Raw genomic sequence first — 288,358 nt, 5'->3', positions numbered from 1 at the left:
TGAATAGATGTTTATGAAAAGAAGACATACAAACATCCAACAATACATAAAGAGGTGTTAAACCTCACTAATCATTGGAGAAATGCAAATCAAAAACACGATGAGATATCACCTCACACTTGTTAGAATGGCTGTTATCAAAAACAAAAAGATAACAAGTGTTAGCAAGGAAATAGAGAAAAGGGACCACTTCTGCACTTTTGGTGAAAAACCATTTTGGAAAACAGTATGAAGATTCCTCAAAAAATTGAAAACCGAAATGCCATATGACCCAGCAATCATATGATGTATATATGTATATATATACACACACACATACACACACACACGAGTATATATGTATCTCATATATGTATATCATATATATGTATATATGTATATCATAGATATATATGATTGCTGGAGATACATATATATCTATATCCATATATATCCATACAAAATGAAGTCACTATCTTAAAGAAATAGCTGCACTCTCATGTTCATTGCAGTATTATTCACAATAGCCATGATATTGAAACATCCTAAATTCCTACCAATAGATGAATGGAGTAAATATGTGGTATATATACATAGTGAAACATTATTCAGCCTTAAAAAAGAAGGAAATCTTGATGTTTTCAACAACATAGGTAAACCTAAAGGACATTGTGTTAAGTGAAATTAGGTAGACACAGAAAGATAAATACTGCATAATCTCAATTATATGTGAAATACCCAATATTCAAACTCTTAGATATATAGGTTGAAATTATGGTTGCAAGGTTTAGAGGTGGTAGAAATGAAAAGTTGTTGGTCAAAGGGCACAAAGTTTCAATTAAGTGAAATGAATAAGTTCTGAAACCCTATTGTACAGCAATGTGAATATACATAACAATACTTTATTGTACACTTGAAATTTGGTAAGAAGGTAGATCTTAAGTGTTCTCATTATAAAAAATAAAGAGAAAAAGAGAACTATGTGAGGCGACAAATTTTAATTAGTTTGTGATGATTATTCACAATGTTTATATATGCCAAACAAATTCATACACCTAAAATATATAAAATTTTTGCCAACTATACCTCAATAAATATGAAATAAAACTAGAGAAGTCACCTGCAAAGAAAGAGAAAGAGAGAGAGAGAGAAAGGAAGAAGGAAAGAAAGAGAGAAAAAAAGAAAGAAAGAAAGAATGAAAGAAAGAAAGAAAAGAAAGAAAAGAAAGAAAGAGCAAAGAAAATAATACCAAGTTGCTATTCCAACTCAAAGAAAACTAAAAAGACTAACAACAAAGTCTGGTATGATCCTGGATCTCAAAGAATATGTTTCCTCGTAAAAGGAAATTATTAGCATAATGGACATAATTTGTATAAAGGTAGTATGTTGGAGGGTAGTATTCTATCAATGTTAAATTTTCTAAGTATTATCACTGCAGTGTAGTTATGTAAAACTGTTCCTAAAAACAGATGCCTATTCTTAGGAAATGCACTGAATTGTTTGGGAGTAAAGGAAGAAAAAAGCATGACTCAGCTGTATACTTTCTACAAGAAACCCACCTTAAACATAAAGCTTTAAAGAGGTTAAAATTTAAAGAATGGAGAAATATACCATGCAAACACTAATCATGAGGAAACTTAAATAGCTGTATAAATTTCAGACAAAGCAGACTTCACAACAATAGCATTATCAGGGATAAAATAGAAACTTACAAAATAATAAAGGGAACAGTTTTCCAAGAAGACATAAGAATACTAAATGTATATTCAACTAACAAGAGAGCTTCAAATGCATGAGACAAAACTGATAGCTGTGATAAGAAAAATAGGCAAATCAACATTTATAGTTGGTGATTTCAACACTTCTCTTTTAGAAATTGGGAGAAAAAGGAGGCAGTACATTAGCAAGAATATAGATGAACTGAGCAACACTATCAACTAACTTGACGTAATTGACGTAAGGTCCACTCAACAACAGCAGAATATGTATTCTTTTCAATCTTCATCAAGATGGGTAATGTTGTGTGCTATAAAACAAAGCTTACCACAGACAGAAGGACAGAAATCACACAAGGATATTCTAAGTCCATAATGAAGTACGACTGGAAATCAACAAAATATCTAGAACAACCTCCAATATTTAGAAATTAAACAACACACTTCTAAAAACACTGATAACGTAGACTGACTGCAAGAATGCAGAGCAACTAGATTCTTCTTATACTGATGGTGAGAGTGTAAACTGACCTCAACTTGGAGAACTGTTTGGCACTTCCTTAAACATATACTGAGTGTCCCTGTGACCTAGGATTTCAACTTATAGTATTTACCCAATGGAAAATTTTTAAATGTCTGTATAAAACTTCTAAAAGTATTTTCATTGCACTCAGTAATAGTTCAAACTGGAAATAATCCAAATGTATACCAAAAAGAGGGTGGACAAATTACTGTATATACATACAATGTAATGCTACTGAGTGATAAATCAGTGTGGGTATGCACTCATGAAGATCCATATCCACATGGATTTATCTATCTAGAGTATCTAGATAAATCTAGATAGATTTATCTATGCCAAGAGTTTGGGAGATTTTTGAGATATATCTAGCTAGTTGCATGTGTCAGTAGATCACAAAAATCTCCCAAATTCCTAGCATAAATAAATGCATATTGGATAATTTCATTTATTTGAAGTTCAATAATGTACCAAACTATTTTATAGTGATGGAAAGCAGAACAATGTTTGCCTATAGATTATGGGTATTGATTGCAAGGGAGAATAAGGGAAGTTGCTGGGTTATGGCAGTGTGCTTCTCTGTTGGGATGTTAGTTATATATTTGTGTGAATTCGTCAAAGTTTATCAAGGTATACACTTAAAAATCTGTGAATTTAACTCTATGTAAGTTTTATCAAAATTAGTAAAAGAATTTTTTTTAAATTAGAGGATAATATTACACTGTTAGTAAACATTTTTAAATAAGAGAATTCTTGATAATATATAAAAATACTTCAAAAGAAACTAAAAATTAATCACCAATTTATTTTACTTTTAAATAAATAAAATTTCCCAAGAATAAATTCCAATGTAAAGTTTCCTGATACTCAAATTAGACCATTTAAAATCTTAAGGGAGATCTGGTAAAATTTTATATTTTAGAATGCTTAAGCTATGGCCAAAAGTATGACTTAGTGTCATGCATATTTCAATTATGTAGGTTTTTCACCCAATGCTATAACCACCACCTTTTACCATAATTAATCAAAATTTACGTAAGTGTAAATAAAGATACAGTATAGTTCACACAAATTTGTTTGCATTTTTCAATTTCCATTGATTTTTTAAAAAATATTCTAGAAGATATATACAAATATCTTTAGAATCTATAAAAAATTGAATATTTTATGACTGAGAACACCTATTCTTATAGCAGATTTTTTCTCATAGGATTTTTAATGGGGCATTATGTGATTGATGTTAATTGTCATTTTAGAAGTTCCTTTTACTTTTTTTGCTCATTTGATCACAAAAAATCAGATAACTTTCTTTTCACAGTATCTGATGGGGCACTGCCTCGTGTACTAAAAATGGATGACTTCCCAAAGTGTGGCATATCTTTATTTCTTGGCTAGCTTCCCATGTAGAGAAATAAGTGTTCATAATTATCTGAAGGAGAGTGTTTGCATATTACTCTTTAAGCATATAATTATCTCTTATATTTTGGGAAGCATTTTATGTGTAGGCCTACAGCATACTGTATGTTTTCTTTAAAAGGCAAAGTAACTAAAAATGAACGTGTAGAAAATGTGACAGTCATACCATGCTAGCTGTGTTTGTTACTATGCCACTATAATATGATTTAAAAGGCACTAATGCAAAAGGAAAGTGCATGGTACTTGCTGTGTGTTTCTAATTGGCACAATTTGCTTATACAGTCCTTGACGCCAGAATTCCGTTGTTCACATAACTGATTTAATACAATTAAATGGCAGGCATTTTTTTCCTTGCAGTTTTGGAACGTTGGAATAAGCAGAAAGAAAGGCTATGCCCATGAATACTAATTAATAGCAGTTCTTGCTAAATATAAATTGCCTTCTTCAAAGACAACTATGATTAAGACACGGCTAAGAATGAATGCATGAGAAAATCCATTTTATAGACTAGAGCTGGATCAAGATTTTCTCTGTACACAGTAGCTTAAGCTTTTAAACAAAACCCTTTCTTATCCTTTACCAAGTTGCACTCATGAAGATCCATATTCACGCTGACTTTTAACAACTACCCAAGGAAGTAGGTAAAATATGAGCTCTAAAGCAAAGAACACACACCCACCGTTTCCATATATAATAATGCTTCCTTATCCCCTCATTTACTTCTCACTTACCTCACCGTTTTACCTCAAACCCATTTGTGACAAGACTCCCCAGTGCAACCCTCAATTCACCCATTCACCCATCCATTTATCCACCAAAGATTTATTGAGCATCTACTAGATGTTAAAGACCATGTTAGATAATGGAAATAAAATATCAACAAAAATATTTCTTGCCTTCAGAAAAGTAACAATGGGCTGGGCGCAGTGGCTCACGCCTGTAATCCCAGCACGTTGGGAGGCCGAGACGGGCGGATCACGAGGTCAGGAGATCGAGACCATCCTGGCTAACACGGTGAAACCCCGCGTCTACTAAAAAAAATACAAAAAATTTAGCTGGGCGTGACGATGGGCACCTGTAGTCCCAGCTACTCGGGAGGCTGAGGCAGAATGGTGTGAACCCAGGAGGCAGAGCCTGCAGTGAGCAGAGATCGCACCACTGAACTCCAGCCAGGGCGACAGAGCAAGACTCCCTCTCAAAAAAGAAAAAAAAAAAAAAAAAAAAGGTAATAATGTATCAGGAAGAAGTAAATCAACCATTACAACACAGAATAAAAAGTGCTATACTCTGAGTGTTATGAGAAAGCTTAGGGATGCTTAGGGAAACCCATTAAGAAATGAAGTTTGCTATGAGGCTTCAAGAATAAGTAGAGGTTACCTAAAAACAGCAGAGTCAAGAAGGAGAGCATTTCAGGTACAGAATTGGAAGTGCTCACCCCACTACATACAATTTTGATATGTAATAGGTACATAAATAGATACAAAAATTAATAGAAATGGGAAGCAATCATGTCCCCTCCTCCTCCCAAAAACATCTAGGAAATTCTTATCTTTACATTGTGTCTTCAAAACTGTCTTCTTCCAAGTAGAACTATTTATCATATTATTTGCATGGTGATACTCTACCTTTTCTTTTCAGAAGATTGGATATGTTTTCTTTTGTCATATAATGAGAAATGTACTCCTATTTTGATTCGACAATCAGGAAGCCCAGAGCTATATTTAAATCTAAATTGAAGTGTCTTGTCATATGTTCCTGTTATAATTTTTTCAACAACCATATTTTGTTGAACAATATGTGTTTGGACCTCTCTATTTAACTTTCTTTATAACTTGCCTGCAACTCTTGTGTTAAGTCACCTCAGACCATTTTTTAGAAGACTATGTGCATTATGAACAGTTATTTCTATAGTAATTTCTTATGAGATGCTTTCACATGGGCCTAGAACCAATGTTAATAAAAATTAATATGACTTAAATGTATTTAAAATAAGGTACACATTCTTCTAATAACTCACCGATCATTTTTAAAAATCACAAACATGGCTTGGGGCCAATAACATAACACTCTTAAAGTCATTATTCTTCACTTATCATTTTAAAAAACCCCAACACTTGAACTGGTAGTCTTTAAAGCTCTGCATGACTGCATATGTCCCAGTTCTGATCATTTTTTCCACTTTTTATTATTCAAAAAGTACTTTTTAAATTTTAAACCTGGAGAAGTTAAAGGGGAATTCTTAAAATGAAAAATCAGTCTGTGCCACATCTTTTTCAAGAATAAAATGTTCTAGGAGATCATAATGGAACAAAATGCTCACTGGAAGATAGCAGTTATAGGACAAACAGTACACTCATCAGAGTGCTTGCTGCCACAGATAAATTGAAGGTCCAAATGGCATACATAATCCAAAACTAGAATAAGTCCTTTTTACAATCAATCAAGTATAAGAGAAGCAGGAATAATACTTATCTTCAAAGAATAGATGCGATATTTTGTTCTATACTCTGAAAACATATGGCTAGAATTGTGTTTAAAAAGCATCAGAGGGCTTAAGCTATTTTACCTTTAATTCAGTTCTCATCACACACTCAACAGTAATAATTGGCCTTCCTCCTTTTTTGCCTCCCTCTCTTTTGCACCCCCTCCTTTCCTTTCTACTTTGCTTCTTTCATTCTTGCCTCCTTTTCTTCTTCATACCTTCCTATGTGTGTTGGACTTCTGAATGCATGCATATACAAGAAAAATAATTCAGTAGTCAATGTCCATGATCTCACATTTGCAGTGATCCTTAGTGTGTCTGCTTTCTAGTTTTCCTTCATTAGGTAAGGGTCAGACCCTTTCAGGTTTCATAATCTTCTATGTCCATGCCTAAGTCTTAACAGGCAGAGGTAAATCAATTCTACTCAAATACAAGAAATAAATACAGAGACTTAAGACTTTCAGAAAAGAATTTGGAACAATGTACTTTCCCCCTTAACTTTATTATGATTAATTCCAAAAAAATTTGCCAATGATTCTTTATCAAATACTTATTAGTAACAAAGTAAGATATATTTACCTTTATTATTCCATAGCACGTGCTTTATTAACATCTTTTCTTATTAATTTTCAAAGTTGCTATTTGAAGTAGATTTATTTTGTCTTGTGCTTTTTTTGACATGCAAATTTTATCTTTATATAATTAAAAGAAAAGAAACACTGGAAAATATGTTCAGTTGAAATGGATGCCTACAGTCTTTCTGATGATTGAAGAAAAAATTTATATATAGACTTTCTTTCCTATGCAATCTCTAAAGGATATTTATCAGCAATTTTACTGATCGACGACCAAAGGTTTATAAACCCACATGCTATTAATTTTTAAGCCCCAAAGGATAGGAGAGTGATAATATGAAAAAGAAAGAACTCATTAGTTTTTAATAGAGCATTGAACGGCATAGATTTTGCCATCCAACTATTTATCCAGGGCTTCTCATCATGCTCCTCAAAACTGCTGCACAATAAATAATAAAAGATTAAAACCCTAAACCTGGAAAACTTAGAAAAAATATTAGAAAATTTTATTTGAGATTATAAAAATCCTCAAATGATTTACTTTAAGAGACACCTTCATTGCTTCCATGTGCAAGGACTAATGATGTCCTGGGGCTGAGGACTGGCGAGAGTGCTGCTTGGGAAACATAGTCTGTGGTAGGTGATAAAGCAGGCCCTCCACACGGCTCTCTCACTGTCACCAGCCTATCTTTTTACCATTTGTTACAAGAAAATGATAGTCCATGTACATATTTATATATCTGGACTGTTATAACCCTGATTCTCCTTTTTTCAGAACAGCTCCTTTTGTTCTAACCAACTCTGTTTCTAGGTATGGTGACTGCAATTAGTTTTTTTTTGTATTGAGCTTAAATACAATAAAAAATTCTAATTAAAGGACCAGCTCTCAGGATATTGACATCCGAGGAGACAAGATTTCACAATCGTTTTGGTTTTGCCTGTATCCTCTCTTGCTTTCTACCCAGGACTCCTTTAATTAACATGTCATCTATTTAGTAATTTTATACTCATTTCATATCCTTCCTCCTAATGGTGATGTATCTTTGATAGTTTCCCAGGTGACTTTTGAGGCAAAGTTGGATGTGCCTTCTCTGATAGATAAAACGTGAAGGTATATTTGCCAGTTTCAGCTGGGAGACAAAGATGAAGACTGGGCTTCAGTTTGGTTGCTTTTATTCACAGAAATAGAAAAAAGTAAACAAGTCATAATGATTATATTATAGTCTGGGAAATCTATGAAACCAGCAGGCTGAACATATTCCTTATAAAGTCAAGTTTCTCATGAAATATATTCTCATTTGATTTTACAAACAGGTACATATAAGGAAATGAGAAGAATGAGGCAGAGCGATGGATCACTGTCTCTCTCTCAGGACTTGATGCTGCTCCTCACTTACCATGGAACCACAGAATGTACTGTTATTTCTAAATGCCTTGAGCCATTTTGGAACTTCCCTCAGGAGTTAACAGTGTTGTTTGCAGGACCTGTGGAGCAATGGTATGGTGGGGTATAGGAAGTGCTCTGCCTTCAGGAACATCGTCTCTACCACTTACTTTCAGTTCTCTTCTTTGCAGATGTGGTATTTATAGGATTTATCTTATCAAATTGTGCCAAAAATTTAAAATAAAGTATTTAAAATAATGCCTGGCACACAGTCAGCATGAAATAATTTTTATAAGATTATCACTGTTTATTGACCTTGTAAAATTTATTTTATAATCACCAAAATGTTAATTGTATGTTCAGTATAGCAAAGATACCAAATAATTTAATAATATAGGGAAGAAAAATTAAGGGGTATATTTTTAGGACCTTCTGTGGGTGGAAAAACATAAAAATAATACAGAGTTAGGGAAAAGAAAAAATGCATTTTTCTATCAACTGCTATTAGAAAGAAAAAAAGAAAGAAGAAAAGGGGGGATAAAGGCAAGAAAAAGTCAGCATTTGTCAATGGGAATTATTTTTAAAATAGTGCTTTTCTCATTATTTTGAGAAGACTGTATTGGATAGGAAGATTAGTTTTACATTAAAATGTTGATTCTTTTAAACAACAAAGTTACTTACAGATACCCAAGCTATTTAACATGATATTTGATTCACTGCCTATGAGGAATTCATAAAACTGTTTTGACAAAAGTGGTGGAAGAAAGTTAAATTCTAATTTTCTGGGCCATTAAAATTGTCTATGATATCTTGTCTGCTTCCCATGCTTTTCCATGCATAGACCTGGCTAATAATATTAGCAATGTACTCCAGAGATTCAGTTACTTCCTTGGAGAGTGTCTGAAAACCTTCCCTATTCCCTGTGATTTATATTGTATTTCAGGGGCAAATGTGTGTCACTGTTCTTTTTGCCTTCATCTTTGGAGAGCTACACAGTGCACTGCACACTTTAGAGAATTTTTCCATAACTCCCAATCTGTTCTTCAAGCAATATGCTGCAAGTATTTTCTTTTTTTATTTTTTGCCAACATTGCCTCTTTTTCTTCTTTTTCAAGATGCAGTATTCCACATTTATCTGCATTGATTTCTGGCATTTGCCATCTTTTAGCCCAGGTACTTAAGTGATCCAACTTCTGTGTCTGACTACATAGCTCTTTTATTTACTGTTCTTTTGACTTTATTATCATCTGCAATATCAGGTAGCTCTTCTATGGAGCTTACCCTGTGGGTCACAGTTTAAAGTCAATCTAACACATGACACAAATCTCTCTGGGTCTGGGAATTTTCTGATAATTTTTGTAGATCTTAAAAAGACAAGATTGGGGATTTTATGTTGGTAGACCTCTGAAAATGCAGATTTAACTCTTCAGAAGATAATTTTTCCTGAATTTTAACTGTGGCCCTCTCCATAATTTTGTATGGCCAGTCAGTAGAACCCTTTTGAAACTCCAATCTATAAAATAAGATCAAAAACATTTATATTTTTTATTTGCATAAATGCAGATACCTTAGAAAATATGAACCTCTCACATTGGTGTGTATTTTTAAAAATCAATTTCTAGCTGATATTAGCAGTTCTAATCAAATGGGGATTTTGGTTAGAAGGCCTAGAAACCTTGGGAAAAAAAGAGAAATTTTGGGGAGGAGCAAATTAGAGCAAAACTCCATCTCAGAAAAAAAAAGAATACAAAATTCTCTGATCATGGTTTAAATGGAGAAACTAAAAGAAAAGTTGGAGGGAATAGATGTTGTTGTACTTTACTACATAATGATTTCTGACATATGTTCAAATGGTGTCTTAATGAACAATGGGCATTATTGCACAAACAGTATCCCAGTCCAAAGTCTCACTGGAGACAATGCAATTCCCTTCCACCTATGAACCTATAAAATGAAAAGCAAGTTAGTCACTTCCTAAATACAATAAGGGTACAGGCATTGGGTAAATACAGCCATTCCAAATGGGAGAAATCAGCCAAAACAAAGGGGCCAGAGGCCCCATACAACTCCAAAATCCAAAATTAGTACCAGTAGAGTGGGACATTGCTGAAAAGATACCCCAAAATGTGAAAGTGACTTTGGAACTGGGTAACAGGCAAAGGTTGGAACAGTTTGAAAGGCTCAGAAGAAGATGAAAATGTGGAAAAGTTTGGAATTCCCTAGAGACTTGTTGAATAGCTTTGACCAAAATGCTGGTAATGATATGGACAATGAAATCCAGGCTGATGTATTCACAGATGGAGATGAGGAACTCGTTGGGAACTGGAGCAAAAGACATTTTAGCAAAGAGACTGGTGGTGCATTTTGTCCCTGCCCTAGAGATCTGTGGAACTTTAAACTTGAGAGAGAAGATTTAGGGTACCTGGTAGAAGAAATTTCTAAGCAGCAAAGCATTCAAGAGGTAACCTGTGTGCTGTTAAAGGCATTCAGTTTCAAAAGGGAAACAGAGCATAAAGTTTGGAAAATTTGAAGCCTGGAGATGCAATAGAGAAAAATCCCATTTTCTAAGGAGAAATTCAAGCTGGCTGTAAAAATTTGCATAAGTAACAAGGAGCCGAATGTGAATGGTCAAGGCAATGGGGAAAATGTCTCCAAGGCATGTCAGAAAACTTTATGGCAGCCTCTCCCATCACAGGCCTGGAGGCCTAGAAGGAAAAAGTAGTTTCATGGGCCAGGCCCAGAGCCTTGTTGCTTTGTACAATCTCAGGACTTGGGGCCCTCCACCCTAGCTATGACTAAATGGGGCCAATGTACACCTCAGGCCATTGCTTCAGAGGGTGCAAACCCCAATCCTTGGAAGCTTACACGTGGTGTTGGGCCTGCAAATGCACAGATGTCAAGAATTGAGGTTTGGGAACCTCCACCTAGATTTCAGAGGATGTATGGAAATGCTTGGATGTCCAGGCAGAAGTTTACTGCATGGGTGGAGCCCTCATAAAGAACCTCTGCTAGTGCAGTGTGGAAGAGAAATGTGGGGTTGGGAACCCCACAAATAGTCCCCACTGGAGCACTGCCTAGCAAAGTTGTGAGAAGAGGGCCACCATCCTTTAGACCTCAGAATAGTAGATCCATGAACAACTTGCACTGTGCACCTGGAAAAGCTGAAGACATTCAACACTAACCATGAAAGCAGCTGGGAGGGGTCTGTACACTGCAAAGCCATAGAGGTGGAGCTGCCTAAGGCCATGGGAGCCCATCTCTTGCATCAGCATTACCTGGATGTAAGACATGGAGTCAAAGGAGATTATTTTGAAACTTTAAGGTTTAATGACTGGCTTATTGGATTTTGGACTTGCATGGGTCCTGTAGCCCCTTTGTTTTGACCAATATTTCCCATTTGGAACAGGTGTATTTGCCCAATGTCTGTACCCCCATTGTTTCAAGGGAGTAACTAAACTGTTTTTGATTTTGCAGGCTCATAAGCAGAAGGAACTTGTCTTGTCTCAGATGAGACTTTGGACTTGGACTTCCGGGTTAATGCTGAAGTGAGTTAAGACTTTGGGAGACTGTTGGAATGGCATGATTGTGTTTTGAAATGTTAGAACATGAGATTTGGAAGGAGCCAGGGGCAGAATGATATGGCTTGGCTCTGTGTCCTCACCCAAATTTTATCTTGATTTATAATCCAAATTGTAATCTCCACATGTTGGGGAATGGACCTTGTGGAAGGTGATTAGATCATGGGGGCAGTTCCCCCATGCTGTTCTCATGACAGTGAGTGATTTTTCATAAGATCTCATAGTTTTATAAGGAACTTTTCCCCCCATTCACTCAACACTTCTCTCTCCTGCCACCATGTGAAGAAGGACATGTTTGCTTCCCCTTCCACCATACTTGTAAGTTTCCTGAGGCTTCTCCAGCCATGCAAAGCTGCGAGTCAATTAAACCTCTTTTCTTTATAAATTACCCAATCTCTAGTATTTCTTCATAGCAGTGTGAGAACAGACTAATACAATGATCAAATCAGGGTATCTAATACATCCATCACTTTGAACATTTATCATTTATTTGTGTTCTGAACATTCACAACTTCTCTTCCAGCTTGCTGAAAATATACAGTATATTGTTTTGAACCATATTAACCCTCTATTGTTACAGAACAACAGAACTTATTCCTCCTGCCTGTTAACTTTTTAACTGTTAATCAACTTCTCTCTGTCCTCCTCTCTTCCTTACCCTTTTAGCCTCTAATAACTACAATCCAATATCTGCATCTATAAGGTCTATGAGTTCAACTTTTTTAAAGCTCCTATACATGAATGAGAACCTGCAGTATTTATCTTTCTATGCCTGACTTATTTCACTTAACAGAATGTCCTCTAGGCTTATCCATGTTGCTGCAAATGACAGGATTTCATTCCTATTATAACTGAATAGTATTTCATTTTGTATACGTACAGCATTATCTTCATTCATCTATTGATAAACATTTAGGTTGATTTAATATCTTGGCTATTGTGAATATAAATACAATAAATATGGGAGTGGAGATATGTCTTCAATATGCTGATTTCTTTTCCTTTGGATAAATACCCAGTAGTAAGATTGCTAAATCATATGGCAGTTCTATTTTTAGTTTTCTTTAGAAATCTCCATACTCTTTTCCATAATGGCCATACTAATTTATATTTCTACCAAGAGTGTATGAGTTCCCTTTTCTCCAAATCCTTTGTAGGATTTCTTACTTTTTCTTTTTGATGATTTCCATTCTAATGTGAGTCAGATGATATCTTATTATAGTTTTGATTTGCTTTTTCCTGATGATTGGTGAGGATGAGCATTTTTTTCATATACTTGGTGACCATTTGTATGTCTTCTTTTGAGAAATCTCTGTTTAGATGCTTTGCCCTTTTTTTTTTTTTTCATTGAATTCATTGCCTAGTCTGTTTTCTTATATTCCACCTCTCAAGAAATATCACATATATTTGCAAGGTCACTGTCATCTTTATTTAAAAAGTAACTGATGGCTAACTCATTTTATGATGAGTTAGGACAGAGTCCCCCCTTTTCAATTGTTTTGAATAGTTTCAGAAAGAATGGTACCAGCTCCTCTTTGTATTTCTGGTCAAATTCAGCTATTAATCTGCCTGTTGTTTGGCTTTTTTTAGTTGGTAGGCTATTAATTACTGCCTCAATTTCAGAGCTTGTTATTGGTTTATTCAGGGATTCCACTTCTTCCTGGTTTAGTCTTGGGAGGGTGTATGCATTCAGGAATTTATCCATTTCTCTTAAATTTTCTAGTTTATTTGCATATTGGTGTTTATAGTATTCTCCGATGGTAGCTTGTATTTCTGTGGGGTCAGTGGTGATATTCCCTTTATCATTTTTTATTGTGTCTATTTGATTCTTATCTCTCTACTCCTTCATTAGTCTAGCTAGCAGTCTATCTATTTTGTTAATGTTTTGAAAAAACAGCTCCTGGATTTGTTGATTTTTGGGGGAGTTTTTCATGTCTCTTTCTCTTCAATTCTTCTCTGAGCTTAGTTATTTCTTGCCTTCTGATACATTTTGGATTAGTTTGCTCTTGCCTCTCTGACTCTTTCAATTGTGATGTTAGGGTGTAGATTTGAGATCTTTCTAGCTTTCTGATGTGGGCATGTAGTGCTAAAAATTTCCTGCATAACACTGCTTTAGCTGTGTCCCAGAGATTCTGGTATGTTTTCTCTTTGTTCCTATTGGTTTCAAAGAACTTCTTAATTTCTGCTTTAATTTCATTATTTACCCAGTGTCATTCAGGAGCAGGTTGTTCCATTTCCATGAAATTATGTGGTTTTGAGTGACTTTCTTAATCTTGAGATCTAATTTGATTGCGTTGTGGTCTGAGAAACTGTTATGATTTCCATTCTTTTGTATTTGCTGAGGAGTGTTTTACCTCCAATTATGTGGTCGATTTTAGAATAAGTGCCATGTGGTACTGAGCAGAATATATATTCTGTTGATTTGGGGTAGAGAGTTCTGTAGACGTCTACTAGGTCCATTTAATCCAGAGCTGAGTTCAAGTCCTGGATATCCTTGTTAATTTTCTGTCTCATTGATCTGTCTAATACTGACAGTGGGGTGTTAAGGTATCCCACTATTATTGTGTGGGAGTCTAAGTCTCTTTGTAGCTCTCCAAGAACTCGTTTTATGAATCTGGGTGTTCTTGTATTGGGTGTGTATATATATATATAGAATACAAAGCTCTTCTTGTTGAATTGTTCCCTTTATCATTGTCTAAGGCCGGTCTTTTTTTTTTTTATATATTTTTAGTGTCAAACCTGTTTTGTTAGAGACTATGAATGCAACCCCTGCTTTTTTTGCTTTCCATTTGCTTGGTAAATTTCCCTTCATCCCTTTATTTTCAGCCTGTGTGTGCCTTTGCACATAAGATGGGTGTCCTGAATATAGCACACCAATGGGTCTTGACTCCTTATTCAATTTACCAGTCTGTGTATTTTAATTGGGGGACTTAGCTTATTGACATTTAAAGTTAGCATTGTTATGTGTGAATTTGATCCTTTCATCATGATGCTGTTCATCCTGATACCAAAACTGGGAAGAGACACAACAAAAAAAGAAAACTTTAGACCAATATCACTGATGAGCATCAATGCAAAAATAATCAATAAAATACTGGCAAACGGAACCCAGCATCACATCAAAAAACTTATCTACCGCGATCAAGTTGGTTTCATCCCTGGGATGCAAGCCTGGTTCAACATATGTGAATCAATAAATGTAGTCTATCACATAAACAGAACCACAGACAAAAACCACATGCTTGTCTCAATAGATGCAGAAAAGGCCTTTGATAAAATTCAACATCCCTTCATATTAAAAACTCTCAATAAACTAGGTACTGATGGAACATATCTCAAAATAATAAGAGCTATTTATGACAAATCCTTAGCCAATGTCATATTAAATGGAAAAAGCTTGTTGCATTCCCTTTGAAAACTGGTACAAAACAAGAATGCCCTCTCTCACCACTCCTATTCAACATATTGGAAGTTCTTGCCAGGGCAATCAGGCAAGATAAAGAAATAAAGGGTATTGAAATATGAAAAGAGGAAGTCAAGTTGCCTCTGTTTGTAGATAATGTGATTTTATATTTAGAAAACCCCATCATCTCAGCCCAAAAATTTCTTGAACCAATAAGCAACTTCACCAAAGTCTCAGGATACAAAATCAATGTGCAAAAATCAAACATTCTTTTACACCAACAATAGGCAAGCAGCGAGCCAGATCATGAATGAACTCCCATTTACAATTGCTACAAAGATAATAAAATACCTAGGAATACAGCTAACAAGGGATGTGAAGGACCTCTTCAAGGAGAACTACAAACCACTGCTCAAGGAAATAATAGAAAACACAAATGGAAAAACAGTCCATACTTATGTCTAGTAAGAATCAATATTGTGAAAATGGCCATACTGCCCAAAGTAATTTATATATTCAATGCTATTGCCATCAAACTAACATTAACATTCTTCACAGAATTAGAAAAAAACTATTTCAAATTTCATATGGCATCAAAGAAGATCCCATATAGCCAAGACAATCCTAAGCCAAAAGAACAAAGCTGGAGGCATCACACTGCCTGACTTCAAACTATACTGCAAGACTACAGTAATCAAAACAACATGGCACTTGTACCAAAACAAACGTATAGACCAATGGAGCAGAACAGAGGCCTCAGAAATAACACTATACATCTACAACCATCTGATCTTCAATAAACCTGACAAAAACAAGCAATGGGGAAAGGATCTCCTATTCAGTAAATGGTGCTTGGAAAACTGGCTAGCCATATGCAGAAAACTGAAACTGGACCCCTTCCTTATACCTTGTACAAAAATTAACTCAAGATGGATAAAAGACTCAAATGTAAAACCCAAAACCATAAAAGCCCTAGAACAAAACCTAAGCAATACCATTCAGGACATAGGCACAGGCAAAGAGTTCATGATAAAAATCCCGAAAGCAATTGCAAAAGAAGCCAAAATTACCAAATGGGATCCAATTAAACCAAAGAGCTTCTGCACAGCAAAAGAAACTATCATCAGAGTGAACAGGCAACCTACAGAATGGGAGAAAATTTTTGCAATCTACTTATCTGAAAAAAGTCTAATATCCAGAATTTGCAAGGAACTTAAACATATTTACAAGAAGAAAACAAACAACCCCATCAAAAAGTGGGCAAAGGATATAAACAGACACTTCTCAAAAGAAGACATTTATGCAGCCAACAAACATATTTTAAAAAGCTCATCACTGATCATCAGAGAAATGCAAATCAAAACCACAATGAGATACCATCTCACACCAGTCAGAATGGCAATTAAAAAGTCAGGAAAACAATAGATACTGGCAGGGTTGTGGAGAAATAAGAATGCTTTTACATTGTTGTTGGGAATGTAAATTAGTTCAACCATTGTGGAAGACAGTATGGCAATTCCTCAAAGATCTAGAACCAGAAATACCATTTGACCCAACAACCCCATTACTGGGTGTCTACCCAAAGGAATATAAATCATTCTACCTTAAGGACACATGCACACATATGTTTATTGGAGCACAATACCAAAGACATGGAACCAACTGAAATGCCCATCAATTATAGACTGGATAAAGAAAATGTTGTACATAAACACCATGGAATACTATGCAGCCATACAAAGGAATGAGATCATGTCCTTTTCGTGGACATAAATGAAGCTGGAAGCCATCATCCTCAGCAAACTAACACAGGAACAGAAAACCAAACACTGCATGTTCTCACTCATAAGTGGGAGTTGAATACTGAGAACAGAGAGAGGAACAACATACACCAGGGACTGTTGGGGGTAGGTTTGAAGGGAGGGAACTTAGAGGATGGGTCTATAGGTGCAACAAACCACCATGGCACATTTATACCTATGTAGCATACCTGAACGTTCTGCACATGTATCTTGTTGGGTTTTTTTTTAGAAGAAATAAAGAAAAAAATTAATTGATAGGCAGGTTAAAGATTTGAAATTATAAAAATGGATTTATTTATAATCTTTGAAGAGCACTCATTTTGTGGGGTAAAGTTACTTAATAAAACTTTTATCTGGAATACATTAATAATTACTGGACTTTACTATTTGGAGAACTCACAATTTAGAAAAACATTTTTACTATTACATTTTTGCTATGTTTCTCATATATTTAATCTTCAGTTGATACACATAGATCTGACACTGCCTCTTTAAATATATGGCAACTATTCACTTAGAAGTATTTATCTGTTTATGGCGGTGTTTATCTGTCAGTCAGTCAGCTACTGTTTATTGAGGGCCCACAGAATATGTGCATACTTGTGAACATGAAGCTTGCAGATTATTTAATTTTGAAAAATGGCACTTGTAAATCCTTGCAGACTAACTTTATACTGAAGATAATATTGTTTCCCAAAACCTACTCTTTGTAAATCCTATTGTAACTGAGTCTTTTGGCCTCCAATACATTAAGCACATGTACTTGGTATGAATCTCATGAGAGTGACCCAATTGCGTGATTAAATTTAATTGCATGATTAAAATTTTGTTGTTAATACTCCTAATGTTTTGGTCTGTAACAAGATCACTCCTCTTGCTGGGTTTGTGTTGTGAGCTCATGAGTTGCTTGCTTTAGAAATACTCACACTCCAGATATTAAAATGAGAATGAGATGTAGCCTAGAAACAGCTATCCGTGATTCTTAAAGCTGTAACATTGGAATAGTCATTTAATCTCACCAGACTTCAGTGTCCTTTTGACAGGAATGTTAGTAATAATCATTATATTAACAATGAATGACAGATATTTGTTGAATACTTACTTTGTTTCATTTTCTTTGCTAAGACATTCAGATAGATTATTTTGAATTTTATAATAACCTTCAATTATAGCACCACTATCATCTCCACGATTCTTCCCATCCACAAGCCCAACCTAAAACATTTCAATGACTTCTTATTGCCAGGATAAAAACTAAAGTCCTTCACACAGCCTACATATTTCTGTATCTCCGACAGTTTTCCACTTCTGCTAACTCTTCAATTCTCTGCACATCGGACACATTAGGCTTGCCTGCCTGCCTTTCTTTCTTTCTTTCTCTTTCTTTCTTTCTTCTTTCTTTCTTTTTTTCTTTTTCTTTCTTTCTTTCTTTTTCTTTCTTCTTCTTTTCCATAAACACTTTTCTTTCTTTCTCTCTTTCTTTCTTTTTCTTTCTTCTTCTTTTCCCTAAACCCTTTTCTTTCTTTCTTTCACTCTCTCTTTCTTTCTCTCTTTCTTTCTCCCTCCCTCCCTTCCTTCCTTCTTTCTTTTCTTCTTTTCCCTAAACACACCATATTTACTCTCCTGCCACTGAAGATACTTAAGGAGGAATATTTGCAACATATACAAGAAAAGTTCTATATAATTAGATAAAAGCAGCTCTTTAAATCAAACAGGAAACAGCTATTATCTACATAGAAAAAATAAGCAAATCACTACAAAGAGACAATTTATACAACAAGTAACACTAGTGGGAATAAACATGAAAATACTCAATTTCACTGGTTTTCAGCAAAATGCAAATTGAAAAGAGATAGATTTTTTTTTTCCTGTTGAGGCTTCCTAGAATCGACAGAGACAGGCAGGACAAGAGAATTCTTATATCTTTCTTGTACACTTTTATACATACATACTAAGATGCCAGTGATATGTCTTACAGCATTATTTATACATCGTGAGGAGGTTCTACACCATTCATCTCTGTGTAATATATGTAAACACAAGAAAGAATCTGTGGATAACAGAATATTGATATATTGTTTCAAAGAACACTTGACATTACAGAGAAACTATAAAATGAAGACAACTCCAATACTTCAAATTTTTTATTGTACTGGTGAAATACATAAGACCATATTTGCAATAAAGGTAGAAACGAGCAAGTGTCACAACAGTGTTTCAACCAAAACACTTGAAAAATTCTGCCCTCCAAAGAAAAATATCAGATTGAATGCCATGTGTTCACCACTTAGAAACAAGAGTACATGATGCGTTTGATGAGCTGATATGCCACCTGCAACTGGTTGTCAAAAACGGAAGTATGTACAGCTTGTAAATAGCATCATTCAAACTAGGATTGTAGAAAACATTTAAATGTAAATCCTGAGGGAAAAATATAACTATTTTATAAGTCAGTTAACTCTGATCATTTTTTCTATTTTTACTTTCAAATAATTATAGGTTTACAAGAAGTTGCAAAAATAGTACAGAAAGGTTCTATGTATCATTCACCCAGTTCTTCCCATTTCTTATGTAACTACAGAACAATATCACACCTAGAAAACTGATATTGTTATAATGTGTATACATAGCTCTATGTCATTTTATTACATGTGTAGATATGTGCAGTAAACATCAAGATACAGAGCTATCCCATTACCACTGAAATTTTCATGCTAACGTTTATAGCCATTCTCCCTCTCTTTCTTCTAATCTCTAAATCCTAACATCCACTAATCTCTTCACCATCTCTATAATTTTGTCATATTGATTTACTCAATTATTTTTATCTTTAGTTTTTGTGCATTTGCAAATGTGAATTTTTAAGTAATGACACTTTTATAAATATTTCAGAAATAAACATCACAGCTCTCAAATCTTATCAGAGATTCAGTCAATGTTCAGTGAATATGAATGTGTCTTAATTTTGGTAATTCTAAGCCAACGAGTTCATTCAATATACCAGATAAGGTATTGACAGTGGCAACTGCAGTACTAACTAGCATATGTTCTCTATTTCAGTAAGCAAACCTTCTTTTTAAAAAATCAGTTGATATGACCTTTAAAATGAATGGAATATAATATACCTTATCTACTGATATGGCTTGGATGTTTTGTCTCCTCTAAATCTTATGTTGAAATGTAACCTCCAATGTTGGACGTGGGCCTCGTGGGAGGTGTTCGGGTCATGGGGGAGTCATTAATCTCTCATTAATGACTTGGTGCTGTCCTCATGGTAATGAATATGTTCTTACACTATGAGTTTCTGCAAATCTGGTTGTTTGAAAGAGTCTGGCACCTCCTCCTTCTCTCTCTCTTACTCCCACTCTCACCATGTCACACAGTGGTTCCTCTTTGCCTTCTGCAATCAGTGAAAACTTCTTGAAGACCTCACCAGAAGCAGGTGCCAGCACTATGCTTTGTATACAGCCTGCAGAACCATAAGCCAGTTAAACTTTTCTTTACAAGTTGCCCAGTCTCAGGTATTCCTTTATAGCAATGCAGAATGAACTAACACATCTATTAATCTATTTCCTCCAAAAAGTAACCATTCATACATGCAAATAAAACATGCTATTTAGCAACCACTAGAAACCTAATACTGTGTTAATATTGTATTAACACAGTATTAGGTTAATACTGTGTTAATTGTATAAAGAAACTTCTAGCTTTTTTTGGCATAATGTTGAACTAAAGTTTAATTCAGTGCATTCTGTACACACTAGACTATCTTCTCTCTCTCTCTCTTTTTTTTTTTTTTGACTTCTAGCTATTTTTTAAGAGATGGGGTTTTGCTCTGTCACTGAGGCTGGGGTTCAGTGGCATGATCATAGTTCATGCATCTCCAACTCCTGGGCTCAAGTGATCCCTCCTCAGCCTCCCGAGTAGCTGGGACCACAGCCATGCACCACTATGCCAAACTAATTTTTATTTTATTTTTTGTAAAGATGGGGTCTTCCTATATTGCTCAGGCTAGTTTCATACTCCTGGCACCAAGTGATCCTCCCATCTTGGCTTCCCAAGTTGCTGAGATTACAGGTGCAAGCCTTCATGCCCAGCCAATCCAGCTCTGAAGAACTCAAAATACAGATAAAGACTTAAATTATTTTAAAATATTTTATTGTTACAATTTGCTCATTTATTGACAAATGAATGGCTACTATATAGTTACTACCCTACAACTGTTAAATTTTTAATTTAATTTTAATTGCAGTGACATACTTTTTAAATCACTAATATCATCAAAAGATGCCATAACATAAGCAGAAGTTACCATTTGCCTCTGTTCATTAACTAAAGCTTAAAATTTTTGTCCTATTTTGGACTGGAGTTCTATTACAATTATCCTTGGATTTGTAGCTCAATTAAACCTTGATAGTTTGATCCAAGGATGTATTCAATCATCCATTGCAGAATGCTAAAGTCATTTTTGCACATTCAGTACCAGATAATCCAGATTTTCTCCATGTTAATAGATATTTGAGCATGGAGAGCAAACTACATCAGTCTGTATTGGCTATATTAGTGTAAACTGAGCAGTGCCAAGGCTTTAATTCCTATGTAGAGTAGATTTGGTGTATAAAGAAGTAAATAACTATAAAACAAATAGGCTACTCACAGTAGAGGCAATATGTTCCTTCTGCCAATGAAAATTATCTGATAATAACCATAACATGTATGTATTCATTTTATTCTATGGGTACATTTATAAGGTGAGTTAACATATATTTCAGTGATGTTATTAGAAATACAATAATCAGAAAGAATATAGCATTATAAGATACTGAGATGTGTTTTGTTATTGTTGTTGCTGTTGTTCTTTTGTATTTATTTCTTTGATTGTCTTTGTTTCTTTTCATTCAAAGATAATCTCTACAACATAGTGGCTGAGAATAGGCATTTATATCCAGCTGCAACATTTATCATTTGTGTATCCTAAATAAGTATCCCATTTGTAAAACGTAATGCTGTTGTTCCTGTTTCAGAGTGGTTTTAAGGAACAGATTAGTTTACCTTGTAGGCAGTATAATACCTGACACACAGTAAGAGCTCAATAAATGTTGATGGTTATAGTTATTATTATATTTAGTACAAACAAATATTTTGAGGAAAGATTAAAGATTTATCAGTATATAATATCCACAGTTGTCTCTTTAGAACTCTCATAATATTAATAATAATCCTGAATAATTTATCTGAAATTGAATGTAATGACAAAATGAAGGTATTTCACCCCACTCTTCTTGATGCCAACTAAAACCAAAGAAAATGGAAAACAGAGGAGACAATTTATTCTGCAATAAAACATAGAAGGCACAGAAAAACCAGAAACTATGAACGAGAGCTGCCAAAGCCAATGAAATTCATACCAAATTAAGAAAGCTTTCTGAGAGGATGTCAGCACCTATCAATCTTTCACATCATACTGTCTCCCTATGATTAGTCAAGCCCAAGGAGCTCAACTAGTGACTCTTCTTGTAATAAGAATGTCAGGAGAAGTGCAAAGTGTGGGAGTATCACCATAGCTATTTCACACTACAGAGAAGCAGAGGGAGAGGGCAGAATGAGGAATTTGGGAGGCAAGACAACCTTAGCAGAGGCAGAGTGCCAGAGTGGAAGGACACGCCATGAGTGCAGCCAGTTTTGACTGTGGATCAAAGTCAACCAAAGATAAATCAACATTGTTGTGGGCTGAATTGTGTCCTCCCACCCCTTGACAAAATTATATGTTGAAAATCTAACCTCCAATGTGGCTATATTTGGAAAGTGGCTATTAAAGAATGTAATTGAGGTTAAGTGAGGTCACAGGTGGGGCCTTAATCCCATCTGACTGGTGTTCTTAGAAGAAGAAAGACCAAGGATGCAGATACACAGGAGGAAGGCCACGTGAGGACACAGAAAGAAGATGGCAATCTGAAAGCCAAAGAGATGTGCCTTGGGAAAAACTGAAGCTGCTGACACCTTGATACTGGATTTCAGTCTCCTAAACTGTGATAAATTAATTTCTGTTGTTTAAGCCATCTAGTTTGTGATATTTTGTTATGTCAGCCCTAGCAAACTAATACAAACACTAAATCTGAATTTAAAATATAATGAAGCAAAAACCCTTGGCATTGCAGGGCTTTTCTCTAGGCCACTTATATCTAATTCCAAAAGGAGACACAATGGTGACAAGGTACAAGACAGAGAAGGTGTGAAGGCATTTTGAGACAGCATAACTACATTGAAGCTTTCCATTTATGCATCTTTTTAACCAAGTACTGATTACAACTTCTGTCTTATTGCTAAATAGAATAGCCATAATTCAAAGGTAAGCAGTAGTCAGAAAGAAATCTGCTTTATATCTAAGTAGATATCCAATAAGAATTTTCCATTCTTATAACATGATTGGGTCTTTCTTAACTCAAAGAATTATAAAGACAAACAGTGACTATAAACTCACCCTTCTTAATAGCTTGAAAAAGTTAAAATCATACTTAGAACATTTAAGTAAAAAAAAAGTGCTTTTCCTATTGCCTCAGTCACCACTTCCACAGCTAATCCCAAGAGTTTCTGTGATTTCTTTTAAAAACAACTTATGCATATATCTGTCTACTAATCTCTTCATTTATTTATTTTTATTAAAAATTACATAAAGGTATATTACTATACACAATTTTTTATGCCTTGCCTTTTTCACTTATTATTATATCTTAGAAATTTTTCTTTTTTGTATATATAGGCCTAATTCTTTTAAACAACAATGTATTCCAAAATCAAGTTAAAGATTCTATTACTAAAAGACTTTGGTGTTTTCAATTTTTTTCTATCATAAACACTTCAGTGAGCATTCTCGTACATATATCATGGGAGCTGTTTTTAAGAATACTCATTGGATAAATTCCTAGGAGTAGAATTTCTGGGTGAAAGGATATCTGAACTTTAAATTTTTATAAATATTGAACATGGAAAATTTTCAATATGCAACAAGACAAAATAATCAATGAAATTACAATAGGAAAACAGATGGAATGCACAAATTAGCAAGGAAAAATGAAAAAGGCAATAACTACAGAAAATGAAACCCCAATTATAGATATCAAAAAGACAAATATGTACTGTTAAAAATACCCACTGATATGCAGAATATAAATATACCTGAGCACACAGCAATATTAACTCACAGCAAATGACTAGAAATGATTGAGGTAAAACAAAAAAAAGATACTGAAATCATACAAAGAAGAGCCACATGTTTATAATTGCCGGTTCTAAAGAAGCCAAGAAAACTGAATAGAACAATCTAGGACATGCAAATACAAGGTAAAAAATTGCAATTCCTGTTTCAGGAAAAAAATTATAGGGAATAATCAAAACCAAAATGTATCTTGGTGAAGTAAAGAATAATCTATAAATCTATGCAGAAAAAATAAAAAAAACAAGAATTAAGAGAAAGATTGTTCTCATATTTTTCATAAACAAAGATGATACATTTCCATAAAGACATACAATTTTCCTTTAAGTGAACACTTTTCAAGATTGACACATATTAGTTCCAATAAAAATATTAATATGAGTCAAATTGTTGCATAGCAAATAATCCATGTTGTGATCATGAGACAAGAAATCAATAATAAAAATAGAAAACAAACCAATACTTTTAACAGTTGGGAAATAAAATTATTTTAAACTAAAACTGGGTCAAAGAGCAAGTATAATATGCCAAAAATCTGTAACTATAACATATATGTCAGAACCTATGGTATATGACTAATATAGTTTCCACAGGAAATTTTATAACATTAAAAACACTAAGAAACTACTTAAAATTTTAAAATGCTTTTTAAGGGAAAAAATGTATTTGAATGAAGAAGTTAAAGAAAAAAACAGGACTAAACAAAAACAAAACAGAAAAAAGCCATTAACAACAATAACAACAAAATCCAGAAAAATATGAACTAGAACAATAATAACATCAAACACATATACTGCCTATTCAGGTGTTCTTTCAAATGTGTAAATCAATTATTAAAATTTTTAATCTTTATTGATTACTGTACAAAGTAGACAACTATTATTATTTTCATTTTGTAAGTGAGAAAACCAAATCATGTAAGTGTTAAGTAACTTATGCAAGGTCATGCCGCAGTGGAACTGAGATTTGAAAACAGGCAGTTTTACTCCAAAGCCTTTACTCTTAATGACTATACTACTAGAACTAGTTGATAAATCAGTTTGTTCTTAGAAAAGGTAAAATATGAAAACGAGAAAGCATGAAATCGCACAATTGGTCATGAGAACAGAGAAATGAATTCAGGTACAGAGAAAATTCAAAGAAGTTAAATAAAATGCTTTGCTTAATTCTATGCAATTAAATTTAAAATTCTTAAAGAAGTTTTTGATTAGCTAGGGAAATATAAATTTAAAAAATTAGCTCCAGAAAAAATAGCTACTTGTGGAAGGCACTAAGAGAATAGCCAGAGTTATTCCAAAGAGACACTGATGAAGAATTTTTCTTTTTCTTTTCTTTTCTTTTCTTTTCTTTTTTTTTTTTTTTTTGAGATAGGGAATCACATTGTCTCCCAGGCTGGAGTGCAATAGTGTCATCTTGGCTCACTGCAGCCTCGACCTCCCGTGTTCAAGTGGTTCTCCTGCCTCAGCCTCCCAACAAGCTGGAACTATAGGCATTTTTGTATTTTAAGTAGAGATGGGGTTTCACCATGTTGCCCAGGATGGTATTGAATTCCTGAGCTAAAGCAATCCACCCACCCTGGTCTCCCAGAAGGCTAGGATTACAGGTGTGAGCCACCACCCCCAGCCATGATGAAGAATATTTTATCAAATCTTATCAAATCTTTAATTAGTAAAAACACAAATACCCTGTAAACTGTTGCAAATTATAGAGAAGATAATCTTACAATTTTTTATAATGCCAGAATATTATTATTACCAAAACCTAACAAAGGTAGACTTTTATAACAGTCAAGATGGAGTAACTAGGAATGGATTTATCTTCCTTCATGAAACATCTAAAAAACTGAATACAGTATATGCCACAAGGTTAGATTCCTATATAGTTAAATAAATTAAATTTTCAAATAAAATCTTCCTACAACAGAGCATTAGATCAAAATGGCTCTATTGTTGATATTTACTGAACATTTCAGAATAAATAATATCAACTCTCTACAAAAGCTTTCAGAAAAGAGACCACTTTTTTTTCTTTTTTTCTTTTTTTCTTTTTTTTTTGAGACAGAGTCTCGCCCTGTCGCCCAGGCTGGAGTGCAGTGGCGCGATCTCCGCTCACTGCAAGCTCCGCCTGCCGGGTTTACACCATTCTCCTGCCTCAGCCTCCTGAGTAGCTGGGACTACAGGCGCCGGCCACCACGCCTGGCTAATTTTTTTGTACTTTCTGTAGAGATGGGGTTTCACCGTGTTAGCCAGGATGGTCTCCATCTCCTGACTTCATGATCTGCCCGCCTCGGCCTCCCAAAGTGCAAAAGAGACCACTCTTAAATTCATTTCATAGGGCCAGCATTACTCTGATACTAAAATATGACAAAGATATTACAAGAAAAACACAGATTAATGCTCCTTATGAACACAGATAAAAAAATCCTCATCTAAATTAAGACTTATAAAATCCAGCAATATATTAATAGGATGATATATCTTTACCAAGTGGGGTTTTTCTAAGAATGCATAGTGGAATTAATAATTAAATATCAACTTATGAATGTAATCATATTAACTGGCTTTTTAAGAAACTATATGATAATCTCAATTTAGTAGAGAAATGTCTAAAAAATTAGACTCATTGATGATGAAATAATTAGCAAATGAAGACTAGAAGAAAACTTCCTGACTTGAAAGAACATCAACAAAAAACTAAAACTCACATTATAATAAGTGAAAGTTTGAACATTTTTTTCCTAAAATTAGGAAGAAGACAAGGATATCCTCTTATCATTCATTTCCAACACTTTACTAAAATTCTGGCCAGTGTAATAAGGCAAGAAAAATCACACAGATCAAGGCGTAGAAAGAATTAAAACTATCTCTATTCAAAGCAACACGAGCATCTACACAAAATCCCAAAAATCTCAAGGTCAATGTACAAACAAAATTTTATGGAAACTATTAGAATGAACTCATGGTTTTTGAAATGCATATTTTCTAGCTATGTCCACTGAAAAGGCTTAGAAACAATGACCAACCCCAAAGCAATGATTGATCATTCTTAGACAGCTTATTAAGGTCTCTAAATATAATTTCTTACAAACAAAAACAAAAACAGAACTCTTTGAAGAAATGGCTAATTCCAGCTCTGTGGCAAGAAATATACAAGATAAGCCTAAAACACATTTTCTTATAGCAAGCAAGGAAGCTATTGAAACCTACTCAAGCTAGATCAAAAAAAAGAGTCTAACTTAAAACAGTTCCCTCAGATGGACAGCTGGTCAAAGACAGTCTTCAGATAGACAACTGAACATGAAAGAGTATCCTATCTACAATGGATCAACATACGTCAATATACAGTGTTAACATTCATAAATTTCTAACAATACTTAAATGAGAAAGACATAATGCCCATCATTCATTTTTGGATTATGTGAAGAAATCAACTCATTACTCTGAAAAGTGACCCCAAAAATGGCAGAATTAAGAATGTATCATGCATTTTTAAAATTGTACTCATTAATCATGTAACTGATGAGGGCAATTTCAATGTAGAAAACTTCCATCTAATAAATTAAGAGGGATGACAGTTTCATGTAGTATCACCATGTCAAAAATCTGAATACAATAACTAATCTAGGATAGAGTCATCATTATGTGAATGACAATGAGTGTCTTACAATATATAAATCAGGGTGACAATAACCAAACTCACCATTTAATTTTAAAATAAAAAGTGAGAGATTATGAAATATTTGGGACCTACTGATATGACATAATAGGAAATGAAAAACATCACCTATAAAGTTTTCTTGCAAAACAAAAAACAAAAAACAAAACCACATTAAACTATGTCTCTAGCTCACACAGAGACAGAGGAGCATGTGAATAACTCCATGAAGAATGTGGAAAATCTATAGGGTAAATAACTCGGTTTACTATATTGATAGATAGTAAGAGGAAAATTGAGATTAAAAACTTATAGTTTAAAAAGTCTTAAAAGACAAAATGTAAATTAGTTGTTGCCAGGGGTGTGGGGAAGAACGGAGCTGAGAATGATTGCTAATGAGTACGAGGTTTCTTTTTATGGTGATGAAAATGTTCTAAAATTAGAGTGGTGATAATTTAACAACACTGTGAATATACTAAGAAACACTGAATTATACACTGTAAAAGGGTGAATTTTATAATATATAAAGTGTATCTCACTACAATTATTACTTAAGAAGAGACATAAAAGACATTACCAAGCAAATACAATGTGTGGACTTTGTTTAAATGTTGATTTGAAAAATCAATTATAATTAAAATTGGTCAGAGACTTGGGTTTATGTTTGGTTTATATAAAATTTTTCTACCATAGAATTATTTCTAAATCTTCCCTATGCTTTCTTCTAGAATTTTTATAATTTGCTTTTGTATAGAAATAATTGCTTTTTAAAATATATTGTTTTCCTAATTTCTAGAGACAATTAGGGAGATCTCAACAATAAAGAATAATCGATGATATGAAAGAATCATTAACTTTAGGAATGGCAATAATACTATTTTTTAAGTCCTTATCTTTTAGGCATGCATGCTAATTATTTAATATTGAAATGCTATATCCCTGCAATGTTCCTCTATTATGACCTGAAGGGAGGTGTACGGATGAAAAGAAACTTTTCCACAGATTAATATTTCTTGAAGCTGAGTGGTGGGCACATAGAAATTTATTATATTAATTGCTGTCTTTTTTATATATGTTTCAAACTTGCCATTATACAAAAGCAGGTAAAATATTATTGAGGTCCAGGAAAGAAGAGTATGATAAATTGAAATATACACCTTTTTCTTGGATAGGAATTTTCCATATTTAAAGGTGTCATTTCTCTCTAAATTAATCTAGAAAGTTGATATCATACTGATAAAAATATGAACAGAATAATTTTAACCTGACAAACTGATTTTAAAGTTCCTAATAAGAAATAGGCTGTAAGATTTGCCAGGAAAATTCTGAAAAACAAACAAGCAAGCAAAGAATCCTAAAGGAATGTGTATGAGGAAGAGAAACCAAAACTACTAGATGTGAAAATATATTCTAATGCTATTATTTTGGAATTGGCTCATGGATAGTCAGATCACTGAAACAGAAGAGACTATCAGAATTAGACTCAAACATAGATGTCTTGTTATATGATGAACATGGCATTTCAAATCAGTGGAGAAAAGATGGGTCATTTCCCTAGCAATGTTGGGAAACTAAGCAGTCATTTTAAAAATGAGGAAGAAAGAAAAAAAGAAATAATGCTAGATTTGTATTTTGTTCAACACATCAAAATCCTTATCTTATCCAACACAGAGATATACATTTTAAAAAGCAATGATTTTCATATAAAAGCAAATCATAAAAATTCTGGAAGAAAGCATAAGAAAAGTTTTAGAAAAAATCTTATGGTAGAAAAATTTTTTATAAACAACGTAAACCCAAGTCTCTGACCAAAATAAATTGGTAAATTGAAAGCTTTCATAAAGCTCTAAATTTAATAAAAAATAAAAGGGCAATTAAAATGTTCTATATGTTTCTTTCTATTAATTTATCAAAATGTACACATAAAAACTATGAATTTCAATACTCAAAAAAATAAGTGAATAGTTGAAGACTTTTTTGTGACATACACAAGAGAAAGAAAGGCTCATTTGCTTATTTACTGTAAGGAAAAAAAGCAGGTAAAAATCCACTAACAACTCTTTTTAAAAATTTAATATTATTTTATTTTAAGTTCCAGGATACATGTGCAGGACATGCGGGTTTGTCACATAGGTAAATGCGTGCCGCAGTGATTTGCTGCACCTATCAACCCATCACATATTCAGCCCCACATGCATTAGCTATTTATCCTGATGCTCTCCCTCCCGTGCCCGCCCTGCCCATGTGTGTTGTTCCCCTCCCTGCGTTGTGTTCTCATTGTTCAGCTCCCACTTACAAGTGAGAACATGCAGTATTTGGTTTTCTGTTTCTATGTTAGTTTGCTGAGGACAATGGCTTCCAGTTCCATCCATGTCCCTGCAAAGGACAAGATCTCATTCTTTTTTATGGCTGTGTAGTATTCCATGGTGTATATGTACCACATTTTCTTTATCTAGTCTATCACTGATGGGCATTTTGGTTGATTCCATGTCTTTGATATTGTGAATAGTGCTGCAATGAACATATGCATGCATGTATCTTTATAATAGATTGATTTATATTCCTTTGGATATATACCCAGTAATGGGATTGCTGAGTCAAATGATATTTCTGGTTATAAATCTTTGAGGAATAGCCACACCATCTTCCACAATGGTGGAAATTATTTACATTCCCACCAACAGCATAAAAGTGTTCCTGTTTCTCCATGACCTCACCAGCCTCTGTTGTTTCTTGACTTTTTAATAATTGCCATTCTGCCTAGTGTGTGATGCTACCTCATTGTAGTTTTGATTTGCATTTCTCTAATGATCAGTGATGTGGCTCTTTTTTTCATATATTTGCTGACTGCATGAATGTCTTCTTTTGAGAAGTCTCTGTTCATGTCCCTTGCTCACTTTTTAATGGGGTTGCTTTTTTGTTTTTTCTTCTACAGTTGTTTAAGTTTCTTGTCAATTCTGGATGTTAGACCTTTGTCAGCTGGATAGATTGCAAAAACTTTCCCCCACTCCGTAGGTTGTGTGTTCACACTGATAATAATTTCTTTTTTGTGCAGAAGCTCTTTAATTAGATCTCATTTGTCAATTTTTGCTTTTGTCACAATTGCTTTTGAAATCTTTGCCCATGCTTATGTCCTGAATGGTATTGCCTAGATTTTCTTCTAGGGTTTTATAATTTTGAGTTTTACATTTAAGTCTTTAATCCATCTTGAGTTAATTTTTGTATATGGTGTAAGGAAGAGGTCCAGTTTTAATTTTCTGCACGTGGCTAGCCAGTTTTCCCAGAATCACTTATTAAATAGGGAATCCTTTCCTCATTGCTTGTTTTTCAGGTTTGTCAAAGATCAAATGGTTGTAGATATGCAGTCTAATTTCTGAGATCTCTATTCTGTTCCATTGCTCTATGTGTCTGTTTTTGTACTAATACCATGCTGTTTTGCTTACTATAGCCTTGTAGTATAGTTGAAGTCATGGTAGAGTGATGCCTCCAGCTTTGTTCTTTTTCCTTAGGATTGCCTTGGCTATATGGGCTCTTTTTCCTTTCCATATGAATGTTAAAGTAGGTTTTTCTAATTCTGTGAAGAATATCAGTGGTAGTTTAATGGGAATAGCATTGGATGTTTAAATTACTTTGTGCAGTATGGCCATTTTCACAATATTGATTTTTTCTATCCATGAACATGAAATGTTTTTATATTTCTTTGTGTCCTCAGTGACTTCCTTGAGCAGTGGTTTGTAGTTCTCCTTGAAGACATCCTTCACATCCCTTGTTAGCTGTATTCCTAGGTATTTTATTCTCTTTGTAGCAATTGTGAATGGGAGTTCATTCATGATTTGGCTCTCTGCTTATCTATTGTTGGTGTATAGGAATGTTCGTGATTTTTGCACATTGATTTTGTATCCTGAAACTCATTTTTTAAAATGGCCAATGGCATAAGGAATAAGTTCATAGAAAAGTACAAATTTGTTATAAATTCAGGAAAATATACCTAATCTTAGTCATAAATAAAAGCAATATAAAACACAATAGGATTCTAATTTTTACACATTACATTGCCAAAAAAATTTCAATTAATGCACAGGATTTGTGGATATGCAGGAAAATAAATTCTTCAGTAATGTTGGTGAGACTGTAAGTGGGTTCAAACTTGTTTGATAAAGTTTAATTAAATTATATACTGAACCCAAAAGAGAATATGAACAATAAAAAGTGAACCTATAGAGATGTAGGTTAAAAATCATGAAACTACCATATATATGTGTATATATATATGATTTAATATGTTTTGTATAATGTAAACTACTTCATATACTTCTATATAATCTGTTTGTATGTACAGACATACGCACTGTATATATGAGGTAGTGTGTGTGTGTATATATAGTATGTGTATAGTATATAGTGTGTGTCTATAAATAGTATGTGTGTATTTATATACAATCTTTGTGTGCATGTGTGTGTAAATTTAACAGTGAATATGTTGCATATATTGATAGGGATTTTTCTGTTTGAGAAATAGTTTACATATAAGTAAAAAGTGAGATCTAATATGAACCTTGTGGAGTTTAATTGGATAGAAAGTGGCAGTGTGAACTCATGGTTTTTTAATATATATTCAGATAGATATAAGAAATCAAATAGGTATGTATATATAATATGTGAGTTGGTATATTTATATTTCTTTTTTCTGTCCACTGAAAGAACCTAGGAGCAATGATACTTCTAAAGCAATGACTATAGTTAGTACTTAAATCTAGGTTTCTAAGCACTATACTCTAATAAAGAAAGCTAGAGCTTCTTGGAAAAATCAACAATCTTAGGGATGGGGCAGAAGAACTGATGACCCCGGAACATTTTATAGCACCAAAAGCAAGACAGAGATTGCACAAGAGATGGAGACATGTCAAAAAGATACAGAAGCCAAACTAAGAAACTCCCAATAGCCAAATTTGGAACAATGAGAAACAAAATAATTAATAGTAGCATTTAGTTATAACCCAGAGTATAAAATAAATATCCATGGGTCTATATAGATATGAATAAATAATTGAGCAAATAAATAAATGGAGAAGTAGCAGCCCTTTCTTACCAGAGAAGGAATGAAGGAAACACAAATTCATCATTGGGTAAACATGACTGTAATAATTATTCCAACCAAGATCCATCAATCCATCAGTGAATGAAAAATACAGTGAGTGAAAGTTGGCAGAGAAATAGAATATTCACAGAGTCCCAAAATATCTCCCTCAAGATATTTGTCTATTAAAAAAGGAAAATAGTAACTATACTTGAGAAACCTAGCAAACATCACTTTTGTCATGTAATAGAGGTTTACACCACTAGTGGTAATATATACATGGGAAAATCTTTTTCCTCTCATTATGATTCAGTGAAAAAGAGACATTACTTCTGTCGTTTTCTTCCCAAAATATACTACCTCATTCTAATGAGGGGAAAACATCAGACAAACACAAATTGAAAGACAGTCTATAAAATAAGTGACCAGTACTCATGAAAGGTGTCACAAAAGGGAAAGATAAGGAAAGACTGAAAAACTGTCACAGATGAGAAAAAACTAAGGAGTCATAACAACTAAATGCAAGGTAGAATCCTACCTGGATTATGGAATATATATATATATATATATACAAAAAACTGAAATTTGAACAGGTCTGTAGTTCAGCCAACAGTATCATCCTGATGTTAACTTCCTGGTTTTGATAATTGTACTATGATTTTGTAAATTATTAACATTGTGGAAATCTGGGTAAAGTTATGCATGAACTCAGTACTATATTTGCAAGTATTCTGTAAGTCTAAAATTATTTTAAAATAAAAAGGTTTTTAAAACTTACTATAGAAAAATTATGTAAGTTGATGTAATTCTAGAAGTTTATCTTTGAAATTCAATCAGAGAAAATTATGCCACTTCAACAATTAATCTCACACTTTTACTATAAAAACTTGCTATATGTACAAAATGGTGTTTGTGTATGTCTGTGTGCACACGCACACGTACACTTAAGCTGGGTTCAAAGGCACTAATTAGAGACAGTATTGAAAATCTCATCTTGTTCTCCTAAAATTGAAAGAATTTTAATCTCAGTCACAGTTATTACATGCTTTTTTATTTTTCTTTGTTATTTTCTTTCACCGGAGCTGCCAGTGTTTCATGCTTTTTTCTATCAAAGAGGAAAAACTGGGAAGAAAACTTGTGTTATGTCTTTTTAGAACAAAGAATTTTTTTTAAGAAAGCAAAATGTTTGCTCAGAAATAAAAGAATGACCAAATAATTCCTTTTTAAAACACTTACTCTACACATATTCTCAAACATGCATGTAAACTTAAATCAACCAGGATTTCTCTAATGGAACACCCTGAAACTACAAAAGAGAATAAAGTACATAGATACATTTTATGGAAAAACATAAATCCGTTGTAAAATTTCAAATAAGCCAAAATAGTGTGTATTTTATGTTCCAACTTGTGCTTTATGTCAGCAGATATACGTGTTTTTAGGTGAGAATTTCTCACAGGATCTCCAAGAAAATTTTGATAGTGGCCACCCCTGGAGATTAGAGTTTAGGGGATGGAGTTTAAAGGTGGTACTTTAAATTTTATATACTTTTACATCATTACATTTTTATTATGAGCCTGTATTATTTTCACAATACAAATATTAAAAGGAAAATTATTTTGGTATTTGGAAATAAAATTGCCCAGTATGTACCATTGAATATAAATAGAACAATTGAAAGACACTTCAGAAAAATATTTAGCTGCTTAATGTGAGAACACTCATTTTTCACACTTAAAATTGCCCAAAGATGGAAATGATCATCACTCATCATATAGATACTGCTAATGAAGGTGTTCAGATATAGACTCACAACACAAGACAATCACTTAGAAGAAACCTTGTGTAGAGAATACAAGCATTTGGAAGAGTAGTTGGACGGGCTGGTTTTTAGGATCCCTTCCCTTACATCCCTCAGATTGTAGTATCCTTTCTTAAAGTACACAAAATGATGTCATGCTTCAATGATAATGTACATTTATATAGCAAAGAGAATTTTTTATCTCCTCTGAATTTTTTAAATACTTGAATGATAGAAAAACTATTATTATGGTTACTCAAATATTTAGATGTTTGAATATTTTAAATTGGCATATTCAGATGTCACAATCATTTTATCTCCCAAAGGAGGGAGTCAATTAGAACAACTTGAAAGTGAACAGTGAGTCACATTTATTTAATTCAGTCATGTCAATGTTCTTTTCTATGCAAATGAAAAAAATGTATATGCAACCTTCAAATTTAAATATAGGACTTAGTGGAAGGACAAGTAGAAGATTTAGGTTGTTGACATCAAAGAAGCCACCCACTATCTACCAGAAGAGCAAAGCACGCATAAGGTAAGTTTGGTCATCATAATTTACAGTGATTAACTTTTAGATCTCAGCTTAAAACAAAAGGTGTTGGACTCAAACTTCAATCAAATTTAGCAGAAATCTAAAATCTGGGTGGGAAATATTATTCATTTATTCATTTATTTATCTACTCAAAAACTATTTATGGAGCACTTACTATATTCCGGGCACTTTTCCACACACAGGAAGATAATGGAAAAACACAAGTTCCTACTATCATGCGGATTACATTCTAAAGAAAGAAGATATTTTAAAAGACAAATAAAACAATTTTACATAGAGTTAAGTGCTCTGAAGAAAATAGGGCAGTGAATTAAAGAGTAATGGGCAGGAATTCCCCCTTGAAGGGTTGAATTGAGTTGAAAAGGAATTTATACAAAAATATTGACACTAAGTATTCCAAGTAGAGGGATCAGCTAGTGAAAAAGGTCCCAAAACTAATCAAAAATAACTCCCTTAACTTGTCCAAGGAACAAGAAGGCCACTGTGATTAAAATGTAGGTAGAGGAAAACAGATTGAGGAAGAAAAAAAATGAAACTCTCTGTTCAGTTCTTATCTGTGACTTGATTTCAATCATATTTGAGTAAAAATATTTTGTGGCTATTAAATCTTTCCTATGAATCTCTATGTTCTTTGAAAAGTATCAAGTTGGCATGCTATGACTGTTTTATTAGTCTTTCAGTTTTCTTCCCCTTTAGTCACTCAGAACAGTGAGTTATAGATGATAGATAGATTAGATAGACAGACAGATAGATAGATAGATAGATATGAATGATTGAAAGCAAAGAAAGTAGCTAAAAAGAAAAATCTGTTAAAGGATCTAGGAAACTTTGATAGAATTGTCAGGTCTGTTGGCAAGATGAACTGCTAGAGTAGGGTAACATTCTGCTTTGATCATTGTTCTCTTCTGGAAAGGATTTTTCCTATGAATTGTAATTTCTACATGTTCAACAAAACTTTAGAGGCATCCATCTAAATATTCATCTAGCTGAATATTTGAGAGATAGCTAGGAGTAGAATCAATGTGAGTGTAGCATTTGCCAACTTAAATCTCACCACTGAATAAACAGATGGAGAGAAAAATTATTAAACGGTATAAATGTCACCTTCACTTTTTTGATACAAGCAAAGAAATGTGTGCCGGCTTGGTTAGAAGATTTTTTCTGGACAGATGTATGCTCAGATCCAGCCTATTTATTAGAGAATACTCTCAGCTCTCATTTTCAATTTTAATCACTGTGTCAATTTTGAAAGGGCAGTTCTCATTACATAAACATTTGGAAGTTATAAAACTGAAAGGTCAGGGTATAGCCAAGACAAAAGATGACATGCCACCAGCTGGCATAAACTTCCATGAGCAAAATTTTCCTCCCAGCAAGCCTAACCCTCAGACACCAAGATCCTAGCACATACGAACCATTGTTAAACATTTTTCTGTTTCTCCAAATAAGTATTTTATTTATGGGGACATAGTTATACATATTATTCTACTGGAACATTATGGAGGGTAGAATTCTTCAAAAAAACTTTATGACAATTAGTATCATAATTTGACAACCAAATAGCTTTAGATTAATAATCATAATTGCTACTGTTATTCAGCAATAACTGTACCAATTGTTCACTCTCTGTTATTTCAGTTAATCCTTACCACATCTTTGTGAGGTAGGTATTTTTATCACCAATATACAGAAATGGAAATTAGGATTTAGGGAATTAAGCAATTTTCTGAATTATAATTCAACAGGTATGTGGCAGATATAACTTTTACCCAGATCTGTCTAACTTCAAAACATGGGATTAATCTCTATATTAGGCTATCTCCTTGAATAAGTGCAGCTTGAGTTGAAGGTTTCACTTTAGATACCCTAAAATTTGTTCTAGAGGATTCAGGAAATCCTAAAACACCTGGGAGAAAAGACAGCATGAATCTTTGACATCACAGTATTTTTATCACCTTTATCTAAAAAAGTGCAATATAAACTGAAAGTTCTAAAAAGTACTGGTTGGACTATTAGTTAAATATAGGAGAATAAAGGTCTATTTTCTTATTCTTTTTCTTTGAAACTTATGAAAAATTATGTATATGTGTAATTATATATATAATTATATACTCTATATATCAGGTATATAAAATATATAGGCAAAGATGAAATTTAACCTATTTATTTCTCAGATTTTCTTTTTTTTTTTTTTTTTTTTGAGATGGAGTCTCACTCTGTCACCCAGGCTGGAGCAGTACAGTGGCGCAATCTCTTCTCACTGCAACCTCTGCCTCCCAGGTTCAAGTGATTCTCCTGCCTCAGCATCCAGAGTAGCTGGGATCATAGGCACACGCCACCACGCCCAGCTAATTTTTTTTTTTTTTTTTTTAGTAGAGACAAGGTTTCACCATGTTAGTCAGGCTGGTCTCGAACTCCTGACCTAATGATCCACCTGGCTTGGCCTCCCAAAGTTCTGGGATTATAGGCATGAGCCACCATGCCCGGCCGACTTTTCTTAAAATTAAGAAGCATTGTCTTAAATGGCCTATATGAATATCCTTTGATTGTAGAGACAAGAACTAGGAGTATATCTATATCACATAGATATGGATAAGACCCTGAGAGAATGAATAAGACCCTGGTAAAACCTTGTCTGAGATCACAAAATACAAATGAACGTGGAGCTGAAGGGGAAACTGAGCTGGTCACAAAGTTGTAAGTTCATTGTCTTAGAGGATCAAGGAAGAAAAGTACAAAGTGATAGTAACCCAGAAAGCTGTGACCTAAAAAGCTGTCTTCAATAAACCTCTTACATTAACAACAATAACAAGGACAGGAAAGTTGCCCCCAGGACAAAGGAAAATAAACTAATTGAGGATACTTGCAACAGCAATTCCAAGAAGATGCTGACTGGCTCATTTTACTATTTCTATTTCTCCCCAAGTGATTCTTCAACAAATAGCTTCATTGAAAATAATAATAACAATCCAATTAGTACGAAACTCTTTAGGCAGGCAAGAGGGTAAATAAAGAAGAATCAGAACATGAGGAAAATACAGATGACAGATGTAAGAGTAAATACACAAGGAAACAGAAAAAGAAACTATAAGAATAGTTCTTTATAGATGTTGTTGTATTTTTAAAAATAAAGAAAAACTACATTTTTTTTCAAAGATGAAATTACTCAAAATCAAGAGGTGAGTTTGAACCAACAAACCTTTAAGACAAATTGTAGGAGGAAAACAAATACATTAAGAGAAGAAAAACACATTAAGCACAACAACCACAAAATACAACCACATGTGTTTACAAATATAGGGAGTGATAGATAAGATAGAGAAAATCACATAAAATGACATTTAAAGAGCTCTTACAGAGAGCCTACTTCTGGTGATAATGGAAGGCCTTGTATTGAATTAACTCTTTCCATGTAAAACAGTTATAACAAAATATTTATAAACAACAACAACAACAACATTTTGAGATACTAGAGTGAATACAAATAGGCAGAAGCTGGAAGAAAGTGGAATCTTAAAAGAAAAAAAGAACTGCACTGCTATGTATACATTTAACACAGCTTTTTAACTGAGGGCATTTCCCAGTTCTAATAACATAAAGAATCTAAAACCTAAACAAAAAGTCATAGTCTTGAAGAATCAGAGGACCAAGCTGCCACAAAATTTCAGAAAAGAAAATATAAAAATTAGTCTATAAATTCTGATTAAATCTTTGGTTAACTCAAAGTTGCAAATAAATGGACTGACTCCAAGGACAGCAGAAGGAAACACTGCTGGAAAGTTTAAAGAACCAAGTAGAAATTTAATTGCTTCTGGGAAGGAGAGACAAAGCTGAAAGTCTGAGTCAAGCCCAGTTAACTACCTGCTAGAACTAAAACAGTACTCTTCAGAGGAAGATAACAAAATCTAGAGTCTCTACAATATATTACCTAAAATGTCTAGTATAATATAAAACATTATGAAACCTTAAAAAAAAACAGAAAAGTGTTCACATAATAGAGAGAAAAATCGGCCAATAGAAACCAAATCTTAGATGACCCAGATGTCAGAACTAGTATACAGGAATTTAAAATAATTACTGCAAATATTGCCTAAGACCAAGTAAAACAAAGTCACAATAAATTAATGGGTGGACTACCTCAACAGATAAATAGAGACTATTTTCTAAAAAGCAAGTCAAAATTTGGAATCTAAATAAAATATCTGAAATTATAAATTCACTGGTTAGGCTTAAGAGCAGCTTGGGAATAGCCCCAGTAAAATTAATGGTAGATCAATAGAAAATATTCAATCTGAAAAATAGAAGGACTGGGAAAAGCATGTCTCAATGACCTTCAAGACAATATCAGGAAATCAGTTATAAGTGTAACATAGCCTCAGAAGATGAAAGAGTGGATCAGGAAAAATTATTTTTAAATACTGGCAATTTTCAAAAATATATGGTAAAAAACATAAACTTACAGATGTAGAAAGCTGAATGAAACCAAGCAATCTAATAAAAAATACAGAAAAAGAAAAAATACTTAAAGTAACCAGAGAAAAACAACAAATTACCTACAGAAAAGCAATAATAGAAGTGATAGCAGACTTCTCATCAGGAATAACAGAGGCCAGAAGACAATAAAATAAAATCTTTAAAGTACTGAAATAATTTGATGTTCATTTATATTTTTTTTCAAAAAATGAAAACATAATATAGACATTATATAAAAATGAAAACTTGGAGAATTTTAGCAAGATATGCTGAAAGTTCTTTTGGCTGAAGGCATGTGATACCAAATGAAAACTCAGAATTACAGAAATAAATAATGAACACTGGGACTGATTATTACATGTATTTTTCTTTCACCAATTAAAAAAATATGACTAATGCCAAAATTACAACATTATATTTCATGGGTTATAATGTATACTTATGTTAAGATATTTGACAATAACACAAAAGATAGGATGGTAAATGAAGCTATACTATTGCAAAGTTTCATGCTTTATGTTATGTGGTAAATTAATGATTTATAATGTGAGTTCCTACATCAACTACTAAAAATGTACTGCAAAAATTACACTAAAAAGGCAATAAAGAAATTGAAATGCAATATTAAAAAGTGTCCGGTTACCCTTAAAGAAGGCAAAGTAGACAGAACAAAAAACTGAAAGAACAAATGAAAAGAAAATAGCAAAATGGTAGACTTAATTTCAACTAAATGAACTGATTACACTATATGTAAAGTGGCTGAACATTCCACTTAAATGTCAGAGATTGTCAGCCTGGATACAAAGTAAGATGCAACTGTAAGTTTTCCATAAATGATGCACCTTAAGAGATAAATAGATACAAATATGAAAATGCATACCATGAAGACAATGGACATTACAAAATTGGCATGCCTATATTACTATAAAAATTGACTTTACAGAATTTTATCAGAGATAAAGAGAACATATTTTATGGTAGAATAGTCAAATCATCAAGAGGACATAAAAATCACAGATATATGTGCACCTAATAATAGAACTTCACAATACTTGGGAGAAAAACAGAACTAAAGGGAGAAATACTTGAGCACAGCTTCATAGTAACTCTAACACCAATCTGTCAGCAATTGATAGAACAAGTAGTGAAAAACTCAAAAAGTCTAGAGAATATTTGAATACTACTATCAAACACCTTACTTTACTTGATATTAATAAGCATTTAACCCAACAAGTGGAGTATATTTGCTCTCTTTTAGTGCACAGGAGATGGCCACTAAGATAGACCATATGCTGAGTAAAGATAAAAATTTCAATAAATATCAAAAAACCTAAAATATTTCAGAGTAATTGTTATTAACACAGTAAAATTAAATAAGAGCTTACTAACAATGATTCCTAGAGAAGCACAGATAGCAACAACACATTTCTAAGTTGCCCCTGGGCCAAAAAAGAAATAGCAAAAAAAATTAGAAAGTTAGAAAATATTTTAATTAGAAAATTTCACAATTTGTTGGCTGCAGCTAAAGTCATGAAAATGTATTACTTTAAATGCTTAGATTTAAAAGGAAGAAAGGTCTAAATTAATGACCTAATATTTCACCTTAAGAAGCTGGAAAAAGGACAGCAAATCAAACTAAAAAAAATAGTAAAAGGAAGGAAAAATAAAACCAGAAAAGTGGAAATCAATGAAATAGGGGAAAAACTATGGTAGGGAAAAATCAACAAATTTATTAAGTAATTCTTAGAAAAGATTAATTAAATTGATAAAATGCTAACAGGAGTGCTCAAAAAGAAAAGGGAAAACACAAATTACCAATAATAGTGATGAAAGAATATACAACAGTGAAATCCTAGGTATAACTTAAAAAGAAGAGACTATAATAAAACTACTTTATGCCAATAAGTTTGACAGCATAGTTAAAATAAACAAATTCCTGAGAAAAGCAAAGGATTAATTTTGACCCAAAAAGAAATTGACAATATTAATAATCTTAAATGTATTAAAGAAATTGAATTCATTGTTTAAAATGTTTTCATTGAAAGTACTTAATTCAGATTTTTCTGCAGTAAATTATCCCAAAATTTTAAGAAAAAATATTTATTTCAAATTTCAAATTATTTCAGAAATTAGAAAAAAGAGACATTATTTTATGAGTCCAAGACAATTTTTATACTTAACTGAAAAGGATATGAATAGAAAAAAAAACACAGACAATTCTTTTTCATAATGACAATTGTGAAAATTCTAAATACAATATTTCTGTGAGTAACTTCAAAAATCTTCTTGACTTATATTAATTACATGGTTTATACAAAATATGACCATTACCAGCCAAAAGGAATAAAATGGTAAAATGTGTTTTAAAAAATATTAAATGTCTAAGCAAACTGCATAGGTTTTGATGTCAGAATGATGTTACACACACATGTGTGCACACACACATCATTGAATAATACAGAGTCTATTCAGCTATCTTGCTATATGCTGCTTTTCTTAGTTCTACAGATCCATAGGAAACAGCAACATCTCACAAAATTGCATAATATGACTTATAAGAAAAAAATGGCTTATCAAAAGTTGTTCTTAATATGTCGTTTACTCAGCAAAGAAAATATAAATAAGGAAGAATTACATGAACTCTGAAAGTTGCTACAAACCACAAAATATAATGGTGGGACAGGCATAGGACAGACAACTTTCATTCCAAAAGGGAGAAACAGGAAAGAATAAAGCAGTAACTGGTCCAAAGCAAGTTCAAAACTCAACAGGGCAAACAATACTAAGTCCTAAAGCTTAAGCATAATATTTGACTTCATGTCCTGTCTTACAGCACACTTGGACAGGAGTTGGCCTCAGGCAGCCTTGTTCCTATGCTTTGTGGGGCTTACTCCATGCAGCAGCTCCTATAGGTTGGAGTCTCATGCCTGCAGCTCTTCCAGCCTGGTATTGTATGCTGGTAGCTGTACAGTTCTAGTATCTTGAAGATGGCCCTGTCCCCATGGCTCCACCAGCAATTGCCCTAGTGGGGACTCTGCAATAGTTCTGCTCCTATGACAAGTCTGTTAGGGCTGCCAGTCTATCTATGACATCCTTTGAAATCTAGGTGAAGAAAGCCATGTCCCACCAGCTCTTGGATTTGACGTGCTTGCAGAGTTAGCACCACATAGACTGCCAAGGTTTATGGCTAGTACCTTTTGGAGTTCGGGTTGAGTCAAATTCAGGGCCTGCTTGAGCCATGGCTGAGGCAGCTGAGAAGGGTTGCCCTGGAATGCAGGAAGTTGAGACTTGAGGCAGCCCTGGGCAGTGAGCCCCAAGGTCCTGAGGGTATTCTAGGCCTCCCTCTTGACATATTTCTCTCCCCCAGGCCTCAGCACCCTCTGCCTGTGACGGGAGAATCTCCGAAGTGCCTTTAGGATCATTCTTCCATTGTCTTGATCCATAGCTTCTCACTTCATTCTATCCATGCTTATCTTCTTGTCAAATGGTTGTTTGGCCACATCCTTGGTTTCCTCTCCTGAAAATTCTCTTTCACTCTATACCACAGTGCTAGGATGAGAATTCTTCCAATCTCTACATTCTGTTTTCTTTTTAATTATAAATTCTGTCTTTAAATCCTGTCTTCTCTCATTTTCCTACATGCAATTAAAAGAAGCCATACAGCACCCTAAATGCTTTGCTGCTTAGATATTTCCTCTGCCAGAGAGCCTAGTGCACTGCTTTGAAATTCCACCTTTCATAAAGTCCTAGGGGACTGAAAACAGTTCAGCCAAGTTCTTTGACACTGTAACAAGAATGGCCTTTCCTCCAATTTCCAAAACCTTGTTCCTCATTTTCGTCTGAGATCTCATCAGAATGGCCTTTATTGCCCATCTTTCCACCAATATTTGGATTACAACCGCTTAAGTAATCTCGAAGAAGTTTCAGACTTTCGCCACAGCTCTCCTCTTCTGAGCTCTCATCAGAATCACTCTGCATGCTCCATTCATAGTAATATAGGCTTTTTTCTCACCTGCTCTTCCAAATTCTTCTAGCTGCTACTCATCACCCAGTTCCACAGCTGCTTCCACATTGTCAGGTGTTTGTTACAGCAACACCTCAATTCTCTAGTACAAATTTCCTTCCTTAGTCTACTCATGCTGCTGTAACAGAATACCTGAGACAGGATAATTTATAAGGAACAGAAATTTATTTCTTATAATACAATTCTGGAGGCGGGGAAGTCCAGGATCAAGTTTCCAGCATCTTGCAAGGCCCTTCTTGCTGCATCATCCCATAGCAAAGAGCAAGAAGAAGGGCCAAGAAGGCACACCAGAGAGCCAGAGAGCAAGAGAAGGCCAAGCTCTCCCTTTTATACCAACATTGATCCCACCCATGAGGGTAGAGCCCTCATGGCCTAATCACCTCTCAAAGGTCCCACCTCTTACTACTGTTATAATGACAAATTTTAACAGAAGTTTTGGAGGAAACAACATTCAAACCATAGCAGTTTATGTTTATTTTCTATTCCTGTGTAACCAATATCATAAGCTTAGGGGTATAAGACCACACTGATTTAACATCTCTCAGTTTCTGTAAATCAAAGGTTGGGGGAACATCATGACTGGTTTATCTGCTTAGGGTCTCATGGGGCTGAAATCTAGGTGTCAGCTGGGTCTAGGATTCTCATCTGCGGCTCAGGACCCTCTTTAAAGCACTATTGGAAGAATTATTTTTTGTCATAGAACTGAGGCTCCTGCTTTCCTGCTGGATATTGGCTTACGACCACCCTTAACACCCAGAAGCTGCCCATGGTTTCTTGCCACGTGGCCCTTCCATCTGCAAAGCCAGCAACAGTGGGTCTGTCTCACATCAAATCTCTCTCATGCTTCAAATCTCTGACTTCTTCTGTGTCTGGCCTCTACAGCCAGATTTAAAGGGGTCAAGAGATTGGGTCAGGCTCACCCAGATAATCTATCTTTTTTAAAATTATGCCATAGAACATTATCTAATTACAAGAATAAGAAAAACTATGAGATTCACAGTCCTAGGGATAATGTATCAAAGTGTACATCAGAAAGTGGAAATCTTGGAGGACATTTTAGGATTTTGTCTTTTACAGGGTTGTTTTAAGGATTAAATAATATAACATAGAAAAACATATATCTGAATACCTGGTCCTTAATAGGGACCTAATAAGTATCATTTATTTTGAATATGATATTTGGAGGGAGGGAAGACAGTTGACCTACCAACTAGGCATTGTCATTTCTACAGATTAAAAATATTAAAATATCAACAATTTTATATGGTTGTGTTATACCATGTTTGCTCAATGTAATATTTTACAAAACTGAAGAAACACCTCTATATTGAATTTTTAGTCAGTAAATCATTCATTTTCCTCATTCATTCATTCATTTTCCCACAAGTCTGAGCTAATACTTAATACCTAGTATGAAATAGCCAATAAGTGGGGCAATTTAGAGCATACATAAAAGAGAAAGACATCATCCCTAATCCTCAAAACTTTAGGATCTAATGGAATCTGAGTCTTCCTAGATTTTAACAGTGTAGTTGATATTAAACAAAGCTGCTTCTAACAGAGCTAAAAGAAGCAACACATATAGCAATTTCATGTGTCTAACCTCACATTGTTTATAATTCTATGACAAAAACAAATGGAGAAGATAAATTTAGAAGAAACTGTACTACACAGGCTCTGTGACAAATGGAGTTTACAGTCTTGGCAAGCAGCCTCCAAGGTTTTTCAGCGTTAGCTGGCATCCTACTTTGGAAATACCTTTCTTAGTTTCTCAGCAACAGTTCAGATATGACAAACAATTCTAGTGTCTCCTTTTTTGGCTTCAAATAAAATAGCATAAGCATATTTAAACATCCATCTTCTTCTGGCTTCTAAACACTTTTTTCACATGAGCACTTAATTCATGGCTTTGTGCACCTTACTTGTGTCCCCCAAGGAGAGTATTCCAAACATCCCTGGACATGTAAAAGCTTCTTTTGTAAGGTGACTCAGAATTCCATACTTCTTCAATTTGTTTTTTATTATTTCATTGGTCAGAATGTGGGCAGCTTCTGCTGCAGATACAGTCTCCAGTAACTGCCCTTCTAATGGTGACTTGGCTGAGTTATACTGTGATACAAAGACAGTTTCCAAATCTCTGCCAATCTTCCTTGTGTTTATATAATCGCAATAATAAAACATAACACAGAATTTATCTTAGACACACTCTAGTCTAATACCCATCATATTTTTAATTCTTATTGCAATATCCTTAACAATAATACCCACTCTCTTCTTGAATACTGGGATCAAAATGGAGTTCTTTAGCAAAGAACATTGCTCCTGCTTTTAATCCTTAATTTCCAAGTTGGAAAAGTTATTGCTGAATTTCTGGTCTTTTGTGTTGGTTGTGGATGGGCAAGTAGAGATTTCTCCACTCTCCCAAGATATAAACAGATTAAAACTCCTGATTTCATTAGTCAAGGACACAAATAATTAATAGGAGCAAGTTAGAAACAGATATAACTTCTCTTGATATGAATTTTCCTAGGCCTGTAGTTCCCTAAAAAGGCAGAGACTAACACATTTCCAGAATAGGATAATGTCTGATATGAGAAAATAATCTAATTTGTGGTATGACAAGCCTTTTGTATTTGGGGTTTATCAACTGCTATAGGCAGAATTAGGAGTCCTCAGCCCCAAATATGTCCATGTCTTCATCCCCAGAACCTGTGACTATGTTAAGTATCCTGGCAAAGGAGCATTAGGGTTACAGTATCGGGGAAACTGCCCCGATATTCATGTAGGTTCTTTTCTATTTTCCTTAAGTGTCGGCCAGCTTGAGAAATAAAGGGACAGAGTACAAAAGAGAGAAATTTTAAAGCTGGGCATCTGGGGGAGACATCACATGTTGGCAGGTTCCGTGATGCCCCACAAGCTGCAAAAACCAGCAAGTTTTTATTAGGGATTTTCAAAAGGGAGGGAGTGTGCGAATAGGTGTGGGTCACAGACATTAAGTACTTTACAAGGTAACAGAATATCACAAGGCAAGTGGAGGCAGGGCGAGGTCACAGGACCACAGGACCGAGGCAAAATTAAAATTGCTAATGAAGTTTCAGGCACCATTGTCATTGATAACATCTTATCAGGAGACAGGGTTTTGAGATCAACCGGTCTGACCAAAATTTATTAGGCAGGAATTTCCTCTTCCTAACAAGCCTGGGAGCTCTATGGGAGACTGGAGTCTATTTCATCTCTGAAGTCTCGACCATAAGAGACGGCCACGCCCAGGGGGCTGTTTATAAGCCTATACCTCCAGGTGCACATTCTCCTTCTCAGGGATGTTCCTTGCTGAGAAAAAGAATTCAGCAATGTTTCTCCCATTTGCTTTTGAAAGAAGAGAAATATGGCTCTGTTCTGCCCGGCTCACTGGCAGTCAGAGTTTAAGGTTATCTCTCTTATTCCCTGAACAATTGCTGTTATCCTGTTCTTTTTTCAAGGTGCTCAGTTTTCATATTGCTCAAACACACATGCTGTACAATTTGTGCAGTTAATGCAATTATTACAGGGTCCTGAGGCAACATACATCCTCCTCAGCTGACAGGATTAAGAGATTAAAGTAAAGACAGGCATAGGAAATCACAAGGGTATTGATTGGGGAAGTGATAAGTGTCCATGAAATCTTTACAATTTATGTTTAGAGATTGCAGTAAAGACAGGCATAAGAAATTATAAAAGCATTAATTTGGGGAACTAATAAATGTCCATGAAATCTTCACAATCCACGTTCTTCTGCCATGGCTTCAGCTGGTCCCTCCGTTTGGGGTCCCTGACTTCCCACAACATCTCTCCCTTTCTTTTTATATAAATGTGCCATGGCGATGAAGGCTTGTTCGTTCTCCCGATTTTGATGCAGGATTCTTTGACTGGTCTGGCACACTAAAAACAAGCCGATTAAACAGAGAAACATAATTCCAAAATGTACTACAGTGGAGCCCCCAGTAGACTTAATCCAAGTCATGGGGTTTAATCCATAAAGATTTTCTGCCACCTGATCTAACGCCTCAGCTCCAGGCACAATGGATAAGTGAGCTTGAGAGGCTTCAAAAATTTGTTTCTTTAATTTAGTTATGTCCAATGATAAATTATCTTCTCTACCCAGAAGATGTCCTTTGACCATTTCCCATGAATGATCAGTCTCATTATAGGAATACGGGGTGATGTAGAAATCTGAAGTATTCCAATCGCACTGCATTTGCATGAGATGCTCGAGACTCACTACCCGATCTCCAACCCAAATAACAGACTGTCTTAAATCATTAGTTTGATTTGCCAATTTTTGATTGATGCCTTGTTGAGAATTCCACATTTGGGTGGAAATGGCTTGCCAATCATTAACAAAATGAGCTGTTTGAATGGATTGGTGTAATGCCATTCCGGCAGTGGTGGCCATTGTAGTGACTGTAATTAGGCCCATGATAACAGTGATTAAAGTGAAAACAAATCTCTTAGATCTTTTTAGAAATCGCTGTAGCACTTCCTTATTGAGGGGGAGGATTCCCAAGGTCTAGGTAAAGTTACCGGAATCCAGATTCCTTCTCGAGCTCGAGCATTACATTTTTCCCGGAGTCAAAATGGGAGTTAATACAAGTGTATAGATGACAATTAATGCATTGGACAGTTTGATTATGTGTCCAAATTTTGATATTTCCTACTAATGGCACGTAAGGAGGCTTAACACAGCTCTGTATGGGAATAGTCAGGTTGGAGGTAAGTAAAGCAGAATGTCTGGGTCTACATTGATACTGAGTGGGATGGTAGTGGGAACAACAGTCAGAATAGTTTTCCCTTCCCACACTCGCAGTCCAGACATGGCAATAGCCAATTTCCAAAGTTCTGGGTGTTCTGGGCTCAGAATGGGGAGTATCATATGAGGCCTGGGGTTGGGGGGTGTAATGCCTTTATCTACCCATTTTAAGGGAAAGAATGAGCTGATCCTCCTATGCAAAGTAGAATGATGATTCTCGTTCTCTTGATAAGAAATAAAATAAGTAGCCTCCAGGCATTCCCTTCCACCAGAGGAGCAATTGTTTTTTAAATAGCCCTTTGGTGCCCAGTCTATTACTAAACCATATGAGTCATTTTTCAATATTACTGCATGCGAGTTAACACAATCTTCCCAAATTAAAGTTTTAGATGGGCCCTCAAAATTTTTAGGGCACGGTTTTCCTGCAGGTTTATATGGAAAGTATGGGTATCTCCCATTACTCCCCCTTTCATTTGTTTTAAAGGAGAAAGGGAGAGCCCAGAGACCAAATGTCTCATTTTATCTGTAGCTGAACTTTCAGGAAGATAAGCAGCCCAGACTTGAGTTTCTAGATGTATACAACCAGGTGCATGTCCAAGGCACAGAGGGTGGTATTTATAACCCATAGTAACATTAAATGCAGTGTCTTATTCTCCTGGTTGGGCAGGGCAACAGTTATCTGTGGCTCCAGGCATCCACACACTATTGTTAGTGTAGATTTCTGCAGGAGCATCTATCCAGGTGAGAGGTCGAATAAGTGGAGGAAAAGGCACATAAGCCCAATAAGAATATTTATGTGTAGCAGGTAAATCAGTGTGAGAGGAAACTGGTGAGACAGAAAGTATAAGGAGGAGAATCATTAAATAAAACTTATTGTAAGTGAGATTCTGAAGAAGGAAGAGAAGAACAGTGTTAAGTATCCTGGCAAAGGAGCATTAGGGTTACAGATAGAATTGAAGTTGCTCGTCAGCTGATTGAAGATAAGGAGATTGGCCTGGATTATCCAGGTAGGCTCAATGTAATCAGGAAGGGCCTTTAAAGTGAGAGAGGGAGGCAGAAGAGGAAGTCAGAGCGATGTGCTGTGAAATCTACTACCGTTTGCTGGTTTTGAAAATGGAGAGAAAGAGTGATGAACTGAGAAACATGGATGGCCTTGGGAACGTGGAAAAGGTAAGGAAACACTCTTTCCCCCAGAGTCTTGTGAGAGGAATGCACTCCTGAAACGTCTTGGTTTTAGTACAGTGACATGGTTTTAACCCATACTGGACTTCAGAACTATAAGTTAATAAATTTGTGTTATTTTAAGCCACCAAGGTTGTGGTTACCTATTATAGCAGCAAATAAAAAAACTAATCAACCTTCTGACTTGGGTTGGTTTTAGGCTCTGAAATGAGGATTCATGTGAAAGTGTTTTAGTAGGAAGTGTTCCCAGGAAAAATTATTTAGGGAAGCAGGAAAATGGGATCAGGAAGGAAAAGATGCCAGGAATGGGTGTCAAGTCATGCTATGTTTCATGCAGGACTTGGATTCAATCCTATATGAAGCAACAATAATACATTTTACACTTAAAAATTCGATAAGAGGGTGGATCTCATGTTAAATGTTCTTACCACAATAAAATTTTAAAGAAAATCTTTTTAATCCCATAGGGGAACTCTGGAGAAAATGTGGGTTATTTGTCAGTTCTCCGAAGTCAAGTGGCAAGAGAGTTGAGTTATTCATCTCTGACCAGACATTGCTTATACACCACCCATGGTGGTGAGGTAGAGGAGTAAATTCCTAGGCAATTTTAGATCTCCATGCACGTAGAAAAATGGAATCTGAATGTTTGAAAGCATCCGTCTACCAAGAGACACAGGTGTTGGCTGTTAGGAATGAAAGCTGACTGGGAGCTTACACATATGACAACGGCAAAGAAACCCAATGAGAGATGGGTAGAGTACTAACAGTGTCTGCAACAGTTTCCTAATCTATGCACTTTTACTTAAATGAATGTTAACAGATTGCATTTTTTTATTGATTTTGTATCAAAGTCAGCATCTGCAATGCCACATACCATCCAGGGAAAGAAAGACTCAGTGCCCAAATGTTTCTGAAAAGTATCTTCACCTTCTCAGAGATCTGCACAATTCAAATAATCCACTTGTCAATAAGGAGTTTGAGTATTGCTGTGTTCCAGGAATAGTCTCTGAGAATCTAGTAAGATACTTCTCAGGTTTCAGTAGAAGTTGTGATAAGATTACAAAAATATAAAAAATAATAAATTATCGTATTGAATGAAAACAATCCAATCTTTTGTCTGTCATTGCTCTGAAAGCATGACATTATGTAACTTCAGTGTTTAAGAATACCCTGACTATGCCCAGCTTCTCCTTATTAACTTTGCGAATGGATCCATCACATCAGAATCAGCTGCATCACTTTTCTAAGTCACCAGTTGTCTTCAATGGACATCATCTTTAAGATTATGTTCAAAACTGATTGTTTTCCCTTATAAATCTGCCTCTTTTCCCAACTTCTCTTCCTTTGTTAGTGGCATTACTATTATTCTGGCCTCTCAAGTTAAATTTTTTAAACTTTTTCTTCTTGGTCCTTTTCCCATTTGCCCTGAAAATACTCACTGATGGTGCTTGTGGCTGCAGCGTTTAACCTGTGATAATTTTGCCATGAAATATCTCGCTTTTATTATTTTTACATTGCTCTAGTATATCAACTTTGGAAACAAAAGACATCATTCTATTTATAGCATTGTGTTTTTAGTAGTGGTATTTCCATTTACAAAATATAGTAATTCTCAATCGCTGTTAAAATTTGAAGAAATTAGTACCTTCATACACTGCTGGTGGGAATATAAAATAGGGCAACCACCTTGGATAACAGTCCGACAAATCCTCAAGTGGGTTAAACATAGGTTACCATATGACACAGTTATTCTACTCCTAAGTATATATCCAACAATAAAAACATAACTTGTTTCAAACATCTATAGCAGCCATATAGTTGAAACAATGTCTATCAACTGATAAAGTGGAGGAAATCACTGTGGAATATTATTTAGCCATAAAAAATAATAAAGTACTAATATATGCTATAACATGGATGAATCTTAAAAACATTATGCTAAGTAAAAGAAGCCATTCACTAAAGAACATGAATTATATGATTCAGTTTATATAAAATGTCAAGAATAGGAAAACCTATAGAGACAGAAAGTAGATTAGTCATTGCTTAGGGCTTGGGTTCGGGGGCTGGAAGGATAACTAAGAGTTACAAGATTTCTTTTGGAAGTGTGTGATGTTAACATCGTTCCCAAACAGCTGTTGGCAGAAGATTCATTTCACGAATCTGATTTTTCCAAAACAGACAATTCTGATGATTGAGATGATTTTGATGTTAGTTCTGTTTAGAAATAACTCCAAGATCAGTTTTTATATTTTATTTTCACATTGAAAAGCTATCACCTTTGTTTCAGCCTCAAAGAGTGTGTTTATGTAAAACTAAATGAGCACTAGCAGTGAGCTGCACTCTTTTTTTTTTTCTAAAGGGGAAAAGGGTTAAACCTGGTTTCAAGTTTGTCATTAAGTCTTAAGATATTGCTGCTACTTGTTTTCTCCCTGTGACCACAACTTCTGACAGTCTAAACTCACTTTTTGTTTATATTGCTGGCCACCTAATATAGTGAGTCCAGTAAGTCTATCAGAAAAACCAAAAATATCATTTTTCTTGTCACTTCCTTGGTCAAAAATCTGCAATGAATCACTTTTTACAGCACCAGGAAATATGACCAAAATATTAACGTTTTATGCATGAGGGATCAAAGCCCTGGTCTCCTTCTTACTACTGAATATTATTCTGTTTGACTTCACCCTGTTGGTTTCCTCTATACCCTTTTCACAATTTGAAATTACATTATTTGTTTGTTTACTGATTATTTTTTATTTATTTTCTATTTCTATTTGGCTACATCTAAACTGTAAACTCTCCAAGGGTAAGAGATAGACATTTTTGTTTAACACCATACATCTTGTACCCTCTACAGGCTACTTATTAGTGCCAGGCAAATAGAAGGTTTTCAATCAACATTTGTTGATTTAGTGGAGAAAGGAAGTAAGGAGGGAAGAGGGAAGATGAGAGGAAGGAATTATTTTTCGGTTCTTCTTGCTGACCATCCCACCTACTTCCTTCCTTCTCCACCCTCATCTCATACTTTAGGATAATTTTTATGTTTGCCTTTTTTTATGCTATACCTCTACCCTCTAATATCTCCCTGCTTTTTCTCCTGGTCAAATCAAGTCACAAATTCTGTCTCATCTCCACTTTCTTGATTTCTGCACCCATATCCTTTCCAACCAGAGACATTTCTCATGTCTTAACTTCTGTTTTAGTTTCCATCTGTATAATTTTGAGCACTTGGTTACATATTTTCTGATGTTGCCATCTAATATTTTAGCATTTGGCATTGTTTCTACATATAGGTCTTCCAGTATTTGCCTTCTGCCTATCTGCTTTCAGACTCATTCACCAGCCTTTCCCTGCTCTGTCCTCTTTTATATTAGTTTACATTTCTCAGGCTTTCTACTCTCTGGCTTTCTAATAAGTTTATCAATGGGAGAAATTAATGGAAAATTAGGAAGAGGGAGGAGGAGAGAAGCTGGGATATTTCTGCCTGCAGTGGCTATTCCTGCAGCGATTATGTTTTATCCATGGTTGTAGCTCCTGCCAGGCAGCCTGTACCATGGCTTTACCTCTCGCCAGATGTCCCAGTTTCTGGGTTCTGGTGATAACATCTCTTCTTGTGATTCATCTATCCATTAAGAAGGTAAGGGCTTCCTGCTGTGGCTAATCTCTGAGTTGTCCCAACCTCAGGCTTTCCAGTTTTTCCATGTCATCTATCAACAACTCCTTGTATTGAATTTCTTCTGTTTGAAAGTCTTAAAAAATTGTTTTGTTTTATTTTATTTTGTTTTTCCTGGCAGAACACTGACTGATATGCCTTTTTAAGCCTCCAGGAGTATTTTAAATTTTCTATATCCTTCTACAGCTGGTCATATAAAAGTTACTTATGTATGTGGGTTGTTCTTTTATGAGTGCTTCTTGCTTATATCAGAAACAATCATCTGGAAAACACTCCCTTGTTCCCTATAAACAAGGTTCAAACAGTATATTATCCCAAAATGTCTCACTGGAGAAATGCAGTTTAGTTTTCTGCACAACTCACCCAACCTGGCTAGATTTTACCTGGGAAAAATAAAGGTCTTCAAACTTTGAGGTCATTTTGATTAAACCACAGACATCAAGGAAAATAAAAGTGTGTTCTCTGCATTGATTTAAGTTGGTGCAAAAGTAATTGCAGTTTTTGCCATTAAGAAATGGCATATAAGGTATAGCAATGACTACAAGGTTATGAGTATAAGGTATAGCATTAAACAATGACAAAATCTGCAATTACTTTTCACCAGTATAATACCATTACACATACAATGACCTTTCTACTTTCCCTATTTTGTGTATTGAGTCACATCCCAAACATCTGTAGAAAAAGTGTTAGTTAAGACACTAAAGATAAGAATTATAGTTCAATTGTGACTAAAATCACAGTCTATGCTTTCTGGCTTAACAAATATAATCTGGGTATCAGTCAGTAGTGAAGATTCATTTAAATTACCACATCACCAGATATGAGACAACTTCAAAGCTATACCAGCACAAATGCTTTTGAAATGAAATATCATCCCACTACTGAAAATGAATCATATTATCATATTTTCCACTGTCTTCTACTTTCTCTGGCAATATAGTTAATGACTATCCAAGTATAAGATAAAACTGTAAACTGTAAGCAGAATGCAAAACAAGGCCCTAGATGGACCAGAAAGATTGGTGGAATGAGTACTGATCCCAGGGCAGTTCAGGACTACAAATGCAGTCTTACATAAGTCAGTGAAATGGCCAGTTTATTTTCATTTCCTTATCTTCAACATTCAGGGCTAAATTGAATGATATATTATGACTCTTTCACTGAAAAAACATACAGATATACACAACTGAAAAAACAGAACTAAGTGGCACTTCTTTTTTGATACTAGTACAGGAGCAATCACAAATCCTTTGTGAATGAAGGAGTGTAGAGGCAGAAATAAGTAATAGGACATTCTAACCAGAAGTTTGTAATTTTTTAACCAGTTCTTTTATAGTCAACTGAACATTGCATAAATTGAGAAATAATCCCAGTTTGTGTGGCTAGAGGTAAGCAATATTCTTATAATTCAAGACAGAATAATATTCAAGACAGAAAAAATGTAGTGTAGTAAATGGTATTATGATTTTACAATTAAAAGAGACCTTGTAACACTGAGTTCAGAGGGTTTTTGTTTTTTTGGCCTTTTTAAGAAAATCATTTTCCTACTGGAAAATCATTTGAAAGCTATACAATCTCTTTCTTGATAAAAACAAACCATAAGTAAGCCTGGCACAGAAAGACAAGTACTGTATGATCTCACTTACATGTAGATGGAACTCTTTATATGATTTAAAAAGTTTAACACATAGAAGTAGAGAATAGAATGGTGATGACCAGGGACTCTGGGTCGGGGGAGTGGGTTAGAAAGATGTTGGTCCAAAGATACAAAATTTTAGTTAGAAGGAATAAATTTGAGAGACCTCTTGTACAACTTGTTGGCTATAGTTACTAACAATATAGTGTATTCTTGAAAATTGCCAAAATATAGATTTTAAGTGTACTCTTTATAAAATAATAACTATGTGAGGTAAGACATATGTACACTAGCTCAACTGAGCCATTTCACAATGGATTCATATTTCAAAACATGTTGTATTTGATAAATATATATAATTTTTATCCATTAATTTAAAAATTAGTTAATTTTTAAAAAAAAATAAATATATGTCCTGAGACAATTGTGCATAAAATTTCTGGCTGTTCATATACCTGCTGAGGTCTATTCAGGCAAGCCCTGACCACATTGTCCTCAGATAACAGGTAAAAAACTTGATACTCAAAGAATTTAAGCAGATAGTACAAAGACACAAAGATATTTATGTAAAAACTGTACTAAAACACAGATTTCTTGCTCAATTACTCTTTCTATTTCTCACTGTCTCTTTTTTGGCTAGGACTTAAGTTAACATTATTCATCTGAAAAGAAAGAAAAAGTACTACTTGAACCAAGTGGTTAAATGTCCAAAATATAGTATGAAAAAAAAAAATTAGAAAAGACTTGAAGCAGGTGTACAAAAAGCTAGTAGAGAGTCTATTGGACATGTATTTTTCTAAAAAAGAATAGCTCAGAAAGGTATCAATCAAAAGATCAAATCAGCAAACAAAAGTTAATTTCAAAATAAGTTATCAAGTTTTTTACTTAAAAGATTGAATATCATGATGGAATTCTATCACCATACTTTTTAAATTCCTCTTTTCTTACATACTACAGCTGCTAACTCTCCCTGGCTTCACTGTTCCTGGGAAACTAGGTGAATGGGTCCCTTGTTGATTGCAGACTCATACCTCTTGTCCTTTTTCTGTTATTTTCCTCCTAATTCTGTATCAGAAAAGCATACTACAGCAGGAAATAGTTTGTAAGCCAGGAGAGAATGAGAAACAGAGCATGTAACATCAGTACGGCCTTTGGCAAGGACAGATTATGGAAATCATCAAGAGTTTTCATCCACTGACAAATTTTTCTAATCTGTAAATGAAAGGAAGAAACAAGCATTCTTTTGGAGCAGGAAAAAGGAAAAATAGGAATGATAAATAAGCTTGGAGAGAGGATTTGAAGAAAACTTGACTTCATCTATGTAGTATTGTCCCTCTATAGTATCCCTATGACAGCAAATAAACAACCTGTATCAGGAGCTGCTTCCAAAGGCTGCTTTGAAATATTACTGGAAATAGACAACAAAATTATTTTTTAAGAAATTTACCTACATTATCTTTTTTCTTTTTTTAGAATGGCTTTATTGAGATATAATTAATATGCTATACATGCATCCATTTAAAGTGGACGATGCAACAGTTTCTAGTATATTTAAAGATATGTGAAACCATCACTGCAGTGAATTTTAGAATATTTTTACCTACCTAAAAAAGAAATCTTTTTTTTTTTTTTTTTTTTTTTTTTTTAGCTGTAGTCTCTCTCTGTTGCCCAGACTAGAGTGCAGTGGCGCGATCTCTGCTCACTGCAAGCTCTGCCCCCCAGGTTCACGCCTTTCTCCTGCCTCAGTCTCCCGAGTAGCTGGGACGACAGCAGGCGCCCGCCACCATGCCTGGCTAATATTTTATATTTTTAATAGAGACGGGGTTTGATTGTGTTAGCCAGGATGGTGGTCTCAATCTCCTGACCTCGTGATCCTCCCACCTAAGCCTCCCAAAGTGCTGGGATTACAGGCATGAGCCACCACGCCGGCCAAAAGAAATCTTGTAACTCTTAGGTATTTTTCCAGGCCTCCCAGCCCTAAGCAACTACTAATCTACCTTCTGCCTCTATAGATTTACCTATTCTTGACATTTCATATAAACGGAATCATATAATACATGCTCTTTAGTGACTGGCATCTTTTACTTAGCATGTTTTAAGGTTCATCCATGTTGTGGCATATATCACATTATTATTTCTTATGGCCGAATAATATTCCATTATATGACTATCCCACACTTTATTAGTTGATAGACATCATTTAAACCTTATGGCTACTATAAATAAATAATGCTGCTATAAATATTTGGTAGAAGTTTTTGTCGTTGTTGTGTTTTCTTGACATATGTTTTTATTTGTCTTGGATATATACTTAGTAGTAGAATAACTATATAGTGGGTTAAACATAGAGTTACCATATGTTATATAGTATATAACACAGATTTACCATGTGATATATGTATACCATATGTTTGCTGATTTGATCTTTTGATTGATACCTTCCTGAGCTATTCCTTTTTAAGAAACATACATATATCATATGGTAACTCTGTATTTAACCCACTTCAGGATCTGTCAGAGTATTTTCCAAGGTGGTTGCCCTATTTTTATTCCCACCAGCAGTGTATGAGCAATTTATCCATATCCTTCTCAATACTTGCTATTATCTGAATTTTAAAACTTTTTGCCATCTTGTTGGGTGTCAAGTAGTGTCTCACTCTGATTTTGGCCTGCATTTTCTTTATGACTAATGATGCCAAGTATCCTTCCATGTGCCTACTAACCATTTTTGTATCTTCTTTGGCAAAATGTCTATTCAGATTCTTTGTCTATTTATTAATCAGATTGCTTTTTATTATTGAATTCTAAAATTTCCTCATATTTTTTTAAATTTGTTTTTTATTTCAGTAGGTTTCTGGGGAACAGATGGTTATTGATTACATGAATAAGTTCTTTAGTGGTGATTTCTGAGACTTTGGTGCACCCATCACCCAAGCAGTGTACACTGTACCCAATGTGTTGTCTTTTATCTCTTGGCCCCCTCTCACCCTTTCTCCTGAGTCCCCAAAGTGCATTGTATCATTCTTATGCCTTTTTGTCCTCATAGCTTAGTTCCCAATTATGAGTGAGGACATACAATGTTATGTTGGCCATTCCTGAGTTACTTCACTTACAGTAATGGTCTCCAACTCCATTGAAGTTGCTGCAAATGCCATTATTTTGTTCCTTTTAATGGCTGAGTAGTATTCCATGGTACATTTATAACACTTTTTTTTTATCTGCTCGTTGCTTGATGGGTGTTTGGGCTGGCTCCATGTATTCAAAATTGCAAATTGTGCTGATATAACATGCATGTATAAGTATCTTTTTCATATAATGACTTTTTTTTCCTCTAGGTGTAGTGGGATTGCTGGCTCAAATGGTAGATCTACTTTTAGTTCTTTCAGGAATCTCCACAATGTTTTTCACAGTAGTTGTACTAGTTTACATTCCCACCCACAGTGTAAAAGTGTTCCCTTTTCACCACATTCATGCCAACATCTATTATTTTTTGATTCTTTGATTATGGCCATTCTTGCAGGAATGAGGTGGTATTATTGCATTGTTGTTTTGATTTGCATTTCCCTGATAATTAGTGATGTTGAGCACTTTTTTCATATGCTTGTTGGCCATTTGTGTATCTTCTTTTGAGAATTGTCTATTCATGTTCTTCACCCACTTTTTGATGGGATTGCTTGTTTTTTTCTTGCTGATTTGTTTGAGTTCTTTGTAGATTCTGGATATTAGTCCTTTGTCAAATATATGGATTATGAAGATTTTCTCCCACTCTGTGGGTTGTCTGTTGACTCTGCTGATTATTTCTTTTGCTGTGCAGAAACTTTTTAGTTTAATTAGGTCTCATCTACTTATCTTTGTTTTTTGTTGCATTTGCTTTTGGGTTCTTGGTCATGAACTCTTTGCCTAAGCCAATGTCTAGAAGGATTTTTCCAATGTTATCTTTTAAAATTTTTAAGGTTTCAGGTCTTAGATTTAAGTCTTTAATCCATCTTGAGTTGATTTTTGTATAAGGTAAAAGATGAGGATCCAGCTTCATTTTTCTACATGTGGCTTGCCAATAATTCCAGCACCATTTGTTGAATAGGGTTTCCTTTCCCCACTTTATGTTTTTGTTTGCTTTCTCAAAGATCAGTTGGCTATAAGTATTTGACTTTATTTCTGGACTTCCATTCTGTTCCATTGGTCTATCTTCATATATTCTTGATACAAATGCCCAGTTAGATATATGATTTGCAAATTGTTTTTTCTTCTTCTGTAGATTATTTTTTCACTTTCACGATGATGTCCTTTGGAACACAAACGTTTTTAATTTTGATGAAGTCCAGTTTATCTCTTTTATTGTTATTTGCATACCTGGAACTCAGTACCAAATTCAAGGCCATGAAGACTTATCCCTATGTTTTTTTCTAAGAGTTTTATATTTTTAGTTCTTACATTGAAGTCTTTGGTACATTTTGAGTTAATTAGTATATATGGTGTGAGGTAAGGGTCCAACTTCGTTGTTTTTCATGTGGCTATCTAGTTGTCCCAGCACTATTTCTTGAAGAAACTATTCTTTCCTACATTGTATGGTCTTGGCATCCTGATTGAAAACCAGAGTATAGGCACATGAATATATTTCTAGACTCTCAATTATATTGTGTTAATCTTTATGCCTACTTTTATGCTAGTAGCACAATATGTTGATTACTGTTGCTTTATAGCAAGTTTTGTAATGGAGAAGTGGTGAATCCTATTTTGTTCTTTTTCAGCATTGTTTTACTATTCTGGGTTCTTTGTAATTCCACATGAATTTTAGAATCAGCTTGACAATTTCTCCAAAGAAGCCAAATGAGATTGTGATATGGATTGCTTTGAATCTGTAGATAAATTTTGGGAGTTATATTAGTTCACTATAACTGCCATAACAAAGTACTGCAGACTGGGTGGTTTAAATAATAGAAATTATTTCCCCACATTTCTGAAGGCCAGGTGTTCAAGATCAAGATGTGCTTAGGTTCTGAGTATATTATGGATTCTGCAGCCTCTCCTACTGGCTTGTAGATGGCTATGTTCTCCCTGACTTCATGTGGTCTTCCTTCTATGAGCATTCATGTCTTAATGTCTTCTTTTTATAAGGACACTAGTCATATTGGATTAGGGCCCACCCATATGACTTTTTACTTAATTACCTCTTTAAAGGCCCTATAACCAAACACAGTAACATTCTAGTGTACTGGGATCTAGGACTTCAACATACAAGTTTGGTGGGAAGGTGGGCCAGAAACACATTTCAGCTCATAACCAGGAGTTTTGCCATTTTATTTTTATTTTTTTTAAATTTTATTATTATTATACTTTAAGTTTTAGGGTACATGTGCACAATGTGCAGGTTAGTTACATATGTATACATGTGCCATGTTGGTGTGCTGCACCCATTAACTCATCATTTACATTAGGTATATCTCCTAATGCTATCCCTCCCCCCTCCCCCCACCCCACAACAGTCTCCGGAGTGTGATGTTCTCCTTCCTGTGTCCACGTGTTCTCATTGTTCAATTCCCACCTATGAGTGGGAACATGCAGTGTTTGGTTTTTTGTCCTTGCAATAGTTTGCTGAGAATGATGGTTTCCAGTTTCATCCATGTCCCTACAAAGGACATGAACTCATCATTTTTTATGGCTGCATAGTATTACATGGTGCATATGTGCCACATTTTCTTAATCCAATCTATCATTGTTGGACATTTGGGTTGGTTCCAAGTCTTTGCTATTGTGAATAGTGCTGCAATAAACATACGTGTGCATGTATCTTTATAGCAGCATGATTTATAGTCCTTTGGGTATATACCCAGTAATGGGATGGCTGGGTCAAATGGTATTTCTAGTTCTAGATCCCTGAGGAATTGCCACACTGACTTCCACAATGGTCGAACTAGTTTACAGTCCCACCAACAGTGTAAAAGTGTTCCTATTTCTCCACATCCTCTCCAGCACCAGTTGTTTCCTGACTTTTTAATGATTGCCATTCTAAATGGTGTGAGATGATATCTCATTGTGGTTTTGATTTGCATTTCTCTGATGGCCAGTGATGGTGAGCATTTTTTCATGTGTTTTTTGGCTGCATAAATATCTTCTTTTGAGAAGTGTCTGTTCATGTCCTTCGCCCACTTTTTGATGGGGTTGTTTGTTTTTTTCTTGTAAATTTGTTTGAGTTCACTGTAGATTCTGGATATTAGCCCTTTGTCAGATGAGTAGGTTGCGAAAATTTTCTCCCATTTTGTAGGTTGCCTGTTCACTCTGATGGTAGTTTCTTTTGCTGTGCAGAAGCTCTTTAGTTTAATTAGATCCCATTTGTCAATTTTGTCTTTTGTTGCCACTGCTTTTGGTGTTTTAGACATGGAGTTCTTGCCCATGCCTATGTCCTGAATGGTATTGCCTAGGTTTTCTTCTAGGATTTTTATGGTTTTAGGTCTAACATTTAAGTCTTTAATCCATCTTGAATTAATTTTTGTATAAGGTGTAAGGAAGTGATCCAGTTTCATCTTTCTACATATGACTAGCCAGTTTTCCCAGCACCATTTATTAAATAGGGAATCCTTTCCCCATTGCTTGTTTTTGTCAGGTTTGTCAAAGATCAGATGGTTGTAGATACGTGGCATTATTTCTGAGGGCTCTGTTCTGTTCCATTGATCTATATCTCTGTCTTGGTACTAGTACCATGCTGTTTTGGTTACTGTAGGCTTGTAGTATAGTTTGAAGTCAGGTAGCGTGATGCCTCCGGCTTTGTTCTTTTGGCTTAGGATTAACTTGGCGATGCAGGCTCTTTTTCGGTTCCATATGAACTTTAAAGTAGTTTTTTCCAATTCTGTGAAGAAAGTCATTGGTAGCTTGATGGGGATGGCGTTGAATCTATAAATTACCTTGGGCAGTATGGCCATTTTCACGATATTGATTCTTCCTACCCATGAGCATGGAATGTGAGTATTGCCATTTTAACAATATAAGGTCTTCCAGTTTATGAACATGAAATGCTATTCCATTGATTTAGATATTTAATTTAATTTGATATTGTTTTATAGTTTCCAGGGCATATGTTTTGTTATTTTATTTAATTATTAAGTATTTTATTCTCTTTTATGTTATCACAAATAGACTTTCCTTAATTTTATTTTTTGATTGTTCATCACAAGCATATCAAAATATAATATATTTTTGTATGTTGATTTTCTACCCTACAACTACGATGAAGTCATTTATTAGTTCTAAAAGAATTTTTATCTTTTTTTAGTGGATTTTTTTAGCATCTTTTTATACAAGATATTTTATCTCTGAATAGAGTTTACTTTTTTCTTTTCAATCTAGATGGCTTTTTTTTTTTCTTTTCTGTGGCCCTAGCTATAACCTCTAGTACAATGTTGACTAGAAGTTGTGAGAGTAGATGTCTTGTTTTGTCCTTTATCTGAAGGGGAAAGCATCCATTCTTTCACCATTACATGTAATATCAACTGTGGGTTTTTGTATGGGCCCTATATCGTGTTGAAGAAGTTTCTTTCTATTCCTAGTTTGTTCAGTGTTATTATTATAAAAGATGTTGAATTTTGTCAGATGCTTTTATATAGTCTATTAAGATTAATATTTGCCTCATTTTTTATTCAATTGATGTGTATATTACATTAATTGATTTGGGGATATTAAACCAACTTACATTCTTGAGATAAATCACACTTAGTTATGATGTATAATTTATTTTATCTGTTGCTGAATTTAGGCTATTTGTAGTTTGTTGAGAATTTTTGTGTCTATATTCATAAAAGAAACTGGTCTGTAATTTATTTTGCTTTTTATGTCTCTTTCTGGTTTTGGTGTCAGTATCATGCCGGCATCACAAAATGAACTGAAAAGTGTTCCTTGCTACTCTATTTTTTGAAAGAATATGTGAAGATTTGGTATAAATTCTTTAAATATTTTGTAGAATCCAGTGGTAAAGCAATTTGAGACTAGGCCTTTCTTTGTGTGTAATTTTTAGATTGCTAATTCATTTGCTTCACTTAAAGGTCTATTGAGATTGTCTATTTCTTCTTGAGTCAGTCTTCATATTTTGTGTCTTTCTAAGAATTTGTCCATTTTTATCTAAGTTGTCTAATTTATTAGCATGCAATATTTTATAGTATTTCTTTATAATTCTTTTTATTTCTGTAGAGTTGATGGTAGTGTCCCCTCTCAAATCTGATTATAGTGATTTCAATCTTCTCTTTGTCTCTTTTTTCTTGAGCAATCTTGACAAAGTTTGCCAACATTATTGATATTTTCAAATAACTGGCTTTTGATTTACAATTTTTTCCTATTGTATTTCTATTTTTGATTTTATTAATTTCCACTTTAATTATTATTATTTTCTTCCTTCTTCTGGCATTAGGCTTAATTTCCTCTTTTTTACCAGTGTCTTAAGTTGAAAGGTTAGGTTATTGGTTGGGAATTTTTTTCTATTTTACTACAGACAATTACAGCTATAAATTCCTTCTAAGCACTGCTCTACTGTCTCTCCTGAGTTTTCGTGGGTTATTTCTTCATTTTCTCTTATCTCAAATATGTTCTAATTTCCTTATGTTTTCTTCTTTGACATATTTGCTAATAAGACACATGTTGTTTAGAGTTCCCATAAGTATGAGTTTGCCCATTTTGTTTCATTCCATTGTGGTCAAAGAACATATATTGTTTTATCGCTATCTTTTAAGATTTATTAAGTTTTGTTTTATGGTCTAGCATATGATCTACACTGGATAGTGGTCTACATGTATTTGTAGAGAATATATATTCTGCTGTTGGGTGAAGTATTCTATATATGTCTATTAAGTTCACTCAGTTTATATTTTCATTTTACTTTTATATTTTCTGGTTGATCCTCTGCCTATTCTATCTTTTATTGGAACTGGGATATTGAGATCTTTATCTAATATTATCCAATCATTTATTTTTCCTTCATTTATTTTTTAAATATAATTTAATTTTTAGTAGAGACAAGGTCTCACTATGTTGTCCAGGCTTTTCTCAAACTCCTCACCTCAAAGGACCCTCCAGCCTTGGCCTCCCAAAGTGCTAGGATTACAGGCATGAGCCACCACACCTGGCCTTCCTTCATTTCTATCAGTTTTTGCTTTATGTATTTTGGTGCTTTGTTAGGTGGATATGAATTTATAATTATTATAGTCTTCTGATTTATTGACACATAAAATTTCACTCTTTAGCAATTTTTTTTGTTTTAAAATCAATTGTGTCTGATATTACTATAGCCACTGTAGCTTTCTTGGGGTTGCTCTTTGCATGATATCTTTTTCCATCCTTTTACTTTCAATATATTTGTATCTTTGAATCTAAAATGTGTCTCCTGCAGAGAACATGAAGTTGGATCTTATTCTTTAAAACCCAGTCTGACAATCTATGTGTTTTGATAGGATTATTTAATCCATTTACATTTAATGTTATTATTGCTACAGTTGGGTTTACATCTGTCATTTTAACTTTTGTTTTCTGCTTTGTACTGTTTTTGCTCCTCTATTTCACTTTTACTATGTTCTTTGCATTAAATGAATATTTTCTTATGTAGCATACTATTTTTAAATGATTTTTTACTACACAGATTGAGTTATTTCCCTAGTGCTTGTTCCATATATATCTCAATTTATTTGAATTAGCTTCAGATTTACACTAACTTAATTTCAATATGATACAGAAATACTATTCTTGTAGCACCATTGTCTTTCTTCTTTTATAATACTATTATTATACATATTTCACTCTATAAATGTCTCAAGCTCAACATTTCATGATTATAATTATTACTCAATATAATTTAAGCATTTTAAAGAAGCCATTAAAGGAGAGGAGAACAAGTATATATTTATAGCTTTTGTTATACTAGCCTTTTTATTTATCATTTCTGGATCTATTTGTTTTTGTAGATTTGAGTTACCATATGGAGTCACTTTCATAGCCTAATTGAGCTGTGTTTCCACCCACTTTTTTTGTGCTATTATTGGCAAATGTATTACATTTCTATATTCATTGTATACATTTTATTTTGTTTCATCCAGTTGCCTTTTAAATCAGTCAAGAGAAGAAATATGTGTTTATACTCTTGTGATCACATAATTACATTTTCAGGTACTCTTTGTTTATCTGTGTGGATTCAAAAAATGAGGTCAGACTTCTCACTGAGCTTCTTTCTGTCTGTTGGTGGCAGCTTATGGATTCATATGAGCAGAGAGAATCACAGAACTAGCATTACTTTTGTCTTTACAGGAGTATATTTGGCTGTCTTGTGAGATATTATGGTAAAAAAAAAATTAGAAATCAAAGAAAAGAAAAATGAGGTCACTTGCTTTTAGCCTAAAAAATTTTCCTAAGTATTTCTTGTAAGGTAGGTCTACTAACAACAAATCAGTTCACTTTTTGTTTATCTTTTAATGTCATTTTCCTATTTCAATTTTGATAGTTTTGCTGTACATAGGATTCTTGGTTGAAAGGTTTTTTTTTCCTTTGAGTGCTTTGATTGTGTTATCCATCCTGTCTTTACCTCCCTTCCCATCTGTGGCCTCCATTGTTTCTGATGAGAATTTAACTTTAATCTTGTTGAAGTTCCCTTGTAAATAATGAGTCACTTTTCTCTTGGTGCTTTCAAGATTTTTGTCCTTGCCTTTGGCTTTCAGCATTTTCACTATGACTTGTCTGTGAATCTCTTTGCATTCATCCTACTTGAAATTTGTTGAGCTTGCTAGATGCATAAATTAATGTTTTCCAATACATTTGGTAATATTTTAGCTATCGTTTCTTCAAATACTCTTTTTGTTCCTTTCTTTCTGTTTTTCAGATTGCATAATTTTTTATCAATTTTTGATATTGCTAATTCTTTCTTCTGCTTGTTCAAATATACTGTTGAGCCTCTCTAGTGAATTTTTTACTTCAGTAATTAAGTTTTCAAATCCAGAATTACCATTTGTTTCTTTTTTAAAAAAAAATCTCTCTCTATATTCTCTATTTCTTGCATCATTATCATTACACCTTCCTTTACTTATTTTATCATAGTTTTCTTTGAAGATATTTATAATGGCTATTTAGAAATCTTTGTCAAACCTGATATCTGCTCATTTACACAGGTAGTTTATAGTATGTGAGGTGTTTTTCCGGCATACGAATCATATGTTCTTTTTCTTTGTAGGTCTTGTAACTTTTGTTGCAAAGAACATTATAGATAATATAGCAATTCTGGGTATTTGTTCCTCCCCTCCAGGGCTTGAAATTGTTATTGATTTTTATTTGTTTAGTGACTGACTGAATTATTTTAATGAAGTATGTTACCTACCAAACCCCTTCCTGCTCAGGAAACTTCTAATGCTGTTTTTTGGACTTGAAGAGTCTGTGATCACACTGGAATGACAGTAGTTTTGACAGATATCTCCTTGACTCTTTCCCTGACCACACCCAGCTGTTAAGCCCAATAATTGCCAGATTATTGTTCTATTGTTTTCAGCAATGTGCTGGAGTATGAATTTCTCAGCAGACTGATCCAGTCAAATGCAGACTTCTTTGAAGGAATAGCTTCAGAGGTAGTGTTTGAAATTTTGTCTGGCCTATGAAGGGTTCCTCCATGCTGTCTCTTTCTGTGGCTCTGTCTGACAAACTAGCCAGTCAATATTTTAGCTTATATCCCCAAAGAATCTACCACTTTTCTCCCAATTGCCGGTCACTACAATCCCCACTTTTTTGAGATCGTATTTAGGCTTAAAATTTTCCCCACTGTATTGCAAATGAAGTCAGTCCTCTTGGGAAGAGATTCAGATTGTTTTTATAGCCTGATTCTCCCACCCTGGGCAAAATCTATGAGCCATAGTTCTGGACCTGGGCATAGGGATAATGTGCATTTCCCTCTCTGAGTGGCAGTTCCACTGTTTTGGAAGCTGAATACTGAATAGAAGGGCACAGGCAGTAGCTTCAGGTCTTATAAGCTTGCCTCTCTTAGCCTGGAATCTCTACCTTACAAGCCAAGGGAAAGACAGGCTCCAATATTCTAGTGGAGTTATGCCCAAGGAGTTAGAGTCTCTGTTCCATGCATGGGGGGCTTGAGGTTGTGGGAGTGGGAAGGAAGGAGCTCTCATCTCTCAATTATACTTACACAGAATTTAACCTCAGAACAAGTAGCTAGGAGCAGCATGAGAAATGCTAATGTCCTGCCCTTCCTAGGAGAATAGCACTCTGACCTGGAGCTGAGATTAGAGGCAACCCTGTGTCCTTAGCTGTACAAATCCGGAGTGGAGTTTGCATCTTGCTGATGTGGGAGGGCAAAGCGGGGAATGTGTCTTGGTTCAAATACCACAAGCTCTTGCTGCTTTTGCCAAGATTTAGTAGATTTTTTAAAATTAATATTTCTTTACTTTCTGTATATTTTTCATTGAGCCCGAGAGGCGGAGGTTGCAGTGAGCTGAGGTAGCACCACTGCACTCCAGCCTGGGCAAAAGAGTGGGACTCTCAAAAAATATAGATAGATAGATACATAGATACATAGATAGATAGATACTAGTCTTTGAATTACTTTGACAAAAAAACTTTATGGATGAAACATTATTATTTTTATTGTATAGATGAGAAAGTCATTTATTTTATAGATGAGAAAGCTGTTATTATTCTATAGTACAAGTCATTGTTGGGAGAAGATTTGAATAGAGTTCTTAAAAATGCAGACTTCAAAGCCCCTTCTCTTAATGTATTATACTAGTTCATTTAATAGCAAAAAAAAAGATACAAGAGGAAACTGATTCCTTCAAAAAACATTGAGATAATTTACTCAAGATTTCAAGGTGCAGAGGACTATTTTAACAGGTATCCTAGAGAGCAGATGTTCTGTTTTGTTTTATATTCTTAGTATTGAGGGAATGTCTAGTAATAAGGATTACTTAATAGATTAGCTGTTGAATTAATACAAAATTGAATTCTTCAGGGAAAATTTAAGACTCTGTCCTTTGTATTTTGCATTTCAGATCGTGATCATTTTGAGATAAGGCATAACTATTTCACAGATGATGAGGGGAAATTCTATGTAGAATTACTGGAGGGAAAGCCTGGAAGACAAGGATATATAGTTAAAGATAAACCAAGTCCAAGAGCTATTAAGGCAATAAAAACACGTATAGACTTTATATTGACTTTTGATACTTCTAGGCAATTGAGAACACATAAATAAATAGTCAGCTTGTGAGTACTATGTAACTGCTTAAACCTTGACTATTTTTTATTATCTATATTTGCAAGTTTCCTTGCAATTTTAATTAAGCTGATAGCAAAGTTAAACTAAATAATATTTTACTTAATGTATAGTAATATAGCTGTTATATTTTCTATATAATTATGACATATTATAGGTAATATACTACATATTAATATGTAATTATACCTAAATATCATCCATATTATAAAGAAAACATTTTGTGCTAAGGTTGTTGCACAACTTTAAATCTTGATATAACTGTATTTTAAGCAATATTCCAAGTAGTTATAATAATCATTTTATGTGTACTTTAGGGATTTAATTTATTTTGAATATTTTTTAAGGTAGTGTAGTCGTGTTGTTGTTGTCGTTGTTGTTGTTTTTTAGAAAGCATATACCTTTAAATGTATGACCTCTACACATTTGGCAGTTTATGGTGACTGGCATCCTCTAATCTGATGGCAGTTAATGAAATTACTGGCATAATACCTAGGAAAATGTTTGTCCAAATGTGATATTCAGGCCATATGCAATAGAAATTCTAAGAGTCTTCCTTACAAGTAGATCTCTTGGCCTCAACCTGTAGCCTTTCCAGCAGAATCTCTGGCAATGTGGCCCAGGAATTTACAGTTTTTATTATGCATTCCAAGATCACTCTATGCACTCTCATATTTGACAACCATGGATCAAGCAAATCAAATCCTAATAAATTTAACCTGAACATCCAACCTATTCCCTAAGTACCAAATATTATATAGAAGGATATAGGAAAGAACCACTGAAGAAATTTGATATTTCTGTTTTGACAATAGACCTACAAAGCATGATAAATTAGACCTATAAACTATGATAAGGAAAGAAACTGATTTCTCCTTTTGGAGGATTAGGTTAAATAGGTAATGGCATATTAAAGAACTAGAATTGGCCAGGTGCAGTGACTCATGTCTATAATCCCAGCATTTTGGGAGGCTGAGGCAGATGTATCACCTGAGGTCAGGAGTTCAAGACCAGCTTGGCCAATATGGTGAAACCCCTTCTCTACTAAAAATACAGAAATTATCTGGGTGTGGTGGCACGTGCCTGTAATCCCAGCTACTCGGGAGCTGAGGCAGGAGAATCGCTCGAATTCAGGAGGCAGAGGCTGAAGTGAGCTGAGATGGTGTGCCACTGTACTCCAGCCTGGCCAACAGAGTGAGACTCTGTCTCAAAAAGAAAAAAATATATAAAGAAAGAAAGAACTAAAATTCATCAAAGGTCACTTAAAGCAAAGCACTCTATTTATTCACATTTTATAGATACTAATTATGTTTTCACTCATGCTTTTCAGTATTTCAAAATAAAATGGCTCCTCATTTTCATGCCAAAACATCTTTACAAAAATTGTTACAGATTATTTCCAATACCTTTTGCTCAGCAATTTGGCATCAACACTATTCAGGCAACAACATTCATATGGTAATAGTTAAATTTGTTTTTCACTAGGGCCCTCTCAGCCAAATTTTTCATTTCCAGCCTGCGCATGCTGAACTCTAGAAGATGTTGTAATTATTTTATTGAACATGGGTATTTCTAAATCAATTAATATCATGTATGTTGCCATTTTTTTTCTTGCTTAAAGAGTGGGCGTTACTCTGTAAATTTGTTCCTTTTAATCTTATTTCTCAGGTAACAGTTAGACTGGATTTGAATTTCACCTCTTTCTCTTCTTAGCTGCATGGCATTGCAAGAATGTTAACCTCTTTGAAGCTTACTTTCCTCATCTCTAAAATGAAAATAACACTTATTTTGCAGTGTTGTCAGGAGTAAAGATGTTGACTGAGATAATGCATGGAGATGGAGCAGAGTACTTGGCACATAGTAACTGATTCTAGTTTTTTTGGTGCCTAACAAATTACCCCCAACCTATGGAAGCAAACACTTTACTTTGTCCCTCATTTGTTAGGCTAGGGCTTGGCTAGACCATTTACTCTATGGGGCTCTGAAATGGTTGTACTCAGATGTTGGCTGGAACTGCAGTCATCTGAAAGCCCAACTGGACTTGATGTCAAAGATGGCTCACTCAAAAGCTAGCACTTGAAGCGGTATAAAAGTCTGGGCCTCTTGTCCCAATTCAGCCATTGACTCCTGCACCTGAAGGAACAATAATCAAAGATCAGAGGCATAGAGGTCTGGAAAAGAAGGAAGTGGATAAAATAATGGAAGTGGGCACAGAGTATGTGAATATGCAAATATCATGACTCACATTAATACCCACTGAAGAGCATCCATCACAGAATAGTCACCCAACAACCAACTGGACAAGATGATCCCTCCTTTGGGTGTCAACCATCTTATTTACTCAGCCACATTGGTGCTGACATAATGAGTCATGAATGAAATGGCTATTGACTCAAGGATAGAGGATAACCCTAACATAATGAGATACAGGACTAAATGGGGATAGAGGACTAAATAGCATGGGCTTTCACTTACCACAAATGATATAGTTACTGCCTCTATGGAATGCCTTAACACTAGCAGCAATGTGACACCATCCCTGAGGAGACTATCCAACTGTCTAATTTCAGTTGAAATCTGGGTTTTCATTTCATACCTACAGAAAATTTTTCCAACACTACTATTATTTACCTGAACCATTGATATGGTATTACATACAACATTGCCTCACACTAGTAGACACTAACAGCAAAGGAGATGTAAGAATGTGTACATACTCACAGAATCCATTGGACCTATTAGACACCTCATCACCCAGAAGCAGTTAGTCTGATGAAACAATAGGATATGATGTTAAGTGGCTTTGCAAAGGCAACAGCTCAAGGATAACATCTTGTGAGGTTGGGATGCAGTCCCCTAGAATGTGGCTTGTACTCTGAACCAATAGCCCATTCCCAGTCCTGTATCCCCAGTAGAAAATGTACGCAGGTTTGGAAACCAAAGGTAGAAGTAGAGTTGGTGATTTTCACCATCACTCTCGGTGGCTCACTTTCAGAATATGTGCTTCCTGTCACTGCCATTTTAGGTTGTATTAGAAGTCCTATTTCCTAGGATGGACTGCTTCCATCAGTGTATCACTTTAAGGGTTCTACTATGCTTGAAGCTATGACTATCACTGGTCGTGTTGAACTCATGATGCTGGAGGATCAGCAGACAAAGAGTTAACTACACTGGGGATAATAATTGACCTTGATTTCCATGAGGAATTAGAATTGCTGTTACACATTGAGATCATGCAAGAATGTATCTGGAAAGGAGGAGACTCACTGGGATGTCTTTTGGAGCTTCTACACTCAGTGATAACAGAATCAGCAACTTCAGTGACCACAGTCCAGCAAGGGCAAGGAAACCAGGGCTTCAAACCCTTAGTTCTGGGATCTCTCTATGAGGCATACAACTAGACCAGCTACTGGACAAATATAAGGAAAATTCAAAATAGATGGTGGAAAAGAGAAAATATTGATCGTGGCTTTAGGACTAGCTATGACTAGTGACAACTGTAGTTCATTCAACTCTACTATTAGTTCAACTCTGTTATTAAATCCTTGCAAGTTTGGCCACTACCTTGAAAAAGATTCTGTGATGGACTGGAGGGAATAAGAATAACTGAGAGGTGAAAGAGATGAACTGTAAGTAAAAGGAATGATACCTCTTGGGCTCTACCTCGAATTTTCTTTATAGCCTACTCCAAGACTGCGGTGTTGATCAGTTCTTTGAAGGTTTCAATTAGTTTCCCAAAAGTGCAACCTGACAGCACTTGATACAGGCCTGGGCTAAATATCTCTCAATTCCAGCTGGGTTTTGTTTGGTTGGTTGGTTATGCTTGGTTTTGATGTGCCCGCATGGAAATTCTGCAAGAACTTATGCATCATTCAGAAGTGCAAGGGAGTAAATATCAGCGAGGTGTTCCTTGACCAATGGGACACAGAAGCTAAAGGAAGGATATCTTCTCTACGCCTTTTGGACCAATTCTGAAGCGCATACCATAAAACTCTTCACAGTGACCCATAGAACTGGGCACTGCTGCTGTGGCAGACTCAATAAAGCATTATTGCATTTGCTTTCCCTCTTTCCTATTCAATCTTTCACCACTTCTTGCATTCAAAGATTGCTTCATAAATAAACTACCTCTACAGAAGCTTTGTCTTAGAATCTGGTTTCAGAGGATGTCTAAAACAAATGATTGTTAGGCCTGGATTATTTCACTTGATATAAGACAAAGGGTAACTACTTGAGGGGATGAATGCCCCATTCTTCATGATGTGTTTGTTGTACATTGTATGCCTGTATCAAAACATCTGTGTACTCCATAAATATATACACCTACTATGTACCCACAAAAATAAAATAAAATAATTTAAAATAGAAAAAATATGTAAACAAGTGACTATTAGGGAATCTAAGGTCATGGTAAGCCAAAGTAAAAGAATTTCTGGAACAAGAAAATATTAATCATGTTGATGCAGTATACTTCTACACAGGGATGTGGGAAACTTTCCTTGTTTATTACATCAGGAGTTGGCCCAATTAAGTTATGTTTGAAACCTTTAGAAAAGTACCTAATGAGGGCATTTAATTCTCATTATTTCTAATTCTAAGCCTGGAAATTATCATAATATCTAGATCTAAAGAGTTCAAAACATGATGTATCCAAGTCTGGAAAGATTTCAATCTGACCCTCCCATTTATGTCATCGGGATGTGTGCAAGAAGAGCCAAAGACAATGCTTGGCTGCCCTTTACACAAAGGGAAGTCTCCCTGCTATGGAAGATAGACACTGACATATGTCATTTCTGATTTCAAAACACTTTCCACTCATCTCTGAGCATTTCTCAAAAAGCTTGAGAATCTGGTGCCCTAAAACATAGCAAACAAGATGAATTCAGAATTCACAAACATTGTTTTCAACTTCCTCTGCTTGGCATATTTTTTTGAGCATTTCACAGTGGGATACACGCTTCCAGGTTTTCTTTGAATAAACAAATTTTAAAACCTTAAAACTCTGTGTTGACATAGTAGTTTTAAAGGTTAGATGAAGTATATGATTGCAAATATGATTATCAACAAACTTTAGTTACTGAGATTTTCAGATTTGTCACAATTCAAATATTTTATCATGCCTGAAAGTTAAAACTGAACATTTTTAGAGTTTAAGTTTTCCAAAAGCTCCCCATTATCTATAACTCCCTTACTAACTAAATTTGGAGGGTGCTGACATTTTTTGTTTTCTCAAATTAGATAGTAGTGATAACTGTGAAATTAATAACAGAAGTTAAATGCCATCATAAGCATAAAACTTATTTCAAAATTAGTGTATCCTTGACCCGCTAGAAGAGAGGCTATCATTATTTAAATGATATTCATTTGAATGAATTATGATGATGATAAAGATTATTATAGGTAGCACTTACTGAGGACTTTCTATGTCACAAGCACTTTGCCAAGTATTTTACATATATTATTCTATTTAATTCTCAAACAACTGTGTGAAGTAGATTCTGATATCATCTCTATTTTGTAGGTGTAATGACTCAGGCACAGAGAGATTAAAAATTTTCACAATAACACCCAGCTTGTGAATTATAAAGCAGCAATGAAATTCATTTAAAGAGCCAAAATAGAGGGGGAAAAATTGCCTCATGTATCTCTGAGATATGCGTTAGTCATTGGTTATTTCAATATAGAGGAATAAGATAAAATTGCATGATAACAACTGAAACATACTTTCATTTTGTATTATGGATACATCAACAGTTCTAAAGGATCATTTTTTTAAAAAATGAGATTTTTAAAAATGAGTCACAATGTGAAGAGTGACACTGAACCATTGAAAGAACCCTTAAAATATGGATTTCAATGATTAAAATACAATGGGAATGTATGTATTTTCTGCAGGACTTTATGCCCTATTGTTGTATCAAGAGCATCTGTTCTTAGGCTTTGGTAAACATGTGTGTCATCACATAACCAAATGCTAAAACATATACAAAACTTTAAGCCTTGTTTACGAAAGTTTTTTGCCCTGCAATGTGGTCACATCACTCAAACTTGCATTTTGTTGTTGTTTTTCTTTCTCCTCACACTGACATTGTGTTTGATAAAAGTAACCTCAGGATCCTTAAGTTTACTCGGTAAAAAGAGGATTTCTAGACCCTCTATAGAATCCTTGGGGATTTTTTCAGCCATCCCTTCCCAGCTGTTCCCTCTCCACATGGCTGTGTTCCGAGAAAATGACGCAAGGCTGTGAAATGGGGCTATGCTTGGGATCCAGCTGACAGGAAAGCATGCCGGGAAGGTCACAGCAACTTCCATGTAAACAGAGCTGTGGTTTGCCTGGCTCTAAGTTAACAGGATAAGAGGTTCTCCTCACAGAAGGGGGCACACAGACAAACAGCACCCAGCATGTTCTGTTCCAGATGTTCTTCCTGTCATTTATGGCACATGAGGAGGTGCCTTTGATGTTTCCCTCCTTTCTTGTCAGTATGATTCCATGAGCTTCATTATAAATTATTTTACCAAGGGATGAGTCGTATTGTATTATAATCAGAGCAGGCCCTGAGCACAATTACAAACCAAACCAGATTCATCCACTGAAGCCTCTTCCCTTTTGACGCTTTCAATCATCATCTTTTCCTTTTCTATTAGATTTTGAATATCCTTAAGTGGCACTCATCTGATGTTAAAGTGTCACACCTTGTGCCATGCCTCAGCCTGATGTTACTCATGACAGTGTTCTAAATCTTATCCCAACCAAAATTCACTTGTGCATTGCCCCTTCCTCCTTGTTCTATCATCACAAAATCTGTGGTATTTAATTGGTATGTAGTTTCAATAAGAACTGATGAGCTGACTAGGTTCAAATGTTGGGAAGGCCATCTAGAAATGATCGATTATGCCAAAAAGCAAAGCTAAGAGAGAGACTTCCAAGCCATACTTGATACTGGAGAAGACTGTATTTGCAACTATTTCAAGTTTCTGCTATTCCTTGGCCATCAATGCCTTCTTCACATTGTGGTTATGTCATTATATATTTTCACTCCTGTAGGAGAAGACTTAAAACATTTTTTTAAAATTCTTAAGTTATTGTCTCTCTATTGCACTGCAATTTTGTCTGTTGTTTAGAATTTGCGATGGAAAGAAATTCCCAGCACCTTGTAATCCAGGTCTTAGCCTTTCCAGTCTGTCCAGTTTGCTCAGTTAAACCCCAGCTATAAGCCTACCTCCAACTTTTTCTTTACCAAAATAAAAAACTAAATAAGGGCCGGTAAGGGTAAAGAGATCACTGAAAAGAGAAACAAATCCTATTCCCTTCAAAATTCTTGGACTTTTTTAAAGTATGATTTTAATTAATAATCTGACTGGCTCTAAGGTAGTGTTCTACATTAGCCAGAGATTATCAGTTATTTTTATGGAAAAAAATTATTAGGCTCAGTATCTTAGCCCAGGGGAAAAAGTATAGAACCTGGAGTCAGAAAAAAAAAAAAGATATTTAATTCTCAGCTTTGCCACTTTCAGCTATGTGGGCTTGATCCTGTTAGTTACCTCTATAGGTCTCAGTTTTCCTGCTGGTAAAACAGGTAAAATAAAATCTACTCATCAGGATTGCTACAAAATTAAAACAAATTCTATGATATGTTACACATAAGGATCTTTGTTTATTAGCACATACTTAATTTTTAAAAAAAGAAACACAGAAAAGAGAAAATAAACAATAAACAACCAGGCTGAAACAAATATATGGCCTTAAATGTTCTCTGGTGAATGGCATGTCTTACAGTGTGCATCCCCTTTAGGGCTGTATGATCCATCAAGAATAAAAGACCGTCACTCTGATGTAATATTCAAAAACTTCTGTGATCCAATCTCTAGCCTCTTTCCAGCCTCTTCTTCCAAAGCTTTACTCTTTCACTCTAAAGTTGTGTCATTCACACTAAACTGCCTTGATTTGCTGAATTCCCCTGCCAAATCACATCTCATTACTTTTCCATAAGCCAGTCCTTCTACCTAGAAAATATTTTTCCATCTTAATCTCCTGAAGAAGAAGCTAAGACTCAACTTCTTTCTGAAGCTTTATCTTCCTTCCCAACTTACACATGCGCGCACGCACACACACACACACTCTCTCTCTAAATACATATACACTGCCTCACTCTTTCATTTGTGCCCATGCTATCCCACAAAGATTCTAAAAATGAGGTTAAGCCTGTGTGGATTCCATGAATGACCTGCAGGAAATCTAAACCCTCTTGCAATTGTATGTAATATTTTCTTGGTAAGTACCAGTGCACATTTTGTTTTTCCTGGAAATAGGATTTGCAGCTGTGATCATATTCTCAGTAGGGTCTCTGATCCAAGAGAATGTAAAAGCCACTGTCACACCTTTACAATGGAAATCATTACTGTATGGCAATAATGTTTGCTGAGATCAAGTGTTATTAATCTCTGTTTTCCAAGCTTCTAACATTTACTAAATACTGAAAATATATTTGATAGATGATTAATTGCATTTGCAAGAAGAGAACATTCTCGGGGTACTGCAAATTATAGTCATAATGTAATATACAACATTAAAGCTTGGTTGATGCAGTTTACAATTTGCTAATAATTAATGCTTTTTCTACATACAAAATTAATTATAGCATAATAAAATCCAATAGCATTTGTTCTTAATTCTCCTCTGATCTGCATTCTGTTGTTTATTCTCATTTGTTCTGATAAGGTCCGTTGTCTCTAATGTTGCCTTCTAAAGGGTAAGAAATAAATCAATGGTACTTAGCTTTTCTAACCATCTGGTCTGGCAAACATCCCAAAATTAATGTTTAAATCTGGGTGCAGTTCATGTATTTTTGTCTTGTCTTAGGGAACATCTCTGGAAGTAGGGAATGAAGGGTAAGATTTGCTCTCTAATTTCACTGAGAAATTTGGCCTTTTTATACATATCACTCTGTAAATATTATAGATTTCCATTACATGTTATGTGGTTCAGTTACTCAGCAAAGGCCACAGTCAGTTCAAAAACTTCCTCTTAGGACACTTTCTTTTATGTTTTAGAGCAGAAGTTAGCAAACTTTTTCCCATAAAAGGCCAGATAGTAAATATTTTAGCCTTTGTAGGCCATAAAGTTCCTGTTGCAATTATTCAACACTGCTGTTGAAGTGTGAAAGCAGCCATAGAAAATATGTAAACAAATGGGCGTGGCTGTGTGCTGATAAAATTTATTTACAAAAACCGGCAGTAGGCTGGAGTTTGCTGATGCCTCTTTAGAGTAAAGCTTTTTGCAAAACCATTAATATATTCCTTGATAATTTCAAGTTTCCACTGTGTACGTTTACTGGCTGTGATTTATAAAGGGAGATGTGTAATGTTTTTGAGGCCCAGTTTTCTCATTTGTAAACCAGCAATAAAAACACAACCCTGAAGGATTATTTGGAAGATTGGGGAATATGTTTTAGTATGCATGGAATCCTTACTCATACTTAGTGCTTAATAAATATGGTGATAACATTCCATTAGAATCTCTCTATTTGAATCTGCTTGACCATGTTCATCAAAAACTAACAGCTCATATGGACTGAGTGCTTACCATAAGAAGAAGTAAGGACTTTTTAGAGACTATCTCATTTAATCCTCACAACAATATTATGAGGTAGGCACTACTGTATTCCCATTTTCCAGAGAAGAAAATTGAGGTATAGATATATTGTATAATTTTTCCAAGTTCACACAGCTAGTAATTTGCAGAGCCAAGATTGAAAGTTTTCAGGATGAACATATTAATCAGGTATAATTAATTAGTTAATAGTCATCTGGGGGAAAGAGCAAAATGGACAAGTGTAATAAGCTATTCCCATTTTACTGTGGGAGGGACATTTCTTTTTAAATGGCCGAAAGTTCTTTGATACTTCTCCCAAGAATGTGGTGGTCTATAATCTCCTCCCATTGAATCTAGGAGGACTTACAACTGGTTTGGCCGATGGAGTATGATGTAAATGAAGCTGTGTGACTTCTGAGGTTAGGTAAGAAAAGGCTTTGAAGTCTCCTGGTTCTCTTGGGGCGTTCACTCTGGGGAAGCCTGCTGCCATGGAAGAAGTCCAACCATCCAGGAAAGACTGTATGTAGTCTATAAAGGCAACCATCCTAATTGAGTTCCCAGCAGCAGCCAGCAGCCAGCAGCCAGCATGTAGTTGAACTATCTTTTATGTCTATTCCAACTTTGTCTTCAGGTAACTGCAGCCCCAGTCCTCATCTGACTGCACCTGGATGAGAGACTCAAAGCAACTGTCTAGCTAAGCCCTTCCAAAAATTCCTGACCAGGAATTCATGAGCAAAGTATGGCAATCATGCAGAGAGACAGTTTTAACTTCCTTCCTCTCCCTGATACTCACCTTCAGCTAGGTGTCAAGACTCTTTTTTCTCTACAATATCTTTTCATCAGTCACCCTCTCTCCATTTGGGTGCTACTACTGTATTTCTAACTAGTATTATCTCCTATCTTGAACAAATATAAAAGCCTTCTGTTTTTATCCATACCTCTGATCTCTCCCCAATATCATTTAATTTGAAAATTAATTCTTCTAAAGCATGTGTGATACTAAGATTCACTTTATTGACAAAGTATATTAGTCTGTTTTCATACTGCTAATGAAGACATACAAAAGACTGGATAATTTATAAAGGAGAGAGGTTTAATGGACTCACAGTTCCACATGGCTGGGGAGGCCTCACAATCATGGCGGAAGGCAAAGGAGAAGCAAAGGCGCGTCTTACATGGTGGCAGGCAAGAGAGCTTGTGCAGGGGAATTCCCATTTATAAAACCATCAGATCTCATGAGACTTATTCACTACCATGAGAAGATTAAGGGGGAAACTGCCCCCATGATTCAGTTATCTCCACCTGGCCCCACCCTTGACATATGAGGATTATTACAATTCAAGGTAAGATTTGGGTGGGCACATAGCCAAATCATATCAAAGAGAATCAATGCTGTCTTGTGTAATTAAGAATATTACTCTGTAACCCAGAATTCTTTGGTTAGATCATAAAAGGCTATGCCCCTTCCTCCTGGTTCTCTAGGGTTGCTCACTTTGGGAAGACCGTCACCATGTAAGAAGTCCCTGGGCTCCCCCATTTAATAAAAAATGCTGTTCTTTAACCCAGAATTCCAGAACCCTCATACTGTAACCCTAGACTGCTTTTCTCACCTTACCGTGCACTGTTTCCTGTATGCATTGTCAGGTCCTATATTTACCTTCTGTGGCGTGAAATTGATGAAGACAGGAATGATAGGGCAGCTGCTGCTTGGTGATTGAGTGTATTTGGATAACAAGGGGGCAGATATAAAAAAGGATTCTGGGATTTCATAGTTAGATGAATAAAATGTAATATCTCCAATAGAAAGCCTAACATCAGACGAGAGAATTCATTTGAACAAAAACATGTATCTATCTAATATAAAACCACTATTATCATGAAAATCACTCTTGTGTACAACTCAATTCTCTTGCACCTCTCTCATTTTATCATTTTAGGCTGCAAAAACCTCAACTGGATTACGTTCAACTCTGATTACTCTGCACCTACACTCAGCTGAACATGGCTGGAAAAAAGCACCCAACTTAAATGTATATGCCCCACTGTTAAATGGGCCCCTAGTGTTGCTCAGAAACTATATACATTTCCTGAGTGTATTCACTCTCCCACATTTCTAGAGGACCATTTCTAACTTCCTTCTCTATCCTCACACATCAGCATCTCCTCTCCCATCTTTACTTTGGCTGTTAATCTTGCTTCTTATTTCACAAGGGAAATAAAAACAATGAAGAGACAGCCCCTACAAGCTTGCATCACCACATCTAACCACCTCTCTGCCTCCATGCCCAATACATTCCTCCCAGATTCCTGTCATCCTGAAATTTTGTACAAATTGCTCCTATCAAAGGTCCCTTGTACCCTGGATTGCATGACCTCTTTCCTACTCAAGTACATAGCTCTATCAGTTCTTTCTCTTCTTCTGCACCACAGTTTTCGCTCTCTACCAAATACTTTCTAACAGTGTACATGCATATTTTTATCTCTCCAATATTAGCAGAAGAATTCTTCTCTTGACCTCCTGGGCCCCCTTACAGCTACTTCACTCTGGTCTTTTCTTTACAAGTTGTTTGTGTTCACAGTTTTTAATTTTCTTTTCCCTAACTCTTGAACTCCTTCTGACTTTTTCCCATACCATTCTACTGAGAGTGGTCTTCAGGGTCACCAATGGCCTCCACATTGCTAAATTCAATGGTTAATTCTCAACGTTCATCTCCCTCTTCAGTGTTTGACACCGTTCAAACTCTTTTCATCTGGCTGCCAAGATTTCACATTCTCTCAGTTATTCTCCACCTCAATATCCACTTCTCCTCTGGTTTCTTTGCAGGTTTCTCCTTATTCCTCAACTTTTACACAATGGAGTGACCCAAAGCTCAGTCCTCAGACCTCCTCTCTTTTCTCCATACACATACTACCTCTAGGATTCATCTGGTTTTTTTATTTTAAGTACCATCTCCATGATGATGATTCCCAAGCTTACAATTCATTCCAGGAACTCTTCTGAACTCCAGACACATATACTTAGCCTATTGCCTAATTTATATTTCCATTTTGATGTCTAATAGGTATCTCAAACTTATTTTATCCCCAAACCTACCAATTGTCAAAGCCTTCTCAGTCTCAGTTAATAGCAACTTGTTCCTTCTCAATCCTCAGTTAAAACTTTGAAGTTATCCTTCACTCCTCTCTCTGTCAGTTGACTCACATCTTGCCTGCTAGAAAATCCTATTGGTTCTACCTGCTAAATATATCTAGATTCTCACCTCATCTGCCTCCATCTATTGCTTCCACCCTTTACAAAGCCAGTATAATCTTTTCACTGAATTATTTCAAGAATAATTATGAAGAATTTTGTCTGTACTTTTGTCTGTACTTTCACAAGTCCACATACCTTCCAGCCTAGTCCCAACACATCAGCCAGATCATGTCAGTCCTTCTTGCAAAATTTTCTGGTGAGTTCCTGTCTCATCATAGTCTAAGCCATCATACTTAGAAAGGCCTAGAAGGCTTTCTATATCCTGGCACCATTTTCCCTCTCACCTCGTTTCCCACTCTTCTGTCTCTCTGGCCAACTCTCTTACAGAAGGAGCACTGGCTTCCTTTGGGTTCATGAACCTCCCAGCCATACTTCTGCATTGGAGCTTTTGTACTGTTTCCGTGCCTGGAAGGCTCTTTCCCTCAGAGAGGCTTACTCTCTCTCTCCCTTCAGGTCTTTGTTGCAGTATTACATTCCCAGTTAGGTCTTCACTGATCACATTTTGAAAATTGCACCCACCCCCTCTCTGCACTAGTGCTCTTCTTCCTCTTCCTTGTCTTACTTTCCTCCATAGCACTTGGCATTAGCTAACATTTCTGTCTCACCCTACTCCATGCAGGCACAGATATTACTGTGTAGCTGAGGTCCTATCAGGTTACAACTGCACACTACTGGTTCCTGCCACAATAACTGGAGTAAAAATATGACTTAAGAATATGTGAGGTAGGGCATACCCTACACAGATTACAATGGACACAATAGATTTTTTCATACCAAAAGCCAGCCTAGTTCTTACAACCTATTGAAAACACTGCCTCTATGCACTTCTTTGAAGTGATTGTGAGGAAACAGGTTTGAAACAGATTTCCATTTCTCTATTTGCTTAACGCTTTGACGTAGCCCATTGGTTAAAAAAAAAAATTATGGTCAATTTTCTATACTTCAAGTGAAAAAAGTATTTGACATTATTGACGTTTCTCTATACCCCAACCTGCCAGTTTGTTATGCCTCTGGAAAAGTGACCCTTCTTGTGAAGAAGTAAGAACATAAATAATTTTGGTAGCATGTTCAGTTAAACCATGGTTGGGATGTCTTAACAAATGAATTTTAAAACCCTATTTTAACAACTTGGTATAACCAACTAAATATAAAAAAAAACTCTCTCAATATGTGCATTTGCATATTTACATGTTTTCAAAAATAAAGAGAAAATACATAATATTTAGGAATATATGAAAATCATTTTTACAAGTTACAGCTGCCTGATAACTCATAAGTAATGAAACTATAAAACGTCATCTCTAATGAGTAAAAACATTTGTGATTTCACACTTCCCACATCGTTTACTCTGTTTATAAGAATTGCTTAAGATGTTTTAACATGTGAAAAAATTTAGTGTTACTTTATTTAACTATCAAAACTAAATAGATATATCTGTACAGCTTGGCAATGCTAAGCTCTTATCTGACAAAAAGATCCTTTGGATTCTTTTACATTGGTAGCTCAGATCATGCATCATAAAAAATTTTGTGTAACTCAGATCATGCATCATAAATTCTGTATTTTGTTTTCTAATCATTGTAAATGACTCTGCCTTAAACCTTTCCATATAACAGAACATTTTTGTGGGTGTAATGATATAATTGATCTCTGAATTTAAACACATACGTATTCATAAATGTATTCAACTTTTAGGTCATTTTAGGGACAGAAATCAACAGTAGACACATCGTAAGTTTAAAAATATATTTCTCCAACTTAAAAATTCCAAAAATCACTAGGAAATTTCAAATTTTAAGCTCACAGCATTCACATTAATTATGTGTACATTTAATCATACAATTTCACTTTCCATGTCAATATATTTACCTTCTTTAAAACTTTTTCCTAATATAAATGTAAGGAAAAGTGAGAACTTATATTTGTTCAACAATCTACTATGTAACAGTATTTATAGGTATTGTTATCTGACTTTATAGTTGTTGAACTAAGTTTCAGAAAAGTTAAGACACAAATATTCATTTTGGTAAGAATCGTACTACAGGAAAAAAGATACAGAAAAGTGAACTGCTGAAATGAGAAAGAAGCCAAGGCAGCATTTATGGCATTTAGATGGGGGCAGAAGAGGACAAAAGGGATGGAGAGATCAGAGAAGAAGCCAGTTACTGGGACCTGGGTACAACCTGGGCATGTGATTCTGACTTCATCAATCATGGTATCACATCCTATGGCCATGGTATATATATATGTAATTTTTTATGCAAGGGCTTACGGGAACTTTTCCATTCCCATAGGGTCACTGAAATGGGATGACATGAACTCAAGGAGGCTATTTATGACCATGTCATTTGCAACATGAAGAAAGCTTATCTGGAGTGAAAGTAAATGAGACCAACAGAGATAAGAGACCCAGAGAAATCTTGGTTACACTGCTTGAATCCTGTCAGTCCTATACTGGAGTCCTGTTAATACAAAATAATAGTAATAATCCCTCTGTTTCTTATGTTTATGCCAACTTCAACAAAAAGAAACTTGACTAAGAGACAATATAAGAATTTAATGTGTAATTAAGAAAGAACTCTCCACCACGGGGAATGTGAAAGGTATATGAGTCCCTTTTCACGATGCGATGTCATGTCTTTTAAATAAGCCATACTTTATGTTCAATAAAAAGAGAATAAGCAGGATTCGCAAGAGAACACAATCCCTTTTTAACTGCTGGGAAGATACTTTTAGTCATTAATGACTGGACGACAATTTGGGACACATATATGGATATTGGCCGGTTTGTGATGATGTGATTGGGCCTCTAAGTGACAACATTGTTCCCTGTATAAAGTGAGTGGCAAGTGCATTTATAAAATTGGCCATCATGGCTGTTAAATTTATGAGTCTAGAAGTGTGCCTCTCAAACAAGTATTTGAGAGGTTATCATGAAGAAAAACAAAATTTAAATTATTCTGCTGAGCTCTCAAAGGCAGAACTATCGAATCAAAATTATAGGAAGGAAGGTTCAAACCAACAATAAGAATGCCTCTCTTGCATTCCTCATCACTAGAAGTTTCTGATAGGATTTTTAGAAAAATTTAGAGAGTATTCTTGAATTGAGCAGGGGGATAACACAGAGATAATTCAAATGTGGTTTGATGAACTTCTAAAATGGTTCCAACTATAAACTTCAATTATTCTAGCCTCCAAGACCTACACATAACTGTGCAATGTGCAAATTATTCAATAGTAACATAGAATTCTGAATAATTAGCATTTTCCCATGGTTTGATATTTGTATAAAGCAATCTTAGCAGTCTGAATAACTAGAATACTTCAAAGCAATATGATTTATTGCTTTATATTTAAAGAAACCATGTCAGACATTTAAAATGAATGGCTGCTATCAGGAAAATGGATCTCGAGACACAAGAAATAAATCACAATGACTTCCTTATTTGTGGAAATTCTTCTTGTACTAGAAAGGAAAAGTAGAAGTATGGGAAAATGTCTTCCAGAAAATTACATTTTCCCAAAGTTTATTTTAAATTTTAATAATTTAATCAACCATCTGATTCTGATTTCAAGTGTCACAGAAGTTCATTTTATTATAAACAACAACAAAAAAACTTTGTAGTCTTGTAAACACTGGTGACAGAGAATAACACCACTAACCGTGCTGAGCAGAAAACAGGAGCCAAGTAAGGGAAAAAGATTCTTTATGTCACTCATCAATTTAAAAGTGTTTTTCACCCCAGGACCATCCTGAAGCCAAAACTGGGGCAACATTTACTACTTTTACAAACAAAAATTTATATTCCATCCCTTGCATGATGTGTGTGTCTCCGACATTTGGTTTCTGTCTTAAGTGTCTAAAGAAAGGCCTTATTTAGAGCAAAATACATTTTTGTGGGCATTGATGTGAATTTCAGGTCTGGGTTATCAATGACCTAAATTGAGAAAATAGAGGTGCTGTGTGGACAAGGAGAGAGAAGAGAGCATACAGCTGCCCTATGCCATTGCTCTGTTCACAGTGAGGATTGAGCCATTCTAATCCCCTTGGATTTTTTATCTACCAAAACAGCTTGGGCCCATCAGCAAATTGCAGTGGCATATGGTCCAGGTTTACGAGTAATCTGGCACATGATTAAGGCAAGGGGGATGTCATCTTTCAGCAAATACTGAAAATATTGTAGAAGAATTTGGTAGGGTTTTTAAATTCAAACTGATAAAATTGTAATTATTAAATACTTCCCCAAATCAACAATTTGGATTTTGTCAAATTAAAACTTTATTTGTTAGAAGTTACCATAGGGAAAAATAATGTCCAAGATATTAAGAAATAGGAGTTCTGTTTCTCAACTTTAGGATCAATAGCTCGTATGCTGCTGATTCAGGATCTGATGTGGCTACACACCATGCTTGTGTTTCAGGGTGGACCAAGTTTACATTTCTCTGCAGTCAGATTACCATTGTACCAACAACTATTCTAAGGTCCCAGTGAAATAATTTGGACATTTCCAAAAGAGATAAGATGTGAAGACATGTACAATAATAGCTGATGCCTAATATAACCTCATCTGTGTTTCTCAAACTAAAGTAAGTATCCAGCTACAGCAGTGGTTTTCATCCCTGGATGCACATTAGAATCATCTAGGAAGATTATAAAAAGTATCAGTGCCACCCACAGAGATTCCAATTAATTTGTCTTCAGTGAGGCCCGAGCATTAGCATTTTTAAAATGTACCCTAGTATTTCCACTGTTCACCCAGAGTTACAACTCACTGAATTAGAGCAACACTCTAGTGTGCCAGGTGGTACACAAAACCACATGATTAAAAGCTAAACACATCTTTCCGGAAAATCCATCTGTCTCAAAAATTTGGGGAAGAAAATATTTCGTTATTTTTTGTTCTGCTTAGATTATTATACATGTAAGACATAAGATATGCCTTATGTCTTATATGTATAGGTCTAAGATGAGTGTAATGTGTAGTAAAATATAAAATTCACGTGAAGTTTTCAGGCAAAACCATGTCCCAGCACTGTAAGAGGAATAAGGGCATTCATTCATTGTTTCCTTCCTTCATTAGACATTTTTGAAAAACGAATACATAGGATACTATGCTTTCATTGAGACTACTTTAGTGTTTTAAATTTCTCCCATATGTTTACTCATACACAGAAAGCTAGTAACTACCTACTGAAATATTTATCTACTCATCAATTTTGGCATATGTATGAGTGTTCATTTATTTGAGCTTTTCTTTTAATCATTGGGAAAACATTTTTTTAAAGGATCTTTAATGCTAGACTGCATTTATGTCTAAACAAGTAGAGCAGTAACAGGTATGATCACACAGGCCTGGCATTGATTCTAATTTTTTCACAGATTATTTAATATTTATAACTTTGAGGACCTTGAATAAACAATCCAAGTGGCAGAAAGAAAATAGGTAACCTTTTCCCTCTCATTTTGTTTAATATCACAGTGGTCTTTAGAACAACAACATAGCACCACAATTTTTCAAGTTTTCAGGTTTTTCTGGGCATTATATTCTTACTCTATCAAGCACTTTCTTATCTGATTAAAGCTGGTTAGTGCCAAACAAAGCTATGACCACATAATCCAACATGCGTATGACAGAATTAAATTTCCCTGAACCTGTACTCTCAGCATCTATCATATGAGAGACAGGCCAAGTTTAACTTCATTGTATTCTAGTCTCTTGTCTTTGCAAGTGAAGTCAGTGCTCCCTTCAGAAGGATTCCAGCAATGACTTCTGCCAACAACCTTCCTCACTTTTCTCCCATTTTCTCTTCAGAGTTAATTAATCTAAAAGTACTTATTAATCCATCTTAACTACAGCTTGCAGAGGAGAAACAAAATAGGAGTTTGATTTCACTCTCACCCGGGAAATTTTTGCAAAAATCTCCTGCTGGGTAAAATCAACCAGTGACTATTTGGCCAGCTGCAAAATCACCATAGCAACATTGTCTCTTCATCATGTCAAGACCTGTGCACTGCCTGGACTTTTAGGAGGGCTACTGTATTCAGTGCTACAAACTGACACAGAGGAACAGACATGAGAGGTTCATGGCTATGCTCAGTTAGGAAAAATGTCTCTTGCCTTAATTTAAAATATTAATGTTGAATATTTATATTATCTGGAAATCCCCACAATCATAAATCCTATGCATTGGAGCAAAGCTTTGAGTAGGCTAAAAAGTTCACTGATTGATGGGGGGGAAGAATGAAAGAACTAGTGGCACCAAGGCAGATTCCCACAGTGAAAGGATCCAAGTTTCTTCCTCCATTTGGCAAAATCAAAGTGAATTTTAATGACTTGCATGGAAAGTTATTTAGGTGGGCAAGAACTGTTTCGTGGTCTGGATTTTTAAAGTGAGAAAGCAAAAAGATCACAGCAGGAGGAAATTGCAGGCTGGGCCAGAATTAGTGGTAAAAGGTTTGGAAGTGATTTTCCTGACTTCCCCATGAGTCATGCACATTCTGAAGGTATTAGAGAGAGTCTTGGAGAAGTGAGCTACTTGTCCCTAGCAAAGACGTTTCCAGGGCTAATAGAGAAAGAATTAGAATCAAACCATATAGTCAAGAAAGCCAAGAGGACAATAAGACACAGGATCCCGCAGCAAGCCCATGGAAGGAATAAAATACAGATGGAGGTAAGATTAATTGGTTTACTGATAGAGATCACACCCAGAGCTATCAAAGCTATGAAATCTTAAAGTCTTATCCACTGTTTTGAATACAGATTCCTGTACTTCTAGCTATCTCATTTCTACTGTTAACATCCATCTTTCCTAACTTCAGTGAGACTTAGAATTTACCCACCTTTCTATTCTTATCCATTCATCAGTTTCCTCTTGTTCCCATTTCTCATGTGGACAATAATCCAGTATTGAATCACCCCTTTGACTAGTCCTCAATTCTTTTGCCTCCTCCTGCTGCATCTGCCTACCATAACCTCAATCTGGCCAATACTACAATCACTACCAACTAAAATGGAAGAGGTGGGAATAAAATGTCAAGCTATGCAGATCTGTGTCACTGCAAGTTAATGACGTCAAACTCACCCTTAATATTAGCTAAAAATCTTTTTGTGTGTTCCTACTCAGCTTGTCTCTTACTATCCAGACTAACCATTCCTATTTTACCGGCTTTTCTCAATTCCCTATCGATTAATCTTATTCTTTACTCTCAGCAGAAGGCTTACTCTCATATTTTACAGAGAAAACAGAGACAATAAAGTGAAAACTTGCCCGATTTCACACCCACCCACCCACATATTTGCTATATTTGCTTTCTATTTATTTTTTCTCCTGTCTCTTTAAAAAATTGATTTTATTCCCCTTTCTGGAACTAGTCCTGCTATCCCCTTACACTCCCATCCAGAAGTTGTTCATTTATTCTTTCTTATCATAAATTTCTGGACTTCACCCTCTCCATTGACATCTCTCACCTACAAGATTGTTCAAGTGTCTGCCAGGAAAAAACATTCTCTGTTAACCCTCTACCCTCTATCCATCTCTAAGTACCACTCAGTCTCTCCCCTTCAAAAATTAGCTAATCCAAAAAATTGTCTATACCTGAGAGCTTTAATTTCTTATCACTCAGTCTCTCCTCTTCAAAAATTATCTAATCCAGAAAATTGTCTATACCGGAGGACTTTAATTTCTTATCATTCACTTTCCTCCTTAACTATTCCTATCTACAGCCACTGCCTCTACTTCACTGAAATAATTCTTCTAAATATAGAATGACTATCTATTCTGGTTTGCCTGGAGGACTCCTCATTTATACCTGTTGTCTTATCACAATTATTAATAACAATCATTTGCATTCTCAAATATATTCTATTTTAGATGATAATTTGTATTATCACCCTTTCCACTTTCCAATGTGTAACTTGCTTTGCTGCGCTGCAGTGATTGCCTCTATAACTTAGGTTCTTTCTTTAAATTCCCTTGACTTCAGGAAACCAGCCCCATGCTTCACCAGCTATTTCTTCATAGTGTCATTTATTATCTACTCTTTCTCTACCTGCTTCTTAAGAGATAATCTTGCTACAAGCTTATCCTTTGGCCAATCCTCCTGGATACTATATTCATGCTAATGGTGTCAATTACTACCAAGTATGCAATAATTCCCAAATATACATATTTGCCAAGGTCTTTCTCTTCATCTCTAGACCTTTATATATAACTACCTTTATATAAAACTACCTGTGAGAATTTCCACTTGAATGCCTAAAAAGACACTGTAAATGGAATGCAACTCAAATTGAACCCATCAGTTTTCCTACCAATCTTTCTCTCTTCCCAGACTACTCTAGGTGAATGGCAGCACCCATATGCATCATTGAAATCATAGACCTAAATGTCATCTTTGACCTCTCACCTTCCTTTACTCTCCCATCTCTTATCAAATTTATCATCAATCTCAATTAATTCTACTGCTAAAATGTTTCTCATATTTTTGACACTTATCTATGTCCACTCTGACTACCTTTAGAAACTTATTTGTTCTTCCTTTGTTTACTATAAAAACCTTTTAACTGGTCTTTCTACATGTACTTGTAATCACCTTTAACCTAACTGCTACATGTACTTGTAATCACCTTTAACCTACCTGCTACACTGCTACCTCTTTGATTTTTCTAAACCCTACAATGGCTTCACTCACAGTGACTTCAGGTAAGGCTCTTCGTAATAATTATCTATCTGCCCAGTTCTTGCACTTGCTATGTACCAGTTATACTCAACTAAAAAGTACTGGTTGAGCCAAACACTTTTGCATGTGCCTCTTCCTTTCCCTAGAAAGACTCTTCTACCACTTCATTTTCCAAATTAGTCTCATGTGGCCTCAATATCAGCTTCCTCTGAAAGTCTTCCAGGTGGGTTTAGGTGGCCCTTCTTACAAAGCATCTCTTGTTCCTTCCAACACAGAGCTTGTCATCCTGTACTGTAATTGCAAAGTTACCATCCATCTCTGCTACTAGACTATGAACTGTGAGACCTCTTTGCATCCATGGTGCGTAGCATGGGGCTTTACACAGAGTAGGCACTCAGTGAAGGTTTGTTAAAAATAATTTAATGGATGATTATCAACCAACTACAAATAATTTCTAATATAACAGGTAAAATACATCTGAATAATGCATTTTTAAAAAAATAACATCTTTTTCATAGAAATATATGAATTAAATTGAGAGATTTAAAAATCCTGCAGAACTGCTAAAATTACTTGGCTGAACTCTGCTCCATGGTTCAGGGCTTCATCATGTAACACCTGTAGCTTAATTATTTTTTCTTTGTTATTTATTATTTGATCATTAAGTCATACCCTGCTGTTTGTTATGGCCATATTAAGGATGTATTTATGCAGTAATTCAAGTGTTCAGAAAAGCATACCAGCCATTAGAAAGCTCCTTTTCTTGTACAGCCACCTGCCAGCTTGTTGGGACCTTTTCTCTCTCCTAACTTTTGTGTTTCTGAAATACTTTTAAACTAGATACTATTATGCAGACTCTTGGTATTATGTTATTTCCATTCTTTCATACTCTCTTTCTTAGCCCATTTGTGAAATACAATATTTTAAGTTTTGTTTAAAAGAAAAACAGTAAAAGAGAAATTCGATAGGGATCTATGACTGAGGCGAAGAAAATAAAAGCTCCTGCTTTAGCCATGTCATCCCAACTGGAAAGTATAAAATGGCCTGTTACTAAGAAAAAGTCTAAGCATCAAAGAGGAAATTTGATACAACATTAAACGAATGTATGTCTCATGATTCTTCTCTTCCAACAACAACAAAAAACACTGAAATATGACACATTCATATTTAAAATGAGAAAAGCTCTCATTTATTATTATGGACAGAACATATATGTCCCCTAAAATTCATGTATCAAAATCCTAAACCCAAATGTGATGGTATTTGGAGGGGACCCTTTGGGAGGTAATTAGATTTAGATGAGGCCATGAAGGTGGGGACTCGTGATGGGATTAGTGTCCTTATAAGAAGAGAAAGCTATACCAGAGCTCCCTCTCTCACCATGTGAGGATACAATGAGAATGTGGGCATCTAAAAGCCAGGAAGGGAGGTCTCACCAGAACCCAAGCATGCTAGTCCCCTAATCTCAGATGTTCAGCCTCAAATTATGAGAAATAAATTTTTTGTTGTTTAAGCCACCAAGTCTAGAATATTTTGTTATGCCAACCCAAGTTGACTAATACATTTATACAAAACTAACTCAATTTACCCCTACAAAAAGTTTAGGATGGGAGGAAAATAAAAGAATTATTTGTCTTTTTGCTCAGTTTCTGTTAATAAACAGCAGAAAGCTTTTTCTTGCTGCCAAGAGACTAAGAGGTTCCAAAACTCGATTCACCAAGATTTCTGCTGATAGTCCATAATCTTCACCCCATCCATCTGCTTCTCAAAGCCTTAGACAATGGTATAATTTGAGAGAAAACATTATATGCTATAAAGTCAAATTTAAGACAGTGTGAAATGAGATAAAATATTTTAAATGTATATCCAAAGATGCCTTAAAAATCTCACAAGAGAGATTGCTTAAAGAAAATTCTTAAATAAATTATAATCATATAAGCAGCTTTTAAAAACCTCATTGAGAACAGGAAAAAACGTCTTCCCAAGTGTGACCCCAAATGTAACTCAAACAATGGGTCTTATGCCCCAAATCCATTAAGTTATCCCATTAATCTTTGCAGAGTCGATATCTTAGCCATACAGCACATAAGCCATACAGCATTTTCCTCTCTAATTACAAACATCAGCTATTTCATCATGGAGATGTGGTTTATGTCAGTCAACACAGCATCCACTAAAGAGGTGAAAGTCACCACTTATATTCTGACGTCTGGTACCATCTGGTGAATTCCCAGGAATTTGAGAGCATTTCATCTCCACTAAAAGAGGCTAGCCTGCAGTAACCATTCATACAAGCTCAAAAAAGAAAGCATATCTATGCCCAAGCAAGGACAACGCCAGAATGCAAATAGCCTACTCCTCCCAAAGCAAGCTATTCTTATGTTTAAGGAGAAGTTCCAAGCTCATTATCAATTTAAAAGATTCAAACAATTTAACTTGATATAAAAGTGAATTATTACCCAATTAACTGACACAGGGGGTTGCTTTCCTTGTCAAACAAGGCCTCAGCACTGCTGATATAAATGACATTGTAACTAGATCATGGCTAAGAAAACACTTAGGCATGTTGAGAGGTGGTTCATCTGACCAATTAGAAAGTGATTACAAGGGAGAAAGGATGAAGACAGGAAAAGAACTAGAAAGTCTCCCAACTTGATCTATAGCTTCAATGCAATCCCAATCAAAATTCTAGCAAGTTTTTTACAGATATCAACAAACTGATTCCAAATTTTATATGGAGAAGCAAAAGATTCAGAATAGCCAATGCAACATTGAAGGAGAAAAACAAAGTTGGAGGACTGACACTACCAGACTTTAAGAATTACTGTAAAGCTACAGTAATAGTGTGATATTGGTGAAAAAATAGACAAATAGATCAAAGAAATGGAATACAGAGCCTAGAAATAGACTCACATAAATACAGTTAACTGATCTTTGACAAAGGAGCAATGTTAATATAATAAAGCAAAGATAGTGTTTTGAACAAACTGTGCTGGAACAACTGGACATCCACATACAAAAAGTGGATGTGGACATCCACATACAAAAAGACACAGACCTTATATCCTTCACAAAAAGTAACTCAAAATGGACATAGACCTAAATGTAAAATGCAAAATTATAAAACTCCTAGAAGACAACTTAGCAGAAAACCTAGATGACCTTGAGCATGACAATGACTTTTTAGATAAAACACCATGGCAAGACCTACGAAAGAAGTAATTAATAAGCTGAACTTCATTAATTTTTTTTTTTTAAATCCAGTTTGCAAAAGACATGTAAAAGAATGAGAATATAACCCACAGACTGGAAGAAAATATTTGTAAAAGAGATATCTAACAAAAAACTGTTGTCCAAAATATACAAAGAACTCTTAAAACTCAACAATAATAAAACAAATTGATTCAAAATGGGCCTAAGATCTTAACAGACACCTCATCAAAGAAGATGGCGAATAAGCATATGTAAAGATGATCCACATTATATGTCACCAGAGAAATGAAAAAGAGAACTGTCAACATTTCAACTGTAGGAGGTTGGATTTTAGGTAAAGATAGCAGATAACAATCTTAACAATGAGACACCACTACATACCTATTAGAATGGACAAAATCCAGAATGACAACACCAAATGCTAGTAAGGATGTGGAGCAACAGAACTCTCATTCATTGTTGGTGGAAACGCAAAATGGTTCAGCCACTTTGGAAGATAGTTTGGCTGTTTCTTGCAAAACTAAACATATTCTTACCAAATAATCCAGTTACTGTGCTCCTTTGTATTTACCCCAAAAAGTTGAAAACTTATATCCATACAGAAACCTGCAGAAGAATGTCTACAGCAGCTTTATTCATAGTGGCCAAAACTTAGAAGCAACCAAGATACCCTTCAGAAGGTGAATGGAAAAATAAACTTTGGTATATCCAGTCAATAGAATATTGTTGAGTGATTAAACAAAATGAGTTATCAAGCCATGAAAAGCCATGGAGAAAACATAAATGCATATTACTAATGAAAAAAGTCAATCTGAAGGCTACATCTTATATAATTCCAACTGTATGACATTGTGAAAAAGGCAAAACTGTGGAAACACTAGCAATATCAGTGGTTACCAGGGTGTTGCAGGAGTAAATAGGCAGAGCACAGCAGATTTTCAGGGCAGGGCAAAAAACTCTGTGATACTATAATGATGGATATATATCATAATACATTTGTCAAAACCCACAGAATGTACAACACCAAGAGCCAACCCTAGTGTAAATTGTAGACCTTGTGTGCCAATTATGTGTTAATGTAGGTTCATCAGTTGTAACATACGTACCAGTCTAGTGGGGTTGTTGACAAAGGGAAACGCCATGCTTGTGTTGGGATAGAGAATATATGAGAAATCTCTATACTTTCCTCTTCATTTTGCTGTGAACTTAAAATGCTCTAAAAATATAAATTCTTTTAAAAATATTTTCTAAGAGTGAGAGTCCAAATCGATGATGTTTTTAAAGAGAGATTTTCATATGAATTCGTGACCAGACAAAAATTCCCAAACTGACTATTAACTTTCCATGATTCATGGCAAAATAAATTGGAAGCACCACTAGGCTGGAAGCTAAAATTTTTCCCATAACATTGCAAGAAAAACATGACTGATTACTTGATTTTTAACCACATTTTTGTATTGATTTATACTTTTTTGAGTAAAGGGATAGAAAGGTAAGTTGCTCAAAATAAGTGAATTATTCTTAGAAAAATATCACAAAGATAATAATAAAACAAGCCACATTTAATATTTGAAGCCCCAACATAACAATGACAATAAGAAATATTAACTCTCTAATGAATCATGTTACGATGATGCTGAGCTCACAAGCTTCTCTGGTGATTTCTGAACCCTTAACTTAGCATGTAGCACATGTTTACTGAATGAATGAATGAATGAATGAATGAATCTATGGAGGTGTTTGCCTATACTTTAGTCATGAGTAACAACATTAGGACTCTTACTGTCAACATTTCAACCTCAGGAGTTTGGATTTTAGGTAAAGATAGCAGATAACAATTTTAACAATGCTAGACCAGAGGGCAATTCTGAGCACATTTTCACCTTACTCACCTCTGAAGAAAAGTGGACTTAAGGTCAAAGAAAACTCTGAGAGATGACCAATTTTCAAAAATCAGTTAGAGATTTCTCATTCTCCTTCATACATTCACTGGCACCTGTGACTAACAATTTGCTCCAAAGCGAAATTCAGCATAAGGCAGGTCCATCTTGAACTCTATCCAAAGGGGTTTAATTACTGAATCATCAAAAAAAATCTTGTTATAAAATAGATTTACCCAAAAGGCAGCCAGATGGCTTAGTTCCAATGTATTAGTAAGGATAAAAAGAACAAGAAACATGTTGTCCACCGCCCTGCCCCCACCCCACCCAAGATGTTTGTTGGTTTGCTTGCAGTCAAAACCCAGGTAATAGGGGAAGTTGATGCCTGGGAAAGGAAATAAAACTGGCTTTATGACATTCCCTAGCAACTGAACAGAATCTCTGAGGTCTCAACAGGTATTAGGGACAGAAAAGTTCCTCTAGACCAAGATCATTGTTTCCAAAAAATGTGGGTGCAACTTGCCTCCATAAGCAACTGTATCTTAGGAACAGAAATTTTAATTGACTGAAACCCACTGTGTGAAACTTAGAATGGAAATTGGGTTCTCCACCTCCGCAGCACCTTTATTTTGGGCTATGAAGCTTTGGAAGGACAGCAGGGAATACAAACTGGCTATGGGTTGTCTTCTATATTATTCATTTATGTACCAAAAAAAAAAAAAAAAGGCAGAAGAAGAAAAAAAGAAAAACAAAAACCTTCCCAGTTCCAAGGGAGTCAGACAAAAGGTAAGAGCACTGCTAGAGAGGAGACTTGTTCTTGTTGGCTTGTGAAGTAAAGAGACCTTTTCTATATTTTGTAATAAAAGCAAGAGCAATTGTGATCTGTCATCTCCAGGAAGTTTGTCACCTGTGAGATTTTTATTAGCCATCTTTACAGTGTTATTCAATTCTATGTATAGATCTCTTTGAGGGCAGGGACTGTGTCCTCTTCATTCCCCAAACCGGCACAGTGCCTGTCATTTGTAGGTTCTCAATAAATATTTGTGAAATGAATATCAGATGAATGAGTGAAATGATGAACCCACAGTTCTATATATTTCAAAACCCCAAATATGTAGGTACAGTATATTATAGTATAGAAAGGATAAAATGTTTTGCAGGAAAAGAACTAAGAAATCAACAGACTCATTGTCCTGATTTTTAAAAATAAGAGAAATGAGGCTTCCAGAAAGTTAAAATGTTATATTGACTAGAAAAGGAGTAATGAAATCTCAAGATTTTGAAAAATATATACACAGTATGTGTGAATTCCACACTGTTTCAATGATATCTGCACTACCTGGCTCTCTCTTGACTTCCAACTCATTTCTGGGTTCTCCCCATGTACATTTATTTTCTCAAAAAATGCAAACTACTTTAGATTTAGCTTAAGTAAAACCTTATTAGGTAAATCATATGCTGGAATGGATTCCAAAGATACATTTAAAAACTCCTTTCATACAGCAATTTCTTAAGACTGATGGTATTATAGTCAATGAGCCACCTTGTTTGAACTGTCTAGGTCAGACTAAAGAAGAACCAAATTTAGAGGATTTCCAAATGAATTTAGTGGTGATGTGGTGATGTTATAAATTAGCCAGGCAATCAGATGTAAAATGCTAAGTTTAGATAACCATCACCATATGTCAAGCAGACAGTGATTACCGGGCAATGTGCATAGGAGAAAGCAGAAGGAGTGGTAGGCCCAATTCTTCATTGCGTAGTCTCCATGTGCACAGGAGCAGCCTCACAAGAAGAGGAACAGTGGTCACTTTGTAGTGTCACTTGAGGGGTCTTCACCCTAAACCATCTTCCCAAATAACTTCCTCAGATGCTGGAAATTTTATTTCAACACAAATAGCCCTGGAAGAAATTCTATGCTGATTGTCTTTTAGGTAGAAAGACTCACAGCCGTGGCAGTAGATAAGGGTTCTAATATAGGTGTCATTACCACTTTCTAGCTGCACAATCTAGGGCAAGTTAACCAACACTTTCAACCTTAGTGCTTTGGATGTTTCTAAATCCATAAAATAGAGATTTGAAGTCCTACCTCTCAAAGTCCTCTCAAAGTCATTGCAAGGCTTACACTAGACACCATATGCAAAGTGTTACAAAGTTGGTGCTTAAGGAAAAGAAAGGGGCATGAGTGGGGAGATGACAATTAGCTTAGCTTGATGGTCAAGCCTCCCATGATTAGATTATCAAATTCAAATCTTGAATTCTGTGTAATTTTGAACAAGCAACGTACCTTCTCTGTGCCTTTGTTTCTTCATCTGTAAATAAGGAATAATAATGGTACATATACCAAAACTTATTATATAAAGTCAGTAATATCATAGTGGTAATGTGTTAATATTTGGGCTCAGTAAATTGAGCCCTTAACAGCAGAAATGCAGCAGGTATGAGTATTTCAGGAGACAAAGAGGAAGCATGCCCAAAACACAGGGAGATATAAAGGGGCCTTAAAAAGAAATGTAAATGGATATCAAGAAGATAGTGCTTATTCAAATATTTATCCAGGTCTGTGTAGGCCTCATCTTTCTTTATTTTCCTGCATCTCTCTAAAAACGCTATAAACTATTCAGTCTGTTGTCTTGGACTTATTCATTGTAATCTGTTACATTTGATTTTGAATTTATAACTAGTATTCAACCACTGGCCTGTATTTACAATTAACAAGTAAAGCATAAAAGAATTGCATCCCCACCCTTCCCAGAGAGACTATAAAGCCGAACAGCCCTTCCCTTAACAATGAGGCTAAACAGATGAGGATTGCCCTATGGCCTAAAGTTTAGCATTCCCAGGCTGCACCAGAAAAACAACAGAAATGAGCTCCAAAACCGAAGATTCCCCACCCTTCTAGCAGATTTCAAACTTTAGGCCTAACGAAGGCAATGTGTTCTACCAATGGGGGTAGTCATGCCTCATCACAGATTTCAGTCTTAAGGTCAGAATTTTCTGACAGTTATTGGGTAATTGTTTGGACTGAAAAAGTAAGAAGTATCCAGTCATTGAGCTAGGTCCATGCTCCTGGTAGAGTGAAATACTGTTGTTATTCGAGTCCAATCCTCTGTGTCTGGGCCCAATATGGGCTCCCAAGTGAGTCAGATTAAATTACAGACTTCAATTCTGAGCCCTTTAGTATTTCAGTCAGACTATAAGGCATAATTACTCCTTATTTTTGCTTATTTTTGCATTTCCCCCTTTATGCTCCTCATCACATTGTACTAGTAAATGTATTTTTTATTTATATATCTTATGAATAGTAAAATGTACAGAGCTTACATGTAAAAGTTTTAAGAATTCTAACAAATGGAACATCTGTGTAACCAACACTAAATCAAGATATAGATTTCCTTTACCATTGAAAGATCTCTTTCCAATCAATACTTCCTAACCCTCATCACTCCCTAAAACTTTTTTTTAGTTTTTATCCCAATAGATTAGTTTTTATTATGCTTGAACTTCTTATAAATACAATGATACCATCTGTGTTTTTATGCCTATTTTCATCTGTTCAGCATATTTTTGTTATTCATCTATGATGTTGAATGTATCAGGAGTTTTATTACTGAGTAATTTTCCATCAAGTGAATATAATACAACTTGGTGTCTATGCTTCTGTTGATGGACATTTGATTGCTTCCCGTTATTGGCCATTGTGAATAAAGCTACTGTGGGAACGTGTGCACAAATTTTTAGTGCACTCTTGTTTTCAATGTTGGGTAAATACTTAGGAGTGAAATTGATGGACTATAGAGTAAGTATATGTTTAACTTTATTAGGATCTACTAAAATGTTTTTCAAAGCTATTTTAGATACCTCATATAAGCCAGTCATTTTTATTTGAACAATTGTAGTGGGTGTATGGTGGTACCTCTTTCTTGTGTTAAATCATGTTTCCCTGATGACTAATGATGCTGAGCATCTTCTCATGTGCTTATTGACCATTCATATATCTTTTTTGTGAAGTATTCATTTACTTGCTTTTGTGGATCATATTGCATTATTTTGTATCATAATTGTAATGCATATTGTACTATATTGTATTAGGTTGGTGCAAAATTAATTGCTGTTTTTGTCATTACTTTCTTTTTTTTTTTTGAGACGGAGTCTCGCTCTGTCGCCCAGGCTGGAGTGCAGTGGCACGAACTCGGCTCACTGCAAGCTCCGCCTCCCGGGTTCACGCCATTCTCCTGCCTCAGCCTCCTGAGTAGCTGGGACTACAGGCGCCCGCCACTGCGCCCGGCTAATTTTTTGTATTCTTAGTAGAGACGGGGTTTCACCATGTTAGCCAGGATGGTCTCCATCTCCTGACCTCGTGATTCGCCCGCCTCGGCCTCCCAAAGTGCTGGGATTACAGGCGTGAGCCACCGTGCCCGGCCCATTACTTTCAACAGCAAAAACTGCAATTAATTTTGTACTAACCTAATGTATTCAATTGTATTGTATATTTAATTAACAATTAATACATTATATTATACATGTTTGTCCTGTCTAAAAACTCTGTGCCCACCCCCAGGCCATGATGATATTTCCCTGTTGTTATTTCTATAAGCTTTGTAGTTTCACATTTTACAGTTAGGTCTATGATTATCTCTGATTCACTTTTTGTGTATGCTGTGAGGCAGGAGTCAAAGTTGCTCCAACACCCTTCATCAAAAATATTGTCTTCCCTCGTGAGTTTATTTTTCAATTCCATGCTTCCTCAGTTGTGAGCTCCTCTGTGGTAAATCTATGATTGATTTATCCTTATAATCTTAGAGTACAGCATAGTGTCTCTGTTACATGGGAGCGTCATAAATGGACATTGAATGAATACATTTTCTACGAGCTGAAAGAAAGCTAGGTTAACACTTGAGATTTTCCTATTTTTATATGTTTTTTTCTTTTATCTCTAAATAAAATCCAAATTCCTTACCAGGTGCTGCATGATGCAGCCCACTCTTTTTTCTAACCTTGTCTTTTCATATACCCCTGCTATAAATTCATATATTGAAATCTTCATCCCCAATGTGGCTATATTTGGAGAGAGGACTATTAGGAGGTAATTAAGGCTAAACAAGGTTCATAAGAATAGAACCCTAATCCCATAAAATTGGTGACTTTACATAAAGCAGAAGAGAAGGAGATCTCTCCTTTTCTCTCTCCACAGACACATACTAACAAAAGGCCACATGAGGACACAGTGAGAAGTGGGAAGTCTACAACCCAGAAGAGAGCCCTCAACAGAACCTAACCATGCTGGTACCCTGATCTCAGACATCCAGCCTCCAGAAGAGTGAAAAAATATAATTCTTATTTCTAAGCAACCTAGTCTATGGTATTTCATTATGGCAGCCCAAGCTAAGACAGCTCCCTATCCTATTCACCATGCTGCAGAGCCACATGAGCCTCCCTTTTGTTCCTCAAGCTCATCAAATCCCTCCTAGCCTTAGAACTTATTATTCCCTCTAACCAGAATTCTCTTCCAGGTCTTTCCATCCTGTAAGTCTTGTCCTTTAGATCTAAATTCACATGTGACCTCCCCTGAGAACTGTCCTCTGAAAACCTATCTCAAAGAGTCTTCCCAGTTACTCTCTACCTTACCCCCAGGTTATTATCTTCCCACCACTTTTCCACATTTGTAATCATTTGCTTTTCTATATGTGTGATATGGTTAGGCTTACTATCCCTACCCAAATCTCGTGTTAAATTGTAATCCCCAGGGAGATTACAATTTAGGGAAAGACCTGGTGGGAAGTGATTGGATTATGGGGGTGGGTTCCCCCATGCTGTTCTTGTGATAGTGAGTGAATTCTCATAAAATCTAATGGTTTTGTAAATGGTGGTTTTTCCTGTGCTGACTCATTCTCTCTCCTGCTGCCTTGTGAAGAGGTGCCTTCTGCCATGACTGTAAGTTTCCTGAAGCTTCCCCAACCATGGGGAACTGTGAGTCAATTAAACCTCTTTGCTTTATAAATTACCCAGTCTCAGGTATTTCTTCATAGCAGTGTAAGAATGGACTAATACAATGTGTATTTATTTATTTAATATTTGTCACCATCCCCCAAGCACATTCACACAATCAGCCCCTTCAGATCAGAGATCCATACATTTACCATTTTATTGCTAGCATCTAGCATGCTTGGCTCATTATTATTGCTCAGTAACTATTTGTGGAGTAAATAAATAAATGATCAATCAATGAAAATTATGTGATATAAATAAGTTTCTTACTTTAAGAATTCAGTTTATTGATAGACTGTATTGAGTGTCAAATTGACATTAAAAAGGAAAGGATAATAGTGTAAGAATTAGGATAACAAAAGATGGAAGGGGGGCAAATAAAAATATGCCAGTGGTTTCCATATGATCTTAAATAAGTTACTAACATTCTGGTTACCATTTCAAAAATAGGTATAAAAATATTTGCTCAGCCTATATCAAAGCGATTTCAAAACTTGAGTAGGGCCCCTCATTCAATAATATTTCATATATTACTTATAAAATACCTTATAATTATAAGGCATTGTTTTCTGTTAGGTACTGGACACATTAAGGAAGAGAAGTAATTTAAAATATGCTGTCTCCAGGATTGAGAACTGCATTGTTCAATATAGTAACCACTGGCCACATATAGCTATTTATACTTAATAAAAAATTTTAAAATTGCATTTTTTATTTCTTAGGTCTGCTAGCCACTTTTCCAGTGCTCAATAGCTACATGTGTCTAGTGAGTATTCTGTTGGATAGCACAGATATAGATTATTTCCATCATAGCCCAGAGTTCTATTAAACAGCAATTCTAGAGTTTACAAGATGCTTTAAGAGATGAAGTAAATCTCCTTGAAATTACCTAAAAACAATCAAAATTGCACATTAGCTTTCACAAAGTAATATCCAAAAATATATATACTAACAAACACACAGGAAAAGAAGGATGGGAGAAGAATCAGAATCTGACAGGTGAGTTTAAGAAGACTCCCTGGAAAATGAGAGGTTTGAAATGTCTCTTTAAGGAGGTAAATCTGGAAAACGATAGATAGATTTCAGAGCAAAGAGAGAGAAAGCATGTTAGGAAGAGAGATACCAAGACAAGGGTTAGTACATCTGGCATGTGAATTTCTAAGTCTGGAGACTAATGGGTATTTATTTTCAGGTACTGGTGCTAACTGGTGGAATGTAAGGGTAACAGAAATATACTATATGGTTTCTGTCTGTGTACCATAAGGAAGAGAAGCAGACAAGCAAAAAGGCATTTAACATACAAGGCCAGTGTGTGCCACACAATTGTAATAGAGCCTCTGAGGAGTTCTGCACTTTGAAACCAGGGAAGTGTTCATGAATGTGGGACAAATGAAGTTGACTTTGAGGAGCAAGTAAGATTTAGGTAAATGTGGGTGATTTCAAGGGAAAGTAATAGAGAGAGGAAAGACAGTAAGGCAAGGTTCATGAAACCATGGAGAGTCCAGCTAGATGGGGACAAAGTGCATAGATGGTAGAACTGGGAGAAATCTGGAAAATATAGGTGTGAGGCACAGTGGCTAGAAAGACACAGTTCTGACCCTTACGACAGACAAGTAGCCAGGAATCTCAATGCAGTATGGCAAGTTCTCTGATGAAGCAGGTGTTTTGGATGCACAGAGGAGGGAGTATCTGGCCAAGTCTTGGGGGCCACTGAAGGCTGTGTTCAGGAGGAAATCTGAGGGATGATATTAAAAGGTGAGTAGAAACTAGCCAGGCAAAAGGTGGAACATAATATTCAAGCAAGGGCAAAAACATGTGCAGAGATGAAAAAAGAGAGAGGCGTGTTGCATTGAAGCGTAGTATTTTAGTTAGTTTTGGGCTTTCAGTTTAAGGCTAAAAGTTTTGAGAGACGGTGCTGAGGAGGAAAGCAAGAACTAGTTCATGAGAGTGACTGCAATCCACTTTCAGTTATTTAGACTCAGAAAATGCTTAAAGATGTTTGTCAAGGATGAGTCTAAATCCGTTTCATTTAGTTTCACTCCCTGCCTCTGCCTTACTGCAAAGTGGATTGGAGAGGAAGAAGAAAACCAGGAGTCAGCCAGGAGACTATTATAGCATATTTGGGTGAGAGATGACAGTAGTTTGAAAGCAGGGAGGCACTATGGAAATGAGAGAAGCGAAATCAGTGAAGAGATGTTTAAATAGTAGATTGACACAATTTAGTTATTGATTGAATTTAGAGTTTGAAGAGAAATTTCCCTTGTTTTCTGGCTTGAGCAAAGTTTTCTCGGTTCAGTTTTGGATACACTGAACAGGCGGTAACTGTGAGCCACCCAAATGATTGGTTCAGGGGTAATTGGATGCACTGTCCTGGAGTGAGAAGAGAGACCACACTGGAGGTAAAGATTTAAGACTCTTTAGCACCTGGGTGATATTGTAAAAGGATTCAGGAAGAGTGTGGCTCAAGTACTTAAATAAACTTTTTCTTCACTTTCTAATTGGATTAGCTTTTTGAAGATGGATTGACTCAAGTGTTTGATATTATGGTCATTGCCATGCCATTGCTTGAAGCAGTTCCTTTCATTTTTTGTCTTCTAAGTTCTACCTATAGAAAAAAGTCTAAAATCTTCTACATGAAAATTTCAAAATGCCTATTGCAACTTCAATCCTTCCACTTAACTGTTTAATTTCTCTCTGAATGTTCCAGAGACCAGCTGATATTTCCATATTGAAGGACCTTGATCTTAGCCTTGTGAAATAACCAGGCTTACAATTGAGGAGGAGAAAAATTGTCAAAGACCTGCTCTCTGAAATAACCTTTTCAAATATTTTGTATGATTTAAATTATTTTTATGTGTGCAAGAAGAGTTAGTTGACAATGCTTCAACATAGATTAGGATTCCACAAACAGCCATGTTGAAAACTTATATTCACTACAGAGTAGTGTCTGAACAAGAAAAGATGGGAGTAAGCATTCCAAAATAATAACATTAACGCCTTTAAGATTATGAGGGACTTTTTTCTTCTTCACATTTTTTGTACTTTTATGACTTGTGAGTATGGTTTTACTATCATATTGCATTACATTCCTTGTACAAAATAATATTAGCATTGGTATTGTTTTTAGTGCTTTTAATTGTATTATCCAACATTCCTTTAGATGTCTGTATTACTCAAGAATTCATTTTAATTTTATTGTAAGCAAAATGTAGTTCAGGTCAGATGGTTTAAAGATGACTTAATAAGCAGTGAACAAATCTTTCAGCAATCTGGTTCTATATCCATCATGAGACTGTGGCATTAAAAATGGCCTTTATCATACAGATAAAGCTAAGAGAATTCATGGCTTTACAAGCTTCCAATTAGTGGCAGAAATGAGACTAAAGATATAGTCCTTTGTACAAAGGGCTGGAAAATCATTTAATATATTTTAGTAAGTCAATTTAATTGACCATCCTATTTTCAGGCTCAGTATAGCTGGCAAGTCAATATTATCAACAGTAATCAAAACTGCCAGCAATGTGAAAGAAATCAGTCTGATAAATTGTATACAATTAAACTCTTATTTAAATGATTTTCTAAAATTATCAAAAATGATAGAAAAAGGATGGGAACATTTACTGGAAGTGTAAGACACGCTCTTCACTGGTAAGACTAAATATAAATTCTGAGAACTCTTCTCTTTGTTCCTTCCCAATTAAATGCCATCGTGTTTGCCCTTGATGAAGAATTAAAACTGGCTGGGCGTGGTGGCTCACAAATGTAATCCCAGCAATCTCGGAGGCTGAAGTGGGCAGATCACCTAAGGTCAGAAGTTTGAGACAAGCCTGGCCCACACGGCAAAACCATATCTCTACTAAAGATACAAAAAGTAGCCAGGCATGGTGGTGCACTCCTGTAGTTTCAGCTGCTCGGGAGGCCGAGGCTTGAGAATCTGTTGAACCTGGAAGGCAAACGTTGCAGTGAGCCAAGATCATGCCACTGCACTCCAGCCTGGGAGACAGAGTGAGACTCCGTCTCAAAAAAAAAAAAAAAAAAAAAAAGGAAAAGAGAAAAAGAAAAAGAATTAAAACTATGGGGCCCCTACTTTGTACTTCATGGCAGTTTAAGAAAATGATTGAGAGAAGAGAAAGAAATGTTCTATGGGCTAGCTAACAGTGTTTGAGAGAACAGTGATCAACAAAATCTATCTTATTTTTAAAAATAGTCAAAAACTTTTTACAAATTTTTTTATACATAAACCAAATTAAATATACCCTAAGAGTTACCTAATAACTGTTATAGGAGGGCAAATGAAAAATCAGATTAGAAAAGAGCATAAAAGCATTTAAGTAATTTTTTAGTAAAAATTATTTATGCTTCTGTTTATCCTCTAAAACAGTGGGAAGAAATGGTATAACTATAGTATGTGATACCTAAAACAATCTCATTTATTTCATTTCATTCTTACTAGCCTAATTTTTTGTTTTGTTTTAATCTCTAATGTAATGTAGTGTTAAATAACATAATTTCCTGTACATTAGTCATAGTCCTCCATTTTTCTACATCAAATGTTGGTGGTCAGATGCATAACCTACCCAACTCATTAATATCTTTGCCTTGGAACACTTCAGAGACAGATGTGTTGGCTGGTTTCCGTTTAACTTTAGTACTTCCTTATGGAGAAAGTTATTCATTTAAAAATGAGTTATAAATAGTCTATCATAATGAAAAACAAAAAAATCATTTTATCTCAATCACATCTCTAATTTTAAGTGAATGTATATATGGAAAAATAAATTTTTCATGTGGAAATGCATCTAATGTCCTTTTAATTTTATTCCATCTTTACAACTTTTGGCTTATACAGTATATTTCTCCTGAAACATGCAATTCTTTGCATTGTAATTATTCATTTTATCATTGTCTAATAAGGTATAAATACTAGGTTAGAGTTTGAAAACCTATTGAGAAGGCTGAGTATAGAAACCTCTAATGGAAAAGGGAAACACGTAAGCCCTCTATTTACGATGTCCTTTCTGACAGGAGCATGAGATAGAACACTCTTGAATTGCTACTTCTTCTTGAGCAAGTGATTAATGTTGTTAGTAGAAAGACATGATCACAACATATAGCTCAGCAACTCAGTCTACTGTACCAGATTTATGAAGCCTAGGTCAATATAAGTTGTAGGAGACTCACAACCTTGTAATTCACTAGGGAACAATGATCAAAATGAAAACATGGCCTTGATGTTGTCTTTGCTCACTATTTTCATTGGCAGATGTATAATTGAGTAAAAAACTATCTTGGCATTTAATGAGCAGGTAAAGTATGAGAAATAGCCCTCCTTGAATGCTGTCTTTAATCTTCAGTGATGGCTCAGGCATTGGAAACAAAGGTGAGTTTTACAGGGGCAGAGTTGACTAGTTATTCCATTAGAGGACTCCTCAGCCAGTTCTCCTAGATGAGTTAAAGTATTTATTTTCACGTTTTTACATTTTGAGTAAGAAAAATTTGTAACATGTTAGAAAAACATTGTGCATATGAAAACAATGTCTTTCAAAAGTACATAATTCAACAATTCAACATAATACAGAAAGTTCTATGACTTTGAAGTTTATTTTAAAGTCAAATGGAAACAACCATCTACTCTATTATTCTCATATAAGTTATATCCACCTAGGTGATTTAAAGGACCTCCAGGCCATTAGGCTAAAATAACAAAATAACTCACAAGCATGGCATCAAGTGCTTATTATCACCCCGTTGTCATCTAAAGGTCTCGTTCCATTTATTACATCTATTTCTTACATTATCCTATTTTTAAAAAGCTTTTATGCTTTAGCAAAATTGTTCTCATCAATAAAAGCATTGTCTGAATTACATGAATGTTCTTTTAATGTGGTGTTCACTCTTTTTAGTTGCTCTATGAAATCAGCTCCAGAAGATTAGGCACTCATTAGGTTTTTTGGGAGGCACATACTAAATCCTGAATAAAAGAAATAATATTTAGTTTCAGCTGCAAGAATGGAATGGAAAGAAGAAGTAAGTTCAGAGTCTCAGATAAGACTTTCAAATGAAAAACAAACTGGAAATTTAGCAGATGATTGTGGCCATATCAACTTGGATTGATTTACAACATTTCATGTGATTTTTAATGTCCTCTGTTTACCATATTGACTTCTGAAAGTTAGTTTAATTTTCTTTTGTTTTTGTTTGTTTGTTTGGTTTTGGGTTTTCTGTTTGCTTGTTTTTTGAGACAGAGTCTTTCTCTGTTGTCCAGGCTGGAGTGCAGTGGCGCAATCTTGGCTCACTGTAACCTCCACCTCCCAGGTTCAAGCCATTCTCCTGCCACAGCCTCCTGAATAGCTGGGATTACGGGTGCCTGCCGCCACAGCTGGCTAATTTTTGTATTTTTAGTAGATACGGGATTTCACCATGTTGGCCAGGCTGGTTGGGAACTCCTGACCTCAAGTGATCCACTCACCTCGGCCTCCCAAAGTGCTGGGATTACAGGCATGAGCCACCACACCCAGCCTGAAAGTTGGTTTAATTTTCTAATAACTATGTTTGTACAACCTAAAAGTAAAGTAAACAATGAAAAATAATTATATGCATTGTCTTATCTGTTAGATGAAAAAGCTAGATATTTGGAAACGAATGACTGGATGAATTTATTTTTCACTTGCCAACTGAAATGAGCAGCAAGTGTATGTAAATATACTATAATTTGAGTAGCACCAAAAGGATCCCTGTTTAACTGTATTTCCAGCACAAGTATTTTTCAAATTCAAACTGTGAATAACGTTTTCAGAGAAAGTGTCAAAGATCCTGATTAAAGTAAGAAAGTAATTCATTAAGCTACTAACATCTCATTACAAATTAGCATATGAGATTAGCTAAATAGTAATCTGATTGTAATGATATTAGCTAACACACAGAGTATATACTTTATGTCAGTCATGTGCCTAAGAGCTGTATGTATATAAATTTAAATGATCTTCCCAACACACCCCTGAGGTAGACACCCAGAGGGTAATCATTATTATTATCCCCAGTTTACAGATGAGGAAACTGAAAGATAGTATTAAGCAATTTGTCCAAAGTGGCACACTTAGGAAATAGTAGAACTGGGATTTAAATCCAGGAACATAAATCCAGAGTCTGTGCTCTTAATCACTATGGCACAAATAAAGCACCACAGTGTGGATGGTGGTACAAAGTAGAGGGGATTCCTCCCTTGCCACACACACAAATGTAAATAGTAAACATAGTGTCTCACTGATTTGCCTAGGGTCTGTGATATATACAGGTGGATGGAAAAATATGTTTATGCATATACAAATAAGTGTATATATAGACATATATATGTATACACACATATATATATACATATATACATCCACACACCCAGGTATATAAGTATATGTATATATACATATATGTACCCATACGTGTGTAATGAAATTTTATATAAATATATGTGAATATGACTGAGAAACTGGTGAAAATATGAGCTACAAGAATAAGTGTCCTAAAATTTAAGGCATAAAATTCCATATCAAGTTCATAGAACTCAAGTTCTAAGTGTATCTTCCACAAAATTGCATTTAATTAGGTACAAACAGATATATAACATTTATAACTTTTTTCAAGTTTTGCCACTCTTTTCAGAAATTGTATTATCATTAATTATTATTCATTGAGTAAATGGATGACTATTTATTAAGGGACTGGATTAATTATTACTTATTGAGTACTCACAATGTGCCAGGGACGGCTGGCAGAGCATAAAGGGACACTGTTCTCACCCTCGAAGAATTCACCAGATAAAGAGAAAAGACAGATGCACTCAGCCTTAGCCTTTAAAGGTGGTTATTGGTGTTTTTGTTACACAGAGAGGATGCTTTTGTGTGCGCGTACATGTGTGTGTGTGGTCAGCCAAATAATATGTGACTTACTTGACTATTTCACTTGGTCATCAATTCATAGGATTGGGTCTTAGAAAGTTGAAATTAAAGCCATGTATCAGGCCTCATTTTCCCCCACCACACAAAAAGAAATCGAAAGGTCCATGTCCCATGGCAGGGCATCAGGACATCTATCTGCTCTCTGCATCTTGTCCTGCCCCTCTGGGGGTCTTATTCTAGCATTGCATGCCTTCCCTCTCTACTAGCTTTTCTCCCCCTTCATCTACAAATATTAATAATTTAAGTCACCTTGTTTTGAAAGGAAGTAATAACAAAAGCATAATAAGTTCTTTTTATCCTACAAAGTCCCATTGCTGACCTTTTTAGCCAGCCTTCCATTTAACTTCTTAGCCTACTGCAATCCAGCTTCTATCAATCTAGCTTCAGCTCACTGAAACTGTTTCTGTTAGGTCCCTAGAGACCACTTTATTACTAAATCACATGAACATTTTTCAGCATTTACCCTACTTGACCTTCTGCAGGATTTCGCAAAGTTGATAAGTTCCTTTGAATTGTATTAATAAGTATTTCAAATAAATACAAATATACAAGTGCTTTAAAAGACACTCTTTACCTACTATTCAGGTAAAACAAATATTGACATTTTGCCATGTTTGCTTGAACTTTAGCTTATTTAAAAAAATAAGAAATACCTAAAAATTCCCCGTTATTTCCCCATTATTTTCCTCTCCAGATGTAGCTTATAACCTGACATCAATATTATTGATGCCTTTTTCAAAATATTCTGATCCTTTGGCTTGTGTGCATCATTCTCTCTTGGTTCTCCTCATCCATTTTGACATATAATTTTTAAAATATTTCGCTAATATCCTGTTAACATAGATACCTCTCCAGGTTCTGTTTTTGGTGGTCTTTGTCCACCCTCCAAATTTTCTTTGAGTGATTTCATTCATTCTTATGGTTTCAAGCAACATCTCTCCTGAGGTATAAAACTAAGCATATAACAGCCTACTGAAAATTGCCACTTATATATTTCACAGGCAAACCAGTGGGACCAGAACTAAGCACATTTTTTTTCATATGTTAGAGCAAAGTTTACTGCTGTAGTAGACAGGCTCACATTTCTCCTATATTAAGGTAGTAGTTCCAAAATATGTCCACAAATTCTTTGACACCCTCTCCTTCAAAAGGTGGAGCCTAATTCCCTCTCCTTGAGTGTAAGCTAGAGTTAGTGACTCCCCTCTAACAAATATGAAGTGGTGAAAGTGATGATGCATAACTTCCAAGCCTAGGGTTGTAAAAAGTGTTCTCTCTCTCTCTCTCACTTGCTTTGGGGAAAGAAACCTCCTATGTCATGAAGACACTCAAGGAACTCTATCGAGAAATTCATGTATCAAGAAACTGAGGCCTACTGCCAATAGCCATATGAGCGAATCATCTCAAAAGTGATTTTATAGCCCCTGTAAAGCCTTCACATGACTGCAACCTTATGAGATATCCTGAGCCAGTACCACCCAACTAAGTTACTTCCAAATATCTGACTCCATAGATGCTATGAGGTAATAAATGTTTATTGTATTAAGCCAATAACTTTTCAGGTAATTTGTTATTATATGGGGTAATTGTTACTATAAAAATAGAACACCAACAAGTAAGTTAGAAAAAAATTAGCTGCTCTAATAGATAAGCCTGCAATTTTTAGTCACTTAACACAATAGAAGTTGAAGTGTAACACTCTCTGTTTCCTACCAACAACTTCATACTATGGAAGTGGGAACATGAATTTTCTAGATGTTAGTTTTCTCAGACATACTTTCATTTTCCACATTAATGAATGGCATTCCCAGTCTTTTGCAAGCTAAATTTGTCAAAGTCAGAAATCTGTGAAATGTCTTGATTTTCTGACTCTCTTCGCCTTATACAGGTAATCAATCACCAACTATTGTTGATTCTAACTTTACAATATACATTTTTTCCAATCCATTTTACTTTCTTTCTCTGCTGCCATTTTAGGATAAGATGATTGCAATAATTGACTTTCCTACAAATTTTGCACCCTTCAACATATTCTCCATACTGCATGTTATAATTTTTCTTACCTTAATATCCAGTTATATCTCTTTCACATAAAAAATAAACAAATACAAAACAATACAATCTTATTAGCCAATTATCTAATAAATATGTTCTATATACCTTAGATTGGGGGAAAATGTTAACGATGACATTGAGATCTTTGACTGACTTTCTAAGCTCATCTCATGACATTTTCCTTACTTCAAATTTCAGATTTCAGCCACTCTGTACCTCCATGATTTCCTCCTAAATGAACAATGCTCTCTTTTGCCTCATTAACATTACATATGCTTCTTTATCTAATCTTTCCTTTCATCTTTATTCTTTACTCATGAAGCCTCATTTCAAGTACCATCTTTCTCAAGAAGTCTTTTCTCAGCACCTACTTGGTATTTGTTCATTCTCCTGTAACATGCTGTGCACACCTCTCACTTTCTTTTCTTTACCATCAGACTCTTTGGGAATTTGAATCTCCACAATCTATGCCTGGGAACACTATAGGTTTCCCCCAAGTTATAGTTTATTTTTATTATACTTTAAGTTCTAGGGTACATGTGCAGAAGGTGCAGGTTTGTTACATGGATATACATGTGCCATGGTGGTTTGCTGCACCCATCAACCCGTCATCTACATTAGGTATTTCTCCTAATGCTCTCTCTCCCCTAGCCCCCCACCCCTCAACAGGCCCTGGTGTGTGATGTTCCGTTCCCTGTGTCCATATGTTCTCATTGTTCAACTCCCACTTATGAATGAGACCATGCAGTGTTTGGTTATCTGTTCTTGTGAGAGTTTGCTGAGAATGATGGTTTCCAGCTTCATCCATGTCCCTGCAAAGGACATGAACTCATCCTTTTTTATGGCTGCATAGTATTCCATGGTATATATGTGCCACATTTTCTTTATCCAGTCTATCACTGATGGGCATTTGGGTTGGTTCCAAGTCTTTGCAATTGTGAACAGTGCCACAATAAACATACGTGTGCATGTGTCTTTATAGTAGAATCATTTATAATCCTTTGGGTATATACCCAATAATGGGATTGCTGAGTCAAATGGTATTTCTAGTTCTAGATTCTTGAGGAATTGCCAAACTGTCTTCCACAATGGTTGAACTAACTTACACTCCCACTAACAGTGTAAAAGCGTTCCTATTTCTCCACATCCTCTCCAGCGTCTGTTGTTTCCTGACTTTTTAATGATCACCATTCTAACTGGTGTGAGATGGTATCTCATTGTGGTTTTGATTTGCATTTCTCTAATGACCAATGATGTTGAGCTTTTTTTCATGTTTGTTGACTGCATAAATCTCTTCTTTTGAGAAGTGTCTGTTCATATTCTTTGCCCACTTTTTGATGGTTTTTTTTTTTCTTGTAAATTTGTTTAAGTTCTTTGTAGATTCTGGATATTAGCCCTATGTCAGATGGATAGATTGCAAAAATTTTCTCCCATTCTGTAGGTTGCCTGTTCACTCTGATGATAGTTTCTTTTGCTGTGCAGAAGCTCTTTAGTTTAATTAGATCCCATTTGTCAATTTTGACTTTTGTTGCCACTGCTATTGGTGTTTAAGTCATGAAGTCTTTGCCCATGCCTATGTCTCAAATGGTATTTCCTATGTTTTCTTCAAGGGTTTTTATGGTTTCAGGTATTACATTTAAGTCTTTAATCCATCTTCAGTTAATTTTTCTATAAGGTGTATGGAAGGGATCCAGTTTCAGCTTTCTGCATATGGCTAGCCAGTTTTTCCAACACCATTTATTAAATAGGGAATCCTTTCCCCATTTCTTGTTTTTGTCAGGTTTTTCAAAGATCAGATAGTTGTAGATGTGTGGCATTATTTCTGAGGCCTCTGTTCTGTTCCTTTGGTCTATATATCTGTTTTGGTATTAGTACCATGCTGTTTTGGTTACTGTAGACTTGTAGTGTAGTTTGAAGTCACATAGTGTGATGCCTCCGGTTTTGTTCTTTTTACTCAGGATAGTCTTCGTTATGTGGGCTCCTTTTTGGTTCTATATGAAATTTAAAGTAGTTTTTTCCAATTCTTTGAAGGAAGTCAGTGGTAGCTTGATGGAAATAGCATTGAATCTATAAATTACCTTGGGCAGTATGGCCATTTTCATATTGATTTCATGTTGATTTTCATATTGATTCTTCCTATCTGTGAGCATGGAATGTTTTTCCATTTGTTTGTGTCCTCTCTTATTTCCTTGAGCAGTGGTTTGTAGTTCTCCTTGAAGAGGTCCTTCACATCCCTTGTAAGTTGGATTCCTAGGTATTTTATTTTCTTTGTAGCAATTGTGAATGGGAATTCACTCATGATTTTGCTGTCTGTCTGTTATTGGTGTATAGGAATGCTTGTGACCTTTGCACATTGATTTTGTATCCTGAGACTTTGCTGAAGTTGCTTATCAGCTTAAGGAGATTTGGGGCTGAGATGATGGGGTTTTCTAAATATACAATCATGTCATCTGCAAACAGAGACAATTTGACTTCCTCTTTTGCTAATTGAATATGCTTTATTTCTTTCTGTTGCCTGATTGCCCTGGCCAGAACCTCCAATACAATGCTGAGTAGGAGTGGTGAGAGAGGGCCTCCCTGTCTTGTGCTGGTTTTCAAAGGGAATGCTTCCAATTTTTGCCCATTCAGTATGATATTGGCTGTGGGTTTGTCATAAATACAAGTTATAGTTTTAATGACTAAGTGTATGTATGAATGAAGTGAGTTTATGGACCTTTATACCTGCGCTGTCCAATAGAGTAGACACTAGTCACAGGACATGCCTATTTAAATTAAAATTAATTAAAATTAAATAAAATTGAAAATTTAGTTTATCAGCCCCTCTGGCTATATCTCAAGGGCTCAGTAGATATTAATAGAGGAATAGAATACACTGATTAAATTCAGCCTTCTAACTAGCTTACAAATGCAAAAAAATCCCTGGGAAAGGAGTAGTTTCTTATATGATTAGCTAAATGTAACTTTGTATGAATGGGGAGGTTGGACCATTCCAGTGTAATGCTTGATCTCATTTTATTTGATTAGGCAAATTATAGACCAATGGCATGAAATGTATTACTATACCAATGTAAACTCCAAAATGTGAATCTCATTATAGCTGTGGCCTTGAGGCCTTTTAATGTTGAATCAAACTAACAAGTTCAAGTAGTTCAAAAGAATGTTCACACATACACACACTCACACACATGCACACTCACGCACAGGTGTTAATTAGCTCTTCTGCAAAGGAAAGCTTAACCCCTTGTGCTATAATTCAGGGGAAAAAAAAGAAACAGCAACATCAGTCAGTTTGTGAAAATAATAAAAATAATCAAGCTACTTGAATGTTGCAGCAATTTCAAACATACTTAATTGTGTGATTTGGATGTAGATAGTAAGTGACCAGGTTGACAGAGAGCTAGACTCTAGACTACAAAAAACATCATATGTTCTGGCAAATATTTCACCACACTTTTGGTTGTACAACATTTGCGTTCCAATCATATCATTCAGAAATTTCATCTCCTTAGAAATCTAGGTAGAAGTCACAGCCTATGTGTTTGCTTGTGGCAACAGCAGTGTCTGTATCAGACTGGTCTACTTATAAAATTTTTGGTTAGAGATCTGACTTCAAATATTTCCTACATATACGTTTGCTTCCTCAACCTGGTATTTTATTCCCTACCCTCTGATCTTTCCGGTGTATCTGTGCCTTTCATGTCCTTTCATTTGATTTTCTAGGCATAGTCACCCAGGTCAGAAAAGCAGGCTCAGGAAGTGCTGGCTTATGGGCTACTTATATATTTCATTTGTATCGAATGCCACAAAGAACTTGACTGACACACCTGCCATGGTAAAGTCTTTAAATTTCTTAACCTATGGACAAACTGGAGCCATTGAAGGGCTACAAGTCAGAAACAAAAATTTTTGAAATATAAAATGCTACAATCCCTTTGGGGGACAGTGTGGCAGTTGTTAAAAAGTTAAAATGTACCTATCATTGTCCCTTTCCTATTTACCCAAGCAAGATGCATATGTTCATAAACATATGCATATAAATATAAACATACAAAGGCTTGTATACAAATGTTCATATGTTTACAAACATAAACATACAAAGGCTTGTATATAAATGTTCATAGCAGCTCTATTCATAATTGCAAAAAACTGAAAACAACACAAATGTCCATCAACAGGTGAACAGATAAACAAATTGTGGCATATCCCTACAGTGGAATACTATTCAGTAATAAATAACATCAACTATTTATATATGCTGCAACTTGGATGAGTGAAAGAAGCCAGTCTCACAAGTTTCCATACTATTAATATATAATTCCATTTATTTTTCATTCTCACAATGGTAAAGCTATAATAATGTAGAGCCTGTCAGCTTTGGAGAGGGGTTTGTGACTAAAAGGGGATGATTTGAGAAGGTCTTTTGGGGGGGTGGGACTATTCTGTATTCTGATTGTAGTAGTGTTTATACAAATCTATAAATATATTATGGTTCACAGAACTTCACACATGCACACATACATGCTCACCAAAAATGTCAAAATTACTGTATAATATATTTTAAAACAATATTTTAAAGTGAAAAATAGTATACAATTAAAAATAAAAATAATTCTATGACATATAGTCTACACAATACATCATCAAAACTTAGTAGTAGAATGTTTATTTAACATTAGAAATATCATTTTTTGAGTTTCTTTTACCTTTTCATTTTGAGATAATTGTATATTCATACACAAATAATAGAGGGAGTCTGTATATCCTATATCAGGCATCTAATGATAACATCTTCTAAAGCCATAGTATTTGAATAGTACAACATCACAACTAGGATATCAGCACTAGGACAGTCACAATAGAGAAAATATCATTGTTCCAAGGATCTCTCCTTTTGACATTTTATAGCCTTACCTGTCTTCCTGTCTTTACTTGGTCCCTTACCCTTGGCAACTACTTTTTCATTTCTATCATTTTGTTGTGCAGTATGTAACATTTTGGGATTGACATTTTTCACTCAATATAATTCACTGGAGATTCATCCAAGTTACTGTGTGTACCAATAGTTCATTCCTTTATTATTATTGAGATGTATTCCAAATATGACTATACTATAGATTGTTTAAAAATTTACCAGCTGAAGGATATCTAAGTTGTTTTCAGATTTTGCAACTACAAGTCAAGCTGCTGTGAACATTTATTTTGATTTATCTGGGATAAATGCTCAATTGTGCAATTTTCGGGCCTTATAGTAATTACATGTTTTGTTTTATAATACTGCCAAAATGTTTCCCAGAGTAGCCTTACCATTTTACATTTACACCACACAATATATGAGTAATACGTTGTAGAAATCTAGTTTTTCTACATCCTCATCAGCATTTGATGTTGTTACTACTTTTTAGTTTAGCCATTCTGATAGGTGTGAAATAACATCTCATTGTGGTTCTAATTTGCATTTCCATAGTGAATAATGAGGTTGAATGTCTTTTCATAAGCTTATTTGCCCTCTATGTATCCTCTTTACTAAAATGTCTATGTTTTTTGCCCATTTTAGTTTCTTTGTTGAGGGGATTTTATTGTTGTTTTACTGGTAACTTTTGAGAGTTATTTATATATCCTAGATAATATTTCTTTGTCAGATGCAAATTCTGTAAATATTTTCTGCCAGTGTGTAGCTTGTTTTTACATCTTCTTAACAGGGTCTTTCACAAAGCAAAAAGGTCAGTTGTTCTATTACCATTTATTGAAAATAATATTCTTCCTATATTTCATTGCTTTTGTACCTCTGTCAAAAATCAGCCAGGCATATTTGTAGGTCTATTTCTGAGTTCTTTATTCTGTTTTATTTATTTGTGTATCTATCTATCTTTCTTCCAATACCACATTATCTTGATCACGGAAGCTAATAGGGCTTAATAATTGGATAGCATAACTCCTCTCACTTTTTCCTTCTTTTTCAGAATTGTTTAGTTATTCTAGGGCCTGTGTTTTTGCATATAACTTTAGGTAAGGTTTTGTATGCATACAAAAAGGCCTTTCTAGAATTTTGATAGGAATAGTATTAAGCCCATAGATTAGTGTGGGGAGAATTGACATCTTTACTATATTGAGTTTTCCAATTCAATAACATGTCTCTCCATTTTTTAGGACTTTAATTTCTTTCATTAGTATTATGTAAATTTTAATACACGGAGCCTGTGCGTTAATTTTATACATAAGTATATCATTTTATTGAAGTAATTGTGAATCATATAGTGTTTCAAATTCCTGTTTCCGAATTTTTATTGTTAATATATACAAATGCAATTGATTTTTGTATAATCATCTTGTATTCTGTGAAACTACTTACCCTGTGAATTTACTTATCAGCTTTAGGAGTATTTTTGTAGATTCTTTAAGATTTTCTACATTGACAATTGTGTCTTCTGTAAGTATGGACAGTTTTATTTCTGCCTTCCCAATGTGTATGTCTTTTGTTTCTTTTTCTTGCTGAGACTATGCTGAATAATAAGAATGCCTGACAGTAGACATCTTTATCTTGTCTCTGATTTTAAGTAGACATTCAGTCTTTCACCATTAAGTATGATATTAGATATAGTTTTTTTGTGATTCTCTTTTGTGAAGTTCAGAAGTTACCCTTTGTTCCTAATTTGCTGAGAGTTTTCATCAGTAATAAATATTGGATTTGGCTAAATGCTTTATTTGCATCAACTGACATGAGCATATAGTTTTTCTTCTTTAGCCCGCTGATATCATAGATTACATAGATTTTTTAAAGTTGATCAGCCCTTGCACATCTGAAACTACTACTACTTTGTATGGTATATAGTTATTTTTATACATTGCTGGGTTCAACATGTATTATTTTGTTGACAATTTATTACCTAAGTTTATGAGAGATAATGGTATAGTTTACTTTTGTGTGTTTTTTTAAATACATTTTTGGTCTGGTTCTGTAGCCTCATAAAATGAGTTGGAAAGTACTTCCTTTATTTTTCCATGGAATAGATTGTGAAAATTGGTGTCAATTCCTTATTAAATGTTTGAGAGAATTCACCAGTGAAATGGTGTAGAACTGGATTTTGGGGCTTGGGGTAATTAAAATTCAATTTCTTTAATGGTTATTGATTATCCAGATTGTTTCATCTTAGTTGAGCTTTGTTAGTTTCTGGTTTTTGAAGAATTGGTCCATTGCTTGTCATTAAGAAATTTCTAAGGAAAGCCATTCATTATGTTCTCTGATTATCCTTTCAACGGCTGAAGAATCTCCAGTGACATTATCTATCTTGTTTCCAACATTGATGATTATTGTCTTTTTAAAAAATCTTTGTCAGTCTTGCCAGAGGTTTATCAATTTTGTTGATTCTTTTGAAGAACCAGCTCTTTGCTTCATTGATTTTTGTCTATTGTGTTTCTGTTTTCAATTCCATTGATTTCTGTTATTATTTTTACTGTTTTCTCTCTTCTACTTGTTTTTAGTTTATTTTACCCTTTTTCTCCTAGTTTCCAGAGGCAGGAATTTATTGACTTGAGACTATTCCTTTTATCTAATGTAAGCATTTAGTGCTACATATTTCCCTCCCTGCATATCAAAATATGTGGGATAATGCAGCCTCTTAGAAAATGATCTGTTTCAATGAATGTTCCATGGGCATGTGAAAAAAATGTATATTCTGTTGCTATTTGGTAGTTGGTGCTATATATATATGTCAATTAAATACTGTTGATTGGTTACGTTGTTCAATTCTATATTCTTATGACTTTTCTATCTAGTAGTTCTATCAATTGGTGGGATTTGTGTATTTGAGTGTTTAGCTATAACTGTTGATTTATTTATTTATTTATATAATTTATATAATTAAGACTCTTAATTATCCTTTCACTGTCTTGGGTTTTCTTTCCTTTCTTGTCCAACATTAACTGCTTCTGCAATTGTGATAAAGCAGTGATCGCTATCAAAAGGTCCTTCAGCTAGCCCTGAAAATAATTTCCTAGGAACCCCTGCTTTTTGCTAGGAATCATGTAAACCTTCTTAACCTCATCATTTTTATGGTATTTTGTTTTGTTTTGTTTACCCTTAGGGGATATTAAATTTTTATGTGGCTAAACTTCTCTGTACATAGGCCAAAGTAATGTTTTGCAACAAATAGAATGATTTAAAAGCATTTTGATTTCACGGGAAGGCTGTTAATGTACACTGAAAATTGTGTGGCAGCAAAATGAGATACTCTCAGCCGCACAGTTTATCTAGGGGCACTTGTATAAAACAGGCCTCATTTAGCATTAAATCTCATTTTATGTGATCAGGGTTTATTTTTAAATGGGCCACTCAGGATTCATGCTATAAGACTTTTTTACTGAGTTTCAAGAGAAGGTCCTTCCACCCTTCACCCATACCCTTATAATGCAATTTATCATAAAATTTGCCTAGATTTTGGCCAAATTAGCACTGTATATGTCATGTGCATCTGGTATATATTTATTAAATAAAAACAACAAAAATATATTAAAATACTTTGGAAAATTGTAAAATAATATATGTTATTAATGTTATCAAGTGATTTGCCTGATTTCCTCTAAACATGTTAGGAACTCACTATTTAGAGATGTCAAATTACTTCACATGAATAATCAGGGATAGGCTTAGGATCACAAAGTGCATGAAAGTTCATATTGTAGGTCATTCATAGCATTTTCAAATGTAACAGTACTTAGAAAGGAGTGTCTGTGTGTGCATGTGTAGCTATATAAGGTACAAAAATATGAGAGATGTGGAAGTTATTCCTATTGCGTGTATACAATAATTTCTTTCTGAGAACTCAAGGTGCATGGCACATAATGTTATGTTTTAGGGAAAATCTACCGGGAGAATCTGATCCCTTTTACTTCTTTCATTTTAAAGTTTCTCAATTTTATTGATGTCTTCTTTGAGATTACTACTTGAAAAATACTTAAAATGGGTGTTAGTTCTATTGCATTTATTTATTTTTATTTTTATTTGTTTTGTGAAACAGGGTCTCGCTCTCTCACCCAGGCTAGAGTGCAGTGGCACTATCTCGGCTCACTGCAACCTCCACCTCCTGGGTTCAAGCAATTCTCCTGCCTCAGTCTCCCGAATAGCTGGAATTACAGGTGCCCACCACCACGCCTGGGTAATTTTTGTATTTTTAGTAGAGATGGGGTTTCACCATGTTGGGCAGGCTGGTCTCGAACTCCTGACCTCAGGCAATCCACCAGCTTTAGCATCCCAAAGTGCTGGGATTACAGGCATGAGGCACCACACTCGGCCTAGTTTTATCGACTTTAAAATCACTCTCCTTTTTTTTTTTTTTTTTATTCTAGAAAAAACAATTAGCAGGTGGGGAAAACTTTCTAAGATTCATATGTCTATTACTGATGTTAACATTAGAATGTCAACTTATTTTTGTTCTTTGTTGCTGGTGATGTTTCAATACCTTCTAAGTGGATTTTCAGTATGACAGAAGAAAATATTATAGGCACTGACTCTAGGTTTCACTTCCGGGCATGTGCAGATAGGCCAAGTAAATGCTCCAGAGGCAACAATAACCTGACATGTGTTTCTCAGTTTTGGACGAAGTTTTTCATCTGGCGGAAAAAGCTTTATTCCCTGGCATTTTTCCTTTTCTGAGAAAAATCTCAAGTAAAATATAAAGCAGTAGAAAGGGGACAAATGGAGTTACAAAAACAAAACAAAACAAAACAAAAAACAGTGTAACAAGAAATTTGGGCAGGTAAGGTTCTAAAGTAGAAAGCAGAATTCATCTTGTATATCTTCTTATGGTGTCAGATACAAGCAAATATTCAATGAAATGAAAATGATTATAAGCTTTGTTGTGGGCTGAACAATGGACCCTCAAGATGTCCACATCCTAATCCCCAGAACCTGTGATTGTTACCTTCTACAGCAAAAAGGACTCCGCAGGCATGATTATGTTAACGGTTTTGACGCAGAAAGATTATCTAGGATAATCTAAGTGGGTTCAATGTGGTCAGAGTGGTCCTTATAAGAGGGAGGCAGCAGAGCAGTCACAACAGGGGATGCAATGACTGAAGCAGAGCTTGGAGTGCTAGGCTTTGAGGATGAAGAAAGGGGCCACAGGCTAAGGAATACTGGCAGCCACTAGAAGCTACTTCAGGCAAAGAAATAAGTTCTTCTCTCTGAGCCTCTAGAAAGAGCTAGTCCTCTTGAAACCTTAACTTTACCTAATTGAAATAGATTTGGGACTTCTGATCTCCAGAACTGTAAGAGAATACATTTGTGTTGTGTTAAGCAACTGTGGTAATTTGTTACAGCAGCAAGAGGAAACTAATACAAGCCCTCTCTTCTCAATTTAATTGATGTTCAAAGTGTTCTTGAAAAGTTAGAAATGATAAACATATGCAGTAATGACCCTGGGTTGAGATTTATCAGACTGATTTTTGAAATTAAGGAAAATATTTTTAAGGCAAAGTGATACCTTCTGTTTTATTTACGATTTTAAAGGAATAATTTGAGGAGTATGATATTTTTACTCTGCCAGCTCAATAAATGTTATAGTTTTAAAATAAATTATAGATTGGCTTTTCTTTATCATTTTGAGTTAGAATTTTAAAAATCATTGATTTAACTGTATAAATTCACCACCTGAGAGCTTTTTGAGTGTTGACAGTAATACAGAGATGCTGAGCTACCAATAATGTCATTGTAATTTTCTTCTCTTTTTTTAGTATTGTGTTATTGTAATCATATCACTACCTCTAAAAATGAGAAAAAGTACACTGAATATTCCAGGTCACAATTTAGTCTTTGATATCCTTTAAAATAATTATTTAAAATCCTTTCAAGCTTTCTGAGACACCTAGCTTATTATGAAGAATTCCAAGATGTTAAAACTACTAAAATTTTTCCCCATTTTGTAAAACATTAAGAATTTGTTGAAGATTTTTTACACTTGAACATATTGTTTAAAATATAATCTTTCTTTCCATGTGACAGCCTCACACAAACAAAGTATTTACAGAAGATGCAGGTCTGTCATTGCTGTTTAATTAACAGAGACTTTCAGAACTAGAGGATATTAAAAAAAGAACTAAAAAGAACACTTTATTGTGATAATAATAATGGCTTCATTTCACATCAGAATTTCAACTAGTAAAAATTCTATTTACAGGTGTCATCTGCTAGAACTAGTCAATCTTGTTTTATATTGTGAGTTTTTCTTTCCCCAATTACTTATACAAATCAGATGGTGGAGTACATGCTAAGAAGTTTAGATTTGCTTCTAATTTGGCACATGATGTAACAATTTCCTTTCTCTATCATTTATGACTTTGGAAGCTTTTGGTTTCTTTGTTTGGCATCTAAATTGTTTAAAATCACCTTGCCTTTTAGTTCATGGAGACAATGCATATCTTTTTCATAGTCTACACCCTAGAACAACCATACCCAATATTTTTGGCACCAGGGACCAGTTTCGTGGAAGCCAATTTTTCCACAGACCGGGGGGTGGGGGGTGGGGATGGTTTCAGGATAATTCAAGTGGATTACATTTATTGTGTACTTTATTTCTATTATTATTACATTGTTATATATAATGAAATAATTACACAACTCACTATAATGTAGAATCAGTGGGAGCCTGAGCTTGTTTTCCTGCAACTAGATGGTCCCATCTGGGGGTGGTGGGAGACAACAACAGATCATCAGGCATTAGATTCTCATAAGAAATGCGCAACTTAGATCCCTCGCACACAGTTCCAAAAGGGTTTGTGCTCCTTGAGAATCTAATGCTGCTGCTGATCTCACAGGAGACACAGCTCAGGTGGTAATGCGAGCGATGGGGAATGGCTGTAAATACACATGAAGTTTCACTTGCTTTCCACTCATCTCCTGCTGTGTGGCCTGGTTTCTAACAGGCCATGGACCAGTACCAGTCCATGACCTGGGGGATGGGATCCCTGCTCTAGAAGACTAGTTCTTGCCTTCTTCCCAATTATTTCTAGTCAAACTGAAACCTACTTAAATGTACATTTTAATAACTTTAACAATTTATTTTGGATCACCCACTGACATTTACAATGTTGTAAATATAATTCATCTAAGATACAAATAACTTCATGGCAATTAGGAAACCCTATTTAGGTTCCACTTTTTAAAATTATGAATTCTTAGATCACAGTATCCTTCTACATTAAGACAATGCAAACTTTGTGAAAGGCTAGCAATTGTAACATACTATGGATTTTAAGCTGTGTTCAAATTACTTACTTAGTAAAGTATTTTCCACTGAATACTTGCTATGGGTAGCACAGGCATAGTAACTGTCAATTAAGACTTTTTTTCCAATTTTGACTAAAAAAAGAGGAGTTTAGTAATTTTTCTTTCTGTGGTATACAAAGTATCCCAATTATTAAAACTGGGAGCATAAATATCTCCTAACAATTTCTGTGCTTCTTTATATATGTTTTTAAGACACTTGCTAAACCTATGAAACCAGAGTGAAGTACATGCATACATTTCCCAATGTTTTACCCATCTTTTTAGAGATTTCATCAGATATAAACTGTAAGTTTCCTCTTTGACAAATTTAATTATAAGAAATTAACTAAGAAATTATTATGGCTAATTATCAACATATACTATAGTTCAAGGTATTTTTTTTTTTGCAACTGACAGTTTACAGAACTAATATTACCACACACTACAGATAAAGAAGCCAGTCATATTGATACAAATATGAGATACAAAAATACTAAAACCTCCAACCTAACCATATTAATAGAAATGTAGTCAGAGGCCTGGTGCAGTAGCTTGTGCCTGTAATCACAGCATTTGGGAGACTGAGGCAGGAGGATCACTTGAGGCCAGGTGTTTGAGACCAGTCTGAGCAACATAGCGAAACCCCATTTCTACAAAAATACAAGAGTTAGCTGGGTGTGGTGTTGTGTGCCTGTAATCCCAGCTACTCAGGAGGCTGAGGGATGAGAATCACTTGAACCCAGGAAGAGGAGGTTACAGTCAGCCCAGACCATGCCATTGAACTCCAGCCTGGGTGACAGAGTGAGACTCTGTTTCAAAAAAAAAAAAAATCTAGTCAGTGCTAAAAGGAACTTTTGATATCTTCATTCCATCTTCAATCTAGGGTTGAGAGTTGATCTGTTCAACATCAGCAAGCTACTTGATGGCTGGGTCTATGGTCTAGGACCTCTCTGTTACCTGATTCCTAAGCTAAGACTCTTCATAGAAAACACATTGAGTCAATTCTCCCTCTGTTTCTCTCTCTCTCTCTCTCTCTCTCTCTCACACACACACACACACACATACACAATTTACCTTAATATAGTTATTGTAGAGCAATCTAAACAAGCATATTTTTATAAAAATTTACATGTTGTACTGTGTACTTACTTATCAGCCTTTTCTTTTGGCAGGAGAGCACAAAAATAAAATACATTAAAAAACCAGCGCAGGACCTGCTACATTATGGATTTTCAAAAACAACAACAAAAAAGTCTTTCTTTTATCCGATCGACTGAATTAGATTCCAGTAGGTGTGGAAATATATTAAAGTGTTCTCAGAAATATGTCATAGAAATTCACTAAGCACAATATTAATCTAACTCTAAACTAGAATATGCGTCTGCACTGACTTTATTTCCTACAAATAGACAACGTTCTCCAGCCTCACCTGCCTGTTTCTTTCCTTAACTATGTAACAGATGTACCAAGAGTTATTCTATGTTTCTAGATTATGTATTTCCTTTCATATTGAAATGATGCATATATTTCTTTCCTGTGTACATATACCCACCAAACTTTTCCAGTAGTAATGAAACTCTCAAAAACTTTCTAAAGTAATGTGATGCCAGAAAATGCTAGTAAAAGCTAACCAATATACAATATATGCATGGAGTAGGAAGTTATAATTCCTTATACTTGTAAATGTGACCTAATTACATTCTGCCTTCTTAAATTTCAAAAATAACATATATAAGCTGGTCTATCAAAATGTTTTAAACACCTAATTATCCACAATATAGAATTTGTTTCAACTTTAAACTAAACAAATGTATCTGCCTCTGAGCAGTAAACAATGGTTAGTGATATTTAGATAATAAAGTTAACTTCACAGAAACACCCAAATCTTGTATCTAGTAAGGATTTATTATAACAAATATTGAATAATTTATTATTTAAATGGTTAGAATAAAGTTCAAGGGAAATATAAGCAAACTACTTCTTTCTCTAACAATCTGAAATACATGGGGGTTTAAACCTTCTATATTTTTGTCAAAATAGTAATTAACCATAGATGACAGATGCTGCTCCCTAGTCAATGGAGGGTCTCAAATTTTACTCTGCATCTCATTGGGAAGGAAATATAAATTTTTAAAATAGAATTAACTTAGGGAAAGGCATCAGTGCTGCAACTCTTAGCACCAAATGTTTTTTCTTGGAGCACCAAATGCTCTAAGGAAAACATTCCAAGTATCAAAGTTTTCAGATAGATAAATATTTATGGATCAAATCCATAAAGAACAGACATTGTTATGAAATATATATAGATGCCTTCAAAACTTTCTTTCTAGGCAGAGTAGACACATAAGTTAGGAGTCATTTCCCACTTAATTGTTTTTGCAACCTTATGCAACACGAATGGATTATGTGCAAGACTTATTCATTTTTACACAGAAAGTAGATCTTGACTGACATGGTGTCCAGAAAATCAAACAGAAGCTATTTCTCTATATAAAATATAAAGTGCCATTAAATTTATAGAAATGGCTTCATTTTAATCTTTTTTTGGTGGAAAAGTATAGGGATTTTTGATCTGGTCTTTTGGTAAGAAAATAACACTCTTCAAAACAAATTCTTTTCAACTGCTAGTTAGTATAATTGGAGAAAAGCATAAAACAGATCTGGTTCATATCTTTAAGGGCAATGAAATTCCATCAGTCTTTGAACTTTATTAATGATATTTTTTTCAGTCTACATATAGACCACTGCCACTTCCTCTTCATTAAGAGCTCTTCATAGTAGCTGTATAACAATCCACAGAAAGTTATTTTTCCATTTAAAGGCAGAGGTTAATTTTCATTGTTCATGCAGCAAAATGTAAGTATGCTACATAATTCTAGAGAAATTTGAAGTAGTTACCAAAGAAACATAGCCTTAGCTTCTGTAGTATTCTCAATGATATTAAAATAGCAATAATTGGTGTGCACTCATCAGAAAGGAAGGGCCCATTTAAGGAAGCCACATTAGGTCTTGTTCCAGATGCAAATGCAGAACAAAGGGATATAATAACTCATTGCAGAAAGGGTTGGGTATACTATATCAGGCTTCCAAGTTACACTTGCATATGCAACTACTGCCAATAGTATCATCTGTGAACATGAGGGACATTTTGGAACTGAATAGAATTCCATCCCTGAAACTAAGCATAACAACTGCATATTCAACCCAAGAAGGCATTAGCTTTATGTGGGCTTAAAGAAATGGTAGCACAGGCATAGGTAAAATTTTTATTTATGAATGTGTGGACACATGACTTTGGATCCAGCCAGCCAGTGACATAAATAAACTTGAGCAAAAGTTTCAAGCTAGAGGATATATATGTATAGAAAATTATATATTTGTGTGTGTGTGTAAGGCCTCTTGGAACAGTGCCACAAACCTGGACACCAACCAACAGAATACTCCCGTCCTTTGAAATTTCCATTAAGAGCACAATGGGGGTAATTATACCAGGATGCTCCAATCGCTCTTTCCATCTTGTGCACTCACATGCCCGCCAAACATGAAATGTTCGCCTTCTCCCTTCCAATGTGATGGTTGTTGAACTTATTTTTAGTGTCATTTGATAAGCCTTTGTGCTCGCAGAGAGACATCCCACTGACCCAGCCACTGGTCATTGTCTATACCAGTTCACATCAAAGCAGGCGCACTTTGTCAGGTTTCCACTCGAATATCCATTTCGCATCTGAAGTACAGTATCGAAAGTGACTAGATCATTTGAGCTTTTTTCTTCAGCTGCTGCCTTCCTCCCCCACGGTGTTTCTGCTCACGCTAACATAATTTGGCATCATCGACGTGACACGATGGTGGTTTTTCTAAAAAATTATAATACATACATCGTCAATGTTTTGTGATGGCGACCCTCCTGAAGATTTAATTTGTAAATTGAAGAAAGGTGGTCTTTTTCCTCTACTGAATCATAACCAAGGTAGAGTGCCCCTCAAAATCCAAGTAATGCGCATACAGTAATAGGTCATTCAATGTCAAAAGGCATAAAAAAGATGAGCAAAATCTTCACAGGCTGCTGCTTGCTGTTGCTTTTAATTATATTAATTAAACTTTGAAATTTTAATGCAAAGAGAGTTGCTGGCTTGTGACGCTGAAGAGCCCTTGGAGACTTGAAGAAAGAAAAAACCCTGAGCGGAAGCTTTGTGGTTACTGCTTCCTTTAAATTAAAAGCAAAACAAACTTCTAGGTATGTTTATGGATATTAATGCTTTATGCACTACTAAATCCTAAACACAGGAAAAGGGGGAATCTACTAGTCACAGGGACAAGTTCGCAAAGCATGAGTCCCTTGCATTACACTCAAGATCTCTGGCTAGAGGCCTTCTGTGGAATAACGCTCTATTAATTTTCTTGTCCCGAGTGCATAATGAAAGAAAGGTGTCTTCGAAAACTAAAGGGCAAAATCTTGCTTGCTACCAATACCTTGAGGCATCTTGTCTACATTTTGTCATGCGTGTGCACTTTTCAGTGTTAGAATGACAAGATTTTCCAGTCAGAAACTTCCCATAAGGCACACTGTGATAGGGCACTTGGAAGGATTCTGTGATCTGACATAGCTATAAGGCAATGGACTTCTTTATTTGCTTAGCCTGGTGGGAAATTTCATACTCTGCCTATGGATAAAGATCTTGCCACATAAAAACACAAGTGCCATGTTTCCATGTAAAAAACTCCTGTCTCCCATCATGGCTAGTTGTTTTGCGGTCCTTATTTTGGTATCATCTTCGTGTTGTTGCTGTTGTTGCTTTTTCCTCTTCTACACATTCAAACAAACTTTCTTGTACAAACCATAGTCTGCAGGTCAATGTTCCTCTTTATTTTCAATGTCATAAATCATGAGTTACCACTGAGTTTCATCACCTCCCATGTAGATGGCAGAACAAGTGTTTAGAAATGTTTGGTGCAAGCAAAGCAGAAGGCAGAGAAAACATTTCCTGACTGAGAGGAATTAAGCTGCTCTTCCAAAAGCTTCTGAAATGCACTTGATTTTTTTCATTTGGTTGAAAATCAGCTATGTGAAAATGTGCCATCTTCGTACCTTCTTGGTCTTCCTGCTTCCCTTTTACTGAGATGGAACTCGGGAGAAGTTTATGCACCGGCCCTGAAGAAAGAAATAAATCCATATTGAAATATTGAAGCCATTATTTAAAAAAGCATGAGAACATCTAGTTTTCCTACCATGATAATAAATGATTACCCAAGGAAAGTACCATGTTAACATGAGACATGAAGTCATAATTTTTTTTTCTTGGGTTAAAGCATGATGGTTCATTCAGATCTTTTCCACAGTAAGTTCACCTATGAGATGGTATGGTATAATTAATATGGAAAAACAATTATGGAAATAGAATTTGTTACTATTATCTAAAATACAGCATTACTATCACGGCCATAAAAATATCAAAGCCACAACCCAATATACTTCTTTGTGTAATGAATTAAAATGCAAATATTTTCTTATGCAAGCTGGTGCTCCTAAAATGCATACATGAGGATCACATTTAGTAAGCAGTAAGAGACTGAGGATGAGGAATCCCAAAAAAGGTATTGTCATCTCTTTGTAATTCCCTTTTATGAAGGATTTTTGCAAAATCATGTCCATTGTTACTGACCATTTCTCACCACTGCACACCACCATGATGTGTTCATTTCAAATGGTGACTATTTGCACTTACACATTTCTAAAGAGGATTTGCCATTCTAATTTCTTAACACTTCTGTGAAGGTTGTGTGGACACACTGTTCCATGTGTATTGTAAATAATCCAAGAAATATTTGAAAACAAAGTTTCCAATTAGTGATAAAAGATACTTTCCTTTTCTCTCTTTGGTATGATACTACTGATCCACTGTACCACCTAAATCATTCCCAGATTCCTCAACCAGCCAAAAGCTAGCATAGTGCTTTCTAAGTTAGGGTCAGGATTATCACCCTATTGACATTTCTGTATTTCTTACAATAGCTGCTCTCAAAGTGTTTTAGATTTTAGAGTGTCTCTTTATTTCCCTCTAAATGTAAGTTTGTTTTTAATATCCAAAGCATGATAAAATTCAAAAGCAACAACACATTGTTGAAGAAGAATGGTTGGAATATAAAAGCAGAATTTTTTTCCATTTTTTCCAAAAATGACTGCTCAATAAATTTGAAAATTTCAGAAATTAGTGAAGAAACAGAAAAGCATAAAAACAAAACAGAGCTAGGAGTTTCCATTAGTTTTTGCTAAAAGGCAAACATTCATCAAATTATCTGTCTTTTAAATACTTTTGGAAGCAACATTATTACTACAATTGCCAATTTTTATTACTTACTTTGTGTTAATGTCTACAAATCATATCAGTGCAAAAGGAAGTAGGAAAAAAGCAGATAGAAGATCAGATTAAAATGAGGTCAAAACTCCTTACTGATACAGGTCATAGGTCATGTACTCAGACTGTATTTTTGTGTTACCTAGAACTTTCAAACAAGATTTTCAGAGTGCATATTAAGTGAAGAGCTGCTCTTCTCTAGATTAGCTAAGGGAGCTATGTGTGTTGCCAAAACACAATAAAACAATAAAAGTGTTATTTTTCACAACACGTTATGTTTCATGGTTAGAAATACTTTTTCAAGAGGGACAGGTAGGAAAATGACATCATACATAAATAATTGAAGCAAAAAAAGTAGTGCTTCTAAAACACAGTAGTATATATATTCAATGAGAAATAGATTTGAACTATGCAAATTCAACAGTGATCAACATTTAAAATATTATCTTCTGGCAATTTTCCAGAATTGAACAAATATATGAGGAATGATATTATGACAGCAAAGATATAAATTAATGACATCTTTTTCTTGTGTATTTGTAGACCAAAAAGTAATAGTTTTCTCTTTTCTGTACAAGTTTGAAAATAATTGATTATGAACCTCTATTTTCACTTGTGTTTTATCACTTATTAAATGGATATAGATATAATGATTCTTCTGTGACCACTTCCGTTCTATATACCATATTAACTTCAGTGTGTGATGACTAGTAATGGTTAGTAGAGTGTTAACTTTAAGCAACTGGATAGTTTAACAAGTGAGATTCACAATCTACTCAAATTCTCAAATTCACTTCAATACTTAAATTATTCCAGACCTAAATTATTTATTTCATTTGATGTGGTTTAATTAAAGATATGGAAACTTGAAGGAAGAAAACTCTGTTGATTTTGACTCTGAGGTCCTTATTACAACTCTTCCAAAGCTTGGTATTAAGTATCAATTATCAGCTGCCAAATGTCTCTAGATATAAGCACCAAAAAAATAATAATAATAATAAAGAAAAACCTATTAAATGCAATATACACCTATATGTTTTAACACACACCCGTTAACAAAAACAAACAAATGCTCTTCTCCCCTTCTAATCATGGACTCAGTGCTTTTTACTTTTGTCAACAGCTGATAATGTCTGGGTGTAATTTTATTTTTCAAAAATTTAAAAGGAGGTGACTTTGGGAAATCTGTTCAAGAGTCACTGTTAAGCATTTCCCAGTTTTCCCAGTTGTGGGGCTCCTTCTCCCAAAGATCCCACTGCATCTCCACTATAGCCACACTACATCGTGCCATAATAGTGTGCTCAAATATCTAAAAGGAAAGATAACAGTGGTTAAATCTGAGCACTCTAAAGATGGAGTATGTCTTCTAGCCTCTGCCACTTCTTAACTGTGTGACCATGGGCGACTTACTTAACTACTGTGTACCTCAGTTCTTTTATCAGTAAAATGAAGATTAAAAAATGGGCCTATTCTTAAGGCTGTTGTAAAGACTAAATTTGTTAAGATATATAAAGCACTGAAAATAGTGCCTGACATATAGCAAACTCTCAATAAAAACACATATTGTTGGCCGGGTGTGGTGGCTCACGCCTGTAATCCCAGCACTTTGGGAGGCTGAGGCAGGCAGATCATGAGGTCAAGAGATCAAGACCATCCTGGCCAACATGGTGAAACTCCATCTCTACTAAAAATATAAAAATTAGCTGGGCGTGGTAGCGCATGCCTGTAGTCCCAGCTACTCCAGAGGCTGAGGCAGGAGAATCGCTTGAACCCGGGAGGCGGAGGTTGCAGTGAACCAAGATCGCACCACTGCACTCCAGCCTAGTGACAGAGCGAGACTCCGTCTCAAAAAAAAAAAAAAAAAAGAAAAGAAAAAAAAAGAAAGAAAACAAAGAAAAACAAAAAAACCAGATATTGTTGTTATCCATATTCCCTCTATAATGTCATTGCATAAGTCTAACATAGAGCAGACTCAATAATTTCTTACTTAGGAACAAGTGAATGGATGGATGAAGAATGAATGAGTACACAATCACACAGACCTCCACTGGTGGTGGAGCCAGATGTCAAAAATGAGAAGACAGAATAAGTATGAATCTGAGGGAGAGAAAGAGGATTACCAAGGAGAAAAACAGTGGAAAAGGAGAGAAGAAAATATGGAGAAAATAGATGAGAGTAGCACAAAAGAGGAAAAGGTAAGAAAGAAGAATCAAGAAAAATGGAAACTTTTGGCTAGAGGGAAATATTTTATTCAGTATTCCATCAGGAGTCTTACTTCCAGGCAATTACTTCACATTGGCTGCTGCCATCCGCTTACCAGAAAATTCTAAAAACAAGGCAATGCATCCCGGTTGTAAGTGACCATGATCAGATAGCATCGTCCTTCAACTATACCTAATACTAGCTTACAAAACACACATTAGTGATAACGCTAATTATGTTTAAGGTCATGGATGTTTGGGCTGCCATTTATATTACAGCAAGAAGTCAATGCCAGAACACTGCAGAGCAATTTTTATTTGCAGGAAATGGAATATGACAAGGCTTACAAGTCTGTCATATCCTCATGCTTATAGTGCCTACACAATAAAGGTATGTTATCAAGGTAGCAAGCAAAGCAATATAAAATAGCTTGAACATACAACTCATCAAAGAACTGTACAGAATGGAAAGTATTATTAGTTAATAATGTTTCTTTTTCTGAGACTATTTCACTTTTATAACAAATAATACGAGTGCTAAAAATAACAAAAGTTAACTAAATGGTTTAATAAGAAACTATTAAATGTAAGCTAAATATATAGAAGAATACATATAGACCTATATTTATTATAATTTTAATATTTTATTCTCTATATAGAGGCTAATACTAGTATCAGGTGACAGGATTACATAGCTTCTAAAATAAACCATTCTAACATTTTAATATGCCAAAATAGAGGAACATAAGATTTCCATGAGCAAGAGTTAAAATGAATGAATGTATAATATTATGCCTGTATTTCACAAAGTAATTCGATAAACTGGAACTCAGGTGGCATAAGTGTTTAGAGAATAATATAACATGTAATATATGTTATTATTATGAAGAAAATATTTTCTTTATTTTCTGAAAATTTAATTAAATATTCTTTCTAAATAACTTTTTTGATTTAAAATCATGCCCTAATCATGCATGTAAATCATGAGTAAAATCTAAATATACTGTTGTTGTAATGCTTTAGGTAGCACCCACACTACTTACTCAATTAGGCAATCAATACAACCAACTTGAATTTGATATCATGCCTTATAAATCATTGAATCATAAACTTTAACAATAACAACATTTAGTTAATATAAAATTGAATTAAATTAGTGTCTGCATTAGTTCAAAATGAACTATAACTATATTACCTTATTTTGGTTTGGGAATATAATACTATTTGGATTCAATAAAATCATTGTTAAATTTATTAATTTTGCATGACATAAAAATTTAGAAGTAGAATTTATTAAATATTTATAAAAATTAAGGTTCGGCAGAATAAAGATAATTTTATCACTGACTTTATGCTATAGCGAAATACATTTAAAGTACATTAATTTAGAAATTATAATTATTCAGATATCAGTTATGTTGTAGCTGACCTTTCTCCATATATTAAAGAATTAGGCAAATTAATCTAAATAAGATTACTCTGAGTATGTTTACCAACTTAAAATTTGTATAGCATATAAGAAGTGCATGTATATATTAATAATTCAATCATTAAATTATGATCTTTTTATGGAAACATTTTATTTGCCTAATAGAAATTATGACTTTAAAGAAATAAAACTGCCTCCCTTCTAAAGAATACTGTTTTATGCAAACTTATATTGAAAACATTACATAGTTAGTGAATTTCTGTGGCAAGAAAAGAACTCTTGTGCATTGCTAGTGGAAGTTAAAATTGTCAAAAACTATATGGTAAGCAAAGTATATAAAAAATGGTCTTTAAAAACTTACATTCTTTGACTCAGTAATTTCACTTTAGGAATCTAACCTAATAAAATAGCTAGACTGAGATTTCAAATATTTACTATAGGATTTTTATAGTAGTCAAAAATATACTCAATTTGTATTTATTTCTGTGCAACACTCAGAGACTAGTTGAATAAATTCAGATTCATCTATTTTATTCTACAGCCATTAAAATAAGGAAACTTTCTAAAGATGAAAAAAATGGTAACTAAAAATATGATATGATTGTAATTATGCAAAGACTTTAATAGACAATATACCAGCATGCTGCAGGTAATGGGATAGCACATGACTGCTCGCATTCTATGTTTTACCTTTTCTGCATATTCAAATATTTGCTATCTTAAAAGGTAACATTAGTTTTCAAAGAGTGAATTCATTCAGCAAACATGCAATCATTTTTAAACATCTATATTTATGTTTTTAAAAGTCAGCCCAAGAACTTACTAACTACTCACTCTCTGGAATCACCACCAACTTCCAGCTATGCCAAAGCTTTTCAGCACTGAATGTGCCCATAAGTTAACTCTTTTACTCATCTTTGGGCTGTATTTTACAATTACTATCCTGGTGTACCCACTGTAATGCAGTTTGACTCAAGAGCACATTTATATGGTAGAAAATTTATTAATAAATTTTATAATCCACCATCAGCATTTTCTTCTTATCATACAAAATTATAAGAGTTTCAATAAAATGCCTGTTAAAGCATTTGGCAAGGTCACAACTGGCTATCTAATTGTTAAACATGTGTTTGTGTGTATGTCTATAAGTGCAAGTCAGCATACACGTACAACCTACCTCATGTCCTGTGCATGCTGGAGTTCATTACATTGAAATAAATATAAGAGAGGCTCTTTAATTTTCATACCACATCAAACTTTTAACCACATACCCAATATCTAGGGCATATAATTTCTCTATGCAATTAACAATACAGAATATTTATACCTCAGGTATTTACCTGTAATAATGTTAGAATCCTTTCTCTCCCTATCAGTTGGCAAAACTACTCCCAGTTGACTCTAAGTGGAATGCTAGCCATTTATTTCTCTAGGTCAATGGTTTTTTCATAGTGTAAACCACGAAGTCCTGTGGCTTTTCTGCAAGGTGACTCAGAGGTCACTGTGGCTGGGGTAGCGCATGAGAAGGGAACAAGCAGGCACAACTGCAGGCCTCTCAAACCTAATGCTCCACTCTTATCTATCTTTTAAAATTGCAATTCAGTATAAGATTTTGTCTGTGCTAAAAATGTAGTTTGATAACTAACAGTCCAGATATTTTCATGCCTGTGTCAAGTCAGATCACTAGTAAACTATCCGTATATATAGACTTGATTTCTTTTCTTTAGATCTTCTCGTCGATCTACATAAACAATATAGCATTCTCTCTTTTTTTTTTTGTTATATGAAGAGCCCTATGAATTTTGGTCATATGAGGAGAATTATCATTTTGGAAAATTGCTATTAAGGATACTGATATTAAGGGACCAATTCTCCTTGGTGTTCAGAGCTAGGAAAAAGTTTGTCAATACTGGTAAGCTCATATGTTTCCCTTTTATTATATAATGGCAACTATACAACTTAACGTCTTTCTCTTTATGTCTTGGCTTTTAGGAAGCTCAGATTTATAAGATGTCCTAAAAGCAATTGCTAGCCTCAGTGTACATTTTCTGTTATAACCATATCTTGACTTCGGCTTATTATTATTTCCCAATTTTTGTTCTTCTGAGGTTTGACTATTTTTTTTCTCAATACTTCTTTAGAAGTAGACTAGGTATAAGCAAATGTAAACTAATAAAGGTTTCTTTCTTGATTCTTAACTTTCTCAGTCATGGAGAATATCTGAACCCCTCTTAACCTCTACAATCCTCCAATAAAGAATTGCCTAAACCTGTACCTTATGCAAAAAGACCATATGCTTTCTGTGTTGCTTTTTCTTATTCTCTTAGGGCTTAATGAGGTACTCTGTAGATACCTCATGATGTCAAATTATCATTAATTTGAACTTAACCTGAACTAAGTTGAAAAATTAATATGAACTTGAAGTTTATACATGCAAGCATGGTGAAACCATACTATTCTTCACATAATCCCAAAGTTCTTCTATGATAACAAATCTGTCTGAAGACTGAAAACTTCATTTTCTTTGCCTGCTAGGCAAAAGTAAGCACAATATAATTCTTTACAAATTGGAATGTATTAACAGTTTCAATTCATCACAAACAGCACAGCTCTGTGTGGAAACTTTATTCTATTACACACTTTTCTTCTGTATAAGAAGATACAGAATGTGCCAAGGATATGACACAAACAAAAGTCTGGTCATAATAAAGGCTAAACTCACAATCGGAATCTTTAACTTCACTCAAATAATTTTCAGGCAATTATTAGTATATCTTAGAGTGAGAAGCTTATTGACATTTTCCCAGAAATTGTTGCTAGCAAAACCTTCTCATGAGCCTCATAATAAGTAAGAAGGGAATGGAGATGCCCTGAAGAAAAATGTCTGATATTACATTACTACTCTGCAGTTAAATAAACCAAGAGGTGAAAATATGACAACAGTAGGAACTGACATATTTGCTGTTGCCTAGGTATAGGGACCCAAACTCCACTGCAATATTTAAAACTGACTTCACTCTCTCATTTTCACCATGGCCGGTAATAGCAGCATTAACCAGAGCAAGTGTCATGTCTCCCATCTCTTGAGCATTAAAATTCCACTGGCATTAACGCTTGTGAGCTCCTTTACTAGCTATCTGCACAGGATGTATTTCACTGCTATAACTGTTATAGTATTATGCTCACCTCATAAATATCCATTGACAAGCTGAAGCAAACAACTGCACTTTAGTTTAGACTTTTCAAACACAGCTGATTTATTTATAAATCACTTCTAAAAAAAGGTTACTAAACCTTCATGTTGTGTACGACAGTAAAGAGTGTTTCAAATTTAAAATTGTATACAAAGCATTCACACGCATAGACACAGAGACAAATCAAGAGGTCCAGGAAATCACTGATATAAGGAGAGACTTGAGAACACAATAGCCATTTTGAGTAGAGATTTTCTGTAGCAAATGGAGATACAGAACTGAAGAAAAGGCATGTAGTATCACATCTTTCTCTCTCTGTCTCTGTCTCTGTCTCTCTCTCTCTCTCTCTCTCTCTCTATATATATATATAAAGAATCTGTGCTATCTTTTGCTCTAAATAAAACTGCAAAATTTTGAGCTGAAATATAAATTCCACATACTCTTTTCTAATGGAAGCTCAACCTATAAATGTCCAATTTTACAGTAGAGACCACGCACCATATGGATATTCAGTAGATGTCATGAAGAGAAGTTCTGAGTTTGGCTGAAAAATTTACCTTTAAATGTTTTTTGTTCAGTATCTTTAATCTGTCATGGCACCTGCAAAATTTCAGTGACTCTATACATACGGTTAATATTTATTTTGCAAATACCCGTTTTTAAATATTTGTTGAAATTCAGGCATACAGTTGGCAGTTAATGGTACACCTAAACCACACCTCATAAGATGAAATAGATGCTTCTAAATTATTAATTCCAAGTAAGATACATATCTAGATGTAGATATAGATATCTATAAAAATCTTTGTTGGAAATACCTTCTTTTGTGCTTCCTAATAAGTCAAAATGGGAGGTAGATGCCCCAAAGGTATTAATAAATAGATATAATCAGGACAGAATTCTATATACCTTTTTAGTTGCTTAACATTTATTTTGTGAGGCACATAGTAGATAATGTAGAAATTGTTTTCTGCTTTCTAATCTCAATTAGAATACAGATCATTTCATAGATCTTAAATCAATAGTAAAAAAATTGCTCATAATATAACCTTAAAGCAATAAAAAAACAGAAAGCAATTTATGCATATTGTAGCATTACTGGTGTTAACAAGAAATTGAAAATGATCCAAATGTCCACCAGGAAGAGAAAAGTCGAATAAACTAAGATACAGATAGAAAATGGAATGCTATAAATGATATACATCTGTTAGAAAGAATGAGGAAAATTTCTATACACCATTGTGGAGTGATGAACAGGATTTATGAAGGGGGTTAAAATGAAGGAGCATATAGTATACACACTATAGCATCTTTTATATTACAAAAAAGAAAGATACACTGGCATTAATATATGCTTAATTTTTAAAGGGAAAGAAAAAAATAATTCGTTTGAAAATAAAATTGGTTAGCAACAGGTGAGAGGTACAGAGTAGGCTGAATAAGAATGTAAATGAGATAAATTTCAATATATCTTGTTATATGCTATTAAATACAAACATGTAAATGTTTGACTTTTGAAAAACAGTTACACAATAAAAAGAAATCCCCAAAAATTAAAATAACCTTCACTAAGTGCAAGGTGGAGGCCTGCCAAAAGCATAGAACATGGCAGGAAAGCTGGTGTGGAGAGGTCCTACCACAGTATCTGAGGCTTTCTTTGAGAGCCAAGAAGTAGTCAACTGAAGGCTGGGAGAAAGGCAAGAGGGTAGAGAAATATTTCCTCCTCCAAAGGCACATGGAGCCTTCTCAAAGGGAATAGAAGCAGCCCACTGAAGGTTTGGGACATGGCAAGAGGAAAGAAAAAAAATAGCCCTGAGGGACCCAGAGCCTTCCCCAACCACAAGGTGGCAGCCTGCTGAAACCTGGAAGCAGAACTGAGAAGTATCCCACCAAAACTCATGGGGCCCTCTCAGATTGCAAGTCATTGGCCAGTCCAAGTCTGCAGGCAGAAAATCAGTTTGAAAGTGGGTCTCCCAAGGTACAGAAAGTTTGGCCAGTTAAGGGGACTGTGGCAGTTAGAGACAAAAGAGACCTCCGCTGCAACTTTACAAGCTTGCTGATGAACTGTAATGGAAAAAGCAAGAGAGATAGAGATAACTCTCTACTGAAGGCAAATCCTTAATCCTATCCTCAAATTCATGAAAGCTACTAGTGAACTAAAAATAAGTAAGAGTAAAACTTAACTACAGATTAGCAACAGGACAAAGGAAGTGGTATGTGCTTTTCTAAGGGTAAATGTTATCCAGACGAGTCTCTTTTTTAATTCCCAATATCTAGTATAAAATTACAAATTATGGTACACACAAAGAAGCATAAAAGTATGACTCATAATCAATGAAAACACAGATAATATAGGCAAATCTACATGTGGTTTAGATGTTGCAGTTAATAGACATGGACTTGAAATAGCTATGATAAAAATAATAAAAGATCTGGCAAAAAAGGCAGGTAACATGCATAAAGATACTGGGAACATCAGAAGAGATGGAAACTATAAATAAGAAACTGTAATAATAGGATACCAAAACTAAAGAGAAAATATACAATATCCGAAATAAAAAATGTATGTGATTGGTGTTAAAGTAGAACGGACACAGCAGAAGAAACACTCACTGAATTTGAAGGTAGGAGAATAGACATTGTTCAAATTAAAAAATAAAGAAGAAAATAACTAAGGAGAATCTGAGCCCTATGAGACAATATCCAATGGTTTGTCATATAAGTAATAAGTGTCCCATAAGGAGAGGACAAAAAATGGGGCTAAAAAACTACTTGAAAAATAAATGCTCAGAACTTCCTAGAATTGATAGAAGACACAAACTTATAGATCAAAGAAACTCAGTTAACCATGAGAAGGATAAATACATAGAAACCCAGGGAATATAGAGTTAAACTTCTGAAAACCAAGAATGTCATGAAAGCATAACTCTTTCCCCTTACCCTGCCCCACAATGAGATATAAAGAGGGAATGGTGATAAGCATGACAGTTGACTTTTTATTAAAAAACAATGAAGGACACGAGGCTATGGAACACTCTAAAATAGTAAATGGGGAAAAATATCAATTAAGATGTCTCCATTCAGAGAAAATACCCTTTAAAACTAAAGACATTCTCAGACAAACAAAATCTGAGATCATTTATCCACAATAGCTTTTAACAAATGCGAAAAGTTCTTGAGACAGAAGAAAAAAGACACTGGGGATGGAAGCTCAGGTTTGCAGGAAGAAATAGAGAAACAGAATAGTAAATATGTGACTAAATACACAAGTAATATAAATAAAGAAAATAAATTTTTATGACACTATTACTTAAAGGAATAAATAATAACATTGAATTCATAACATATGTAGTAGTAGAAAACATGACAAGAGCATAAGGAACAGACAGAAAAAAATGGAAATTATACCACTGCAATGTTTGCATATTGTTCTTGAACTACTTTAATATTATTTGATGTTATACTGAAAGTTAAAGTATATTGTTATTTCCTGAGCAACCAATGAAAAACAAGATAGAGAAATGGCTAAAAAGATAACAGAGGAGATAGAACATAGAAGAAAAAAAATTGTTAATCTAAAAGAGGAAGAAAGGAACAGAAGAAAAAAGAATGGATACGGCAAATAGAAATCAAATACAGTAAACTTAAGAACTGGAACAAATAAACTGGACAAAAGACCACATACAGAAAATAAATATTTCAAGTGACTTAACGCAGTATTTTGCCTGTATAGCAACATTAGAATATGAATGAAGGATAAATGGAGAAGCAAAGAAATGTTTCACTTAATTCACCAGTCTTAATTTTACTATTTGTTATTAATTCATAGTTATATAATGTGATGGTTAATACTGAATGTCAACTTGATTGGATTGAAGGATGCAAAGTATTGTTCCTGGGTGTGTCTTCAAAGGTGTTGCCAAAGGAGATTAACATTTGAGTCAGTGGACTTGGAAAGACAGACCTACTCTCAATCCGGGTTGTCACCATCTAATCAGCTACCAGCATGGTCAGAGTAGAAACAGGTAGAAGGACATGGAAAGACTAGTCTGGCTTAGTCTTCTGGCCTATATCTTTCTCCCATGCTGGATACTTCCTGCCCTCGAACATCAGACTCCGAGTTCTTCAGCTTTTGGACTCTTGGACCTTTGACCACAGACTAAGGCTGCACTGTCAGCTTCCCCACTTTTGAGGTTTTGGGACTTGGGCTGGCTTCTTTGCTCCTCAGTTTGCAGATGGCCTATTGTGGGACCTCACCTTGTGATCGTGTGAGTCAATACTCCTTAATAAACTCTCTTTTATATATACATCTATCCTATTAGTTCTGTCCCTCTAGAGAATCCTAATACATATTATATATATATATAAAAAATGATAGGGCAGATAAGTAATTACATTAATATTGTTAAGACTAAGATTTTTCATGTTGGAGAAAACAGATGTAAATATAAATTCAAAAATATTCAGTAAAATCCTTTAATGCTAAGTGGGAATTATAAATATACTATTAACTCACCATTTTTTTCCCAAAACTACTGAATTTCCTAGCTCTGCCTGCTAGAAAAGCCTAAAAGCAATGACAGTAAAAATTAGCACCCCTAGTACTCAAAATGTTTTCTCTAAATATCATTATCTACTAAAAACAAATCTAGGACTCCTTGGAGTTGAATCATTGATTCCAGTTTTGGAACAGAAAATGCAAAAGATGCATCTGGGACATATTATGCCAAAATGAAAGAAATTAATCAAAGACTAATGGCTTCTTGTCAAAAACATACAGCAATCAATATGATGGATCAGGCTTTTACTACCTGCCTCCTCTGATCAATCTTGGTATCATTAAACATGTAACATCTTATGTGATGCAATGTAAAGTACATAGCACCACCTATGAATAATCTATGCCAAAATTAAAAGGCAAATCTGAATCAGAGTAAGAGGGCACAGAATATCAGTATATACGTGTGTTGGGGATGAGTGCTGGAGAAGTTGCAATTTTATAAAAAGTACATAGGTAGTAGAGAAACCAGCAAGGGCAAAGGCTGTGGGGAAAACATACTCGTCATATCTGTGGAAAAGGCAGACAGATAATGTGGCAGGAACACAGTGAGCAATGCAGAAAGTAGAAGATGTGGTCAAACAGAAGGCAGAGATCTTACTATACAAAGCCTGGTAGCAGTCACTTATAAATCTTTTTCTAAAGTACATTACTAATTATACAAAATTAACATCTGGATCCATTCTCATCTCTTTTACTGCAGATGGAGTTAAGATAAGTGACTTATATTTCAAATTCTTAAGATTCACATGTACAACACAAAACAAGCAAAAAATACCCATCAGACAATATCAGACTAAAGAATCCAAACTACAATCTTCATGTCAAATAATGGCTAATTGCAAACAAAATCTATATTTGAATCATGCATTTAGAAAAAAATCCAAATGAAAGGCATATTACATCACTATCAGGTGGGAAACAGTATAAATTAGTTTGCTTAGAGTGGAAGAATGCTAGCATGAAAATAGTAATTTTTTGCTACAGTATTTCTAGACTTAAAATTTTTTAACCTCACTTGTTAACACCACATAGCAAAAAGTTTACATGCAATTCATATATTTCTTCTTAGAAAATTAGGCATTAAGAAAATTCATTTGCATTATCAAGTTGCTTTTGGCACATTTAAAGAGAAATTCTGAATGTTTATATATCAACATTGAAAAACATTTATTGAGATTTTCCTAATGTATATGGCTCTAGTGATACAATGATTTATTCCTAGCTAAGTTAGGTTTCTAAGAATTAAATCCTCACTTTTAGGACTCTAAAACAATGTATACTGTCCTAGTCAAAAAATTAATAACTAAAAGCCTCCACTGGATTCATATAGATTTTCATTAGCTGTCTCTACTTAAAAATGTCCATAGCTCTTTGGGTCATTTTGCCAAACAGCTAAATTCCTATACAATTTGAGACTAACTGATTTAGCATAAATATTATAAAACTTCACTTTAAGTTTCTGAATTGATGTTTTATGGATAAGACTTTGTAGAAATGTATACTTTGAAGCTTTATTTTGAAGGGCAATTATGGATTACTTTCTGAAAGCTTACGAATAAAAATTTTTTATGAAAAATATGCCTAAATCTTTAACTGGAAACTTAGTTACTGTGATGTTGTGTTTTTGTTTGTTTGTTGGTTGGTTGGTTTGTTTTTCACCACAGCAAGTGTTTGGTGAACACATTCCACATATTTAGATCTAATGGAAGAGGTGTGTATATATATTCAATTTTTGGACAATCGATTTATGCCTTAGGTATTTTTATTATATTTGAGAAAAACAATTTTAAACAATCACTGAGGTCATTTATTACATCTAGTAATAAGATGTAATAAATCCCAAATCACTATTTAATTTTGAATATTTGTTACAGATGTATGATATAAAATGATGTATATGTTTTTATAACATATACGGATTAAAACTCTGCACACTATACTTCCACATTCTAAACTGCTAGAGCAGGAGACAAATGACTTTTCTTGCTAAACTTATACCACGGAGAGCAAAACCTCTAGCAAACTTGAAATTCTATAGGCTAAAATTAGGCTCATAACAGCATGAAATCCCTACTTCTATGTGCAGATGCAAGTCTAAACAAGCCTTTCATTCATAGCCACAGGGATTTATATTGTAAACACAGATGCCACTGTGACCCAGATGTCATTCCACTGATCAATGAATATACAATGGCATTTAATGGTGATTCCTTGCTCACAGTTTGTAAAGAAACTAAACACACATCAATTTTGTCCTTAATGAATGCAGGCATTCCTAGTCTAAAAAACTTATGTTAACTAACATGAGTAAGTCTTTAAAAAAGTTATGGAAATATTAAACCATCTCTAGAGATATAATTAATCCCTAAAATGAAAAATGTAAGCTTTCAAAGGTTAAACATTTAACACATACAAGCATATAGATACATTCAAATAAGTAGAGACATAATTATTATGGTGTTTCAAAATACTAATTGACTAAAAACTAATATGTATTAAGTTACCTTTATGTAAAAAGAACAGTTTGCTTCTTGATCCAGAGAACTAAAGAATGCTGAAGACATACATGTAATAACATAAATCCAAGAACATGAAACTGAAATTTAGGTCTACCTACAAGTCAAATATTGGGTCCAGAGCTCGTGTAGATACATAGATAACACAGATATATAGAGACAGAGATACAAATACAAGGTTAGCTGCAAAAAATTATATTCTAAGCCAAAATGGCTTTCTAAAACAAAAAGAATATAATTAATGTATTATCTTAGATAAATCAAATAATATAATTAGACTTTGGATAACAGCAAAGTTGATTCAGTGTTAACACTTCTAATATTTTTTAACAAACAAATCTAATTTGTTTAACATCCATCTTCTTTCCTAGACTGTAAGCTCCATGTTTCTTTTTAAGCACATGTTAAGACTTTAACAAGTGCTTAAAACAGTGCTCATCCTATAGGATGAGTGCTTAAAAATATTAGCTGAATGAATGATCACTACTGGGCTTGAAATATTAAATTTGATCTAGGTAGTCAATACCTATCTAAAGCATATAATTGATATTGCTTCTGTATGAATATTGAAAGTTTCAATGCAATAACACAATGACTAGCAAGCCATAAAACAAAATACAATGGTCGACTTGTCTAAAAATACAAACACAAAACTATAAAATGATATTTCAGTTTTTGCTAACTGACTTGTAAGGAAACAATAGTGGTAAACATTCCACAGGCAAAAGTCTTCCTGGCTTATTTAGTCACATGAATATTCAAGTAGGCCTAGATGTTCTGCTTCCTGTATGTGTGGCCCATTAATTAATAGGGAAGTGGCTGAACTACAGGATGCAAGTGTTCTAAACCAGGAAACAAGTAGGCATCGGAGAGGAGCTGACCTTGGTGTCAGTTCCAAGGAGAAAGCAGATGGTAGGAAGTGGGGTCTGCTTCATGCTGAAGCTACCAAGAGACAGAAAAGATGGGGATGAAATATATATTCTAAGGCCATTGTGAGTCTTAGATCGAAATACAACACACAATTTGACAAGCAAAAGTGTTCATTAACACATGTACACATATAATGAAGTAGTGAAAGTGTTTAAATCAGTGCACAGTTAACTGACTTCATAGGTATTTATTTTCCTTTATGCCTCTGTTATTCCCTGTCAAATAAATAAATATTTGTAGAATAAGCATGGTTTTTCTTCACACAAGTGGCAGAGCACATGCACTGTCTCTATCTGTGTTGATACAACTCCAGACACCAAGTTATGCATCAGGGAGGAATCCTTCTGTATTTATGGATTATTAACATTATTAAATTTGGAAAAGAAAGCACAATTCATGAAGATTTCCAAAAACACACACATATATTGTTTTAATTGTAGATTTGGGGAGTACATGTGCAGGTTCCTTATATGGGTGTATTGCATAATGCTGGGGTTTGGGCTTCCAGTGAACCCATCACCAAATAGTGCACATAGTAGCCAACAGGTAGTTTTTCCAACATTTTCCCTCCTCTCTGCCTCTCTTCTTTTGGAGTCCTCAGTGTCTATTATTTCTATCTTTATGTCCATGCCCAAATACATATTTTTTTAAATGCTCTCAAAATTGATAGCATTTGCTGACAAGTGTAAAGGTTTAAATACTGGGTACTTCATCAACAAGTAAAGATTTGGAATTTTTAAAAGGTTAAAAACATTCTTTAAAATAACGAAAAAGGCCAAGTGCAAAGTGACTCAAGCCTGTAATTCCAGAACTTTGGGAGGCCTAGGCAGGAGGACTGCTTGAAACCAGAAGTTTGAGGCTGCAGTGAGCTATGATTACACCACTGCACTACAGCCTGGGTGATAGAGCAAAACCCTGTGTCTAAAATAAATAAATAAATAGAAATGAAACATAACTGGATAAACCAATTTCAATTACTATAGCACTTTTAAAGTTAATGAAAAAGTTCTTAATCTATAATGCATTATCAGAGTTGTTCTTCTTTTGGCAAGAGATTATTATAAAAATTAGTAACTCCATGGCAGGACTAGAACACAGACATTTTTTAGCATTAGGAACACGAAAGTACAGAAAACTGCAACTACAAAAAATCTAGTGTTCACAAAGCTCACTTCCTTTAAATTTAATCTCTGCTATAGTTTTTAGTGAAACAACTAAAATTCTATTTCAAAATATTTTCACTTGAAAATACATCTTTGTTGACTGAAACAAACAAAAAAGGTCCTAGTGTTCATGTATCAGTACAATGCCATAATAAAAATTGTGCTGAACTGTCATACTCTCACCTAACATCCTATCATTACAGATAGAAAAGCTATATGAGATGACAATGTAACATTTTGTTTGAATGGCATCCCTGAGAAAAATCCAGCTGCAGCAGCACATTTTTAAGATTTAAATGTGAAAGATTGATCATTCTAAATATGTATCATTGTATCTTTTCATCAAAGTCAACACCAATCTTTTGAACTTAGAGAAGGCTGAATGAATAAAATATTCTTGTGCTGGCAAAACCCAAACCTGGACAACTGTATCAGCATTTTTATTTAGTTTCTTCTGACAACATCAATGCACCTTGCAAAAAGCAAGCCAGCTGTTCATTCTATTTGGTGCTATTAAAAGTCTGTTTTACAGACTTAAATTATAGTCACTCTTTCCTTTTTTATTTTTTTAATGATGATGGCATTAAAGCCTTAGATAATAAAAAAAATTTATGCAGGTTTCTTGGGCACTTCTATTTTTAAATATCTAATTTAACATATGTTTAAAACAGAGCATACAGAAATAAGAAAAAGCAAATTTGAATTCCAGGCACAAATATTGGTTAAAATGCTAACACCATGTAAATGTATTACTTTATAGTAACCTTCAATCGGGAAGGTTATTGAGACTCAAAATTAACAAAAACATAATCTCTTTGCTATAATAATACTAATTTTCAGGACCTACATTTTCCACAGTTGATTTGACATTGTTCAGGTTCTACAAAATTTATTTCCAGTTTTTAAAAGATTATATCAAGAGAGTCATTCTCTTTGTATGACTAGGGTCACATCTTATTGAGTGACATTAAAAATAACACCTTTACAAATCAGCCAGTGAATAAATTAATTAGCAGTAACCACTGAGTACTATCAGTGTAACAATGTTCATCTATCTGCTTAATTGCATTATCACAGAGGTGGTGTCTATGAACAAGGTAAGTTTTAAGCAACTGAAGTCTGACAAAGAAAATATTAACGTCATTCAGCTGTTCTTCAGACATGAAGAATTTTTAAAGCATTTTTCTTTGGTTGCTTTTCACATTTATGAGAAAAAGACGAATTATACCTAACAAAGTGGACTCAGAAAATATCTACCATCAATGAGTGTATCCTTAAACAATGACTTCAATGTCGTATGTGCTTTACCTTGGAATAATTGTACATCAAAATTGATATTCAAAATAATAGCTATGGAAAACTTTCTAGATAATTAAGTTTCTGCTGAATTAATTAAGTGATTAGTTTATGTTCAATAAATCAATAAATACTTTTAAATAAGAATATGTATCCAATATCTTTAAGAATTAACACCCTATATTTGGTTCACATGTTCTTGTGTATGTTTCTGAAGGAATTTAGTTAACCATGATATTCAATTTACCAAAACATAGCAATCCCAACCATTTCTATAAAAAAGTTTGTTATACCATGTTATTGATGAGATAGGAATGTGCCTATGTTGATGTCAGAAGGCTCTAGCTCTAATCCTACCATTTCACAAACTACAGGTCAAAGTTTCCATCTAGCAGGTTGTGTTAGCTTACATGGGTGGGATGAGGAGGAAGATGATTGCCATATCAAAGCAAATAAAGAAATCTGATTTTAAGCTTAGAAAGAAACATGAAAATGTAAAAGGATTTGTAAAGACTTGCATATTAAAGTAACGATTATTAAAGATACATATTTCATCAAATATGGAAACAGTTGAACATATCACATCTGTAGGTATTTTTAAATAAACTAAGAAGTCCAACTACATTTCTTATATAGGAAATCTGCTGTGAAGTTACTCTAACTTATTATCTAAGTCTTTTCTCTTTGTATTCCTATGCCAAGCAAAAATGCCTGAGCTGGGAATGCATAGTAACTGTACAGGTATCTGCATTTTCGTGTTGATTACAGCCTTATTCACAGTAGCCAAGATATGGAAACAATGTAAGTATCCATCAGCAGATAAATGGATAAAGAAATTGTGGCATATATATATATGTGTGTGTGTATATATGTGTATATATGCACATATGTATATATGTGTATATATGTGTATATATGCACATATGTATGTATATATGTGTATATATACATATGTGTATATATGTATATATGTGTATATATACATGTGTATATATGTGTATATGTGTACATATGTGTATATATGTGTATATGTGTACATATGTGTATATATGTGTATATGTGTATATATGTGTATATATATACATATGTGTATATATATACATGTGTGTATATATGTGTGTGTGTATATATGTGTGTGTGTGTATGTATATATATGAATATTATTCAGCCTTAAAAAAAGGAGGTACTGGCATTTACGACAACAGATGAATCTAAAGGACACTGTGGTAAGCGAACAAAAACAGACGTACAAAAAGTACTGTACTATTTATTTCACTTAAATGCAAAATCTAAACAACAAAAAAGAGTTACAAAAATACTGTATCATATATTGGAAATTAGCAAAGAGAGAAGATTTTAGGAGCTCTTACCACACACACACACACACACACACACATACACATGCACTCACCTGTGCACAGTAACTATGGAAGGTGATGGACATGTTGATCTGTTTTGCTGTATTAATCATTTCATTATGTACAGTTGTTCCTCAGTATCCACAGGGGATTGGTTCCAAGACCCACCTGGCAGATATCAAAATCTGCAGATGCTCAAGTCCCTGATATAAAATTTGCATATAACCTACCTACATATTCCTGTATACTTTAAATAATCTCTAGATCACTTATAGTGTCTAATACAATGTAAATACTATGCAAATACTTTATACTATATTTTAGAAATTTGTATTATTTTTATCGTTATAGTATTATTTGGTTGATTGAATCTGAGAATGTGGAACCCACAGATAAGGACTGTCTGTATGTGTATATTAAAACATTATGTTGTATACCTTAAATATATGCAATAAAGTACAATTTTAAAAATGCATATGACCTGTTTACAGATACAAAAAAGTAGAAGCTGAAAAGAACTGCCATTATCATACTTCGCACCTATTAGGATGGCTACTATTCAAAAGAACAAGAAACAAATAAAGAAAATAACAAGTGTTGGCAGGAGTGTGGAAAGATTGAAATCCTCATGCATTGCTGGTGGAAATGTAAAATGGTGTAGCCATTGTGGAACACAGAATGGTAGTTCCTCAAAAAATTAAAGATAGAATTACTACATGATCCAGTAATCCCACTTCTGTGTATACACCTAAAAGAGCTCAAAGCAGGGACTCAAACAGATATTTGTACACCCATATTCATAGAAGCATTACTCATAACTGCCAAAAAGTAGAAACAATTCAAGTGTCTCTCCATGGACTAATAGATAAAATGTTTCATATACATACAATGAAGTATTATTCAGTCTGAAAAAGAAATGAAATTTACATACATGTTACAACATGAATGAACCATAAGGCACTATGGCAGGTGAAATAAGCCAGACACAAAAGGACAAATATTGTATGATCCCACTTATATGTGTTGCCTAAAACATTCAAATTCATAGAGACAGAATAAAATAGTGGTTACTAGGAATTAGGAGAAGGACAGCATTGGGAATTATTGTTTAATGGGTAGGGAGTTTCAGTCTGGGATAATGAAAAAGAGAGATGGATAGTGGTGACAGATGCACAGCAGTGTGAATATATTTAATGCTACTGAATCATATATTTAAAAATTATTCAAATGGTAAGTCTTATACATATTTTACCACAGTAAAAATATTGTCATTATTTATAGCATTTTAAAAATCAACTGAAAAATTATCATAATTCATAAAATGGAGTAATAAGGTATATTCCAGATATATACAAATTTTAAAAAATCTATATGCCAGTAATAAGTTAAGAATAATATGAAAGATTTGTGTTTAAATAAAAAACATTTACTAAATTCTTTTAAAAGTTATGAGAATCTTTTTTATAAATTACTAATGCATGGTTATCTATAAATATAGTTATTATAATTATCATGTGGTCAATTCATTTTAATCTAACAAAACTAATTAGGGCATGTACAAAGAAATTAGTGCTTTATATATACATATATTTGCAAGGCATAAAGCCAAGAAAATACCTGACATTTCAAAACTCAAGTGTAACTCAAAATTATATTTTAGAAACATCATTATCCTAATCCCAAGAGAATGGTTAACAGAGTCCAACAAAATCTTAGCTCTATGTAATAATTGGAGAAGAAGTAATTCAGGGTACAATTATCCTAATAATATAGAGTGCAGGGCAAAAGAATTGCTGTTTTCTCACCAGCCCTCTTCTCTCAGTCGTTTAAGTTGGCCATAATACGGGTCTCCCTGTCTATTGCCTACAATTTCTGGTGGAAATAGATGACCACTACTGGGCTCACAGACTTGGCCATAAAAAATAAAATAAAATAAAATAAATTTTAAAAAGGCGTGTTGGGAGGGCAGGCGCAGTGGCTCACCCCTGTAATCCCAGCACTTTGGGAGGACGAGGCGGGTGAATCACTAGGTCAGGAGTTCAAGACCAGCCTGGCCAAGATGACAAAACCCCATCTCTACTAAAAATATAAAAATTAGCCGGGCGTGGTGGCAGATGCCTGTAATCCCAGCTACTCTGGAGGCTGAGGCAGAGAATTGCTTGAACCTGGGAAGTGGAGGTTGCAGTGAGCCAAAATTGCACCACTGCACTCCAGGCTGGGCAACAGAGCGAGACTCAGTATCAACAACAACAACAAAAAAGTAAATATTCTGAGTGTTGTCAGTGAAAGAGGAGAAAGAATAAAGTTGTGGCTAGCTGTTCTTAATGTTGCTGCAAGGACAAGATTCTCAGCTGAGATAGGCCCCTAGGCATTTTACATTATGGCATCTTTTCCCCTACAGCTAACAGAACAATACTGTTATGATTCTGAAGACCTTTCCAAACTGATATATATGTAAATATACAAAAAAAAGTAAAGCAGGGAAACCAGTTACAAACATCTTTTAAAGTATAATTTGAACTATAACCTTCTAAGTTCCACATGTATATAAATAGCAATAATAAAAATGACTAACCATCATACAATGTAGTTCTTTTTTTTTTTTTTTTTTTTTTTCAATGGAAGACTAGAGTTTTATTATTACTCAAATCAGCCTCCCTGAAAATTCAGAGGCAAGAGTTTTTTAAAGATAGTTTGGCTAGCAGGGAGCTAGGGAATGGGGAATGCTGATTTGTTGGGTCAGGGATGAAATCATAAGGGGTTGAAGTTGTCCTCTTGCTCTGAGTCAGTCCTGGGTGAGGGCCTTAAGACCACATGGGCCAGTTTACCCATCTGGGTGGTTCCAGCTGATGTATCAGAATGCACGGTCTGAAAAATATCTTTTTTTTTTTTTTTTTCTTTTTTATTGATCATTCTTGGGTGTTTCTCGCAGAGGGGGATTTGGCAGGGTCACAGGACAGTAGTGGAGGGAAGGTCAGCAGATAAACAAGTGAACAAAGTTCTCTGGTTTTCCTAGGCAGAGGACCCTGCGGCCTTCCGCAGTGTTTGTGTCCCTGGGTACTTGAGATTAGGGAGTGGTGATGACTCTTAACGAACATGCTGCCTTCAAGCATCTGTTTAACAAAGCACATCTTGCACCGCCCTTAATCCATTCAACCCTGAGTGGATACAGCACATGTTTCAGAGAGCACAGGGTTGGGGGTAAGGTCACAGATCAACAGGATCCCAAGGCAGAAGAATTTTTCTTAGTACAGAACAAAATGAAAAGTCTCCCATGTCTACCTCTTTCTACACAGACACGGCAACATCCGATTTCTCAATCTTTTCCCCACCTTTCCCCCCTTTCTATTCCACAAAACCGCCATTGTCTTCATGGCCCGTTCTCAATGAGCTGTTGAGTACACCTCCCAGATGGGGTGGTGGCCGGGCAGAGGAGCTCCTCACTTCCCAGTAGGGGCAGCCGGGCAGAAGCACCCCTCACCTCCCGGACGGGGCGGCTGGCCCGGTGGGGGGCTGACCCCCCACCTCCCTCCCGGACAGGGCGGCTGGCCAGGCAGAGGGGCTCCTCACTTCCCAGTAGGGGCGGCCGGGCAGAGGCACCCCTCACCTCCCGGACAGGGCGGCTGGCCGGGCGGGGGGCTGATCCCCCCACCTCCCTCCCGGACGGGGCGGCTGGCCAGGCGGGGGGCTGACCCCCCCACCTCCCTCCCGGATGGGGCGGCTGGCCGGGCGGGGGGCTGACCCCCCCACCTCCCTCCCGGATGGGGCGGCTGGACAGGCAGGGGGCTGACCCCCCCACCTCCCTCCCGGACGGGGCGGCTGGCCGGGCAAGGGGCTGACCCCCCCACCTCCCTCCCGGACGGGGCGGCTGGCCGGGCAAGGGGCTGACCCCCCCACCTCCCTCCCGGACGGGGCGGCTGGCCGGGCAGGGGGCTGACCCCCCCACCTCCCTCCCGGACGGGGCGGCTGGCCGGGCGGGGGGCTGACCCCCCCACCTCCCTCCCAGACAGAGCGGCTGGCCGGGCAGAGGGGCTCCTCACTTCCCAGTAGGGACGGCCGGGCAGAGGCGCCCCCCACCTCCTGGACAGGGCGGCTGGCCGGGCGGGGGGCTGATCCCCCCACCTCCCTCCCGGACAGGGCGGCTGGCCAGGCGGGGGGCTGATCCCCCCACCTCCCTCCCGGACGGGGCGGCTGGCCGGGCGGGGGGCTGACCCCCCCACCTCCCTCCCGGATGGGGCGGCTGGCCGGGCGGGGGACTGACCCCCCCACCTCCCTCCCGGACGGGGCGGCTGGCCGGGCAGAGGGGCTCCTCACTTCCCAGTAGGGGCGGCCGGGCAGAGGCACCCCTCGCCTCCCGGACGGGGCGGCTGGCCAGGCAGGGGGCTGACCCCCCCACCTCCCTCCCGGACGAGGCGGCTGGCCGGGCAGAGGGGCTCCTCACTTCCCGGTAGGGGCGGCCGGGCAGAGGTGCCCCTCACCTCCCGGATGGGGCGGCTGGCTGGGCGGGGGGCTGACCCCCCCACCTCCCTCCCGGACGAGGAGGGAGGACGCTCCTCACTTCTCAGACGGGGTGGCTGCCGGGCGGAGGGGCTCCTCACTTCTCAGACGGGGCGGTTGCCAGGCAGAGGGTCTCCTCACTTCTCAGACAGGGCGGCCGGGCAGAGACGCTCCTCACATCCCGGACGGGGCGGCAGGGCAGAGGTGCTCCCCACATCTCAGACGATGGGCGGCCGGGCAGAGACGCTCCTCACTTCCCAGATGTGATGGCGGCCGGGAAGAGGCGCTCCTCACTTCCTAGATGGGATGGCGGCCGGGCAGAGACGCTCCTCACTTTCCAGACTGGGCAGCCAGGCAGAGGGGCTCCTCACATCCCAGACGATGGGCGGTCAGGCGGAGACGCTCCTCACTTCCCAGACGGGGTGGCTGCCAGGCAGAGGCTGCAATCTCGGCACTTAGGGAGGCCAAGGCAGGCGGCTGGGAGGTGGTTGTAGCAAGCCGAGATCACGCCACTGCACTCCAGCCTGGGCGCCATTGAGCACTGAGTTAACGAGACTCCGTCTGCAATCCCGGCACCTCGGGAGGCCGAGGCTGGCGGATCACTCGCGATTAGGAGCTGGAGACCAGCCCAGCCGACACATCGAAACCCCGTCTCCACCAAAAAAATACGAAAACCAGTCAGGCGTGGCGGCGCGCGCCTGCAATAGCAAGCACTCGGCAGGCTGAGGCAGGAGAATCGGGCAGGGAGGTTGCAGTGAGCTGAGATGGCAGCAGTACCGTCCAGCTTCGGCTCAGCATCAGAGGGAGACCGTGGAAAGAGGGGAGAGGGGAGAGGGGAGAGGGGGGAGGGGAGAGGGGAGAGGGGGGAGGGGAGAGGGGAGAGGGGGGAGGGGAGAGGGGAGAGGGGGGAGGGGAGAGGGGAGAGGGAGCTCTATCTACCACACAGTCTTCGAAATCGAGACCCAATGTAGTTCTTTTTATACCCCAAGTGCTTCTCTAAATGCTTTATAAGCTCTGGAACCATTTAATCATTACAACGGTCCTGTGACAAGTACTATTATACTGAATTTATAGATGAGGAAACTGATGCTCAGAGTGGGCAAGTCATTTACTCAAATCTTCCTAGCAAGTAAATGGCAGGACCAGGATTTGCACACAGAAGAATCAACCTCCAACACCCATAATCATAATCACTATAGCACTAATGAATTTCTATGTCTTGGATACTTGTATAGTTCTTTTAAAACTATATTAGAGATAATAAAATATTATCAAATGAAAACAGAAAAAAGCCTACCTTTATTACAGAAATTAAATACGTTACAATTTAAATCTGAAATGTATTATGAAGATGAATATAAGATATATTAGGAGAGCTTACATAAGAGAGGCCTTACCTATTTTAGACCATAGAAAGTGAACTCTGATCCCTAAAACCTACAGTACAACACAAGCTAGTACTCAAGGAAAGCTGTGGATTAACTACATTAAGTTCTAAAAGTATATATTTTTCATTTTGGATGGAATTCTTTTCAAGAACATATTCACATTTCCATCTTCCTAAAATGTGTTGTCTGCACATGCTTTCATGCTGAAGATAAAGTTTTATAATTATGAACATTGATTATCAGGATGTGGTCCATCAGTGCTGTCAGGGCATACTGGGGAATAAGAAGCTGTTTCTTCTTGCACTAAATGGCCCCATACTGCAGTGCTTGTCTGAGTCGTGTGTGTCTGTCCTCTCATTCTCTCCTTCTTTTCCTTGCAACTATTACCTCCCACTAACGTGTAGTACCCATCTTTAGCAGCCCCTCTGCCCCAATTCTATTTCACTGTTTCTAATTTGGAAGCAGTATGGAAACCAGATAATCAAGCATACTAAAAGTAGGTATAAGATAAAAATAGATATAGTGTAAACGAGCTGAAACTTTTCAACATCTATTTTTACTGATCGGAGAATTATTTATCTATTTATTTCCACTTACAGCTCTAAAGTGTATTATAGATATGAGAGTTGTTGATCTATTTTGCAATACAATTTAAAATAATATAATCCCAGAAAGATTCTACAGAATAATTTAGTATCCTGATTATATGTTGAATATAGCCATAATTTTCCTAAATAGAATTGTAATATTAGTAAATCTACATTTCAGCCCATTTATCAATACAAAGTCCAATTCGAGTGGTCTACCAAATCTAATCAACTAAACCAAACCTCACATTATGTATATTTGTCATATAAGTGCACACATATTCAAATTGTGTACATAATTTTGCCCAACTTGAAAATCTTGCAAATGTGCTTTGTTGTACTTCCTTATTTAAATGTTTGGTTTTAGCTTCTTTTGCATATCATTGCCTAAAAATAAATAGGTATTATATTTTATTTTTTAAGAGAGAGCAAATGAATAGAGTTAGCTTTATAAGGGTTTAAGTCAGGGACACCAGCTGCAAATATTTTGTGCTTACCAATGTGTCTTCTTTCCTAAATTCCACTTGTGCCAACAGTGAGTAAAATGTTCTAGGATTTCCTCGCTTCTTCTCTCTCTCTCTCTCTTTCTCCCCAAACACCCCACCCCCACTCCAACTTCCAGATAAATGCCAGTCATTTGGCCAGGGCTAACTCACAGAAGGTGCAGCAGGCACAGATGGCACTAATGCATAAATGTAATCTAGTAAAAGAATGCCAACGCCAACCCCGAAAAGGTTCCAAATAACGCAGTGCACTTACAGGAAGTCTGTGATTGGCAAGGTTAAAGCTGCAACTGTGAGAGCTCACTGTCTGTTCCCAGATCAACAATAGAAATTCTCAAGCAAATGAGCATATTTAATTTATTTGCCACAAATGCATTAATTTAGATGGTATTCAAATAAATGATATATCCTTAGAAATAATACTAAATGTGGATAATTTAATTTGTGCAACTGTCAGAACACACTCAAGTATTCATGCATATCTGAATAGCTACTGACTCTGCCCAACCATTCTTTATTTCCTTATTTTTTTCTCTATAGCCCTTGCTACCTGATATCATTATTTGCCCATTAATGTACCAAAATATGCCGCCTACAGATATTCTCATTCATATCACTCTTCAAATTATTTCAAATTTCATAGGTATTCTGATTTTTTTATCTGCCTCTTGAGCTAGAGGTAAACCCGACAAAAAGAGAGACTTGATATATCTTGTTCACTGATCTCTCACAGTGCCTGGTAATACATTGTCAATTAAATGAATATTAAAGAAAATAAACGGATGAATAAAGGCACTCATACATAATATATGCTTACATGTTAAATAACACTAATATACATTTGAATTTATTGTATACTGTTGATATGTTATCCTGAAGATTATATTTTCTTTCTTTTTTTTTTTTGACCAAGTCATATTACCATACTCTAATTGGAATGCCCACCACAAACCAAGGCCTTAAGCATGCATGTTTTGTTAAATTTTAAATACAAGCAAAATATTAATAACATTAATTTTGGTTCATAATCTTGCCTGTATCTATCCCATAGTAAAGTTTGTTTCTTGAAGAGTGGCAGCAAGAAAAGAGTTAAAAATTTAGCATGTGATGGCCGGGAGTGGTGGCTCATGCCTGTAATCTCAGCACTTTGGGAGGCGAGGCGGGTGGATTGCCTGAGGTCAGGAGTTCCAGACCAGCCTCGTCAACATGGTGAAACCCCGTCTCTACTAAAAATACAAAAATTAGATGGGCATGATGGCGGGCGCCTGTAATCCCAGCTACTCGGAAGGCTGAGGCAGGAGAATCGCTTGAACCTGGGAAGTAGAGGTTGCAGTGAACTGAGATCATGCCATTGCATTCCAGCCTGGGCAACAAGAGCAAAACTCCATCTCAAAAAAAAAAAAAAAAAAAATTAGCATGTGATTCAGTCTACAGAGAACTAGATTAGTGAAGGAGGCATTGCAGCAGGAGGGTAGCAACTACATTGCAGAAAGGATTCCCTTGCATAATTATTTAAGTGGCTCATCACTCCTTAGTGGCATAAAGGAGTGATACATTTTTCTTGGAAAAAGATATTCCTTCCAAATTCTCCATCATAAGCCTATTTATTTTCTCCTTAACAATACCCCCACTTAAAATAAAAGTAATCATTGCTGCATTAGTTATAATGGTGCCTTCCCACGGTGAAAAACTATTGAATATCCTAACACAGAGGACTGTTAAGTGGACTATAGTAAATCTGCTTGGTAAGATGCCAGGTGACTGCTATCATGAAAACTACATAATATAAAAACCAATAATGGCATAATTTAAAAGTAGGATAGAAATCAGTATTTATATTGTATGGATTCAACTAAGTTTTAGAAAACAGGTTCTGTTCAAAAAACAGGTTCACAAAAAAGATCAGGTGCCAATTATTTCTTCTCTGTCCTTCAGAAACTTTTGCAATTTGTCTTTAATATATAGGTATTTGTTTTGTATTTTAAAAAGAAAACAATATCACCTTAGTTATTTGTATGCTTTACTCCATCTCATTCCACAGAAAAAATCTGAAGTTACCTTTTATCCACTGTAATCTCACCACTGAATCATATTGTTGGAAGAAAGATATTGGTTTGGTTTTTGTTTTGTTTTATTTTATTATTTTTTAAATTATACTTTAAGTTTTAGGGTACATGTGCACAACGTGCAGGTTTGTTACATATGTATACATGTGCCATGTTGGTGTGCTGCACCCATTAACTCTTCATTTAACATTAGGTATATCCTAATGCTATCCCTCCCCCTTCCCCCCACCCCACAACAGGCCCTGGTGTGTTTGTTTTGTTTTTTTTTTTTTTTTGAGACAGAGTCTCACTCTGTCACCCAGGCTGGGGTGCAGTGGCACGATCTCGGCTCACTGCAAGCTCCACCTCCTGGGTTCACGCCATTCTCCCGCCTCAGCCTTCGGAATAGCTGGGACTACAGGCGCCCAACACCACGCCCGGCTAATTTTGTTTTTGTATTTTTAGTAGAGATGGGGTTTCACCGTGTTAGGGAAGATGGTCTCGATCTCCTGACCTCGTGATCCGCTCGCCTCGGCCTCCCAAAGTGCTGGGATTGCAAGCATGAGCCATCGCGCCTGGCCAATTGTTTCTATTGTTAGAAACTATGAATAACCATTCATAATTCTGAGTTTTCTTCTCACATACAAGCTGTAGCATATAAAAATGTGTATATAAAAAGCAATAAAATAGAGTTTCTGTGACAAGAGTATCAGTAAATGACCATCAATGCTTTTGGATAGGATGACAGGAATTGTCAAGAATGTAGGTTGTCTCTTAAAACCAAATCTGGCCGTGTGCAGTGGCTTATGCCTATAATCCCAGCACTTTGTGGGGGCAATGTGGGCAAATCACTTGAGGCCAGGAGTTCAAGACCAGCCTGGCCAACATGGCAAAACCCTGAGTACTAAAAATACAAAAATTAGCCGGGCATGTTGGATATGACTGTAATCCCAGCTACTTGGGAGGCTGAGGCATGGGAATCGTTTGAACCTGGGAGGCAGAGGTTGCAATGGGCCAAGATCATGCCACTATACTCCAGCCTGGGTGACTGAGCAAGACCCTGTCTAAAACAACAACAACAACAACAACAACAAAAAACCAAACCTATCATTTAAGACTCTTTTGACTCTTTCACCTTATTTTCATCATTTATAAAATATGGAAAGTAATAGCAGCTTACCAGAGGGTTACTAGGAGAATTATGAGAATGTGCATGAAGCTTAATGCCTGATATATGATAAACACTAAAGAAATGCCATGCATTGCTACTATTTCTGTCTAAGAGATCTGAACTGGAAAATAGTTTAATACATAGACTTGTTTTAAATAAAACTTTAAAATAGATGTTAGGACAAAAAACTCCTCCAAGTAGTCAAGTTTCAAAAAAAAAAAAAAAAAAAACTGTCTACTCAGCAGTTCTTTCATGAAGGATACACACTAGTCATTGGAAAGAGACCTTGTCTGCTTTAAGGAACTGACTTTGGGCCTTCTGTTAAGAAAACTGGGAGGGATAGCATTAGGAGATATACCTAATGTTAAATGACAAGTTGATGGGTGCAGCACACCAACATGGCACATGTATACACATGTAACTAACCTGCACGTTGTGCCCATGTACCCTAAAACTTAAAGTATAAAAAAAAAAAAAAAAGAAAACAACTGAATAATGCTGGCCTTTGCTAAGAAATTTGATAGGTTTGTAACAGGCCCTTAAAATTAAAGTATATGACCTCTACAAAGGTGGAGAGTTTAAAAATTACATGGCATCGCCCCCCAACTTTTTTTTTTTAAAGCACTACCATTGACCAATTAGAAAAAGCACCCTTTCCTCCAGGCTGGATTTCAGCAGTCCCCCTACCCCCACCCTCTCCATTACTCCCTCATTTTCCACCTTTATGCAGGTCATAATTTGCTCAACTATAAACAGCATTCTTGAAATTATTTAAAGCCTGTGGGGGTATATCATGGATCACAGTACGAAAATAAATTAGTGACAAAGAGTTGGGGCCAGACTGTCTAGAGAAACATACTGAACATCAAAAGAGGAGCTCAAAGGCCAGCTGAACTGGAAAAAAAAAGGGAGCCATAAAACTGGAGAAAATGCCAGAAGGAGCTTTAACTAGGGTGAAGCCTGAGTCAAAACATTAAGAAGAAGCAGCAAAGTGCAAGATAGTACACTGACATTTATTAATATAATTGCCTGGCTAAGGCATGTGGGATAGTGAGAAGAAAGTCTTATTTATTTTGGATACAGCTATTGCAATGTGAAGAAATTTTAAAACACTTTTATACTTGAATCAAAGGACTTGGAAATCTAAGATGAATTAGCAATGGTTAGCTCTGCCCATTTGTGTGTACGTTGTTGGCTACTTGTGTTTGGAAGGAACATTGATATTTCACATTCATTGCAATAAAATATAGTAAATTTCTATTGTGGTCCAGCTGTTGCATAGCTTTGTTAAAGAGTGACACTTAGGCTAATGTACTCTAAGGAAATGACTCCGCTCCCAGTGGAATCTCTCTTCTGAAACAATAAATGCCTGTTCCAAAAAAAGAGCACCTTAAACTATGATTCCATTCCAAAGTTGTAAGGAAATGGAATTAATTAGGATTTAGCAAGTGTACAATCTCTAGCCAGGAGTCATATATTCTAATTTTGAGATATTATTCATAGTTCTCAATGCAGAGAGTTACTAAACATTATTTTTACTATCACTACAATACCACTTTTTATAAGGGTTCAGATGTTTTAATCACTATTACACAAGTACTACAAATGATATAATTAGTTGCATTCTTATTTTCAGAATATTTAATTGATCTCTATTCAGATAAATTTTTAAATGACAAAATGCTATTTAACTGTCTTATTTTCAGACCTCCTGTCATCAGAGCTTAGCTACTCTCTTTCAAAACCATTACTATTCTCCTTCACAACCTAGCACTAAAACTGGTTGCACTGCATTAGAACTCTGCTTAGATACTTCCTATGCAAGCTTTCTCCTTCAGCTCACAACCAAAACCTAAATGAACAATCAAAACATTCTCACATTTTTCTAATTCTCCAAAAGTTTCCTTTTCTTTTAAGATAATTTATGTCCTCATAAAAGCTTAGGTATAATTCCTGATGGGAGAAATTAGTGAAATATTTCAACAGTATTCAAGTTGGTCTCAGGGACTGGGAAATAATGAAAAAGAAATTTAAAAAAATCCTTTATTAAACGTAAAAGGGAAGAAGAAAAGACTAACACATGAAATAATTAGAAAACAATTAATTTAAAAATTACTGCACAATATTTAAACTAATTCACTTTAAGTTCTGATTATTAATTGCACTATGGGTTATAATCACCTTTTTTGTGCTTATAATCATTCCCACCTAGTACAATGGTACTACACTAGTAGTACCACACTAAAGGTACTACACTCTACCACTGTACTACACAATGGTAAAAACTATACTTCTGTTTTCTATTTTTTTCTATCATTGTATAATGCTAGGCAGAAAGTCAGCAAGCAATGGATAATTGATTATGTATTCATTCAATCATTTTAAAGCATTTTTCATTTTAATCTTTGTTGCAAAGAAGAAAATGTATTAATAATTTTAACTTTTAATAAATACATTAGCCTTAACTTTATACAGTTTTAAAACACTCATGAACTTAATTAAGCTTTTAATTCAGTTATAAATAGGACTCAATCACTGTATTCTCAACAGTAGCATTAAAAAAACCAGGTGCCTATTTCATATTCTTAATGAAGCAATTGCTAGTAATAGGAAAACCTCAATAGATTCACATTTGGCTCAACTAAGTTCCTTGAAAATTAATTACATATAATCATTTAAAACAGCACAAAATTGAGCAGAAGAAAACAATTTTTGGAAGAATGTTTGTAATATCCATAAATGTTTAGGCTAGTTTGGCTGGTTTCTGATTAACTGCATTTGGACATATCTTCATTGAAAGTTTCACTGTAACATACTCACAGAAAGCTTTTTATCTGCAAGTGACTTTTTGTGCCACTTGCTTGGGCCACTTTTTCCCAACTCTAATTTTCAATTTGTATCTACCCTGAGAGAGGTACTATCTATCAGGGTATATAGTGTCATACTCAAACAGATTTGTTCCGTTATCTAAACTAGAAATAAATAAATCATAAAATGTTATGTGTCACTAACAAGGTAACAACTTGAACGCTTATGTATATATTGAGCATCAATTATGTACCCAGCACTGTGCTAGTGTTTTTAAAAACCCCCTAAGAATACTAAATAATTGTTTTTAAGCAAAAACAAGAAATATTTTGATGTCTGGTTACTGCTTTATCTAGTTTTTAATCATAAATGACTGCCCTATCCATTCCTCATTTCTAGGAACTGGATATTTCAACACTTTGCAAAAGTTATCATGAGTTTGATTATAAACATAATTATTGACCATTTAGATGAAGATGTTGAAAAGGAAAGGAGGACACTGAACAAAATGGCAAGTTCTCTTGCTGAGTCTGAAGGCAGAGTGTCATTCATTTCTGAGTTTGAATCAAGCTAATTAAAACCTGCCAGAGGCTTTGCAAAGCCTAATATCATTGGTAGTGCTGCTCATACAAATTACAAAATATTTTACTCTAGAGGATATCTTTGTGAAGCACAGAACAGTGACAGAAAGGCAGAAGAGGCGAGAGCTCTAGAATTCAAGTCTATTAAATGTACTCTAAATGCCTCTGCATTTTCATGCCAAGCTCTCTATAACTAATTCAGCCCCTACAGAAAAATTTAAATAATGCTGAAAAAGTAACACATTACGTTAAGTATTGCTACTTTGTTATCTATTGTGACTAAAATATTGTATTATATATAGGAATAATTACTACTGTTATACTCATTAAAAACCATTAAATCACAAGACCATTTTAAACTGCTGTAGTAGGAGAAAAATGTTCAGATTTTTACAATATCATATTCTGGCACCACACCAAAAACATGATGTACTGCACTGCTTGGGGGAAAAATGTGAACATGAGTTCTTATACTTAAGTGTATAGTTCTAATTTGTGTGACAAATAAAAGGTATTTTTTTCAGCGTTCACAATAAAAAAAAATTGCCTATACTATGCCTGTCACAATATAAAAGTAAGCCATTGGCCTAAGCTGTAGCCCATATGGTTGGTACACATATATTTGTGAGTTTGGTACAACATGCTTTGTGCTGGCAATTTTAATTTCAATAGCCCATTAATCTTTTAAATACATTAAGCATGTCCACCACTGCTGGCAGACTCTTCTGCCCTTTTGAATCTCCTTTCTACCCCAATGTTTTCTCCCTAGAGTTTGAGCTTTCAGCATACAAAGTGACGCCTGCGAACAGGAAGATAAAGAAATTTAATTAAAATTACAGAGTTGTTTTGTAATTGCCTAACACCACCACAATTTTCTACTCTAAGTTTTCTAAAATCAAGCATAAATGCATTTGAAGCAGAAAAATTCATGTTTTTAAAAATATTACCCGAATTATTTAACTCATGATCTGGGGTTGATTTCAAACAGCTTTACTGGAGATAGACTCTTCTATACCAGAGTTATTTAACTAATGAGTATGATGTGCCTTTTCCTTTCTGCCACATTTCTTATATAAAAAATTGTTCACTGAAGGCAATGGTGAGAAAGCAAATATGCATCAATTTCTTGCCCAATAGAAGAACACTAAGTAGGTTAAGCAATATGTACAAAAGTCTAGTATGGAAATCTCTTTTTTAGGAACATGCCCTAAGTTTCGTTATTTAGCAATAGCTAACCTAACCCTGGAATAATCTTATCCTTTAAAATTCCCATTTCAATTTCAGCTTTCAGATTTTCATTGCAACCATCATTCATCTTACATCACTTTATTAGAAGAAATTCACTGATTGTTTATGTATTGTTATCAATGGCTAAAATAGTTCTTATGCATTTACTCTATGCCAGGCAATCTTTTAAGTGTTTCACAGGTATTAACGTATCTAAATCTCACAAAAAATAAAGCAGGGAGTTTATACAACATAAAATAAAGCTGAAAGAAATTTTATATTTTCTGACTTGAGAGCTCCAATACAAGTTGAAACCAAAATACATAGTTTTTGTTAGATACCTTTGTATCACAGCCATTCAGAATTCTTTTATAGTATTCATTTGACATCTTTCTCTAGAAGATTTAGTCATCCCACCTCTGATATGATAAGAATGGATGAAGGAGCCCCATAGAGTCAGAAAGGTCTAAATTAAACCAACTAGAATCTAAATCAAATGTATTTTAGCCATCACAATATGCCCTACTTTAATATATTTGTTCCTACAAATAAATATATGCCCCAGATATGCTCACTGCATAATGGTCCTAAATTTTTTTTTAAAAAGCTGAAAGCAGAGAGAGTAAGTTTTTTCAAAGTAGAAGATGTAAAATGGTAAAATGTAAGATGAAGGTGACAGAGAGAAATAGAGATACAAATTTTTGAATTATAATTGTAAGCATGGTAAAACTAATAATAACAAATATTTATTAAAAACCTTCCAAGTTTTAGTCACTGAACTTTATGCTTTATTATCTCATTTACTCTTCAAACAACCATATGAGGTAAGTGTTGTTATATAACAATCCCCATTTAAAATATTTAAAAGAAGAAAAGGAAGTTTAGAAAGATTGAAAATTTGCTTCAAGACACAAGGTTAGTAAAAAGTACAACCAGGAATTGTAATCTAGGTACGGCAAGATAGTAACATGGGTTACTAAGTTAGGTCATGTGCCTCTGCAAACAAACTCTAAGACGAAGATTTTTGTGTGAGAAGTTTAATGGGGTAAGTTTTCAGAAACAACCCATTTCTGTGAAATGCAGTAGGATTTGGCAAAAAGAGAATTTGGACTGTGTCACATTGGTAACAGAGGTCTCAGCCAATCCCGGGTAAGCTCTGGAGCTGGAATGGCCTTTCAAGCTATTCTTAATTAGGGCAGGAGGCCAACCATTGCAATCTCACATCAATCAATCATTGAATATGGGCAGCCCCAGGCAGGGGCTGTAATCTTGGGTGGAGGGGAATTTCCTGAAGAGGGGCTCAACTGCAAATTGTCAGTAGCCAACCCTTCTGGCATGAGGGAATGAGTGTCTCCATCCTGCAGGGGTATCTGGTAGCACATTATAGTACCCACTACAGTTATATTGTAGCAATTCGAGAAAATCAAAACACTTTTAATAAAATACATTTATAAGAAAAAAACGAATAGGTGATGAACCAACAAATTCTCTGTTTTTGTTTTTAATTGGAGACATTTATTTGTTTAGAATGGTTGCTGTTACCTAAAGTTATAGAAAAATATATACCATACAGTTTATATCCTATGAGCTAAGGGTACTAATCCTAAAACCTTAGGCTCTAGATACCATACAAAACAGAAGGGAAACCATGCTTTATCTTTTCTTACTGAAGATTTAAATGCCCATGTAGGTAATAATCCAAATTGCTGTGAATCTCTTCTGTGTTTAAGCTACCTGCTTCTTTTGGCCAGAAGCAAATAGGAACCCAGCTGTATTAAATGAATCAAAGTCCTTACTTCTCAGTCAGACGAAGCTGTTTTAAGGGCAATTAAGATAAGCTACTCGCAGTTCTTCAGTTCTTCCCATTAGAATATTTTTCCTTCAAATTTAAGGCTAAATGAACCATTTATCAGTTTTTAAGCTAGTTCATGTAAACAGGAAATAAAGTTTTCATAAGCAAATACGAAATTCAAAGAAAAAAGTAATTATCCTGCTTTGTATTGCTACCCCCTCTTATAACTGAATCTGTTCTTACATGTTAGTTCAGTGAGGTAAAGCTGATTATTTGGGTAGCAAGGTCCTATTCACAACAAGGATTGGTTTGGCATGACCATCATTCATATTTTAAGTGCTACAAAGATGAAACAGCAAGACAAACTCATAGTGTTAAAAAAAAAAAGTTTTTTATTTTGCCCCAGCAGAACATTTTCTGACCTATAGCCTCCAATCACCCTTTACTGTGGGTGATGTCAAAAACACTTACTGCACAAGCAGAGACCTGTGTTTCCTTTGCCACAGACAATAAATCTTTAGTGTCTTCTCCTGATACGCATCACTCCACTTGCTCTCAAGAGGCACTATACATCTCTCTTGCCTTTCCCCTTACTAACAAGGTCACTGTTGAGTGATAACACAACTTATTGCAAAAATGTATAGACATGCACAATAATTAGTATCCACTTTTAAGTACCTTGTCAGTAAATATTATAAAACTCTGGAAAAGACTTCTTCCCAAACATAATGTATTCATAAATTTAATTTCACAAATATAGATTTGAATAAGCCCACGTAAAAACAGATTTTGGCCCTACCTTTTCATTACTGTTATAAAATTATACTTTATCCAGAAGGTATGTATTTGAGAAATTAATTTTAGCTTCATAGAAATCTCCTTTATGAGTAATACAATAAATTGCTAGTTGACTGTACTCATTTCTAGCTTGCAAAACCAAAACTTTTTCTTAATTAATGATAGAAATAGTGGCAAAAAATATGTAAGAAGGAATTATTTTTTAAACTATTAGCGTTTCTTAACCAGGATTCCATGAGTACATTAGGACTGAGTGCTCAAAGGCATCTGTTATATATTAAAAACTAACTTCTCATCAAAGCCTTATGCTAGTTATGTGGCATCCTTAGGAGAATTGGGAAAATACCCCCTCAAATTATCTTCTCTGTTTTGTGGTTCAGATAAGAGGACTTGGTTGAAAAATGCTGTTAAAAAGAGACTCAGGTTATAGAACTCAATCAAAACCAATAAGCACGTAAATTTAAAAGCTGACATTTGAATCTGAACTTTTGAAAATAAAGCTGAAGTCACATAATAAATACAACACGTGTTACTCCAAATTTCAGGCATGACTTATTTTGTTTTCTTAAAGTGTCAAATTAAGATACACAGAAATTCAGAAGCACATTTTAGATTAACTCTTCTAAGTAAAATAAACCATAACAGATGCCTATGAATAGGGTTTTAAGCAAAACAAAGATTATACAAATCTAAAAATAAGTCTCAACCTTCAATCTCTGAGACAAAGAATTTCTAAACCCATTCAATAAATATACACCATTATGATGACTTAAATTCGTGATTAAAACCGTGATGGAGGTTTCTTCCATTTCCACTTTAGTAACTTAGCGAATTCCCTGCCTGTCTGTCTCCTGTCTCTCTTTCAAACTAAATGCAAAGAAGGAGAAGGAAGGGGAGGAGGAAGGAAAGGAGGAGGAGGAGGAGGAGGAGAAACAGAAACAGAGAAACAAAGAAAAGTCTCTGTGGGTAACCTAGATCTTTGAATTAAAGCAAAGTCTTTAATGTAGGCATTACGATATGCTCCGTACATGATTTAAACACTTTGAATTTCATCATCATCATTTCTTTGAGTCAGCACTATTATTCCTTTCTCTGATTTCTCCTTTAGCTCTCCAGTATTTTTAACAGGATAAAGAGACTCTAAATCCAGTGGCCATGCTTTATGTTCAGAAAATATTACCTCTTAATAAATGTCTGGCTATTATTATAAAACTAAGAAGAAAAATCCTTTTAATATGAGTGGCAGAATGAAAATTCATCAATTTAGGTATAAAATGTATTTGAACATTATAAAAAAGGAAAGACAGAGGACGCAAGTACCCACAAACAGGATGAGAACACAGAAATAACATGGGTTTGGCACATTATGACATGATGCTTACATGTCTGGGATGACTAAGAGTTATCTGTTAAATAGAGGGTGACAGGTAGTAATTATTCCAATGCAAGACATTGTACACTAAACAAGGATGGCTAGGATAAAGTGTCAAATGCAGGTCATTAATGATGACAAGGACTGGATTCAGCTGCAGCAGCTGTCACTGTCCCAGGTGGGTGACCATACTGTCATAATCCTTATCGCTATGGTCTTTCTGGAAAAGTACAGGCTAATATGGCAGGTTAAAAAAGTACAAATGGTAAGTATTGCTTACAGAAATGTACTGAACAAATCTCAGTGTCTTCAGTGGCCCAAGAATTTATTTCTTGGTAGATCATCTTTTTAAGTTTCTAACTCCAATGTAAGTGAAGCTTTGATGTCAGGAAGCTCTGAGTTTAAATGTCACAGCTTACCAGCTGTTTAACCTTTTTTAACCTCCAATGTACATAGTGGAAAGTCTACTTCATATGAGGATTAAATAAGAAAAGGAATGCAAAATAGATGGCATGTAGAAGGTATGGAATAAATTTTAGTTTTCTCCTAAGCCAAGTTCCGCCCTGAACAAGTTGATCAAATTTTACCTAAAATTACTTTCTGCTAGTAAATACATTTCATTCTTGCAAATGTTTGCTGCAAATACATCAGTTTACAAATACTATAGTTTATTAATTATCATCTAATATTTTAAAAATAAAGTATATAACTGATGATTATATTTGAAATTTTATGATTAAGGGACAAGAACAGCTATCATATCAATGTTATTGTCTTTGAATAATAAAATCTATAAAACTATTAGAAAACTTCCATTTCTAAAAATTTCTGACTCAATATTATTTTGTTCAATATCTGTTCACTTCTTTTAAATTAAACAGTCATCCTAAAACCACTGAATCATCAATCCTAAAAAAGTTGAAGAAATACAGCCCAAAACTACTATATCATCTCTATTCATATTCTTTCTGCAGTCTACTTAAGACTTTAATAGTTACTATTTGTGCTATTCCTCACAAATGTCATTACTTAACACCCATTTTTCAGATACAATGGCCCATAAGACCCCGTAGACCCTCATCTCTTAGTTATTACCCTTGTCAATTTACAAAACCCTCCACCATTTTAGGAAGAAAAAAGGCCACATCTCCAGTGGCTACAAAAGTGTATCTCTTGAAAGAAAGAAGCTATGAAAATAGCTGCTGCAATTTAATAGCTTCAAAACATTCCAAACCAAAGCTACTATTTCTTCTTTCCCCTCTCCACTCCCATTGTGGATTATTCCAATACTTCAGTTTTTGTACATTCCATGCTCAAAAATGGCAAAGAATTGGAAAATAACATTATGCCGAGAAGACGTCAAGATGCTATTTCAAACTTTAAAAAACAAAACAAAACAGATGCCACTTTTGACCCATGAGAGAGAAAATATCCATTATTAAAGTAGACCAGACTGTTCCTCAGTCCCTTAAACACTCTACAGTTTGAATGATCAAAAAAGCCTCTTCAGTCTGAATGTCCAAGCCTGACGTTCCTGCCAAATCCAGTATTTCTAACTTTCTACTGAGCATTTCCAGTATTTTCTTTCAAGCTGAACTCCATGGCACCAGCCTCAGGTTCTCTCTCCTCTCCCTCTCTTCTCTGCTACACACCTAGCTCCACATAGTAATCAAGTCCTGCTAGCATCCCCCTTTCAACTCAGATTGTCGCATTCTGATGGAGTGCTACTGTCTCATGGGGACCCTAACAAGGTGGTTCCTGCATTAGCCCAGTTGCCTTCTGCTCTTACCTTCAGTCCTTCCAAGAGTATACTGCCTGTCACCAAGATAATACTTGTAGGAAAACAAAATAAAACAAACAAAAAACCCAACTTGTTTTCATGAAGTCTTAGTACAAAATTAGAAAACAAAATTCAATAAAATATTTTTGTCTGATGGGACACAGATTTATTTAAAATTTTAAAGTTGAGAAACAGCAATAAATATTTGTTGGACATTCATAGCTAAGTGCTAGTCTAATATACTACATTCTCCAGAACTGAACAGGACTCTGCTGGGCGTGGTGGCTCATGCCTATAATCCCAGCACTTTGGGAGGCTGAGGGAAGGGGATTACTCATGGTCAGGAGTTTGAGACCAGCCTAGCCAACATGGTGAAACCCTGTCTCTACTAAAAATACAAAAATTAGCCAGGCATGGTGGCAGCTGTAATCCCAGCTACTCAGGAGGCTGAGGCAAGAGAATTGCTTGAACCTGGGAGGCGGAGGTTGCAGTGAGCCAAGATAGCACCACTGTATTCCAGCCTGGGGGACAGAGAGAGACTCTATCTCAAACAACAACAACAACAACAACAACAACAACAAACAACAAAAAGAACAACCAAACAGGACTTAGATTTATCTCTATTATTTCCCCACATATAGCTCAAAAGTTGCTAAAGAAAATAATTGAATCACTGTCCCAGAACAAATGTAAATGTTCCTACTTTCTCTACCTCTACAAATCCTTCAAGATTAACTCAACTCTCTCTTCTATAAAACCTCACCTTACCTCTTGGTCTGAAGTATTCTTCCTTAATAACTCAAACAGCAATTAACGTCTAGACAATTCATTTAGAAATTAATTAGGCACACTTTTGTGTAATCTCTTCTGTTACTGCCTTGAATTGATGTTTAAATATTTCATTATTTTACATTGTATATGTGGATTCTTGCCCTTTTGAGTAGATTACAAACTTGTAGATAACTGTGTATTAAATATTTTGGGGTTTCAAAGACTGCCTGAAAATAGTGGGTACTCAGGAAAAAATGGCTAATTTTATTTTATGCCTATCATGTCCTAATTCTAGCAAATTTTTTTAAACCACCAAAATTATTTGATGTGGAATTATAATTGTGGAGTTTTCAAATATATATAATAGGTATATATAAACTATTTGCTGTTTATATATAAATATATATCATATATATAATTCTAATTAGATTAGATTCTAATTAGAATCCATCTTGACTATACAACTGGCTTTATCTTCTGTTTTTATTTGTTAATTGCATTTTGCTTGCTCTGCTTTGGGTTATAATTTTTGAGGCTTTTCTTTATCCCCCACTCCATCTAGACCGTAATAAATTCCTAGCAGGTAGGGATTATCTAGTATTCACTAGATTTTTTAAAGAAAAAATTTTTTCTCTTGAGAACCTGTTGATAACTTGTAGCTCATTTTCCTTTGTCTAATCTTACTAGAAAATATTTTCACCAAAAATTTAGAAAAGTCAGAAATGTGTTTAAATGCTCATGTGTTAAATGCTCCAACATGCCAAAAAGAAAAATTATAGCACTTATAATTTAAGTTTTAATATTTATCTGTAATCTTACAGAGAATATGTTGTATTTTCATTAACACTATTAATTAATCCAAAATTTCACCTGTTTATTATTTCTAAGATTTCAGAAACAAAGCAGTAAATGTTTATAAATGATTAGAAAAACTGTTTGCTATAGAGTATTAAAAGCCTTAAAATGTAGTTTACATGGATATTTTTCTTATGCCTTCAGTTATAAAAACCATCTTATCATTATTATTAATAATAGTAATATTATTATTTTATACAACAGGGAGTACAAAGAATGATGCCCTAGGAATAAAGGAAACCTCCTATTTCTTATAATTTGATAAAACTTTTTTTCTCAGCAAAATATTATATAATATTAGCATGCCACAACATGAAAGTCTTTCAAGACGCCTCATCGAAACAACAAGTTCTATGACAGCTGTATCATGGGGAACCCTTGGCCCCTCCATGTGAAATAGGGAATGTAAGGACTGAGGTGTCTACCACAGGACCTAGTGTTGAAGGCAGGCAGACTGAAGAGGAGGCCGACCTCCAGATGCTCAACCCTCAGTTCCCAGTACTCACACACTAAGGATTTCTCATCAAAAAAATGGCTGGCAGCCCATTTGCCTCAGTTTTCACTAACGTACCTGAAGAGATATTAAGACTTTAAAAACCATTTCAGGATTGAATTTTTGTAAGATGATTTTGGGCACACTATTTTCAGATACATCAAAGAATAAATTTGGTTAGTGAAATCAGTTGCTCCATAGATCAAAATAAGAGCTCAAGCTCTCAGAATGATCTGGGAAATAAACAATAAATTCACAGTAAATTTAACGGAAGTCTAAAATGATGAAAGGTTCTGAAAACTAGATTTTAAGAGGGAATTATAAATAATAAATTATGACTGTGCCAACAGTATCCTAAACTAAAAATGATGGCTTTTCCATAGTAAATCTGAGAGCTTTGATAATCGAAATATATAATTTGGGATTGTGTCATAATCTTAGCCTCCAGATAGAACTCCTTTTGCTTTGATTTTACAGGTTAGAAATGACAATCAATTTTAATATTTTAATATTAAGACTAACATGTTGATTTATTTTCTACCACTAATTATATTTCATTTTTTTAAGTAAAGTATATAACTTTATAATTATTCTTAAGTTTTGGCCTCTGGACAATATCTGTAGGTGCTTAAAAATCAATCCACAAATAATTTTCTGACACCAATATTTACAATAATATGACTAAGATACTTAATATTTATGTTTTGTATGTATTATATTTAAATATTCACTAGTGATTCCTATGTTACAAAAATAGTTCACTAGTACTTCTCATTTATATGTTGGCCTTTTCAATTTTATTGTTAAATTTTTCTTAATTCAACACCTGGGCCTATAACATATTTATATAACTAAAACACTAAACTCTAAACTGCTGTAAATTTTCTGTAAAACTGACCAATAAATTTTGAAACATAAAGCAGAATTTACACGAACTAAATTTTTCAATAACCTATTTAAAGTTAGAGTTAATACCACTTATTACCTACCTACCTGCATGAATCTGGCAACTTGAGATCTCTATATAGTTGTTGTTTGTTTTTGAGACAAGGTCTTGCTCTGTTGCCCAGGCTAAAGTGCAGGGTCACTGCAGCCTCAATCTCTGGGGCTCAAGTAGTCCTCCCACCTTGGCCTTCTAAAATGCTGGGATTACAGGTATGAGCCACCATGTCCAGACTTACTTGACATTTTAAAGTCTCAGTTTCCTTATCTTTAAAATGGCAATAAAAATATTTTACTGTGAGATGTTTTGATAATTAGAGTAACATGATACATGTTTGAAAAATTTGAAATATTAAGGGCCTAAAAATTTGTAATTAAAAACTGGGCCCAGTGACAGGCATCTGTAGTTCCAGCTACTCAGGAGGCTAAAGTAGGAGGATCACTTGAGCCCAGGAGTTCAAGGCTGCAATGAGCCAAGATTGTGCCACTGGACTCCAGCCCGGATGAGAGCAAGACCCCAGATTTTAAAAAGAATGAATTTGTGATTGAAATAATATTAATTCAGGATTTTGTTCTATTTATAAAAAATATCTGAAATATACTTTCATCTAATTAATAAAGAATATGTCATATAAGAATAAAATCATGATCTGTACTGAGAGGTTTTTTAACCTGGCATTCAGAAGCCAGACCGGAGGGCAGAGGCCAGAGGTCAGAGGCTAGACAAGTGTTATTTGTCATCTAGTTAGCTGTAGGTAAAAAGACCACTTAGTAAAATGAGTCTATTAGGCTGATTTAAGTAAAAGTGATTGATTTTCATTTAACATTTGTCCATTACTGTTAGGTCAAGTTGGAAAATCAATTTCAATGTGACCCAATGGGAGAACAGTTCCAGTATCTATATGTATTTAATGACAAGAACACATTAGTACTCATTTGCTTATAACAGTATTAAATAAAATGATAGCTTGTGTTTAAATTATTTTACAGTTGTGACACAAGACAGCAAAATACAGCATATCAAAATGACAATGGAGATAATCTAATATCACACATTGATCTCTTCTTATTTTGAAAGAAGAAAATCAGTGAGAAATAGACAAATTTTATAGAGAGGAAACTGGAATAAAATTTAAATAAATATACAGAGCTCTTAAAATCTGTATTTCCCTTACTCTCTTTCATATGCTGTTATTTTCAAATTATTTTAAAGTGTAACCAGTAGCAAGATATCCATTATGGATCTAGAATCATAGTATTTTATAGTCCCTTGAACATATTTTCAAATACTGTGCAGAATATATGCCATTTTTTAGTCTTATAGTAACTTGTAAAATATTTATTCATTATTGCTGGCCTCATGAAATGTCTATATACTAAAAAAAGTATGAATTAATTTAAACATATTCTAAACAATAAGTTAGAATTTCCACCTGCATGAATTATTCTGTTCAAATATTGTTAAGGCCTCCTCTCTGAGGGCAATGTGCTGGGTTTTGGGGATACCCTTATGAGCATAGGAAAAATATCATATTCATAGAGCTGGGTTGGTTGAAATTAGATTTTTTTAAAAAAACAAGACTGCTAGAATTCAAAGGTATCTTTTTGATCATTCATTTTTCTATACACAAATGAGAAGACCGAAGACCAGAAGGTTTAGAAAATTTGCGCCAGACTGAAGCTGATAAATGACAGTATCGAGATCCCAACTCCCCTGACTCCCAATGCAGTGTTCTTTCCAATATGCCACCAAGGGCTATAGGAATAGCTCTAATTTTTCCTCCTTCCTATAACTCACTTTCCCAGCTCCTAATCTCTTGCATAACTCACCTTCTCAGCTGCCAATCTCTTGCTACAGTTTGAAAAGCAATGTGCAATTCCTGGAATATATAAGCTAGTTCATCCCTCTTGTGCTTTTGAACACGCTTGTCCCTCTTGGAGAGAACTGAAGTAGGGATGGAAGTTGCAGTATACGAAGGGGTTGAATTACACAACTTCTAAGGTTTCTTGTGATGTAAAAATTCCTTATTCTGTATAAACTTGCTGTAGAATTTATTGCCACTTCTAAATATTAAATATTATTTATAGATGCCTATATAATTAAATGTATGTTGTGTATGTGTATTATAGAGTAATATGCATGCATTCTGAATATATGCCAAAGCAACTTATCAGTAAAAACACAGATACACAGTTGGTAACCCAGGCACCAGAAGAATCAGGTTCAAAACTGAAATTTAAAAGTGCTTCCCTACATGTATAATTGCCCTAAGTCAGTCAGTTATTGCCTGAATAGGTAGAGGAATCAAGAGCTGCACTGTAAAATGACAGCATGGAATAATGAGCGCTCACTGGATTTTAAAACCTGACTCTCAATCTAGATTCTGTTACATTCGGCAATGTACCCTTGGGAAATTCACCAAACATCTCTAGATCTCATATTCTTCATCTGTTAAATGAGAAGAGTATGACACCGACTCAGCACAGATAGGACAAAAATGTGATAATTAAACATACATAAGACATAGTAGGTGCTCAGTGACTGTTAGCTGAATCGGAGTTCTGACCCTTCTCTATAAAAATAAAGTATACTCCCCTCTCCTGAAATTATGAGTTCCCTCAACAACTACAATACCTTGCTACCTCCCATTAGACACAAACATCACCACGCACACAAGTATATGCATGCGTGCGCACACACACACACTCATAGAAGCATTGGAAGTATTGGGAACCCAAGTTTTATTCCCGAGAAGCAAGGGAGGAGACCCCTGGCAAATCAAGAAAAATAGCTGAAGCCAATAATCCCTGTTTTTCAGTTAATGAACCTAAATTTGTGTTCTAAAAAACAGAGTGGATTTATATTAGGAAAAAAGTATTCTTTCACCTGAGAATCCACTTGACCACTTGACAATCCACCAAATCCACCAATTTGACCAGTTATATCACATATAATATGACCTGCTATATCATAATTTTTATGTGATTCCTTTTGGAGCCCATAATGAGAGACTATCTACAAAGGCAGAAACATTGAGATAGGGCTAAGCTACTCAGGAAAACACATTATTTCCATTCCTTTTACAAATTTGAGAACCCTCCAAGAGTCTAATTCTAACTTCTTTTGCATCATGTTATTGTCCAATTCAAAGCTGTTATTATCCACAGACTATAAATAAAATCTAAATCCTTAATGCCTGCAGATTTTTGCATCTTCAATAATTAATTAATAGGTACAAAAATAAATGGGTTGATAAATGAAACAAATGAACACTGTTTGATTTGTATGTTTTCCTACTTACATTTAAAGATAATCATTAAAGGAAGAAAACACTGTTGCAAAAAGAAAAGTATAATATATCTCAAAGCCAAATTTGTGATTTTAAATTTGTAGAAAACTTAAGAATATCTAAGCTACTGATTATACTTTACTACTGAACTTTACTTCACTGTCATTAGAGGTAAGATATATGTGTAAAAACTAAAATAATTCAGTGTGCTCTATATTTTCATGACAGAGCTTTTCTTTTTATTTTGTCCAAATAAATGGAGAACATGAGATATAATCCGAAAATCATACTTTTGAAGTTTTGAGTCTTATCTGTTTTTTAAAGATTTCCCCTTGAAGGGTTAGAAGCCATTTTTTGTGGCCAAAATTCTCATAAACAATATGGTTAATTGCAATTTCACATTGAAAAATATCACAGAATAATAATATAGACTTAATGGTAAAAAGGTATTAACTAGACAAACATTAGTGGAACAGCAACACAGGGAGGAAGGGAAGGAAAACAAAATTTTAAGAAAAGACTGTTTAGTCATTTCAAGTTTCAATCCGTTTACTTCCAAGTGATTAGGGCTGCAATAGTGAAATATACAACCTTAAAAAGATAATTTATAGTTTATTATTTAAATGACACTTCATTTTCCTATTGCCTGCAAATTATTAATTAAAATAATATCTCTTCCCTATTCTTCATCTTTTTTCCTTTTCTTTTCTTTCTCATTTTCTAGCTCTTGATTCTCTCTCCTTCTATATCACCTCATAATCTGATGTTTCCTCTTCAGTGAAGTATTTTGTATGCTGGTAAACATGAAAGTAATATTATTCAGATTTACTGCTGTTGCTATACCTAGGGATTTTATTTGAATTTATTGGTACTTGTCTATCATTCCTAACTGCCCTACAGTAACTGTCAAAAGGTGAAGTTCTGAATATTAACCCAAGGAAATATTTGAAATATGTAAATGAAAATATTTTATCACACACACACACACACATTCTCTCCTTCCTAAACTTATCTCATAAAAGAGTATCTGATGCCAGAGCATGAAAAGTGTATTAAGAGCTTAACATCAGTATTAATAACTCAGATTTAAAACTCTTAGCAATTAATTAAGATTAATGACAGAAGTCATCCCTTTTTCTCCAATGTAACACTTCCTCACATCTTTTCAATCTCCCATTCATGAGCCCCTCCATGCTCATTTCAGGCTGTGAAAAACGAAGGTCCTGAAACTTTGATCCTGTTATCTGCTGCTTTTTGTATCTGAGATTAAGGAAGTAGACATCGGCAAATTTACAACCAACAGCTCAGACAGCTGTCCTACTTTAAGCAGTTAATGGAAAAGGAACTAATCTAGTTAAGAGCATAAGACTAGTTCATAAATCTGGATTCAGAGGACAGTTAAAACCGTACCACCTCTTCTGAAGAGTAGTAACTGAATTAAATTCTCTTCTCACTGTTTGTTGAGAAGAGCCAGCGTTTCTGTAAACTGGACTAATGAGGCACTCAGAGCTAACATAAGCCACATATAGGCCAGCACCATAGATGATTATGCAAAAGATTAATTAACATTAAAATATATGATTTGGCTAGGACAAATACAGATCTCACAAGAATTCTGATCACTGAAAATTTTTCTTAAATAGAATATGAAATAAAGATCAAATCTGTTTTTAAAAAATGAAAAAAATGCAACTGCAAGCAAAAAAAAATTCTGAAAAAGACAATAAAAATTAAAAGCCTTCATTTGTTCAAAATTTAGCCTAAAGGAAAATGATTGTGTTATGTTTTTATAATTCAGAAAATGTTCAATAGATTTAATTATAATTTAAAAATCATCCAAACTGACTAATTTTAGCCCCTTATAAATAACATTTTTATGTATCATCATCCTTAGCCATATTTTTGCAGAAAATAATTCAAACGTTAAATTTCAGAATTGTTCTGTCTTATTTTTCTCAGTAGCTTAATTTATAAGTAGTAAAATAATAAGTAAAGATAACAGAAATGTTTAAATTCCACAAATTCAACTGATACCTCTCTTATGAATCACTAGGATCTAATGCACATATTAACTTATAATTTATATTCTTAATTATAATAAAACTAAGAGGAACTATAATAGACAAAATTCTGTTCCTCAAATCAATATCTCATGCATATTACAGGGTAATTATGTTATCTGATGGCATAGGAGACTGTACCCAGAATTAGAAAGTTAAAATCTTGACCCTGCTCACTGAACTGTGGGAACCACAATGGTGTGCTTAAGTCTAGTGGGCCTCAGTTTAGATACATCTGGTGAGGGATAGAGCAAATGACTGAGAGAAAAGTTATATAACTACAATTTGAAAGACATACATGAGGAAAATGGCTAAGTCCCGCTAAACACAGATAATGTAGTGACAACAGGGCGTCGAAGCGGAAAATTCATATAAGCTCTCAGAGACGTGCAAGTGGAATTCAAGAGGGAAGGTCACATTGTCTAAGAATGATGTCTAACGATGTCTCTAACGATGAGGACAAAGCAGTGGAAGCCTCAATCAATGTTAGGAAGTCAGACAAGGGAGAGAAATGAAAGAATTAGAGAAAGATAATGGGAGAGTAATCCCTCTTTACTCCAGAAATTTATCTGTATGCTATGTATGTAAACATGCTATTTGAACATTTTATTGAAATGTTTTACAGACTTACTAACTCTTTTAGGCAACTAAGATTTGAGATGGGCATATGTGCGTGTGTCTGTGTGTGTGTCTCACCAATCTGCACTAGGTTCCACCTTAAAGCTATTTAAATAAAATAAAGTGAATTCATAATTAACTATTAAGAAATCATTCATGTCAGGAAATGGCTCTAGAAAACAAAAGTGCTTGATTTAAAAAAAACTAGAAAACTCTAATATGATTCAAAACAAAAGTATGCTTAGTACTGGATATGATTATGAAATTTAATATATATATAATCTATTATTTTCAGTATACTAACCTGCTTACTAAGAAGCATTATGGGAACCTAAAGTATCTTTCTGCCACATTTTCCAAGTGAAAAGAGCTCCTTAAGGAGAAAGAGATGATGTATATCAGAGAATAAAATTATTGTGAAATGGCAATGAGTTTGTAGAAATTATCCCAACTTTATAAGTTTTTTAAAAGCATAAGGAGAAAAAAAACTTGTAATTATTTGAAACTAAGAAAGTGTTAACCCAAAGCAGAAAAAATAAAATGGTAAACAAATGTCCAGGGGTATTCTTTCATTTCTCCTTATTTTCTGTTTCCTTCTCTCTTTTTTAATGTTATTTGCAAAGTTTGAAAAATAAATTATTTTTATTTTATACCTCAAAATTATATCAGTTTCAAAATTCTTAAATGTTAGAGGTTGGAATTTGATTCAGAGTACAATTAGTGGAAAATATAAATAAAAATGATATGGAAAAATTTTTAAAGAAATTACTTAGTATAATTATTACTATTGCATACGACTATATATTCGTTTCTATGTTATACAAATCCTAGTGTTTTATTTATAAATAAAAATGAGAGATATTTAGCAAAGTTGAAAGGCATTTATAAGTACATTTTTAGGAATAAAGGGGCAATAAAAGCTTCCTACTCAAGCCAATTTCCTTAACTGAGTTACAAAGCTTTCCTTAAACTAAACTTATAAGTGGGGTTCTGGTAGACACAAAGGCACCATCATAATGCATTCTATTTAAGTAACAAACTGTCTACAAAAAAGATGCACTGTATCCCCCCTTGGACTGGGTCTTCTGAGCTCTGAATTTAAAAATGAGTATTTAACACATGTAGAATAATGTAGATTTCTGTAAATTATTAGAAATTATAGTAATTTATTTAAATATATATTTAAGCCTCTGTAATAAAAAGTATATAAAAACCATACATAAAGTAACCAAAAAATGGAAAATAAAGCTTAAAATTGTATCTGTGTTGACATTTCTGCTCCCCATTGGATGATTTAATTGATGTCTTCAAGGTATTCTACATCACAGCCATACGTTGAGCCTCAGAAAATAATGTGTTTAGTCTTGGACCACCAAGACATTTTGAAAGTATTCTTTTTTTAATTATTGTTATTTTTTTAAGATGGGATCTTGCTCTGTCACCCAGGCTGGAGTGCAATAGTGTGATCATGGCTTACTGCAGCCTTGACATCCCTGGCTCAAGCAATCCTCCCACCTCAGCCTCCCAGGTAGCTGGTACTACAGGCATGTTCCACTCTACCAGGCTAATATTTTGTTTGTATTTTTTGTAGAGACGGGGTTTCCCTATGTTGCCCAGGCTGGTCTCAAACTCCGGGACTCAAGGGATTCTCTCATCTCTGCCTCCCAAAGTGTTGGGATTGCAGGTGTGAGCCCCACACTCAGCCAAAAGTATTCTTTCAGAGTGCCAAAGCTCACTGATGATGACGAAAAGAAGTTACATTTCTAAAACCAGTGCATTGAGAAGAGGTATTTACACTAATCATTTTTTGTTTCTTGTTTATCAAAAGGTTGCTGATGAAATTTTAATCAAGATAAATATTTATCTAAACTTGGAAATTAATACAGAAAATGTATATGATTCCACTAAATAGCTAATAATGCCTATATGGGGAGGGGAGACAACTAAGTACCCAAGTTCTGTTTATAGGTTCTTTGAAAAAAAATATATTTTTTGGTAATTTAAATGATTAAATTTTGCATATTCTGCACTTCACTTCAGGAAACCAGACTGAGTCAACACTTTTGCCAACTTATATACCTAATTAAGAGATTATTTTATTGAAACTAAGAAATGTTATCAAAAAGCATTCTATTTCATGAATTTGTTATTTTCCACTGAAACAGTTCATGATATACACAGTGAGCAAATATGTCCTATAAGAATATATACATATATATAGTTATAAACATGCTATATGCACATTCATATATATATACACACTCTCCTAAAACAGTCAGTGGGATAGTAGTATAAAAATGGCATGTTCATGAGATGGATTATTCTAGTAAAAATTTATCTTTCAAATATGTATAAACTGAAGTTAATTACTTCCATTAAGTTAAATGGAATATGATGGTATTTTAAAGACGCCCTGAAAGGTAAAGGCCAAAGGTAATAATAATGAAAGATAATATAAAGAACGGAAAAGACTAGTGGTATTCTTTTCCAGCTTTGTTGCATCAGAATCGCCCTAAAGAAACAAATTTCAGATCTTATAGAAATAAAAGGTAAACAATGGGTTTACAGTTTTTAAACATTTTTATATTTTCTACTCTGTCATTTTAATATATAAAAGGAAATGAATAGAAATACATGGGCATTTTATACATGATAGGACTGACTCAATTAGGCTACAATAAAGGGTTATTTTTTCTAAAGCCCCTAAAATCTGTTACAAAGTTCAGCTATATGGCACAAAATATTTGGATGGAAACTAAAAACTAAATTTAAAAATGTAGCCCTTTTTCAAAACAATGATTTTTGGGGTAATAATATTGAGTAGCCCAGGCTATCAATATACATATATTTTAATGATTTTTTTAAAGAATGCAGTCATTAGCAGCATAATTCTAGGCACTGAAGACACTTGAAGCATCAAATCAATTGAGTGAAGGTTTCAATCTGCACTGAAAGACCCACTAGTGGTTACACTTCGCAACTGTGATGGGAACATAATGGCAGTGTGATGCAGAATCTCTACTATCCAGATGCTTATTATATTTGAAGATGACACGGTTTAAGAGTGCCAAGCACTGGGTGATTTGTTAACATAATGGAGTACAAAGCCATCCTTGAGAAGGTTGTAATCATTTAAGAAGCCGCCATTAAAAAGGGCAAGGCCAGTGTGAGCCTGAAAATTCACAAGCAGGACTGAAAGGCACGAGCATAAATTTAGAACTAGAGACGTAAACAAGAGGTAGAGCCCAAAGCCTTTGCCTTTGACGTTATCAGGATTCTCGGGTCCCTTTTAAATGAACTTGTGCAACCTGTCTTCTCTGATATTTTTGTGGGTTTTGCTGTAGATTTAAAAAATTGGAGGATTGAGATAGTGTTCTGTCAGACTGAATATTCTTGAGAAAGCAATTGCCGTCAATCATTTCAAAAAAACGAAATTACATCTGCACAACTGACAAAAGTCCTCTCAATATACTGAAAAATATTTATGTTGCTTATTTCAACAAGACATAAAAACTTTGCTACATACTACCATCTGCCCTTAGGCCATTGCTCCCTGGCTACTTCCCTCTCCAAAGGATACTTTTGAGTCAGCATCTCTCCTTTTTCTCAAGAAAGGGAGCCTAAATTTTACGAATGATATTTTACGTTACTATAAAATCTTTATTATCTTACTATTCCCAGGAGCTCTTTCTTATCAGGCTAATATTTTAACCAACTCTATTATGTCATATTTACGTGTGCAAAATTAAGGAGTTTTTGCAGTATTTCCATTGAAAAGTCAACACATTCTTGAATTTGTTTCTGGCTGAATGTAGGTAGTAGAGGAGGAGAACCGCCCAAAAAGAAAATGTTTGTTTACTTCCGACTTAACATTTTATTTTTTATATGCAACTATAGGAATGAAGTCTTTATGAATAGGAATCAATTAAAGTCAAATCAATTTTGTAAATTTTGTTTTAGTAAAAAATTACATCCATCGGCAAAAAATTTAATTCAATTTCATCTCCGTGTAATAAGAAACCTTAAAAGTTTAAAAACAAATGGTGGATGTACTTGACGAGTGTTACTAGGATTCTTCAACTGCTGTAAACACACTTTTATGTCTGCTTGCTGGTGAGGAGAGACTGCCTTCTGAAGGTTAACATAACCTCGATTACAGCCAAGAAGCTCCTTGGAGATTTAATTGGTTTGTGGAACTACTCCAAAACTAGTGCTGCGCTTTCTTCTTTCTTTGCCTTTCTGCTTCTCTAACTCTCTCTTTTCAAATCAAAAAGGAGAACGCATGGTAATGCATCATTTATAAATTACCTTGTTACTGCGAAAAACAAAACACTGCTTTGAAAACCAAACAAACTCCTGTTGCGGACTCCGGCATGTTTGATGGAGGCCCTTCAAAAGAGTCCACGGCTTAATGGAGGTTGTTTATGTGGAGACTTCGATCTGTACCTGCTGTCCCCTGTCACTCCCTGGAAACTTGGCGGCAGATGTTGCAGCGTTAAGTTGTCTCTGAAGTGGCTTTCTGTCCTCGTCTCCCCACCGCAACGGAGTCAAACTACATTAGATCTCTTATTTGTGCCTAAGGCAAGTTTGGGAGCGCAGCTGTGTCCACCCCGACTCCTACCTTTGGTGTTTCAGGCCTCCAGGCAGCGAGAGTGAGACCAAAACGGTTCTGCCGCTCTCAACTACCTCCGCTGACAATCCGGCCGCTCGCTGCGGGCTAGGGAGGCCGCTGCCGCCGCTGCAAACAGATGTCAGCGACAACCTGCTAGCTTACACCTGGACGCGCGGCCCTCACTTCGCGCGCCGCGCTGAAACATTCATGACTCAGAGGACTTCCCGCCGCAATCAAAGCCCGGGCCCGGCGTGCGGCCCGCGGACCCCGCCACCTCTGCGGGAGCTGGCGCGCGGAAGAGAGCGCGAGAGAGGGCCCGAGCGGGAGACTGCTCGCCCGCTTTGATACTTTCTGCCTGAACTTCAATTACTTGATCAAGGACTTCAATTCAGCAGTGAATTCTTCCACAAACGTGCCCGGTGCGGCCTCCGAGCCATAAAAGGGGCGCATTTGGCTGGAAATTCACCGTGACGGGACTTACAGAATAAATGTGCGTGACTCTGGGTTGAGTTCTAGGAACGCTGATTTGTTTATACAACTAAACTTGAGTCTCAAGAGGCAGAATCTGCAGTAAACAATTATAAATAAATGACAAGATTGTTTTCCTAGGTAGAAAACATGCTGTTGACTAGGCAGAGGTCGTGTTATTTAGAACCATTAGCCACAACCTGAAAACAACTGTGTTTTATTGTCTCTCAAGTGGCATGAAGTTTGTTTTGCCTTTTTTTAGAGTCACTATTACCTCCTTTAAAAAAGGAAGCATTCTCATTTACTTCTTGACAATACACATCAAGTTCCATCCATTTCTAACTAAAAAAATTGTTTAAACTCTTCCTGATTTCTACAGTTTAAAAATTGCTTTATAAGCACACACATGGAACTTGTATACCTGTATAAATATTTCATAAGAAGCATAATCAAAAGTAAATATTATGCATGTATACACACAAAAACCATTATGAGCACAGAAAACACAGGAAAATAAAATTATTTGCAAAATATATTCACCAATTTACATGTTGATAAGAAAGTTTATTTTAAAAAGAATTGACCTTAACAGACAATAACATTTGTTCCAGTGAACTTTTTGCTATGCATAGACAATTCTTTTAGAGGGAATCAGTGTATCTAATCTAAGCTGATACAATGCTATTTACAAATTTCCTAATATTCCTAATATCAGATAATTTGTTGAGAACATAGATTTGTTGATATAAAAGTGATATACATTTTCAAAGGGCAATGGACATCTCTTAAAAATATAAAATCTTTCATGAATTGGACTCAGTTCAACGTTTTTCATTTAATCAGATTTTGATTGACATTAGGGATGTAAATTTGCAAACAATAGGATTTCACCCTTGCTTAGAGCCCAATTGTAGGTGTGTGTGATTATTTAAAGCTAACAAAAGAACTCCAGGACTAATTTTTCTCATTCAATGAATGATTATGCTAGGACTTAGACACACACACACACACACACACACACACACACACACACTACTCTGAAGACAATTCATTTTCTCCTTTCTTGAAGCAAATATAAATGTAGATAGATAGACAGTTATTTAAAGAACAGCCAGAGAAGTAGAGGATACTACCACTTGGGCATCGTAGTCCCCTAAATTTTAATTTTCTTTAGTACATGTAATTCCATGATAAACCACATCTACATAAACTGAATTGGTAAAAACCATAAGGTTCAGTAACTTTAATTTTTTACCAACTAACCACAGTAAGTAGAAGGTAGTGGTGAGCTATGGATGTCTTCTCATGCATATATAAAGCATTACCAAAGCAGATCATCCCATATTAATATGATGCATCCAGATTAGCTGTGCCAAATATACTCTAAATTCCTGATACTCTTCCTGCTTCTGAGTCATTATTTTCTGAATAGGTAAATTACTGTAAGTTCCCCAAATGAAAGATACTCTAAAGCAAAAAAGAACTGAAATTTAAGAAATATTATGTGCTCTTTCTATAAAATAGAAATAAAATTTGTAGGATATTAGAGTCTCAATACAGATTATATCACTGCCCCATGCAAATATGATTTTATTTAAACAAATAATTAAATATTACTTTTTGGATAATAATATTTTTATGTTTACATTATTTTAGAGACTTAAAAAAAAATCACTGAAATATTTACCATGATTAAATGGCCTGTGATTGCTGCACATTCTTTTTGGCACAAGTTGCCTTTGTCAATAAAGATATTTACTGTGCTGGTGACTATAAGAATAGGGCATCCGAAGGCTTCATTTGTTCACAAGAAGCCAACTGAAAATTAACATATAAAAATGTATAAACTAGTATAAGAAACTGTCAAAACAAAGTGAAAGCATAGTGGAAATAAATGCATTTAAGAAGAAACAAAGATAAAAGAAGAAGGAAGGAAGGAAAAGAGGGAGGGAAAAAGGAATGTGGGGAGGAAGGGAAGTATGATAGCACTTTAGAGATAGTGAAACCAAAATAGTATGGTTTCCTAATACATACTGTAAACTTATAAAAAATGTTGGGGCCCTTCAATTATCCTAATAATGTACAGAAAGCTATTTCACTAAAGTAGTGGAAGAATTCTTGCTGTGTATTTTTATGATTAAATCTCTGGAAAAATGTAGGTTCAGGTTTATATGTGTGTGGGATAGGGAATTTATATGGGAGTTAATTTTATGAAATAAAGAATACCTGGTTGATGATGTGGAGTTGACATAAATTCGGATTTTTTTTTTTCCCTCTGTTGCCCAGGCTGGAGGGCAGTGGTGCGATCTCAGCTCACTACTGCAACCTTCACCTCCTGGGTTCAAGTGATTCTTTCAACTCAGCCTCCCGAGTAGCTGGGACTACAGGTGTGCCCCACCACACCTGGCTAATTTTTCTATTTTTTGGTAGAGACAGGGTTTCACCATGTTGGCCAGGCTAGTCTCCAACTCCTGGCCTCAAGTGACCCATCTGCCTCGGCCCCCAAAGTGCTGGGATTACAGGTGTGAGCCACCACACCTGGCCACATTCAGGTATTCTTAATCTTTGTGAAACAATGAAAATGGAAAGCTGGGAAATAAAAATGTGGGGGGTGGGGGTGAAGATTTCTCAAGTTGTCTAAAAGGTAAAGGTCATATGCTGATAACTACAGATTTGACATAAAACCTCAGTCTAAAACAAAATAATAAATATTGTAAAAAAGCACTAGCAAGAAACATAAAGGCAAAACAGCAAATCATGCCAAGCTTACCTGATTTTCTTGAGTGAAGAATCTGTGGTTGGTTTGGTTGGATGGGTGAATAGATAGATATACATTATACCTTAAATTCAGCAAGGAATTTAACACAATTTATTAAAAATCCTTGGGAATCATGTAGTAAACTGAGTTTGTACTTTTGGGTAGGTTCCTAGCTTTAACATACTAATGACACTTAACTGTGAAGTGTCCATCTGTGAGAAAAGGCTCTCATGGGATGCCACACTGAGGTTTCAACAGTGGCTTGAAATAAAAATTTGCAGATAGGAAAACATCAGAAGTACTAAAGCTAAAAAGAATAGGTATGACGATAAAAGATTAACTCAGACTGCATCAGGCACACATAGAATCATAATATGTATCTGATGAAAAAAACAAATCAATTAATTGAATCGGCAACTGATGTTTACTAAGCCTGAAGTCCCGCACTTAAGTAAAAACAAATTTTAAAAAAGGCATAAATAGCACAGAGTGGAAAAAGTGGGGTTTTAGTTAACCTCACATAATAGAGGTCAATTATATTTTATCTATATCTCTGAGGTTCAGAATCTTTGAAAACTGAAAGTTTTATCCTACATTTGTCACCAAAATTCATTTGGAAGCAACAAGTTTTACAATTCATATATATTAATATATAATAGAAAAATGTCTGAATAATATGATTAGGAGATGATGCTTTACATAATATTTGATACATAGATTATATCATATTCCTAAAATCAGAAAAATCCTGAATTTTGAAATAATCTGACCTCAAGAGTTAGAATAAAAGCTTTGGACTTATCTTAGACAAAAGTGTGAGCATATTAATTAAAAAAAAAAAGGAAAGAAAAAGGAAGAAAATCTTGGTCAAAATAATGGAAAGGGAAGCATTATTCTTCAAACATGAAAAAATAAATAATTTAACCTGCTGGGGCAACATTTGAAATATTATAGCATTATAATTTAAGAAGAATGTTAAATTTATTTGATATCTAACAGATTACCTGATATATGTTAGGCACTAGGTAAATATTTGTTGAATGAATGATTATAATGCATCATTTAAAAAACTAAACATACCAATTATCTAAACTCACATATTTCTTCTTTTCTATTCCCAGTGAATCTTTCTGGTTTTCACTTCTGAACCCCAGATTATCTAGCAAACCACGAATCACTGCCTCAATGACTTTGCTCATGATGCCACATCTATGGAAATGTTCATTCTACATATCTCCTACCTATATTCAAAGACAGGGCACCTATATTTTTGAAGAAGCTTTCCCTAATCTCTCCTGAGGGAGAGCTAATCTTTATTTTCCTACGCACCCAAGAGTACCCAGAACACATTCCAGAATAGATCTTATTTTTGTACATGTCTTGTTTCCCAAAGTTCAGGTTTCTTAAGGGCGGAGGCTGCTGTTTGTTTCTACCCTTTGATATTACTTGATGCCATTGCTTTTACATATTTATAATCCAAAAATTATTGAATTGAATCAAAATTAATAGGAATAATGAGAGACTATAAACTAAATTGCAATCATGACAGTTAAAACAAAATATAAAGTATTAGCAAGAGAACTGAGACCACTGTCTGTTTTTATTGGCTAGTATATATTCAATGTTAGCTCAATACCCAGCACTTAATAAGGTGAAAATTATTGAACAAATAAACTAGTGTCTAACCTGGGGAATAAAAACTAAGATGATGCATGAAAACAATTTTAAAATACATGAAGTTAAAGTCTAGCATGTGGAAGAGGAAGAAGAGTTAGTACATGTTGTTCCAGAACAGAACTCCAGATCACAGATGAATTTAAAAAGATACAAATGTCATTATGAAGAACCACAGTGATTGGATCATGAAAGAGACTGCTTTATAAACCAACTAGTTCTCTCTACTTATGGTCTTAGCAAACAGTAAATGATGATCTGTTGGGGAAAATTCCAGGAATAAATTTTCTCAAATTACATTTTTTTTTTTTTTTTTTTTTTTTTTTGAGACGTAGTCTCTCTCTGTCGCCCAGGCTGGAGTGCAGTGGCAAGATCTCGGCTCACTGCAAGCTCCGCCTCCCAGGTTCACGCCATTCTCCTGCCTCAGCCTCGCGAGTAGCTGGGACTACAGGCGCCCGCCACCACGCCCGGCTAATTTTTTTTATTTTTAGTAGAGACGGGGTTTCTCCATGTTAGCCAGGATGGTCTCAATCTCCTGACCTCGTGATCCGCCCGCCTCGGCTTCCCAAAGTGCTGGGATTACAGGCGTGAGCCACCGCGCCCGCCCTCAAATTGCATTAAAAAAAAAAATCCCCTGAAGTTGAAGTTCATGAAGTTTATTCATGAACTTCATGTTGTTAAAACAGAGGAATGATCATGTTGACACACAGTGAAAACAATTCTAATGAGGTAGGAGGCAGTACTGGATTCTGGAGGTGAGGCTTGGACACCAGACCTAATTGATGATTAACTAAAACAGGGATGGGGCGAAAACACTTTCCCATAAGACACACTGACCAGGGTGCCATGTCAGTTTGCCATTGCCATGGCAACACCCAGAAGTTACCACCACTTTCCATGACAATGACCCAATGACCCGGAAGTTGTCACACCTTTTCTAGAAATGTCTGCATGATCCACCCCTTAATTTTCATATAATTAAAAGTGGGTATCAATATGACTAAAGAACTGCCTCTGAGCTGCTCCTCTGGGCACACTGCCTATAGGGTAGCCCTGCTCCACAAGGAGTAGTACCTCTGCTGCTGCTATGCACTGTCGCTTCAACAAAAGTTGCTAACACCTCTGGCTTACCCTTGAATTCTTTTCTGGATGAAGCCAGGAACCTTCCTGGGCTAAGCTCCAATTTGGAAGCCTCCCTGCCCTGCATCAGATTCCTTCTTAGATGAAGTTAAGAACTCTCCCAGGCTAAGCTTCAATTTTGGGGCTCACCTGCCCTGCATCACTACTATTATGAACTGTACTGTCTCTGAACCAAACCTATCCATTGTTACATATGAAAAGGTTTTAATCAATTTTTCTTACATCAATACAATGGGAAATAGTACTACTATATTACTGAAATTACAAAACTAGAGTAATTGTAGCCGTATTTCCAAAACAAAAATATAGCCTCAGACAGGCTTCCCTGGTGGGGAAAAAATATATACATATACATATGTGTGTATGTGTGTGTGTTTATCACTATCACAGATTTTTATAATGCTTTATAACTTTAAAGACACTTTTACGTAATAGTCAAGAAATTCGATTACATCAACTGTTGAAGGCAGGGAACATATTTATATCTATAAAACAGATTCTGAGGCCTTTGCCCTAGGCCTTATTGCTACTAAATGCTACTAAATGCTGTAGAAGGACTTCAGCTATTAACTCCCAGTCTGTTGGAACATTTTGTCTTCAAAGTCAAGGGCTGATGCAATGATTGTGTTTATTAAAGTATGTGTACAAATGACCAGAATTGTAAAGAATTTCTTGAAAAGGGAATGGTGTAAAAATGTAGTTTGAAGATGCATTCTAACAATAGGTAATTTATAGACAACTCTATGTAATAGAAATCTACACTTGACAGTATTTCCTTCCTCAAGTGCAATAGGGTTTTAAAATCATTTTTTATTACTATTTCCCTGCCTTCATTATACTGACTCAAGCAGTTAGCTCTTTCTCAGTACATTCCCATATACAAACCTCATCTCCTTCCTGAGGTCGCATCAAAGAAACCCGGTCATACTGCCGCCTCAACAAAGCCCAGAGAGCATCAAGACGACCCTAAGGGAAAATGAGATTTGTGAATTCGCAGAGAATGTACTCAATCTCTATGTACTGAATAAATGAAGACATAAAACGAAGAAAGTAAAATCTTCTTTACCCTTATTTCTTTCATAAGGTAAACTAATAAGCAATAAAAACCTAGAGGTTCTTATTGCCAAGAAAGTATTCAGCTGTTAAGAGTGTACAATGAATATCTGCAATTTCATCTACCCTCTTTCAAGTAGCTGGGGGGATGTGGTACAAAAAAAGTTACAATGTCTCCAGAAGTTTCGAGTTAAATTACACAAAATCTGGACACATACCTTAATTGGGGTGTACCATTTTGTCTGAGGAGGCTGGTGTGTGGGTTTGGGTCGAGGTGGTCTAGGCCTGATGGGTTCCTCTGTTTCTTCAGGAATCTTCACCACAGCATTTTTGGCTTTCTCTAGCCTTGCACCTTCCTCAGTAGATCCTTTATCACCCCAACGAACCTGTAAAACAAAGGGAGAGTACTGTTACCAGACATAAAGTGTCCTAGAGGAACAGGCTCTTATTGAGCCTATGGTCCTTTAGTTCACATCTCAGAGTGAAAAAGAAGATGAGCAGGTATCCTAATTCCTAATTTCTCCTCTTCAGAGGCTGAATAGGTTTCTCACCTCTCCTGACTGTATTTAATATTAAGATCCAAAAAAAAAAAAAAAAACCCTTTGTAAAAAAATCTGGAGCCAACTAAATTTGAAGCAACCATTTTTCCATAGTTTTAAATAAAGAGTCCATTTGTGGTTTACATATGAAATGCATGACAGTGTGTAATTTTGTTCTCTAATTTGGTTTGTTCCCCTGCTAGCTAAACACATACCCATATGTAGTGATGACACTGGAAGAAATATATGAAAATGATGATAGTTAGCATTTACTGAGTGATTACTATGTGTCAGTCTGCATTTAATCCACACAAAAATGCAGTGAGATAGAGACTCTATTTTCTTCTTTCCAGATGAGGCACAGGGAGGCTAAGTGATATGCCCAAAGCCAGCTAGTAAGTGACAGGGCAGGGATTCGAACATGGATTGAAATGGGTTAATAAGTTTCCAATTGGTTAGAATTTTACAAATGTATTTTATACAAAAGAGTTGCTTCTTCCAAACTTTTCATCATATCTGATTAAGGTAAAAGGTATGATCTGAACATTTAGTTTTTGAAAGTAAAATAATTATATATGAGTTTTCTTTACTTTTATAGTTCTAAGTAATGTAGTGTTCAGCCTTTAGTTCCCAAGCTCATCTGAGTATGGTTGTGTGGCATATGATTTTTTTCATTGAGGAGGTCAAATCTGAAAAGACTGCTTTGAAAAGAAAAGTTCAGGAACCCTAGAGAATTCCACAAATTATAGCAAATTTCTTCCTCTGAAAATTCTTGACATTGAAAAACCATAAGATCAAATGATTGTTTTATTTTTCAATAGACAGAAATTAAGAGCAAATGATTGTTTTATTTTTCAATAGACAGAAATTAAGAGCTAAATTTGAGTCAAACTGGGCATGTAAACATAGGATGCAGCCCCTGGAGAAGAGCTTGTCCTACCAGGAGTAGTGGAAAGCCCTACAAAAACCAAGGACATCACCAAAAATGGGCAAGGTCAGAGGAGTGAGGCTCTAAAAACCTATACTAAGACCTACCGAGGGCACACTATGACACACCAGAGTTAAGTGATTTCTAAAAAGAAAAAAAAAAAAATCCTAAGACTTCCTAAAGCATTTTAATGATCTGAATTAGTGGGTAGGGATAGAGAAGATTACTATTCATGGAAATAACTATTCAGTATTTTTGATAAGGCTTACTTAGATGTTTTTACCTTTTTTTACTACAATTTTAGAATGGTCTTTCAATTTCAAGTGGGCCCTGTTGAGTCATTAAAATGTATCTATATCTTTCAGTGTGATCAATGATACTAGAATGTTTTTATGAGGTTGTTAAAATTGTTTTAAACACCATTAAACCTTTAGAGCCAGATAGTTGGCTTTCTTTCCAGAGAAATGACCTTCTCTTTCCAATCACAGTGTCATCACCTGGATCAACTAACACTTATAAAATCTTTAGATATAGCTAAATTGTATTAAAAACTCTAAAATCAGGACACATATCCTTGCAGTTGTAAAGGCTCAATTTTAAGGAAAAAAAGATACACAATTAAGTAAAGACACAAATGTCCTAACTTAGAGAAGTCATTCAGGGTAGAAAGAGAAGTAGATACAATTTAGATCCATTCAGAAATGATAGGCTTTAGAATAGACAGCTCCCTCACCTATGTTTCACAGTTGATATTGCAGAGGTAATGATAATCATATTCTTCTTTCAAGTTTCACTGATACTATTCTCAGATTAAAAATATATGTATATGAAGCTAGTTAAACTAGAGTTCTGACTCAATATGGCATTTCTAGGTACTACACTATCAAATGACTATACTTGAGAAATATAGTTGCTGAGATCTAAAGAAGATCCATTAAAGAAATTCATTAGTTTTAGTTCATGAGGGAGCTATTTAATCATCATCAACATCATCACCACCACAAACACCACCACAAACAATTCTCACTTACTCAAAGTCTGAAACTAGAAATTATTAGAGTTTTCAAACTCTTAAAAGCAATTAAATATACATATATATGTGTATGTGTATGTATGCATAAATTTTAATGTTTTAGTTTGACCACATTGATACAGTTAAAAAGGACAAAAGAATAACAAGAATAGACTGCTAAAGGAAGCCTTAGCAGAATTAATATATCAGCCTTTATTATGGAAAAAAATAAGTGTAAGCTTGATAGCTAAATTCTTCCAACTCCACTTGGCTTTCATTATAAGCAATAAAATTCCATAATTTCCAGAGCATATTTGGATGACTAGAAGGTTATATCATTGAGGAGCAATTTCAGAATCGAGAAAAGAAACAAAAACAGTTTCACACTGAATTGGCAGAAACACACATTTGAAGTCATTAGGTATTGTGGATCAGTTGTGCTAACAGGTGTTATTAACATCATCTCAGTTCCAGCTTTCTAAAAATTCCCATTACTATAGTGTTTAAATATTTAATTTAAAGAAGAAGGAAGAAAAAAATTCTAGGTAAAAATCCCTATGCTGGCTTAAAATAACCTTAGCTATAAAAATGTGTTCTGTAATTCACATGTGCTCATAATTTCTATAATTCCTTTTACTTTTCCTAGTTTAAGGGCTTTAAAAAAAAAAAAAAGAGAAGTACCTTCCAGGTTTGAATAAGCATGCTTTTTTTTTTAATATATTTTTTTTCTTTTATTATTATACTTTTTTAGGGTACATGTGCACATTGTGCAGGTTAGTTACATATGTATACATGTGCCATGCTGGTGCACTGCACCCACTAACTCGTCATCTAGCATTAGGTATATCTCCCAATGCTATCCCTCCCCCCTCCCCCCACCCCACAACAGTCCCCAGAGTGTGATGTTCCCCTTCCTGTGTCCATGTGATCTCATTGTTCAATTCCCACCTATGAGTGAGAATATGCAGTGTTTGGTTTTTTGTTCTTGCGATAGTTTACTGAGAATGATGGTTTCCAATTTCATCCATGTCCCTACAAAGGACATGAACTCATCATTTTTTATGGCTGCATAGTATTCCATGGTGTATACGTGCCACATTTTCTTAATCCAGTCTATCATTGTTGGACATTTGGGTTGGTTCCAAGTCTTTGCTATTGTGAATAGTGCCGCAGTAAACATACGTGTGCATGTGTCTTTATAGCAGCATGATTCATAGTCCTTTGGGTATATACCCAGTAATGGGATGGCTGGGTCAAATGGTATTTCTAGTTCTAGATCCCTGAGGAATTGCCACACTGACTTCCACAATGGTCGAACTAGTTTACAGTCCCACCAACAGTGTAAAAGTGTTCCTATTTCTCCACATCCTCTCCAGCACCTGTTGTTTCCTGACTTTTTAATGATTGCCATTCTAACTGGTGTGAGATGGTATCTCATTGTGGTTTTGATTTGCATTTCTCTGATGGCCAGTGATGATGAGCATTTTTTCATGTGTCTTTTGGCTGCATAAATGTCTTCTTTTGAGAAGTATCTGTTCATGTCCTTTGCCCACTGAATGAATAAGCATGCTTTTAAAACAAATTTTGTTTGCACAGTGGCACCTGCCTGGAGCCCCAGCTACATGAGAGAATCGAGAGAATCGCTTGAGCTCAGGGGTTCAAGACCAGCCAGGGCAACATAATGAGAACTCCCCATCATCCACTCCAGATTTCTTAAAAAATAAATAGATAAATGAAACATTTCCATCTCCACATTTAAATAAATTGATGTTTGAAAATGTTTAATGATGCTTAATTCTCAGTTCAATTTTTACTGTGTATTTTTATATACAGGTTGAGTATAGTTCAAAAATCTAAAATTCAAAATGCTCGAAAACCTGAAACCCTTGAAGTGCCAACTTAACAGCATAAGAGGAAAACTCCACACCTGACCTCATCTGATGGGTCACAGTTGACACTTTTGTTTCATGCACAAAATTATTTTAAAACATTGTATATTTTAAAATTCATTTACGCTTGTATATTATGTTTGTGTATTTATGGTATATTTTAAATTCATTTATGTTTGACACACATCTTATACACATCTTCTTCTTATGTGTGTATAAAGTGTGTGTCAAACATATTCCTCTTATGTGTATAGGGTATATATCAAACAAAAATAAATTTCATGTTTCAACTTGGCTCCCCTCCCCAAGATATCATATTAAGTATGTGCAAATATCCTGAAATCTGAAAAAAATCCAAAATCTAAAACACTTTTAGTTCCAATCATTTCAGATAAGGGATACTCAACGTGTATCGTGTTTCCCCTTTGTAACATCCACACTTGCTTTTCCATTTTTTTCTTCATTCTCATTCTCATTTCCATCTTGTTGATGGAATACTTCATGCAAGGTAGCCAAAATTATCCAAAATTAAAATGGACCCAGATTTATTACAAGTTGGCTGCGGTTTTTTGTCACAAATTTTGTTCAACTGAAAAGGATGGGTGGGCAACATAATTTCACATATTAAGAGTTAAAAACTCTTGGAACTTGAATTATAGGTTAGTTAGGGATGTGTGTATGCTCTTGGCTCTCATAAATATAAACCAATAATGTTCCTTTTAACTCAGGACCCATTCAGGGGCTCACTCACACATTTCCTTTCCTTTAAAAAGAGATCTCAATCTTTGGAACACTGGAATATTGAACTAACAAAAGTCTGACATATTCCTAGTTTTTTAAAGCAAGAATATTATTTATTCAATTAAGGCTCACATACTAATATCCTTACTTTATTATCATGCCATATTTTACATGAGTGAATTTCAAAATGGCATTAAGTTTATTATTCTGAATATGAAGTAGTACATGCTCACTGTCAAATACATTTAAACAATAGGGAAATATATAGCATAGATTGAAAATTGTCCATCCAGAGAAACCTACTCACATTTTTGGTATATTTTATCAAGCCTTTTTTTCCCCGTTATATAGATCTTTTTACACACACATTTTGGAATGAGATGAAATCAAATAAAAATAAGTTGTTACAGATCATATTTGGATATTTGATTGTAACACTTTTATTTCGAAGTGTATGTTTTATACATATAGGAACATCCTATATACTTTCTTCCCACCTTTCCAAGTCTAGAATGACACAACAAAGGTAAGAAAGGAAAATAACCTTCCTTCTGTGTCAAACAACAAGAACTTGCCTAGCCATGCTCTCTTATATTGTTTGCGATTCTCAGTTTCTAGCACACAAAAATACATGCAATAACTTCTCCAAAGAACAACTTAACTGCATCTAGCAACTGCCTATAATCATGGATAATTGGCAATGAGTTATCTGCCTCAGAGGATATTTCAACAATAAAGGGCAAGCTCTCAGGGAAAATGTCCATTGCTTCAAGATCTAATGTGGTCCAGAAAAGTAAGAATCACTGTCAGATGACCTACATAAACACTTTGGTAATGACAACCATGTTCAGTATGTCTGGGCTTTTTCTGAAGAAGAGTAAAATTTATTCTGAAAAGGGGAAACTCTCCTTGGGAATCTGAATTTTATTGTAATGTATAAAAGGAGAAAATTGCAATAATTGTGGGGTTGTTCATTAGGTTATCAATTTTTGCTGGCACAAAGCAGATATGACAATAGGAAACATGTGCAACAATGGTAAAATGCATAAAACACATTCTAATCAGAAAGGAAAATTATGACTAAAAAGGAAGGAATGCCAGGATTTAATAATAAAGTCAATGTGCTCATGAAAAAAATCCCTTGAATTGCTCCTTGGGATGGGATGCAGGCCTGTTTATACTGTTGTTAAGAGCTCAGTGCTGGTAATAATTGCTTATTACTAAATAATATATCACTTTGAAAAAATAGTTCATGGTGATAAGAAAATCTTATTTGACTTTTAAGATATAATATTAAAGTTCAATTTTAATCAACACTTTGGGCTAGTCTGAAAGTTCAATGCATTCTATAAATGATATATAATATCAATTACAATAGTTCATAAGTGGCAACTAACATAAAGTATTAAATGTGCTTTCTCTATATTTGTGATAAAGTCAGATCCACGCTATTGAATATTTTAACATTTTCTTCTCAAATAGTAGATAACTATTGGATCTTTACAAAGAAGAACATTGTTGCAACTTGAAGTGGCTGGCTTCTTCAAAGTTGACGTTCTATGCGGTAATTTTTTCCAAAATAAGAAAAACCCTAGCTTTGTTTTGTCCCTTAGAATTCAGAGGTCTTATCAATGCAATCCTTTGATTAATGAAACCAGTTCTTCTAGGCCAGTTTTGCAGCGGCTAGGATGATTCCATAGAAAAAAAATGTATCTAGAAAAGACCCAGTGTTAAGCACAAATGGATGATATTATAATATTGAATTGTGAAAAGTAGTTTCCACGGCTTAATAGTCCTAGAAATACATACTCCAGATTAGCAGCTTCTATTTTTTTTAAGATACCAACCTCCATTCTTTTAATTCCTCCAACCCCTCGACCACCATAATAGGAAGCATCCACAGTTGGCCACTTTTTAGTAGGCAAAGGTTCTTCTTCCTCCTGTGGAAATATGTTTTATAAATAGTTTTTAATTAATTTCTTAAAATACTGTTTAGTCGGAACTGGCTCATATTTAAATATTTTTCTGAATTAGGTCATTACTATGGAAAAAACTATGTATAGAACATGTGGATATATTTACACTTACATGCATAAATTTCAAGTGGAGTTCTACAGGATATGAGAACTCCTTTCCCTCCTCAAATTTCAGGAATCTCTCTTACATCATCCCTAGGTAACTAGAAGTTGTTCTTTAACTATGGGAATCATTTGGTATTTCAAATCTATTCATCACTTCATACTTAAAAAGATAAAATATTAAAATTAGGACAGCATTTTAACAGTCATTAAAGCATCAATGTGTGTGTAGGTTTGGACTCTATGAAATTTGAACTGAAAAGATAAGCAGTTGAGAAGCTTTGAAAATATACAACACCAGCACATTCCTTATTTCATGTTCCTAACATGATTCTGGTTAACAGAATCATATAAAAGCACCAAGAATTTTGAAGAAAGTAATAGGATCTTTCAACTGTCAGCTTGGATGTTTTTTGTCAATAACATAAGTGATATCAGAACTGTTGATATAGTACTATAAAAAGTATATTAAATCTTTATGTACTATTGATTCCAATGGCCAGTTTATATCTAGCAATGTATGAAGGTCCCATTCCTCTAGCACATGAAATAAATCATAAGAGGATGAAAAATAACCACTGATTTGTATAAATTAAAAAGTCAGTACATAGGTATCATAGTTATCTAACAGACAAAATTGATCAAATTTGGGCATAGTATCTGCATTTGGAAAAAAAAAACAGCCATATCAGTTTTTTAGGCACTCACTTACCTCTTTTGGTGCAGGGGGTGGTGGTGGTGGAGGATCCTTGATAACCTGTCAAAAAAAAAGTCAAATATAAAAATTTCTATGGCATAGGGAGAAGATAGTAAGGATGTGTAAAAATAATTTGATACATAAAATACTGTGGTAGCTCCAAAGAAGTCCCTCATTGAAGCTTGCCACCCAATATTTATGCCCCTCTCTTTGAATCTTGGATTGCCTATAACTAGCTTTCGGCAAATAGAAAAAGGTAGAAGTGGGCCAGGTGCGGTGGCTCACGCCTGTAATCCCAGCACTTTGGGAAGCCGAGGCGGGCGGATCACGAGGTCAGCAGATCGAGACCATCCTGGCTAACACGGTGAAACCCCGTCTCTACTAAAAATACAAAAAAAATTAGCCGGGCGTGGTGGCGGGCGCCAGTAGTCCCAGCTACTCGCGAGGCTGAGGCAGGAGAATGGCGAGAACCCGGGAGGCAGAGCTTGCAGTGTGCCGAGATCGTGCCACCGGACTCCAGCCTGGGTGACAGAGAGAGACTCTGTCTCAAAAAAAAAAAAAAAAAAAAAAAAGAAAGAAAGAAAGAAAAAAAAGAAAAAGGTAGAAGTGGTACTATGTGACTTCTCAGGCTATGTCAAAAGAACTTAAGTTTCCCTGACATCAGTGGAACACTCACTGTTGAGGAACACTGCTGTCAGGTCAGAAATCCACCCCAAGACCATCATGCTGTGAGGAAACCCAAACTAACCTAGGCTGGGTGGTGAGAGGGAGACACCAGCTGATCCCCAGCTATTTCAGCCATTCGAGAGGAGATACAGGACATATAAGAGAAAAGTCCATCTTGGACACCCAGGCACACCAAGCTTCCAGATGACTCCGGCCAAACTGGCACCTGACTGTAACCACAATGAGACTCCAACTGAGAGTCTCCTAACTCAGCCCGTAATGATACAAACTGTTGCTTGAAGCTGCTTGTAACAAATCAGCTTCTTAGCCAAGACCCCTTTCCTGTGATGCCTTACTCATGAAATCTTTCACAGTTAATTTTTTTTTTTTTTTTTTTTTTTGAGATGGAGTTTCACTCTTGTTTCCCAGGCCGGAGTGCAATGGCATGACCTCAGCTCACTGCAACCTCCACCTCCCGGGTTCAAGCGATTCTCCTGTCTCAGCATCTGGAGTAGCTGGGATTACAGGCGCCCGCCACCACGCCTGGCTAATTTTTTTGTATTTTTGGTAAAGACGGGGTTTCACCATATTGGCCAGGCTGGTCTCGAATTCCTGATCTCGGGTGATCCACCCGCCTCGGCCCCCCAATACAGTTAATTCTTCACGTGAATAGAATGGGGCTTAATTTGAAATGACTTTTACTGGTATTGGGCTATCTGGATATTCACACCATCGTGATGGAAAATCTTTGACCAAGTGTCAATGGCTTCAGCTACTTCAGGTACACACCAAAGTCTCTATACTAAGAGGGAAAACTGAAAATGTTCCAGCTTGATGTCATCTAATGTCAAATGTGTCAACTATGCTATTAAATTTTCAAAGGTTTAAAACAATAGCAACTTTGAAAATGTGGTTCCACTTTTACCTCATCAAAGAATTATTTTTAATGTGTAGTATATCACTATGATCATGGATATATATTTAAAGACTGTTTGTCTTTTAAAGGTATGCACAAATATTTCCAGGTGAAATGATATGATTTTGATATTTTCATCAAAATAATTTGGGCGTTGGGACTTGGATACGGGTACAGATAAAGAAAGACTGACAATAATGCTCCACCACTGCATACACACCAGTGGCTCCCCGCTGCCCTGTTGGTTCTCATTTGTCTGCACCTCACACCATCGCCCCACTAGTGTGCACTCTCTGGTGGCCCCCTACTTCAAGACATTCTCCTGTGGCACCCTGCCCCCACAACCAGAGCACTTTTGTCAATAGCCCGCATCAGAGTGTTTTGCCAGCAGTCTGGGAACACCTCAGTCCTTCCAGTGCAGAAAGTGTTTGACCTCGAGAGGTCAAAGAACAAAGCCATATGCCCAGTCCCAGTCCCCAAGGCATTAGCATGAAGCTCAGGAGTGCTAAGCTGAGCCTTGGCCTCCTGAAAGCATCCAGAAATGAAGTCAATCAACTAAACACAATTTATACTGCCTTCAAACCCTCAAGAACATCAAAGAATATAAAAGCAAATAGCTTCATCCAAAGGACAGCAACGTCAAAAAGTAAAGGAAAATCAGTGAACACAGATGAGAAAGAACCAGCACAAGAATTCTGGCAACTCTAAAAGCCAGAGTGTCTTCTTACCTCCACAAACTACCTCAAATAACTCCCCAGAAATGGTTCTTAACCAGATTGAAATGTCTGAAATGACAGACACAGAATCAGAATCTGGATGGCGGAGAAGCCCAGTGAGATACAGAAGAAGGTTGAAACCCAATCCAAGGAAACTAATAAAACGATAGAAGAGCTGGAAAATGACATAGCCATTTTAAGAAAAAAAAAAATTGAACTTCTGGAAATTAAAAATTTGCTATAAGACTTTTATAATGCAATCGGAAGCATTAATAACAAAATAGATGAAGCTGAGAAAAGAATCTCAAAACTCAAAGACTGCTCCTTTGAATCAATGCAGGCAGAAAAAAATTAAGAATTTTTAAAAATGAAAAAAACAAACCTCCAGGAAATATGGGATTATGTAAGATCAAATATATGACTCACTGGCATTTCTGAAAGAGATAGAGAACAAGCAACTTGGAAAACATATTTGAGGATATTGTCCACACAAATTTCCCCAATCTCACTACACAGGTAGGCATGCACATTCAGGAAATTCAGAGAATCTTTAAAATATACTAGAAAAGATAAGATATCTAGTCATCAGATTCTCCAAGGTCAATGCAAAGGAAAGAAATGTTAAAGGCAGCTACAGAGAAGGGCCAGGTTAAGCACAAAAGGAATCCCATCAGGCCAACAGTGAACCTTTCAGCAGAAACTTTACAAGTCAAAAGAGATTGGCGGCCTATATTCAGCAACTTTAAAGAAAAGAAACGTCAACCAAGAATTTCATATCCAACCAAACTAAGCTTCATAAGTGAAGGGGGAATAAAATCATTTTCAAACAAGCAAATGCTAAGGGAATCCATTACTACCAGTTATGTTTACAAGAGGTCCTAAAGGGAGCACTAAACATGGAAATGTAAGACCTGCCACCACAAAAACACACTTAAGTACATATCACATTGGCACTATAAAGCAACTATACAATCAAGTCTATATAACAACTAGCTAAGAACATGACAAGATCAAATCCTCACATATCAATACTGACCTTGAAGATAAATGGGCTAAGTGTCCAACTTAAAAGGTACAGAGTGGCAAGTTGGATACAGAAGCAAAACCCAACTATATGCTATATTCAAGAAACTCATCTCACATAAATTTTATATATATATATACGTATATATACGTATATATATATAATATATATAAATATATACACGTATATATACAATATATATATAAAATTTATGTGAGATGAGTTTCTTGAATATATACACGTATATATACGTATATATGTATATATATATGTATATATATACGTGTATATATATATAAATATGTAGGCTGAAAGTAAAGGAATAGAGAAAGATCACTCAAGCAAACAGAAAACAAAAAAATAAGAGGGGTTGCAATTCTTATTTCAGACAATACAGACTTTAAATCAGCAATGATCAAAAAAGACAAAGAGCATTGCATAGTGATAAAAGTTTCCATTCAACAAGAAGACTTAATTCTCCTAAATACATACACTCCCAAATTGGAGATCCTAGATTCATAAAACAAGTTCTTAGAGACCTATGAAGAAGCTTAGATAACCACACAATAGTAATGGGAGACTTCAACACTCCACTGACAGTATTGGACAGATCATTGAAGCAGAAAACTAACAAAGATATTCGAGACCTAACCTCAGCACTTAACCAAATGGACCTAACAGACATCAACAGAATACCCAACAAGAACAGAGTATACATTCTTCTCATCTGCATATGGCACATACTCTAAGATTGACCACATGCTTGGCCATGAAGCAATTCTCAACAAACTTAAAAACAACAAAATCATACCAATCACACTCTCAGTACAATAGAAATAGAAATCAATACCAAGAAGAGCTCTCAAAACCATACAATTACATGGAAAGTAAACAAACTTGCTCCTAAATGACTTTCAGGCAAAGAGTGAAATTAAGGCAGAAATTTAAAAATTCTTTGAAACCAACGAAAACAAAGATTCAACATCACAGAATCTCTGGGACGCGGCTAAAGCAGTTTTCAGAGAAAAGTTTATAGTGTTAAATGCCTACATCAAGAAGTTAGGAAGATCTCAAATTAACAAGCTAACATCACACCTAGAGGAACTAGGAAAACATGAGTAAACCAACCCCAAAGCTAGCAGAAGAAAAGAAAACCAAAATCAGAGCTGAACTGAAGGAAACTGAGATATGAAATCTGTACAAAAGATCAGCAAAATCAAAATTTGGTTCTTTCAAAAAATAAACAAGATGGATAAACCACTAACTAGATTAATAAATAAAAAAAAGAAGATCCAAATAAGCATAATCAGAAATGACAAAGGGGACATTACAGATCCCAAAGAAATACAAGAACTCTAAAACACTATTAGGAATACCTTTATGCATACAAACTAAAAAATCTAGAAAAACATGGGTAAATTCCTAAAAACATACACTTCTGAAGATTGACCAACAAAGAAATATTTATCCTGAACAGATAAATAACAAGTTCTGAAACTTGATCAGTAATAAAAAAAATCCAGAAAATGCCGTAGATGAGACAGATTCATGGCTGAATTCTACCAGACATATAGAGAAGACCTGGTACCAATCCTACTGAAACTATTCCAAAAAGTTGAGGAGAAGGGACACCTCCATAACTCATTCTATAAGGCCAGCATCATTCTGATAACAAAAGCTGTCAGAGATACAATGAAAAAAGAAAACTTCAGGCCAATATGCCTGATGAACATAGACACAAAAATCCTCAACAAAATACTAGCAATCCAAATCTAGCAGTGTGTCAAAAAGTTAATCCACCATGATCCAGTAGGCTTTATCCCTGGGATGCAAGGTTGGCTCAACATATGTAAATCAATAAATGTGATTCATTACATGAACAGAACTAAAAACAAAAACCACATGATCATCTCAATAGACTCAGAAAAAACTTTCAATAAAATTCCACATCCCTTCATGTTAAAACTCTCAACAAACTAGGCATCAAAAAAAACATACCTCAAAATAGTAAGAACCATCTATGATAAACCCACAGCCAACATTATATTGAACAGGCAAAAGATGGAAGCATTTCTCTTAAGAAATAGAATAAGACAAGGATGCCCACTCTCACCACTTCTATTCAGTAAAGTCCTGGAAGTCCTAGCCAGAGAAATCAGATAACAGAAAGAAATAAAAGGCATCCAAATAGGAAAATAAGAAGTCAAAATTATCCCTCTTCACCAATAATAAGATTCTATATTTAGAAAACCCTAAATATTCTTTCAAAAAGTTCCTGGACCTGATAAACAACTTCATTAACCTTTCAGAATACAAACCAAATGTACAAAAATCAGTAGCATATCTGTATACCAATAATGTCCAAGCTGAGAGCCAAATCAAGAATTCAATAACAACAGTTACAAAAAAAAAAACAAAAACACCTTGTAATACAGCTAACCAGGGAGGCAAAAGCTCTGTGCAATGAGAATTACCAAACTCTGCTGAAAGTAATCAGAGATAACAAAAACAAATGAAAAAGCATTCTACGCTCATGAATAGGAAGAGTCAATATTGTTAAAATAGCCATATTGCCCAAAGCAATTTACAGATTCAATGCTATTTCTATCAAAATATCAACATCATTTTTCATAGAATTAGAAAAAACTATTATAAAATTCATATGGAACCAGAAGAGAACCTGAATAGCCAAAGCTATCCTAAGCAAAAAGAAAAAAGCAGGAGGCATCACACTACCTGTCTTCAAACTATGCTACAAGGCTAGAGTACACCAAAGCAGCATGGTACTGCTGGAAAAGGTTAGATAACCCAGAAATAAAGCCACATACCTACGACCATCTGATCTTCAACAAAGTTGACAATAACAAGCAATGGGGAAAGGACTCCCTATTCAGTAACTGATTCTGGTATAACTGGCTAGCTATATGTGGAAGATTGAAACTAAACCCCTTCTTTTCACCATATATAAAAACCAGCTCAAAATGAATTCTTAAATATAAAACCTAAAACTCTAAAAGAAAACCTGGGAAATACCATTTTGGACATAGGCTTTGGCAAAGATTTCATGATGAAGTTTCCAAAAGCAATGGCAGCAAAAGCAAAAATAAACAAATAGGACCTAATTAAACTAAAGAGCTCCTGCACAGCGAAAGAAACTGTCAACAGAGTAAACAGATAATCTACAGAATGGGAGAAAATATTTGCAACCTATGCATCCAGTGAAGGTCTAATATCCAGAATCTGTAAGGAACTTAAATCAAAAGGCAAAAAACAAACAACCTCATTTTAAAAAATGGGCAAAGGACACGAACAGGCACTTCTCAAAAGAAGACATACACAAGGCCAACAAGCTTATAAAAAAATGCTCAATATTGCTAATCATTAGAGAAATGCAAATCAAAACCACAACAAGATACCATCTCACACCAGTCAGAATGGCTATTATTAAAAAGTAAAAAATAAATAACAGGAGTTAGCAAGGCTGTAGAGAAAGGAGAATGTTTATACACTGCTAGTGAGAATATAAATTAGTTCAGCCATTGTGGAAAGCAGTTTGAAGATTTCTCAGAGAACTTAAAGCAGAACTACATTTAATCCAGCAATCCCATTATTGGGTATATTCCCAAAGGAATATAAATCGTTCTACCAAAGACATATGCACTTGTATGTTCATCACAACACTATTCACAATAGCAAAGACATGGAATCAACCTGGATGCCCATCAATGATGGACTGGCTAAAAAAAAAAGTGATACAGATACACCAGTGAATACTAAACAGCTATTTAAAAAAAATGAAATCATGTCATTGGCAGCAACATGGATGCAGCTGGAGGCCATTATCCTCAGAGAATTAGCACAGAAACAGAAAACCAAGTACTACATGTTCTTTCTTATAAGTGGAGTGGAAGCTGCACATTGAGTACAAATGGACAGAAAGATGGGAACAATAGACATCAGGGCCTACATGAAGTGAGATCCCGGTAGAAAGGTGAGGGTTGAAAAACTACCCATCAGGTACTATGCTCACTACCTGGGTGATGAAATCATTTGTACACCAAACACCAGCAACACATAATTTACCCCTGTAACAATCCTGTACATGTACCCCTGAACCTAAAATAAAAATTGAAAGAAAAAAATTGACAATAAGTTGAGAATCATTGAAGCTGAGTAATGAAGACAGTGGGAAGTTCATTATCTTAGTTTTTTAAATTTTTAATTTTTGTGGGTACATATATTAGTCTCTCTCTTTGTAAATGTTTCCATTTTCCATAGTGAAAGGGTTTTTATATTTTGATGTCATTGATAATGTTTAGAGAACTGACCCATAATTTTCTGTGTGTATAATGTTTTCATCATCTAAATTTTAGTTTAGATCCAAACCTCAGGGAAAAAATACACAGACAATAATGACAATAATATAGATATAAATAGTAATTAAATTTGAATCTCCTTTTGAATGCTACAAAAAAGCCATTATTTCTACTTAACTCTTTATTTAATTCAATTTTATTTTTTTAATAATCATAAAATTCCAGTAGATTTTGGTAATCATGAAAGATAAAATTTTATGATTTTTTATAATTAGCCCAGAAATAAATGCCAGTAGAGAATTAAGATTTAAAATAATAATAAAACAAAATAAAGTTAAGTTCATCAAACTACAGGTATATTTCCTCTATAAAAAAAGAAAGCATGTCATATGACTATGAACTTGCATGTCCAAAACAATTAATGAAAACCAAATCTGTTAGCATTTTATAACAAAATCAAAGCTACCCTAACCATCTTCATTTAAAAGCTAACATTCCTTCCTATCTTCCCTGTTTCTTTCAAGTGAATAACTTTTTTCAGTTGCAGCCTAAAAAGTTGGCATAATCCGTAATCTATTTTCTCACTTCTAATGACTTTACCAAATCATTTCCATGCCCAATACATTCTTTGAAATATCCCCCACCTTCCTCTCTCCCTGATGAATTCTCCCCATTTTCTCAAAGCATATATGATTCTCTTGATATGCACAGATGCATTGTTCTCTCCTAGAATTTATCCAAGTTGATAATTTTATCTACCAAAAAAGGGTTTATTAATTTTATCTACAAAAAAATAGTAAGTTTCATGAGAACAGGTGTTATGTCTGCTTTGCTCCTCACTGACTTTCTAGTATTTAATAGAATGTCTAGCACAAATTAGACTTTCAAGGAAGTAAGGAAAAAGAGAAGTTAGGAAGAGAGGAAAAGGAAAGAAGTGAGAAGGGGAGAGAAAAGGAGGGAGGAAGGGACAAAGAAAGAGAGGGAAGAAGGAAGAAAGGGAAATTAGGAGGAAAAAAAAAGAAGGAAAAAAGGGAGAGAAGAGAGGAAGAAACAAATTGAGAGAATAAAGAAGGAGGAAGGGAAGGAAGGAGATAGACTGCAGAGGGAAGGACAAAGGAAGAAGGGATTCTTTTCATTCCCTTCCCCCGTCACTCCTAAAAGCATATTCTCAAGATTCTTTGGACCTTAAATGTACCTAGTACAACATTTTTTCAACTCCTCCAACGCATACACAATCAAAACTTCAATACTCTGAAAAGTTCCCACCAAGCTGTAGTCTAATTATGTTTGAATTACTGCAATCAAGAGAAATCCACTACCTTACAAAGCAATTGAGTCCATTGGCAAGGAACCCACATCATTTGAAAGTTTTTCCCCCAAATGAAGCCAAAGCACTTCCCACTCTGTAGTTTCCAGTCTTTAGTCTTGATCCTAGAGTCTGGCAATACACCACACACACACACACACACACACAAACACACACACGCACTTTTTCTTTCAGAGGAGAGCAGTTTCTATTTTTGAATGCTAGGATAATTACCATATATCTATTGAGTCTACCAATCTGGAACCTAAATATATCAAACATTTCTCATGAGATGGTCCTGAGTTATCTGGTTATCTTGGTCAGTTTTTTTTTTTTTTAATCACATATTGATTTGGTCAATATTTCAGTGTGGTTTCTAGAACTGATAACATTTTAAGTATGGCTGAGCTATTATAAATAAATGAATGGTGCTCAGACAAAGGAGATGCATCTCCATCTTTTCTCACCACCTCATTCTAAGAATTTTAATTAATAATACATTCACAAAATTTATTGATAGTTATAATTACCATAGCCTTTTTTGCATCAACGACTTAATACTCTACTTGTAGTTAAATTAGACATCTAACTTATTTCTCTATCTCCAATTGATTCCCCATTTTAACCTATGTAGCCAGGTCAATATTCTTCTAACGGAAGCTTAAATGATCATTTCCCTGGTAAAAATGAATAAACAGTCCCGATGTTCACAATTTGAATCAATAAATTACTAAATTTTATTGGAAAGACCTTACAAGTCATGCTTCCGCTCTTAGTTTTGTGAATTTCCATAAAGTACTCTCTGGAGTTCTCTCACTAGAAAAAGATCAAGGTACATCCTTCCATTCCACTAAGTCTGAGAATAATACATCTGAACTCATTTTCATTTCATCGTGAGGACTTCAAATTTACTCTTCTTATTACATGTACATCTTGCACTGTTACATAAATTTCTGAGGACATAAATAGTATCCCCAACCCTGTTCTGTATTACATCCTCCTGAGAATTACTCAACATCTCTCTCCATAACTCTTCCTTTTTTTAATGTCATATTCATTATCCCATATAGCATCTAGTTTAATAGTGATATGGGAAAATTGAATTTCAATTTAAAATCCCCATATGACCACTGTTATCAAACTCACATAGTATCATGGGAGGCATCTTTACATTCCTTCTCTTCACTGGAGGTCCTTTATCTAATATAAACTGCAAGATAAACTATCAAAGCCCCTTTTGCAGCACATAAACATGAGCCAGTTTTTCTATTCTCATTGTTAAAATGCCTCAGCATGGTGTCGGTCCCTCCACGGTTAAGGCCTAAGATGTATCTACAAACATCCCCCTACATGCACCTCCTCTCCAGCCAGCCTGATGATCCTGGTGCTTCCCCCAAATACAGTGATCATTTTCCTGTTAGGTCCCAACCAGCCTTCACAGAGTAGCCCACCAACTCCCTGTTGTTTCATCTAGAAGACATAAAACTTTTTAAAGTATATGTTGCTGCACAGTTGAACCATTTATGCATCATTAATTTGGGTTTATATGTTGATTTTGTAATTTTTAAATTATCACTGAAAATTACAAATTTCTTAATGGCAATTATCATTTCTCCTTATTTATACATGTCATCATGCCTAATAAAGTGCTCTGCACACAGCAGATACTAAAGGTACTAAAAATATACTGAAAGTGAAATCGATGGAACTGAGAACATTCACAAAAAAATATAGTTGATTTCCAAATGTATAAGTCAAATATTGAGGAAAAAATATACAAAAATAATAAACAGATAGATTTACATGAAACTAAAATATTACTAGTCCCTAAGAAAATGGAGCATTAAATTTTTTCCTGAACCAGTAAAGTCAGATAACCCAATTGTAGAAGAGGAGATAGAAGTATACTAAGTTTATTCATCTGGGAAATAAATTGGATTAACTGTAGGTCCTTGTCAAAATGGCAATTCTTATAAAATGATAAAAAATACATATTACAATGTTTCCACCAGGTTTTTGCTTCTATGCCTTTCCATGGATAAATATGGCCATGTGTCTATATGCAATTATACTCACCTTATTCCAGAAAAGAACATTAGAGTTCTTTTCAATAGCATGCCATTATTCTTTTGTGTGAATAATTCATGACTTATTATAAATTTAAAATGAATTAAAGTCCTGATAAGTATATTTTCTACATTGTTAATAATGAAAACGAAGCCCTCAAAGCTCTACCTAAATCACATTTTGATCTGGTAAATTAAGAGACACAACCACCATCACAACAAATAATAGTACCTTCAGAAACTGAACCAGAGCTAAGGCTCATCTGTGTGTTGTTAACACTATTAACAAGAACCACCCTTTATTGGTGCTGCCAGATGCCACATACTCTGTCTCTATAGCTCTTTTATTTTCATAATAACTCTGTGCAATCACTATGTTTATCCTCATTTTAAATATAAGGAGAGGAAAGCTGTAACTTCAATAACTTGCCCAAATATATACAAAGAGAAAACACAGAATTAGGATTCAAACCGAGGACCAAGTCCACCTATCTCCAACTCTGAATTCAACTTCTGCCATATGACATCTTTTTAAAATAAGGTTTAGTTTGCAAAGGGAAAGGGTGCAGAAGAAAAAGCCTATGATTTGTTGAGTAGTTGTTACTTACTTGCATGGATGGATGGGTAGATGGACGGATGGATATATGGATGGATGGATGGATGGATGAATGAATGAATTGACAAATAGATGATAGATAGTTACACAGATAGTTATATTTAAAACTTTTAATAACTATGTAAGATAGAGTTTATCACCATCTTATATAGATATAACATTTAGCTAATATGCCCAATGTCACCCACATAAAAATTTGGGGACGAGAAACAAAATGGTTTTCTTGTGATGTTCCAAAATGTTCCCTCTCTCCACTCTGCCATACGACCTCATGAGTAACAAAGAAGGGTGAAAATAATCTGAAGCCATTTGGCTCAAAAGCCAAAAATGGCAAAAATCTGTGTTCAACTGACATTCCTACATTTCAGTAAAACTAGTTCAAGAGAAAAGAAAGATTTACTGTTAGTAAAAATACATTAAAAACTACAGTCATGAGAATTCCATTCTTATATCAAATAGTGCAAGAATACACATTCATTTCAGAAAAGAATGTATTCATATGCACCATATTTTATGAGAATTTGCAGATTTTAAAAGGCATAATATTGCCTAGTTGCCAGAATTTTTTCCACTTAGCATCCTTCAGCTCTGTATTGAAGATTCTGGAAAACACTTTCACCACTTTATGAACCATATGCAGAGTTTGATTCTTCTCCAATTTTTTTTTTCATTTGTTATTATCATCATCAGGAAGGATTACATCTCATCTACTTAGCTGCTAGAATGAAGATTTCAGTTTGGAAGAGAGCCGATTTCTTTAAAAAAAAAAAAAGTTAGCTGCTTCAGGCAACAGTCCTTTTGATCTGCTCATTAACACTTTTCAAATGTTCAAGTGATATGGGCATTCTTTGCGCTAAAAAATGTCAGCACTGGAGCCTGCAGCCAGCTTGATGCAATCATATGTTCCAATATTCAGAAAAGAGTGAAAAGAACTGTCAACATTGAATTGCCTAGGATTAAAAAAAAAAGATATTGTACAATGACTGTAGACTAAGTAGTATTTCAGAACTGATTTTTGCCAGTGACAAAAAAAATGCCCAATTTATCGGCAATGTCATCTAGGTGCCTAGGGACCCACAGACAATAGAGAAACATTCTTAGTATTTACAAGAATTTCTTTAAAATATATGGGGGTCTTCCTTTCATTCTCCCTTTTCTTTTTGATAAGATCAGAGAGGAAGTAAAATGCCTTTCTTTTGACATACAAAAACACAAAGTTCTTACATTACTGCTTGTGAAGTCCTTCTTTTCTGAATCCCACAAAGTATCTAACTTCAACATCTAGCCTTCAACATCCTGACCAAAATATGATTCAAGTTATCTCATCCTCTGCTTTTTATTTCTTCCTCGACAAACTCATCAATGATCAAATAATTCTACTTTGAACAAGTAAATAAGTAGCCTGAAATCTGGACAATAAATATAATTTAGAATGCTAAATGAGAACTAAGAAGAACAGTGTGAGAGTGTATTCTGCCAGGAGTTAAGTAAAGGTGCTTCTGTCAAAGCAAATAAACTGAGACCAGGATGAGTTTGATACTATCTCGTAAAAGATGCTCTGTTGGAAAGCATCACCATGAAAGCATGAAAGACCTAACATCACACTCTATTTCAAGAAGGCAACCAAACATAAATCATTTTAATTAATGGTGTAAGGAAGGTATATTAAAATTTAAATGACTTCTATTTTATTGTGCATTCCAAAAAAGAAATCAGGCTACTCTCAAAGTACCTCAATAAAGGTACCAGGAGCCCTCCTCAACAATAAAAACAAGTGCAATGTACAGCATTATTACTATTTAGAAAAGAACAGCACAGCTGTTGCTGGCTAACAAAATGATTCTATAGAGTTCCAGCTAGACATATCATCATCGCGTGAGATCAACTAACTTATAGGCAAATTGGGATTTAAAAACATAAAAAAGACCATTTGTAAATGGTATTTTAAATTAAGATCTATGAGATCTTTATGTAACGTCTTAAATGCACTAAAGAAAAATGAATTTGCAATTTTCCCTTGAGGCTGCAGAACATTGGCCAAGGACACTAAAGCAAGTGAACGTTTGTCATTTTCAGCATATTCAGGTATTAGTTGCAGCTATATAACACAATCTAACTGACAACACTACAGAAAGCCTTTGTTTGCCACCTCATCTGTAATTCATCTGGACTGTCTGGTTACCCCAAACTATGCAACTATAGGACTGTCATTTCTCCTATCCTGATTAGTAAAACAAATTTGCTCTTAACTCAAAATATCCCCTAATCTAAACAATGATGAAAACATCCATAATTTCTGATGTCACTAACAATTCAAAACAGGATAAGTTTTGTTTTAATGCCTCCTGCCTTTTTAACCTAGGGAAAAAGACAGGATGCTAATGACGGCTTTGTTAAAGAAAGGCAGTTATAGAGGATGGATATAAGGAAGGATACACAATGAACAGGATACAGACTCTTAAACAGATGTTAAGACATAACCTCACAAAAAATGAGAACTCTTCCCTTCATGGAACAGTTTGAAAACTCAACACAATCTATCATTCACTAATGGTAGTGCCTAAATATTCAAATTTACATGAGGCTCCTTTTTTATAAGGCTTGCTAGATAAAGGTCTCCAAATATCATTGGTTTAGATTTATACTTTTGTATGGAAAGCCCACGCACACAGGGGACACTATCTGCAACATTTAGATTACATCACATCTCTCTGTCATTCTTGAAAAGACTCTTCAGTATGAACTGAAAGATTTAAAATTTAAAAATAGTCTCTTATTAAAAGCATCTTGGCTGACCAGATCTTCTATGGCAGGAGTTTTTCCTTAATCTTTTTTATTATATGCCCCTTGATATGGTTTGGCTCTTTGTCCCCACCCAAATCTCATCTCGAATTGTAATCCCCATAATCCCCACGTGTTGAGGGAGGGACCTGGGTGAGAGGTGACTGAATCATGGAGGCGGTTTTCCCCATGCTGTTCTCATGATAGTGAGCTCTCACAAGATCTGATTATTTAATGAGGCAGTTTCTCCTCCTCTTACTAGGCCTCTCTTTCCTTCTTCATGAAGAAGGTCTTTGCTTCCTCTTCACCTTCTGCCATGATTGTAAGTTTCCTGAGGCCTCCCCAGCTATGCAGAACTGTAAGTCAATTAAACCTTTCTTTATAAATTACCCAGTTTCAGGTAGTTCTTCATAGGAGTGTAAAAATGGACTACTACACCGCTCCTTAGCAGTCTGGTGAATCTATCCCATAATAATTATTCTAAATTAAAATGTATAGAATTTAAAGGACCCCAATCATATTGAAATGTAATTTTCAAATTTATTTTTTAAAATATGAGATATGGAAATATGTATGTTTCTTTATTAACTCATTAAGTAATAAGCTCTTGTAATAAGTTTAGAAACTATCATAATTTTAAAGTAGCAATGCCTGTAAAACACATTTCAAAGATATCTGAATAGTAGTCAGTAGTTATGGTGCATGCCTATATTCCCCACTACTTGGGAGGCTGAAGCTGAGGCAGGAGGATCCCTTAAGCCCAGGAGTTCTAGGCTGCAGCGAACTATGATCATGTCACTGCACTCCAGCCTGAGTGACAGAGAACCTGACTCAAAAAAAAATCTGAGCAACTATAAATATGATATGGGATACATGTGATTGCTACTGGTGACAGTTTTCACAACTGCTAATATTTTTGTGGGCAGGGTAAAAAAATCAATGACAAAAATGATAAATTTCAGTTAGAAGAAAAAAGAAAGATATATATTTTTTTCCACATAAGTTCACAATTCTTAGGTGAAGCATCCCTGTGGGGTATATGTAGCAGCAACTAGACAAAAGTTGAACTGCTTCTACTTCAGAGTTTCATTATAATTAATAAATTCTTAAGTAGTTGTATCTTAGTTCCTACTAAAAATGATTACAAAGGCCACATTTCCCATTGTATATATATTATGAGGAACAAATTTTAAATGAAGTCAATGAAAATTATATCAAGAGTGATTGTATCATAAATTTCCTCAAGCACAATACTTCTCCATAATTGACAGAATTTTTTACTATAACTAGCAAAAAGGTACTCTATTTTGAATTTGATTTCCAAGTAAAGCAATATCAATTTTCTCAATTTTAAGAATTGGGATAGGTGAAGAAGATGCATTCAATAATAAGTATTCACCATGCAACATGCCTGGTTTACAATGATAGGTAGAATACACACAGTACCTGCCTTCATGAAATTATTAGTCTATAAGGGGAGAGAGATTTTAAACAAATAATACATAAATCATTATCTAATTGTAATTTTACTTAAGCATCACCAAAAGGGTAACATTTGCTCACCTGACAGGATAATGTTATAAGAATTTTGGCTAAAAATTTAATATAAAACATCATAGAAGGGATGTTTCTGACTTTGACATGTTTCTTTTTCCTGATATAAAACTGGTACAGCTAACCAGGTAAACGTCATAGTTTCACAGACACAGTAATTAGTCAAATGTTCAAATTCTTTGCTTTCCTCCATAGAGTGAAGGTCAATTTCTAGCTTTTAAGAGGTTCAATAGTTCAATATCTGAATATGAATGAAACTGTGCTGGCTCCTCTAGCAAATCATATCACCCCTGAGGAAGCTGTCCATGGATCTCTGTTGTCCAATGATTCTAATAACATATATGCGTGAGGCACTTCTGAAAATTGTAAACCTGTCTCTTCCAAAAATCCCTTGTTGCTCTAAGATAGTAAGTAAATTCTACTCAGTATATGAAGCATTATGCATATTAACTTCAAAGTTACAAAACAGAGGGTTATTCTCATTTTAAAGGATGCATATTGGTTTCAATAGCCTTGGTACCATTGCAAATATTTTTTTTATTATACTTTAAGTTTTAGGGTACATGTGCACATTGTGCAGGTTAGTTACATATGTATACATGTGCCATGCTGGTGTGCTGCACCCACTAACTCGTCATCTAGCATTAGGTATATCTCCCGATGCTATCCCTCCCCCCTCCCCCCACCCCACAACAGTCCCCAGAGTGTGATATTCCCCTTCCTGTGTCCATGTGATCTCATTGTTCAATTCCCACATTCTGAGTAAACTATCACAAGAACAAAAAACCAAACACTGCAAATATTTTAAAGAATATTTCATTGCCTCTTATTTTGCAATTGCTTGTACCCTATAAAAAGTTCAGGGTTGAAAAAAATGTATATTCTGTTGATTTAGGGTGGAGAGTTCTGTAGATGTCTATTAGGTCCGCTTGGTGCAGAGCTGAGTTCAATTCCTGGGTATCCTTGTTAACTTTCTGTCTCGTTGATCTGTCTAATGTTGACAGTGGGGTGTTAAAGCCTCCCATTATTATTGTGTGGGAGTCTAAGTCTCTTTGTAGGTCACTCAGGACTTGCTTTATGAATCTGGGTGCTCCTGTATTGGGTGCATATATATTTAGGATAGTTAGCTCTTCTTGTTGAATTGATCCCTTTACCGTTATGTAATGGCCTTCTTTGTCTCTTTTGATCTTTGTTGGTTTAAAGTCTGTTTTATCAGAGACTAGGATTGCAACCCCTGCCTTTTTTTGTTTTCCATTTGCTTGGTAGATTTTCCTCCATCCTTTTATTTTGAGCCTATGTGTGTCTCTGCACGTGAGATGGGTTTCCTGAAAATGGCCATACTGCCCAAGGTAATTTATAGATTCAATGCCATCCCCATCAAGCTACCAATGACTTTCTTCACAGAATTGGAAAAAACTACTTTAAAGTTCGTATGGAACCAAAAAAGAGCCCGCATCACCAAGTCAATCCTAAGCCAAAAGAACAAAGCTGGAGGCATCACGCTACCTGACTTCAAACTATACTGCAAGGGTACAGTTACCAAAACAGCATGGTACTGGTACCAAAACAGAGGTATAGATAAATGGAACGGAACAGAGCCCTCAGAAATAATGCCGCATATCTACAACTAACCGATCTTTGACAAACCTGACAAAAACAAGCAATGGGGAAAGGATTCCTTATTTAATAAATGGTGCTGGGAAAACTGGCTAGCCATGTGTAGAAAGCTGAAACTGGATCCCTTCCTTACACCTTATACAAAAATTAATTCAAGATGAATTAAAGACTTAAACGTTAGACCTAAAACCATAAAAACCCTAGAAGAAAACATAGGCATTACCATTCAGGACATAGGCATGGGCAAGGACTTCATGTCTAAAACACCAAAAGCAATGGCAACAAAAGCCAAAATTGACAAACGGGATCTAATTAAACTAAAGAGCTTCTGCACAGCAAAAGAAACTACCATCAGAGTGAACAGGCAACCTACAAAATGGGAGAAAATTTTTGCAACCTACTCATCTGACAAAGGGCTAATATCCAGAATCTACAATGAACTCAAAAAAATTTACAAGAAAAAAACAAACAACCCTATCAAAAAGTGGGTGAAGGACATGAACAGACACTTCTCAAAAGAAGACATTTATGCAGCCAAAAAACACATGAAAAAATGCTCACCATCACTGGCCATCAGAGAAATGTAAATCAAAACCACAATGAGATACCATCTCACACCAGTTAGAATGGCAATCATTAAAAAGTCAGGAAACAACAGGTGCTGGAGAGGATGTGGAGAAATAGGAACACTTTTACACTGTTGGTGGGACTGTAAACTAGTTCAACCATTGTGGAAGTCAGTGTGGACATTCCTCAGGGATCTAGAACTAGAAATACCATTTGACCCAGCCATCCCATTACTGGGTATATACCCAAAGGACTATAAATCATGCTGCTATAAAGACATATGCACACGTATGTTTATTGCGGCACTATACACAATAGCAAAGACTTGGAACCAATGCAAATGTCCCTCAATGATAGACTGGATTAAGAAAATGTGGCACATATACACCATGGAATACTATGGAGCCATAAAAAATGATGAGTTCATGTCCTTTGTAGGGACATGGATGAAATTGGAAATCAGCATTCTCAGTAAACTATCGCAAGAACAAAAAACCAAACACTGCATATTCTCACTCATAGGTGGGAATTGAACAATGAGAACACATGGACACACGAAGGGGAACATCACACTCTGGGGACTGTTGTGGGGTGGGGGTAGGGGGGAGGGATAGCTTTAGGAGATATACCTAATGCTAAATGACAAGTTAATGGGTGCAGCACACCAGCATGGCACATGTATACATATGTAACTAACCTGCACATTGTGCACATGTACCCTAAAACTTAAAGTATAATAATAATAAAATAAAATAAAATAAAAAGAAAATGGACAAAATACATTTAGAGCCATTTCACCAAAGATATAAGCAAATAATGGCAGATAAGCACACGAAAACATGTTCCTCACTAGCTGTTATAGAAACTCAAATTAAAACCACGATGAGATATCATTACATACCTATTAGAATGGCAATAATAAAAATAGAGAAAACACCAAATGCTGAAAATCTGAAGGAGCAACTGAATCACTCATTCATTGTTAGTGGGCATGTGAGATGGTACCACCACTCTGGGTAACAGTTTGGCAGTTTCCCATAAAACTAGATATACAACTACTTTATAACTCAGGAGTCACAGATGGCATTTACCTAGAAAAATGAAAACTTAAGTTTATATAAAAACCTGTACATAAATGTTCATAGTAGCTTTATTCATAATAGGGAAAACCTATAAACAACCTAAATGTTTTTCAACAGGTGAATAATTCAACAGACTGTGGTACATCTACACCATTAATTACTATGAAGCAGTAAAAACAGAGTGGACTATGACTACACACAGAAGCTTGGGTGGATCTCAGGGGAATTATGCTGAATGAAAAAAAGCCAGTCTCAAAATATTACATGCTGTATGATTCCATTTTTATAACATTTTTGAAATAAAAAAAATTATGAAAAAATAAAATAAAATAATAAAAAGTTCAGGGTTTTTGTTTTCTTTTCTTTTTTGTAATGAGTTTGTCTGAAAACATAAAAATTCCCCAACTCTGGGGAATATCAGAAAATTCAGGAGATAATATAGGTTTCTTCTTGCTGCTATATCAAATTATCATACACTTAGTGTCTTAAAACCACAGAAACTTTTTTTTTATACTTCTGGAAGTCTGGAGTCTGAAGTGAGTCTTACAGGGTTAAAAATCAGGTGTTGGCCAAGCTGGTTCTTCCTGCAGGCTCTAGGGATGGATTTGTTTCTTGCCTCTTCCAGCTTCTAGTGGCTGCCAGCATTCCTTGGCTTGTGGCTGCATCACTCCAATTTCTGCATCTATGGTTACACTGCCTTCTTTCCATCTATAGTCTAATCTCCGTCTCCCTTTTATAAGGCTTGGACTGCATTTATGACCCATCTAGATCATCCTGAATAATGTCAAGATTTTTAATTTAATCACATCTGTAAAGTCCCTTTTGCTATATCAGGTAACATTACAAGGTTCCAGGGATTGAGACCTGCATGTCTTTAGGAATCTTTATTCACTTTATTGAAGGAGGCTTTTTCAAACTGCATGACCTCTGGAGCTGCCTCAGTCTACCCAAACCCACTTCCTCTCCAGGAGAATTACCACCATTGGAAACCTGACAGCCACTGTTCTGAAAGACTTGCTGTTGAGGCAGAAAAAAGAAAAAAAAAAAACCTGAGAATCTCTGTCTAAAATATAAGTAAAATTGTCATCACTGACTCATTGATTAGAGGTCTATGAGATTTTAAACTCTGGATAATGAGTGATTCAATCATGTTATAAAATATGACTTAATATTTCATATTTTGGCATTTTATAATACATGAAATGACTGAATGAAGAATATGTGACAGATATTGAGATTTCTATTCAGGGAGTTTTCTTTCCATGTGCTCTGTATTGATAAGAGCTCCTGAGCATACGATGCTCATGGAGGTGGATAGCTGACACACCATAAATGTGCCTGAGAATAGATATTTTAAGCTCTTTAGTCATGTTTCAGTTGAAAGATTAGATTTAAATATTTGCCACTAGTTCTTAAAACACATTCAAGCAAAAAGAAATTTGCACAACACCACGCTGATAAATAGATAAATTTCATTTTCTATTAAAAAGTTCATTGCTAGGAATGACAGTCAAAGTCATATTGATCTCCAATAATTTAACGCTACTAAGAATTATTTAAATGGTCACATTCTAATTTCAGCATTGCACAAATATATAACCTAAAAGAAACAAAATAAGATAAACACCCTGCGATTGTACTATAATACCCTCTGAAAACTCAAGATCCTTTTCCACAAGGTTATTGTCACACTACCTCCTTTTTACATCACGTCTTCATTTTTCTCTAGCTCACTTAATTTCAGCTTGAGATTCCAGCTATCTATACTTTGTTAGAAGTACTTTGTTCTGGCTATATTGAAGGTGCAATATCTGTCACTGCCTTTCCATTTCCATTGTTAACGGAACTCAGTTGGATACAGTCTTAAATAATTTTTGCCAGGACTAGACTTTAGCACTACTGTGAAGCCAGCAAAGTTTCTTTCAGGTAATTAGACTGAACGAATATCTCCAGTGGCTTCTCTTCATCGCAGGGAAGAGATCAGACTTTCTATTACAAGACATAGGAGGTCCTCCCCTATGGGTTCATGCCAAAATCCAAACCATCATTCACCTAGCACAGTAGGTCTCAGCCTAGCACTTCTGAAAACATGTCAGAATAACTCATGATTCCACATGTACTTCGTCTGAAATGTCATTCAAGAACTGTCAACATCTTATTCATGACTCAGAACTGAATTGGGAGTCATCAGGTCAGTCAGGTTTCTCTGAAATGCTCCCTTTAGTCTTGGCAAACCCTTCCTCCTTTATGTTTCTACTGTTCTTTACACACGCCACTATTAGGACTTCAGTTACCTTCCATTTACACTTATTTGCACACATTTCTATGTTTCCATATTAAAATGTGAATTTCCATATCATATTAGAAGCACTTTTGTATCCCCAGTTCCTAGCACAGTACTGACACCTACTAGATAATCAATATTAGCCAAGGGCTGAATTCAGAATTTCACCTCTCCTTTCTTCCTGCTTTAAAATCTACTTTAGAAAACGTTTGCTATCATTCACTTATATGTAGGTATAAATATAAGTTCATACTTATATGAACTTATAAGGGCTAATTGCTTTTTAATCTATATTTCTAAGGGTAAAATAAAGGAAGTTTCCTCTATTAAATAAGTTCAGGAAATTAATAAGCATTTGGGATGTTTCTGAGGACGGGAAGCCTTTCTGACATCCTGATACTCCACCATTAAAGGGCTCCCTTTATGCCTCGTAGAAAGTAACTCCATGATTTGAGATCTGTAGAGTCCAAGGCTTTAGAGTACCATGTATCTAGTCTCTGATCTAGTCACCTGATGATTGGCTCCTCTCCTTAATATCCAAAATGACAGTCAAAACCCATATTTGAGCACATTTCATTTTGCATATGTCTTTTTAAAAATCATACACTTTGACACTTCTGAGCCCTCTGGTCAATACTAAATGAAATTGCAAAGTGATAATTTAAAAAAAGGAGGGGAAATGCACCACTGCAAAGTTTAAATTAAAAAACCAAGGAGCACAAATTACATTAGGGCATCTTTTTGCTTTTTAATGTGATACTCAAGAATGCTAGCCACCCTAAAATAGCCATAACTAGATAATCAAGATTACAACAGGAAACTGAGCATAAATTGCTATGGCAGGAAACTGATTAGTTCAGCAAAGAGACAGGATGCGTCTTGTCTCTACTGTTATCTGAGTTAATTCTATGCCTCCTCCATGGGCCAACTGCTCTGAGATAAAGGATTGTCAAGTTGCCTCATGAAAGCAAACTGAAGTACAACTAATAATAAACGCAGGGCTAAAACAAAGCACATCTGAAATTGCAAGGATGATGAAATCAGTCAGCAAACATGAGAGCGGCGGGAAAAGGCAGTCTTGCAGTATTATGTAAAACATTACCATGAGCTACACAATATTAAGTTCTACACAATGTGCTTATAATAAAAGGAATATTCTCAAAATAAATAGTAGGCATGATTTGGAAGAGGGCTTCCTTAAGATAATTTTTTTTCTATGAAACCTGAACAATCTAAATTGGATTGCTTGAAATGTGTAGAATGATACCCCCCACCAACATCTCCATAACTTAATTACCTGGTACTGTGAATATGTTATCTTAATGGCAAAAGGGATTTTGCAGAAGTGATTAAGGTTCAGGATCTTGAGATGGGAGATGATCCTGGATTAGCTAAGTGCGTCCAATCTAATCCTATGGTTCCTTAAAACTGGAGGACCTTTCCCAGCTGGGTTCAGAGTTAGAGGGAGATGTGACACAGAAAAATGGTTGAAAAGATGCAACACATCTGGCTTTGCAGATAGAGAAAGGGGGGTATGAGGCAAAGAATCTGAGTAGCCTTTAGAAGCTGGAAAAGGCAAAGGAATGGCTTCTTCCTTAGAGCATTCAGAAAGAAACACATCCCTTCCAACACATTTTAGTCCAGGTAAACCCAGTGAGACTCATGTGAAAGCTGTGATTAGACAGCTGTTAGATAATAAATTTGTGTTGCTTTTAGTCAACACATGTGTGGCAATTTGTTACAGCAGCAATAGATAACTGATATACACCCATATTCTTTCACAGGCTTTATACAAACACAAAAAATGACACAAACTGAAACTCCTCATCATTACTCCAAAAGTAGCAGTTTAACAGATATGCTGACAATTGTGCATGACTAATTTCTGTACAAATATTTTTCAGTAGCAAACAGAGAAGGTCATGAAATGGTAGACCCTTCAAAGAGGAAATGAATAATTTAATGAGCACTTAAAAAAACTGACAAATTATCAACTCCTCTCAATGAACCCAAAAGAAAACATCATTCAATTTACTTGAATTTCTCTTGCACTTGAATGAAAATACCCTTTATCCCAACTACCTCCCCTATTTTTCTCTCCTCCTCTTCCCACAAACCTGATTTAAAAGTGCTTTTTAGATGAATTTTTTAAATAAATATTTACTGACCTGCATGTTTTCTAGAATTTATTATAGTAGTGAAGACAATTAAATTTCATTTTGCAAACTGAAACTTTGTTGTTATTAACATGGCATTTATTCATATTTCAGACCTTACTTTACATCTTTCTAATTTTTTTTAAGTAGAGTTGTAAATCCTTCTTACTCACCACTTTGCAGCAAAGGGGCCAAAACCACCACATCAAACCGATCCCCAGGAGTAGCAGTAACACCAAAATAACAATGATGGCTGCGATCCCATTAGACTAAAGTAGGCAAAAAGCAAAAACAAAGCAGTCAGCACAGCTTATGGTCAAATTCCAAATGTATATATATTTTAAGGAAACACCAGAAAATAATTCAGAAAGTATAATGTCAAACTAGATTTTAACTATATTATTTTAATTTCTTGAAATTCTACAAATGTATCTTCTATTTAATATATATTATGTTTTATGTTATATTGTTGTGACAGGCAATAATAAACAAAAACTTTCCCAAAATGCTGCAGATTCTTTACAAATACATCTAAAAGGAATTTAGGAAAAATCACTAATCAGGATTAGACTGGTCTCTATCTTTCATGTAAGGATTATTTTGGTTCAAAGCAAATTACCCATAGGCAGAATTTAGGCAGAATCCTGCAGACTTTTTGATGGTGAAACACAATTTATTGCATGTAGTTAAATAATAAGATGAATATTTAAAAAAAATATCAAGTAGATGACAAACCAACAATGGTTCTTGTTGGGAAATGGTATATACACATCAATGCAAGAATGGAATCTCATGCATTCATAAATCAGATGTTCTCTCATTGAAGCTGAAATATGACCTACACAAAAACCACAGTGGTGTTCTTTCCCTTCCTAACTACTGAGCTCCTCCAGCCTTCAGGCACCTACTCTGGGCTCTGTTCTTAAACCCTTTCATATAAAAACCACCTACTCATTTTACAGGGCTCATATTAAGTCACTTCATGGAAGTCTTCCTTGGACCCTTTGACTATAAAATGCCCCTTTGATTAAACAACTCATATTTCTCTATACTTTAATCTTTAGTACTTATCACGATGCAACAAATTATGAATTTTGTGATTATTTGTTTAATTTATATTTTCTACCATGATTTATTGTGAGCTCTAGGAAGTCAGGGGTTACATCTAGCCTACTTAGCACTGTATACTCCATGTCTGGCATTTAAAAACTACTTACTGAGGCCAGGCACAATGGCTCACGCCTGTAATCCCAGCACTTTGGGAGGCCGAGGCAGGTGATCACGAGGTCAGGAGTACGAGACCAGCCTGGCCAACATAGTGAAACCCCATCTCTACTAAAAATACAAAAATTAGCTGGGCGTGGTGGCGGGCACCTGTAATCCCAGCTACTCAGGAGGCTGAGGCAGGAGAATTGCTTGAACCCGGGAGGTGGAGTTTGCCATGAGCCGAGATTGCACCACTGCATTCCAGCCTGGGAGACAGAGTGAGACTCCATCTCAAAAAAAAAAAAAAAGAAAGAAAGAAAGAAAAAACTACTTACTGAAAGAATGAACTCTAAAGAAAAAAACCAGCAAAAGACATGGATACAAAGAAGAATGTTTACTGAACTTTTACTGTACAAACAGTTTCCAAGGGAACAAGGGGTATCTCCCAAATGCCTAATCCCTAGGATCCTCAGTAATAATGTTTTGTTTTGTGGGGTTTTTTTAATGAGAAAAAATTCAGGGAAGAAAAGAAAAAGAGCAAAAGAGAAAGAAGATTAATACTAATACTTTATAGAAATTTTCAGGCAAATACCTAAGTAGCCTGTTCTTAGAAAGAACATTCCAAAGTGCATCTTTCTTTACAAAATTCTAAATATTCATGAATAAATCAGCTACCATCCACAGGCACAAACACATTAAGCTCTAAAATCTAGGCAAACAAGAATATAATGGAAAAAGGATGTCATAGAAACGCATGGAAAACTGTGGTACCCTATGGGAGAAATATTGTCAAACGTATAAATCTTGATCTCACCTTCAAAAATATGGTCTTATGTAAGACAGCCCCTATCTGTGACTGTCCATGTACAGAAGGAATACATTTCTCACCAGACCTTTCCCACATGAGGATCCAGCCACAGCACTCATAGAAATGGCACACCATTTGGCTGTGCTATACAGCTTTCAAAAGGGCTCTATGAACATTTGGTTTCCCCTTTTCTTAGAATTCACACCCATGTTCAGAAATAAGGACATGCAACTAGAGGCCATGAAACTGCTAAAAATTTAGTGGTTAGTTTGTTTCTTCTATGCATGTGCCAAGAACAGGAAAATCAGAAAATTGCACTGACAGAACACAAAGTAGATGGGCTAGCCCTGCTAGATACTTAAAATTTTTTATTTTTCCCTTAAAAAAAGCCTCCATTAGTAGCATTGACAAAATATTATGCATCTCCAGATACAAATATAATTTATTATTACAATATTATCATATCAACTGATTGCAAATATTTGTCTTAAAAAAATTAAAAATGGCCGGGCACAGTGGCTCACACCTGTAATCCCAGTACTTTGGGAGGTTGAGGTGGGTGGATCACAAGGTCAGGAGATCGAGACCATCCTGGCTAACATGGTGAAACCCCATCTCTACTAAATATACAAAAAACCAGCCAGGCGTGGTGGTGGGCGCCTGTAGTCCCAGCTACTCGGGATGCTGAGGCAGGAGAATGGCGTGAATCCGGGAGGCGGAGGTTGCAGTGAGCCAAGATCATGCCACTGCACTCCAGCCTGGGCGACAGAGAAAGACACCATCTCAAAAAAATAAATTAAATAAATTCATTAAAAATAAATTATGCACTTTCTAAAGACCTACAGACCTAGTATATATTTAAGCCAAACATGATGGGAAAAGGGTCAGGGAAAATGCAACCTGGTCTTGCTATCTATCTATCTATCTATCTATCTATCTATCTATCTATCTGTCATCTATCTATCTGATGACTATTTCATTTACTGGATTCTTTTTGAAATATTCAATATCAGGAATTAGGAAACTATGGCACAAAGGTCAAATCCAACCAATCTATTTTGTAAGACCCTGGCATGCCAAGAACATTTCTACCCTGTTTAAGAAAAATGACATTTGAGTAATAAATATTTATTAGAACTTTTTCAGTTCTAAAGAGAGGCATGCCTATGTAAAACTGAGAAGCTTCTAGTTTTGCTCGTGATATAGATCTATATGTAATCAAATCTAGTTTCATACTCTTCTTCATCTGACTCTTAAGTCCATAGATTGCAACATGGTATCTGATTACGGGACTGAATTCTGTAGTGTTCCACCTTTCCCCAATATGTTTATAAAGTTTTGGGCAAAATGAAACTGTTTTTCTTTCATGACTAACATCTTTCTTGCTCTGATAGTGGCTCTGGCTATCAAAACAAACACAATGGGAAAGCCTGAATTTGTATCCAGTTAACCGAGCTGATGTCTGGGATTAGTGTATTCAGGGACTGTGTCATCTGCATCTAATTTCCTTTTCTTCACTAAAAGCAAGTTATACAATAAAAAACTTTATTCTGCCAAATATAACTAAAATTCTAGTGAAGAGAATCATAGAGGTATAAAAACAAATCAGGGTGACTGCTGCCCTTGCAACATAACTATGGGACAGAGGAATCACTGGAAAGTTTCAAAAGAGCATTAGTTGTTATTACTGCAATCTATCTAGAAAATAGTGAATTCGCAGCAGCCACATTAGAATGAAACAGACACAGAACGGGGAAAATGGGTCTCCACAATTTTGTTTCATGAATTTAGAGTTAGGGAAAGAAAACAGAGTCATGAAACAGATAAGTATTTCATTTACTGGATTCTTTTTGGAATATTTGATATCAGGAATTAGGAAACTATGGTACAAGAGTCAAATCCAGCCAATCTATTTGGTAAGACCCCAGCAAGCTAATACCTTTTTTTTTTTTTTACAGTATTACATAAAGCTGAAAAAATCAAAAGAAGAATATGTTACAAGAAATTCCATTGTCAATGTACATAGTTTTATTGAACACAGCCATTTGTTTATATAATGTCTATAGCTGCTTTTGCACTACAATGGTAGAGGTAAGTAGTTGTGACAGAGACCATATGGCCCCCAAAGCCTTAAGTATGTATTTACTATTTGGCCTTCTACAGGAAAAATTTGCCAACCCTTGTCCTATATAAATCAATGTAGAATCTGGTTTAAAATGGCAAATTGTGGAAGTGTTCAGTCAGGGGGTGGGGGAGACAGACGTGGGTTCAATTCTCAATTATAGCATTTATCAGACTGCAAAACTGGGCAAGTAACAACCTTTCAGAGCCTCCAGGCTTCAAGTATCCCTTTTGCAGGGACGGTAAGGATTGAAACCACCTGCTGTTACACTCATCAAACCATGGACCTCTTTGAGGGCTGGGTCCACATAAGAAGAAGTACCTTCTAATGTATTTGGATAAAAGTGCACTGAATGTTGGAGGTACCTTCCTGTTCCTCAGTTTTCTCATCTGTAAAATTAACATAATCTGAACAGCCTCCTCTTGGATTGTGAGTGCTAAATGAAGCCATAAAGGATTTAGCACATACACAGCAGAGCTGAACACAGCGTCTAGCACTTAATACATGCTCAGCAAACAGGTTCTTGGTATTGTTATTGCAAAAGAGTCAGAAGATCAGTGATTCCAAGAGAAAAAAAAGGACATCTTTCCATTATGTTTTTAAAAGCAGAGATCCATTTTAAAGATCTTTTGAGGAGAGATGAACATAAAGGATTGTCTAAATACAAACCCTCCTCAGACTCTAATCTTAAATCTCTTAAATCTAAAACTTAGTTTCCCCATTTTAAACTAGATATATGGTTACTTTCAATCATTCATTTAGGAAATAATTTTGGAGCACTTGCTCTGTGTAAGGACCAGTTGTGGGAGACGGGCAATAAGCACAGCACAAGCCCTGCCATCAATGTCTCAAGGCTGGTAAGAAAGGCCCAGAAGCAAACAGGAACTCACAGCTCAGTTCCTAAGGCCTCAATAGGACTGAGCCCTGGATGTTCCTGAAGCATACAGAGGAGCTTCTTTATTTGTGAGATTTTAACAAGGACTAACCAATGACTAGAATAATAGTGTTCTACTTTGTTTGGCTTTCAAATGCCTGAGCAAGTAAAAAGCATTATCCTCACAATGAGCAATATCGCTAACTACATTTCACCTGTTCACCATATGCAAATATGCCTGAAAGACTAAATATCATTTAAATCCAAGGTCCAGGTATTCATCATAGTATTACCCACTATACTCTTCTATTTTCAATAGATATTTCATGCATAAATCAGCAGGTGCATCTCATCAGCGCAAGTCTCACTTTTCATATCTATGGAATGGTAATATCACTACCACAGGCAACAGGAATTTGAGGTTAAATACAAGGCAATGGTTAAATTTAAGGAGGAAAAATAATTTTCCTATAATTACTGTCAACCTGAAAAATTGAATTATAGTATTTATTATCCTGTAATAACTAGTGGAATAATAAAAGTCATAAGAAAGAGAAGGCTTCAAGTCATCAGCCTTGGCAGACACGGGGAGATCACCGGTGACCCCTCGGACATTTTCTCAGCCCTGGCTCACCTTGGCCTCCCCCAGGCATGTACTGCTGCCCTCTCTTCACCTTGGAATTCTATCTTCCTTTGTCTTCTTCATTCGGTGTCTGGTCTTCCCACGTCTTAAGCAGTTCTTTCTCTTATTTCTTCACTTACTCTATTCATCAAGACAGCCTTACCTATTTCTTCTGCTTGATTAAACTTTAAACTTCAATCAAATCAGATTTCTTCTGACTGTGGGTCTTGGATCTCCCTTTTCTTTAAGAATCTACTTTTAAAAATTTGTGGCCGGGTGAGGTGGCTCACGCCTGTAATCCCAGAACTTTGGGAGACTGAGGAGGCCAAATCACAAGGTCAGGAGATTGAGACCATCCTGGCCAACATGGTGAAACCCCGTCTCTACTAAAAATACAAAAATTAGCTGGGTGTGGCGGCACACACCTGTAATCCCAGCTACTTGGGAAGCTGAGGCATGAGAATTGCTTGAACCCGGGAAGCAGAGATTGCAGTGAGCCAAACTGGCGTCACTGCACTCCAGCCTACCAACAGAACAAGACTCAGTCTCAAAAAAAATAAAATAAATAAACAAATAAATAAAAACTTGTAATCACAAAATATTTCTCTGCCTTTTGAAAAGCATTTAAATCTCCTTTAACTCTGAGCAGTTTTACAGACCTTGGAGGACTGTCTTTCTCAAGGCCCTGGGAGCCATTCCTTTGAGATGTAATCATCAAGGGAGATAGTGCCCCTATCACACGGTCTCTGTAGAAGCGGAGAAACCTAACATCAGTGGTGCCTTGCTCCAAGTTTTAGCACTACCTCCTATTAGGAAAGTAGGAGAAAGTTTACTTTTCCTTTAGGTAAGGTCAATTAGCAGATACTGGTGGCCTATAATTCCCACCACCCTAGCTTTGAAAATTCTCCAACCTTTTGTTTCATCACAGGTAAATTCACTCTTCCCTCTTGCAACAGTCTTGAACAAGGTCTTCTTTGCCTGTTTAATTTTGTCCAGTGCATTTTTGTCTTTGACTCTATGTATTCCTCCCCACTTCAAAATGATATTAACTCTAAATTGTCCCATTTTTCTTCCCCTTCCTACAACCTCAGCAAAAGCAAAACTTAAATTTTTACTTCCAGCCCTGATCACTCACGAGATGTGAAGCTATAGCTACAAGTACCCGCTTGACATTGCCAACCTCACTTACATAACATGACTACAATGAAAATTCTTCTGATCTCCAGATTTACCTCTCGCTTTGGATGTTTCCAATGGCAGCATCATTCTTCCAGCCCATGAGATTCAATATTTTGGAATGAAACATTCCCCCATAACCACCAGTAAGTCACTTTATAATATGGATTTCTTCATTAATACAATTTATATGGCTATTTCTAGGACTATTTCTACCACCATCAGTCAATTTAGAAACTAAAGTTTTATGCCTATGTTCTAGCATTTGTTTCCTAAAAGCTTTCTCTGTGCCTTTTCTTTTCCTGTCCTTTCTCTTACATGTCATTACTAATTTAATCTTCCCAAAATAGTATGTTTCACCATCACATGTGTGTCCAAAGCCCTTTAAAACCATATTATTATTTATTGGAGTCAGACCTTGTGATTTCTCAAGGCAATAAAACCTGAAAAAAAAAGCTGCTCACATAAACTTGCCAGCTAATAATTCTGCCAAATAACAGCATACAAGGAAAAAGAGAAAAGAAGAGAAGAAGCAGGAGGAGGGAGAGTAATATGAGGAAGGAAAAGAAAGGACTGAAGGACTAGGGAGAAGGAATGTGGGAGAGAAGAAAGAAGGAAGGATGGAATGAGGGAGGGAGGGAAGGAAGGAAGGAAGGAGAGGACAGGAAAGGAAATGAAAGGAAAGGAAAGGAAAGGAAAGGAAAGGAAAAAGGAAAGGAAAGGAAAGGAAAGGAAAGGAAAGGAAAGGAAAGGAAAGGAAAGGAGGGAGAGGTCGGTCCTGACAAATGAAGTGTATTTCCTCAATCAAAGGATATTTTAAAATTAAAATAGGACAAAGAACAATTTTAAAATAAAAGAATTCTTTCAAGTTGAATAAATCTAATAATATGAAAAATATAATCCATTTTCTTTCCTTTTTTCATTTCAACACCGTAGAGTTTGGGAATCACAGCCTGTAGGATGAACTCTAAATTCAATTCGGTTTCTTAGGTTGTTGATAATCTGGTCTACATTTTCTATTTCCAAGAATTCCTTCCACTTATTTCTACTCCAGTCAAATGCATCTCCTCTCAATTTCGTCAACACATCCCCACCCTGTTTGCTCTTTCTCTATAATATGCTCCCCATCCCCTTTCTTTGCCGACATCCTAGTCTCCCTTCAAGGCCCTGTCTGTCTCAGTTCCTCCACAAGCATAAAACCTTTCTCTGGTACTCTTTCCCTTCTTGCTCTAAGCTCCTGGAAGCCACTATTTCCCAGTAAATATTATGTGGAATTTTGTTGCCTAATTTATTCCATCCATTTGTCAACAACTAACAGCTCCAAAGTTTGTACATCCAATCCAGACCTCTCTCAGAACTCCAGACTTGCATATTCAGGGGCCTGACATTTCCACTGCGATGTCCAATAGACATCCCTCATTCAACGTCACCACAACTGAACTCCTCATTGCTCTGAAACTGCTGTGCCTGATGACAATTCATCCTTCTATTTGGCAAAACCACAGTTGCTTTTGCGTCAACCTAATAGTTGCTCAGGCAAAAACACTTGGAGCTATTCTTAATTTCTTTCTTTATCTCACATCCCACACCTAATCTGTCTAGGCATCCCATAAACTTCCCCTGTAAAATATATTCTAATTCAACCCTTCTCACCATCTCCAATTTGAGCACCCCAGTGGGGCTACCCTCCTCTGGGTGGGGAAGGATTCCTGCATTACTGCAATAGCCACAGAATTGGGCTTGATGTTTCCACGTTTGCTGCTACTCGCAAAGTCTGTTTTCATACAGCAGCCAGAGTGATCCTTTCAAAACAGTGAATCAAATCACGTCACCTTCCAAGGTCTTCCTGTTTCACTCAGAAGAAAAGCTCAGGTCCTGGCAATGACTATACACCCTACAGGATCTGCCCTGCTCCTGCCACTCTCTCTTCCTTATCCAGAGGCTCCCACTCTCCCTGACTACTTCCATTCCAGCACACTGGCTGGTTGCTCTTCTTGAAACTTGCCAGAGACTTGTCACCTCAGGCTTTGCTCTAGCTGCTCCCTCTGTGTGGAGCACTCTTCCCTCAGATGGTCTGCAGGCCTCACTCCCTTACCTTCAAGTCTTTGCTCAAAGCCTTCCTTCTTACGGAGAATCATCTTGACCCCTTCTTGATTGTTACAGCTTGCTCCTTTCCCCTTACCTCATCACTGACACATCAATGATCATTTTTCTGAAATCTCCCCACTCTTAAACCATCTTGAGTCATATTACCCTCACTCAGGAGCAAGAACTAGAAAGTCTTCCTTAAAGCACACAACCTATACATCCCAGATGAGTCATTTAGCCTCAGCATCCTTGCATGTGAAAATCATGCATTGTTATAGGATAGGAACAAAGACCTGTTTTCCTGCTTGCATGGAAGAAAGGAAGAAAAAGACAGTTTTTAGGTGTAGAATAGGAATAAGGATGAGGAAGGAATGCCATTTCAGTGAGCTAAACACTGAGAAACTACAAACCACAAATATTTGTAATTTCAACCACATCCTGAGGGACCAGAAAACCAGCAAACTGCAACATCCACAAAATCTACAGATTGCAACATGCACTAGAAATGGGAGAAAAAAAACCCTCCCCAAAAAGCACAAATACAAAAACAGAAAACCTAGCTATTTTCAAAATAGAAGTGTTGGTAAAGACTTATCCAAGGAGTTAAAAAATGACCCAAGGGTCCATATGATGTTCCTTTTACCTGAAGCATTGTCTTACAATGAGAAATGCAACTACCTCTATACAGATAACATTGAATTGTTTTGTTTTGTTTTCTGTTGGAAGGGTATCTCTTGAATTAGTAGATCAAAATCAAAATATAAAACAATGAAACTGTGAGATGTGAGAAAATGTTTAGGTTTAGGATTTTGGTCTTTTGGAGGGCAGGAATTTTTCTTTTTTTGCTTTGATTTACATATTTTTTATAAAATATATTTAGAAATAATAACCATGTGGTTGTTCCTGTTTAGTGCTGCCCGTTTCCACGTGCAATAATATAATATTGAAACTTTCTATAAATCCACAAAATTAAATAAAAGGAAGAAAATGTCTACTGAATGGAGTTTATATTTCAAAATACTGCATTTAGGTAATGCAAATCAGTAATCTCAAAATATATATTCGATGTGGTTACAAATTAAGATAGTATCAAGCTGCCAAAGTCAACTTTCTCATTCAGAAAGCACCAATATTTTAAATGAACAAAATAAAAAAGTCACATATTAAAATGCAATAATTTGATTTCAAACCATGATAAATGTTTAGATACTGTAATCTAACCTTCCTAACAGAAAACATAATTTCTATATTTAATGTTTTAAGAAAAAAAGTGCTTCATTTGTAAATTATTATCTTACCTTATTTTGATTTCAAATATGCCTTTTAAATTCTATAAATATGAAAATCAAATGCATACTACCTTAAAGTTCCTATAAAAGGGAGCTCAACATAAAAAAAAGCAATGCCACCCAAAACGAATTCTATACAAAATTTTTCCTTGTAATGGTCTCCAATGTTATTGTTTGCATCTCCTTTATTGTAGTATGCAACAACACCAAAGATCCATAGATTATTTCTGGATGGAATTACTTTTAAAAGATAATCTTTGTGCAAACTTTTACTTACACATTCTGTGGCTGTGACAATTAATGAGCCTGAAATGACAGATTTTCCTCCATTAAAGCTCACTGAAACATCAAGAGTTCTGAAAAAGAAAAGAAGAAACAATAATTTTATATACATTTAAAATCAGAGGAGTAGGAGATTTTTATTTCCTTATGTAATTCAAAACCAGCCAGAAAACATACTTAAAGAGTAAGGGTCTCAAACTCCTGACCTCAGGTGATCCACCCACCTCAGCCTCCCAAAGTCCTAGGATTACAAGCATGAGCCACCGTGCCCGGCATGGCCAACATAGTGAAACCCCATCTCTAGTGAAAATACAAAAATTAGCCAGGTGTGGTGGTGGGCCCCTGTAATCTCAGCTACTCAGGAGGCTGAGGCAGGAGAATTGCTGGAACCTGGGAGGCGGAGGTTGCAGTGAGCCAAGATCATGCCATTGCACTCCAGCCCGGGCCGACAACAGCAAGACTCAGTCTCAAAAAAAAAGGAAAGAGTAAGAGTCACAGCTTTTGGTAAATTATGCCAGCTTTTTTCTTCCTTAGTTCTAGTCTTTACTTATTAGTCAGGCAAACTTATTAAGTGGACTAATTGTTTCTTTACAAAGTAGTAACAGAAATACAGGCATTAAGAAATTTCTAAATCCAGAAAAATGCCAAGGTTGTTTCAGGTTCACAAAAACCTACAAAGAAAGAAAAGCTTTAGATCCCATTTAGCCTATTTCTCTGTCTCTAGGTATTACTACTAAGAATATAAAACTGGAAGCAATAAACCAGTCAAAAATAAAATATAAAGAAAGTGAATATGAAAGACAGCAACAAAGAAAAGAAATGGAGAAAGATTTATTTGCAGGTATTTGTTGCAGATGGTCCAAAGATATTAAAATATCCCGACAAAGGTACAAAGAAGAGATAATAATTTTTGTCCCTGGCTAAGAAATATTATAGTTAAAATATAGTTCTTATTTTGAAAATATGATTTCAAATTATAAAACAAGTAATAATCATTAAAATTTCATTAATTTAGATTGATTATTTGGGATTAGCCTAGAGTTAGTAATTTTTTATTATAAAAATAACTAAAACAAGATATCAAAAGGGAAAAAAATGACAAGAGGGTTTGTACGGAAAGAGCTCTTTTCCAAAATAGTTTACAAAGGATATTATCATATAATTGGTTTTCAAACAAATCAAAGCCATCCATCCACAGGCCAGGCATGGTGGCTCACGCCTATAGTCCCAGCACTTTGGAAGGCTGAGGTGGGAGGACTGCATGAACCCAGGAGTTTGAGACTAGCCCCGGCAACACAGTGAGATTCCCATCTCTACAAAAAATAAAAATAAAAATAATTAGCCGGGCATGGTGGCATGTGCCTATAGGTCCAACTGCTCAGGAGGCTGTGGCAGGAGGATCGCTTGAGCCTGGGAGGTTGAGGCTGCAGTCATCTCTGATTGAGCCACTGCACTCCAGCTTCAGCAACACAGTGAGACTCTGTCAAAAAAAAAAGCAAAAACAAAAACAAAAAACAAACTCCCAGAAATAATCTCAAGCTGTTGACAGAAAGGGGAGATGAGAAATATTATTCAATTCTTACCATTGCCAGATGCTATCCTAGGCATTTTATGGGCATTATCTATTTCAACCCTTCACAATAGCCCTTGAAGTAAATAGTAGTTTCACAGTTTTACAGATGGGGGGCAGGAGGCCCAGAAATGTTAATTACTTTGCCCAAAGTAATACAGCTAGGATTCTAACTTTGAACTCTTTCCATTATATCAGAGAGGCTTGATTAAATGATGAAATCAAAGTCCTTAATGTGTTTTTTTTTCTCAATGTGCTATTTGGTATGGATTCATACAAGAAAGCTACTGGGAAGGATATTTCTGGCAAAGTTCAAGCTAAATTCAATCAAAATATAGAAATACTTCTATTAAAATATTTCTGTGTAAAGTATTTACTTCAAAGCATCTTGTTTAAAAAGATGGTTTAGCTAGGCTGGGCGCAGTGGCTCACGCCTGTAATCCCAGCACTTTGGGTAGATCACGAGGTCAGGAGATTGAGACCATCCTGGCTAACATGGTGAAACCCCGTCTCTACTAAAAATACAAAAAACTTAGCCGGGCATGGTGGCACGTGCCTGTAATCCCAGCTACTTGGGAGGCTGAGGCAGGAGAATCACTTGAACCCGGGAGGCAGAGGTTGCAGTGAGCCGAGATCACACCACTGCACCCCCAGCCTGGGTGACAGAGCGAGACTCCATCTCAAAAAAAAAAAAAAAAAAAAAAAAAGATGGTTTAGCTAAATCCAGAAAAGAATAAGAATTCTGGATGTTTACATCTAATTAACTATACTTCTGAACTATTCCAACACAGAAGGCCAAGTGGCGTATTAAGAAAGAAAACTTAAACCTAATTGCTCATTCTGAAGAAATGGGTGCCTTGTTTTGTTTTTTTAATGACTAAGCATAATCAAATAAAAAATTGTCTTCCCTAGTTCTTAATTCCTCTACTTTAAAGAATGTGGCCTGAATCATCTGACATGTTGGCATGGTTTTATTTTTTGGAAAGATAATTTTCATTCATAATAATATGTGATTCTTGCAGGTAATCTTACTGATTCAACTTTAAGGGATCAGTAGACATTGACTGAAGTTGTTTATCTGACAGTTAAAATTCACCAGAAACGAACAAGTTCTCTAATTAATGAAGGAAACATTCAAACTTTTAATGCTTAAAAAAATGAAATGAGAACAGAAGATGTCATTTTAAAACAAAGTTTACTCTTTCCTATAGTAGAAATGCATGCTGATATGATCTTGTAACCGACAAAAATAACTGCATTCTCCGAAAATCTCATTCTAGTATAATGTGGCTGGTGTAAAAAAAAAAAAAAAAAAAACTGAGTTAATTCTCCGCAGATATAGAAATCCACTTGATGATATATGATGTATGGAACTGAAACAAGAATATCTTCCTCTTTTTGAGAGTAGTAGTAGCAGCGTGATCAAAATGTAACCATAAACACCACTCATAATTACAGGCAATTGTTGATTTCTTACTAAGAACCAGACACATTAATTCATCTTCTCATTTAATTCTCACAACAACCTACTGAGGTCAGCACTAGCATCATCTCCATTTTGCCCATGAAGAAACAAGCTTATAAAGGTAACTTGTCCAAATATTGGACTTCACTGACTCTGTACTCAAAATGCTTTCAGTTCTACAACATACTACTTTAATCCTCCACATGTATTTTAGCATCTTATATTTAAATTTCTCTCATTAGCATGAGTTTCATTGGAATCTTCTAGCTTTTTACTACATTCACATATTTCTAATGGTTAACTAGAATGGCATTTACTATATGCTGAAGCAATATATTTACTTGTGAATATATATTTATGAATATGTGTGTATAGATATATGTATTCTGTGAAAATTTTTCAGAAAAGTTGCAAATATGAAAAACACAGTTACATCTGCTTTTAAACTTTGCTGCTTCTTTAGAAAAACATTTTTGAAATTATTGGTATGGTACTGGCACCATCATTAAGCTAGAGCCTTTGCCTAAAGCTATGCTACTCCTTTTCTGGCATAGGTTGAGAAAACCACCCACTGTAATGCAAACCAAATTCGGTAAGCTTTCTTTGCCTCAAGAGTCAATTATACATATTTAGTGTTTTCTGTCATATTTTAGGTCATTTCTGTTAGCATCTATGGATTGTTATTCCTACTCCTACATAACTTCTACTTCTAGTTAGTATGTTTCTGACAGTGGAAGCCATACGCTCAGTAACAGAGGCTTTCTTATGGGCGAAAATGTATTAAAACAACATTGTGTTTACTTAGTTGCAAACATATATGGGAGGCAAGAGAGCAGTTCATTTTTATTTGCCCCAAGGATCTAATAATATTGAAAAAGGGCATTTGGGCGAAACTGGAGTCCTGAGTTTGAACGCTCATCACTCCATTTTTAATCTTCCATTTCTCAATCTGTAAAATGGGGATAACTGTACCTATTTCAAAGTTGTTTTAAGGAACAGAGCTTGGTAAAATAATATACATAAAATATACAACACAATACCTGGGACACAACAGGTACTCCATAAATTACTGTTAACACCTGAGTATTTGTCTAATGGATTATTTAGAATATCAAGGTACTTTTTAATAAATCTTTTAGATCCAAGCTAAGAAGCAATGTATATAGAAGCAATAAAATCATTATGTAATACCTTTTGTTTAATTTAATTTCTATTCTGCTCACCGCCATATAAAAATATTGTAAGCTAAATTGTTCAAAAAATGCCTACTATATAATGTCAGGCAGTTTCATGTAAAAAATTTTGTCAATGCTATATTCTTCCTGTTATAAAACATGACCTTGATTAAATCCAACATTATAGCTATGTTGAGCTCTGTGCTTAAACCTCAGGCCTAAAATCACACTCCAAATTGGTTTAGGAATATTTGCCAATAAAATCACTCAATCAGTCACTTATTTTATTACTAGTTAATTAAATGAGTATTTATTAATTGATTGTAGTAGCAATGATAATTGGGCTGTACTTGGTAAAATGGCTGCAGTAACAAATAATACAAATTACAATGTAAATAAAAGGAAGCCCCGTAAACAATTACAAAAGAATGAGATATTAATAAAATAGGTTTAGGCACAGGGGTTCTAGAGGGCTGTGTGGGAGATTCAACAGACTTGGCCTTGGCATAGAGGCATTAGCAAAGTTTTCCTGCAGGAAGTCGACTACAGGATGAAGCTTAAAGAATGATCAGAAGTTAGGAAATGAGATTAGAAAGGAGTCCATGCAGATGGAGCACTCCGACAGGGTGGAAGGCAAGAAAGGGACAGGGACAGAACAGTCAAGGCAGTAAAAGTGATTCAGTACTCCAGCAACAAAAGAGGGTGAGAGTAAGAATGAAATGGCTCCAGGTTGAAAAGGGGAGCAGAGAAAAGATCATTGAGTCCCTGGATGCCATCTTTAGACATCTGGAATTCGTCTTAAGAGTTTTAAGTTTGATAGAAATATAGTTAGAAATGTGTTTTACAAATATCATTCTTGTTACAGTGTAAGGCAGGGGTCTGAAGAATAAATTTCAAAAGTAGAAAGACCAGTTAAGAAAGTCTCAGTGTACTTGAAATAAGTACCAAAGTAGAATTGAACTAAAATAGTGGCAATGAGGTTAGTGTGAAAACAAAAACTGAGACATATTAGGAGTTAGAATAAAAAGGACATGGACATTTATTGGATGTAGGAGGTGAGGAGGAAGAAAAAAGGATGACCTCAAAGTTTCTGTCTTACACAAGTAGGTGGGCAGTCTTGCATAGGGAACACAGAAGGAGCAAGTTTGAACAGAAGGATCTGAGTTTAATTTGGGACCTCCAAGTTTAAGGTGCCTGTAGAAAATCCAAGTGACTTTGTAGACATTTGGATAGCAGGCATTTGGACAGCAGACTTAAAGCTAGTAAAAATATCTTGCCAGGAAATTTGGAGCTCATCAGGAAGAAAAAGGGAGCCACAGAAAGGGTGAGTTTATAAGTCAAGTATCCTCCAACCATGATAAAAACTGAGGGGCACTGGACACTGTGGCTCACGCCTGTAATCCCAACACTTTGGGAGGCCAAGGCGGGTGGTTGGCTTGAGCCCAGGAGTTTGAGACCAGCCTGGGAAACATGGTGAAACCCTGTCTATACAAAATGTACAGAAAATTAGCAGGGTGTGGTGGTACATGCCTGTAGCCCCAGCTACTCAGGAGGCTGAAGTAGGAGGATCACCTGAGCCAGAAAGGCCAAAAGTACAGTGAGTCAGATCATGCCACTTCACTCCAGCCTGGGTGACAGTGAGACCCCACCTCAAAAAGAAAAAACTGACAGTTAAGAGACTGTAAAAACAAAAGTAGTCTAAAGGGATATCTGAGGAGAAAGGGGAGAAACAGCTAGGATGAGAATATGAAGTCACAAAAGACAAGGGAAAACCTTCTGAGACAAGAGTGGCACCTTGTGCAGATAATACAGGGAGGTAAGGGAAGATAATGCTGGGAAATGGCAACACTTTCAACTTAATTTTCTATAAATTGGTTCTACATTGTTTAATATTTCTTAACAAATATCTTAATCCATGCTTTGCTCCATCATTAAAATATGTTTTTTCAAAGTAGAAGGATAGAAGAAAGCTTAACAACTTAATGTAACAAAAAGATTGATTGAAGTGTACTTTCATGTCAACTGACAATAGTAATAAAATTAAATTCAAACATAGTAAAGTCATTCCACATGAGAAATTATTAAATAGTACTGTGATACACAATTTAGTAAATAAAACTCACTAAGTCCTAATAGTCACATACTTCTATTTAATGTCTAAAGATGCATGACTCTTCCAAAACAGGAGAATGGCTCAGTGCCATATGTCAAAGCTATTCTGATCTAAGAAATGTTATACTCCATGAATTATGATTGACATTTCAATCCACAGTAACCTATTTGCAAAGCATTCATTTGCTTCTGACTTTATATATATCCAATAAAAGATTGTCATTTTATGATCCATTAAAAAGGATGAAAAAATTAAATAAAATTGTGAAAGACATTTGCTGGAAGTAATAAATAATTTACCTCCAATTTGCACATACTGAAAATTAAACTGGCAGCTACTCAAAAAGTTATTACAATTATGGTGACTTAAGATATTTTGAAATCAAGTGATACTATTTAATGCTCTGCAGTGCTTTTTAAAAGATAGTTTTATGAATGATAAAGATTTTAAGTTGGAAGATAAGATTCCATATTCATGAATAGTTTAAAGGTACCACTTCTAGTAATTAGTTTATATGTAAATTAATGTTTTGACTAAGGATACTTTCTTAAAAGTGGCTAAAAGATTTTTGAATTAAATGACTTATTTTTAGCATATCTCAATATGTGTAATAGATAAAACAAAAATTGCAGTTAGCAAGATGTCTACATTTCAGAAGGAAAAAAAGCTATATTCAGAGATTTACTGGACATCACAGGAAAGCTGTATTATAATTGTTCTGAGTATTGCACTAAAAATAAGCACTTTCTATTTGCTGTGTTTTTTTTAATAACATTCTAAAAAGACACTTAAAAAACAATCACCAAGTCAATTTAGTGCCTAAATCAATCAAATTGAGTGCCTTTCATCCAAAACTTTAGAGTCTTAGTGATATGGTTTGGCTGTGTGTCTCCACCCAAATCTCATTCTTGAATTGTAATCCCCCCGTGTAAAGGGAAGATCCTGATAGGAGGTGAATGGGTTATGGGGAGGGTTTCCCCCATCCTGTTCTCATGATGGTGAGCGAGTCTCCTGAGATCTGATGGTTTTAAAAGTGGCCATTTTTCCTGGGCTTGCACTTCTCTCTCCTGCCACCATGTGAAGGTCTTTGCTCCCCCTTAGCCTTCTGCCATGACTAAGTTTCCTGAGGCTTCCCCAGTCATGTAAAACTGTGAGTCAATTAAACTTCTTTCCTTGATAAATTACCCAGTCTCGGCAGTTCTTTATAGCAGTGTGAGAACGGACTAATACATTTAGTAATAATGAAAAGTTTTGATAATATAAAATTTAGAAGCAGATATATAAGAGGATTTAAGTACCTATTTCAAGAATATTCTCTACATCCTCATATAGGTGTCCATCTTTAAATACTTTTCATTGTCCAAATAATTATCTACTAAATAATTCTAAATTTTAGAAAGTATTTCCTTATATTGATCTGAAATGTGCTTCCCCTTAACTTCACCCTTTTTCTCCTGTAGCAATAAAGAACAATTCAAATCTGTCTGTCATGTGACAGATCTTCCAATGTTTGGAGAGTTAATGCATCACATCTGAATAGTATTTTTTTCAGTATTTTAAATTGTATCCTATTTAACATTCCCATACATGGTGACATCTTATTAGCCACCCCTCCATGTGTTCATGTGTTAAAAGACATTGCCAGAACTGTATATAATACTTAGGATGAAGAGGCAATGCAGATTAGGTGAACTTATCACATTGACAGATATAATTTGAAAACAGTGCACCATGTGAAGGAAAAGAGAAATGTTCCACCAAGGAAGTGTGGGGTACAGAAACAGAGAAAGCCCTTAGCTTTAACCCATATCATCATGGTTCTAATGTTCATATTCAAATAAAGACATAACTAATGTCTTAATATCCATGATTTTTCCAAAAAATAAAATCTCATTCCTCACAAGAAGCAAAAGGAATAATGTTGTGGTTGTATCACCTGCTACTAACATAAGAGAATTAGGGATTCTGTAGACATACACACACATACAGATAGAAGTATACTTTTGGAAAGAACAGAAACTGTAGTAAAGGCAGAATTTATCTAATCAAGAAAGAGAAATAGAATTAATCAATTTTATTTCAGGAAAAATAGATTAGGCTTAATACTGAAAAAAAAAAGTTGAAGAAAATAAAAAGATTCTATTATGAAGCCAGGCTCTAACCTCAATTCTGCCACAGTGTTCATCTCAATGATCCTTCAGTTTTCCTTGAAATTTTCCACAGACAGTGACGTCCCACCACTTCTTTCTCAAAACACTCTGTCAAGTGTCTTCCCACACTGCCTTTTAAGAGAACTAATACTATCAGTTTCATCTGATTTAGATATTTATTTCATATTTGCCAGAAGATTCTGGCCAATGTTTTTGAAAGCACATTTAACTATACCATATGCCTCCTTAAATCATCTCTATCAAACAAACTGTAGGATAAGACTCCGGTTCATTCTGTTCTGTTTTTCTTTCTTCACAATGTGTTTATGTATATTTACCCAATTTGCTCTGTTCTTCTTGCCAAATTACAGGTTTGAGATCTCAACTATTGCAGAACAGCTGTGCTATTGTTGATGTCTCACAAAACAAGGGTCATAGAATAAGCCCACGTTGCAAATACTTGTAATACTTGCACATTAAACTGTGAGGCTAGTGCCCTGGATTAGGGAACATCCAAAGAACATCAGAGAATGCATCCTATTCAAACTTAAAGAAGACAATTTGGCACAAAGGAACCACTTTTAGAAATAAATTTCTAAATAATAGGCAGATTTTTCTTGGTAAAACAGTTTGTTTAATCATACACCATTTTAAAAGTAAACCGTGTTCATCCAAAAAAATAGAAAACAACCTCACTACTATGACCATTCTTTCTGTTTAAATAATAAGAGTTTGTTCATCTTAGCCTAAAAATCTATATCAAATAAAGAAATTTAATAAATACAGATCTCTGTATCAGACAGATCTATCAAAAAAGTTATTGAAAGACCCATCTGAACAATGCTCAAAATGATATACCTGGACAGGATTTGCCCAGATAACTTTAACTTTCATTTACTCCATAACATCAAATTCCAAATGATGACCTATGTCCTAGCTACTCGGCTACATTCTTACTCCCCCATCTCCCACATGCTCTTTTAAACCAAAATCCACAGGCCTTAAGTTTTTAAAAGAATAATCCTCAAACAAAGTGAAATTCATGAAATAACATAAAGATAAGAAAAGAACGGATAGAGCAGGCTAATGAGATGAGGCACATGCCCATGGATGCAGCTCTGAGACTGTGCATCTGGCTTTGAGGCTCTCTGTCTAGGGTTACTTCACCAGCATGTTGTTAATTATTTAAGTGAGAGAATGAGGGGAACTATCACCACATCTGTCACCCTCACACACAAAAAACCTTCATTCATTGTTGGGCCAGATGTGTTTATTTGAAACATAGACTAACTAGCTACTTAATGGGTTTGAATCCTTAGCCAAAAGCTAATTAGGCAAACATATTAAGCATCAGTCACCTTACAAGGCTAAACTGTTTCAATTGTGTTGATTTCAATCCAATCTCATAAGAGAGCTCATCACCTACAAAAGTGTCTGAAGAAAATTCAAGGCACAGGAAAGGTCCAAATTACTTGCAACATACTAAGTAAAATAAATAATGATGTCCCCTAATACCCAGTACATTAACAAATAAAATCTAAAGCTTTGCTTCAATGGTATCATGTACCTGATCCAGGAAAGGAAGACAAAAGCAATTCTTTTAGACACATCTCTGTCCCAGAACATTCTCAGTTTGCTTGTAGGTGAAATATTAATGTCAAAATCTAAATGAATGATGATTTCTCATGTCTGATATTTATTATGCTATGTGTGATTAAAAAATGTATCTCCTGGGTATTTAACCTATCTACAAATAATTAAAGTGTATCACTAGCCCCGATGGTATTCTCTTCAAAAGAAGACTGTGCCCAAAGGCAAATTCTAGAGAAAACAAAATCAGTGCCTGGGATAAAACAGGCATAATGCATTTTATAACTACTTCAGAGAAGAAAGTAAATTACTTTCTTTAACTAGTCACTATTATTTGAAAGCCAAGATTTTTTTTTTCTGCTTTAAATAGTATGGCCCCCCAAAATAAAATTCTGACCATTTTCCTCTATCCTGGTACAAGTACCTGATCCCACCAATCAAATGACCTCTTTCAGATCATTATGTTAACTGGTAAACAAAAATATTTAAGAAAAATTCATTCATCCTTTTATCCATCAAACATTTAGTAAATCTACTATGAGTCAGACATTGTGTTAAGTGCTAGTAATACAACAAGAAACAAGACAAAATGTGTCCTAGCAGGAAGTAGAAACATAATAACAGACAAACAATTGGCTTTGGAGAAAAAATAAAACATGAAAAAGGTATACAGGTTACAGACTCAAAGAGGAAGATTGCATGATTAAATAGGGTAAGTTAGGATTTGTTTTGTTTTACTTAGACTAAGTTCACATACAGTTCTACATCAGGGGAAGAGCAATCCAAGCAGAGGCAACAAGAAGTATAAAAGTGCAGGAGCAGGAGTGTGCAGGTGTGGTCAAGAACAGCAAAGAGGCCAGTGTGACCATAACTGAGTAGAAAGAGCAAATAGAAGATGAAGTTTGAGAGGGAGTGAGAGGCCAGACCCTGTAGAACCTGGTACAGTATTACACTAATTAGACTTTACTCTGAGTGGGGTAAAGAACTCATCACAGAGAATCTTAAGTGAAGAGATGACATAAAATAATCTGTTTTAACAAGATCACTCTTGTGAAGGATGGAAACAGAAAGACCAGTTGAGAGACTAATAATCCAAGCAAGAGATGACAGTAACTTGGTCTAGAATGGTAGCAGTAGAGGTAGAAAGCAGAGATTGGATTTTGGATAAATTTTGAAATTAGAGCTAAGATTTGTTGATAGACTGGGTCTAAGAGAGAGAAAGAAATCAATAATGACTCAAAAGATTTTTACCTGAACAACAAAAATGATGGAGCTGCCAATAACTAAAATGGAAAATACAGTTTGGGAGATAGATTGGGGGAATATTCAGGAGGACCAACCTGGAATTACAGATTCAGTAAAACAAGACTAAACTTTAAGTCAATAGATGTATCATGGCTAATACAGACACGATTATTCAGAAAGCCATTGAGTCCTACAGTGTGCTTGGGGTTAAGATGGCTCCACAAGAAACTGACTTGCCTCAAATTCCAATGCCAATTTAATTTAGCCACAGGCATGTTGTCAATAACATAGATTATTACATGATACAGAAAACGAATAATACTCTTAGTTTTGTAAGCCATCTTGTGCAGCTTCTTTGAATCTATTTAAAACAGAAAGCTGATACTGCTGCAATTTACTTGCATGACCAAAAGTGATGTGCGATAGATATCTTGAATATTTAAGTATCCACAAAAGATAAAAGTCAGCTTAAAAATGCTAGAATGATTTTCTTAGTTTCATAGAGGAAAATATCATTTTCAGTCTCTAAATACTAATCCAGATTTTGGATTGTGGCCTTGTATATGTAATTTTTCCCTGCTTTCAGTATCAGATCTATATAAAGAGATCCTAGAAAACTGTATCCTATTAACTATCTTAAACATGCTCTACTGTTGGGCTAGAGAATATTTGAACTATTTGTAATCATTTGCTTCATCATAGAACTGAAAAAAATCACAAATGGGAACACTAAATTATCAGTAGAATTACTTGTGTATAAACAATTCAAATAAGACTCCTTCATCCAAACTAAATTTATTTTTCTTTTTAGCAGATATCGTGGTTTTTTGGCCACACAAAAGAAGATGAAAAGATAGACCTTAACAGAAATGGAACACAAAGCACAAGTTAATACAAATGTACAAGTATTTCCTAGTGCAAGGTGTGCCTTTTTTTAGCCATGTTCTTGAGGCACTTTAATCGCAATATTTATTAAATACTATAGTAATTATTGAAAATCTCACTTTTGAACTGGGTGTGTGTATGCACACACATGTGTGTGTGTGTGCATGTGTGTGTGTTTAAAATAATGTTTATGGCTCTGATTATTTATAGATTCTAATAATAGTTCTCAAACCCATCCAGATAAATATTCATAGAGCCTTTTAATCAGTATTGAAGGAACTAGCTAAAACACTTTTTAGCATTTTCAACCTACTAAGAGTATAGCTGAAGTACTAACTTGCTTGCCTAGTACTAAGTTAAGTGGCTTGCCCGAGGCTTACTTTTTAATGCTCTGTATATCAAAAAAAGATAGAATAAAATGACCAATGTATATGTCACCATTTTCTAATAATTTTTTACTAAAAATGTTATAAAATTGTTTTAAATTAAGTACTTACTCTCCAGCTTTATTCAGGATAGGTGCAGGACAAAGCATAGAATTAAGCTGTACACTTACTGGTTTTACACCTAGAAAATAAAATGCCACTGAATTAGTAAAGGGTTTTATGCATCTCACACAGTTTCATTAATAATATGAACAGCATGCTTCAATCAGAGTTCAAATGTGGAATACTAGATATATTAACATAAAAAAACTAAAGAAAGAGAAGTGAAAGGGAATGAAAAATGGAAAGAGATTATATGCTCCATTGACATATAGTGTTGGTAAATCATAAGTTAGGATTATTTTGACTTAGACTAAGTTCACATACCATTCTAGATACTATAAAATATATTTTCTCTTAAATTTTTTAAATATCTCAGATTTTTAAAAACAAATGCTCTGTATTATTTTTAAAGCACACTTTAGAAAAGATGAAGGAAGGTGAAAGTTAGATGTCCAAAGGAAAATGAACTTATTTCACAAGTTTAATAAAACATTTGTCTACAATAAATAAATGCATTTTATGAAGTCACATACTTAAATCACCCTTGTAACTTTAATAAAATATGAGAAAAATGATTTAGACTAGAAATATGCAGAAAAGTTACTTAGTCAAACTGATCATTCTAGAATCTAAAAGAGGAAAATACCAATTTCACTTATTTGAGGATTTACTTTAATAAACTTAATCTTATGTAGCTAAACATGAAATATGTTTATTTTATAATGAACTCAAATATGTAATCAAAAGGAGCTAGGTGAAGCTAATGCTTAGATACAAATGACTACTGAATAAAAATAAAATTATCTTGTCCTACTCAATTGTGGAACCTACTATGAAGAGAGTTTGTAAATTTTTGCCTTACTAAAATTGTGATCTTAATAGAAAAGAGAGGAATTAATTATGACATTTAGCATGCTAAGATCCTTACCATTTTAATTCAGTAAACACATATTGAATAGGTACTGTGTGTATGGCCAAAGCTGTGTTAATTGGAGTGTTTATACTCAGATAAACAGCAAAATGGCAGATGAATCTAAAAAAATAACTCTACCAGAGTTTACAAAGTTATAAAGTCTGCTTTACAATATAAATTTTGAAGGGCAAATAATAATTAATAAGGAAAAACATTTATATAGATACTCAAGATGCTCAGAAAACTAAGGTCTATTTAAGAGGGAGGGTTTTTTCAGAATGAAAACAAAAACGTACTCTTGGCTTTTTTAAAAGTCAAAGGTAGGGAAAATGAAAACTCAATTCAATAAATATGAAAATTATCAACCAACACTATGCTGGGTGAGAATTTGAGATGCAAAAATCTATAAGGCAAAAAAAGACTATCTTCAATAAACTAACAAATTATTGGGAAATTAGATAAAGGAAACAATTTACAAAAAAAAAAAAAGAAAGAAAAAAAGGAACAAGTAGGGGAGAAGCTGAAGATAATTAGATTTTAAGGCAGGTGTGACAAGAAAGAAGCCTGAGGAAAGAAGCAATTAAATCATGTGTTTGATGCAGTAGGTACAGAGTACAGTCAGGAAAAGTAGGTTCAAATATCAGCTCTGTCCATTATTAGCTGTGTCACCACATGCAAGTAATTTCATTCTTTTAGCCACAAACCATCATCTGTTCAATGAGGGAAGTTAGGACAGGGTCCAGCATTTATTAAGTTATAAACAAATGTTGCCATTATTAAATAACTATTAAATAATTATCACTACTATTTGTATTATCATTCAGACTTCATTTCTTTCTTCTTTGATTAAAAAATATGTCAGTTAGTTTTAGTTGGAGAAAAAAAGAAAACATTTGATGCTGATGTGCTTTGCAGAGATTAAGACAACACTGAGATTACTGGGGACCTACTCGTTGTATATGTTTCATTTACAGTGTAAGTGCAGAGAACACTGCCATTCCGACTGCCCAGCATGAATCCTCTTCCACTTAAGACAATCTGAAATTCCTCTAGAAGTAAAAGGAAAAATAAACATTTAATCACTGCTTTACCAAAAAAATAAAAAACACAAGCTGAAATGAAAGTATTAAGGTGCAAAGAATAATTTTTTTCATACTATTCAGTTAACTAATAGCAATGAAGACATAGCTCTATATTTCCAACTGTGCTGGCTTTCCCAGACCCTCTAGGTAAATGTAGTGAAGATACCATTCACTGCCACATGGGGATGCATTATTTTATTTTCTAAACAAAGTGATTCCCAGTAGTGACCAAGGTATAGAACAGAAGCATTAACAGTCATTCCCAGACAGATACTATACAAACCTCCTCAATTTCTATCCTTAGGAAAATACCAGGGGGAAAAAAACTTTGTTTTTCCCTACTCTCAGGTATTAAAGTTTGGGAATGTAAATAAAACTAATTAATTATGTACATTTTTTAGTTCTTAGAAAAGTCATATGTAGTACTTTCTTTAATCTATGCCAGTTCCATACAGAATTCTTCTTTAACCACTTCTTCACCTTACTAATCCTGATTCATTTTCTATTTCAAACCTATAAATAATCAAAAGATCACGTATTTTGAATTACTAATAATCGATGGCCAGTCACAAAAGTTGATTTAACTTACTGTACCATTATTTATAGTAGAAGCAAGCACTAAAACATGTTAGAGAGTGAGAGAATAGGCTGGAATGAAAGTTAACTGATTGAATATCTTGACAGACAATGAATGTTTACTGCTAAGCTGCAAGATAGTATACTAACTATTTTAATAGTGATTAACACTTATTTAAAAGGTAAATTGAAGCACAAATAAAATTTTAAATAGTTTATTTGAGCAGAAGATTCTTGAATTAGACAGATCCAAATCAGAAGTGGTTTGGCAGCTTTACCAAGGGAATACAAGGGGGAGGCTTTTATAGAACCAACGTGGAAGTAAACCAAAGAAAGTATTTGACGGGTTATAGTTACACAGTTGCCTTGTTTGGTCTATCACGTGGAAAGTCCCTAGTTATATAAGTTTGTTGGTTGTTTTTGATTGGTTGCACTTAAATTCTATTTTTCTTAATGTAGGCATTGACAATAAATAGTTCAAATTAAACTCCAATTATATTTGTAAATCAAATAAGGTTAGGGCTACTTATGAGGCCTAAGTGTTTTTGCCTGCTTAAGGCTTCTTCAGGCCTGTTCTCTATTTTAATTTAACACTACCAGTCCTCTAAAACTTCTCATATCTAACATAATACAAGTATAATATAGTCATTAACTATGCAAGAAACTACTGCCAACGCACTTTTCATTTACTATGTTATGAAAGGAATTTCACTTGCAAGTTAAAATAAAGTGCAGGTACAATGTGCACATGTACCCTAAAACTTAAAAGTATAATAAAAAAAAATAATTAAAAAATAAAAATAAAAAAAAATAAAGTGCAGGTAAAATGTGATTCGGTAAGAGTATGGGCATTCAAGTCAGACAGGAAAGGGTCAAACAGGGTAATTACTAGTAGCAAGTACTGAACCTGTCTCTGCCTCAGCTTCCCCATCTGTAAACCAGGGACGTATAAAACTTTCAATAGTGTTGTTATAAGGATTAGGTAAAATTATAAATGCAAACAACCCAGTATACCCTCAGCACAAAATTGGAGTTTAATAAACAACAGCTACTATTTTAATATTATTTTTCCATTTATTTTTCTTTGTTATCTCTAGAAATGTATTAACCTTCACTGTTAGGGAAGATAATCCTTCCCTGGGATGTTCAGATGCACTACTTTCCTTAAACATCTCCATATTCATTCATTAGGGAATCTAGAAGATGCAGAATGTGAGACCATACACAACCGGCTGAGAGGCTCTATGGTACATTACACAACATATTTTCTCCCCCACCAGACCCAATATTTTTCCTTTTTCAAGTAAAGTCAGGTTAAAATGAACTGTAGGTCAGGCTTGAAAAAGAAACAAAATAGGCCAGAGAGAATCACACTCTGTCTGGGCAAGGATGGCTGGGAGGTGTGAAAACCTGAGTATGTGCTTAGCACCAGCTGATAAAGCCACCTGCTTCCTTCCTGCAATCCGTCCATAAGTCACTTCCTTATGTACCCTGAGCTGGCAGATTCTGTACTTTGTCCAGGTCATCAAAGCGTGGAGCTCAAAGTCTACATATACCTGACTGTTTGTATAATCAGACAAAAGAAACAATTTCATATTTTATTTTATTTGCCATAGGAAAGGTCTCAAGCGTGAACTAAATATACAGAAGATTCTAAAAGCCTGTCACACAATATGCTCATTATTTAAAATAACATTCCAATCTTAAAAATTTGAATTTAAAATAGAAATATTTCAAGGAATTATTTAAAAATTCTTACACAAAAAAGATGCCAAAAAAGTTAATTTTGCTATTCTTTTTCCAACATGAGTTTCATATCATATATTTTAGCTAGGAAAAAAATACAATTTCTTACATGGTATTTTTAAATTCTAAACACTTACCCCCCACACAGACACTTGAGGGCTGCAATTCTAGGATTTCAGTACATGACTGAGCTAGTATCTAAAAAAGAAAAAAAAAAAGATTACCAAGCTATAGATCTAAAATTACAATGTGAAGTAAATTATAAGATTAGTAATAACCTTGAGGTCTTCTCCATACTTCAATAGATCTCAGAGAAAATCTATTAACTATAGCGTGTACAGGTACCAAGTTCTTAGGAAACTTCTGCACTGTATTTCAGGGTATATTTTAAGATTATGTACTGTAGGATCCTTATTTGATTAAAGTAAATTCAGATAAGCACAGGAAAAGTGAGCATTGTCTCAAAGTCTGATAACCTTGGGTATGAATAGATAACTAAAATTTCCTGCAGCCATAAAATCTATGTTGACTTTCCCAATCAAGCAAAAACAAGATAACAAATCAGACCCCCTGTTTAGTAATGCTGTTATGTTTTCTGTTCAGAAGACCAATATAATATCAATAAAAAAGCACTGCTGACTGGGTGCGGTGGTTCAACATAATATGAATAAAAAAGCACTTCTGACTGGGCACAGTGGCTCATGCCTATAATCGCAGCCGTTTGGGAGGTCGAGGCAGAGGGATCACTTGGGGTCAGGAGTTCAAGACCAGCCTGGCCAACATAGTGAATCCTGTCTCTACTAAAAATACAAAAAATGAGCCAGGTATGGTGGCTCGTGCCTGTAATCCCAGCTACTCGGGAGGCTGAGGCAGGAGAATCGCTTTAACACAGCAATGAGCCGAGGTCATGCCACTTCACTCCAGCCTGGACGACAGAGCAAGCCTCCGTCTCAAACAAATAAATAAATTAAAATTAAAATTAAAATTAAAAAGCACTTCTCTTTATTGGACAGTGGCATTTCTATCCCATTTCTCAGGCTTAATTCCTGTGGGTGCTAGTCCCTCTTACATGCATAAAAAATTACAATTGCAGAACATAGACTCCTTATATGAGCCAATATTCTTTTTAAAAACACAGACTCCGTACTCAAGCATTCCCAGAACACAGGAACAGAACTGCTCTTCTTAGCTTGTTCTGAGAAACAGAAACCACCACACAAGGGACAAGGCTACAACTGAAAAACAATGATGAAATACGCTGCTCCTCATGGACAACAATCCTGTCTTTATTTTTAGAACTGCTCTGCACTATATTATCAGTCAGACAAATTCCAGATGATCTCCAGAATTCCTTTCTTGACATTCCTTTCTTGGCAGAAGTTGAAGACAGATTATTTACAGCAGTTTCTAGCATCTCCTTTTCATAACTAGAATAGGAAGTAAGGACTGTAGCAGGAAATAGACATGCTTTCCGTGCTTTCTTTAATAACAGCGAAACTATAAGTTCTCAGCCCCTAAAATCAACTGTGTCAAATCATGGAACTTTGTTGCTGAATATACATCTCTGAAAAGAGGGAAAATTTGTACTTTTTAAGATAACTTTCCAATAAACTCAACTTTTCACATAGTGATTGAGGATTTTGTGATTAGAAAACAAACCTCGTAAAATTTTATATCCGAGAAACTGCAGATGAGGCCCATTTAAATCCAGAAATGACCAAAGAGATTCCATAGGCACTCAAAGACCTTTCTGCACCCAAATACCTCCTCTTGGTCTGCTACTTTATCTACAATAACCAATATTCACTTTTATGGATTCAAGAATTAAGAACTCTTGTTAAAGGTTAATGTGTCCTCTTGGAAGGGTAGTATTTCAAATCACTAACATCTTTAAAAATTTGGACATAATTCAGATAACAAGACTCTGAAGGAAATAGAATAGAAAAGATTTGCAAAGGAATATGAAGCTGAAAAGGTTCCAACTAACAAAAATGGGCATTATAGCTATAGCTTTGGCCAATCTGAGATAACAGTGACAACAGTGAACCATCAAAATGGAAGGTTAAAGGAAAACACAAAACCCCCAAATCTATTTTGTCTGTCATCAGTCCTGAAGGAATTTATCTTAAAACAGATCTTATTAAGAAGACTAATTGCATCTTTCAGTTTACAATCTCTTTATTAGTTATTTAGCCATAGCTTTATCAGTATTACTGAAAAAATATTTCAAGTACTCAGGAAAATTATGAGGCACTTAAAGATTACATCTATTGGCAATAGAAACCATTTCTCTACAATTCCTCAGAATAAAGTAAATCAAAAAATTACAAAAGGATTTTCTAAAGATCATGTCAAAAAACATGCATCCAGAATGACTTCAGTAAATTTGTAACTTTATATTTGTTTTCTGTCTTCTATCAGCACTGACCATAAGTCAATCAGATTTCATAATATTTAAGATAATTGTGCATATGTTGACTTGGTCTTTTAATTTGATCCAATCCATCAAAACATTTCTAAATAAATGAGAGTTCCAATAGCAATATCAAATGAGCAATTCTCCTAAGGAGATCTCTTTAAGGCTGAAGAACAAACACCCTCCAGGACTGTTGGTGATCTACATCTTTGGAGCCAGGCCCTGTATATCCCCTATAAGGTATTTTAATTTTAAAGAAGAGGTTCAGGATGATTCAACAATTTATGTTCTATTAAAGTCTGAGTTTAAAGAAATCAAGTTAAATTAAGCAGAGATTAAGGATAGCTAATGTTAGATATATCCTGCAGTAAACAGTATAGCTTACATTTGCTAATAACAATACATTTACATTAATTCAATATTCATAATTATTTTAATAAAATAAGTTTTTCTAAAAATAATATAATTGAATGGAAAAGTGACTCAGGTAACACATTCATTGAAAAGCAAGTAGTGAGAGCACAAGTCATAACATTGGTATCACAATCTAATGTTACCTAATTGAATTTCCATGGCATATGCTCCTCTCTAAAGTTTGTTTTATTTATAAAAAAAAAAACTGTTTGGACCTTAAATTATATTATTAGTGCATAACTCAACTCTTCTACTAGAAAACAAACTTTTTGAGGAAAGAAATGAGATTGAATTATACTATACAGCAAATTCAGGGCCTTACACATTGTTTTGTGCCTTCGGTACGACCAATAAATGCTTAAGGAATAAACATTGAACACATAAATTAATGAGGATATTAAAAAGTCATATTAACAAACCAAAAATCATATTAGGACACAGATGAGTCAGGATAAAGTTAATTTATGTGATGAGGCATCTATTTCTTCCATAAATTATGAATGTTGGAAATCCAGAAATCTATAATTTGAAACAAACTTCACCAAAACCATTTCCAAATGAAAAATAGAGAGGAGGGAGAAGAGTAAGAAGAGAATTTATGCATTTTTAGAAAATAAAATTTGTTCTAAATTTGTTCTTTTCCATCTAGAGTTTACCATGTTCCAATATTAAGAAAGCAACAACTAGAAATCAAAATAATTTGATGTCTGAATGCAAATAGTTTGCACCATAAATTTTTTGAACAGTTTTACAAAAACAAAAGTTAATAGTCTATTCTCACCAAGTAATTATACAAATTGAAATGTTCAAGATATCAAAATGGGTGAACAGACACTTCTCAAAAGAAGACATACAAGTGGCCAACAAACATACAAAAAAATGCACAACGTTGCTAATCACTAGAGAAATGCAAATTAAAACCAAAATGAGATACCATCTCACATCAATCAGAATGGCTATTATTAAAAAGTCGAAAACCAACAAATGCTGGTGAGGTTGTGGAAAAAAGGGAATGTTTATATACCGCTAGTGGTAATATGAGTTTAGCCACTGTGGAAAGCAGTTTGGAGATTTCTCAAAGAACTTAGAACTGTTATTTGACCCAGCAATCCCATTACAGGATACATATCCAAAAGAAAATAAATTCTTCCACCAAAAAGCAATCGCGTGTTCATCGCAGCACTGTTTACAGCAAAGCCATGGAATCAACCTAGGTGCTCCTCAACAGTGGACTGGATGAAGAAAATGTGGCACATAGAAACCATGGAATAAAACACGGCCATAAAAATGAATGAAATATTGTTCTTTGAGGCAACATGAACGCAGCTGGAGACCATTATCCTAAGTGAATTAATGCAAGAAAATAAAACCAAAGACTGCATGTTCTCACTTATAAGTGGGAGCTAAACATTGGGTACTCATGGACATAAAGATGGGAACAGTAGACACTGGGGACTACTAGATGGGGGAGGAAGGAAGAGAGATGAGGGTTGAAAAACCAGCTATTGGGTACTATGTTCAGTACCTGGGTGATGGGATCAGCTGGACCCAAAACCTCAGTATCATGCAATACACCTAGGTGACAAACCTGCACAACCTGCACATGTACCTCCTGAATCTAAAATAAAAATTGAAAGGAAAGAAAAAATAGAATAAACCAAAATGAGTCTATTATATTAAAACTGTCATCTCTAAACAACTGACAAGGAGGAGAAACATTCTAAACACTCTAGTTAATTTTTGCCAAATTAAATAATATTACTGACTGAACATTGGATCAGGTGTCCCATCCACAATAAATGGCAAATTATCTTTAATACTTTGCAACTCCATCATCGGTACAAGAGAGAAAATTGTAAGGACTTTCCCTCTAATATATGCTGTCATCATTATGTTTCAATAGTAAAAGAAAATAGTTTCTACTAAATATAGCCTTAGCTGATATTAGAGAGAGCTAACAGCACCATAGACCAATAGATCAAATTTAAAGATAAATCAAGTGCTTAATAAATCTAGGGTATGTTAAGTCATGCACACACTAAATGCAAAATTTCATCATTTGATATTTTGGGGGATATATACGCATGCATAGACACACACACACACACACATATACACACACACACACACATATTGGCAAAGAACCTGATATCACCATGAAAAAGTATACTATCGAAGCATCTGTTCACCCAAAAAGTAATATTAGTATTAAGGAGTATTTACAAATAAAAAAATTATATACCTTATTACCTAATCCCTAGTTTTAAGTCCTCAAACATTAATATAGGTAACAAAAAGTCAAATTTTCTAAATTAAGTACAAGTATCAGTAGTCCAAAATTCAAAAGAATTTCTAAATGATAATAGTTAACCATTCATTGGGCACTTATGTTCCAGCAACTATGCTAAGTGCTTTTTATGAATTTTTTTCAGCTAATCCTCATAAGTCTAATAAACAAATATTTTTATCCATGTTTTATTGATGAGGAAACTGGGGCTTAGAAAGATTTTTTTAACTGCCCTAGAAGAATTAGCTCTTAACTAGGTTGTCCCCAGGTTTTATTGAGTCCAAACCCCATTCTTCTAGCCAGCACCTTCCACCACCCTCCAGGTTTGTGATGGATAATCTAACCATTACAAAATCTAACTCTTAACAAACTAGTGAAATGTATCTGCCTGTTTTGTCTGGACTCCTGTAATGCTACCAAAAACAATCTAAAATCTGGCTTATTCCTTATCCTCGAAAGTATATCACGAAGCTTTTGCTTTTATTTGTTAGGATCTTCTTTCCTTTTTTCTCAAAATTTTTTTTTAATTTTTATTTTAAGTTCTGGGGTACATGTGCAGGATGTTCAGATTTGTTACATACGTCAACATGTGCCATGGTGGTTTGCTGCACCCATCAACCTGTCACCTAGGTATTAAGCCCAGCATGCATTAGCTATTTTTCCTAATATTCTCTCTCTCCCCACCCCACCCCCAACAGGCCCCAGTGTGTCTTGTTCCCCACCCTGTGTCCATGTGACCTCACAGTTCAGCTCCCGCTTGTAAGTGAGGACATGCAGTGTTTGGTTTTATGTTCCTGCATTAGTTTGCTGAGGATAATGGCTTCCAGCTCCATCCATGTCTTTGCAAAGGACATGATCTCATTCCTTTTTATGGCTGCAGAGTATTCCATGGTGTATATGTACTACATTCTGTTAATCAAGTCTATCATTGATGGGCAACTGGGTTGATTCTATGCCTTTGCTATTGTGAATAGTGCTGCAATAAACATACGCATGCATGTATCTTTGTAATAGAATGTATGTTTGTTTTAAAATTCCTAATGCCATTGACTTTGGATTTAAAATGTTTAATCATTCTATGAATTAGTAACTTATAAGATAGCCAAATACTTAAGGCCCTCTCTCTTATTATTATGTTTCTTTCTTGTCTTACTGTATTAATGCTTTCTATCTCAAATTTGTTTTGCACAGATAAAAATACATAGTTTTTACTTCTCAGCATCATTCAGAACCTAAAAGACAAAAGAGGCCATACTAGAACAACAAGCTACCACAAGCCCTAACTCTGGTTTTTGAAGACAACAGGCACTTAGAAAACTGCAAAACTCCGTTTATAAAAATTAAATTTGTTATATGATCTTAGAACACATTTTCTTTACTAACTATGTGAATGACATCTAGGTTTCATAGTTCTAAAATTTTAGAATTTACCTGAGTTGGGAGCAGAAATGTGAGGCAGAAGTTTGGGGGTGTTTTTCTTTCTTTCTCTGTACTTTTTCTGGACATGGAGCAGACATTGGGTACATTTTTCATACGGAATGTTAGCCTTTGGTCCTCTCCCCCTCACTGTCTCACCTAGGTTGCTAGACACACACAGTTACTTCTTTTCTAAATATGCTCTCTATATAGGTTTCCTTTATCTCCCAAAATACTCCATTTTATTGTACCTATTCTTATCTCATGAACTCATTCACACTTTATATTGAATGTGAATATGTGAATTGATAATATTGTAAACTCAAAATGATGTTTGTTAAGCTATGAAAAATAACTGTGCATGGAAATTCAGGCAGTCTAAAAATTTTAAAGCAAGAAATGCAAGCAGCATGAGGGAAAATCTAAAATGGGATCCCAACATTGCAAAAACAAGTCTACCTATAAGGCCAATTTCTCTGTTGTTCCTTTTCTTAGTTTCTTTCCCTCTTATATTTGTGAATCACAGGGTCTCTAAAACCTTTTTAACCGATGGTTGTTCTCAGAGGGCACAGAATAGGCAGAAGATAAAGGTATGAACTTCTAGGAGGAATCCGTCTAGGCAAAATAGCTATTGGTATACACAATACTATCTGTAAGACTTGTGCTGATAGTCTGCTAAAAATATACAATAGAAAAGAGTTAACAAGCCTGGGGGAGAGAGGGGAGTGGAGGATGAAAAATTACTTAGTGGGTACAATGTGTCTTATTCCATACTAAAAGCTCTGACTTCATCCTGAAGCAAAATATTCATGTAACAAAATTACACTTGTACCCCAAAAATTTATACAAATATGGAATTTTTAAAAACATATTGAGTTCTAAATTCTGATATTTGGTATAAAATGGCTGCATTCCAACCTATTGTGCTAGTGAATTAAATGCCTAGTTTTAAATATTTGATCTCTGCAATAACAGTCACTATCCTTTCTCACTGAAACCTTCTCTCCTACTTAAGATGTGTCTTGAATGCCTCCTTTAAAATGTGTGGTAAAAAGTCTGTCATGTATTAACATGAGAAATTCAAAACCCAAGTATTTTTCCCTTTGCTAAGTTTTTGGGATAAAACTGCTGATGGGATAATAACATTAACCCCTTATAAATTATAATGACATTTTCTGTTGCTTCTAACTGATCGTATAAAATTTTGATGCATTATTTATACAGTTCAGATAAGCAAAATACTCCCAATAGTTCAGGGAACACTGCTAACTAATTTCATGGAATTTTTCTATTTGGCAAGGGAGAAGTGTAGGATAAGATAAAGCTATTTATGTATCCCTCTGGGTTTGTTTTCAGTTAGCAGCAAGTCCAGATCCAGCCGTAAGAGTCAGCTGTGACTGCCCTGCCTGCTGGCCTCCTTGAGATTATAGATGTTTGGCAGGAGATGAAAGTAGATTCTGCTGTTGTCTCTTCTCTGAAGCCCAACTTGAATGAAGCATCAGAACAGTGTTTAAGCCTGGACACTCTAGGAATGTCCCAAATTAATTTGCATCGAGTCTATATCTAGTATAATATGGTCAGGATGCATGGGTTCACCAAAGGCCAAATCTCCTTTCTACATGACAAGAGGCAGAAATTCACTCTAGAATCAGAATTGGCAAGGTTTGCTGGAGGTTGAGAACCAACGCTAAGTCAGAGGGACAAATACTCCAAGAATCCAACTGGCTACAAAGAAGTTTCTTATCTTGCTTGCCTATATGGTTACAATCAAGTTTTTATAACTATTGAATAATAACTGACGGTAAAGACAAATTGCTGGTATTGTCAAGGAAACATCCATAGCAAAAATAACCAGAAATCATCAGAAGGCATGAGTTTTGTGAGAACCTTGACTTAATTTCTTCTTTCTTAGAGGTTTCATGATACATGTGGAATCATACTTTGATTGAGATCTTGTAAGTTCCTGAATATGTTTACATAAAAGACACATGCTATAATAACAAACGCAGGACACATAAGAAGTAATAAAAGCAATATCATGTCCTGAAAAACATACACAATGGATATAGTTATGGCCTTTTCTTCTGGTATTTAAAGTAATATGGGATTTGTGGAGAGTTGTAGTTGGTGTCGATCCAAGATAATAATTTATCATGCAATAAATTAAGATGGGGAGATAAAATCACAATATTATTTAGGACCTATGTTGTCTTTGAAGTTTATGGTGAATTTGAGAGAAACATCTATGAGCTAGACCTTAGGACTTGAAGATCAACCACCCAGCTTGACCAAAACAAAAACACTTCCCACAATTAATATAAGCCTAGACATATTTTAAAATCCATATTTTTTTTCTAATTTCTAAGTGGCAACAGGAAGGATACTATATCTGGAAAACAGAACGCAGTCCACTCCAGAAGAATGAAATAAAAACTTTTAAAATGAATAATACCACATATTCAAAATTCAATCTAATATAAAAAGTATATAGCGCAATATCTTATGAATAGCAGCTACTCAATGAATGTTTATTCTATTTAATTAAAAAGTAAATGCAAAACTTTTTAATAAGAAGCATGGCCATTATGACTATAAGATAAAAAACAGAGCATATAACACTAAGAGTTATGCATGTAAAAAGATACAGAGCTTACTGAGAAGTTATTTGAATTAATCAAAGCGTATTTTCAGTTACATATAGTGAAAAAAAATTATTTGGATAAATTCAAATTTTGGTAATTAAGAGTACCTATAAGGCATATTGGACCAGATGCAAAACTAAACAAAAACAAAAACAACATGAAGAGAAACAAACTTAAGTTATGTGTTATCTTTTTTTTAAAGTCTTATTTTAGGTAGAATATATAAAAAGAGAAAAGGGGTATTAACTCCCATTAAATGGTTTCCTCTGTAATAACATTTTTTAGGATCAACTCTAAATAATAAGGCTTTTTCCTCCCCAAAATAGATTATTTCTTTATATATACATTCACATGTGCTACCTAAAGTTCTCCAAAATTTTTACAAATCTATTAAAAATTCTAAATATGCATCTCAGCAATAATTTTTTGACACTGATTTTGGATCTATAACATCACTGGCAACCGATCATCACAAATAATTTACAAGTGCTCCAGGCGTGTCCTTAACAGATAGAAACTGCCAATTTCCATGACCCACAGCATGTCAGAAAATATTGGCAAGGGTAGTAGAGTCTTAAAAAGCAAGTTTTTTTTTTTTTTCCTGACTCATTGAGCAGCTTTAAACACTAAAGGATTCATCCCCAATACAAAAAGATTTCAAGTTTAAATCAGGGAAAAATATATGAAAAGTATTAGTTTTAAAGGTCTAACAAAATGAAGCTTTAGTAATTAGACATCCAACTGCATAACATAAGCAGCAAAAACAACTGGAAAGGTGTTTCTCATCCTCTTGTCTTGTTTCCTTTTTACCTTTTAATATTCAGATGTGTGATTTTTATATTTTCTATGGCTTCCAAACACCCCAGCCAAATATATTTTTCTCTAAGGGGTAATACTTCAACTAAGAACAATTGCTATTTTATAATCACGTTTTGGTTGAGTTCATTCCTTAAAAATGCTTAGAGCTTCAAAATATCAGTTGCTCAATACAGCACACACCACTCTGACTAGTTTCTAAATATGGATTCTCTTCTGTCTTGCAAGTAAGCAAGGAATAAAAGCACACATGACAAATTTCTAAACAAACTTTTACCCTAAGAGATCTGTGGAAGAAGGTAAATCATACTCATTGTCTTTTAGTCTTCTGAGCTCCAAACAAAACAGATGGATAGTTCTGATTGCATTGTTGATGAACATACTCTCATATAATAAATCTTTTTTAAAACTTTAGTTTCTTCCACATCTCACAATTCTGATATTTAAAATAAATCATATTAGCAGTCTTGCTGTTTCATTACAATATAGAAAAAATTCCAAAAATGCATAGTTTGTGATTGGAAACAAGTTTATCTGCCTCTACTTTTTGGTTTTGCTGTTGTTGTTGTTGTCTTTGGTCACCACAAACTCAAAATAATCATTTAATGCTAGCTTAGAATATAAATAAGCTTCCTATAAAAACTGCCTTGAACTTATGAGATAAAATAATAATAAATAGACTATTTCAGAATTTGAAGAAACTTGTTCCTGGTATAATTTTCACTCTGATGCAAACATTATTTTGTATTAGCCTTATTTGCCCACTTTCTTGTTTTACTAAGACATGAAGTATATCTGCCAAGCAGTCTTAGTCTATATTTATTCCATTTGATTTTTCAGAAATCCAGGATGGCAAATGAAATGTTTCCCTATGCAACAATAATAGAAAAAATATCTTATTAATTCTTCTATTAATTTTCCAAATACACATCCTAAAAATTGTAAGCTCTGAAGAGTCTGGGGACCATACCCATTTTGGTAATACAAAACACAGCAAAGTGTCTTGAACACAGCCCAGTACCCAACAAATGCTTCTGAATCAACTGAGAATTATTATATTTGGGGAAAATGAAGTATAATTGAGAAATTGTACATTTTCCCTCATAATGTACACCAAATGGTACATTTGGTCACAAATATTAACCATTTTCTGCACCTGTTCAATTTCCTTCCACTCAATTAAATCTGCTTTTAAGAGCAGGTAAGCCTCTGTAGGACATCTTTTATAGTCCAACAGGTTAATGTTAAGAAATTAAAATTTGGAATTTCATTTTATCTGTGTAACCAAATGTCATCAGTTTAGTTTAGTTTTCTCACAAACTATCACAAAGCTGTACTTATTTATTCAAAGTGGATTTAATTTTCTTAAACTACAATCCCAACCAAATTTTTTTTTTAAAAAAGAAAATAATAATATTATTAGGGAATATTTTCATGCAAATACAAATACAGCTTTGGACAGTAGAGGCCAAAATAAGATCAGTTAATAAAATGAATAATTTAAAGGAAACTTTCTATGTTTATTATCAAGTGGGATTTCGGAGGAATGGGGTGTCTTCTTAGAATATATGTCAAAATATTTTAAATGTATTTGAATATAGTGAGCTGTCATCACTACTGATTTTTTTGTTCCTACCCTGGACACTTTTGCACCCTTACACTTCTATGAATAGTGCCCCTTTCTATTTGGGAAACTCTTTTCCACTCCATGTGGTCCTAATGAGGCTGTGAATCATAGTACCTTCTTCTCCCTCTCTCCCTTGCCCCCAACAGAATTGGTACAGGAATGAGCTCATGACTCAACCGAATCAATTAGAGTTCTTATCTGGGACCCTATACACTGATGCAAAGACAACACCCCTCACTTTCCAATATACTTGCTGAGGACCATGTAAGCCTCCTTTTGCAATTACAGTTCACCACCATTCATCTAAACAAGGAATGAGGCAAACAGAAACATAGGCAAAACTTACTGAGAGAGAAGACCCTGACAACATGATTGATTCCTTGGATCCAGCTGTACCTGAGGTAATTTCCCTCTCTGGACCACCTAGTTACAGGCCAGTAACATTCTATTTTTCTTTTCCTTAAACTATTATTAACTGAGTTCTTGTCATGTGAAATCAAAAGAGTCTTAATACAGTGAAACATACATATGAGGATGAAATCAAATTTATATGAAATCAGGGGTTAATTATCTAATGTTCAAATATACCATAACTACATTAGAAAAATATAAAAACATTTTTAAGAACTTGTATAGATTTTTATTCATTTTATTTATTTATCTAATGCACATGGAATCAGAAGTTAATTTTTAATGCTCCAATATACCATAACTATATTATAAAAATATAAGAATATTTTCAAAAACTTGCATAGATTTTATTTACTTATAATTCAGAAATATGAATTAAGCAATGACTACTTACCCAACACTAGATTAAGCATTAGGTAAAAAAAAAACAGGAGTTGGGGCAATACAGTTTCAACCTTCATACCATTAATGTGAAAGTTATTATAATGAAATACCTCATCTACATTCAGCGCTAATGATCCTTGGACAAAGAGAAGCCTAGAATAACCTGATATACAGTTATTCTTACATTATAGCCAGTCCTTTTTAAGAGGAGTCCTGAAAATTGGTTTCCAGTTTTGAGTAAGTCCTACCATTTTTGTTTCTCCTATGAATGTATCTTTATAGTTGCTCAGGCTTCAGGTTTTTCATCAAACCGTAATTTTACAAATAGAAGTTTTCACAACTAAGTGGTCAACATTCATAGCAGAGTGTGCTAAAATCACTTAAGCTAAGGTATTATCAGAGTGTTTATTAGGTTCCCTCTTCTATGAAAATGATTTGCCTTAAGAGAAAATGTGTTTGCAATGTCTTCTCATTCCATTAAAATATAGTGTTAGACAATATAAAATATAGTGTTAGACACTTTTCTTCTTAGATATTTTTCTAAGAACAAACAACAACAGACATTACTGAGAAAAAAATTTCACTCCAAAAGTGAAATGAAGCTTATATCTCCAGCACTATGAATGTAGGTACTTTTTGAAATTTCACTTTTCCCTTTAGAAACTATCAAATTCAGGTTTATTTAAATGTCCTAAATGTATGGATGATCGTTCCCTTCCTATTTATGCTTGTATACTTTCCCATTAAAAACTTAGAAACTCTGGCATTAACTACCATCACCTAGGATGTAGTGTTCTCAATTCTTTTGGACAAGGGTTATTTATAAAACATGCTTCACAACTGATTTATTTCTTTCTGCTTAATACTTTCTGAGGTATTCTTTAAAAAAAAAATGTGGGAATAATTCCAAATAGTGAAACATCCCATGGTCCTGTTTTTACACAAGGAAGGGCACAGAACATTTTGATTTTTATTCTTTCCATATTATTCACCAATCTGTGGTTTTCTTTTATTTTTAATGTTATCTTCCATAGTCTGCATTATGAAACATTGAACTAGAACCCACAGGGTACTCACATCTCAGTCTGACCTTTACTAGTTCAAATAAAATTTCATTTTCAAATATAAGTCATGCAATCACCTTCCCAAGAACACAAAAATAATTTAACATTCCAAGGATTTAAAGATAATCTGAAGTGGAAAGTGAAAAAGAGAATATATATATGTGCTTGTGTCTGTGGACAATGGGAGGGGAGAAAGAAAATGAGGAAGCATAATGACAGTAGGGTTTTCTAGCCTTTCCATTCCACCTGGCCTCTAACTCCCTAAAGGATATCCCCCACTGGGCTTTTGTTCTCAAGCTCAAATCAACTTCCCCCTCTGCCCTACGCCTTCTTCCATTTTGTACAATAACCCTCTTGTCCCCTCTGTAAAAACAATTTTTGCTCTATTCTTAGTCATTCATCTTAGTCAGGGACAGAATGCCCAAGTTACTTTTGACTCCTCTCTCTGTCTCTTGAACCCTATAGCCAGTGAGCTCTCAAATTCTACTAATATTTTAATGCTTCCCAAATTTAACGTTTTACTTCCAGTTTCACTGCCCATCCTAATACTAACAATAATTAACATTGGACAGCTCATATTTGCCATGTCTCTCGGAGCCCAGCTCAACAAGAGTCAAAGATTTTATACCTGAAGGTTTAGCCCCACCCTGTTCCTGACATGATGCTTGCCAGAATAAAGAGGTTATTAGGTGCTTCCCTCATGATCCTTGACCTAGTTCCATTGCGAAAGACAGAATCCCAGTGCCAAGAATAATCCCTAAGGAACTATGATAATCCACTGTTTCTTCCAAAACTACTGAGTTTCTTCTCTGAATTTCTAATTAGTACTGTAAGTCCCACCACAGGAATTGTGTCTCTCCTCTGAATGTGGGGTCCAGAAATTCTACATAGCTTTTGTCATGGGAATACTGAATTTTGTTTCCAAGTTGTTGGCTAGGTCCTGATCTTACGGCTTGAGGATTTAATACCAGCGCACATCCAAATGCTTGACTTTGTGTGCTACACTATCTAAAAATCCTTGTTGTCATGACTCACATGCTAAATTTGATCCTCTTACATGTCAGTGCCATGTCCTTTTGTACCTAAGACCTTGTTTAAGTAGATTGGGGGTCATCTCTCTCAGTGGACTGCCCGACAGAAGGATCAGGAGCCCCATCATTAGCCCTGGGTTAGTTTCCTGCCATGCCTAGCTTTCTACCAAATGATTTAAAGCCAAGCCCTTCTAACTTAGGTCATTCTCAATTGTTATCTCATTTAATTTAAAAAATAAAACAACAAAATGGAAATCACTATTCCCATTTGACTGAGGGTTTTAAAACTCAGAGAAATTACATTGCAGGACATACCGCAGGTCACTTGGCAAGACAGAGTTGGAATTCACACCCAGGTTTTCCTATTCCCAACTGCATTTTGTCTCCACTATGCTGTGCTTCCTTTCATCGTGTCTCACAAGGATGACAGCAAAATACTTATAACACATCATCATCTTCCAAATCATCTTGTACATTATTATAAGAGTACTCTTCCTAAACCTGCATGGCCATTATATAAATCCCATGCTCTAAATTAATCTTCCATAATTTCCTACTTATTTATGAAATATGAGCGAATTCTCAAAACAAGTATGTGAAAGTCTCCATAATCTGAATCCACGCTACCCGTCAATGTTTATCCCCCATACCTTCCATGATCCTAGCCAAACCACATTCCAGCCTACGCCTCAGCCACTCAGCTCAGATAGTTCTTGAAGTTCTGTGCTCTTTGTTTCTCATTAAATCTATCCCAGTTGTCAGAGTCCAGTTCAAATTTCACAATGAAAGGCCTCCCATAACTTCGCATAACTAAACCTATTTTGTCTTTATGTCACCTTACACTATAGGCACATTGGCATTTAACACCAATTGCGTTATAAGATTATTTCTTATCCCCTAAGGTGACTCACTGAAATTTTCCTCCTCTAAATGTCCACAATGCTTTGTAAATCTTTCAGGGGACTACCATACTCCAAACCTCAAATAATCATTCATTTCAAGCCCCTTTAGAGAGAATATGTCTTATTCAAGTTTATATCCTTCTTCTAATCATAACACAATGCCTTAAGAAGAGTAAGGGCTCAGTGAATGAACTAATGAAAGAATGAGCTCATTGAGGAAAAAAAGGAGAAAAAGAAGAAATGTTTCCTTCCAGTATATACTTGAGATAATGAATTACAAACCTTCATATGCAACTAGCTAAGATTGGAAATTACATCAATATTCCCCAAAACTGTTACATACCATGTTTGCCTGGATAGAAATCTAAAAATACTAAAACAATGCATTTTCCCCAAAATTAAAATAGAATGCTTAAATGATTTTCTGGATCAAATACATTTTAGAGAAGGCATTAAAATTTTAACGTGCAGGATGTTCATAACAAAGGCCTTTTTCAGCCTCTTGATTTTTGAGTTGTAAAAGCAGAACTACTACAGTGTTTCTTCTTTTTTTAACTACCATGAAGAAAGGCTCCAAAATAAAACTTTCTTAATCTTTGCTATTAAGAAATTAATTCTAGACAAATAATGTCTTAACAATATATGATATCTTACATTAAGGGGACCAGACCATCTTGGTCATTGGATTTTAGAGGGGAGAGAGAACAAACAAAACAATAAAAACCATGTTGTCAATTTTTTTCAAGGATTAACTTCATAAAAATTAATGCACTGACAATGAGGCCAGATTTATTTAAAAAACAATGAGCAGGAAAAAAAAATATTCTGCCTTCATAGTGCCACATATCTGAAAGACTTAAAATTTTTTATTTCTTCTATTGGCTTAGCTTTATGTAAATATATTCCACAGTATAATTTCACCCATTAGTTTGATAAATCATAAAGAATAGAGTATAGTCTCTTCTATCTCTCCTAGCCATGTGACAGAAACACTATATTTGTTTTAAAGATCTAATAGATATTTTTAAAAATCAGATGGTACTATGCAATTATAAAGTCCAATTCAAATTTAAGGCAAAATTATAGGTTTTGTATACTATGAGGGATGGAGCAATCTTTGCCCTTGAAAATACATGAAAGTTTACATTGCCTTTAATTTCTACAAAGTGGGCAAAAATCTCAAACTATCAATCACATTGATAAAAATCTCAACCATTAATCAAACCAGGTTTGGTTGTAATGGCTCCTTCTTTCCACCTGCCAACTCTGCCAGATACTACGATGTTTCCCCAAAAGGTGACTTTCCTAAGAATAATTTACTCTTCCCTTTGTGAGCACATAGCTGAAATTTAACTGTATTGACATGAAAACTATACCCATGATCTCCCTCCAAACAACACTCAAGAGATTTTGTTGGCAAATTGTGGCTAAAATAATGCAAATTTTCCTAATTTCATGCGAAATCTTTCAACATAACTTAAGTTAAAGTTCATCAAGAACTTCAGGCAAGAAAGGCCATACTTAGAAGTTACATTCCAGAGGTTCCCTAATAAAAATAGAAAAATTAAATGTATCAAACAAACATAATAAAACAATGATAACGATGTCATCTGGAACTCAGCTACTAATTCCTTGAAGGGGAAATCTGTAGTTATTACCCATAAAAATAGAGTTTTGGAAACAATCCATCATCTGGGTAATTCTGAGCTAAACCTTTTAGATATTAAAAAAATCCAAAGGAATAGCCCAGAGAGGTCCTTTCTCCTTCCCAGTATAATTATAAAAATCATTACAAATCCCAGAGCAAAATAAAATTCTATTTAAAATACAATCACTGATTTGTTTATTTAGAGGGTAAAATTATCCTCCTTTTTACATTGTCAGTACTGTATCCTGTATTTTAAAACTTAAATCACAGTTGTATCAGTTTTATTTATCCTGAATCCAGCTATAAAATTATTTACTATTTTTACACCGCAACTTTTCCCTAAAACCTAAACACAACAATATATGTAAACTACAAAAATAATTGAATCTCTGTTCCATTCTGCACTTACATTTGGTTTGTCCACTAGATGTACTGATAAGTGATGGAACCAAATTATGTTTTCTCTGAAAAGCTCCATTAATTTTTTTAAAAGCCTACGTGCTACTAAAAACAAATACAATAAATCTCACTTTGTGTTTTTAAAAAACATGATCTTTAAAGAGAAATTTAAAATCCCAGAACCAAATGTTAGAAGAAACTGACATTTTTTCCCCTGAAGATTTTTTTTCAATGCTTTGGCTTAGAGAATATATATTATTCACTTCCATTTTAGGATGGTGTTTACCAAAATATCATAAATACTTAATAGCAACTGTTCCCAGTGCTTGTAGCAAAAGGCAGTAAAATGAAACATAAACCTCAGCTATGAAAGCCCAGGAGTTTTGCTTTGCATTTCATCGCTCTCCTTCCCCAAACACTGTTTAGGATAGCCCAGATTCTAATGATCACTAGAGACAGCACAACTGAATTCCAAACAGAAATATTATGTGCTCTAGTGAAACTATTAATCATTTAAATGGAAAGAACAACAAATGTAGTCAAATAGCCACTAGTTCAAGTTGCCTGACTGATATAGTTAAAACAGATACTATATTTGGAGAAGGGAGTAATCACACATTTCAATCCAAATTTTTATTTTAAATTTCTCCTATAAAACCTATAAAACTTTCAGGATATCAAGACAGTTAACTCCAGAATCAAAGGGTATGTTTCTGAGACTTAAAATCTTAAACTTGAAACCACAAACCCAGTCTCACAGAGCCCAACATGCAAGCATTAATACCAAATGTCAGTTACAAACAAAATTCACATCTTTAGAATTACACTGTTTGCAATACCAAACAAATCTCTTCCTTAATCTCTTTCCTCTAGATAATGACCACCTGCACTGGATATTAAGATTACTTCTTATAGTTTAAAAAAATATACAAAGTTATGAGCCCTTCCTGCCCCCAGAGAAATACTCACAGAATTAATTATTCCTTTAAGAGCCTGAAATCCACCTTTGACAGGGAAAACTTGCTCCTTGGAATCAGCAATTCTTTCAAGCTTTAGAAAGAAGAGGAAGACTTAATTAAGGAGTGGCTGACACATACAACAATTTATAAACTTCGTTACATTTCAGTTATGTTCATCTGAAAAATTACTCCACAGGATTAATTTACCAGCGTGATCTGTGTTCAAGGTCAGGAATTAAAGGTGATGATACTAGTGTTACTCTAAATGTATTACCACAGAATGAATTGAGATCAGTCAGAGTACCTTTAAGTTGGCCCCAAGTGCAATTTCAAAACAGTGAAGAACTCTAACAGCTATCAACAGCGTGACTCAGGAGTCTAAGCCATGCTCAAGCAAAAATTTAAACGTAAAATAACTTCATGAGTGAAACATTTTCAAATATATAAACCCTCAAATCTCATGAAAAAAATGGTCTTGTAAGAAAAATGATCAGACTTTCATTAGATGGACTTCTGAAATTCCTGCATACCTGAGAGTCAAATTCTAAATAAAATAGAAATTCTAACATTATAATAATATGACTACATATTATATATATAATATAATAACATTTTGTCAATTGAGTTAAGAGAAATATGTGTATCATTTCAAGCCAAATGTTTACCTTATATTAGTTTACCAAACCAAACAATTGAGAGATTTAAAGTTTCATTTTCAGTAACAAAACCTATTAAAATTCTTACATTATTAAGGTAATACTCAAAACCTACAGCCATTTCTATAAAAAAATCTTTAACAATCGACCAGTGTCACAATGTCATCAGTGAAAAGAATTTGTTAAACTATCCTTAAGACAATTATGTGGTTCAGATTAAAGTTTGCAGATCTCTTGTAACTTACCTGTGCTTGTTCAAAATCAAGGACACCAACACAATAAACACTAGCCCCAAGTGACCTGGATATCTTTGCCTATGGAGAATGAGGAGGGAAAGAGAGAAAAAAAGAGAGGGGAGAGGGAGAAAGTGAATTATTCAAATATCAAGCTATACATTCCGAGACACACAGCGATGTACAGTGGGGTGTAGAGAACAGTCTCAGTTCAATACTCACCTCTTTCTCTGCATATGATGGCACCAGACCGTCCAACTTGCCATCTGTCAGAGCAATTATGATACTGGAGGTTTTCAAGCCTCCTGCTTTCTGAATTTGTTCATTCGCCTGAAAATGAAGAATAATTATCCAACTCACAATTTAATTTTAACTTTTAACCAGCATGTTCCATCAAGCTGAATTTGTAAGTCTGACAAAATCAAAATATTACTGGCTAGCTTTTAAAACAGGGTAATTTGTGTTAACTATTTTATTTGAAATATGCATATATTCACATTACAGAGTAGTTACTATTGGGTTTAAATTATATAGATTTTTAGCTGTGGCTGCTTAATCTTAATATAACCACAAGGGAAATGGAAAATTCCTTAAAAGGCAAAAGCCATCTTAACTTTTCTCATCACCATAGTAAATAATTTTTTCTACTTGTCTCAACTCTGGAACAACTAAAAGCACTTTAAAAACTTTAAGATAAATATGTAATGAGGTTACTGAGCTTTGCTAGAGGGTTTTATTTCACCACAGAATAAGAAAGCATTCTCTCCCATATTTACAAATGTAAAAGAACTTACTAGCTTTAGTCCTTCATGGATATATGTCTCTCCTACTGGACTAACACGTTTTAAATCCTCCAAGCCTTTACTGATTTTGCCTCTGAAAATAATATTAAACAAAAGAAAAAATGAGCAAAGAGCAAAGGTAACAATAAACACTTCTTAAAAAACATGGCAGTATTGTAACTAAGCTTTCTTCAGTAGGAAGCAGAGGAAAGAACACGGGCTTTGAAGGCAGATAACTTCATATACTTTTTGTAATTTTAGTAAGTATTTAATAACTTCTGTATTTTAACTACCAAAAATAGACATTGATGTGCTAACAATGTCTTGAAAAATCTTAGCATATTCTAGGCCTTCTGAGCTGAGAACAGATATCTTCAATCACTCGTTTTCCTAAAAGGAGTAAAATATACCTTCCCTCATCCACAAAAATACAAAAATTGAGTAGCTCATCTTCAATGACAAAGCATTTCTGAAACACTCACTCCATCTCTCTAAAAGTGGGAAATTTTCCTTGTTATCTGCGAATTGCTAAAGCACATTATTTAGCCCTTATTTACAGCAATTAACATTTTTTCTTACTGTCTCCCAGAGTCGTAAGTCTCATGATTTATTCACTTTTATGACACCTTCTCACCCATCCAGACATTCCCTTGCACATTCCCTTGAACATAGTAGGTACTTAATACATATTTCATGAATGAATGAAAAAATAGGTGGATGGATAGATAGATGGATGAATGCATGGATAGATGGATGAATTAGAAGGTAATGAATCCTTGGAAGAGACACTATGAATGAAAGCAATTAAAAACTATAGAATAATTTCTTTCATCATGACTAATTCACTATCCCAACTGAATTTGTCTAAATGGGGTATGACTACAATATTATTAAGAGCTATTTTATGTGTATCAGTTAAGGGAAGTTCCAATTTTTAGAGTTTTTAAAATATAGATTTGAAACCTCTCAAAAATAAATAAAACCAATTATCTTAAAAGATAAGTAAAATAATGTGGCAAAATTATCCAAATTAAATTCAAAACTTGTTTTATAATAAATTTAAAAGATCAGAAGATATCTTAAGATATTGTTTTCAGACTTTTTCAATAGAAGCAAAAAAAAATGCCTTTTTAAACTGGTGAGAATGGATACTACACTTGATCTTAACCAAAAGGCTGAGAAGTGATAAGAAGTGCCTTTTTAAATGTAAAATTCTGAAATGATAAACTGAATTAGAAAATTGTAAATAACACATGAAGAGTACTCACTCCTACTGAGGATGATAGATGAAGGAGATTAATTGTAAGAAGTATCATCTTAACATCAAGGAACTTACTGGGGCCATACACAACATTTATATAGGTACATGTGTGTATACGTTTATATCACATGCGGTTATAAAATATGTCAAAAATAATTTCAAAACATTTTGTCATGCTGCAATATTGTGTTTCAAATAATTGAAATAAATAATCCATTCACCAGAGCCTTATAGACGTTTTAAAAGTAACTTCTTGATTGTATTTTTATATCGCAATAAAAAATATTATCAGTCAAGTTTTCCATCTCATAAAGTTTCCAGGTAACAGAAGACAATGTTCAAGGTATGACCCTAATCCTTCTCTTTCCTGGTTCACTCATCTCTATTAACTCTTGCTAATTGTCTTTTTAAATATTTGGTTTAAAGTCTACCTATTCTGAACCATTCTTTAAGTTCATTACACTCTTATTCTGAGTCACCCCAAGCTTTCTAGTCATACTCATATTCATGTTTTACCATAATAAAAAAAAGTTCTCTCCTAAAAACATTCAACTTTCTAATAATTTAACTAATTTAATTTAAATATTCACTTTTCAACTACACTGAAAGTTTACATTAGGTTATTACCATGTCTTTTATTTATGCTGTATTCCCCTGCTCTGTACTTATTATAATGTCATTTGCAAAGTAAGTGTTCAATAAATTTTTCAATATATCATAAAAAAATTATAATTCCAAGGATGATAGCATAAGTTATGTAATTCATAAGCTTGTTGTATCTAAAATATTTACATTTGATAGCTACAGAAACAACTTGAAACTGATTGTGTCTGAATGCAGATAAAAGTCAAATATTTGGTGCTTTTCAGAAATGAGTGGCAGTGTGTCCTCGAGCATTAGTGTTTGCTGCCAACAAGTGAAATGCAAGTTTACACAAACAGATTTTGCATAAGACAGCCTTCTCCATTCAGTTCAAATCAGCTCACCATTGCTGCTGAGTCCCAGACAACACCAGCACAGGACTTTAAGCTAAAGGAACTTCCCAAACGTGGATTCAAGGTTTTTTTAGTACAGTCAGGTATCTGCTAGCATATTACACTGGAAGAGAGACAGCAGTTTGCGGTTTTTCTATCTGTACCTGTACCTGCACCATAAGATTCCAAGCTCCACTCAATCCCATCATTACTTTTGCAGCTGCATGATCCTAAGAGGAAAGTGCTCGTTTTCCATAACCAAGAAAAACACATGTGAGTCCTGGCCTTGTACTCCTTTCAGGGTAACTACCTGAAGTCTGTCAGCCTCTTATCAATCAACAAGGTATCACTTTAGGGGAAACAAAGGCCAAAACAAGACAGGGCAGACAGATCTCAGACCCTTGAAGAATCCCAAGCAACTGAAAATAAATATTAAGTTTTTCAATTGGTAAACAGTTAACGGTGAAAAAGCAAAATAATGTGGTAGGTTAAAAACAGAAATCATTCGTCCCCACTGTAATGTTAAAAAAAAAAAAGCCTCTAAATGAAAGCGAAAATGACTAAAATTTTAAGAACAAGAAGAAAGAAAGCTTATGTTATAAAGATAAGTTCAACTCCTTGAATTCAACATCTTAGAAGATCAGCTTCACTGAGTTTGGCTTTCAAGTTATGTCTTCAACTACAGGGAAAAGCAATATTGAAACTAGTTTGTATTTGTTGTGAAGCAGTTGTCAAGGATGCTGCTGTCATGACACGCATCGTCCCCTATAACATTTCAAAGCAGAAGTTTCTTTGTCACCCCTAAGTAGTTGCTATGTACTTCCTCTTTTCTGCACTTGACAACCATGCAAACTTATTTCTTGTCCTGACTACTGGGGAAGCCCACAGTAAATTTCTTACTCACTCACAAAATTCTGTTAAGTTCATGTGGTTATCATAGTGTTTCATCCCCTTTTCCAAAATCTTAGCACTCTTCTTTTTATATTTTATTAATTTTCTGCAACACTATTAATTTCTATGCAGCCTCAAATACTTTTTTGAAAGAGACAGGAATTGAACAAACAAAATGTTATATTAAAGCCCTGGTTTTCTTTAATTGAGAATTGGGGGACCAAATTCCATTATCAACTGGAGGGAAAAAGAGAAAGAGAGGAGGCACACAAACACCATATATATATATATATATATATGGTGTTTTCCTCGCTTTCATTTAGAGGCTTCATATATATTGGAGACAGAGTTTTACTCTGTCACCCAGGCTGGAGTGCACTGGCACAATCATAGCTCACTGCAACTTCAAACCCCTGGACTCATGCAACCCTCCCACCTCAGTCTCCCAAGTAGCTGAGACTACAGGCATATACCATTATACCAGGCTACTTTTAAATTTTCTATAGAGATGTGGTCTCACTATACTGCTCAGGATGGTCTTGAACTCCTGGCCTCAGGCAAGTCTCTCATCTTGACTTTCCAAAGTGCTGGAATTACAGACTTCAGCCACTATGCCCAGGCTTGGCTAATTTTTTAATGTATGAAATTAGCACTTTCAGCTCTATTTGTATCTCCTTAATTTCTTTGCTGAGAAGGGCAGGGAAGGGAAGGAGAGGGGAGGAGAGGAGAGGAGTGAGGAAGGGAAGGGAAAATAGCCACCACAACTGCCATGCACTGTGCCATATCAGTAGCTTTTCTCTGAAACACTTTGGATGTGGAAGGTATGCAAGGCACTATAACTAAAATAAAGATAGACTGAAATCATGGTGTCATAAAACAGTCTGCAGGGAATCCTGAATTGACCAACTAACAATGAAGGCATAATTTTATTTTCAGTATCTCCTACTTTTTCTTTCTACGATGTGTCTGTACAGTACTTGAACTTTCCAATGCACATCATCTTAACTTTCCAGATTTCAAAGCTCTTTCAGGATTTCAGTCAATGAGTCTACACTCATCTGTTGAGCATCTGTTGTATGTGAACACCGTGATTCTACACAGTGATGTGAGAATTCCTCACACTCAGTCCAGGGGTCACTCACATAAAGCTCTATATATGCACTGTGGTTCTCCACCCTGGCTGTACACTGGAATCATTTGAGGGGATTTTCAAAAGCTCTTCTGGACTCTATTTGAAGAGATTCTAATTCACATGTTTGTGTTGGGTCAGGGTTATCACTGGCCTTTGAAAACTCCCCAGAGTATTCTAATGTGCTGCCAGGATTAAGAACCTCTGATCTAACCTAATTTTAAAACTTTCTTGTGTTATTGGAATGCGTTTTGAATTACCTATTTTGCCAGTCATTGCTTCTGTATGAGAGTTTTGGGTAAATAGGATAATCTCTTAAACCATAAATAGTTTCTGGGATGGTATGGATGAAGATGTGCATGAGCTTATAGACAGAATAGAGATTAGTTCCAAGCTCAACCTTGTTTCTTCATTTATAAAATAGGAATATAAATATCTCCCCCATGGGGACACTGTAAGGATTCATTACAGTATATTATTATAAATGTCCTATTTTGTTATTAGTTATGGTTGTTAATCTCTTACTGTGCCTAAATTATAAATTAAGTTTTATCATAGGTATGTATGTATAGAAAAAAATAGTATATATAGGGTTTGGCACTACCTGTTGTTTCAGGCATCAACTGGGGTTCTTGGAACAGATCTCCTTCAGATAAGGGGAGTCTAGTGTACCCCAAAATTAGTGGTTATCAGCAAAATTGATTGTTTCTCATGGCACTGTGCATTGAATGAGCAGTTCTCATGCTTCACATGCTGCCAGTTGAGCCACTGGAATGGCTAGAAGCAGAATGCCTTCACATGGTTAGCAAGTCGGTGCCAGCGCTGATACTGGCTATTGCCTAGGAGTTCAGCTAGGACTGTTAAACAGAGTCTCGATTCTCCTCCACATGGCTAGGTTGGGCTTCTTCCTAGCATGGTGGTCTCAGAGTAGTCAAAGTTTTCATATGACAGATGGTTTCCAAGAAAACAATAGAGGAAACTACCATGCCTTAATAAATCTTAGGCCTGGAACTCAAACTGGCAGTTTCACGTTCATGTCTGCTGCATTCTATTGATTGAAGTAAATAAATCGTAGGCCTAGACCAAGATTTTAAAAAGTAAAAAGTGTGTGTGTGCGTCTGTGTGTGTGTGTGTGTGTGTGTGTATTCTATGCTTCATTGGAAGCCACCAAAGAAATAATCTACCACTAAAACAAAAAGCCTCACACACTCATGTTGTCAAATGCCAATTTATATAATTGCAGGAATACTATAGGTATTTATATCATAAGTAAATTCTTTTCTTTACTCTCAATAGATTATTAGCCACAGACTTAATGTGCTTGAAATAAACAGTAATTCCAAAACAAAATGTAGCAATACATAAGGATTTTATGATAATTAGCCAATTACACAGCATCCTGAAATGTTTCTTTTAGGGTAAAATTTAATAGATTGAGTAGAATATGAAACAAAAATGTTCTCAAGATGTATTTATGACTATACAAAATTGCTAATGATTTATAATTCACTTAGAATTCACTTAGAATTGTACTTTACCTGAGCTATTGCATATGAAGAATTTAGTAAAATATGTAATACATAGTAACTGCTCAGTAAACTTTGATACTTTTATTGTCTCCTTCCATTAATAAACCACAAAATTAACCTGAGTAAGAAAAATAGAAAAAAAACTGTATGAAGAGAAATATGTTCATTCACATATACCTGCTCTACTTAACTGTGTTACTATATACTACTGCCCTACATACTGCTTAACGGATGAACCTCTAACAAGTAATTTGTTCTCACCAAGTTCCTCAATTTAAAAATTGTTTAAAGGTTTCAAATGAGTGAAAGATTTTTTCTAAAGACACACATTGCTAATACATTCTAAAATCTTGGGAACTAACGGGTTTTAGCTGTATCTTACTATAGTCTATGTAAAATATGCTTATTGTTTATTTAACATGTCATTCTAATGCCAACATAGGCCAAGGCTTCTGTGGTCCAGAGTCCAGACCAGCAAATCCAAGGTAGCAGTCATAGATCCAGAAATATCTGCTCACAAAATACCCTGTACAATCTGAATTTTGTCAAAAATATTCTCCAATTTGGCCTGCACCTACCAAAATGTGGTACTCAATTCACACCTGAAGTTCAGGCCTGCTGCGTTTTGCATACTTTTACTCCATTTTCCCACTCACTGCCTTACTAAATCATGAAAAATCGACCCCTGCATTTTACCACTTCCATGTGCCAGGTCTGTCTCCCAGGCATGAGCAACAATGTACTTAATTTTCTAGAACATGCTCATAAAACAGATGTGGGACTTCAGCGAAAGTGACTGCTAACATGTCCATCACTAGAATCTGAGTTGCTGCCCTGCCTGGACCCCTCAGGTTTAGCACAATGTGTGGCCAAAACAGACTTTTCAGAACAGGAGTAAATATTTGCCTAATGGAATTTTTTTTAGCTAACCCAACTATTGTCTCATCTTTTCACCCCCTCACTGGTTTTTAAGAATAGAATAAATTTAGGGAATGACGATGTTTTTGAGTTGTGACTAATTCTCACTGATTGAAAACTGGAGAAGGAGAATCCAGAGAGTGTGAATACAGTGTGGTGGTGAAGTGCTCATGCACAGCATCAGGCCTGGGTGTGAACCCTGGCTCTAGCTGCTTAGCTGTGTCACTTTGAGCATAGTCCTTTAATTTCTTTAAACATCTGCTCGAATCCTGGTACATCATGATGAAAATAAGGATGGTGTCCACTGATAACTGCCAAACCCCATGTTAGCCTTGGCCTCCTTCCTATCCAATCATCAAAGCAACAACAAGAAAAGAAAAATGAAAAAAAAATGAAAAACTATAAATGAGAAAAAATTAAAAGGTAGTTAGTTGCAGGTAGGCGATAGAAGCAAAGAAATAAAAGTGAATTGATAAAGTTATAAATACCCATTGTGTTCTTTTTATGTGTAGAACCTTAGTTAGTCCTTCTCACGCATTATACTTTTCTCAAGATTGCTGTATGGTAGGAATAATTCACTCTTATTAACTGGCCCAGGAATTGGGCAGCAAGAGGGTAAGTAATTTGTTAGAAGTCACACAGCTAGTATGTAGCTCCTATGCCTATTCCACCCAAGGTCCAATCCTGGTCCTTTCATTAACAAAAAACCTCAGGACTCTCCATAGTAATGGTTGAATATGCTCTATTCCTGAATGCTTCTTGTTTCCAACCTCTGAATTCCATTTTGATTCCAAGATAGTAACATTAATTTCAGCATTCCATTTTTTTATAAACAATACATTCTTGTTGAAATAAAATCAAACCACATATATATATAAATTAAAATTGTGAAGGTTTTTCCCACCTTCAATATCATGCCTAAGACAGTGTCATTGTTAACAATTTGTTGTATGTTCTCTAGACTTCTTTTCTTGCATTTTCAATCACATACACCCCCCTCACCATATAAACAGGGATTTTGTTTTCTTTTTATTTTATAAAAATAAAATCATACTAAGAGTGTCTGCTACTTGCTTTTACACTTAGTATATCTCTTATATATTCTCTTGTAAATATGTACACACTTTCCTATTTCTTAATAACTGCATAGTATTCCATCCTATGTATATGTTCTAATTTAATTATAGTATCATCAATTGATAAGCATTTAGATTGAATACAGTTTTTCACCATTATGTACAATGTTGCAGTATCCAATTTTGTATTTAGACCTACCTTTCCATGCTAATGCTAGTGTTTCAGTAGGACATAGTCCCAAAAAGTAGACTTACTGAAAGGAATCTTCTAGACTTTTATAGATACTACCAAGCTTCCTCTAAAATGAATGTACCAATTAACAAGTTACTTACTGTACATAAAGAACAATTTTTCCACAAGTAAATTTTTAATTCAGCTTTTAAGAAATTAGAAAAAAAATTTCAAATAATAGAAATGTGTATATTGTCCAAAATTAATTGACTTTTCTATAATTTCCTACAAGTCTGCCTACAGAAGACTTTTTTCCCCAAGTAATTGATTATTGTGCTCAGGTCAAACAATTATAAGACATTTTCAGGTTGGGGGCAAGTGTAATGAAAGGGAGTTGTAAATATTTATAACTGATTTGTAAGAGTAGGAATAAGAAAAATAGCAAATATAAGATTATTTATTATGTGGTATAATCACAAAAAAAGAATCTATGATGGCAGCTAATAACTAAGGTTCTGAAGTCATATCAGCTCAATCACTCATTCAACAAATATTTATGGAGCATCTACTGAGCATCAGGCTCTATTCTAGGTGTTGGGATACATGGGGGAGCAAGACAAATGAGGACTCCTGCTTTCATGTTTACATTAGAGTCATCAAGATAAAAATAAATTAACCAACAGAACCACTTGAAAATGTGATAACCAAATATAGTATTGTAAGAGATTACTGGGGAGGAGAGGTGGGGTTCCTTTAGACCTGCTGGCCAGGCAAGGCTTCTCAGAAAAGGTGGCATGTAAGATGAAACCTAAATGAGGAGAACGAGCCAGGTAGGGGCAGATCTGCAGCAAAGAAAGAGCAAGGGTCCTAATGTGGAAACAAGCTTGGTCTGTTCAGGGAATGGAAAGAAGACCACTTGAGCTAGACTGTGCCACATGATGTTGCAGGAGAGGACTGGCTGGGGCACTAGGATGGGGCGTTTAGGCCTTTGGGAAACACTGGCTTTCCAGTCTAAGTGATGAAATTGTTTTAAGCATGAGAGTGGAATATCGGCTTTAACTTTAAAAGATTATTATAGCCAATATACTGCTTGCAACTTGTTAACTGTGTGTGCTTGGACAAGCCGCTTTATCATTGTCAGTTTTGATTTCTTCATTTGTAAAGTCCAGGTAATAACAGTATCTATTACAGGAAGTTCATATGAGGATTAAGTGAAGCAATGCATGGGAAGTATTTTGCACACTGCCTGGTGCATAATAATTGTTCAATAAATGTTTTCAACTAAATCTCTGTTACAGTATTAGCATAACATTTAACAGAACTGAGCTTAATTCACTATCCCCAATTATGCAAAATAATAACTAAAAATACTTTTTAATTAGTCTTGATTCCAAATTCTCTACTATTGAAAGGCTGGGTATTTCCATACTGAATCAACACTTGGCATTTTTCTCTTACCTAACCCTATAATACATCCCTGGGCTATTTATGTGTATGTGTATACCTCTACTCACACACACACTAGATTACTTATCTTTGTGTTACCCCAGGTTCCACAGTACACAATGCATTGAATATAAGATAAGCAAGTCTTTAGGTAGGTGGGTGGGTAGGTGGAGGAATGGACTAACAGACATATGGAGGGTAAAAATCAAGAGAGCAAGAGAAAAGAAGGCAGTGTTTCAAATTAAAGTATTTAAAAGAATAAGGTTTTTAAGTTACGAGTATATAAAATGCATAACATCATTTTTTGGCATGTTTATTACTTTATTCATGCATTTACATAGTACCGGATGCCATGCTGAAAGCATAACAGAAGACACAGCCCTACGGTAAGTATTTACTACCTTCTAATCTTGCCTCATCTCTACTAAGAATCTTGAGCAACACTCTGAGAAACATGAAAGAGCTACTTATTTAACAAGATTGTGAAGAATTATGAGTGCTAGAAACAAAATTGTGAAACCTGCAGTGCTTAACCTTTGGTTTTCTTTGCTTAACCTTTCCTCACACACTCTGATCTATTTGTGATCGTAATATATAACATCAAGATTTTAATAGTTTATATGCAGAATTCCAATTTCTAGGCTTTGAAACAAAGATTCACAATAGTTGTAGAATCATTTGTTTACTGATCTGCATATAACATGCAAATTGTTTCTTCACACTTAAAAGTGTGTAATGGAGGAAAAGTGACCCTATATCCAAATATAGAGGACCATAGAAACTTGAGAAGTTACTGATTTAATTAAATAAAATTAGTAAAACAGCAATATAGAAGAAGAAAATAATGTCCTTTATTGGAGGTTGTTCTATGCTATACAAGGTAACTTTATATACATTATCTTATTTTGATCTTCACAATAACTCAAACATGGAAGATTTTATGTCCTGCACCTTATGGACATAAAACTGATACACTGGTATACAATTTGCCCCAAGTTTCCAAATCAGTCAGTGGCAAAACTGGAACTCTAGCCTAGGCATTCTCAGTGTTATTTTCTGCCACCCCAAACTAATTAAAAATGCCACAAATAGTGAAATTTATTAAAACTTAAAGTGTTTATATTTAGGAAGAGACAGAGGAACCAACTATGTATAAAACAAGTTACAAGTAGTGTTATTAAAATTCCTTTTGGAATATTATAAATCCTTTTAAGAAGGGCAATATTTTCTTTATGTAAGCATGATTCTTCTCTGATCATTAAAATACTGTATACTGCCTAGCTCCAGATGATAATAATAGTGATAAAGCCTTTATCTCTTGAAAACTTATATACCAGACTCTGTTCTAAATACTTCACATTCATCAACTTTCATTCACGTAACAATTTTATGGGGTAGGTATTACTATCATCATCATCATCATTGCCGTCATTATATAGATGAAAAAAGAAGAAGCATAAAGAGGTTAAGCAACTTGTCCTTGACCATTTGGCTAGTAAATTGGAAAGCCAGGATTTACACGCAGGTTGATTTGGTCTAGTGACTCTTAGCTGCAGCATTATGCTGCCTCTTGAAAGAAAGGCCTCTTCTGGTCAGGTGCAGTGGCTCACGCCTGTACTCCCAGCACTTTGGGAGGCCGAGGCGGACGGATCACGAGGTCAGGAGATCAGGAGATCCAGACCATCCCGGGTAACACGGTGAAACCCCGTCTCTACTAAAAAATACAAAAAATTAGCCGGGCGTGGTGGCGGGCGCCTGTAGTCCCAGCTACGCGGGAGGCTGAGGCAGGAGAATGGTGTGAACCTGGGAGGTGGAGCTTGCAGTGAGCCAAGATCATGCCATTGCACTCCAGCCTGGGCAACAGAATGAGACTCTGTCTCACAAAAAAAAAAAAAAAGAAAGAAAGGCCTCTTCTGTAACCTATTTCAGTGTCTCCCCTATTAGATTCAACCAATGATGAAAGAAGAATCACTAACATGGGTTAAAGATTTAAACCCCTTCCATGAGTATCTAAGCAATACCAATCTGGTCACCCAGTGACCTACACTTCATCTTCAAAGTGCTGAGGAACCATATGCAAAGTGTCTAGCAAAGAACCTGGCACAATGTTTGCAGCTATCAATGACTGAGAGTTTCTACAAGCCTGGCATGATGCTAAGTGTTTTTCTATATATAGGAATGCCATAAATGTTAAAATGGTTCTTTTTTTTTTTTTTGGATTGGCTAGATACAAAGCTGTTTCTTTGGAAATTAAGCTGGGCAATGGAGAAAATTTATTTTCATAAAGGCGAGAACTGTTAAATCACTGAGCATAGAAAGCTGCCATACACGGGTTGTGGACTACCATGGCTCTGGCTCCTGATGAGATTCTCATCCACACAAGAAAGTAAGGAGGGCCATTATCCTCAGCAAACTAACACAGGAACAGAAAACCAAACACTGCATGTTCTTGTAAGTGGAAGCTGAACAATGAGAACACATGAACACAGGGAGGGGAACAACGCACACTGGGGCCTGTGAGGGGTGCAGGGGAGAAAGAGCATCAGGATAGATAGCTAATGCATGTGATGGGTTGATAGATGCAGCAAACTACCACGGCACACGTTTACCTATGTAACAAAACTGCATGCCCCGCGCATGTATCCCAGAACTTAAAATTAAAATTAAATTAAATTTAAAAAGAAGAAAGAAAGGAGAAGTATCAATGGGAAGACAAGATCCTAGGCTGCACTCAGCATCTGCAGAGAGATTTTCCTCTCTAGGAAAAGGAAAACTAAAAGCACAAAGATTAAAATCTTATATGGATAATTTTCTAAATCAATTAAGTGAATCATAAATAAGTTCTCTCCCCCAGTTCCTTTAGATATTATGATTTCTTGACCTTTTCAAGGGAAAACTTAATTTACAAAAAACTGTTTTTACAGTTAACTTTTCAGAAATTCACATATCATGCAAAACAAAGTACACCAGCTTCCCTTGCTAAAACTACAGTTAAGAAAAATTTTATTTCAAAATAACAGGAAACCACTCATTCATTCATTCAACAAGAATTTATTGACCAAAAACTGGCTTACATACTCTGTTAAATAAAGTAGACATAAAAATGAAGAATAAAAGCTCCCTCCCACTATGGATCCCATTCTTTAAAATATGTCAGTGAGGTGGGGCGTGGTGGCTCACACCTATAATCCCAGAACTTTGGGAGGTCAAGGCAGGCAGATCTCTTGAGGTCGGGAGTTCAAGATCAACCTGGCCAATACAGTGAAACCCCCGTCTCTACTAAAAAAATACAAAAATTGGCCAGGTGTGGTGGCGTGTGCCTATAATCCCAGCTACTCGGGAGGCTGAAGCATAAGAATTGCTTGAACCTGGGAGGTGGGGGCTGCAGTGAGCCAAGATAGCACCACTGCACTCCAGCCTGGGCAACAGAAAGAGACTCTGTCTCAAAAAATAAAAATAACATAAAATATATCAATGACTATTTCTAACTTGTCATTGACACTGTTTGAATGACACAGAAATGGTCACATGAAATACTGTGACATTGGTCTGGAAAAGACACCTTTTAAAAAGCACTAAGGAGATTAGATAGATAGGTAGATAGATATAGAGATATATTGGTATACATATTGATATATACTAAGTTCCCTTATAAAGGTGAATATATTCAGCATCAATGGACCTCAGAGAAAGACGAGAAATCCAGGATGGCTACTGAATCTAGGAAATTATCCAAAAGGATCCATATCTTTCTCCCCCTCAATGTTCTTCAAATTCCTGGTTGATTAATATATTATATCTAAACAAGAAAAATGTAGAACTGCTTACAGTAACAGAGAGGCCGGGGAAGGTAGGAAGTGGTGAATATACAACTAAGACAGGGATCTAGATTTCACTGCACATTCCACAGCCACTATAAATGATATTGATTTTCAGATTAACTGCTCTTTTATATTACTCATACCTCCTTTCCCTTCTATTAGAGAACTGAATTGTCTGTGCATCTGCTTGATTCCACTGAGAGGCCTGAATCACCACTTGGAAATATCAATCATGCCTTTAAAATTCATCTCTACTAAAAGCCTGCAGTGAAATGATAATGCACTAACCTGTCTCCAGTTAATGGCAAAATAATACTTGCTTGAGAAGAAAACACAATGAAAGATAATCTCATTTCAGGGCTGCAAAATAAGAAAAGAGGCAGTTAAAACATTTTTAAAAAGAAATATTGATACGATACAGATGTATAGTTAGGGAGTTTCATTTAAAATTGGTCTCACTGAATGGTCCAGGCTTCTTTTAAATGACATTCCCTAAGTAAATAGACGAACTCTGCTTAACATTGTTGCATAAGTCATTTTGGATTTAGTCAATGCTTCCCAGCACTCACATACTCCTCCATGACCCATAAGGACTTGCATTTAGAAAGAGACTAACTGGAAAGATAAATTCTAAGCTGATGTAAAATTCTTTCGTAGAAAATTCCTCTTCCCTTGGTTTTCTACAACATTTCCTTTAAAGGTGGCCAGGCCCTTCAAAATGATTATGGTTATCAATACTTATGGGTGGAGAGTACCCAGTTTGACTTAATGACCATAACTATGATATGAGTCTATAAAAAAGTCATCCTGAAGTAAGACTACTTAAAGAGTCATGGAAAATGTGAAAGAAACAATAAATCACTTTCTGCTTAGGCATTTTTTATTTTCTAAGTCTCAAACATGCTATTTTCCATTGGCAACAAGTGCCCCAGTCAGCTATCTTTCAAGTTTTAGGCATGTCTCTCACAGAATGGTTCTTGCTTCTCGGACACTCTCTGCAACTACTACTAAGATTCAAAACTGAAGATATGAAACTAGAATCTATAAACTGAAAATCAGAATCCTCTCAAAGGCTTCTACATATTTTAAAAGTCAGTCTCTTCTTTAGTCACCCCTTATTCACTTCCTACAATGTATTATTAGTAATTGAGCAACTAGGCTTGAGCCAGACAACTGTGTATTATAGAATTCCAACTTAAAAACCAGATCAATGAGTTAAGATAAGAGCTTGCTTCTTTAAAATGTTGTAGTGATGTGATTCATTGCTTTTGATCAAAATCTACATGACACCCTTTTCACATTGAAGGATTAAATTAGAAAATTTATAAACAACTGTCTGTTCTGCCTTTGACATTTAGGGACATAGGATCTTGTTTGTTTTTCTTTCCTAGACAGTTTTACCTCAGACCCTGTCCAGAAATGAGTGTTAAACTTGGCTTCTTAAGCAAGGGACTGATGATTGAACATGGACAGGCATACATTTTTATAGGGATAACTTTACTGCTGCCAATAACTGAAAGCAAGGATTGCCTAGGCCTCTACAGATTGTTTGAAGTTACTTGCAACATGACTTTCAAAATGTTTTGATCATCCAAGCCTGTTTTACAGAAAACATTTGGGCTAACAAGACTGAAAGAAGCAATATTTAATGATACAGTTCCTATTCATGTCCTTTCCATTATCTTGATAAACTTGTGTTTGCTCATTGCATTTTTTCTTTAAAAAAAAAAGAAGGAAAAAAAAAAGCCTCAAAAGCCTAGTGTCCTGAGGTTATTTTTAAATAGGAGATGCCACTAATTCCTAGTTACCTCTAAATAAGAGAGTAAGCTGGATTTCATACCAGTAATGCTTTTTATAGGAGAGGAAACCAGTCTTTCCTGGTGATGCTTATTGCATATATAGAACAGTTAAATTTTAAACCAACCACACACCCACACATTGTGTAAACACAAGTCGTTGCTTTAAACACACACACAAGTGCCTTTTCTGGTAGCGGGTTATTAACACATGTTCATTTGAAGTTTTCCAACACTTTTTGTTTGTTTTAATGAAGGCCTCTATAATGCTAAGAAATGTGTGGAAAGAAAAATATATTATGGATACTATTCACATAAAATTTATTTTTTAATGTGATAAATTATGAGAAAGCATAACTGAAATTCAAAACAGATGAAAATTCGGAAAGAAAAAGACATTTGGAATAGTATTTGAAGATGCTTCCCCAGAGTCTGAGCCAAGTTTCTGGGATCCAGATGAAATAAGCCCTCAAGGACTGAAGGGCTGTCCTAATAACAGCATGTGTGCAATACGACCTTGAGGCACTTAAAAGTAACATTTCAGGAAAAGTTTTTCCTACAAAAGGTTTCAGAAAAGGGAAATTCTACACTTTGCTCTACTTCTCCACTGCCTAGAAAAGTAAAGTAAGAAAGATACCTCACAAATCTCTCCGCAAGTTGCTGTACGAAATTATAAATTTCAATCCAGTTATTTGCCACACTCCCAGACCTGAAAGATGAAATTGAACTGATCAGAGAAACAAAACACGGAACTGAAAAGTAAACATTTTGAAATGGTTCCTTCTTCAATGCCACGAACATGGGGGCACCTGGCCTCTTCTTCAAGCTAAGTAAGGGTATCTGTAGCTGAAACTTTGGTGGTACCCAGAGTTAAAGAAGTCAGCCCCAGAGCAAGACTCCGTCAAAAAAAAAAAAGAAGAAGTCAGCCCGTTTTCTGGGGTGGGTAAATACCTGCCTAATTGTTTAGAGTGGAACCCAGCTCTTCAGAGTAAACACAAAAGCCTTTCTTCGCAGGAAATGCAAACCACATTAGGCATGTTAACCCTAGGCTTTTCCTGCCTCCAATGAAAGCGCTATGATTAGCATAAAACCAGGCAAACTTTAGCCTGCGTACGAGCAGGGTCGAGGAGGTGGGTAAGGACTCTGGCCGATGGAGCGTGGCCCGCAAGAGGCCACACTCCCATTTCCCAAGAGGCCCAAAGACTGGCAAACAGTGAATACCCCAACTCCCCAAAGAGCCAAGTAGCCCGGGGCTCCAATCACTACCCCCCACCCCGCTGATCTCCGCCCACACAGATCCGAACGCGCTTGCCCTTTGAAAGAAGACAGCAACAGGGCACCCCTCCGCGGGTTTCCAACACCACTCCCCGGGGTGCGCACACGCATCTCAGCCTCAGCCCCAGCTGATCCAGTGCGGCCCTCACCAGAAGACCCTGGACCTCCCTCGCACACTCACTTGTCCAGGACGAAGTAGAGATCAAAGGCTCTTCTGCAGGAGGGCTGCTCCTGGGCGCGCAGCAGCCCCCCGGGACCGCTGAGCACCAACAGCCACAGTCCCGGGAACAGCCAGCTCCCGGGGCTGCGGGCCGGGGACCGCTCCGCCACCATCCTGCGGCCGGGGGCCTGCGACTCCCTCCCGCTCGCAGTCCCCTAAGCTCAGGAGGGTCGCAAAGGTGGCGGGAGTCACCCGGCACGCACTCTGGGGTGGGGGGCGGCGAGCAGCTGAGGCGCCGGCGCCTGCGGCAGCGGGACCCACCAGCTGACAGAGGGAGGGAGAGAGGGAGGTCCTGAGAGGACAAAGGGAGTCTCCGCCACCGCCGCAGCTGCCGCCGGAACTCTTGACGAATCCCAGTGGAAGCGCGATCCAGTCCTCCCCCTCCCGATTCCGGAGAGTTCCTGCAGACAATGCGGGCCCACGGCGACAGCTCGCGAAAGGAGTTCCTCTCCGGCCTGGGGCCGAGCCTCCAGCGCCCGCCTGGGACCCGGACCTGGAACCCACCCCGCCTGGAGGGCTGAAGTCCCCCCCGCTGCCGTGCGCTTCGGGACAAGGGGTCCCTGGGACGCGGCGACGGCAGAACAAACTAGGAGTGGAGACCCTTCTCCTCCGGCCGCCCCAACTCCCTCCGCACTCCGAAACTTTCCTCCCGGTGCTGGACTCTGGCACTGCGCTGACAGGCCGTCCCCTTTAGGGGAGGAGGCTAGCTGGCCCTGGGACTCCCGGCTGGAGAGAAGCCACGCCGAGGCCAGGAGCGCGCTCGGGCCGGGTCTGGGCTGCGTGTGTCAGTGTGCGCCTGGGGACGAGGGCGGGGCCCCAGCTGAAGCCTCCGAGCCACACACGCACACTTGTGGGTTCCTGCCGAGTTGAAGATGACTAACGCTTGCCAGATTTGGGAAAGGGAAGAAGGAGTTTAGAAAAACAAAAGTTATCTAGAAACTAAACATACCCGTATATCCTGCAGGCCTGGCCTATTTTAGCAGCTGTGCTAAAACAGCCCCTATGCGTGGTTTACAAACCCAAGACTAAGGATTCCATGGGAGGTGACGGCCTCCTCACTCCTCACTCCACCCCACCCCCTACTACCACAAACACTCTTTATGAACTTCCTCTTTTTTTTCTAAAGAAACCTGCTTAGTTTTTTTGTTTTTTGTTTTTTTTCTTTAAAAAAAGCCAAGCCAAGGAAAGGCCGGAGTGGGGAGTGGGAGGGGATAGCAGGCCTCTTTGGGAGTGGAAAGTTGTACCTCAAAATATTTCAGCCCACTGTCATTTCCCTGCAAGCTCCAGTTTTGGAGAATTTCAGCTTTGGGCAAGCTAGGTCTCCTTTGCAAAACTTGTGCAAGCACTCAAGTTTGTGCACAAATCCTCTGTCTACTAGTTCTGCTCTCCCTCCTCTCTCTTCCCCCCACCTCTGTGACTTCCGCCCTCCCTTAGTCAAAACTGGCTTTTAGAACCTAACTACCTTTTCATTTTTAACAAAATCAATACTTTATGTAGTACTTACATATACATCTCTTCTGTTTGTTGCCATATGTATTTAACTTTTCATTTATTATATTTGATATACAACCAGATATGTCAGCTCTTTGAAGATAAAAATTAGTTACTTTAACAAAGATTCATTGAGTGCCTATTATTTGCTAGGCACTGTTCCAGAAGTGGAGGTTAGTGCACAGAACAAGATAACAAGCCCTTGCTTTCATGAAGCTGACAGTCTGGCTGAAGAGTGAAAACAGACAATAAGAAATAAATACATAGCAAGGAAAAAAATGTCCATATTGGAAAGGTGGCTTGTAGAAATTTAAAATATTGTGATGATAAAGAATGACAGACTCGGTGACTAACAAAAAAGACCCAGTCATTCCAAGAGCTCTAAGGGGAAACATTTGGAGTTACTGCAAAGGTCCATAGACATTAGCTTAGCATATTCAAAAAAGAAAAAAAAAAAACTGTGTAGCTGGAGCTTTGCAGGTAAGACGATGTAAGAGAAATAGGCAAGGGCCAGATTATGTGAGGCTTTGTTTACTGAGATAAGGAATTCAGATATTTAATATTGAGTGTGACAGGAGGTTATTAGAGGGGTTTAAGCCCAGGAGTGGAGTGGCAGATGAATTGATATGATCTGTGTTTTTCAAAGATCATTCTGGCTGCAATGAGACAATGAATTTGGAGTTAGCAACAGTGACAACAGGGAGAGCAGTTAGGAGACTATTGCAGTAGCAACATGTTGACAAACAATCCTGAGGTTCATAAATTTGGAAAGGAGAACTTCATTTCTTATAAAGGGTTACAGCTGCAGGCTGGACATCTTGACAGGCTGGGAAGTGTAGCCTCTGGCAGAGACAAAAAGCAGGCACTTTGAGGGAGGAAAGGGTGGAACAGGAATTTATGCTAAATGAGTTGGCCAAGTATACATATTCAACAGGTTATAGGAGGAACTATGAATATTTCTGAAGCAAGGGGTACATGAACTATGCATATTTCTGAAGCAGGTGGGTTAAGTTTCCACATCAAAGTGAACATGGGACCTATGCAACATGCATGCTTAGTAAGCAAACATGAATAGTAAGCAAACATGCAAGTTGCATATGTCTCATGTTCACTTTGAGGTGGAGACTTAACAATTAAATGTATTATAATTAGGCCCTATTTGTCAAAAGGTGAAACAGAAGACATGAAGGCACTCAGTGCCACAGCCTCTGTAAACCAACCAGAACCAGTCTACGGTCAGTGGTCTCTTATCAGGAGAGTTATTAAAATCAGTCTCTTGTCCAGTCAAAGCTGTAGTTATGGCTTGTGGAACAGGAGTAGGGGTGGAGGATTAATTAATTAGTGTCTTGCAGTCAGTAAGATGCAATTGTTTCAATATTGCTTATCTGGAGGCCAGTGTTTGTTTAGATGCTAGAGAAAAAGAAAACCCTTTTGGCAGTTAGAATATAGTTTATTTTTTAAGTGTAGGAGTGTGTGACTTGACCTTTGCCTGGCATGGTCTTAGGTCTTGTTTATAATTTGGTGTCTTATGAACACAGAGTACATTCTGTCAGTCTTATCATCTCTATTTTAACAAAGGCAAAATAAAATGGTACCTTGGACCATCATCACTATAGCAACTAACCTGAGAGTTATGAATGGATGAAAACTTTAATATATACCGGCAGACCTCCATTTTGAAAATATGCTCATTACAAATGTCAAAGATTGAATGGAGGGTGGCTAACATCCCTTCTCACTCTTTGCCAACTGGTCACTTGGGGATGGAAATTCCACCACTATCAACTGCATCAATCTGCCACTTTTTACCTGATGGAGTGAGGAAGATACTGAGGGGCAAGGGGCTAGCTAGATGGAAGATAACTTTTACTTTTGTAAGAAGGAAACATACAGCCTTCATAATTTTCAAATAATTAAGCACTAGAAGCAAGTCCTT

At 35.3% G+C, this 288,358-nt stretch overlaps 1 protein-coding gene, 1 non-coding gene and 1 pseudogene across 3 annotated transcripts; 1 reads left to right on the top strand and 2 right to left on the bottom strand.

The window, feature by feature from the left end:
• Nucleotides 1-65,113: 65,113 nt before the first annotated feature.
• Nucleotides 65,114-65,240, top strand: LOC112439710 (small nucleolar RNA SNORA75). The gene has a single exon (XR_003027948.1). It is a non-coding gene; the product is annotated as a small nucleolar RNA SNORA75 (small nucleolar RNA).
• Nucleotides 65,241-126,288: 61,048 nt separating this feature from the next.
• ANTXR2 (ANTXR cell adhesion molecule 2) lies at nucleotides 126,289-287,409 on the bottom strand. 2 transcript variants are annotated; one of them, XM_003832274.6, is made up of 17 exons: nucleotides 284,893-287,164; nucleotides 284,074-284,145; nucleotides 281,929-282,000; nucleotides 268,436-268,517; nucleotides 267,864-267,971; nucleotides 267,654-267,722; nucleotides 266,763-266,843; nucleotides 248,474-248,534; nucleotides 245,883-245,981; nucleotides 244,029-244,098; nucleotides 231,334-231,412; nucleotides 221,045-221,140; nucleotides 197,220-197,264; nucleotides 196,277-196,369; nucleotides 189,539-189,706; nucleotides 189,153-189,233; nucleotides 126,289-128,185 (listed from the first exon to the last, which is right to left on the bottom strand). In XM_003832274.6, exons 1-17 carry the CDS (start codon nucleotides 285,042-285,044, stop codon nucleotides 128,147-128,149), a joined length of 1,467 nt encoding a protein of 488 aa, XP_003832322.1. In that variant the 5' UTR covers nucleotides 285,045-287,164; the 3' UTR covers nucleotides 126,289-128,146. The 2 variants fall into 2 exon arrangements, with proteins under 2 accessions (XP_003832322.1, XP_008955908.1); XM_008957660.5 differs by lacking the exon at nucleotides 126,289-128,185 and having other exon boundaries at nucleotides 179,186-189,233; nucleotides 284,893-287,409.
• On the bottom strand, nucleotides 269,485-269,610 carry LOC112439772 (U2 spliceosomal RNA; annotated as a pseudogene).
• Nucleotides 287,410-288,358: the final 949 nt, after the last annotated feature.

The sequence above is a fragment of the Pan paniscus genome, chromosome 3 (genome assembly GCF_029289425.2).
Source record: "Pan paniscus chromosome 3, NHGRI_mPanPan1-v2.0_pri, whole genome shotgun sequence".
NCBI lineage: Eukaryota > Metazoa > Chordata > Mammalia > Primates > Hominidae > Pan > Pan paniscus.
Note: the sequence above shows the minus strand (reverse complement) of the source record. Positions and strands in the feature narration are given on the sequence as shown.

Coding starts and splice junctions, on each gene's coding strand:
- ANTXR2 (XM_008957660.5), bottom strand. CDS start 285,044: ATGGTGGCGGAGCGGTCCCCGGCCCGCAGCCCCGGGAGCTGGCTGTTC. Junction 267,972..268,435: donor TCCATGAAGGACTAAAGCTA/GTAAGTTCTTTT, acceptor CTTCATTTTCAG/GCGAATGAACAAATTCAGAA. Junction 189,234..189,538: donor AATGGTACACCCCAATTAAG/GTATGTGTCCAG, acceptor ATTTTCCCTTAG/GGTCGTCTTGATGCTCTCTG.